Source organism: Typopeltis vanoorti, chromosome 15 (assembly GCF_054136105.1).
Source record: "Typopeltis vanoorti isolate ZY-2024b chromosome 15, IOZ_Tvanoo_1.0, whole genome shotgun sequence".
In the NCBI taxonomy this organism is placed as follows: Eukaryota; Metazoa; Arthropoda; class Arachnida; order Uropygi; family Thelyphonidae; genus Typopeltis; species Typopeltis vanoorti.
This window is the reverse complement of record NC_143563.1, coordinates 74,176,165-74,464,522: the sequence shown is the minus strand read 5'-3', so window position 1 is coordinate 74,464,522 and position 288,358 is coordinate 74,176,165. Positions and strand designations below refer to the sequence as shown.

Here is a 288,358-nt window from a genome sequence, read left to right as displayed (position 1 = left end):
TACTTATTTCCTTAATTGCTTTCGTATGAATTAAAGAAACCTACTGAACTTTGCAAAGGCGTTTGACAAGATAGAGCATTGAATTCTGTTATATAAATTAGACAAATAGGTTTGAATATAAAGTGGTGACGTGGGTAAGAGGGGTGACTAATAGATACACAAGAAAATAGTTTATGGAGAAGCAGAGTTCAGGGGAAGGCATATGATTAGTGTGCCGCACATAACTGAGTGGAGCCATAGTTAATAAAACTGATTTGCATAATTTGCAGGTTGATTTAAATAGTTGACGCTCTGGACAATGGAAGTGGCTATCAGTTTAAAGTGGCAAAGCTTAAGGTTATGTATACATTTTAGGATGAACTATCATCTGCTACATTTATGGAACTGGATTACAAGAGGTTAATGAGGTTAGGATTTGGAGAGTGGTGAATTGAATTCAGACGACATTGTGCAAGGGTGGCAAAAATAGCTCTTAAGATTACTTTGTTATTGCGGAACACATTGACAAGCAGAGACAAGGTTATTATCTCTCCTCATAAGAATCATATGCCCCCCCCCCCTCTGGTCACGTCGATTTCTTGAGGAGATGTGAAGGGGTGAGTGGAGAGAATCCAGAGGCGGGAATGACCAAGATGGCGACAGGACTATGAAATGTCTTATGAGAATAGATCGAAGATTTGTGGATTACAAAAATTGGTTGATAAGCGGAAATGGGGGGACATGTAGACATTTAAGTTACTTAAAGAATTTTATGGGATTGACACAGATGAAATTTTTTAGTACTTAACTGGTGTGAAAACTAGGCCATCCCTGGAAATTGAGTGTGATTTGCAAGGGCATGAGAATTAGATTTTTGTTTGGAATGGATTACCGGAGTCACTTGAGTGTTATGTCCGTGAATTAGTTCAAGGCTAAGTATTACAGGTTTGTGCGAATGATCATTAGCCCATGTTGTAATGTATATACAGGGTGTTCGGGATAAATTTGACAGTTTCGTAAGGAAAAAGAAAATCTTCTTTGTATCTATTAAATTTAATGAATTGACAAAAAAACATTACAGGCAGAGTTAATTACAATACTATCAACAAGATTTACTCAAAATAACCACCATTAGCATCGATCACAGCTTCAATTCTGCTTCGGAACCTCGAACAAGCTGATGCTACAGTCTCCCTGGGAAGGGCCGCAAAAACTGTTTTAATTTTATCCATTAACTGGGCTTTTGTATTACTGGAAGTGCGATTGGTGTCTTTTTCAACTGCGCCCCATACAAAATAATCCATGGGGTTAAGGTCTGGGGAGTTTGGAGGCCAAACATTTGGACTGGTGAAGTCGTAGAAATTTTCAGACAACCATTTTTGACTTTTCCCAGAGGTGTGGCAAGGGGCCGAATCCTGCTGCCATACATACGGCCTACCATTGGCTACCCTTGTTATCCAGGGCTTGACTACAGTTAGCAACTCCACGAACAAAGCCCGAATTCCAATGCCAGGGTTCTTCAACACCTGTTCCTGCAGATTTGCGAGGAATTCTGCTGTACGAACGCAATCAGATCGTCTGCTAGGGATCTTTCTTCTTGCTACATCCTCGTAGTCACCATTGCAAGTCTCTAGTTCATGCCTGATTGTTTTTACTGTATTCAGGGAGCATTGGGCAGCAGTCGTAATATCCTTATTTTGATGGCAGGCACGAATCATCATGATACAAGTTATTCTCTTCCATGATTCAGGTGGGTTCCAGCTATCCATCCTTTCTGACATCTTGTATATGAATGAAGAAGGGTCCAAACTTTTAAATGAAGAGAAGTGTGTGTTAATACATGTAACTTACGGAAAAATATAATTAATTATAAATATGTCAAATTTATCCCGAACACCCTGTATATTGTATATATAATGTATATATACTAATGTTGTAACATTAGTCCATGTTGTATCCTGCGATGAGTGTGGACTCCATGGATTTGCCGATAATAATGCCATTTTATCCAATACACGCTGATTTAAGGCTGTCATTAATATCTAATAGCTAATTAGTGTCTAATACTCAATCATAAATCTATTAATTAAGCATAATTGATATTATAATAGTTAATATTGACTTAAGAAAAGCATTATCCGTGGGGATAATGCTAAGCAGACGAAATTTCTAAATACATGAATTTAAAAAAAAAAAAATTCTACCATTTTTTTTCTTAGCGTTTTTTGATTACTGCAAAAATAGTCCAAAATTTCACTAATTTTTGATACAGAGATCTTCAAAGTATCTACATTTAGATATAATACAATGGTGTTGATCACCGAACTTTATTGTTCTGTTCACTAGTGAGGAAATCGACCTAAATTGGCCCCTTAAGTTTATCACAAATACGTGATGAAAATATACTACTTGAATGGCGGAGAGGATGTCGCTAGAACGTTGTCCTGCGTTTCAGAAGATAACGACCCCTAACACCGGGCAACACTGCCATCGTTAATTTCATTTAACGTCTCTACAAGTTCTCCCCTTCCCACCATACCTCTGAGCATGAAACGGTAGATATGCTGAGCCATATTTAAAGAGTAGACATCCAAGGTCAGCGAAATGTATTTGGCTGTACAATCGTTATTTTCGTGCATTTGAATGAAATCGAAATTTGAACAAATTTCTATGCAGAAAAATACAGTGTTCCAACATTTATAACATGTATTTAGCATGAAAAAATAAAAAATAAAAAGTCAAATTAAAAACATAAATTTTTACTGATGAATTTATTTCAAGCGCCCATTGAGACCTTGAAAATTTTCAGCGATATGTAGATTCATGAGTTATTCAATTTGATAAACAATCGCTTCAGGATAACTAAAATGTGTTATATATATTTATTATTATTTCTCCTGAATTGCAGCGAAACCAAGGCTCTGTTATTGGAGTTAATGGGTAAAACTGATCCTGGAATTTCATGGAAATAACTTTTCCATGAAATTCCAGTATTATTGAAATTCTGTCGAATTCTGGGTAATTTCATAATCTTCATGCAAATTATTTTTAAATATACCATGCGTACTAATTTCTGAAACTTTGATTTCAGAAATTAGTATATAATTTTTTAAAATTATATACTAATATAATTATATAATGTTAGATATAATGAATATATATAATGTTAGATTTCTGTTTTATTTATTTAGTATTTATTTATTTTAGTTATTTCGTCATATTATTTCATGAATCTGCAACTGTGCCAAACGAATTCGTCTCATTTCTGACAATACTGCAAATACCTCACATTTGTAGAGCCTCTGGGAATTTCCATTTTCGCAACAAGTTGTTTACCTCTTCCTAAAATCATGAAATTCAGTCATAGTTTACTCATAGGCCTTGTATATTGTTTTACGACGCTGGAAGCAGCTGTACACAGACAACGAGTGCAACGTCAAAGTAAGTTGAACTTTGATTTATTGTATCACGAAAAAAAAAAAAAAAATACCGGTTTAGATGCTGAGTCATTTATATAAATATTATATAAGAAATTATTTTTCGATGCACTTAATGATATACAAATCATGATTGTTGAAATGTGCAGAATTGCATTGCATAAATTAGCATTATATAAAATGTATATTAGAATAGGGAAAGGTCAGTTGCAAGACGCAAGACGTTGCTGACTATAAGGGTGAAGCAAAATGCTTTTTTAATCCCTGCTATCTGATAAGGTTGCTGTGTGTGGAAAAGTTTATGAGCTAAATGCTCTGCCTGAGTGAGTGTGATTTAGAGATCTTCATTTGGAAGTAGGATGGCCTTCGGTCTCCTGTATTTTGAGAAGTCTGTTTCATTATAATTGGCTGCTTGTTGCACTAATTCATTTGGATGTGAAGAGGATACTGAGAAGAACTTTACTGCTGAAGATTGCAGAAAAGAGTAGATGTAGGGGATATTTGTATCCCGGTGGAGTTGGACATTTCTGACATACCATGGTGCGTTCAAGATCATGCGGAGACATTTGTTTTGCACTTTCTGTAGTTTGAGGATATTTGTACTTGAGGTGTGGCTCCAGGCTGGGGAAGCATAAGTAATCATCAATTGATAAAGGAGCAGTTTTATTTTGGTATCCAGCTTGCTATTCCTATTGATAAGAGGGTAAAGCTGTGCAATGACTCTTGATGCTTTCGAACATGAGGCTTTTATATGTAAACTGAAAGTTAGTTTTCTGTCCAGCAGTACACCCAGATATTTAGCTTCTAGTTTCCAGGGAATCTTGGTATTAAATAGGAAGATGTCATCTTTGGGAGATATTGTGTTTTTAGTGAAGAGCATGGCGATACTCTTCTGAGGGTTTACTTGCAGTCTCCATTCCGAGAACCAGTGCTCTAATCTCTGCAGGTTTTCTTGCAGTTTCTTGGTGACAAGGTGCGGTTTAATAGATCTGGCTAGTATAGCTTGTGTCGTCTGCGTATAGGGCAATAATGGATGACATTGGATTGTGCGGAATGTCCGCCATGTAAATCGCGAAAAGTATCGGTGCCAGAAGGAACCCTTGAGGAACTCCTGCCAAGATGCGTCGCTGGGTAGATAATATATCATTTAGTTTGACTTGCATTCGTCTGTCACTAAGAAATGACTTTATGATTTGGATTGAAAGTTCGTTCCCAGTTTTTAGTATTCTATTTATTCCAGAGTTCGTGGTGTTGTAAATGAACAGGAAATCTTGGGATGGGGAATCTAATATCCTTAAAACAAACCGCACTCTTTTTATTTATTTATTTTTCTTCAAATCATAAATATGATAGAATACTTACCACTCCAATCTTTGAAATAGAAATTAATTAATACAGCTGAGAAATCATTGCGTGTTGTAAGAATAGATTTCAAAGCAGAAATATTCTCTTTTTCATGTTAAGGTTTCATGTCAGTACAGCTAATATCTTTTATTCCCTTATAGGGAATAGACGAGGCCTTTTAACCCTATCTAGTTTTTGGAGACTGAGTGGGCAGTTCAGTCTCCACCAATAGTCAATCAGAGATAGCTCGCCCACGACTATCACCGATTATAAGTAGTAACCAATGAAGAGACTGACAAACATGTGCTGCCATCTCTTGGTACATAACCCTAACAGGATATGTTCTTGTCTGAAATAGCGTGGATTCTACAGCCATTTTTCTTGAGTTTCCGGAAGAAAAACCTGCTTGCCCATGTTTGAGATCGACTAACTCGGGAACCGGTCGAAGAAGGCTTAGAAAAAGTTCCTCTAGTCGGCGAATAGACTTGAACTTAAGTCTACATGTGGCCTATTGCTGAGGATGCAAGCGTCACTTCTTAAACTACACATTCTGAGTACTGCAAAATAAGTAAACCTAAAAACAACGCTTAAGAAATCATTATCATGAAATTGTGATAATGATCACAATTTCGTGATAAATTTCTAAATAATGATCACAAATGATAAATTGTTTCAGCAGTAACACCAATTTAGAATGAGGGAAGGGGAACTTCTTATCTCATCAACTAAACCAGTGATCTACTCCTCCTGAAGGAGTAGTACATCCTGCTTAAAGGAGTTACATACTTTCGACTTTATTTAATGCATTGCTACTGGAATGTTCCAAAAATAGAAATAATTTAATAACTGATTAATTAATTACGCATTCTTGTCCAACCGAAAAGACCATTTCAAAATCGTCAATATTACCACTACTGAAATTTAGTTTATGTAATTTGATTGCTTAGATGAGCATATAATACTTCACGGGATTCGTTCAGGAGAATTTTGTTTTTGTAATTTAGTTACCTTTTATTTATTTTTTTAAGTGATAGCTATATTAGCATAAAAGAATAAGAGGACGGATCAAATATCCTGGATAAATATTTTTATAGAGATACTAAAGCACATACAAGTTAATTTGAATTAGATCTTTCAAATTACAATTTACCATTGTTCATTGAGACTATGGTTAACCTGAATGGGCTGCAACTTCCTCTTATTCAGTTGTATATTTGATGTTTTAAGTGCATTTTAATACTAATAGAGAAAGATTAGGTCTAATTAGTCAAACTACCACCGTTTCTCGGCACCTAGAAAGAAATTGGTTGGAGGCCAACAACTTAGCTCATTTTGCTTTGTATTGTGTCGAAGGGATAAAAATATATTTTAGATCACCTCACTCGCGACCTAGTCAAGTTATTGCGTTTTCCAATAGGTGGCGGGAAATGTTGCTAAATAGCTTGCATAGTTACCATCTCGGTAGATTGCCTACGAAAAACTCTTATCCGGATAGAATGTTTTTCATTAGACCGTGTACATGCACTGCGATATTTTTAAAGTTTTCCGAAGGTATGAGACAGATTGCTACACTTCAAATTTTGAATTTGAACAAAATGAAGAATAAGAATGTAATTGTACATCGGAAAGGAGATTGGCTGTTTGATACCAGCAAGTTGTGTTGAATGGGGGAAAAGAGCACTGTTCAGGAGAGGAGAGTGACAAATGATTATATCAAAAGGTTGTCTGTGAGCTATTTGGAAGTGAGGAAAGATATTCAGCTTGGAGATGAGAGTTAATGATAAGTCTTAAGTCGATGTAGTGTCCCCTCAAGAGAACTTGGATTAGACAGATAAAAGCAGTGTAATGTTATGTGTATGATATTACATTTAGAATGCCAAGCTGGAAAGCTACTGGTTAAATGGAAGCTGGATTTAGGGATAAGCGGACAAGGATTTGAAGTTCATGGAACATTAAGGTAGTAATTTCCTGTTTGGACAGTTTGGTTGCTTTGTGCAGAGAATTTTATCAAATTAACTGAAAGCAACTATTTTGTGGTATCTGTTTGTCAATATCCTTCCCATTGCTTGCGGTAATGGGAAGGATATTGCAAAACAGATATTGAACCAATCATGTCTGGACCTAGATGTCGCAGACATGGTCTTTTGTTTTCGAATGGAAGATAATTTTCCCGCTGCGAAATGTTATCAAGACATTGAAAAAATATTAACTACAAATGTTGGGAAATTGCTTAAAAACATCACCTATATCTAATTGATACAGATGTTACTGTATCAATTAGATACAAATATAACAAAAAAATGAAGGTGGACTCTTTACTTGGAGTAAGGGAAAACAGAATATATAGCCTGAAGAAAACGAATCAATTTAAAGACACACCGTGTCTTAACTTTACCTTAACTGGAGCAAATGTTTCAATTATAACTGCTGTATATTATAATATTGAACTGCAAATTCCTAATTTATCTAAAACATGCTATACCTAACCGTTTCTTGTTGCACTCAGACAAAAACGACTAAAAATATACAATAATGGATTTCATGTGAATAACGAAGTCATCTGTAGTCCCCTTAGGGATTATACGCTTACAGTTTACACTTACAGTTTACACACCCAGGTTACGTTCTTTAGCCTGCAATTTGTAATTAAATATATGTATGCCTGCAAAACTGGTTAGTTTGGTAGATTAGTCAATAGCTTGTTATAGCTACATTCCTTCCTTATATCACTTTTATTTTCGTTTCAAAAAATTTGTCGGTGTTAATTCTACACAGTTTAGTTCCGTGTACAATTAGCATTATAATTAACGACAAGTATTAAGTGAAAAAAAATTGTAATATAGATATATTTATAATGTACACTGTTCATCTAAGTAGAGACCACTATTAATGGACTACTCGAGTCCATTTTTAAAGGATTATGTTGTCTTACAAGTAAATTAAAGATCATTGGTCTTCATTTGAGATGTGTAGAGGCTTGTGTTGATGCGCAAGTCAGTAGCTTGGAGGGTACTGAATCTGAGACAACAGATCTCGGAATTTGCGAACAATGTTGCTGTTCAGATGAAAATATTTCCTTGGCAAGATAAATAGGCAATAGACACATTAGCGAATAGCCTTCGATTACTTATTCCCGTGTCACACCTTAATGGAACATTTCTGTAATGAAAGCTTGGGGATTTCTCTTCAGGTTTTGCTAAACACACTGTCAAGAATTCTGTCGAAATTCGATCCGTTTGCTGGTGGCAGTGATTCGACTTCTCACACGTGTATTTGAGGAACTGCTGGAATTTTTGCCTACATTGCATCTTTATTATAATAATCATTTTTGAAAGTGCTCTCAGTTTTTTTTTTTTTTTTTTTTCATGTTATTTCCCTGGTCGAAGAACGTTCAAATTCTGAACTTGTCAAATGCTATTTTCAGATTCAGAACCGAGAAGTAAATATATGAGTAACGTTACACATATGTATATGAATGAATATCGCAAATGGAAAAAATCCATCTTGGCGTATCACTCACTGTTTTTGGTATTTAATTAATTATTATTTGGAACGAGCGAAAAATCGTAAACCTATGACATGTTGGTACCATGGAGGCAGTCTGCGACATGGGGTTAGATATCTGGAAACCTTCTGTAGAGATTAAACACAGAACTCTTTCAATCCTTTCCAAGCTTCCAATAGGTAGGATGGTGATCGCACACAGAACAATGAAAATCATTTGCCACTTACAAAAATTTATTATTTGTTCCTTCAAAAATTTTCAAGTTTCGGTATTGGCACATTGCAATGGATTTTGTTCTTTTTGATAGCGTCCAAGAATTGTTAAAAATAATTTTAAGCATAAAATAGAAATCGTACCAAACTTAAGTTCTAGATGATTATCGCCTTACAAGACAATACCATCTTAATACAGTCGGCTTAGTTGGCTAAATGGATAACACATCCATTCCGCAGTCAACAGGCTGTGGGTTCGAATGCTACAGTGGGTATGAATGTTTGTTAATTTCTTTGGGTGGTAGGTGAATTTAATTTCAGTGTGTCAGACCATCACTCTTCTTATTGGATGCCTGGAGTAGATTGGAAACGTTCCATATTTGGCTACTAGAACAATGGTTTCTAGAATGTCTGATCCTCAACTTATTTTGGTACTCATGTACTATACATTTACTACCTTTCCATGGGTAGTTTCGATGCATATAAAATTAGATATCTGAAGTGGTTAAAGCTGTCTAGTCTCCTTCTCTAGTGTGAAGAAGACCAAAGGAGTAAATATGGGCGGGTTTCGAATGATATGCGGGAGAATACTCCATAACAAAGAGACCAATATGATAACTATTAATATATTTATAAACGCATATTTCCATTTGCAGTTCAGTCATCCAAACCTAATTTTCTAATTTATAGCATTCATAGCGACTTTTCTAACTAGCAATCTCAGTTGCGTATGAAAGTGGTATACTCCGCTTGCAACCACCCAAGTAAGGTAATAACTTTAGATCATTTGTGAAAGAAGTGGATCTTTAAAGGCCGACAACTTTTATTATATGTTTATACTTCTGTGGCCATCCGGGCAAGATTTACATAAACTAGACAAACTGCAGCCTAGGGCTTTACATTACAAGGGCATCTGCTTCAGTATAGATAATCAAATTTATTCAGTACAGCGGCCTCTTTAAATATCATAGCATAGAGGACACAACAACCTTAAATCTGATCCTGGTGGCCATAGCTGCTTCAGGCAGTCAATTGGGTAAATGGTGCCGTGGTGTTTTACATGCAAATTATTGTTTAGATATTCTATTCAATTAAATATATATTCCAAAATGGCCTCTTCGAACTTCAGCACAGAAATATTTTCTTTCATTATCTTTGAATTTCACCTGCTATTTTTGTCACTGTACAGATCACTGTAATGAGCTCTTCAACTTTCTGTTCGAAAATTTTTATTGAGCTATATCCTTGTTTGGAATTCTCAATCAATCAAAACTTGAACATTTCGCAACTGTTTTAAATGCTAGGCTCATTTATTTAGCTATTACCTGTTGTTTCAGATAAAATTCTAAGTTGCTGGGAGACTACTATGAATTTTGTGTATTTAAGTATTCCAGACAGCTATGAATTTTATAAAATACCGACTTTTCTGCTATTTTTGTAAACGCGAATTATTTCCGTGCGCGATACTCAAGTATCGTTGTATGGAATTACTAGAAAATCAAATGGTTATGGTTAAATGACATTTCCTTTCTCCATTGCAAAGCGATTATGTTTTATACCGAGAATAAGTGACTGCACTAATGTTTAATTACACTCGAAACGAACCGTGGTATTGGTATAAGTAACAGTGGAGTGGGTGTACATGGTGAGCTAGAAGTTCTTTTAACACAGTGCCTTTTCTCGGTAAATTTTTAATATTGTTTGAAAGAGTGGATAGCATCTCCACTCTCCAACTAACAGGCGGTCGGTTTGAATCGCACACTGTGTCCATTAATATTAGCAGATGTTTTAGGTGGCAAATAATTTTCGTCATCTTTCTTATTGTAGGCTTGGCGTGACATGCAAGAGGTCTGTGTTTGGTCTCTAGAACAGGATTTCGGGATTATCTAACGCTTACATAAAAGAAGTTACAGTGTTTGATTGGAGATGACATGTAATAACAATAACATCTCCAAGGAGTCATCGTAGGAGGGCATTCTACTCCACTATACACAGTTCACCATCTCCCCTCTACTTACTCATCCAATTGCTACTACCGCAACGACACCGCTACCATCAACACACGTCGCCATCTACCGCGTACTACCACCAAGAACAGTATTTTTTGTATGTAAATTTCGTGTGTTCTCACGGCCGATTTACCTGTATGCGGGATAAAAAAATAAAACGAGTTTCCAGGAGAAAACTCTGTGCTTTAATTGAAAAAAGCCTACTTAAAGATTCCTCTCATCTCGACGAGAATCCAACGTAGATCTTTTCCAATCGAAGGTCGCAAAGTCCCGTTGTTCTTCCAGTTGCCCTACGGAAGCGATACCTACACATTTTAAAGATAAATGCATCTCTCTCTCTCTCTCTCTCTCTCTCTCTCTCTCTCTCTCACACACACACAACTCGGGTTGGTGCGGCCCTGCACACACACACACACACACACACACTATAATCTAAATAAACGGTTTCGCATGAAAAAAAAAATTTTTTTTTCGTTCCCTATATATATATATATTATGCGTGTTCGCGCGCTCATGCGCAAAGAAACAGTAACACTGCATTCAAAACTTGTCACATCTATGTCATATACACAATAAATCTGAATAGCAGTTTAATACATGTTAAACACTGCTGTGACAGAGACTCACTCTAGTTGCTAAAAAAGTAGCGATAAACCATCTCAAACATCTACTACATTCAGATTATGTATATTATAGCATTATCACATTAATTAATGAATATTACAGGTTATGGCTGTGTAGCTCAGTAGAAGTGGCATTTGCACTCTATGATGCTTGACCCCACGAAGAAAGACTTGGGGTTCATATTTAGTCGCCCACTACAGAAGCATTTTCTAAGCCTTTTCTCAACCGGATCCCGAGTTGGTCGATCTCTGGCAAGCGGGTTTTCCCCCCCCCGACCACGGGTTTTTCTTCCGTAAACTCAAGAAAATCGACCGTCTAACCCACACTATTTTCAGACATTAAAAATATTGTGTTAGGGACCACGAGATGGCGGCACTTGCTAGCCGCCTTCCTGCATACCGATTAATTAGTGATAGCCTTGTGCCAGCTATCTCTAATTGACTACCAGTGGAGACTGAACTGTTCTCTCAATCTCCAAAAAGTTAGATGGGGCTAAAACGGCCTCGCCTACTCCCTATGCAAGGAAAAAAACGGCGTTAGCTGATTTTTTTATTATTTTTTTACAGGTTATGGTAATCACTTCCCAAAATTCTAATATTGCCACCAAACTGAATTACAGTTATTAGGCAGAATTAACTTCTGTTCAACTTTGTAATGTTGTAATGAGAAACAAATGTTTATTCATAGTAGAATTGATTTTTCTGAAGTTAGGTATCTGTTTACCAGATACCTAACTTCACTGTTTGTACGTCCAGTCGTCTTAACATTGTTGATAAAAGAAGACGGACACTGGTGCACGGAGATACGAGTACTAAGTATTCTACAGAGTCCAATTTATTTATTTCGTATGGGGTTCCCTCCTTTCCTCCCCCATCCCTTAGGATGGGTGGATCCCCCTCCTAATGAAGGATTAAGTATGTTTTTATGACTGTAGAACCGTGTGTGTGTGTGTGTGTTCACGAGGGTTGATTTGCCTGTTCTGAGGGACGAAAAATCCGATTTTCCTGGTGAAAAACCCTCCAACTCTGTATGAGACTGGCTAACTCACATTTTAGCTGAAAGAGACCAGATAAAGGCTTTTCACGTCATGGACGGGAATCGAACAAGGTCTTTCTGAACAAAGGGCTTCATCTATACCGACTAAGCTATGGAGGCTCTAATACAGAGTCCAGGTAGTCGGATGAACTAAACAACATAAAAACTACCATGTTGGCTAATCGGTTCCAGGATAAAATGAATACGAATTTTTTGAGAAATAGCAGCCCTCAATCAGATGATGAGTTGCCATACCTATCTTAAAGGTGAACATTGGACCTGATGGCACGATTTCTTTTGTAAAATACGCGCTAAATACCCTTAACTAGTTCGAAAACTCATTCTGTCTGCCTCTCATCGAGGACAACCTTCCATATCTGTAGTTTACTGGGGATTTTCCTGTCATCTGCCCAATTTTCCACAGAATGGTCGATCAGCTAAGGCCGCAGTTAAAATCACAAAGATTACTTCTGATACATAGAATCAAGCTAATCCAGTCTCGCATTCCATGTCATCGTTACAGGTCAGTTCCCCTTTGGCCTATATCAGAGCATTTAGTCTACGTGGTAAACGCTCCACTTTTCATTGGAAATTAAGTCATCCTTCACGCAGACCTGTCTTGAGTTATCGCTATAATGATGGTATCCAGGGACGATTCCTCAGTGTCGTTACATTTCGTCCCAGAAGTGTTCATTCAGCTTTACATCTGGGTTCTGAGTTGACCATTCCCTTAGATACATTGAATACATAATGAAAACCATACTAGACAACCATACGAATCACGCTTCACTACCTGGCAGTCTTACAGAGAAGTCTGGGATTGGAGGATGCTAGTGAACGCTTCCTGTCTCCAAATGTGTTGTGCTAACTATGAAGTTTGGAGGAAGCATTATTATTATTATTATTGTGACACCTCCAGGGAGTCCAAAGACTCATCGAGGGAGAGTGTGCCAGCAGCATCGAACGATTGGACCCCTTTCAACTACTAACCGCGCTCAAACTTGCTTAACTTTTTTTTGCAAGCCATTAGTAGCAGAGGCTCTACCAATTGACCAACGTTTGCTGGCAAATTATACTCTGGGGCTGTTTTTCATAGTTTGTTGCTTGATCTTCTAGTTGCATTGACTTGGAATCTTAACGCTGGTGCCCAGGGGCGGCTCATGCACAGGCACTACGGAACTGCAGCACCCCAATTTTTCTCGAGATATAAATATATTTATATTTGCTTGTAATATTTAATTTTACCATCAACAATCCTATACAATTCTCTTAATTTGTATAAAAAAAAATAATAAAACTCCACCTTGTAGCACTTAGGAAGGCAAAGGACGCTAGCAGCACTGCGTTTACTACAGTGTCATATTGCTACGCTCGCAAGCATATGCACATCATAGTGAGATGGAGCTATTAGCGTAATGCAGTACTGTCCGTTGCCCAGTTCCACTGTTGTTTATATGCAGTTTGCGCCAGTAGTAGAGTGTGTTTACTCCCTCTCTTTAAATATTTGGATATTACAATTAAAGACATAATATTTGTTGTAGTTTTTATTTTCGAACATTATTCGGGTTATTGACAATTATGACCTCAGAAATGTAACCTCAAGAAATAGTTCTGTGACTGTAAGTGAACTAGAAATTCTTTTAAGTCACACAAACACCAAGGAAAAAGTTATTGACCTTTACGCGCGAAACAAAACAAGAAGGATGGATTTTATATTTAAGTAATTTTAAATTATACCAAACTGTATAATTTTATCGATAATACACAATATTTTCTCATGTTTAATTTTTTTTTAATTTACCATATTTTTATCATATCCAAACACCTATACATTGTACTTACATTGTGTATATATATTTCGAACGTTGCAGCACCCCTACGATTTCAAGATACGAGCCGCCACTGCAGGTGCTTATAACGACATTCTAGACAATTCGATGCTTCCTGCTTTATGGCAACAGTTAGGTGAAGGAACGTTTTGATGACTGGGTATTGAAGAAGTTGGCTGACCTGCACAGATCCCTGATCATACAATATATGTGGGATAAATCGGAACGTTGATTGTGCCAGGCTAAAATCCCCCAATATTAGTGACCGACCTCGCTAATGCTCTTCTGGAGTCTTTTGGGAAGCCTTTCCAGAAGACAAAGCTTTTATCGCACAAATGGGGACCAACTGCATGTTGACCTTTCATATTACAGTTAGAGTTGAGATAAGCAATTGGCCGGATATCTTTGATCAGAAGTGTGTTCACACATCGATACCAAATGCTAGATTGGGGCAATATATGTTTTATTAATTATTCTTCAAAATTGCCCAGAAACTTGCTAAATTCGTGAAAATAGGGCTATCCAATTCTCTTGATTTTTGTAAATATTTCTTATATACGTTAAATAGAATATCCCAAAATCTATAAGTTTACTAATACCTGAAATAAATGCTTTCTTTCAGTGTTCCAGAGTATATTCTAATGGTGTGTGTTCATGAATAGGGATGTAACATTGAAACTCGACATTATATCAATTCGAGTTGATACTAATCAGACTAGCCAGAAGAACACAAGCAGGTAATTTACGGACAATAGCAGTGGCGGCCGGTGAAAATTTTAAGTGGGGGTGCTGCATATATACAAAATAAAATAAAAAAATATTTTTTCCTAATCAGTAACCGATTTATTAATAAATAAATTTACATATTAAACAATTGCTTTATTAAAAATATTTCACCCTCACCACGAACAAACACCAATAATAAAAGTTTCGTATCTCACAGAAATAACACGCATGCTACAATTTATCTGTAAGCAACACTGCCCAAACGAGCGGTGTCAGAATCACTTGTAACGTGCAATGACAAGCGCAAACAAATATCGGAGAGTCTAGCTGCAATTGGCCGAACGCGATAATTCTGATGCATTTGTTTCATAATTTAAAGCATTAATCGAACAATTCCAATTATTAACTATTCAGTCAATGTCAAAACTTAAGCTGTAACCTTTAACATGTTGTATTGCATTTGTATATAATGTTGTAAGCATTATTATTTATAAACACAAACAGAATTTAATATTTTCCTTGTGGATGCTGCAGTATCGCAGTACTTACGAGCCGCCACTGGACAATAGACTGACTCCATAGTTCTAATTCCGAATAACAGTTCGTATGAGCTGGCTAACTCACCTTTACGGATTGAAAGGTGAGGTCCCTACTGCTTATTAATTGGCTGATGGGACTCTGCCTATTGAAGTTGGTTTGCTAGCGACTTTCCCCATGTATTTATTATTATTATTTTTTAAAGAGTTGAAGTGAGAGCAAAAATAGTTTGACTGATGTATTTTCCCTTAGTTGGGCACAGCTTGAATATAACTTTGCTTCATGCTGGACATATACCAAACGAATGTGGAATATTGTAATAACGATGAGCATTAATTCTGGACGAAAAATACAAATCGTAGCTAGAAAACTTAATGGAGTCTAAGCTGTGCCGAATTTTTTTGATGACTTTCTGACAAAGACTAGAAAAGGCACAACACTGAACTATATCTGGTATAATGGGTTGGCGATTTACTTAAGTCCTCTGTGCATGATTTGGAGACGGATCATTATATTGGCCTTATTGTTTAATGTGTTACAATAATGTCGAGAGAGAGAGAACAGAATAGAATAGAAGAGCAGAATGCACACAAGGAAGACCAGAATATTCTCCTGCTTTCCAACCAAGAGGCAAGTATTCTGCATTGGGTTTTTTGAATATGGATTTGATTCTTCCTTGATTTCTCGCATATCCCATCAAATAGATAAAAAAAAAAAAAAAGGTTGACTAAGTAATAAACTGGAGAGAGAGTGTGTGTTGTTTTATTTTCTTTCTTTCAAAAGAGAGAGAAGGAATTATGATATTGCCAATTTTCTTGGATTATTTAGCTTTGGAGAACTAAGGACTGACTAGTTTACTGAGAGCTTTCTAACTTTTTTTTTTTGTATAACGACACCTATGAAGTTCTGTAATTAAACAAAATACTCATTTAAACATAACTTGACTATTGCAGGCCAGAGGCTCTTGGTGTTAGCTTTTCTGGTTTAGGGCTTTTATGTTTTGGACTGATTTGTTTGCATCACCAACTTTAAATGGTCTCCTTTCTTTTAGGCTTGCACGGTGATCCGAATGCATTTTTGGAAATTATGGAGACAACTACCGTGTTTGAATAAAAACTTTAGTTTAATATTACTAAATTTTTACAATTCGACGTTTAGCCCTTTATGTCAAGGTCATCTTCTGGAGCGTACAAATATACACAAGAAACAAGCTATACTACAATCATACTGGTTCGTTAAAGACACCGACTAACCGCTACCACAATTGTTGGCCTGACCTCTGGTGAAAAAAAAAAAAAAATTATACATCAACGCTAGAGTCCTATTATTTGTGTTGTCTACTACATATATAGTAGTAGATTGTAGTATAGCTTGTTTCTTGTGTATATTTGTACGCTCCAGAAGATGACCTTGACATAAAGGTCGAAACGTCGAATCGTAAAATTTTAGTAATATTAAACTAAAGTTTTTATTCAAACACGGTAGTTGTCTCCATAATTTCCAAAAATGCATTTAAATGGTCTGGTTAGCTCTTGAGCTTGAATACTTGATAATTTCAATATTATCTGCATAATGGTTTCTGGTCTTATGCGTGGAAGCGCGTTTCGCAGCTGAACTCGTGTCACCTTTGGTAACGTTTGCCTGGTTACGCTATGTCACTTGATTTCGCTTACATCTTGGTTATTGGGAAGCAGGCGGCGAGCCTAAAGTTTTTACTCAATTTACTTAATTTTTAAAATGTGATTCTCTCATTAAAAGTTGTAAGATTATAGTACATTAATAAGAAAGTGGTATAAGGAATTTTCCACTTTTATTTATTTTATTTTTCTTTATTTTTTACATAGTCCAGAAACCCTATTCTACAGACCAACATGGAACTTTTTCAAGTCACCTCAGGCCTTCAATAAAGAAAGTGGTAGTCTCATACTAGGCGATAAAATTCATTACCCACCTAAAGATATTTGCGTTCATCCATACCCACAGCGGTATTCGAGCACACAGTCTGTTAGTTGAAGAGCAGATACACTAACCACTTAAGCTGTAACCTTTAAAAATGCATGAATAACCCATTTCTTATTTAACTGAATTGATTTCTTTTTCAAGTTTTTGGGAAAAGCAAAGGCTGATTCTCACCACTGGATGTTCCCACATTTCTTTATTTAGCAATACACCTGCAAGCTTATGCAAATAAAAATAAATCTTCTAACTCTCTGTTTTATTGCCAAAGGAACTCCAAACCATTTAACCCTAACTTTTTGAAGATCGGTGTCAACTGGTCTCTGCCCTTCAACCATCATTGATAGCTCAAAGTTTATTGGTGAAGGGTTTATAGCTTTGAGCTAATGGTAATAGACGATGTTTCCAAGAGAAAAATTGTGAGAGAAGTGCCACCATCTCATTGTCATAATTCCTAATAGGTATTATTGTTGTACGGACAACTCCATGGAGTTCGTAGACTCATTGAGGGAGACCCTAAACATCATTGCTAAGTACTGTCTGATATTTGCACAGTACCTGTCATACTTTGCTTTGAATTCATTTGCAGTCATCACCCACAACTGACCCCAGCAACCTGTTCCACTCATTCACCACTCTCCAAGCAAAAAATCTAATCCTCACACTTGCTAACCAACTTTTGCTAAATTTCCAAGAATGGCCCTAGTTCTCCTGCTTCCAGACCTGTTCTGAAAGATTTCCATCTGTAAAATCCATTCAGTAATTTGTATGTCTTAATTATATTACTCCTTTTCTTACCCATCAACCAATTCCTGTAACCATTACTCTATAACCACTGATCCTTGTCACTTGCCTCTGGATCTCCTCCACCTCCTCCTCCTCCTCATTCCCAAAAAATCCAGGTAACTAGATCTGTGCAGAGTAGTCAAGATAATAATTTGCATCTCTGTTCATCAGAGATAATCAGGCTATTATATATATATATATATATATATATATATGTAGAAAGTATTTTACCTTGGTATAATAAATGTTAAAGATACCAAGCTATTTTAAACCTGGTTTTACTCCATTTCCAAGTAAGCAAACAGACAAACAAGTCAAGTTTGCGCCTGCAAGTGTTGCAAGTCTAGCTGACCCTGCACGTAGTGCAAGACCAAGGTAACTCATGGTAAAAGTAGAATAAGCTCTGATCACTAATCTTAATATTTACCCTTAATGCAAAGCACATCTCCTGGAGGAGATGTATGATGCTTTGCATTAAAGGCAAGGGGCCACTATCCAGACCGGTTTCGATCTTATGAATAAGTAAAGCCATCTCTAAAAATTCGGACGATCCCTAGGCCACTCAATTGTGGGTGAAAGATCATTCATCTCAGCGTTGGCTCCACTCAGTGATGGCCTTCCACCCACCACCACCACCGAGCAGAACCGTTCATATTCCGAAGAAAAGCATTCACCGACAAAGCCTCTCACTGGGCCGTACTGGAAAACACTTTCCCCGGAGACTCAAATTGCTCCCTTAAGGCAAAAACCTTAAGAGAGCAAACTCATAATAGCCCCACACCAGTTTCGACCTTTATTGAGGTCTCTTCAGTGGGAGCCAGGCTAGAAATACCAAGATTTTAGTAATACAGAGCTTATAAGTATTTTACCAGAACAAGTTACCATAAAAATCTCAGGAGGAGATATAAATGTAGAAAGTATTTTACCTTGGGGTATAATAAATGTTAAAGATGCCAAGCTTAAACCTGGTTTTACTCCATTTCCAAGTAAGCAAACAGACAAACAAGTCAAGTTTGCGCCTGCAAGTGTTGCAAGTCTAGTTGACCCTGCAATAGCAGACTAATTGCAAGACCAAGGAAACTCATGGGAAAAGTAGAATAAGCTCTGATCACTAATCTTAATATATTTTATATCCCCTCCTGTGATTTTTATTTAATAAGGTTAAAACACCTTATGGTAACTTGTTCTGGTAAAATACTTATAAGCTCTGTATTACTAAAATCTTGGCCTGGCTCCCACTGATGAGACTTCAATAAAGGTCGAAACCGGTCTGGGTAATGGCCCCCTTGCCTTTAATACAAAGCATCATACATCTCCTCCAGGAGATGTGCTTTGCATTAAGGGTAAATATTAAGATTGGTGATCAGGGCTTATTCTACTTTTACCATGAGTTGCCTTGGTCTTGCACTATGTGCAGGGTCAGCTAGACCTGCAACACTTGCAGGCACAAACTTGACTTGTTTGTCTGTTTGCTTACTTGGGAAATGGAGTAAAACCAGGTTTAAAATAGCTTGGTATCTTTAACTAGAGCCTGTGTAGCTCAGTGGATGTGGGTTTGCCAACCACCGCGCTTGGCCGCACGAAGGAAGACTTGGTTTCGAGTCTAGTCGGCGACTAGAGGAAATTTTTCTAAGCCTTTTTTCGACCGGTTCCTGAGTTAGTCGATCTCTGGCACGGGCAAGCAGGTTTTTCCTCCCGGAAACTCGGGTTTTTCGTCCTGTAAACTCAAGAAAATCGACCGTAGAACCCACATTATTTCAGACATTAAATATATTGTGTTAGGGACCACGAGATGGCGGCACATTTGAGCCGTCTCTCTTCACTGAGTACCACTTAATTAGTGATAGCCTTGGGCCATCTATCTCTGATTGGTACCAGTGGAGATTGAACTGCCCACTCAGTCTCCAAAAGTTAGATAGGGCTAAATGGCCTAGCCTACTCCCCGTATACGGGGAATAAAAAGGCGTTAGCTAGCTGGTATCTTTAACATGCATATATATTTTATTTATTTATTTTATTTATTTATTTTTATTTTTTGAAAGTTTTTCTCACTTGATTATACTATAAATTAAAGATGCCAATAAATTATATTCATGGTTTGATCCTTTATCCAAGTGTGAACAAACAAAGTTTGCATCTGAAGTAACTTCAGGACTGGGCAACTCATATATAGAGAGAGTATGTTCTCCAAACTTCAACTCCCTATCTGCCAACATCCTTGGCTTCTTCAGTTTATTGGATCATAGTTCCATCAATATGGTACACAGTTGGTAATCTTTACACTCCCAGATTTGTGTATATTATTATTACATGACATCTCCAATGAGTTCAAGTACTCATTGCAGGTATATATTGTGTTTGAAATGTGTTAGTTCTACAACTGATTTTCTTGAACTGCATAGTTAAAAACCAAACTTGACAGATTGGTTTTTAAAAGAAACTTGGTACAGATTTCCTCTAGAGGAAATCTGTACCTACCTGTGCTGAAAATTAACTAAATTGGGAACGTATTAAAGAATGGTCCAGAAATGTGGTAAGCAAAAGAAAGTTGGTGAATGTACAGAGCCCTGTATTGGCAAGGAAAATCTAAGGATCAGAAGCCATCACTGCCATGATACATAGTGAATGATTAGAGAAGAAACTAGCAGACTAATTGCAAAGGGCAGAATACAGACCATAATATAGTACTTTGGGCAAGTTCCTCTGAAGGCACAATCAAATGCCCAGATATATTATGAGCAATCATCCAAGTTATTGCAAATCTTACTGTGGCTTGCACACAAAAGTATTACTGTATTGTGGATTTGAGAATAGCAGAATCTATATATATCTGTTCATTGCTAATTATTGGCTAGTCTTCCAGATCATGAAGTTGCTGTTGGTGACCTTCTGCATAAATTTTTAAGAGGATTGAAAGAAGAACATTCTGATGATAGTTTCTATTTTCTTTTCTTTTCTTTCTTTCTTTTTTTTTTTTTTTCTTTTGAATGGGCTTAATATGGTTAGAAAGATCAGGGTTTGAATCCTCTCAAGGACATGAAGAACCTTTTATAAGAGCTTTACAACTGAAGGTGCGAGTATCCTCAATTGAAAATCCTTTATAAAATTAGCTGGTCTCACATGAGGACCAGAAAAACACAATTAACAACATAGTAAAAGAGTCTCACAGCTCTAAGTTGTTTTGGCCATAATTTCAAACAACAGCAGTGCTATAGGATAAACGTTGGATGAGTTGGAGTGATGTAAAGATTGTAAAGTGAGCTAATTCTTGAGAGTTACTTGCTATGATCTTCTGTGCAGGTGAATCTTTTGGGTGATATTATCTGCATGTGAGAGAAGCAGAAGAATGGAAGAGAAACTTGACTGCTGTTTGAGCAGGAAGCAAGACCAACTGTAGAAAGTTTTACTGAGGCAATTCATGTAAAGTCAACAGCCTCTATATATAAGCAGTCTGATCAGGAAGATGATTTCACACACAAACTTTGTTTGTTTACACTTGGGAAAAGGATTAAACAAGAATAAATTTTTGTGGAGTAAAATTTACCTGATTTCTCCATTTGGCCCTTTCGAAATCATGTTTGAATTTTATGATGGCTCTGTTGCAGTTGTTGCGAGCTGCGGTGTAATCATTTTATACCAAAAAGCCACAACATGTTGATAAAAAAATGCTATTCGTTGAGTTACTGAAGCTGGAACCTTGATTATATATATATATTTGGAATCAGAACTGCATTGTCTTGTGCTGCTCTAATTATTATATATAAGGTGCCTCCATGGAGTCAAAAGACTCATCATGAGAAACCGAACATTGACATACTAACCGTTATTCACAACCACCTCTGGCAATGCATTCCACCCATTTACAACCCTCCAAGCAAAAAATCTAGTCCTAACACCCTTGTTAACCACACTCTTACACAATCTCCAGGGATGACCCCTCGTTCTCTCCCTTCCTGCACTGATCTTAAAAAAGTAATCAGTATCAATCATATAAAACCCTTTTAATAATTTACATGCCTCTATCATATCTCCTCTCCTACGTCTATCAACTAGATTTTGAGGCCCACAGACTTTTTGATCTGTACTTGTAGGAGACATCCCACAGGCCTGCAACAATTTTTGTAACCTGCCTCTGAATCTTCTCCACCATTTCCACATCGCAAAGAAATCCAGGTGACCAGATCTGTGCACAATAGTCCAAATGAAGTCTTATTGACTTATAAAGTGAGACAATTACTTCCTTATCCCTGCTTGTCAGTGTGTTCTTCAATAACCATGTAATCTGATGTGAAATTTTGGCAACCTTTGCAATATGCTCTCAAAACTTAAGTTCTCTGTCCACAATAACTCTAATCCAAGTCCCTAGCCTCATCAACTTCGTGCAGTTCAGTTCCATTAATATAGTAAACAGCATGTGATCTCATCCTTCCGAACTACATCACCTTACACTTGGTCACATTAAACTCGCAGCCATTTAGTTTAACCCAAACCGTCAGCCTATTTAAGTCATCCTGCATATTCTATATCTTTCATAATTACAATAGGATGCTTACATGGATTTTCCACAAACAAAGTTTGAAACAGGGGACTACATGCTGCAAGCATTATTTTGTGAGCTTTTAAACTTAATCCTTCACATTCTAAAGTCACATCAACAAGCGATTCACTAGAAAACAAGGCCTTATAAACATTGGACATATTGGCTTGATGATCATTCCACTTTAGAAGCAACATTGACTCCATTCTCTTACCTTTGCAAATAATTTTCAATGAGAGATTAAGGCAATACTAACAACAACTATCCACTACTTACACATCCACAAACCAATACAATCAATATACAATTCATAAATATTCACATAAAATTATGTTCATGTACATACAAAAATATCTAACATAAATATATAAGAAGCATCCAATTAGATATCTAACACAATATCGACACATAAAATATCACTGAAGTACTTTTAATATAATTGGACAAGCATATCCGATAAATATTTCTTCAGTAATTTTTGACAATAATAAATCATTTATACAAACAATCAGTGTAGATTAGTTCAACATATACCTTATTGATAATATTTTTAGGCTTACTAAGCCACTCATTCCGATTGCCGAAACTAATTAAAAATTTCACTAAATTTATACATGAGTACTCACAGCATAATGATTATGACATTGATCATTAACAGGGCATGAGATCTACAGTTAAAATTCAAAGCCTTACGAATTCCTTTTATTTGCACGAAAGTTTTTAATCTGAGAAATAACTTGAGATGACTGCTGCAGCCACAGAATATTATCACATCTCCAAAGGAGGTGTGATAATTCCAACTGTCTCTCAAGGTTCATTGAACCATGCCTTAAACTTATTCATTATTTTTGAACTTGCTTACCAATCTCCATGTAAAAAACCTGCTCTTCAATTCCCTCTTCCCCTTGCTCACATGCTCCTTATGCAACTTCCAGGAAAGGAAGTTGCATAAGGGATACATCTTTTGATGTATCCCTGTTTCCCCTCCAGTCTGTGAAATATCTCTTCCATATTAATGTGTCTCCTTAGCAACTTATATCTTAATCATATTCTCCTTCTGCTATTCATGAGCAAAAGGGTCTTTATTGACTCTACAGTACTTTTTTCTGTAAATGATGGGCAACTTAAGAAGTTTGTATTGTGGTATATTTTAATTTGGGATTTAATGAGGATTTTACCATTTTTTTATTGTAAAGTTCAAAAATTAATGTAAAATAATTTATTTTATTGCTTAAATTATAAACAATGCTTAATTCTTCTTCTTATTATTATTATGTGATGCATTCAAGGAGTTCAAAGACTTATCATAGGAGGGCACTTTGCTCCACATAACCTGCCATTTAAGAACTTTTTTAAAACGGCTTTTGCTGTATTAATTTTGAAATATAACTCCGCTGCCAATGAAATGCTATATCAAAATATACAGCAGCCAAAAAAAAAAAAAAAAATCTGCTGCAAAGATACTATAATATCTTTTAGATATTTAGAGATGATGGAAGTTTTTTCGCTTAGCTATGCTACAAATTATATATTTGGTTTAATCCTTTATCCAAGTGTAAGCAAACAAAGTTTGCGCCTGAAGTATTTTCAGGACTGGGGCAACTCGTGGCAAACGTGGTATAACTTCTCATCACTTACCTCAGTATACCAATGCAAAGCACATCTAATTGTGGATATGTATAATGCTATGCATTAAGGGAAGGGTCACCAGACCGGTTTTGAACGTTATTGAGGTGCTGTTTAAGTAAAGACCTCTCTAAATATTAGGCAGTCCCCCAGAACACACCGTACAAGTGACCAAAGGACCATTCAGCTCAGCAGTGGTTCCACTCAGTGACAGGCTCACCCCACCACCAAGAAGAACCCTCAGCAGTGGCTCTGCACAATGGTAGGCTCACCCCACCACCAAGCAGAGCCATAATCCAGCAGTTGCCCCCACTCAGAGACAGGCAAAGACCTACCCCCAAGCAGAGCCTTTCACACCCCAGGGAAAGCAACCACTTCTGTGCAAAGCACATCAACACCTCTGGATCTGGAGCCAGATCCAGAGGTGTTGATGTGCTTTAGTAATAGAGAAGTCATATTTCCATATACCAGTTACCAAAGGGTGTCGCACCTTATTATTAAAATTCTCTGGATTCGAGATAAGTTGATGGAAGTTTTTTCACTTGACTATGCTACCAATTATATATTTATTTAATCCCTTATCCAAGTGTAAGCAAACAAAGTTTGTGCCTGAAGTATTTTCAGGACTGGGCAACTTGTGGCAAAGGTGGTATAACTTCTCATCACTTGTCTTAGTATCCCATAATGCAAAGCACATCTGTTTTTTGGAAACCAAGGATGTTATTAGGACTATTTTGACACTATTTTGAAAGCATATTCCCAAGATCAAACTACCTCACTAGCTTATCGCTTACACTTGGATAAAGGATTAAACCAAATATATAATTGGAAGCACAGCCAAGTGAAAAAACTTCCATCAACTTATCTCAAATCCATTGAATTTTAATAATAAGGTGTGACACCCTTTGGTAACTGGTATATAGCAATATGACTTTTCTATTACTTCCACCTTAGTATTAACACCTCTGGGTCTGGTTCCCACTGATGTGCTTTTGCACAGAAGTGGTTGTTTTCCCTGAGGTGTGAGAGGCTCTGCTTGGGGAGAGGATTTTGCCTGTCAACGAGTGGGACCACTGCTGAGATTATGGCTCTGCTTGGTGGTGGGGTGAGCCTGTCACTGAGTGGAACCACCGCTGAGTTGGACAGTCCTTCGGTCACTCGTAGGGAGTAGTCTCGGGGACCGCCTAATTTTTAGAGAGGTCTTTACTTAAACAGCACCTCAATAAAGGTCAAAACCTGTCTGGGTAGTGACCCTTCCCTTAATGCATAGCATTATACATGTCTGCAAGGAGATGTGCTTTGCATTATGGGATACTAAGGCAAATGATGAGAAGTTGTACCACCTTTGCCATGAGTTGCTCCAGTCCTGAAAATACTTCAGGTGCAAACTTTGTTTGCTTACACTTGGATAAAGGATTAAACCAAATATATAATACTGTATAGAAGCTAATGACTTCACATTAATTGCCTTTGTATCCCATAATGCAATGCGCATATCCTTACAGACATGTATAATGCTATGCATTATGGGAAGGGTCACTACCTAGACTGGTTTGACCTTTATTGAGGTCTCATCAGTGGGAGCCAGACCCAGAAGTGATACCTAGGTTGAAGTCATGCAGAAGTCATATTTCCACATACAGAAATGGAAATATATATATTTCCATTTCTGTATATGGAAATATGACTTCTGCATTACTTTGACCTAGGTATCACTTCTGGGTCTGCTTCACACTGATGAGATCTCAAAGGTGAAAACCAGTCTGGGTAGTGACCCTTCCTATAATGTGTAGCATTATACATCTCCATAAGGATATGTGAATTGCATTATGTGATGCTAACGACTTCACATTAATTGCCTTAGTCTCTATATACAAGTAGCCCAGTTGTGATATTACTTCATGTGCAGATTTTATTTGCTTACACTTGGATAAAGGATTAAACCAATAATATAATTTTTTGGCATCTAATTTATAGTATAACCAAATGAAAAAACTTTCAAAATTAATGTGTTCAGTGCAAATTCATCTCATTGATTGGTAAAAATGATGAAGAGTTTAGTTCACTTCACTTTGTAATTATAATTGATTTAAAGAGACCATACTGCAAAAACTCTTGGCAGTCTTAAATTATTTAAAATGTCAGTGCAAGAATTTGAAGGTTCTAATTAGTACCTCTCTCTCTGAGTAGAGAACAGCAGAGGCAAATTTTCTATGCTTGCTGCACGAGCTCATTAATTGAGAAAGAAGTAATATTTATTTGTTAATAAATGCATGCATTTATAAGCATTCCATTTCGGCTTTTATTTTTGTAGATAGAAGACGTCTTAAGCTTGCGCGGCAATAATTGAGCTTTGCTTTGTGTACCGAAGGCCGATGCTTGCTCGTCTAGTCAAAGCTACCTTGGCTTGCTCGGTTGTAGGAGCTTCCAGGTCCTCGCAGCAGCACTGTGATTTCATGCACGCGCATAGCCATTTCACGTCATCTCACTCTGTTGCTTAAACACAGGCCATACGCAGTCAATGTAGCTCTAGCCAGTGAGCTTCAGCCAGCTTTCACAAGTGTGCGGTTGCTTGGGAAAATTAAGTTACAACCAACTTCTGATGACGATGTTATTGACCAGTTCATAAAGAAGAACCGTAGGGTAGAATTTGAATTCAAGTAGCTAAATTGAAAAATATAGAATATCATTTGTAAAATAAATGTTGTACGATTAAATGTACATAGATTTCTAAATATATAGTTTTAAATGGTCAGTAATTCATTATTCCACTAATCAGACTTCAATTACACCTCTCACTCCCTGAATGATAACAAGCGCAAGCGTGAATTTCAAGACTAGCATTCGCCCCTGGATAATAGTGATTAACATAATGAGTAGCTGTTCAATCTTATACATTTGAAAGCTACTTAGCTTTCTTAAAGCTACTTATACGAGGGTGGTCTGAAAAGTTTTCGGCCTCAACCATAGATGGCAACACTATTGGCAAGATTCTTTTTTTCTAAGTTGGAACATCTGTCATAAGCATCCATGTGAAATTGCAAGTTATTCTATCAAGTAAGAATAATATAAGCACGTAAACACAAGAAAGATATTTAATTAACCAAATATTCCTTACATCATCATATAAAGTTTACTATGGAAATGGAAGAAAACAACCAGTTATTTTTTTTAGACGTTCTCCTCATCCGGTCACTTTCAAATACTCTTACAACTACAGTTTACAGGAAACCAACGTTCACAGGTCATTATATTCTTAAAGAATCAGCCCATCATCCTTGTCAAAAAACAGGAATCATAAAATGTCTAATCAGAAGAGCCAAAACTAATTGTTCTACTTCTAATTTTCTACAGAAAGAACTTTCTACTATCCAACAACACATGAAACTCAATGGCTTTTCTGAAAAGAGTACTCAACATCTTCTCGATTTTTATAATGCACCACAAAACAACAAAGATTCAATACGTCGAGTTCCAATTCCATACAGCTCTGGGATTTCAGAACCTATCGCAAAAATTCTGAAGAAATATCAGTTAATAGCTACATATTCACCTATTAACAAATTATCTTCCCATTTTCCTTCTCCTAAAGACAAACGCTCAACTATGTCTCTTCCTGGAATTTATCAAATTCCCTGCAATTGTGATCTCTCCTATTTTGGAGAAACTGGACATTCTCTTGAAAAAAGAATCCAAGAACATCAATCCTCCATTCATCACAACAAACCTGAAAAATCTGGATTGGCTCAGCACAGGATTGAAACTAACCACAACATCCTTTGGTTGAAAACTCCCTCTTACACCCGTTATAAATTTGAATGTTTATTCAAAGAAAGTGTAGAGGCCTTACTCCATCGTCTTAACCTGAATCGGAATGACTGTATATCTATATCAAAAATCTGGGAAAGTCTAATCAGGATAACTCATTAATTCATATTAATTGTATGTTATTTAATATTATTAATTAATATCTTTATTTCAATCATGTCTCTGCTTAAAAATATTCCCTTTAATACTTAGTGATATAACATCACATGGCTTGTTCTATTTTTAAATGATCTATTGTTAGTATTCCACCTTGTATTTTATTTATTATTTTTTTTAAACTGTTCTTGTAGTGCCACTGAAGATGGTCTGCTATTTCCTTCTTCTTCGTCTGTGATCTCTTATGCTTTTAAGCATAGAGATTTTGCCAAAGAGATTTCCATGCCGTCCTGTCCAAGGTTTGTTGTTTTGCTTCTTTCCAGTTAATTCCCTTCTTTTCCAGTTTTTCTTTAATTTCCTTTTGCCAACCTTTCCTGGGTCTACCTATGTATCTTTTTCCTATTTTCTGGCTTTCGTATACAGTTTTTGCTATTCTTCCATTCGATTGAGATGTCCAAACCATCTCATTTGGGCTTGTGTTATGAATTGATTCAGAGGTGCAACTTGAAGGCTGTCTCTTATGGTTTGATTTCTTATTCGGTCTAGTCTTGTTTTTGTGCCACTTTCCTGAGATATTTCATTTCAATTGTTTGTAGTTTATTTGTGTTTCCTGTTGTTAAACACCAAGACTCACAACTGTATGTTAATGTTGGTAGAAACACTGAACGGTACACTGCCATTTTGGTATTTTGGGTGACTTCTTTCTTATCTAGGAGTGGGCCTTTCATTGCATAGAATAGCTTTGTTCCCCCTCTTATCCTGTTGTTAATTTCTGTGTCTAGTCTACCATCTTCTTGTATATATGATCCCAAGTATTTAAAGGAGTGGACTTGTTCCAGTTGGTGATTCTCTATTTTTATTATGTGTTTCTGTTGGTTTCTAGATATGATCGTTGTTTTAGTTTTATTTATATTTATGGTCATATTCCTTTTCTTTGTTTCTTCATACCAAATGTTGATATTGTACTGCAGATCTTCAGCTGTATTTTCTAGAATCACTACATCATCTGCAAAAGCCATATGTGAAATCCTGGTTTCTTTCAGTTTCCTGTATCCTAAGTGGAGCTTTTTTGTTTTTGTTTGGCATGCCTTTAAAATTTCATCCATTACTATGATGAAGAGAAGAGGGCTGAGGATACAGCCTTGCCTCACTCCTACATTTGTTTCAAATTCTTTTGATCTATTATTACAGGTTCTTACATAATTTCTATTACTTTTATAGAGGCTTTGTATGGCTGCTATTAAGTTATCTTGTATCTTGTTTTTCTTTAATGTTTGCCATATTAAGTGTCTGGGAACTCGGTCAAAGGCCTTTTCAAAATCTATAAAACATGAATGTAGTTCTTTTCCATATTCCAATGTTTTCTCTGATATTTGTCTAAGACTGAAGATAAGATCCCGTGTGCTTCTATTTTTTCGAAAGCCATATTGCATTTCATCCAGTGTGTCCTCTATTTGATTACTAAGCCTCGCTTCTAAAATGCGGGTATATAATTTTCCTGGAACGTTTAAAAGCAAAATTCCTCTATGGTTTTTCACATTGCGGTTGTCTCCTTTCTGAAATATAGGGATTATTATAGCTACTTCCCAGTCTTTGGGAATAATTTTCTTTTTCCATACAGCATTGAATAGGTGTAAAAGAAATTTTATGGCTTTCGTTCCTAAATTCTTTACCATTTCTGGTGTTATTTGGTCATGGCCTGCTGATTTGCCCAGTTTTATTTTATTTATTGCTGCTAACAGTTCATTTGCATGAATTTCTTCACTCTGATCTTCTATTTTGATTGTGTGTCTTGCTCTTAGGGTTCTATTTTTTCCGTGTCCTGCATCTTCCAATAATTCTTGAAAGTACTGTTTCCATCTTTCCATGATGTCTTCGGAATTTGTGAGTAACTTTCCATCCTTATTTTTGATAAACTTTATGGGGCATTCTTTCTCTGACCTCATTCTTCTTAAAACATTATAGAAGAGTTTTTGGTTTCCTTTAAAATTTTGTTCTAAAGTATGTCTGAAGTCTTCCCAGCATTTTCTTTTCTCTGCTTTCACTAAGGTTTTAACTTTATTTCTTTGGTTGTTGTATAGTTCTCTATCAACCTGCAGCTTTGATGTTATATATCTCTTCCATAATTGCTTTTTCTTTTTAATTTCTTCTTTTAGTTGCACCTGTTTGGAAAACTCGTTCGCAGAGTACATAAGTTCTTTTCACTATACACTTTGGTATTAGGTCTAGCTACTCACTGATGAAGCCTCAAAAAAGGCTGAAACCGGTCTAGGTAGTGATCTCCCTCCATAATGTAATAACAGCATACATTTCCTAGGAAATGTGTTTTTACATTATGGAAAATACCTAAGAATAGCGATCTGAACTTCCCCCACCTTTGCAATGAGTCGTCCGGTATTGCACTACGTACTAGGATCACTTGCATTGGCTAACGCTAGTGTCGCCGATACTTTATAGTTTACTATATTCAACAAGAAACTCTCTGATTCCAATCTTTGAGTTTCTTATTCGGTTTTAAAACTATGTGGGATTTAATATCCCCTTAATTTAAGTAATGTTTTCATTGCCGAAATGAAGCTTATTAGCTCTTTATACTTAAGTAACTTAATGGTTGCACCTGTTTGGAAAACTCGTTCGCAGAGTTCATAAGTTCTTTTCGCTATACACTTTGGTATTAGGTCTAGCTACTCACTGATGAAGCCTCAAAAAAGGCTGAAACCGGTCTGGGTAGTGACCTCCCTCCATAATGTAATAACAGCATACATTTCCTAGGAAATGTGTTTTTACATTATGGAAAATACCTAAGAATAGCGATCTGAACTTCCCCCACCTTTGCAACGAGTCATCCGGTATTGTACTACGTACTAGGATCACTTGCATTGGCTAACGCTAGTGTCGCCGATACTTTATAGTTTACTATATTCGGCAAGAAACTCTCTGATTCCAATCTTTGAGTTTCTTATTCAGTTTTAAAACTATGTGGGATTTAATATCCCCTTAATTTAAGTAGGGTGTTTTATGTTTCTTCTGTTTATTATTTAATGATACACCACAAATTTCTTTGCTTGTTTCTAGAAGAAGTGTTTTGAACCTGTACCATAGGTTTTCTACATCTTGGTCTTCATATATCTCTTTTTCTACTTCTTTCATCTTCTCTTCTATTTTACTTTTATACTCAATGGCTGTTTCTTCTTTCTTTAGTTTGTAGTTCTTTATCTTAACATTTATTTCCTTGCTACTTTTTCTACATTTTTCAACTTTTATTTTATGGATTGTTTCCAATACTAATAAGCAGTGGTCACTGCCTATTTCAGGACCTCTGTAGACTCTTGCATTTTTTGTATACTTCCAGTACCGATCTGCTTATGATGGCATAGTCGATTATAGATTTTTCGTTTCTATTGGATTCTTCCCTGGTAAACTTATGGATTTCTTTATGCTTGAACATAGTATTCGCTATTACTAAATTATTTGTAAGGCAAAGATTTATTATTCTTTCTCCATTATTATTCCTGGTTATTTCTCCTTGTGATCCCAACACTTGTTTCGTTTTTTCATCTACCTGATTCCTTACCCGGCCATTAAGGTCTCCTAGTAGTATGATATTTCGATTCCCATCGGAGACGTGAGGAGCTGAAGGATCTTCCTCAGCCATAGCCAAGTTAGCCGGTCTTGGGCGCGGGCAGTAGGGTTTTTTCCGCCAGTTTATCTGGTGTTTTTCATCCCGCAAGCAGGCAAACCGGCCCCGTGAACACACAGGGATATAGTCAAGAATACCTTGAGGCATAGGAGTGACCATTCTATCCTCGTATTTCGGTTACGAAATCCAAGCATGCTTAGAAGGTTGTGGGCCTTAAAGGCCTGTTAAAGCCATTGGGATAGGATAGTAGTATGATATGCCCTTGAACTTCTTCAATTGTTTTTTGTAAGAGTTCGAAGAATTCATCTTTAATTTCTTTATTGGCATTATCGTTTGGGCCATATGCAACAATTACAGTGAATACTTGGTTGTCTGATTTAAAATCTATAGTAATTGTCAACAACCTTTCGTTTATTAGTTGCCATTTAGTAATATATTCTTTGAGATTTGGTTTAATTATGCAAGCTACCCCTTGTTTTCCCCATTCTCTTGGGTTTACCCCTGAATAGAAAAGTATATACCCATCTTTCATTTTCTGGCAACCTTGACCTTTCTTTTTTGTTTCTGTGACTGCTAGCAAATCCAATCCTGATTTTTTAAATTCATCAATTAATTCGTTTTCTTTTCCATGTAGACTTTTAACGTTCCATGTTCCGTATCTGCTATTTCCAGACCGAAATATTTGGTTAATTAAATATCTTTCTTGTGTTTACGTGCTTATATTATTCAGTCTTTATGTCACAAGTATCCTTAAAATATCAAATTCTATCAAGTAGTTTTCTTATACAGCTGTCTGAAGCAATAGTGTTGTCTGTATCCCTTGAAATGGATAAAATTGAGTATCATGCGGTTATAAAATTATTTGTAAAAGAAGGATTAACACCAAAAGAAATTCATTCAAAGTTCATAAAAGTTTATGGGCACTCTTCTCCTTCATTTTCGGCAATTAACAAATGGGCTGCTGAGTTTAAATGTGGCCGTACCAGCCTTGAAGATGATCCAAGTGAAGGATGTTCAAAAAGTGTAACAACACCAAGTGCGTGAAATTGCTGAGACTATAGGCATTTCAAAAGAACATGTAGGATATATTTTGCACGAAGAATTGCAAATGAAAAAGCTTTGTGCAAGATGGATGCCACGTTTGCTCACAGCAGATCAAAAACGCATTCGCATGAAAATCTCTGAACAGTGCTTGGAGCATTTTAACAAGAATAAAATTGATTTTGTGCTTTGATTTATTGCTATGGATGAGACTTTGATTCACTATTACATACCAGAATCCAAACAGCAGTCAAAACAGTGGACAAAAGCTGGTTGTTCAGCGCCAAAAAAGACAGTCGGTTCCATCAGCAGGAAAGATCATGGCATCGGTGTTTTAGGATGCTAAAGGCATTTTGTTTATTAATTATCTTGAAAAGGGTAAAACAATACTGGGGAATATTATTCCAATCTTTTAACCAGACTAGATGAAAAAATTCATGAGAAAAGACCCAGTTTGCAGAAGAAAAAAGTCATCTTTCATCAGGTCAATGCACCTGCCTACAAAGGTATATTGGCAATGGGAAAATTAAGGGATCTGCACTATGAATTGTTGGAACATCCACCCTATTCTCCGGATTTGGCTCCCTTTGACTTCTATCTCTTCCCAAAACTAAAACTCTTCCTCACTAGTCAGTGTTTTTCTTCGAATCAAGAGGCGATTGCAGCTGTAGAGGGGTATTTTGCATTTCTTACTGAGAACCATTACAAGGACGGGATAATGGGAGCATTGCTGGAATAAATGTATTAGTCTTAAGGGTGATTATGTTGAAAAATAAAAATAATTTTGAAATTATAAATTCGTTTTTTCATTGTTAGGCCAAGAACTTTTGAGACCACCCTCGCATTTTATTTATACAATGTACTTATGCCATCTTGGTTATAGTGTGTTATGATTTAAATCAATTAAAATTTTTTTATTTATAATTTAAATTCATCCAGAAAAATGATATAGCAGTTAGTCTGAATGATTTATTAAGTTTCTTGATTGATATTAGTATACTGAATGTTTATCTTTTTTTATGTAAAAAAAATTAAGGACATTGATTTTGCTGTTTCAGTACAATTTGATACAAAAGAAAGATGTGCAAGCTCAGATTTACAAGCAGTGCAGTGTATTCCAGTCACAGACTGTGAGGAGTTGTTAAATAAGAGAGATTATGATCTCTTACGAGAACTAAACTGTGGATACATAGATGAAGTGCCTTTGGTATGTTGTCCATCATCAGAAAATTCTTTAGCTAGTGAAAGATCCACTGAAACACTTCTTCCAACTCCACCAAGTCGGTCACGTGGGGGACCTGGTCAACCTGTTTTACCTCCTACAAGAAATCCTGCAACTCTTCAGTCACCACCATCTGCTACTGGAATGAGAAGACCTACACTCCTTCCTACTGGTATTTATAAAATACGTTTCTGTGTGTCTAATAGTATAAATTTTTTTATTGTACTAAATTTAATGAAGTAGACATTAAAATGAATTACAATAAATTTATAGCTAATATTTCTCTAGTTTTACACTAGGATTATTAGAACACGGACAAGGTAAACAAATAACATAACAGTTTTTTTGTCTTTTTCAAATCATATAAAAAAATCTTATTTTGAAAGAAATTACATATGTTAATTCATTTTATGCCTATAATTAATTATTAACTTTACTCTATATTAGTCTTTGGGATATAGACAGGTATTCACTTCATTCCATGCTCATGAAGCCTCAAGTATTATAATCACACTGTCATTCTATAGAGTTAGGTGTGAAGATCATGTGTATTCCATTTACCTTTGTAAACTTGAAGTCTGGACCAGGAGATCTTGGCATAAACACTGATTAACAAATTAAATGGCATCATGCAACCCTTTATATCATAGGCCTTATATAAATTAGCAAAGCATTGTATATTGTTTAAGGAAATTAACAATGTAGATTTGATAATTAAAAATATATTTAATTACTCATTCCTACATTTTGCTAAAGTTAAATTGGCATCTTCTGAGATTAATACAATGGTATTAAACACGTGCATGGAGGCGCACACACTTCAGTAACAAAGATGAAAACTGAAAATATACAGGAAGACCTAGAATCCTACAATTTTGCCACCTATTGGCTTTGGTAGAGTGTTCTTGGCTGTTGGGCTAACTGTCTGCAGATAAGAGTTTCCTATATGAGGGGCAGTCAGATACAATCATATTTGTTTAGGTTGGGGTAGTTGGTAAAAGCTGGAGTAGATTAGAGGAAAAGCCTCTCGAACTTAAATGTTCTTCGGTGGAGTAAGGTGGCTTTTTTCCCCCCACCGGATCCTGTGTTGGGTATCCAAGACACGGTCTGCTTATCCTGAGTGGCCATAGATGGAATCAGATGTGATCCTGGTGCTCCGCTATATGGATTTTTGCTTTCCTACCTCTTTGTCTATAATAAGAATGAATGCATCTGCACAGTACCTGGTAAACTCCAGATAAATCCAGAGGTTGTAGCTGCCAAGGAATTTGCAAAAATAAAAAAGTCGGCACATCAAAACGTTTGAACATTTAACAAAAAAGAAGCTATCAATGCCCCCAAGACCACCTGAAAACAATGTAATTAATCTATTCACCACTATCCTTGAAGTAGACTCCATCAACGCACTAAACCCTTGCCACAACTTCGCCATTGCACCTAGACATGTGCCAACAAAAGATTTCATGATCCATATCTAGTGTGGAATCTACAACCTTCCCACCAGTGAGGCCAACATTCTATCACAGACAAAACCTCCTGCAAAGAACCTGCCCAACAGAGAACAAAAAACCCTTCTACATCTAAGAAATAAACAAAAAAAAAAAAAAAAAATCCTGAAAACAGGCATGGGCAATGCTACTGTCCTTTTAAACCATACAGATTATATTATAAAAAAATGACCACCCTTTTTAAAGACTGAACTGCCTGCCACCTATTAAATTATGACCCCACCAACACACAGATTGCAACCATCCATAAACTACTAAAAAATGTTACATCCTGGCCGGCAGACGTGACCAACAAACTAAAATCCTACAATTCCCCCCCCCCCCATATTTATGGACTTCCAAAAATCCATAAAGAGAAACATTTAGCCAAAGTGCTTTCCTGTACTACTGATAATACCTTGTCACATATCAAAAACTCAGCCCATTTTAAGTCCAACATACAAGACCTCATACTCCACTCCACTTACTTAATGGTCAGTTTTGATGTCTCCTTATTCACAAATATCCCACTAAAGGACACCTTGGCACTTATCCAAACAGAATTTCCTCCTGATATCTCAGCCTTGTTTCAGTTTACTATGAAGTTGGGCTATTTTGTTTTGCCACATAAAAAATTCTACAAACAAATTGAGGTTACAGCCATGGGTATTCCCCCCCCCACACACTTTTCTCCTCTTTACTTATTCTCGATTGAGCTGCTTGTTCAGTCATCAATTGACTTCAAAAATACATACATATTCACTACTGCTTCCAGCATCCACCCTCCTTATACTGTATCTCCCTGTCCACATTCACCCCCCCCCGACCTATTTTCCTGTCCATTGCATTCTGTTCTTTCATCGTCTGTGCAGTTAGCCTAGTGGCTTTGCACTTTGCAACCATATGCCTGGGAAAGGAGTGTCCTAGGTTCGATTCCTGTCAACGATGTGAGGAGCTTAAGGATCTTCCTTAGCCATAGCCAAGTTAGCTGGTCTTGGGCATGGAGAGCAGGGTATTTTCTGCCAGTTAATCTCTGGTTTTTCATCCTGCAAAGCAGGCAAACCGGCTCCGTGAACACACGGAGTCAGGAATAGGAATACTGACCCAGCCATAGACCTAATTTATCAGCTATGCCAGTTCCAAGCCCGGATAAAATTTGGGGAAATTGATGTGGTGCCGTACATCCCTGAAAAAAAAAAAAGAAAAAAGAAAAAAAAAAAGGGAACTCACGGCCGTTGTATCACCATGCGAAATTATTATTATTATTATTATTATTATTATTGTTCTTTCATCATCTCTCATGCTACTGCTATTTTCATTCATGACCACCTCAGTTTCACCAGCTCCTCTCTCTCTCCTGATTTTTAACTTTATCTCTTACTTCCTCTGATCTCTTGTTCATATTGCTTCTAGTAACAGTCTTTCTATTTGACTCAAACTAGATTTATTTAAGTGCAACCTATCACTTTTGTACAAATCCATCCTTCCCTCAAATGCATCCTAGACATTTAAAAATTCCTTTTTCTCATATAGCTCTGCTAACACACACTATTCATAATTCTTAATTTCTGTCTCAAATCATCCTTATCATATCTTGGAAACACACTGACCATCTTTCCTACCATACTGTTATCTTTCACTCTCTTCAATAACTCCCTGATATCCATGCTTACATTCTCCTTATGTCCAACTAGCATTTGTTTCCACCACCACTAACTCTCTTGTTTATTTACTTTTCATATCCAATGCATCAATTATTCTGCTAATTCTCTCTCCTGGAAAAAGACCTTGTGGATCCTGCCATTCACCAAACCTATAATGAAGTCTTTATACATTTCTGTTTTCGAGTCATTTGTCACCTCTTTTTCTATACTTTCCTTCCTTCCTTCTTTCCCTTTGACTCTTTCATTTCTATCCACTAAACTTCTAATCTTACTGCACATATTCTTCATCTCATTTCTCATTCTGATCAACTCATTCTTCAATTCTTGCATCCTGATAATCACACTACCTGTTACTCCTGCAGTGTCACTTCCTCTGTCTGTCATTCATTTCTTTTGTTTCCTCATTCCTACTTTCCTTCACTTCAGTTTTCCTTCAGTTACAATAAATAAAATGAAAAAGTAAGTACAGATGAGTCCTTCCAAGTACTCATCTGTACTTTCTTTTACCTCCATGGTATCACTTTCGTTCTGTGATTAATATAGTCTTATGCTTCTACAATCCTGGAATTAAAAGTTACTTTTTATATGATTTTTAAACTGTTACTATACTTGTTTTTAACTGTTTAGTATGGCTCGGATGAGGTAACACTGAAGAACTGTTAGTTAGCTGTAAGATGAGCAATGACTATGATCTTGCCTGTATTAAATTTAACACTGTATGTTAAAAAGACTAGTCTCATTTTTTACATTCTTTAATTATTAATCAGATCCAGGTTATCTGAATTTGATCAATGTCTGTTTAGATAAAATATTATGTAATCTATTATTGCTTATGTTTTTGATTAAGAAGCTAACCAAAATGTCTGAGCAATGGAAGAATTGTTCAGACATTTTGGTTAGCTTCTTAGTTGCAATTAAGTACATAAAACTGTTGAAAGCCACATTGTATTTTATGATTGCTAGTGTGTTGACATCCATTACTGTAATGGGAGCATCATAACGATCAGAACAGTATATCCTGATGTAGAACAAAGTTCAGCTTTTGTTAACTTTGCTGTTGAGCTCTGGGCTACACCTTGTGTTAATTTTCAAAATATGATTTGAATTGCAAACCATACATCTGAGTTTTATTTCCAGTTTATATATGCAAAAGCACCTATACATACACTGCTTGAAAAGAAGTTAATGAACATCATAATGTGAGGAAGAAAGAGCCATGGCATGGAAGAAGCAACCCTGGGATGGCTCAGTTTGTCGACTATTTGCCGAAAAGATAGGCCTGCAACATGTCATCCTGTCACAATGCCTCTTTCAAACTCCATCAGTTCCCTTCTTGCAGCCATTTTATTCAGACATAGCTGCACTGACTTGGGAGCATTATATTCCTCCAATTTATACCAGTTACTAATATTTGACTTGTTGCATAGCAATGCACCTTGCCCATGGAAGGGGGGGGGGAAGGTGTCAATTGATTTTTTTCCGAGCAGTGTGTTTTGTCTACTTTCTACTCCATTATGTATATGTACCAGACGTATGTGTATGTATCTTTCAAGAACTGAAGCTCAAATTCAAACAGCTTGGTCAGAATAAGTGTCAATTCCCTTGCACATTTTCATAATACATGAACTCATATGCCTTCATCCCTGTACTTGCATTAAGATTTTGTATTATCATAAGGACTTCAAATTTGTCTACCTCTGTTCTCCCATTGGTCAATGTCACATATGACACTGGAATATCTCCACCTGGATATTACACACTTGTAAAATAATCACTCAGTATCTCAATGATTTTATTTGCTTCTGTTACTTCCCTACTACCATCATGCATCAAAATTATCCTTCGATAATGAAGCTTCCTTTTCCTGCTACATAGTAAAAGAACTCTTTAGGATTTCTTTTGATTTCATCAGCTTGCTTCCTCTCATAATTAGCTTTGGCCATTGTTACAAAATCTGTCACCCTTCTTGTTTGTTACAATACTGCTCATGTGAATACTGATCACCTTTTTCTTTATATTCTCGTCACAACTTTTTCTTTTTTGGAAACTTGGGCTTAATGATTCTATTCATCCATTTAACTCCTACCTGATTTATTCTCCTGACTCTGGGTATATAGTCTCCAGAAATATGATCACATTCTCAAATGGAGTCAGAGTGACTACAGTGGTTAGCACTATGTTCATCGATGCTATGACCAGATCCAGTACTTTTAACGTCATGTCCCTAAGTTAATTATCTCTTAGCAGCTTCCATTTCCTTTCCTCTCTGTGACCATTCCTCTTTCCAGCCTGTCTCCATAGTTGAAGTTCCCCATAATCATTACTTGACCTATACTCATTAGGCTAATTTGACATTGAATAAAATCAACATTTTTCCTTATATCCCCTGGCCTATAGCAGCAACCAACTATATATTTTATCCTGTTGGCTTCAATTGTTTCACACCAGACAGCCTCAAATAAACTGCTTTCTGCATCTCTGTTCTGATGTACTTCTACTCTTTTTGATTTCAATGCTTTTGCTATCATTAGCACCCCCCCCCCTTCTCTCATTGTTTCCTCTGCCATCTCCTTACCTGCTATCTTAGTTTCACTAAGACAGCAGGTAAGGATGGCAGGTAAGTGGGGGAATAAAGAAAGAAAGTGTTCAAGGAGGCAGTGTGAGGGATGCATGTGAACAAGAAGAAACAAAGTGGTAAGAAGTGCAATGTATGGAGACTCGATGATCCATGGTGTACAAAATAGAATGCTAGAGGAGTGTTTACCTGGAGGAATGATATATGGTGCGACTATGACAATTATGCAAGGTGAAAGGATGGATGAGATCATTGTGATGGTAAGCATGAATGACTTGAGAGGCAGTGGGAATCTGGTGGCAAGAGATCTTAGGTTCATGCTTGAAGTTGTATGGAAGAAGAAGACCGAGAGAGGGATGATAATGAGTGTGTTGCCCAGGTATGATGATGCAGAGCTATGGAGAAGAGCATCAATAATGAATAATATAATAGCCAGAATGTGTTGAAAGAGAGGTTTGGAGGGCATTTGAGGACAGAAAGGACCTCTATGCGAGAGATGACTTGCACGAATGAGGAAGGATGTAGGCATCTAGAGAAAATGCTGTTCTCGGTGGACAATACAGGGACAATACAGGAAAAACTAGAATTATCAGGGTAGATAGTAGTAGCAGTGTCTTGTGGGAATAAGTGCTTGGAAGAAAGAGGGAATACATCATGCAATGCTGAATCCAGTGGAGCCTGTAGGGAATAATAATAGGTATAGAGACAGTGACAATGCCTTGATTCTTTATACTAATGCCAGGAGTATCTGAAATAAAGGAGATGAATTGGTGGTGCTGATAGCATCAGCCTGTCCAAAGATTATTCAGATCTCTGAGACATAGTTGATGGAAGACGATATACTGACAGGAATAGAAATAGCAGGGTATTGTAACTTTTTTACATACGTATATTTTATCTTTATTTATATTTGTTTACTGTTATTGTACATAGCATTACTCATATCTTCAATGTATTTCCCCTCTTACTTCATTTTTATTTGTAACTGCTTGAGCTTGTGTAAAATGCCTATATGCTCTAATCTCAAACTCACATATAATACTATTATTTGACTTTAGTCTGCTCGTAATCCTCTTAGCTTACTCCCACCCCTTATCAATGTCATAAAATGTACTCTCACATGTGCTAGTACCATAGACTGAGGAAAATAATTTGTTTTGAGCAAAAATCCTCAATCTAGATTGCTATAATTCAAGTGTACTAATCCTTATTAGACACGTGGATGGAATTTAGCATACATATCCTTATTCTCAATCCTATTAATATAAGGCAAAAATTATATATAACACGTTCTAAGCATTAGGTAACACAAGCAATACTCAAGTTTACAATATTCTTTTATGCACATTCAGTGGACAATACAGGAAAACTAGAATTATCAGGGTAGGGAGAAATGCTTGGGAGAAAGGGGGAATACATCATGTAATGCTGAATCTAATGTAATGCTTAATGTTCAGCTTTCTGACCTCTTCACCACATTTCACTATTAATTAAACAGAACTAGCATCGATCATTTTACACACACAATCTCAGACATTAACATACAGCAATTTACTTACTAGCTCACAATATCTGGTAAAGTCCTGGGTAGGGTGAATTCCGCTGATTCTTTTCTCATTCTTATGCAATGGTTGTGATCGGGCACCATCTGACAGTCGTCGTCTTGCAAATTCCTTCCTTGGAAAAGTAATTGAAGAATATCTCCGGAAGGATTTCCTGAAATATGGCCTCTCCTGCCATTGAACTCCACACAATTTCACAGATGACTCACTCACGGGACTCCGACTGTTCTCCTTCTCAAAAAGCTTTCCACAGGAACCAAAAAAGAGTGAACCCTCTCGCCCCTCAATCTCTGCCTTTTATATTATTGGGTGTCCCATGGCTTATCTTCCAAACTTCAGGGATTTTCTGAAAGTGCCCTGACATTACCCATGCTTACATTTGGTTTTTGGCAGCAAAACTCCTCTAATTCTGTGACCTTTGAGACTATTGTTGACCTTCAATTTACTAGCATAATCCTGTCTGATCCTTTTAGTTACAATTGCTTGTGGTTCTGCATTCAGTTATTCTTACAATATATTACAAAATTTATTACATTAAAACAGGCTATATACACTTCTAATTATATGTATTTTATGGCCCATGTAAAATCGATGTAGGTGAAAAGTTTTTCTATATTTCACAAGACATTTTACAATATGGCATTTTTCGTTGCGATAGGAAGATCAAACACGGTGCAGAGTACTGCTTATGATAAGTGATGACTTATGTCTTCTCAGACTGGAAGATTTGGAGGCAGTGTCACTAATGGTTTTGAAAGCATATGGTGTGAGGTAGAGGTGGTCAGGACATGATATTTAGTGTGGTGTTGCTATAAGCCAGGAAGCATAAAGGGTGAAGAGCAGATGTTCAGGCAGTTGAGCTTGGTGAGTGCAAAAAGAATGACTGCTATGGGATTTTTTAATTACAGAAGTATAAATTGTGAACACGTAGTAAGGGAATGGAATTTCTGGAATTCTTGAGGGACAAATGTCTTAGACAATATGTAGTAGAAGAAACATGAGGTCAAAGAGTTTTAGATTTGGTCATAGCATCAGAATGGCTGATTATAACTGAGATGGCATCTCTTCCCCCAGTTAGAGAGTGACCATGTGGTTTTGACTTGGAAGATGAATAATGCAGGAATATCAAAGAGAAAGGAATGTGTGTGGAATTATAGGGCAGGTGATAATAAAGTGACAAGTAATAGTCTTAGATATCAGCTTGGGGAAGTTCCGTGGATGGAGGAATTGGAAGGGCGAGATATCATCAGTGCTTAGGTGCTTGTGAAGGAATATTTATTAGCAGCAATACAAGTTGTATAATGTGAGCGAAGAAGTGAACACAATTTGGTGTAAAGTGGATTACAAACAATATCAAATGGGAACTGCAAGTATAAAAGTGGTTATGGAAGAGATATAAGGAGAGGAGTGAAGAGAAGATGCATGAAGAATATGACTCAGCTCAGGAGAGTGACTAGTATTATAAGGAAGGAGAGTCCATTCTAATATTCCTTCCTTATTCTCATAAGGAAGGAATATGAGAATAGACTGGCCCTGAGATCTAAAGAAAATCCTAAGGAATTTTTTTTCTGTGTGGCCAGAAGGAGGAGAAATGATTACAGAAGAATGACATTGCTGGATAAAATTGGGAATAGAATCACTGATGCAAAGGACATAGTGGAGTTTTTTTATTATTATTATTTAGGCCTCCAAGGAGTCGAAAGACTCATCGCAGGAGGTCCTTCCTAGGAAACACAAGTCTGTCAAGACTCATCGTGGGAGGTCCCTCCAAGGAAACACAAAGTCTATCATACTACTCCTTAAACTCATTGACCATTCTCGCTCTCACCACTCCATCAGGCAATGCATTCCATGGTTCAACCATCCTCCATGCAAAGAAACCACTGCTCACCCTCTTGCTCACAGATTCCTTTCATAACTTCCAGAGATGGCCCCTTGTCATCACTCCTTCCTGCTGTTCAACCAAGCAAAAGAACTCCCCAGTGTCAACCCTGCAACCACCTCTCAACAGTTTAAAAGTGTCAATCATATCATCTCTCCTTCTTCTATCCACCAAACTCTGCAGTCCACATTCCATCAGCCAATCCTCATAACTAACATTGTACAGTCCTGAAACTGTCTTTGTTATCCGCCTCTGTACCCTTTCCACAGTTAATTTATCCCCTTCCAATCCGAGAGACCAAATCTGAGAACAATAGTCTAAGTGTGGTCTGATCAGGGTTTTATACAATGGAATGATAATGCTTTTATCTCTGCAGGTCAGTATCCTTCTCATTATTGCAGCAATCCTCTGTGTTACCTTCACCACCTTTTGCAATATGTCCCTTGAATTTCAGGTTTCTATTAATGATCAACCCCAGATCTCTTGTCTCCCCTACTTCCTCCAATAGAGTATGCAGCATCCCATCAATGTGTCCCAAACCTCAAACCTTACATTTTGTTGCATTAAACCGACATTCCCCCATTCATTTGCCCATCTGTCTAGTTTATTCAAATCCTCTGGCATGACTACCACATTTGCAATATTACTAATAACCCTTCCCAGCTTCACATCATCCGCAAATAGCTGAATATCCCACTGCAATCCACTGACAATGTCATTGATATAAATTAAACAATATAGGTTCCAGTCCTGAGCCCTGTGGGACCCCCACTTGTAACCCTCTGCCTCCTTGAAACTGCCCCACCATACACAACATCATCATCATGTATATCAAGGATTTAGGCCTAGTATGGCCTGTTCTGGCCTTAGAAGTCATTGTTGAATCGTTTAAGAGGATGTCCTGGTTTTCTTTTTCCTAATGGCTTGTACTTTAAGGCCTGTTTTGGTAATCTTTTTGTTTTCATTCTTTGAACGTGTTCCATCCATTTACGTTTATATTTTTTAATTTTTTCTATTACTGGTTCTTGGTTTAGTTCTTTCATAATTTCTTTGTTTCTTTTCTGATCAAATAGGGTATACTTTGCAGTTTTTCTCATAAACTTCATTTCTGCTGTTATTAATCTTTGTCTTTTTGTTTTATTGTCCAGATTTCGCTTCTATACATTAAGACTGGTAGGGCTAATGTATTGTATACTTTTAGTCTGGTTTGTTTTTGGAGTAGGTTTGGTTTAAATATAGAGTTAATTACACCTGTTATTTTTAAATATTTTGCAATTTTTACGTTTATATCTTTTTTATTTTCATATGTGATCGTACATCCTAGGTAGTTAAATGAATTCACCTGTTCTAAGATCTTGTTATCTATTACTATTTTAGTTCTTGCTGGATCTTGTCCTTTAAAGGCCATAGTTTTTGATTTTTCTGTTGATATTATCATACCAACCCCACCATACACAGCTCTCTGATACCTATCGGACAGCCAATCCTGAATCCAGCTGACCAACCTGACATCCAAACCCATGTGCTGCAACTTAAATATCAGCTTATCATGTGGCACCCTGTCAAATGCTTTTGCTAAATCCAAGAAAATGGCAGTATATGCCTTTCCCTCATCTACTGCTCTTGTAACTTTATTATAAAAGGCATATTATTAAAACAAGAGTGCCCCCTCACAAGTCCATGTTGACTCTCAGAGATAACATTACCGTCTTCTGCCCAATGTTGTATACAGTCCCTAACTAATTTCTCCAAGATCTTAACAACTACCGATGACACACAAACTGGCCTATAATTAGACACTTCCGTTCTGCTACTACCCTTATGCAATGGCACTATCTTACCTTCCTTCCATTCCCTGGAGCACTTTTCCCATAGCCAGACTTTCATTGAAAAGCCAGGTCAAAGCAGCTGTCAGTTCCTTAGCACATTCTCTGAAAACTCGTGGTGAAATACCATCCAGTCTCACAGCTTTGCTGACATCCAGAGTACTCAATATTTGGAACACACTTTCCTCCTGCACCTCTAAACCTCAAACCTGCCCTGTCCCTCTAGTATTAAAATTTGCTCCTCCAGGATGAAATACACCAATAGTGTTCATTGAACAATTCCACTATGTCCTCTGCATCAATCACTCTATTCCTATTTTTATCCCACAATGTCATTTTTCCACAATCATTTCTCCTCCTACTGGCCACTTAGCTAAAAAATTCCCTAGGATTTTCTTTGGATCTTAGGGCCAATCTCTTCTCATATTCCAGTTTTGCCTTCCTTACCATACTGGTCACTCTCCAGGCCTGTGTCTTATATTCTTTATGCATCTGCTCTTCACCTGTCTTCGTATATCTCTTTCATAGACTCTTTTTCACATGCAGCTCCTGTTCAATATTGTTTGTCATCTACTTTACACCAAATTGTGTCCTCTTCTTCACTTGTGGAATACAGCATACTATTGCTGCTAACAAATATTCTTTCACAATTTCCCAAGCACCAATGATATTCCGGCCTTCCAATTCCTTCCTCCATGAAACTTGCCCAAGTTGATGTCTAAGACTATTATAATCACCTGCCTTATAATTCCACATATGTTCCCACTTTTAAATACTCTTGCATGTCTATTCATCTTCCAAGTCAAAACCACATGGTCACTCTCTCCAACTGGTGGGAGAGATGTCATTTCAGTTATTATCAACTCTTCTGATGCTATGACCAAGTCCAAAACTCTTGAACCTCTTGTTCCCTCTATTACATGTTGCCTATGATAATTGTCCCTCAAGAATTCTAGAAATTCCATTCCCTTATTGTTACATGCATCTTCCCCCCCCCCCCTCCCAATTTATACTGCTGTAGTTAAAATTTCCCATAACAATCATTCTTCTTGCTTGTCTTCTTGTCACTTTATCTCAAAAGCAATCATATTACTAAAACAAGAGCATTCCTTGACAAATCCATTCTGAATCTCACAGTTAATATTACCCTCAGTGAGTTGTTCAATGAACACTTTTTTTGGGCAACCTGGAGAAGGGTTTTAATACTAGAGGGATAGGACAGGTTCAAGGTTTAGAAGAGAGTGTGTTTTTTCAAATACTGAGTAATCCAGATGTCAATAAAGCAATAGGATTAAATGGGATTTCGCCACAGGTTTTGAAAGAATGTGCAAAAAAAAAAAACTGACTGTTCCGTTGACCTGACTTTTCAGTGAAAGTCTGGCCATGGGAAAGGTGCTGAAGAAGTGGAAGGAGGGTCAGATAGTGCCACTGCATAAGGGTGGTAGCAGACTGGAAGTGTCAACTATAGAGTAGTTTGTATTTTGTTAGTAATTATTAAGATTTTGAAGAAAGTAATGAGGGATCATTTACAGGATTGTGAAGATGAGGGTAATATTAATTGTGAGAGTCAGCATAGATTTGTTAATTTGTTGCTCTTGTTTTAGTAATATGATTGCTTTTGCGATAAAGTGATGAGCAGCTGATGAGGGAAAGGCATATTCTCCCATTTTTCTGGATTTTACAAAGGCATTTGACAGTTTACCATATGTTAAACTGATAATTAAGTTGCAGCAAATGGGTTTAGATGTTAGGTTGGTGAACTGGATTTGGGATTGGCTATCTGATAGGTATCAGAGTGGGGTATGAGGAAGCAGAAGATTGCAAGTGGGATCCCATAGGGCTCGGTACTGCGACATGTATTGTTTAACCTTTATATCAATGACATTGTCAATGGATTGCAGGGAGATATTCAGTTGTTTGCAGATGATGTGAAGCTGAAAAGTTATTAGTAATAATGCAGATGTAGTAGCTTTGCAAGATGAATGAAAAGTCTTGAAGTTTGGGATACATCGATGGAAGGCTACATACTCTGTTGGAGGAACTGCATTTGAGGAAGTAAGGGAGGCAAGGTATTTTGGGATGATGACTGGTAGAAACTTGTAAATTCAGGGAACATAGTGCAAAAGTAGTGAAGGTAACCCAGAGGATTGTTGCAATACTGAGAAGGATGCTGACCTGGAGAGATATAAAAGTTGTCATTCCATTGTATAAAGCTCTGATCAGACCACACTTGGACTATTATGCTCAAATTCGGTTCCCAGGATTTGAAGGGAATAAATTAAACATGGAGAGAGAGAGAGTGCAGAGGTGGATAACAAAGATGAGATCAGGACAGTATGGTGTGAATTATGAGGATAGGCTGAGGGAATGTGGATTGCAGAGTTTGGTAGATAAAAGGAGAGGTGATATGATTTTGAGGCTTTTGCACTTTTTTTTTTGGGGGGGGGGGGGGATATTTCAACCGAGAGAAGGGTTTTAATACTAGAAGGATAGGACATGTTCAAGGATTAGAAGCGCAAAAAGAGAGCATGTTTTTTCAAATATTGATTAATCTGGATGTCAATAAAGCAAAGGACTAAATGAGATTTTGCCACCTATCAGCAGTTACAGGGTTGACACCGGGATTCTTTCATTTGGTAAAAGAGGGGAGGGGAAGAAGCAAGGACAGGTGCCTACCCTGGAAGTTACAAAAGGAAGTTGTGAGAAAGAGGATATGGAGTGGTTTTTTTGTACGGAGGGTGTTTGAACCGTGGAATGCATTTCCTGATAGAGTGGTGAAGCACAGGCCAGTGGGTTCACAGAGCAGTGTGATAAACTGTGTTTTCTAGGGTAGGCCTCCAACGATGAGTCTTGTGACTTCATGGAGGTCTGTATCATAATAATAACATATCGATAATATTTGGTCTAGTTGAACTAACCAGTGCTTAAAACTCCTCATCCTTATTCCAAATACTTCTGGCATTAGTATACTTAAATTGCAGTATCTTCTTCATTCCACAATGTCTCTTACACATTGTGTTACTTATCTCACTAACACTAAGAACCTGGGGAGGTACATTCAGCATCATGTGATCACTCTCCCACTTATGTCTGTCTTGATCCACACTCACCTGATCTCCCCTCTCCCAAATTCTAGTTTCCATGGCTCTGCACTTCCTCTCACAGAACAATACTTTCTCAAGACACCTCTCTCCAGATATATCAGTCAGATGGTTTGCATTTTAGTGTAAGTTTTTCTGTCAATCCATAATTACACACATCCACAAATTCCACCATTCCTCTTCAGTAAGTGTTCAGATAAATGTTAATTAAAATAAATTTCTTTCCTATTTAGCATGTGGAAATAGCAGTTCTTCAACAACACGGATAGTTGGTGGACGGATTGCTGAAGTCGCAGCATGGCCATGGATGGTAAGTATGGTATTTGTTCATTAGGAGCTATAAAAAATTAGAGAGAGATTGGAAATTTCTTATGCACATTTATCTCTGATATATGCATTATTCAAAATAATAATAATATTATTTTTTTTAATTGCCGTTAAGAACAAAATAAATTTGAGAGAGTCTGAAGTTCAGTCTTGACTTGGTCCTCATTTTTTATAATAGAAACGGCTTGATTCTGTAGGGTGTAGATTACTGCAAATAAAATTTAATGTTGTTATACTTGTATTATTATATAGGAACTCCATGGAGTGTCCCTGACACTCATTGGTGGGTGGCCCACTTAGATGACAGTTTGTCATACTACTCTATGAACTCATTCACTGTCTGCCCTCTCTCTACGTTCTCAAGCAGTGCATTCTACAATTCTACTAATGCTCTATACAAAGCACTTATTATTTTGGCCCTCAGACTTACTACTTCTGCATCCTCCAGGGATGTTCTCTTGTTCTTGTTTCTTCCCTTCATTTTATCATATGAAAAATCTCTCCACTCTCAATTCAGGTACTTAAATACCTATCAGCAGTTTAAATGTCTCAGTCCTAGCACCACATCTGTCCATCAGATCTGCAGATTAAATGGTCTATTCTGCAGTTTTAATATCATTTTTGTTGTATGTTTCTGTATTCTCTCCAAAGTTACTTGATTCCCTTTAAATCCCAGTGACAAGATCTGAGCAATCCACACATTGTATAGGGATCTGATCAGAGCCCTATACAATGGACTGCCATCCACTTATCTCTGATGTCAGTGTCCTCAGAATTTTAATAATGTTGCCTTCAGGATCTTTGCAATCTATACCTTAACTTCAAATTTCTCTCTAATATCACTCCAAGATCCCCGACTTCTTTCACCTCTTCCAGTATAGTTCCACCAAGAGAATATCGGCCTCCCATTTGTGGATCTCAAATTTCAAAGCCTTGTACTTAGCTGTGCTAAACTAATATTGAAATTCATTTGTCTATCTTTGCAGCTTATTCATATCCTCCCAAATTGCCACAATATTGGTACTATTATACTATTACTAATTACCCTCCCAAACTTCTTGTCATTTGCAAACAATTCAGTATTTCTCTGCCATCCAGTGACAATATCACTGATATAAAAGTTAGACAATAATGTTCCCAATACTGATCACAGTGGAATCCCACTTTTAATCTTCTTTCTCCTTAACATTGTTCCCCATACACAACTCTGATAAACTATCAGAAAGCTAATTTCATATCTAGTCCACTAACTCAGTATATAAATCCATATGGTGCAACTTTAAATATCAGCTTATCACATGCCACCTTGTCAAATGCCTTCACAAAATTCAGAAAAATAACAATGTATGCCTTTCCCTTATCACTACTGTTGTTAATTACTTTATTATAAAAAGGCAACCAGATTACTAAAACAGGAGTGTGCCTAAACAAATCCATGCTAACTTTCACAAATCATGTGAATCATCTGTCCAATTCTGTACATAAGCACTTATTAATTTTTCCAAAATCTTGACAACCACAGAAGAAATACAAACTGGTTTATAGTTTGATATCTCCATTCTGCCTCCACCCTTATGCAATGACATAATTTACTGTCCTTCTGCAAGCCTCTGTAGCTCAGTCAGTTTCAGTAATGCCCTTTGGTTGGAAAGACCTGTATGTGAATCCTGTCTAGGATGTGAGGAACCTTTTATAAGGGATGCGAGTTAGCTTTTCAGCTGGAGGTGAGCTAACTAGTCTATAGGGAAGTGGAAGAGTTTCCTCCTTATGGAAATTTCAGTTTTTCATCCTGCAAAACAAATTGGCCCAGTTTACAGATAGAATATGATGGCCTCTGGCTGTAATCCCATATATCAATAGCAACTCTCCTTCCACTCCTTATGACAAGTTCCTGAGGAGTGGAAAACTTGTAAGATTCATTATACAGCCAGATTTGTGGGTCTGATCAGTTTTCCTCTAATGCATATAGTGCTGGCCTTGTTGGCCGAGTGGTTAGCATATCCGCTAACCGTGGATACGCTAACTGGGCTAAAAAGGCGGCAGGTTCGAATCCTGCCGTGGGTATGGATATTTGCGATTTGTGAAAATAATAGTGGGGGGGTCGGCGGTAGATGGCGCTGGTGTAGATGAAGGTAATTGCGGTTAGTGGAATTGTAGAGTAGGTGCCCTCCTTTGATGAGTCTTTGGACTCCCTGAAGGTGTTATATAATAATAATATAGTGAAATCTCATTTCATAATATTCTAAAATAGAACTAAATTATTCAATCACACTGCATCTTAGGAAATTAGCCATTTTCATAAAACATTAAAATAATATTTTGCAAGAAAATAACCGTCAGTAAATTATGAAAAGAAATTAAAAAAGCATCAGCAAATTTTTTTTCATTAACTGAAAAAAAACAATGTAATTGTTTTTTCAGTTAATTTTATTTCACATAAATTTCTGTTTTTTCAGTGAATTATTGTCATTAAACCTAAGTACAAAGTTCTTATGGCACACATTATCGATTCCTACATTTCCTTGATTCTGCTCCTTAGTGGATCTGTGTGTCCATCTATAAGCCATCATGTTACCAGTTTTGTATTCATCTCTACTGTGACAGTTTATGTAATATTTTATGAAGCAACCTGCTAAATGCTTTTGCAGGGTCTAGCAATATTAAGGTGTGGCTGTTTCCTTTATGTAACTCATCTGTCACTTTATTATAGAAAGTAAGTTACAAAGTTCATAAAACCATGTTGTTCCTCCTCCCCACCACACAGAATATTATATTCCTGTATTCTGGCCTTAACAATCTTTTCTGATACCTTAACCACCACTGCTGAGATACTGACTGGATTATAATTTCTATCTTTGAGTATCCTTTATGTCTAAAGGAATTATATTCATTAGCGTATAGTGTGGCATTTTATCATAAATTGTGCTTTGTTTTTTTATGCTGGATACAGGTTTCCTTCAGTAGTGCTTGTTGTTGGAAATTTGTTTATTTATGTTTTGCTACTTGTTTGTTTGTTTGTTCGTTCGTTCTGCTTCTGAAAATGGCATCTGTAAAGAAGCACACATAAGTGACACATAAAGCTTTGGCAAGAAGATCAAGTTCTGCCTTGAATTTTTCCCAGTGGATGCATTCTGAAAATTGAGTCATATGTGAACCACAAAATGTGAAAGATTTGTGGACTGTTAGAGTGAACAAAAAGAAGGAAAGCCTTATTGTATGTGAAAAGTGTATTGATAGGTTAGAGTGATTAGAAATGGTAGAATCAGGACCATAGTAGTAGAGCTTAGGCAAGAGTTAATATAAATGAAAAGTAACTGAAGTATCTGGAGGAGGATATTAAACACCTAAAGAAGAGATTGGCTGATGAAAATTAGAAGGAGGAAGTTAGTGTGATGAATAAAGCATCAAAAGATAATCATATGTTGTTGTACGGGGACTTGCTCATTAGAGGTTATGAATAATAAAATACACAAAACATGCTTTCCTGGCATAATAATGAAACTAATAACTGATGCTTTGCAGAGAACGAAAGAGCAGGCATCAGGTTTTAGTATAGTTGTGGGCAGAAAAGATTTAGTTGGTGAAAAAAATAACATTCATAGAGACTTGAAGAAGTTATTGGGACAGGCAGAGGATAATAGCATTGTTGGAAAAGTATTTAATGTTGCCCAGATATGAGAATAGTGAATTGAGAAGAAGAGCAGAGATAATGAATAGTATGATGGCTGAGTTGTATTAGTCAAAGGGGGGGGGGTTCATTTTGTGAATCTGTGGAATTAATTTGAAGGAAAGTTGAAATGGCTTAAAGGTAATGGATTGCACTTGAATGGATTTGGTGTTGGACATTTAGAAAGGCTATTGTTTGCAGAGAAGGCACTGAATCAAGAAGTTATGTAGCTAACAATCAAAGGGTACTTGTGAAGCAGGATACAACAGCTAAACTAGTTGTATGGCACGAGGAAGATGGATACAAGGTTGAAGATATAGTTGCAGCAGCATAAGGCGATGGAATGCATAAAGGTGAGGATGAGATGGGTATGAATGGCAATCAGAGTCAGGATTAGGGAAATGAGAGTGGTCAAACCAAAGAGAGAGGTGTTGTATACCAGCTAGAATAGAGAATATTGGTGCTGCTGTAAGAATGTCCTCAAAGACACAGGAATTGTTATGTTTGAATACAAATGTATGGAGTATTCAAAATAAGAGAGCAGAGTTTGTTGCATTGGAATTATATACTAAGATATAAAAAACTTTCACACCAGGAGGCATAGGGCTAACCACCTTATCCTCGTTAGGTTGCAGTTGTGGTGTCTAAAAATAACCTCGACACCATAACAGGTAGAAGAGGAAGGATTAAGTAAAGTAATATAATTTCTTGGTATCTTTAATGGATAATAGAATCAAGGTAAAAAACTTTCAACTTGCTTTAAAATGATTCAATGTATCTGACAGTGCCAAGCAAAGCATCCTACCAATCAACCACCCTCCAATGCAAAGAACCTACTCCTTATATAACTTCCAGTTATGTCCCCTTGTTCCACCCCCTTCCACCATTCTACAAAATATTTCTTCTACATTAACCTGGTAACAACCTTTACCAACTTAAATGTCTCAGTCATATCCCCTCTCTACCACCTCCTATTCGCAAGGTTTTGCAAACTGCATTCCTCAAAATGTCCTCGTATCCCACATCCCAAAGACTAGTTACGACCTTAATCTTCTCTAGACTCTTTCCTACATATCCTCATCACCATGAAAACCAGAGGACCAAATCTGTGCATAGTAATCTATATGAGGCATGATCGAGGCCTTATACAATGGAACCAGAACCTCTTTATTTCTACAAGTCAAGGTCCTCTGAATCATTGCTATAATCTTATGTGATGTCTTCACAACTTGTTCAATGTTACCTCTGAAATTGATCCTTGTTGATCACCACTGCAAGGTCTCTTATTTCCTCAACTTCCTCCAAAATTTCCTGTCAAGTGTATACTTTGCATCCTGTGGTTGCCTACCAGTTTCACAGCCTTGCACTTGGCAATATTGAATTGACAGTTCCATACTGCTGCCCACTCATACAATCTATTCAAGTCCTCCTGTAAGGTCACAGCATCTGCTTGATTCTTGTTGAAAGTTTTTCACTTGGTTATACTATAAATTAAAGATACCAAGAAATTATATACTTGGTTTAATCCTTTATCCAAGAAGAAAATTACTGATAAGAAGATATTAATAATGTCAAATGTAATCATGTAGTACTATTATAGCTGCCAGTACACCTCTTTAGGGAACATATCAGGAATTGATGGTAGTGAATTTGACATTTCTTCTACATTACTATGTTTTAGCCTTTATTACAAAGGCATACACATCTAAAATTTATTAAATTTTGGCCAATCAGTGACATTATAGTGTTAATATTTAACTGAATGAACTCTACAGCTACATTATACTTTACAGGCTGCAATTATGATTCAAGGAACACCAGGTGTTGCTTGTGGAGGAGCTCTAATTTCTTCTCAACATGTAATAACAGCAGCACACTGTGTTGTAGTTAGTAGAAGAGAAATATTGTGAGTATTGCACCATTTTATGTTATCTTGTAATATTAACTAAATGTTTGGAATTATGTTATATTGTAATGTTAACTGGATGGTTACAGTTATGTTGCTGCATATTGTAATATACAGCAACCAGTTAATTTTGCAAGAATGTTGCATATAGAGGTTATCATTTTCATTATGGTCCTAATATAAAGGCCTAAATTATTAGATGGATTTCAATGAAATTTGATATGAGAATATGGTCACTAAGCACATAGTCTGCAATGTAGTTGGGTGGAAAGAATGGGTGATATGTGTTTGAGATATTTACTGGATAGTTACTTAGGAGATCTCCCAAAAGAGAAGTGGTAGGTATGTAATGCATTATGTAAGAGTATAAGTGAAGATAATAATAGTTTAAGATGTCATGATAGTTTATGGGCACATGGAATACAACATGCAGTTGATTTGACTCCATAGGAAATATTTCTGTGGTATGATTTTGAGAGCGTATGGTGTGAGGTAGAGGTAGGCAAGACAGGATATTTAGTGGGGTGTTGCTACAGACCCAGGAGCACAGAGGATGGGGACCAGGAGATGTTTAGACAGCTAAGTTTGGCAAGTGCAAGAAGAATGATTGTTATGGGAGATTTTAACTTCAGTAGTATAAATTGGAGAGAGGAAGATGCATGTAACAATAGGGGAATGGAATTTCTAGAATTCTTGAGGGACAAATGTCTTAGGCAACATGTAACAGAGGGAACAAGAGGTTCAAAAATTTTGGATTTGGTTATAGCATCAGAAGAGTTGATAATAACTGAGTTGACATCTCTCCCACCAGTTGGAGAGAGTGACCATATGGTTTTGACTTGGAAAATGAATAGACATGCAGGAGTATCAAAGAGACGGGAACTTATGTGGAATTATAAGGCAGGTGATTATAATAGTCTTAGACGTCAACTTCGGGAAGTTTCATGGAGGGAGGAATTGGAAGGCCGGGATATCACCAGTGCGTGGGAAATTGTGAAAGAATATTTGTTATCAGCAATGGTAAGTTGTATACCACGAGTGAAGAAGAGGGCGCAATTTGGAGTAAAGTGGATGACAAACAATATTAAACAGGAATTGCATGCGAAAAAGAGGCTATGGAAGAGATATAAGGAGACAGGTGAAGAGATGCATGAGGAATATAAGACACAGGCCAGAAGAGTGACTCGTGTGGTAAGGAAAGTGAAACTGGAATATGAGAGGAGATTGGCCCTAAGATCCAAAGAAAATCCTAGGGAATTTTTTAGCTATGTGGCCAGTAGGAGGAGAAATGACTGTGGAAGAATGATATTGTGGGATAAAAATGGGAATAGAGTGACTGATGCAGAGGACATAGTGGAATTGTTCAATGAACACTTTATTGGAGTATTTCATCCTAGAGATGTCAGTTTTAATGCTAGAGGGATAGGACTGGTACGAGGTCTGGAGGTACAGGAGGAGAGTGTGTTTCAGATACTGAGTACTCTGGATGTCAGTAAAGCTGTGGGACTGGATGGTATTTCGCCACGAGTTTTGAGAGAATGTGCTAGGGAATTGACAATACCTTTAACGTGGCTTTTCAATGAAAGTCTGGCTTTGGCAAAGGTGCCCAGGGAATGGAAGGAAGGTAAGATAGTGCCATTGCATAAGGGTGGTAACAGACTGGAAGTGTCTAATTATAGGCCAGTCTGTGTGTCATCAGTAGTTGTTAAGATCTTGGAGAAAGTAGTGAGGGACCGTGTACAGCATTGGGCAGATGAGGGTAATGTTATCTGTGAGAATCAACATGGATTTGTGAAAGGACGCTCTTGTTTTAGCAATATGCTAGCCTTTTATAATAAAGTTACAAGAGCATTAGATGAGGGAAAGGCATATACTGCAATTTTCTTAGACTTGGCGAAGGCATTTGACAGGGTGCCACATGATAAGCTGATATTTAAGTTGCAGCACATGGGTCTGGATGTCAGATTGGTCAACTGGATTCAGGATTGGCTGTCTGATAGGTATCAGAGAGTTGTGTATGGTGGAGCAGTTTCCAGGAGGCAGAGGGTTACAAGTGGGGTCCCACAGGGCTCAGTACTAGGACCTATATTGTTTAACCTTTATATCAATGACATAGCCAGTGGATTGCAGGGGGATATTCAGTTGTTTGCGGATGATGCGAAGCTTGGAAGGATTATTAGTAATAGTGCAGATGTGGTAGCCCTGCAAGAGGATTTAAATAAGCTAGATAGATGGGCAAATGAATGGGGGTGTCAGTTTAATGCAGCAAAATGTAAGGTCTTGAGGTTTGGGAAACATCGATGGGATGCTGCATACTCTATGGGAGGAGTTATACTGGAGGAAGTAGGGGAGACAAGAGATCTGGGGTTGATGATTGATAGAAACCTGAAGTTTAGGGGACATATTGCAAAGGTGGTGAAGGTAACACAGAGGATTGCTGCTATTATGAGAAGGACACTGACCTGCAGAGATAAGAGGGTTATCATTCCGTTGTATAAGTCTCTGATCAGACCACACTTGGACTATTGTTCTCAGATTTGGTCCCCAGGATTTGAAGGGGATAAATTAACCGTGGAAAGGATACAAAGACGGATGACAAAGATGGTTTCAGGGCTGTACAAGGATAGTTATGAGGATCGGCTTAGAGAATGTGGACTGCAGAGTTTGGTGGATAGAAGAAGGAGAGGTGATATGATTGAGACTTTTAAACTGTTGAGAGGTGGTTACAGGGTTGACACTGGGGAGTTCTTTCGCTTGGTTGATCAGCGGGAAGGAGTGATGACAAGAGGCCATCCCTGGAAGTTACGAAAGGAAACTGTGAGCAAGAGGGTAAGGAGTGGTTTCTTTGTGTGGAGGGTGGTTGAGCCGTGGAATGCATTGCCTGATGGAGTGGTGGGAGCGAGAACGGTCAGTGGGTTTAAGGAGTGGTATGATAAACTTTGTGTTTCTCAGGGGGGGACTTCCCCTCGATGAGTCTTGACAGACTTTATGTCTTAGAAAGGACCTCCCTCGATGAGTCTTTTGACTCCTTGGAGGCCTGAATAATAATAATAATAATAATAAAATCCTATAGAAATACTCATTGTAATAAAATTCAGTGCAGACAAGTTACATAGTCTTTGATGGACAGCATGGATTTGCTAAAGGGAAGCCACGTTTTAGTAATCTTGTGACTGCTTCCTTGGACAGAGGAGAAGGATACACAGTAATATACTTGGATTTCGCAAAAGCTTTTGATAGAGTACCTCATGATGAGTTGATTGACAGTCAAACTAGAGTAGATGGGGTTGGATATTAGATTAGTGCATTGGATTGGAGACTAGCAATCTGATAGGTATCAATAAGTTGTGTATGGGGGTGCGATATCCAGGAAAAGGAAAGTCACTAGTGGAGTGCCTCAGGTGTCTGTTTTAGGACCATTACTATTTAACTTGTATATTAATGATATTGGCAAAGATTTGGATGGAGATATTCAGTTGTTTGCAGATGATGCAAAGTTGGGACAAACCATAAAGAGTAGTGAAGATGTTGTGGCCTTGCAAGAAGACTTGAATAAATCGAGTGATTGGGCATGGAAATGAGGATGTGAGTTCAATGTTGCAAAATGTAAGGTTTTAAAATTTGGAAAACAAAGATGGGATGTCGAATTTATGTTGTTGGAGGTAGAGAAAATAAGAGATCTGGGGGTGATAGTGGATAAGGATCTAAAATTTAGGGGACACATTGCCAAAATTGTGAAGATAACACAAAGGCTTCTGGGAATGATGCGGAGGACATTGACGTGTAGAAGTAGGGAGATTCTTGTTCCGTTGTATAAAGCTTTGATTAGGCCACACATGGACTATTTTGCCCAGATTTGGTCACCGGATTTTCAGAAGGATGAAGAGATGTTGGAAAGGGTCCAAAGGTGACTGACTAAGGTAGTTTCTGACCTCTGGAATGTTGAGTATGAGGAAAGATTGAGAAGATGTAATTTGCAGAGTCTGGTGGAGAGGAGGAAGAGGGGGAGATATGATAGAGACCTACAAGTTGGTAAAGGGTTGTTATAAGATCAGTGGTGGAGAAGTTCTACAGAGAATAGTGGGAGATCAGGGGAGAACTAGAGGTCATCCCTGGAAACTGTATAAAGAGGGTATGAGTAGGAGAGCGAGAGGCAGGGTTTTTTTGTGCAGAGTTGTGAATGATTAGAATGCCTTGCCTGAGAGTGTGGTGTCTGCAAGGAGTTTGAGCGTGTTTAAGACACGGTATGATGAGATGTGCGTGTGATAAAAGGACCTCCTGGATGAGTCTTTGATTCCATGAGGTCTTGGGGTAATAATAATAATAATAATAGTCAATTCTTTTAAATAATTAGTTTCTGTCATTTGAAGATTAAGGATGTCATTTGAAGTTTTGTACATACTAGTGAATGCATCTTGCCAATCTTGTTATGACTATTATTATTATTACAGAGGAAATAATTAGCAAGAAGAATCTATTTATGTCATCCATATTTGGAACATACAGAATGCTCAGGTTGTTACAATTTATATATACCATGCAATATAGTAAATTACACTGACCTACTGATTAACACTTTATATAAATCTGTCTTCATATCCAAAATTACAGACACTTGGTACCACTTTGCTCTTCTCTTCTTTTCCATGGTATCACTTGTCATTCAGAAATTGGGTGACAAAATATATATAGTATGGGAATGCCATTTACAAAATGGAGGGGGTGATTGAAATTTGATATATAAAGATAGGATGCAAAAAGTACAGAATTGGTAGGAAAATTTTGAAGGAAGTTCGGAAGTAAGATCTAGTGATGGAGACATGGATATGAATTTTAGGAATCACATTGAATCATGGTAATGATAAGGCCCTTGATATATAGAAGTAGAGATTATGGTTCCATCAGGCTGCATATGGACTATATACAGATATGCTCACCATGGGGATCTATTAGAAAGGATCCAGAGAAGACTGACTATAGTGGATTCTGTTCTGTTTCTGTGGAATGTAGGGTATGAAGACAAATTGAAGGAATACCATTTGCAGAGCCTCATGAATAGGATGATGTGATTGAGACATAATTTCTTAAGGGAGGGTGGGGGGGGGTGTTGTTACCAGATTAATGTGGAAGGAGACATGGGTAAAACAAAGTTACCTCTAGAGACTGTATAAGGAGGATGAGAGCAAGGGGGTGAGGAGCAGATTCTTTGCATGGAGCTGTAGGTAAGCAGAAGACACTGTGTGAGAGTGTTGGGTGCAGTAACAGTGAATACATTTGAGGTACTGTATTTTTAGTATGGCAGTAGGTATCTCTTATGATGAGTCTTTACAGTACAGATACCCAAGGTTTAATAGTAATATCCATATATGATCTGATAAAGGTCTTGTACAGCAGAAAAATAACTTTGACTTCTAAATGTCAGTGTCCACTTCATCATTGTCATAATCCATTGTGTCAGGCCCACAGTTCTAGCAGTGTAGCCCTTAAATTTCAGGTTCCTTAAGATATTTCCACCAGTTTTATTATTATTATTTTACTGACCTCCATGGAATCACAAGACTCAATGTGGGAGGTCAACACAGTCTGTCATACTACTCAAACTCATCTGCAGTCTGCACATTCACTACCTTCTCAGGCAGTAGATGTCATGCTCCTGCCACTCTAAAAGGAAAATACTTAGTACTTATCCTTTTACTCACCACCTTCTTTTTCAGCTTCCAGGGATGGCCCTTTGTCCTTGCTCCTTTCTCTCATTCTACCATATGAAATATTTCCTCGGTGTTAATACGATAATAACCCTTCAACAGCTTAAATGTCTCGATCATATTCTCCGTTTGCCTTCTTTCCACCAAACTCTGAAAATCTGCAGTCTGCATGCCCTCAGTCTATCCTTACAATCAATGTTGTACTTGGATTGGAGTGCCAGTCTTCTCTCATATTCTAAGTTTTCTCTTCTTACAATACTAGTTACTTTCCTTGACTGAGCCATATATTCCTCATGCAACTGTTCTCCACCTCTCTTTATATGCCTTCCATAATCTCTGTTTTTCTGTAGTTTCCCTTTAATTCCTTTTGTCATCCATTTGACTCTAAATTGCTTTGTTCTTCACTCAAGGTATACAATCTGTCATTGCATTGCTGCAAACAATTTTTTCTTAAGTATCTCCCATACTGAACTATTCAAAGACAACTATTAACTATTCATACAACGACGCTAGTTCGAGAAAAAAATAAATAATTTTTTTTCTCCAACTAGCGTTGCCGTAGCACGTGGCGGTGAATTTGAGCTGTGCAGAAGAAAGTGATTTTTAAGCGGTGAATAGTCCATTTTTTTCCCTGTTTTTCTACGTTTTTGAGTGCTAAATTGTTTCTCTGAATATGAGTGTACTTGTATTCAGAGAAACAAAGTAGTTGTTTTTTGGAAGTTAGTTGTTGTCGCGATATAATATATTTTGGTTACCGTCAGAATCGAATGCATAACGGTGGAAGACAAAACGAAGCTAAGTTTTCATTACTGTATTTAGTTATATTTCATTTTATTCATTTATAATTAGTGTACTTAAATGTTTTGTTTTGCTTGTAATTGTTTATACTTTTTTTTTCTTATTTATTTAACGGAATTTATTAATTGAATAATTATTAAAGATTATGTTACTCGGCAGTAAGGAATGATGGCGGATTCAGCTGTAGTCGAAAGTGGCGTATTGCCAAGTCCTCCACCATTTAAGAACTCTATTATAAGCAATATCATAAGGGACTTTGTGGCATGCAGTACTTGTGGCATGTATGCGTCTCGGGAATTGGAAATGTGGCTTGTGAAAGAGAGCAGAAAGCATATGTGCGCAAAATGCAGGCAGTTGGAGGAAAAGTGCATTAGAAATATCAATATCCGACCTTGTTGCTCCAGGAATGGGGAATGAATGTAGGAAGACAAGTAGTGCGACAGGAGAGAATGAAAAAAAAAATATATATATATGAATGAGAAAATAATAGTTGATAGTATGGAAGGTGTGAGTGACTGTTAAAGTTTAGGAGATGATTTTGTTTGGGAGAGTCAATTTAGATTAAGAGTGACTGACCTGCAGAGGGAGACAGATGAGCTGAAAGAGGAGGTGGAATGTCTTGTGAATGAGAGCAGAAGTATGAAAGATAAGTTTAGGAGAATGGAAGTGGAAGAGATAAATGCAAGGTGATTCAGAGTAGGGGAGAGAGAGAATTTTGGGAGTATGAGTGAGAGGTATGGGGGGTGCTAGAAGAGGAGAGAATGGAAACAGTAGAAGAGAGGGAATGAGAGAGAGGTATGGGAATGCTAGCAGATGAGGATGGAAACAGTTGGAGAGACGGAATAAGAGAGAGAGATATGGAAGTGCTAGAAGAGGAGAGAATGGAAACGGCAGGAGAGATGGAATGAGAGAGAGAGGTATGGGAATGCTAGCAGACGAGAGGATGGAAACAGTAGGAGAGATGGAATGTGAGAGAGATATGGAAGTGCTAGAAGAGAAGAGAATGGAAACAGCAGGAGAAATGGAATGAGAGAGAGGTATGGGAATGCTAGAAGACGAGAGGATGGAAACAGTAGGAGAAGGATAAGGAAGTGCTAGAAGAGGAGAGAATGGAAACAGTAGGAGAGAGAGAGGTATGAGAATGCTAGAAGAGAGAATAGCAGTAGAGGAGAGGGAATGAGAGAGACCTATGGGAATGAAAGAAGAGGAGAGCATGGAAACAATAGGAGCGATAGAATGGTAAGAGGTATAATGTATGGCGACTCAATGATCCGTGGTGTTCAAGATAGGATGCGTGAGGAGTGTTTGCCAGGAGGAACAATAGAAAGGGTGGCTATGGCAATTAAGAGAGGTGAAAGGGTGGATGAGATGATTGTGATGGTAGGAACAAATGACTTGAGTGGTAATGTAAGTCGGGCAGCGAGAGATATGAGATTTTTGCTTGAGGCTGTACGGAAGAAGACAGAGAGAGAGGAAAAATAGTGTGCATGTTGCCTAGGTATGATAATGATGAGCTGAGCAGAAGAGCGGTGATACTGAATGGCATAATAGCGAGAATGTGTGACAAGAGAGGACTGATATATGTGGATGTTTGGAGTGCATTTGATAAAAGAGAGGAAATGTATGCGAGAGACCACTTACATTTGAATGAGGAAGGACGTAGGCATCTGGAGAGATTGCTATTCTGAATGAGTCAGTGTGTCCCAGGGAGGATGATAGCAGGGGTGGCCTCTTGTGGGAATGGATACTTGGGAGAAGGGAGACGATGTCAGGTAACACTGAGCCCAGTGGAGTCTACAAGGGATAATGCTGGGTATAGAAACAATGGCATTTATATGCTTTATACTAATGCCAGTAGTATCCGGAATAAGGGAGAGGAATTGGTGGCGCAGATAGCATCAACCTGGCCAAAAATTACTGGGATCACTGAGACAAGTGGTTGACAGAAGGGGATATAATAACAGGAATAGAAGTTGCTGGGTATAGCATTTTTCGTCGGGATAGGAGGTGAGAGCATGGTGGTGTGGTACTGCTTATGATAACTGATGACCTATGTCCTCTAAGAGTGGAGGCTTTGGAAGGAAGTGAGACAAATGATTTTGAGAGCATGTGGTGTGAGGTAGAGGTAGGCAAGACAGGATATTTAGTGGGGTGTTGCTACAGATCCAGGAGCACAGAGGATGGGGACCAGGAGATGTTTAGACAGCTAAGTTTGGAAGAAGAATGATTGTTATGGGAGATTGCAAGTGCAAGAAGAATGATTATTATGGGAGATTTTAACTACAGTAGTATAAATTGAAGAGAGAAAGATGCATGTAGCAATAGGGGAATGGAATTTCTAGAATTCTTGAGGGACAAATGTCTTAGGCAACATATAACAGAGAGAACAAGAGGTTCAAGAGTTTTGGATTTGGTTATAGCATCAGAAGAGTTGATAATAACTGAGTTGACATCTCTCCCACCAGTTGGAGAGAGTGACCATATGGTTTTGACTTGGAAAATGAATAGACATGCAGGAGTATCAAAGAGATGGGAAATTATGTGGAATTATAATGCAGGTGATTATAATAGTCTTAGACATCAACTTCGGAAAGTTTCATGGAGGGAGGAATTGGAAGGCTGAGATATCATTAGTGCATGGGAAATTGTGAAAGAATATTTGTTAGCAGCTATGGTAAGTTGTATACCATGAGTGAAGAAGAGGACACAATTTGGAGTAAATTGGATGACAAACAATATTAAGCAGGAATTGCAAGCGAAAAAGAGGCTATGGAAGAGATATAAGGAGACAGGTGAAGAGAAGATGCATGAAGAATATAAGACACATGCCAGAAGAGTGACTAGTGTGGTAAGGAAAGTGAAACTGGAATATGAGAGGAGATTGGCCCTAAGATCCAAAGAAAATCCTAGGGAATTTTTTAGCTATGTGGCCAGTAGGAGGAGAAATGACTGTGGAAGAATGAGATTGTGGGATAAAAATGGGAATAGAGTGACTGATGCAGAGGACATAGTGGAATTGTTCAATGAACACTTTATTGGAGTATTTCATCCTAGAGATGTCAGTTTTAATGCTAGAGGGATATGGCTGGTTCGAGGTTTAGAGGTACAGGAGGAGAGTGTCAGTAAAGCTTTGGGACTGGATATTATTTCACTATGAGTTTTGAGAGAATGTGCTAGGGAACTGACAGTGCCTTTAACCTGGCTTTTCAATGAAAGTCTGGCTGCAGGAAAGGTGCCCAGGGAATGGAAGGAAGGTAAGATAGTGCTATTGCATAAGGGTGGGAGCAGACTGGAAGTGTCTAATTATAGACCAGTTTGTGTGTCATCAGTAGTTGTTAAGATCTTGGAGAAAGTAGTGAGGGACTGTATACAGCATTGGGCAGATGAGGGTAATGTTATCTGTAAGAGTCAACGTGGATTTGTGAAAGGGCGCTCTTGTTTTAGCAATATGCTAGCCTTTTATAAAGTTACAAGAACATTAGTTGAGGAAAAGGCATATACTGCAATTTTCTTAGACTTAGCGAAGGCATTTGACAGGGTGCCACATGATAAGCTGATATTTAAGTTGCAGCACATGGGTCTGGATGTCAGTCATTGCCAGTGGATTGCAAGGGGATATTCAGTTGTTTGCGGATGATGCGAAGCTGGGAAGGATTATTAGTAATAGTGCAGATGTGGTAGCCCTGCAAAGAGGATTTGAATAAGCTAGATTGATAGGCAAATGAATGGGGGTGTCAGTTTAATGCAACAAAATGTAAGGTCTTGAGGTTTGGGAAAAATCGATGGGATGCTGCATACTCTATGGGAGGAGTTATACTGGAGGAAGTAGGGGAGACAAGAGATCTGGGGTTGATGATTGATAGAAACCTGAAGTTTAGGGGACATATTGCAAAGGTGGTGAAGGTAACACAGAGGATTGCTGCAATTAGGAGAAGGACACTGACTGCAGAGATAAGAGGGTTATCATTCCGTTGTATAAGTCTCTGATCAGACCACACTTGGACTATTGTTCTCAGATTTGGTCCTCAGGATTTGAAGGGGATAAATTAACTGTGGAAAGGATACAAAGATGGATGACAAAGATAGTTTCAGGACTGTACAAGGATAGTTATGAGGATCGGCTGAGGGAATGTGGACTGCAGAGTTTGGTGGATAGAAGAATGAGAAGTGATATGATTGAGATTTTTAAACTGTTGAGAGGTGGTTATAGGGTTGACACTGGGGAGTTCCTTTGCTTGGTTGAACAGCGGGAAGGAGTGATGACAAGAGGCCATCCCTGGAAGTTACGAAAGGAAACTGTGAGCAAGAGGGTGAGGAGTGGTTTCTTTGTATGGAGGGTGGTTGAACTGCGGAATGCATAGCCTGATGGAGTGGTGAGAACGAGAGCGGTCAATGAGTTTAAGGAGTGGTATGATAGACTTTGTGTTTCTTAGGGGTGACCTCCCCTCGATGAGTCTTGACAGACTTTATGTTCTTAGGAAGGGCCTCCCACAATGAGTCTTGACAGACTTTATGTTCTTAGGAAGGGCCTCCCACGATGAGTCTTTTGACTCCATGGAGGCCTGAATAATAATAATACACTAATGACCCTTCTTCCTTCAAATTCTTTCATCCATTTTAATGCTGCAAGCTGGTTTCTAAGTCAATGATAGTTGCCTTCCTTATAATTCTACATAAATTCTTTGTTTTGATACCTCCACATGCCTATTCCTCATGCTCTTATGATCGTGTTCCCTTAATCACATGCTGCCTAAGACAGTTGTCCCTCAAGAAATAAAGAAATTCAGTCTCCTCTTCCCAGTTTAAATTGCTATAATTGGAGTCCCCCATAATGATTGCTCACTTTGCACTTGCCAATCTAATTTGCCTAAACATTTCCTACTCATCACCATCTATCCCTGGTCTATAGCAACATCTCACTAAATATCTTGTCTTATAAACATCTATCTCACACCATATATTCTCAAAGCCATTGGTGGTATTTCCATTGAGATTCTCCATCCTGAGGGTGTACAATTCATCTCACATCATGAGTAATACTCCACCACCACATTTACCTTCCCTATTCTGCTGAAATATGCTATACCCTTCGATTTTTGTCTCTGTCAGAACATTCTTCTTAGTTAACCAAGTTTCACTGATACCGACAACCCTTGGAAGACTGAGTCAATATTAATGCCACAAACTCATTCCCTTTATTCCTAATGTTCCTTGCATTTGTGTACAGAAAAACCAGTGTACTGTCAGTATTCTTACTACCATTATTACTCTCCTCATATTCCACCTGGCTCTGTAATATAATTTACACGCAGTCATTTCTCAACCCACTATTTCCACCAGATAAGGCCATCCCTGCAACATTCCATTTGTACAGTTATAGTTTCCCTTTCCCAACACACTCACTTGTCCAGAAAACAACTGTCTCTCCAAATGCCTGTACCCTTCTGCATTCAAATATAATCTATCTCTTGCATACAGCTCTCTTCTATCCTCAAATGTACTCCATGCATCCACATATTCCAAACCTTTTTTCCTGCACATTCTTACTATCATTTCATTCATCATCGCTGATCTTCTCCTCCACTCCACATTGTCATACCAGGGCAACACACTCCTATCTTTCCTCGGATGCATTTCTACTGCATTATGTCTAACATCAACCTCAAATCTTATGCTACACGATTCATGCTACCTCTTAGCTCATTCATCCCAACCATTACTATCATCACATCCTTTACACTTTCACCCCTTTTCACTTTCTCATTGCCATACTCTGCGTTGTTCCACCAGGCAAGCACTCTACTCTACATACCTTGAATCATTGAATCTCCATACATGACACTCTGAAGAGATTCATTCATCCTTCTCTGACTGGCATCCCTGACTCATACAGCTTCCAGTTTCTCTCACTCACTCCCTCTCATCTCTTTATCCCTTTCTTCCACACATTCTTGGCTTTCTACAGTTTCCTCTCTTCCACTGTCTCCCATTCTCTTGCCTTCCTCTCGCTTCCTTGCTCTCTGTTGCTGTTCTCTTACATGTTCTCATTCCTTTCACACTATCCAACCTCTCTATCATCCCAAGATCTTCATTCACCCTCCTCAACTCAGTCTTCATTCCTTCCCTCTCCTTTCTTAGCAGTTCTCTTTCTCTCTCCACACATTGTTTACAATTTATATTTGCACACAGAATCATAACCATCAGACAAACCATTTCCATGTGCTAAACTGCCCAAGGCTAAATCCATATACATGTCTCTAACATTCTCTCCATCATCCAACACAGTACTGGCATCCACAAACTGAAAATAACCCATTTCCAAACACTATCTAAGCCACTGCTAAATCCCGAGATTGAGACACTTATGTCTTCCAGCACCTCCCACTGCCTACATTTCATGTGCAAATGCACATTCCCATCTTGCACCTGCGACATTTTTAAATAACGAGATGCATATATACTGCATCTGCAACAAGCTACAAAATCATCAGCTATGCTATGAATAATGTAATCTTAAAATGGGGGGGGGGGTGTAGTGCTAAAACTGGTGGCCACCATGTTGAATACAATTGGTAATTGTGGAGATAATACTGAGACATTAAAATTGCAACAGAATACCACATTACCATACAAAAAATCATCAATTTGAATAGTGCAAACTGAATAAACAATATTGTCATTTTTTTAAAATTTTTTTAAAAAAAGATAATAGTTATCTTGTTTTAAAAAAAGGTTGCATCACACGTCTTCGTGAGCTAGCAACACCCAAATTTTTCCATCATTTTGTGCAACCACATAACAAGGCTTGTTGCATTTGCTATTAATATTTTATTAAAATATTATACTTTATTCAGTGTTGTCTGTGTTTTGTTTTAATTTATATTATCACAAGAATTTTAAAAAAGAGGAAAACTGATGTAAAAACTTTACTGTTGATTTCACCTAAGCATCATAAGCATCGTCAGTACCAGATCACAGAACAGCAATTAAATGGCATTCTTGATATTCAAATTTCAAACCTTTGAATTGGCAACCTGCCTATATACTCACATAGCCAGGCTATTCAAACCTGTATAACCACATCTGCTTTGCTTCTTGTTCTCCCCAAACTTTGCATCATTTGGACATAACTTCATCATCTGGGATTCATATTTACCCATAATGTGAACTTAGCTCCTAGGAGCTGTATTACTGTTCTACATTATGAGAGAAGGTCACTACCCAGACCGGTTTCAACCTTTATTGAGGTCTCATCAGTGAGTAGGTAGACCTAGTTAATATCAAGTTTGTAGCGAACAGAACTTATAATCCTTCTATGAGTATTGCCGAGAGGTGTCCTAATAAATTATTAGATATATGAAGAGACAAAGGCTTCAATTCGGTGACATATGACTTGTTTAAGTTAAGGGATATTACATCCCATATCGTTTCTTTAGTTCACATTATGGGTAAATATCAAGAATAGTGATCGGAGCTTACTCCACCTTTGACATGAGTTGCCTCAATTTGCACTACCTTAAGGGTCAGTTGCTGCAGTATCCAGGTATTTGCTTACGCTTGGAATCGCTGAACTTTATATAGTTTCTACTATATTCGGCATGAAACTCTTTGGGTTTCTTATTCGGCTAAGAAACGATATGGGATGTAATATCTCTTAACTTAAACAAGTCATTAATGGTGTTTCCCAAGTGTCTCTATTTCTGAGCTATTGCCATTTAACATGTATGTCAATGATGTTGGGGAAGGTTTGAATGGGGATATTCAGTGTTTGCAGATGATGCAAAAGTGGGAAGAGCTAAGAGAAGGTTGATTAGTTAGCTGTTTGGATTTATAACTGATTCAACTAAGGCTACAAGGCCATTGTATTATGTCTGTAAATTGCATGTGTTCTTCTGACTGGATTGCCTGTTTTGTAGATTAAAAAACAAACAGAGTTGCCCAGAGGAAAAGTCCTGCTACCTCCATATGAGGCCAGCTAACTCACCTTTATTTGAAAAGCCTGATGGAGTAGAGCAGATGTTATGGCTTTACAAGAGGACTTGAATAAACTGAGTGCATGGGCATGGCAATGGGATAGCCAGTTCAGTGTTTTAACACTGAACTGGCTGTTTATTATACAGTTGATAAAGATATATTGAATGAAGTGGAGGAAATAAGCAATTTGTGGGGTGATGGTGGATAAGAACCTAAAATTTAGAGTATACATTGCTAAAATTGGGAAAACATCATAATGAACTCTGGCAATGATGCAGAAAACACTGACTTGTAGTAAGGCGATGGTTACATTGCCTAATGCTTTGATTAGGCCACATATGGACTTCTGTGCACATATTTTTTTCACCTGGTTTGAAAGGATGAAGAGAGATTGGAAAGGGCAAAAGGTGATTGGTTAAGGTGGAGGGAATATGATAGAGACATAAGTTGGTAACGAGTTTTTATCAGAGTAACATTGAAGAGGTTTTTTAAAAGAATGGGGATATGGGGGGGATACAAGAGGTAATCTCTGGAATCTGCATGAGTAGGGTGCAAGCAAGGGAATGAGAAGAATATTTTCTGCATGGAAAGTTGTGAATAATTGAAGGAATGCACTGCATGAGAGTGTGGTGAGTGCATAGAATGCGAATGTATTTAAGCCACAGTATGATGAGCTGTGTGTGATGTGACAGAGGGACCTTCCACCATGAGTATGACTTCATGAAAGTCTGAAGATAATAATCTCATGATGACTTTTGCCATATGGAGACAGGTTCAACATGCATAAATCCAAGACTATCAACCTTCTGGTGCTTTATTACATATCATATTGCCTAATGTAGTTTTCCTTCAAATCTGAAATTCATTATTCCTTGCTTTAGATGCCACCTCTGCATCTTTATTTCTATTTTCATTTAAAATTGCCAATAATGATCAACATATCCTTTGCTAAACTGATTTGCTTATACACTGTCTACTAATAATTGTCCAGACACCCCTGTTATTTGAAGTTATGGAACATTCCAGGTTTGTTAATAACAAAAACTGGTTCAGATAGTTGGAAGCAGTATTTCATCATAGTAGTAGAATACAGGTGGTATGGCAACATGACGTGAACTCGGCGACTTCGAGAGAGAGAGAGAGGTCATCATGGACTGTCACATCGGTGGCATGTCCATATGTGCCACCAATGTCTCAACTGGAGCATCCAAAATCAACAGTTGGTGATGTGATCAACAAATGGAGACTTTCTGGCATCACTAGTGCATGAAAACATCCAGAATGGTTGCCGAAAATGACTGACAGGGACAGGAGGATATTAAAATGGGTGGTACGTAAAAACCAGCTACAATCAGCACAGACCATTCATGATGAGTTCCAGAGCACCAGTAACACCATGGTGAGCACTAATACTATATGAAAAGAACTCCATTTACTGGGTTTCCCACAGAAGAACAGTACACAAGCCGAACATCATAACAGCAAAAACAAGGTGACTCGTCTGGCATGGTGCAAAGAGCATATGAACTGGACAATTGACCATTGGAAAACAGTAGCGTTGAGGTTCACCTGTTTTCAGTCTGATGGGTGTGGAGGCAGCCTGGTGAATGCTTGTTACCACAGTGTGTTGTACCCAGAGTAAAGTTTGGTGGTGGAGGAGTAAAGGTGTGGGGTGCATTCATCAGGTTTGGAGGATACTACTGGTCATTGTCCATGGTCCCATGAAGGCAGCTCAATATTGATATTCTGGATAATCTGGTGCTGCCTACACTGTGTAGTTTTTATGGAATGAATCCGTGTTACTATCACGATGACAATGCACCCATGCCACAAAGCTGCAGCCGTTATGGAATGGTATGAAGAGATGGGTGTTAAATGACTGCCCTAAACTGCACAGAGTCCTGACCTCAACCCAATCGAACACCTATAGGATGAATTGGAGTGGTGATTGAGGTCTAGAGCAGCATGTCCTTGATTTATCACTGAACTCAGTGCTGCTTTGATGGAGGAAGGGAGACAAATTCCACCTGTTCGTTGCACTTTGGTGGAAAGCCTTCCTCAAAGGGGGCAGGAGATGATTAAAGCTAAAGGTGGACATACCTGTTATTAGGGTTTGACTGCTGGTATCAATTGTAAATTACTAAAGTGTCCAGACAATTATTGGTAGATAGTGTATGTTTGCATGTCACCACCTTCTACATTTCCGGTCTGTTGTAACATCCTGCTAAATATCTCATCCCCTATTTATCTCCACCTCATGCCATATTGCATCCTACCTCAGAATCAGTCATTATTTTCTCCTGTATCTTCTCTTGTGTGGGTGTTATTCCTCAATTGCATACCTGTCCATCTGTGTTAGTGTCAGATATAATCATCATCTAATTATGTTTCCCTTATACTGATGATTGTTGGCCATATGCTCACATATGCTAATATCAAGCAGTTTTGTGCTCTTTATTTTTCATACTAGCACGTGTGAACATACTAATTTCATTTTGGATCTACAGCTAGTCCCATTCATGCTATCTCTCAGCTGTAATTCGTCCATATATGACCCTCTCCTTTATCCTCATCCTCATCTCCCCCCCCCCCTGCCAACAGTGTTCTTCTTTCCCTGTTCATTCATGTCCCCTTCTTCAGTTACAGCTGTCTCACTTTCCTATATTTATTTCCTTTAAATTCATCCCACACATTCATTGTGTGGGATGAATTTTGGATTAGAAGGAACAGGTGGAATTTGTCTCCTTTCCTCCATCAAAGCAGCACTGAGTTCAGTGATAGATCAAGGACATGCTGCTGTGGACCTCAATCACCACTCCAATTCATTCTATAGGTGTTCGATGGGGTTTGAGGTCAAAAATGAATTTTTTTTAAAAATTTAGTATTGAATTTTTTTATTCTCTGGGCAGAGATAATTGATTAACTTTATTGGTTGGTATTAAAAATACAGAGCTGTATTTTTTTATGTTTTATTTTTATGAATATTAATGTTAAAATTAATCTGTAGCCAAGCACCAACGAGAATAATCAGATCACATATGATGGTATCCAATAAAAATATTTTTATATACAGTATTATCTTTCCTCAACTTGGCTTATAGACTTAACATCTCACCTCCATTGAGTCAAAGGACTCATTGCAGGAGGTGCAAAAAGATCATTGAATCATGCCATAAATCCATTCAGTTTCTGCAATCACCACACTTTCAGGCAATGAATTCTGCTCATCAATCACTCTTCATGCAAAGAACCCATTTCTCACACCCTTCTTATACAGATCCCAGGGATGGCATCTAATTCCACCTTTGCTTCCTTCCTTCACATTAATCTGGTAACAGTCCCTCCCCAACTTATGTTTCAGTCATATTATATCTTCTTGTTCTTCTATTCACAAAGCTCTAAGTTGCATTCACTCAATCTCTCCTGTGGAATGTATCTGACATTCCACCTCCCTGACATTAACTTAAACCTTCTGTGGATCCACTCCAATACATAACATCCCCTTGAAAACCAGGTGACAAGACCTGTGCATAACAGTCCATATGTGGCCTGATCAAAGCCTTATACAAGGGAACCATAACCTCTTTGCTTCTACATGTGAATGTCTTCCTCATTATTGCCATAATCCATTGGATTGTTCTTACAATTTTAGTGATGTGACACCTAAACTTCAAGTCTCTATCCACCATCACTCCTCCTGGATCTCTCAACTCCTCCACCTCTTCAAAATTTCTCCATTAATTGTGTATTCTGCATCCTAACCCTACCTACCAAATTTCAAGACCTTGCACTTTGCAACATTAAATTTGATAGCTCCACTCATTTGCCCACTCACGTAGAATATTCAGATCCTCCTGCAAAGGCCACAACACCTGCTCTTCTTCTGATAGCTCTTCCCAAAATAAAAGCTCAGTCTTCTACAGATAGCATTAAACTGATATATTCAATAAAAAGAACATAAGACAAAGTTCATTTTTTACTCTTAGTTTTTTGAGAATATGCAGGATGGACTTCAGCAATGGTTTACAGAAGCCCATTGAATTTATGTAACTTTACTTTCTCTTCTAATGCATTGATAAATCCAAGCCTATCAGCCTTCTTGTGCTCTGTTACATACTGCCTAATGTAGCTGTCCTTCAAAACTGGATAGTTGCTATGGCTGGAGGATAGGTTAAATAAAAATTAATATATGATTATATAGTTTATTACTGTTGAATATGTCAGTGCTGTTGTTATGTGTTTGGATATAAATATGTTTAATAAAAAAAAGTTTGGCTACAGTGGTGATTACTGAGTATACAATTCATCTGTTTTTCCAGCAGTAAGTCTTGGACTGTGGCTATGGTGTTTGTTTTCCTCACATTCTGGTTTTTCCCCTTCACATAAAAATAATATTAAAATAAAATATTATTTTCATAATATAAATATAATAATAGTTACTTGTGTAAAGAATAAAGTATGAATTTGGATACTTCCACATACAGCCCACTTCTCAGCTTACATAAGCCACAACTACATAAGTCAGGTGACAAATAGCATTCCACAGGATCACTTGGGTATTAAAAAAAATACTGAAAAGTGTGGATAATTTTAACCAAAATAATTTTCTGTTACCCTTTTTATAAAAGGATAACTTTCTGTCATATCCCATTTTATAAGCTGCATTAATCACATTGGGATTGTCGTGCATTGGTTACATTAGTTTCTTGGGACTGAAGAGGTGCAGAGGATTTGAAGGTGAGCATCCAGGATTGGGACTGTGGAAAGTTTCATATGAATGTAATTGCAGATTTGTGGGTTTACAACATTTAATTGATAGGTCTAAAAGAGGGAGATTATGATAAAAAAGCATAAGTTACTAAAGAGTTTTATAGAATAGATGTAGAAGAAATCCTTCCATATGTGATGAGATGAATTGACAGCTTTCTGCATGGAAATGTATTATGTAAGTTACTATTCATCAAACAGCAGAGTTGCATCAAAGGAGGCAGGTGACAAGTAGCATGCCACATAATATGCTATGATCTTATGCTGTGATCTTAATATGGAAGTTAAGAGTGCAGTTAGCAAGCACATGACAACTACATTTTTTGCTTAGAGAATGATGATTGAGTGGACTGGGTTTATAAAGTGGTCTTAGGGGCTTTGTTAGTGAATGAGTGTAAGGAGAAGAATGATAGGCATTGTGTGAATAATGGTTAGTATTGACTTTCATCAATGAGTTTTCAGACTTCATGGAGATACATATATAATAATAAAGGAGTATAATATGATTGAGTCATAAATTACGAGGAACTTATAGCCTTAATATCTTCAAAAGGGTGAGAGCTGAATTAGGAATAAAAGTAAGAGGACTATGCCTCATATTTGTATAAGATTGTGAGAATGGGAATGAAGATTAGGGATTCTTGGTAGCTTTTGTTTAAATTCTACATAAATTCTGAGTTAAAATAAACTAGTTTTGTGTGCTTGTTTATACCTTTCTTTGGGAGATTTTTTTTAGATAAGTTAAATGCGAGACCTTTATCTGTATCTGGTTAACAGGAATCAAATGCAGTCAAAATATGGCTTAACAAAGAACACATGATGACATGCATACTTAGCTGGAACTTTCACATTTCAAAACATAATGTGCATCATATCAAAGATCTGTATGAGTGAGATTTTTGATGAATGATAACCAGACTTGTGTAAGATGATCCTTTTGTTTTTGTTGCATCGAGTAGGCATACATAATATTTCTGAGCTTCCTTGCATTTTTTTTTTTTTTTTTTTGACAAAGCAGTTATGGTTTGTATGTGGCATTTCTGTTTTCTGTCAAAGTACAGAATGATCTTCATTAGTTGTATGATTGACTAATATGGATTTGTATTTTTTCTTCCTTTCCATATCTTTAACATGTGACATGCAGATTTCTCTGGATCATCTTTATCCTAAATAATATATACACGAACATTAGATTTTACAATAAGCTCTTGCATTCTTGGGAGGATAGATGAATTGGCTTAGGAATAACGAATAGATCTTCATCTTGCAGTGGAGTGAAAAGTGTTTCTTTGTCAGGTATCATTTATGTTGGAAGTTGAATGTTGTTATAGGTCAGGGAATGTGGAGGGTGGTGATGAAGAAATGTATAAACAACTTGGATTAGTGAACAAAGGAAGGGTAATTATTATGGGTGATTTTAATTATGGCAGTATAGATCGGAATAAAAGAAATAGCATTTGGGAATAAGGAAAATCAATTTCTTGAGTTCTTGAGAGATAACTATCTCAGACAGCATGTAAAGGAGGGCACAATGATCAAGAGTTTTAGATCTGACTATATCATCAGAGGGTGTAATTGTGAGTGGGGTTTCACACTTTCCTAGCAGTGAAAACAGTTAGTGAGAGTGATCACCTGGGTTGTGGCTAGCCACATGTGGACTTCTGTGAGGAAAGGATATCTGTGGAATTATAAGGCTGGTGATTATGACATAGGAAACAGCTAGGAGCTATAGCGTGGAATGAGGAGTTGAACGGTAAGGAAATAAATGCTGTTTGGGAACTGACAAAGAAATACATAACAGCATCAATGCGTGAATGTATTCCGAAGGCTAAAAGGCTGAATAAGGTAGGTGTAAAATGGATGAATGAGGGGCTTAAGCATGAAATCTGGAAGAAGGTACTTTGGAGGTAGTACAAGATGAATAATGGTAATAATAAGTCACATGAAGAGTATAAAGAACAAGCTAGGAGCTTGACTCAGTAAAGAAAATAAAAGTGCAGTATGAGCAGAAATTGGCAAATCAGGTGAAGAAAAACCCTAGAGTTTTTAGATATGTGGCAAGGAAGAATGATCATGGTAAGATGGTGTTAAGGGATAAAAATGGTAGAATGGTAACTGTGGCAGAAGACATTGTTGAGGTATTCAATGATCAACTTATAAGGGTGTTTCATCCTGATCAGGATGGAATCATGAGGAACTTAAGTGTAGAGGACATAGGAGAGCATAGCTTAATTGTGAGTGAGCAGGAGATATTTCAGGAAATAAATAACCTTGATGTCAGTAAGGTGATAAGACTTGATGACATCGCCATGTTTCTTAAGGGAATATTCCAGGAAATTGGCAGTAGCATTGGCATGCTTGTTTAATAAGAGTCTTACAATAACACAGGTTTCAGGGGAGTGGAAAGAACTTAAAATTGTTCCAATGCATAAAGGTGGTGATAAGGCTGTGGCTTCAAATTATATGCCAATTTGTATATCTGAGGTTATGGTGAAGGTACTAGAGAGAGAGAGAGAGAGAGAGAGAGAGAGAGATAGATTGGTGAGAAGTAGGATACAGAATTGGGTTGAAAACAGCAGTATTCTTTGTGGTTATCAGTATGGGTTTGTTAAGTGGAGATCATGTTTTACTAACTTATTTATGTACTATAACAAGTTGACAAATACCTTGGACAGAGGAGATACATATACAATGACATACTTGTATTTTGCAAAATCTTTTGATATATTGCCTCATGACAAACTGTTAAATAAATTGAAACAGATGGGATTGGATAACAGACTTCTGAATTGGATCAGTGACTGGCTGTCAGATAGGTATCAGTAAGTTGTATATGGGTGGGAGGGGGGGGTATCCCATAAGAGGAAGGTCACTAGTGGTGTGACGAAGGGATCAGTTTTGGGACCATTGCTGTTCAATTTGTATATTAATGATATTGGGATGGATTTAACTAGTGATATGCAGCTCTTTGCACAATGCAAATTTGGGGAGAACAGTGCAGAGTCAAGCGGATGTTATGGCCTTGCTTGAGGACTTGAATAGATTGCATGAATGGACAGGTAAGTGGAACTGTCAGTTAAATCTAATGTTCAACATTACTTTGAACTGTCAGTTCAAAGTAATGTTGCAAAGTGTAAGGTTTTGAAATTTGTAAGCAAAGATGGGATGCAAAGTTTACATTTGGTGGGGAAACTTTAAAGCAGGTGGAGGAAATGAGAGATCTAGGAGTAATAGTGGACAAGGACCTGAAATGCAGGGGCCACATTGCACAAGTTGAAGATGCCACATTGGATAATGGCAATGATGCAGAGGACCTTGACATGCATAAATAGAGAGGTTATAATGCGAAGGGATCATGAATTGGGATCATTGTATAAGGCCTTGATCAGGCCTCATATGGATTACTGTGCAGAGATTTGGCTGCCAGGTTTGTTATCAGGTTGACATAGAAGAGATTTTTCATAGAGTGAGGGGGGGGGGTTAAACAAGAGGCCATTGCTGGAAACTGTATAAGGAGGGTGTGAGGAGTAGGTTCTTCATATGGAGAGTGGTTGATGAATGGAATTCATTGCCTGAGTGTGTTGTGAATGTAAGACACATTGGCTCAGTTCAAGGCACGGTTGGATGAGCATTGTGTGCACCTCCCACAATGAGTCAGATTTTAATAATAAAAATAATATATCATATCCTCAATTTAGAAATTTTGTCTATTACATATTGAATATAAGGAAGAGTTATTGCACTTTATTCTTCTTTATCTTGCATAGAGGAGGGCTACAAAGATCTTGTTGATCATCTTGTATTTGCATTCATTTTGTGATAGGGTATGGCTGAAATATCTAAGTTCTTAATTCCTCTTCTGTGTGTAAGATGGGAATGTTGTATGCTCTGTCCCATAGTGTTTTAATTATTCCTGTCTTTTGTGAAGGATGGTTAGTTGAAGCATGGGGAATCCTTCAGCGTTAGTAGACTTTTTGTATACTGAATAAATGAGGTTATTTTTGGAGATCTCCAGGAGTATATCAAGAAGTGGTAGAATTGTGATGTCTTCTTCAAGAGTAAAATTTATGCATGAGTTTAGGCTATTCAGGTAGGCTTGTAAATTATTTATTACACTAGTTGTTTTGTTGAACCTTACCAGATGATGAAATAAACACCATAACACAGCAATTTTTTAGATTTGATAAAGCTTTTATAGCAGACAGTCTGTTTATGGTGCTCCAGAGCTCTTCGGGAAGTGTAGATGCCATTTCAGAACGTATAGTGAATGTGCTGAAATTGGTTTTACATAATTCATGTTAAGATGAATAGGTAAAAGATAACCAACCGGATCCTCCAATCCCCCCCCCCCCAGGCCACAATAGTGGCAAGGACAAACAGGATGATCCAGAGAGATCCATATGTTAGGCCCACTCATCGACCACCTGGCAACACACACAGGTTAGAACATGTTCAGAAAACAAATCCAGATTATCCTATCATACAACTAATGAAAACATTCTATACTTTGGCAGACGTGCACTTTGGTCCATATATGGCATTTCCATTCTCTATGAAAAAAATGCAACTGCTTTGTCAGAAAATTCAAGGAAGCTTTAGAAATGCTATGCACACTGCCTCAGCATAATAAAAACCATATCTTGCACCAAGTCTGATCATTTATCAAAATTCTCATGCAGTGACATCTTGCATCTTGGATATGGCACACATTATATTTTGAAATGCAATGGTTCCAGTAAATATGTATGCTATGCCATTGTCTGCCCATTGTTAAACCATTTTCCAACTATTGATTTGATTCCAGTTAAATGTGGTACAGTAAAGGATTCTTGTCATTAAACATATAACAAACCTGCTGAAGAAGTGTACAAAAAGGTACACTGAACTTGTAGAGAAATTTAACACTAATAAAGCCTTTTTATCTTAGAATTATATGGTCTTCCAGTATACCAGAACTCAGGAATTTCAACATGACAATGGAAATCTCAGAAGCACAAAGAATAGGGAGTTTTTTTTTTTGCATGGAGAGGAACAACTGAGTTGTGCACAGTTGGCAAATGAATTTAGTCACATGATTAATTCTGATGGCTTTCAACTTCATGGAGATCCATTTATTATAATAATAAAGTTTTTGAAACTTTTTCCTTCTTTGGTAAATAAGAGTGTTCTTTTTGAAGATAATTTCTATACATTTATGTAAAAAGATAATGACTTATCTAAATTTAAATGAAGAGAAATACTCTGTCTTTTCAAATAAATTAATTTAATTTTTTTTGTTATATTTGTTTAATTAACTGGCATTAAATACTTTATTCCTAGGCTTAATACCAGTGTTTTTACCATACGCCTTGGTGAACATAATGTGAATTCAAATAATGATGGGGCTCAGCCCATTGATGTTTCAGTGAGAAGCATTATAAGGCACCAAAATTTTGAATATCGAACGCTTGTAAATGATATTGCCATAATAGTGTTGACAAGAGAGCTCAGTTTCAATAAGTTTATTCAGCCATTGTGTCTACCTTATGGTGCATTTCAGGGAGATGAGCTTGAAGAGAGGAAAGGTTTCATAACTGGTTGGGGACTGATTGCATTCAGTAAGTAGAACAATTAACTTTTTAATTCCCAATCCAAGTATCTGAAATACCATCGATCTGTGATGTCCAAACTTATCTACTATTTTGTTTCTTAGAAAAAGAGCTGTGATGTGTGATTTTGTGTGTGTGGTTCATCACTTTATTGATGTTTAATGCACTTACTTTTAGAAAGAAGAAAAATTCAGCTTGATTACAAGAACATATTTTGGTTTCAATAGATGCACTGTAGATAGATTAATAGAAATATCTCTTAGATACTGTACTAATATAAATGTGATTTAAATATACATTGCTTCAGTCTGATATGATTCACACAAAAGTAATGATCATGTTCATACAGCATATAGATTCTATGAGGGAGATCATGGCAATCTCTGGAAACAACTTTGTTATTAAGGTACATCATTTAATATTAGCTAAGAAATTTATTTTTTAATAAACGCACAATAGTGTGATATGGCTTATACATTTTTTATGTATATCTCACCTATGAAAGGCTGTAAACATACTGTACATTTTCTCTGCTCTAGGGACCAAGTATGAAACTAACAAACTAATTTATTATTATTATTTATATGAGCACTCAATGGAGTCAAAAGACTCATTATAGCAGACCCACTTTATCCATTAACACAATACCTATCATACATCTCCTTAAACCTATTCACTATTGGAGTGCTCACAACCACCTCTGGCAATCCATTCCACTCTCCTTCACCACTCTCAAAGAAAAGAACCTAATCTGCACACCCTTACTAACCAACCCTTAAACAACTTCCAAGCGTGACCCCTTGTTTTCTCCCAACTCCCTACATACTGAAAAATTACTTCTATGTCAATCTTATAGTATCTCTTTAGTAACATAAATTTCTATCATGTCCCCTCTTCTCCGCCTGTCAGCTAAACTCTGCAACCCACATACTCTCAATCTATCCTCATAGGGAATAGTCCACAGACTTGTCACTTGTCTCTGAATCTTCTCCACCACCTCCCAATCCTCAAGAAATGCAGGTAACCAAATCTGGGCACAGTAGTCAATATGTGGTCAAATCATATCCTTATAAAGAGGGATAATAACCTCCCTGTCTTTACTTGTCAATGTTCTTCCGCATCCAAATAATTCTCTCAGCTATTTTGCCAATTCTTGCAACATGTCCTCTGAATTTCAAATCTCTATCCACCATCATCCTCTTTTCACCCCAAAGTGCATTACCGTACATTTTACGATATTATATTGATGACCATTGTCCTTTGTCCACATTGTCAATTTATTTAAATCATCTTGTAAGATATCTACATCACCTTTATGAACTATTGCCTCTCTCTAGTTTTGCATCATCAGCAAAACAACTGAATGTTCCCCTGGAAATCTTCTGCTATATCATTAATATACAAATTAAAGAGTAGTGGTCCTAGTACAGAGCCCTGGGGCATTCCACTAGTCACCCTCAGTTGTTGATTCCACCCTCTGATGTCTGTCTCTGTCAGTCCCCCTCTCCCATCCATGCTGCCAGCCTCATATCCATTCCCAATTGCTCCAATTTATGCAATAGTTTTCCATGCAGCATTCTGTCAGATGCCTTTACAAAATCTAGTAGTATCATGGTATAGCCATTTCCTTTATCTAATTCCAAATAAATTACTGAGTCAGGACTTATCTTCTACAAAGCCATGCTGTCCTCCTATAAAATATCATATTTCTATCCACCCATTCATGAATTTTACTTTTAACCACAAACTCCCGAGAGACTAATTGTTCTGCAATTTGCTATTTCTGCCTTGGAGCCACTTTTATGTAATTGAACTATCTCACCTTCTTTCTATTCCCTTGGAACCTTGTCAGAGCTCAGACTTAGATTAAACAACTTCGTCAGAGGCACTACCAGTCCACTTGCACATTCTTGTAGCACACAAACTGAAATATCATCCAGACCAACAGCTGTATTTAGATTGATATTTTTCAATATACTGAGTACTTCCAGTACATCTATCTCAATGCTCACATCAGTCTGTCACCTACCATCTGGATGATATACCCTTGCAAAAGTGATCACTTAGTAACTGAACTATTTCTGCTTCTGTCACTTTCCTATCATCAGACTGAGTAAAGTTATCTTTCCATAATCATTCTTTCTCTTACTTGCTACGTAGTGAAAAAAAAAACTCTTTTGGATTTACTTTGGCCTGCTTAACTGATTTTCTCTCTAAATCTGATTTAGCCTTCCTTACCATACTAGTCATCCTTGTTTGTGCTTTATACTGCTCATGGGCATGCTGTCACCTTGTTGTTTATAATCCTTCCACAATGCTTTCTTTTTTTTTTTTTTTTGCAGCTCCTGCTTTATATTGCTAGCCATCCACTTAATCCCTACTCGATTTATCCTCCTGACCCTTGGTATGCACTCTGATACTGCCTTGTTAAAACAATCGGTGACCATTTCCCATGCATTAATGACATTCATTCCATGTAGTTTCTTATACATGGCACTCCAAGTTACTTCCTAAGTTTGTCATAATCACCAACAATCACCCTCGATTGAAATTTTCACATGTTGTGTTGAACTTGGATGGAGTAGAACTTTTCTATAGAGTTATTGTCAATTTTCTGAAGAGCAGCGGCAATTGCTGGACAAGAATAGATATGGACAGGTGTTAGTTCGACTCCTGGACAGTTCTTGCATGTTGAGCAACCTCCCTGGACAAGACTGTATGGCCATCCCTGATCAGAAGATCTATCTATAACTGATGCTATTACCAGATCCAACACTCTCAAATTCCTGGTCCCTTCAATCATGTGCTGTTTCAGGTAATTATTCCTTAGTAACTGTATAAATTCCATTTCTATTTTCCATGTGCCCTTCCTCCTTCCAATCTATATCACCATAATTGAAGTCCTCCATGATAACTGCTCAGCTTGCACTCATTGTTCTAATCTGCTGATGCATGTCATCCACATTTCTTCTGGACCCCCCCCCCAGCTCTATAGCAGCAACCGGAACTCAGGAATTTCAACATGACAATGGAAATCTCAGAAGCACAAAGAATAGAGTTTTTTTGCATGGAGAGGAACAACTGAGTTATGCACAGTTGGCAAATAAATTTAGTCACGTGATTAATTCTGATGGCTTTCAACTCCATGGTAATATATTTTGTGTTGGCCTCTATCTCACACCAGACCCTCAAATGAACCATTTCCATTCCAATCTACAATTTTCCTTAACTTCTATTTCTGTTGAAGCTCTTCAGCTATCACCAATAATGCCTCTCCTCCTGCCCTATTTCTTCTAGCTTTTCTGAAAATACAATATATCCATTATATTCTATCATTCTCTGACAACCAGGTCTCACTGAGGCCAATAATTTTTGTCCAAGTTTAGCTGACTAATGCTAAAAACTCTTCTCCTTTATTTCTGATTTTTTGTTGTTGTCAAGTCCGTTGAAGTATCCTAGTGTAAGTAAACAAAGATTTGCATGTGAAGCATCTTTACAACCATCACCTCCATGAATCTAGCTTCTACTGAGGAGACATCAAGAGTAATTTCATGTCAAGTATAATATACTATTTAATATAGTATATTAGAAAGGGCTTATTTGCATCTTCATAACATGGGAGACCGATTCTTATGACATGCAGTGCATGTCATAAGAGTCTGCAAGGGAAGGATACGCATGAGAGATGGTTAAGGGATATATGAAGGAAGCAATATCAGTGTATTTTCGAGGTCATGAGGATAAATCGGATAAGAGTTAAATGGATGAGTAGTATCATTAAGCAGGAACTTCAAAAGAAAATGCTTTGCAGAGGTCATATAAGAAGAAAGATGAATGGCAAGTTAATGAACAGTACAAGGTATAAGCAAGTGACCATCATGGCAAAAAGCAAAATCAGATTATTATTATTACTACTACTACAACACAGGCATCTCCATGGAGTTCACAGACTCATAGAGGGAGACTTTAAACATTTCACCAAGCACTAAGTAATATTGCTGTTTTAAGGATACTTGTGACATAAGACTGAATGATAAATGCATGTAAACACAAGAAAGATATTTAATTAACCAAATATTTCGGTCTGGAAATAGCAGACCATCTTCAGTGGTATTACAAGAACAGTTTTAAAAAATACAAGCTAGAATACTAACAATAGATCATTAAAATCATTAAAAATAGAACACGCCGCGTGATGTTTATATCACTAAGTATTAAGTATAAAATGGTTCTATTTTAAATTTTTTGTTTTTGTTCTATTTTTAATGATCTATTGTTAGTATTCTAGCTTTATTTTTAAAACTGTTCTTGTAATACCACTGGAGATGGTCTGCTATTTCCAGACCGAAATATTTGGTTAATTAAATATCTTTCTTGTGTTTACGTGCGTTTATCATTCACTAAGTAATATTTACACAATGTGTCACACTTCACTTTGAACTCACTCACCAAAAAAGGTACCCACAATACTTGGTAACCCATTACACTCATTCACCACTTTCCAAGCAAAACCTAGCTTTTTTTTTAAAACTGTTCTTGTAATACCACTGGAGATGGTCTGCTATTTCCAGACCGAAATATTTGGTTAATTAAATATCTTTCTTGTGTTTACGTGCGTTTATCATTCACTAAGTAATATTTACACAATGTGTCACACTTCACTTTGAACTCACTCACCAAAAAAGGTACCCACAATACTCTGGTAACCCATTACACTCATTCACTACTTTCCAAGCAAAACCTAGTCCTCACCAAAATCTTACTTAATTTCCAAGGATGACCTTCAGTTCTCTCCCCACCAGTCATGTACTAAAAAATCATTCCCCTTTTTCACCAATGAACCTCTTTCTGTAACCCACAAAACTTCATCACATCTTCATAAGGAGCATTCCATAGACCTGCCACCATCTTAGACACTTCCCTCTGGACTTATTCTACCTCCTCTTACACAAAAATGAGGTGATCAGATATGTTCATAAGAAGATATCTCCAGAAACTGTATAAGTGTCATGTGAGTAAGGAAGTGAAAAGTTTTTTTTTTTTTTTTTTTGGTAATGAATGACTGGAATATATTACTAGAGCAAGTAGGAAATGCTATAATGCTGAATGTTTTCCAAGTGAGTGATATGATTTATGATATGAGTTTGGCCTCCCATTGTGAGTCTTCTCACTTCTTAGTGGCTGCAAAAAAATACCAATGTAGTCAAAGCATTTATTATTATTACTTGGGTCTTTCCATGGAGTGAGAAGAGACTCATTGTGGAAGGCCCATCCTGGACAATAGTCTGTTATACCATTCCTTGAACTCATTCACCATTTGTGCTCTCACCACCCTATCAGGCAATGCATAATATGGTGAAACTGCCCTCCACACACACACACAAAGAAGCCACTCCTTACCCTCTTGCTCATGACTACAGTTTGCAACTTTCAGGGATGGCCCTTGCTCCTTCTCCCTGTTCCACCAAATGAAAGAACTCCCTAGTGTTAACTCTGTAACTACCCCTCAACAGTTTAAATGGCTCAATCATATCACCTCTCCTTCTATCAACCAAACTTTGCAGTCCACATTCCCTTAGTCTATCCTCATAATTAACATTGTAAAGTCCTGATATCATCTTTGTTATGGTGAGTCAAGCGTGGCGGACGTGTGTAGGAAGAGCTCCAGATTGAGATAAGTATTCTTGGAATAATTAAGTATATATCAGTATTTGTTTGAGTAAGAGCTGTTTTAAAAGTTGTGCGCTACCAGTACTATTAGTGTGGTAGGAATTTTCATTTGCCTAAACTTAATTATGAATTTGTTATTATTAGACCTTAGAGTTGTAACTGGCAAAGGAAATAACATGGTGGTGGCTTTGTCATTCCATGAATTTAATTTAGACTTCAGTCGTTTCGTTAAGTGCGAGGTGTGTTATATGTATTCTTTCGATTACATAAATGATTTGTGGATGTTTAGGGTGGATGGAAGGAGGGTGTGTGCGCAGTGTGACCTGAACGAGGAATTGATGAATGCAAATATGAAATTGATGGTAGAAAGTGTTAGTAGCGAGAATGTCATGGGGAAAATGAGTGAATGTTCAAAAGAGAAGGATGGTGTGAAAGAAAGGCGAAAGAATGTTAAAAAAAAAAACTCAATAAAAAAGAAAAAGAGTGATTTAAAAACCGTAATGGATGTTAAAAAGGACGAAAGTGAGGCGACAATGGCGGAAGGAAATGAAATTGAGAGAACAAATGAAACTGGAAATGGCGTGATGCAGGAATCGAAAGTGGAAAAAATCGAAAGAATGAATGATAGCGAAAGTTGGACGCACGTTGGACCAAAAGTATGGAAGCACAGAAGGATAGATGAGAGTGAAAGTGAGAAGAGGGTGTCGAGAGTTAGAAACTTAGAACGAATGAATGAAAGAGATGAAATGGATGCAGAATGAAATTAAGAAAATTCGGGTAAAAACTATTAAAACTGATCATGATGGCACGAAAGAGTTAACAAAAGATGAGCGAGTGGCGTTATATGGTGACTGCATTATTAAAGGTGTGCTGGATGATAGGATGCATAAGGTATGTTTTCCAGGCAGTAAAATGAGTGGCATGATTGAGGCATTGGATATGAGGAGGGGAGCAAGCAAAGGAGTTGATGATTTTAATCGGCACGAATGACAGAGGACAAAGAGGAAGTCAGAATGGATATCAGGAGGCTGCTTAAAAGGATAAAAGAGAATAGTGTGACAGGAAGGGTAGTCAGCATGTTGCCTAGGTATGACTGTGCTGAGATGAGGCAGAGAGCAAGGATTATGAATGATATGCTGGCTGAAATGTGTGAAGAGATGGGGGTACAGTTTGTTAATGTGTAGAATGAGTTAGAAGGAAGAAGTGAACTGTATGGGAGCAATGGAATGCATTTGAGTGGTTATGGTGTGGGTCACTTGGAGAGACTGCTGCTGGAAGGTAGAGAGTGAGAGGGAATGAATCAGATCAAGCAGGAAGTGATGTGGAAGAGCAGGAGAGTAAGATGGGAGAGACTGAAGAGGTGGTTATGAATGAGGAAGTGAGTGGTATGAGTATAGAAAATGAGAGAATGGGTGTGCAAGAGGAGCAGGGAAACGGGGAGGCTCAGGGTGGACAGGAGTACACAGTGTGAGAAAGGCGGATGCTCCGAGAGGAAGTGAGAGCATGTGTAGACAGGAAAGAAATGGGATGACCTGGGATCAAGAGGAAACAGTTGGAATTGAAAAGGGTGTTAAAAAGAAAGGGAAATGGCCCCAGTTGAGCATGGAGAGATCACATCGAGTGAGAGGTAACAGTGGAACTAGCTGTAGATCCAGAAATGAGCTGTTGTGTTTGTATACAAATGCTAGACGTATAAGAAACAAGGCAGATGAAATGGTTGTATTAATTGCATCTGTTCATCCAAAGACTGTCGGAATCAGTGAGACATGCTGACAGGAATAGAGATGGAAGGGTATGATGTGTTTTGTGAGGATAGAAGGGGTAAAAAAGGGAGGGGGGAGTGCTATTGATGATAGAGAAAGAGTTATGTCCATAGTAAGTAGAGATGCAAGAGGGAAATAGTGCCAATGGTTTTGAGGCAGTATGGTGTGAGATAGAGGTGAATGGAATCAAATACTTGGTTGGATGTTGTTATAGACCAGGTAATGTGGATGGTGGTGATAATGAAATGTATAATCAAATTAGTCAAGCAAATAAGAAAAGGGTGATCATTATGGGCGATTTTAATTATGGCAATATAGAGTGAAATGTGAGATAGCAACTGGAAGTAAAGAAATTGAGTTTTTGAGGGATAACTACCTCAGACAGTATGTAACAGAGGGCATGCGAGAATTGAGGGTCTTGGATTTGGTCATCTCATCAGAGGGTGTAATTATAAATGAGGTGTCAAATCATCCACCAATTGGTGAGAGTGACCATGAGGTGATTACCTGGGTGGTTGCCAGCAGTGTGAGGACCTCTGTGAGAAAGGGGTATATGTGGAACTACAAGGGGGGGGGGGATTATGAAGAGCACAGCAGACAGCTTGTGGGTGTAGCATGGAATGAGGAGTTAGCTGGAAAAGAAATCAATGCAGCTTGGGGGATTTTCAAAAACTATCTAGTAGATGCAATGTCTAAGTGTATTCCAAGGGTGAGAAGGTTAAATAAGGTAGGTGTGAGATGGATGAATAAAGAGATTAAGCATGCGATACAGAGAAAAAGGGCATTATGGAGGCAGCATAACAGAAACGGAAGTAACCAATTCCATGAGATCTACAAAGACCAGGCAAGGAGAGTGACTTGGTTGGTGAGGGTAGCTAAAGAGAGGTATGAACAGCAGTTAGCTAATGAAGTCAAAAAGAATCCTAAGGAGTTCTTTCGATATGTAGCCAGCAAAAGAAAGACTGATTATGGAAGGATGACACCGATAGGAGAAAATGGTATAAAGACAGCTGTTGCAGAATGTGTGGTGGAGATACTTAATGCGCAATTCATAAAGGTCTTTTGGTCTATTAATTTTTTAGTCACATGTGAATGTGACTTCATGGAGAGAATGAGAGCAGTAGATGTTGGGGGGGGGGAGACTGACTGTAAGTGAGCAAGAGGTGTATGGAGAGTTGAGTAAACTAGATGCTAATAAAGCTGTGGGACTTGATAATATATCACCACATATTCTGAAGGAATGTACCAAGGAGTTGACACCTCTCGACATATTTTTTTAATACGAGTCTTGCACTCGGTCAAGTCCCTAAGGAATAGAAGGAGGGCAAGATTGTGCCACTTCATAAAGGAGGTGATTGAACTCGAGCATCAAACTATAGGCCTATCTGTGTGTGTGTGTAAGGTGTTATGGTTAAGTTGTTGGAGAAGCTTGTGAGAACTATGATCCAGAGTTGGGTTGACAACAATGGTAATCTTTGGTGGACAGCATGGATTTGCTAAAGGGAGGTCATGTTTTAGTAATCTACTTACTTATTACAATAAAGTGACTGCTTCCTTGGACAGAGGAGAAGGATAAACAGTAATATACTTAGATTTTGCAAAGGCTTTTGATAGAGTACCTCATGATAAATTGATAGCCAAACTAGAGCAGATGGGGTTGGATATTAGATTAGTGAATTGGATTGGAGATTGGCTATCTGATAGGTATCAACAAGTTGTGTATGGGGGAGCGATATCCAGGAAAAGGAAAGTCACTAGTGGAATGCCTCAGGGGTCTGTTTTGGGGCCATTACTGTTTAACTTGTATATTAACGATCTAGGTGAAGATTTGGATGGAGATATTCAGTTTGCAGATGATGCAAAGTTGGGTTGAACCATAAAGAGTAGTGAAGATGTTGTAACCTTGCAAGAAGACTTGAATAAATTGAGTGATTGGGCATGGAAATGGGGATGTGAGTTCAATGTTGCAAAATGTAAGGTTTTAAAATTTGGAAAACAAAGATGGGATGCTTCTTCCTAAGTTATGCTTGGTGAGGATATATTATTCGAGGTGGAAGAAATAAGAGATCTGGGGGTGATAGTGCATAAGGATCTGAAATTTAGGGGACACATTGCCAAAATTGTGAAGACAACACAAAGGCTTCTGGGAATGATGTGGAGAACACTGATGTATAGAAGTAGGGAGATTCTTATTCCGTTGTATAAGGCTTTGATTAGGCCACACATGGATTATTGTGCCCAGATTTGGTCACCTGGTTTTCAGAAGGATGAAGAGATGTTGGAAAGGGTCCAAAGGCGATTGACTAAGGTAGTTTCTGACCTCTGGAGTGTCGAGTATGAGGAAAGATTGAGAAGATGTAATTTGCAGAGTCTGGTGGAGAGGAGGAAGAGGGGAGATATGATAGAGACCTACAAGTTGGTGAGGCGTTGTTATAGGATCAATGCTGGAGAAGTTCTACAGAAAATAGTGGGAGATCGGGGGAGAACCAGAGGTCATCCTTGGAAACTGTATAAAGATGGTGTAAGTAGGGGAGTGAGAGGCAGGTTTTTTTCATGCAGAGTTGTAAATGATTGGAATGCCTTGCCTGAGAGTGTGGTGTCTGCAAGGAGTTTGAATGTGTTCAAGGCACGGTTGATGAGCTGTGTATGATAAAAGGACCTCCCAGATGAGTCTTTGACTCCATGGGATAATAATAATAATTATTATTATCTGCATCTGCACCCTTTCCAAGGTTAATTTATCCCCTTCAAATCCTGGGGATCAAATTTGAGCACATTAGTCGAGGTGTGGTCTGATCAGGGCTTTATATAATGAAATGACAACTCTTTTATCTCTGCTGGTCAGCATCCTTCTCAGTATTTCAGAAATCCTCTGGGTTACTTTCACCACCTTTGCAATATGTTCCCTGAATTTCAAGTTTCTCAGTCATCACTCCAAAAATCTTTAGCCTCCAACAGGGTATGCAGCTTCCCATCAATATATCTCAAACTTCAAGATTTTCTGTTTGGCTGAATTAAACGGACACACACACACACACACACACACACACACACACACACACACACACACACACACACACACACACACACACACACACACATTCATTCACCCATTTCTCCAGTTTATTCAAATCCTCTTGAAGGGCTACCACATCTGCACTATTACTAATAGCCCTTCCCAGCTTCAAGTCATCTGCAAACAACTGAATATCCCCCAGCAGTCCATTTACAATGTTATTTATATAAAGGTTAAACAATACAGGTCCCAGTATTAAGCCCTGTGGGTTATCCCACTTGTAACCTTCTGCTTCCTTGATACCACTCCCTCATACACAACTTTCTGATACCTGTCAGGCAGCCAATTCAATTCACTAACCTGACATCTAAACCAATGTGCTGTAACTTAAATATCAGCTTATCATGTAGCAGCCTGTCAAATGCCACTGTAAAATAAAAAAAAAAAACAAAAACGGCAGTATATCCTTTTCCCTCATCAATCACGCTTGTTACTTTATCATAAAAGCCAATTAGATTACTAAAACAAGAGCACAAATCCATGCTGACTCTCTCACAGATGATATTACCCTTATCTGCCCAATGCAGTAAATGATCCCTCATTAATTTCTCAAAAATCACGCTATACAACTTGCTAATGCTGCTAATAAATATTTTTTCACCCAAGCACTGAAGAAATCTCGCCCTTCCAATTCCTCCATTCATGGAACTGGCCTAAGTTGGTTTCTAAGATTATTATAATCATCTGCCTTATAATTCCACATATATCCCTTTCTCTTTGATACTTCAGCATGTCTATTCATCTTCCAAGTCAAAATCACATGGTCATTCTCTCTCTCTCTCTCTCTCCAAATGGGTCAAAGATGCCATCTCAGTTATAATCAGATCTTCTGCTGCTATGACCAAATCTAAAACTCTTGAATTTTGTGTTTCTTCTACTACATGTTGCTTACGATATTTGTACCTCAAGAATTTTAGAAATTCCATTTGCTGAGTACTATTTGCATTTCCTCTTCTCGATTTATACTGGTATAATTAAAATATCCCATAATGATAATTCTTTTTTTCACTCACCAAGCTCAACTGCCTAAACATCTCCTCTTTTCACTCTCCATGCTTCTTGGCTTATAGCAATACCCACTAAATAATCTTGTCCTGCTTACCTCCACCTCACATCATATGCTCACAAACCATTAGTGCCATTACCCTTCATTTCTTCCACTCCGAGAGGACACAACTCAATACTTATTATATGAAGTACTCTATCACCACATTAGGCTCTTCCTGCTGAAAAATGCTATACCCTGCTATTTTTATTCCTGTCAGTGTATCATCTTCCATCAACCATGTATCACTGATCCCAATTATCTTTGGGCAGGCTGAGGTCTTCAACTACCAGTTCATCTCCTTTATTCCAGATATCCCCTTTGAAGTAAAAGTTGCCTGTTCACTATTCTATGATGGTACACAGTGGTGCACTCATGATTTAATTTTGGGGGAGGGGCGAGTTGAGTAGACAATTTGAGAATATACACTATGCATTGCATACGACCTATGACTGAGCATCTACAGTGATCACTAATTCATAAATAGTATAGAAATAGAAGACACACACAACATAAATGAAAAAAAAAAAAAGAATTTTAATTAGGAAAAGATTTTTGGAAAATTTTCTAGTGTTTTTTCCTTTTCTTTGGGGAGTGCCAGGCCCCCCCCCAATCCTCTGGGTGTGCCACTGATGGTACAAGTCCTAAATCCAGAATACTTGGAAATTTTAGGTTACTGGATTTTAATGATTTAATGGAATTATGTAAGTGAACAATTAAAAAAGAGAAATAACTGAAAGTAAACAATCTGTTGTGCTTTCTTCTAGCAGAATGTCCAGAATGTGTTGTGATTGAGAAAATAGTAGTGAAACTTCATTTATGTTGGATTATCACAGTACAGAGAAGCTGATGAAATCCTAATGTTGCACCTAATGTCCTATTTTTTTTAACTCTAAAATGTTTAAATCATGTTTTCTATAAAACAAATACTCATTTTTATATATATAAAAGTTTTAAAGAGGAATGGCCAGTATAGTTGTTGCATGCATGTAGATAACCGATTGTTCATTTTGTTCTTAGCTAAACCAAAAGAAAAATGAGAATTTATCAAAAACAGTAATGTTTCTAGTGTCAGAAAACCAGTTATCAAAATACAAATGTGAGAAATATACTTTCGATCCACTTACATTGGGCAGACGATTAATTTAATACACAATGATAAAATGTGTATTACTTTGCAAACTTAACCATGAAATTTCCCAGTTTGGTTAGACAATCATGATCATGTCTTATCTAGCCTTCATCCAGACTTATCTTTAAGTAACATGATTAAGTAACTGTTATATACTCTTGTTTTGTTTTTTGTAGTCCCCTACATGGACATCACTTGAACACTGAGGAATTAAAAAATAAATCATTATCACACTTTTCTAAAGTCTAGAGTGAATAATGGGGAAAAATGTATCTAGAATGAAGATGGATATAATAGTATAGATGGATATGTAAAGTATTTCTGGATTTATTCAAAATTAGCTACTAATTACCAACTTATCCGTATAAGCTCTGCATATATTTACAGAGATCCTCATTTTCTTACTTCTGTTTTTCAGAACAGTCTTCCTCAGGTTGTTTACCCCAAGGACTATAACCTCCATCCCAAAAAACACATGTTCCTTCTCTTTAACCACTTGTACACCAACAAAAAGGAAATAATGGTAGTGAAAGACAATATCCTTAATCTTTCCAACAATGGATAATTTGGTGGCAACACGATTAATATTTGTTTGTGTAGATTTTTTAAAGAATGCTGTATTTTTAACATTGCAAACAGCATTTTTAAAAATTAAAAAATAATTTTGTATAATTCTGATGTTTGTATTACTTAATGGCTACAGAAATTCCAACCAGTATTCTATTCTTAAATATAATCCAAGGATAAAATGTTCATTTCATATTTGTAGGCTAAATGATTTTAGCCTACAAATATTTTAGACAAATTAACACTATAGTGTTACTTTGTCTAGTAACACTACAGTTTTCATTATTAGGTGCATAAGGTAATGGCATAAAAACTAAAAAAGAATTAAAATAGAATTTAATACTTCCTATATTTCGTCCTAGTCACTAGGACATCTACGGGAATTACAAAAACAATTAATGTAACATGCACACAAAAACTTACAATACTAAGCCCAACCACATGGGTGACACTAAAGTCCTATCTAGGTGGAGCGCCCTTTAAGGGCAGTAGTAGGTGGCCTGGAATGTAAGGTGGGACCTCTGGTGATGAGTGTTTCCCAAATCTTCGGAAGCTTAATGCAACCGTATTTGTTAAGATTCAGTTGGTTTCTGAGAGCTGCTGCTGCTTCTAAGAAAAGTCTCTCTTTCTTGAATTTGCTGTGGTGGAGCATGGTGGTTTTCTTCCATGATACTCTGTGGGTGGTGTCCAAAACAAGGTCAGCCAAGCCTGAATGGCCATAGTTGTGTTTAACGATGTGTGACTTGTGTTCCTCCAGGCGGATGGATGCTGATCTGCCTGTCTGTCCAAAGTACGCAAGCTTACAGGAACAGGGTACTTTGTAAACTCCAGGCAGAGAGAGAGAGGAGAGAGCTGATCTTTCGTAGAACGGATAAGGGTAGCCAGTTTGCAGTAGGGCTTATATGCTGTGTGTAGGTTATACTTTTTTAGTATCTTGGCTATTTTTTCCGAAGTGCCACGGATGTAGGGTATGGTGATGGCATTTTTAAATTCTTGTTGACGAGAGGGACGGGGAATGGGGGAGGAATTGATTATTATTATTTTTTTGATGCTGTGTTTGCTGTAGCCATTGGAGAGGAAAGTTCTGTGTATGTGGTTAAGCTCAGTAGTGAGGACAGTTCCAGTGGAACAAAGATTGTGGGCTCTCTTGGTAAGGGTTTTAATGATGCCATATTGTTGTGAGGGGTGGTGGTGGGAGAGTTTGTGAATGTATCTGCCTGTGTGTGTGGGTTTTCTGTATACAGTGAAGGCAAGTGTATCATTAGGCAGGCGCATGACTAAGTTTACCAATATTCCCTTAACTGACACTTTATCTCTCTTAGAAAACGTTTTTCCCTCTGACATCTTAGATTTCCTTTCCTTCGCCATCAACTCTGGGTATTTCTCTTGGAATAACAAAATCTACAAGCAGATAGAGGGAACTGCCATGGGTTTCCCCCCTCTCACCTCCCCTGCCAATTTCTATATGGAAGATTTTGAAAAATGAGCCATAGACTCAGCCCCACTCAAACCTTCTATCTGGCTAAGATATGTAGATGATGTGTTCTCTATTTGGCCACATGGCCCAGACACGTTAGACTCCTTCCTCGGTCATCTCAATGGCCTACATCCAAGAATCCAGTTTACTATGGAGAAGGAAAAGAACAATTGTTTACCCTTCCTAGACACCTTAGTCACGCGCCTGACTAATGATACACTTACCTTCACTGTATACAGAAAACCCACACACACAGGCAGATACATTCACAAACTCTCCCACCACCACCCCTCACAACAATATGGCATCATTAAAACCCTTACCAAGAGAGCCCACAATCTTTGTTCCAGTGGAACCGCCCTCACTACTGAGCTTAACCACATACACAGAACTTTCCTCTCCAATGGCTACAGCGAACACAGCATCAAAAAAAAAAAAAATAAATAAATAATCAATTCCTCCCCCATTCCCCTTCCCTCTCGTCAACAAGAATTTAAAAATGCCATCACCATACCCTACATCCGTGGCACTTAGGAAAAAATAGCCAAGATACTAAAAAAGTATAACCTACACACAGCATATAAGCCCTACCGCAAACTGGCTACCCTTATCCGTTCTACGAAAGATCAGCTCCCTCCTCTCTCTCTCTGCCTGGAGTTTACAAAGTACCCTGTTCCTGTAAGCTTGCGTACTTTGGACAGACAGGCAGATCAGCATCCATCCGCCTGGAGGAACACAAGTCATACATCGTTAAACACAATTATGGCCATTCAGGCTTGGCTGACCATGTTTTGGACACCACCCACAGAGTATCATGGAAGAAAACCACCATGCTCCACCACAGCAAATTCAAGAAAGAGAGACTTTTCTTAGAAGCAGCAGCAGCTCTCAGAAACCAACCAAATCTTAACAAATACGGTTGCATTAAGCTTCCGAAGATTTGGGAAACACTCATCACCAGAGGTCCCACCTTACATTCCAGGCCACCTACTACTGCCCTTAAAGGGCGCTCCACCTAGATAGGACTTTAGTGTCACCCACGTGGTTGGGCTTAGTATTGTAAGTTTTTGTGTGCATGTTACATTAATTGTTTTTGTAATTCCCGTAGATGTCCTAGTGACTAGGACGAAATATAGGAAGTATTAAATTCTATTTTAATTCTTTTTGAGTGTTGTAAAAAAATCCATTAAACCTCCAACATAATGTCCTCACAGCACTTAAGCCTCTACACAAGAAAGCATAAAAACTAAATTTCATCTCCCAACTGTTTCGAGGTGATCTAATCCATTTTCAAATCATAATATAGGTTTCTAACCTTTGGGGATGAGATTGCTATAAATAAGGAACTTTCTCTTTCAATAGACTTTGGTACTAATTTCTATTAGAAATTATACGGAGAAATTTTAAAATACTTCAGCATTTTGTGTTATAAGAAAGTTCCCACTTTTCAGTTCATTTCCTCCCTGACTCTTTCAATTATTAAAGGTTTTCTTGTTTGACACTCTTTCCTCTCTTGGAAAAGAAAAAAAAAAATGAAATTGCATGCTTGTTATTAAATTTTCAGTTAGCACATCCACTGTCAGTTTTCACTCACTATCTGTCTCCATTTTCCTGATTAGTGTAATCAGGAAAATGATTTATAATTTGAGGTTATAAATTTCCTGATTTATAATTTGAGATTATAAATTTATAAATATCAAATAATAAACATGTTAAAATATCATTGTTATTAACCCAGACCTGCACAGAGTCAAAAGACTCATCACAGGAGGCACACACTGTTATACACAAAAGCCATGAAGCTGTGCTTTAAACTTATTCAATTTTTCCATATTAACCTTAATGTCAGGCAATGCATTCCACTTGCTCCTTATGTCTCTGCTTATACCCTCCTTATGCAGCTTAAAGGAATGCCTCTCTTGTTCTACCCCCTTCTCCCATTCTATGAAAAATTTTTTTAACATTAATTTGATAACAATTCTTTACCAAATGTCTCAATCATATCCCTTCTCATCCTCCTATTCACAACGCTTCGCAAACTGCACTCCTTCAATCTGTCTTCATACTCTACATTCTAAAGACCAGTTATCACTTTTGTGAATCTTCTCTGAACCTTTTCTAACATATCCTAACAGGTGACCAAATCTGTGTACAATAATCCTGTAAGCTGGATCAAGGCCTTATACGATAAAATCATAACCGCTTTGTTTCTGCATGTCAAGGTCCTCTGCATCATTGTCACTATCGGAGGCCACATTGCACAACTTGTGCTATGTGTTTCAGGTCCTTGTCCACCACCACTCCCAGATCTCTCATTTCCACTACTATACTTTGCATCCCATTTGTGCCTACCAAATTTCAGAAACCTTACACTTTGCAACAGTGGACTGACAGTTCCATACAGTTGCCCACTCATACAATCTATTCAAGTCTTCCTGTAAAGGCCACAACTCATCACTCCCCCAGTTTCCTCTACAAACAGTTGTATAATCATCAGCATATCAATCCACACTATTGGAGGCCACATTGCACAACTTGTGCTATGTGTTTCAGGTCCTTGTCCACCACCACTCCCAGATCTCTCATTTCCACTACTATACTTTGCATCCCATTTGTGCCTACCAAATTTCAGAAACCTTACACTTTGCAACAGTGGACTGACAGTTCCATACAGTTGCCCACTCATACAATCTATTCAAGTCTTCCTGTAAAGGCCACAACTCATCACTCCCCCAGTTTCCTCTACAAACAGTTGTATAATCATCAGCATATCAATCCACACCAATGTCATTAATATACAAATTAAATTAAATTAAAGTATGGTATGCGATAGAGGTGAATAGAATGAAATACTTAGTTGGATGTTGTTATAGACCTGGTAATCTGGAGGGTAGTAACCATGAGATGTATAAGCAAATTAGTAAAGCAAATAGGAAAAGAGTGATCATTATGGGTGATTTTAATTACAGCAGTATGGACTGGAATGATGAGATAACAATTGGAAGTAAAGAAAATGAGTTTCTTGAGTTTTTGAGAGACCAGGCAGTATGTAACAGAAGGCACACGAGGATTGAGGGTCTTGGATTTGATCATGTCATCAGAAGATGTTATTATAAATGAGATGTCAAAGGTTGGCAATCATGTGAGGACTTCTGCAAGGAAAGAGTATATGTGGAACTACAAAGCTGGTAATTATGGGAAGCTCAGGTGACAGCTTACAGCTGTACAATGGAATGAGAAGCTGGATGGAAAGGAGATCTATGCTGCTTGGATAATATTCAAGAACTATCTAGTAGAAGCAATATGTAGATGTATTCCAAAGGTCAGAAGGTTAAATAAGATAGGTGTGAAATGGATGAATGAAGAGATTACGCGTACAATACAATATAATACAGAGAAAAAAGGCATTATGAAGGCAACATGAGATGAGTGGTAATAATCAGTTCTATGAGAAATACAAAGAACAGGCAAGAAGGGTGACTCAGTTGGTAAGGGTAGCAAAAGTTCAGCATGAGCAGCAGTTAGCTAATGAAGCAAAAAAAAAAAAAAAAATCCTAGGGAATTCTGATATGTAGCCAGCAAAAAAAAGAAAAAAGAAAAAAAAGAATGATTATAGTAGGATGGCATTCATTGGAGAAAATGGTAAAAGGACAATATCTGCTGAGGATACAGTTGAGATATTTAATGAGCAGTTAATAAAGGTCTTTCATCCTTGTGATTGTGACATAATGAAGAGTTTGAGAAGAGTGGATGATGAAGAGGAGAGACTGACTGTGAGTGAGCAAGAAGTATATGGAGAAATAAGCAAACTTGATGTTAATTAAGGCTGTGGGACTTGATGATATATCACCACATGTTTTGAAGGAATGTGCCAGGGAGTTGGCATCTGCCTTGACATATTTCTTTAATATGATGAAAATGTTCAAAGTTTATTTTTCACTTGGTTAGAATATAATAAATTTAGTTTAATCCTTTATCCAAGTGTGAGCAAACAAAGTTTTTGCCTGAAAGTATCTTCGGGAGTGGGGGTAAGGTGGTACAACACCAGGACGACTCCTCGCAAAGGTGGAGCAAGATACCAACAATCCTGTCTTGGTATCTCTCATAATGCAAAACACATCTCCTTGCGGATATGTCTGATGTTATGCATTAAGGGAAGGGCCACTACCCAGACTAGTTTCGACCTTTATTGAGGTCTCTTCAGTGGGAGCCAGGCCCAAGCGGAGATACCGGCCAGAAGCATTAGCAGGTCATCTCTACCTACAGGAGTTGCCAATTGGTGTGCCACCTTTTTAATAAATTACTCTGGATTTAGAGAAAGATGCTGAAAGTTTATTTTTCACTTGGTTAGAATAGAATAAATTTAGTTTAATCCTTTAATCCAAGTGTGAGCAAACAAAGTTTGCGCCTGAAAGTATCTTCAGGACTGGGGTAAGGTGGCAACTCCTATAGGTAGAGATGACCTTGCTAATGCTTCTGCCTGGTATCTCCACTGGGGCCTGGCTCCCACTGAAGAGATCTCAATAAAGGTCGAAACTAGTCTGGGTAGTGGCCCTTCCCTTAATGCATAACATTAGACATATCTGCAAGGAGATGTGTTTTGCATTATGGGAGATACTGAGATAGGAGTGATGTTAGCTTGCTCCACCTTTGTAACGAGTTGCCCGGTGTTGTACCACCTTACCCCAGTCCTGAAGATACTTTCAGGCGCAAACTTTGTTTGCTCACACTTGGATAAAGGATTAAACTAAATTTATTATAGTCTAACCAAGTGAAAAATAAACTTTCAAAGTCTGTTATGGTGTTTTTGAAAGTCTTCAGGTGGTGGTGGATAATTTTCATCATCTGGATTCAGATCTTTCTTATTGGAGGCCTGAAATGTGGGAGAACAAAACGTACATTCCTGGAAGCTGTATAAAGAGGATATAAGCAAGGGAGTGAGAAGGTTTTTTGTGAATGCGTTGCCTGAGGAAAAAGAATTTGCAGAGAATTTGAATTGTTTAAGGCACTGTATGATGAACTGTATGTATGGAAAAAAGGATTTCCTAAATAAGTCTCTGAATCCATGAGGTCTTATGATGATGATGATGATATAATTAATTCCAAATCTGGCCAACCTTGGAATACTGCTCTCATGTTTGGGATGGTACAAGTAAGACCTCCCTAAAAATTCTTGATGCCGTTTAGAAGAGTGGTTTGGTTGATTAATGACACACCTCCTATAGACACTCTTCCCTTTTTTTTTTATTTATTTATTTTTTTTTTTTAGAAGATCAGTTTCTGTGTTGATACTTCCATGGTCATTGTTCAGAAGAGCTAGCATCTATTATACCTCTTATTTCAATGTCAAACTGCATACTCACAGAACATACTACTCCACTCATCTTTCATTCCATTCACCTGAGTTCTGTATAACAACCTTCCCCCATGTAGTCCTTCTCCAAAAGACTACAGCCTCCAGCTGTTTAAGATGAATATCAATAGATTACTCTGATCTTTACCCCTGCCCACACATGGCATTCATTTGTTGCAAGCCCTGCTGAATTGTGTGTGGGATTAATATATAAAAAGCACTTTACATATTTCTTCTATCCAGTTTTCCTTTGCTTTTTTTTTTTTTTTTTTTGCAGTCTTCCTTAATCTTTTTCTTTAGTCTTAGATATTGTTCCTTACCTTATATTGTATTATTTTTCCTTTCTTTATTTCATTCTTGTATTAAATTAAGTATCTTATCCATAATCCTATAACTAACATTGTACAGTCCTGATATCATTTTTGATATCTGCCTCTGCACTCTTTCTAAGGTTAGTTTATCCCTATAAAATCCTGGGGTCCAAATTTGAGTGTCAATAGTCCAGATGTAGTCTGATCAGAGCTTTATACAATGGAATGACAATTCTTTTATCTCTAGTTCAATATTCCATTTTCTCTTCCTTATTCTGTGTATTTATTATGTTTTGTTTCACATTTTGCAATAACTAGCAAAATCAGCAATCCTCATTTGGAGTCAGCATCAGAAATTCTCATTGCTGATGCTGACTGTGTGTGTGTGTGTGTGTGTGTGTGTGTGTGTGTGTGTGTGTGTGTGTGTGTGTGTGTGTGTGTGTGTGCAAAGGCTGATGAATTTTCAAAATGATATATCTTTCATGTACTTTATGACATGAGCATAGAACATCTGTCGTAAAGTACATGAGTCGTAGAGTACATGTCGTAAAGTACATCCAAACCATCTAAAATGTATATACCAACGTCCGATATTCACAAATTATTATTATTATTATTATGTGACACCTCCAGGGAGTCCAAAGACTCATCGAGAGAGAGTGTGCCAACGGCATCAAAAGATTGGTCCCCTTCCAACTACTAACCACGCTCAAACTTACTTAACTTTTTGCGTAAGCCATTAGTAGCAGAGGCTCTACCAATCAACCAACCTTTGCTAATCCATTACTTTCAATTCCACTTACAAACTTTCCAAACATCAAATATTTGATTATTTATTTATTTATTTATTTTAATATGAATCTTATGTATGACAGGTTTACAACCTTTCATGAATTAGTAATGTGGGTGGATAAAGGATTAGATAATTTTACTAGCTTGTATTATACTTTGTATCTTCTTGATAAACTTCTTGAAGTAACCTTCAGTATTCCTTTTTTAATATATATTAAAAAACCTCATCCTCAACAATTCAGATACTGTCCACTAAAATTTTATTTTATATTTCGTTATGTGAATTTGAACCCAATAAAGATTGTAAACTTGTCTTACATATACACCGTAGGTGGGTTAAGGAGTAGATTATTCAGGAGTCTTATTCTAGAGTCAAAAATTGAATTTTTCCAACTTACTTCTAGCTTCTAAGAATTCAGAGAATAGTATCACATTAGATCATTCAACCATCCATGTTTAATTCAAACTCCTGTTCTATTGGCTGAAGAATGCAGAAGTAGATAAGGGAAATGGTTATACTGTGATACTGTTTGACTTTGCAAAGGCATTTGACAGAATACTACATGAAAAATATTACACACATTAGAACAGATGATAATGGATATGATGCTGGTGGCATTGATAGGGGAATGGCTGACAGACAGATACCAGAACTGTATATGGTGGAGTGGAATCTAAGAGAATGAGAGTGACTAGTGGAGTTCCTCAAGGTTCTGTACTAGGGCTACTACTCTTTAATTTGTCTGGTTGTTTGCTGATGATGCAAAACTGGGAAGGGCAGTAGTTGATAATGGTGATGTAAGTATCTTGCAGATGGTTTAAATAAATTGGCATTGTGACCAAAGGATAATGGTTATCAATGTAATGTTGCAAAAATGTAAAGTTTTGCACTTTGCGATGAAAGATTATATGGTGTGTATCACATTGATGGTACTGGATTGTAGGAATTTGATGAGGCTAAGGATTTGGAGATAGAGCTGAAGTTCAGAGGGCATATTACAAAAGTTGGCAAAACAGCTCAAAGTATTACTTAGATACTGAAAAACACAAGTAAAGATAAAGATATTATTATCTCTATTTATAAGGCATGATTTGGCCACATCGATTATGCCCAGATTTGGTTTTCTGGGTTTTTTGGAGATCAAGAAGTGGTAGAGAGAGAGAGAATCCAGAGATGAGTGACCAAGCTGGTGACAGGTTTATGCAATGTTACTTGTGAGGATAGCTTGAAGATGTGTGAGTTGCAAAATTTAGTTGATAGCTGGAAAAGGCAGGACATGATGGAAACTTATAAGTTACTAAAGGGGCTCTATAAGACTGACAATAAATTTTTCAGTACATGACAAATATAGAACTATAGGTCACCCCTGAAAGTTGTTTAAGAGTGCAATTTGTAAGGGTGTGCAGATTAGATTTTTTGCTTGGATGGTGGTGAAATAGTTGAATGGATTGCTAGAAATATTTGTGAGTGCCCTGATAGTGAATGGATTTTAAATAGATATGATAGGCATTGTGTGTACAAAGGTTAGTATGGGTCTCCTGCAATGAGTCTTCTGACTCTAATTAGATACCTATATAAATAATAATAATACCTGTCCATCCTCCTCTCCATCCCACCACACCTTGACATGCAATATCACAGCAAATCTAGTCCAGTTTCATATATCTATGTACACCAGAAAATGTAGCTAGTGTGCTAAATAAATATAATCTTCACACCTTTTAACCATACATGAAATTTACAACCTTTATCCATTTTTCTTATAGCAAACTCCATCTCTGACTTCAGGAGTGTATAAAATGCCTCTTCATTGACCTATTATGGCCATATAAAAAGTTCTATTAACATAAAAGAAACATTTATTGAAAATGAAATGAGGCATATGCAGAGGTGTTAGACTTTTAGTGGAAAATAATGAAAGTGTGCAAGAGAATAGAATAGAATGAAAATAAAACAAGTACAAGAGGTATAAATCGAGGATACCAAGAAATTATATACTTGGTTTAATCCTTTATCCAAGTGTAAGCAAACAAATTTGCACCTGAAGTATTTTCAGGACTGGGGCAACTCGTATATACAAGCTAATGACTTCACATCACTTGCCTTAGTATCCCATAATGCAAAGCACATATCCTTGTGGACATGTATAATGCTATGAATTATGGGAAGTGTCACTACCCAGACTGGTTTCGACCTTTATTGAGGTCTCATCAGTGGGAGCCAGACCCAGAGGTGATACCAAGACTAAAGTAATGATTTATAGTATAGTATTGATTTATATAACCAAGTGGAAAAACTTCCAACAACTATCTCTAATCCAGAGTATTTTAATAATAAGGTGTTGACACCTTTTGGCTACTCATATAGGAAAATATGACTTCTGCATTACTTCAATCTTGGTATCACCTCAGGGTCTTGCTCCCATTTATGAGACCTCAATAAAGGTTGAAACTGGTCTGGATAGTGATACTTCCCATAATGCATAGCATTATACATGTCCACAAGGATATGTGTTTTGCATTATGGGATACTAAGGCAAGTGATATGAAGTCATTAGCTTGTATATACGAGTTGCCCCTGTCCTGAAAATACTTCAGGTGCAAACTTTGTTTGCCTACACTTGGATAAAGGATTAAACCAAGTACATAATTTCTTGGTATCCTTGATTTATAGTATAACCAAGTGGAAAAACTTCCAAAAACAATTAAAAGAGGTGAAAAGTGATTCCAGTATATGGAGATTCTATAGTTAGAGGATTAGTTAATGAGAGAGTCCATAAGGTCTGCTATCCAGGAGGGAGAATGAGTAGGATAATTAAGGTGCTGAACATGAGGAAGAAACGAGCAAGAGTTACTGGTGATTGTGGGGATAAATAATCTAAGTGGACATAAGAAGGATGTGAGGGCAAATATCAGAAGGTTATTGAGAAAAATGAAAGATAACAGTCTAGTGAGAAAGGTTGTCAGTTTGTTGCCAAGGTATGACAATGATGAGTTGCAATGGAGAACCAAAATTATGAATGGATGGTATTCATGAGCAGAGCTGTGTGAGGAGAAGAGAGTACAGTTTGTGGATGCATGGCATGTGTTTGAGGGAAAAATGAAATTATACAGGCATGATGGGTTGCATTTGAATGGGTTTGGAGTGAGTGCAATGGAAAAAGTGTTGCAGGATGGAAGTACAGTGTGTGATGCATGCAAGAGATGAAGTGAAAGATCAGGAGAGTGGTATTGAAGAGACAGAAGTGCCTGGCAATAAAAACAGTAGGTAGTAGTGTGAGAGATGAAGAGAGAGAGAATGGGAATGCAAGAGGAACAGGAAAACATGGGGAGCCCAGGTGGACAGGGAGATATGGCATAGGGAGAGTGGATGTTGAAAGTGGCAGTGAACATGTGTATGAAGATGGAGTATATTGAAATGTGGGTGTGGAAGTTGAGCTGAACAGATATATGTGGTAAGTTTTGAAAAAGTGATTGGGCAGGTGTAGTGGGGAAATCGCAACCAACAAGTGTCTTGGATAGTACTAGTTATAGACCTAAAAATCAATTACAGTCATACCCTGACTTATGCAAATCCAGAGTTACGCGGTTTCTTATGTGTACATATTCCCGACCCGCTTCACGCCTCACCACTAGTCATATCTTTTAGGTGCCAGCTGCATTCGCCAGTGTCTCACATGCTGTGAACAAGCACTGACGTGTTTGGCACGGTCTCCATTCATATACAATTTTTATAGTCTACAAACTTTGCGATTGTTTAATGTTATGTTCTTGATAAAAATTTTATCACATAAAAAAATAATAATGTCGTCCAAAAGAAGCAAGTCCGATTCTTCTACAGCTAGCAAGAAAAGAAAAACATTGACTTTGGAAACAAAACTCAACATTATTAAGGATTTTGAAGGCGGAATGAAAATTTGTCAGCTAGCAAAGAAGTTCGATCTACAGGAATCCACAGTAAGAACAATCATAAAAGAAAGGTTTACAGATTTTGGAGAACATAGATTCTAGTGAGGAACGAATTGTAGCCACAAGGCAAGGAATAAAAAAATCATTGGCTTGCTATGAAGAAATTTTGCGTGACAAGAAAGACATCATGCCTTCAGACGAATCTATTAGATTTTATGAAACCATCGACATCAAAATAACTTTCTTTTTTTTATGTACGAAAAACTATAATTATGAATATATTTCTTAAAAAAATATAGGTATTTTTGTAAACCTTTGGTTCCAATTGTATGTTTGTATATATAAATTACATGCAAAATTATACCCCGAGTTACGCGAATTCGACTTACTTGTTTTTTGTTGGTCCCACCTACCACGTAACTTCGGGGTTTTACTGCACTGTTTGTTTATAAATGCCAGAAGTATCAGAAATAAGGGAGATGAAATGGTTTCACTGATTGAGTTATTCACTTATTCCAAAATCATTGGAATAAGTGAAATATGATTGAATGAAGATGATATTGTAATGGAATAGAAATGGAAGGATACAGTATTTTTTGCAAGGATAGAAAGAACAAGAGGGAGGGGAGTGCTGCTGATAATATCAGGGGAATGTCCACATAAAGTAGACATGAAAGAGGGAAATAGGGGCAATGGTTATGAGGTAGTGTAGTGTACCATGGAGGCTGACAGGAAGACATATTTAGTTGGATGTTGCTGTAGGCTTGGAAATGTGGAGAATGGTGACAAAGAAATGTATAAACAAAGGAAGGGTAATTATTATGGGTGATTTTTAACTATGACAGTATAGATTGGAATGAAGAGATAGCATTTGGGAATAAGGAAAATGAATTTCCCAAGTTCTTGAGAGATAACTGTCTCAGGGAGCATGTAAAGGAGGACACACAAGGATCGAGAGTTTTAGATCTGATCATTTCATCAGAGGATGTAATTGTGAGTGAGGTTTCACACTTTCACATTGGCATGCCTGTTTAATAAGAATCTTAAAACAGCACAGATTACAAGGGGGTTGAAAGAAGATAAAACTGTCCCACTGCATAAAGGTGGTGATAAGGCTGTGGGTACAAATTATAGGCCAATCTGTATATCTGGAGCTGTGGTGAAGGTACTAGAGAGATTGGTGAGAAGTAGGATACAAAAATGGGTTGATAACAGCAGAATGCTCTGTGGTTATCAGCATGGGTTTCTTAAAGGGAGATCATGTTTTACTAACTTACTTATGTATTATGACAAGGTGATAAATACATTGGACAGGGGAGATGCATATACAGTTGTGTACTTGGATTTTGCAAAAGCTTTTGATTGACTACCACACGACAAGCAAGGTCACTAGTGTACTCTGACCTCTGCAGTACTGGTGTACTGCAGAGGTCCGTTTTGGGACCATTGTTGTTGAGTTTGTATGTTAATAATATTGGGATGGGGTTAGCTAGTGATATGAAGCTGTTTGCAGATGGTGCAAAATTGGGGAGAGCAGTGCAGAGTCAAGCAGATGTTATGGCCTTACAGGAGGACTTGAACAGTTGCATGAATGGGCAGGTAAGTGGAACTGTCAGAGTGGCAAAGTGTAAGGTTTGAGATTTGGTAAGCAAAGATGGGATACAAAATATGTACTTGGTGGGAAAACTTTAAAGGAAGTAGAGAAGATGAGAGATCTAGGAGTGATGATGGACAAGTACCTGAAATTCAGGAGCCACAATGCACAAATTGTGAAGATGTTACATTGGATAATGGCAATGATGCATAGGACCCTGACATGCATAAATAGAGAGGTTATGATGCCATTGTATAAGACCTTGATGAGGCCTCATATGGATTATTGTGCATAGATTTAGTCACTGGGTTTTCATGTTGATGAGGATATGTTGGAAAGGGCCGAGAGAAGATTCACAAAGGTGGTCAATGGTCTTTAAAATATGGGATACGAGGGAACAGATTGAGAAAATGTAAATTGCAAAGGCTCGTGAATAGGAGGAGGAATATGATTGAGACATATAAGCTAGTTAGGGGTTGTTATCAGGTTAACATAGAAGAGATTTTTCATAGAGTGAGGTGGTGGGTAGAACAAGAGGCCATTGCTGGAAACTGTATAAGGAGGGTGTGAGCAGAGAAGTGAGGAGAAGGTTCTTTGCATGGAGAGTGGTTGGTGAGTGGAATGCATTGCCTGAGTGTGTTGTGAATATAGACACATTGAATCATTTTAAGGCAAGTTGGATGAGCATTGTGTGCTACAGTGTGTACCTCCCACGATGAGCTCTGACCCTATGGAGGTCAGATGTTAGATAATAATAATAAGAAGAAATACACTATTAGCATGTCAGGATGGGCACTTGAACTGGACACACTTTCTCATTAAAGAAGAAAACTATAAACTACAGTATTATAGAAGCTGTTACAAGTCTGAGAGAACTATTTTTGGAGTCAGCATCAGCAAGAAAGCACTACCCAAACCTCAGTGACCACACCTACTTTAATTTGTTCAAATATATGGAACAAAGTCACTTGAAAACTCTTCAGCCTAATAGCTATACATAAACTTTACATCCATCCCAGAGGGTGCCATGATAGGACTTCAAACTATAACAGATACAAGAACTGAATGTTTTCTCTAACTACTTGATTTTTGGCACTTTGCATACTGTGACAAGTGTTTTTTTGTGTTCTGAAGACATTAGAAATCCAGTGAATCCACTGATAATATCAGGTTAATAAACTTATTTATTTGTTCTTAAGGTTAAGAGTTATATACCGTTAAGTATTGGGATGCAGTATTTAAAAACTGAACATTTTCCTAGCTTGTATAATTTTTTCTGTCAAACTATTTTTAATTATGATTTTTAATTGGTATAAATTAATATTAATATCCCTTACATTGTAAAAACAATATATATTAAAATCTGCTTGTAAAACTGACAGGAGGACCTTCCAGCTCTGAATTACGTGAAGCACAGATAACAATTTGGGATAATGAAGAATGCCAAGATGCCTATGACAGTCAGTCTGTAACAATTGAAAATACAAACATGTGTGCTGGGGAAGAAGAAATTGATTCTTGTACAGTAAGTAAATGTGTAAAATTATTATTATTATCATTAATGCAGTTCTTTATTATTATATATAATAATATATACTCACCAATAATGCAATAATAATTATTATTATTATTATTATTGCAGTTCTCTTAAACCAACATAATGTGGGTTCAGATTCCACTATGCTATGGTTCTTTGTGAATATCTTGAGGTTGTAGATCATTTTTGTCATGTTTGGTCATGTAGCACGAAACAGTCACACTGCTTATTTGGAAGCCTGAAGTGGCTTGAAAAAGTATATGGTTTGATCCCTAGGGCATAATTTCTAGATTGTTTAAATATATTTAATATTTTACTTCATTGTTAAAAAAAAAATAACATTAAAAAAAGAAACTGCTTAATGATTAGTTTTGTATGTCTTATTGCATACATATTCAAGATTAAAAAATTAGAAAGATTTCTAAATATACAACTGTTATACACTGAATGAATTTAAACTAGATGTTAATTATGACACTAAGATGTCAGATACAATGTATATCAGTTAATTTAAAAATATCCCTGTTCCTTGTGTTGGTGTGTAGAAACACCAACACAAGGAGTATAAGGAAATATGGGATAGTTTGTTTTGAACAAAAACTTTGTTGGGTCCTCAAATCATTGGTATCAGTGAGATGTAGTTGACAGATTATGATAATGGTGGTGATAGAATATGATGTACATAGAATATTTTTGGAGAAGACAAAGGATAAAAGAGGAACTCAAGTATTACTGATCTCAAAAAGGGTTGTCTCCCTCTATGTGGCACTTCAAGAAAGCACTAGTGATAACAACTTTAAAGCCATTTGTTATGAGATTTTAGGAGGTCAGGAATTTTGGATATTTAGAAGGGTGTTGCTATAGTCCAGTAAAAGTAGAGGGAAAGGGAGAATTCTGAAATGTTTGGGCAGATGAGTGCGATTATGACAGGCAGGTGCCTAATTAGGGATAACTAGAAACAGGAAACATCATGTGTGAGTAAGGAAAATGATTACCCTTGCACAAACGTAAGGAAATTATTTTACAGAACATGTGATGGAAGCAATACATGGAATGTGAGTGTGGGATTTAATAAAATTTCATATGATAACAGAAGTAACCATGATTCTTGCCGGTTGGCAAGCATAATCATGTGGTTTTAACATGGGAAGCAACTAGACAGGTGCAAGCTTCACTGAACAAAAGCTATGTGTGGAAATACAGAACAGGAGGCTTACAAACTAAGAAAACAGACAGGTGAAATACCATGGCATGTTCTATTGAATAGGAGGAAGCTCAGTACTGTCTTAGTTCAAGATTAGTTAATGATGTCAGCTTTTATTCCTAGAGTTCACTAGATGAATAGAGCAGTTATGGTTCTTGTGGAAGTTATATATATATAAGGATTCTCATCAAGAACAATAAGCTGCAGTCTAGGAAGTTATAGTAAAATCAGAAAGATGGAATTGGTAATTGAAAGGAGATTGACTGAAGCATCAAAGCAGAATACTAGGTAAATCTACAGTCATGTGGCTGGTAGAAGAAAGAGTGAATCTGAAAGATTTTAGATGCTGGAGATGGCAAAGGGGGTTGCATCTGCTGAAGACAGAAATGGTCAATGAACATTTCGTCATTGCATTTCATTTTGGGGAGGAGTGGGGAATAGAAGTAGTTTTGAATACAATTAAGAAGGAAGGCAGGAGACTAAGAATATGAAGTAATTGGAATTTCAAGTAAGCTCAATGTTAATAAAGCTGTGGGTCTCAATCGGATATTGCCATTTACGAGGGTGGTCTGAAAAGTTCTTGGCCAAACAATGAAAAAACGAATTTATAATTTCAAAATTATTTTTATTTTTCAACATAATCTCCCTCAAGACTAATACATTTATTCCAGTGATGCTCCAGCACCATTATCCTGTCCCTGTAGTGGTTCTCAGTAAGATCTGCAAAATATCCGTCTACAATCACTTCTTGATTTGAAGAAAAATGCTGACCAGTGAGGAAGAGTTTTAGTTTTGGGAAGAGATAGAAGTCAGAGGGAGCCAAATCTGGCGAATAGGGTGGATGTTCCAACATTTCATAGTGCAGATCCCTTAATTTTCCCATTGCCAAAACACCTTTGTGGGCAGGTGCATTGTCCTGATGAAAGATGATTTTTTCTTCTGAAAATCGGGTCTTTTCTCAAGAATTTTTTCATCTAGTCTGGTTAAAAGATTGGAGTAATATTCCCCAGTTATTGTTTTACCCTTTTCAAGATGATTAATAAACAAAATGCCTTTAGCATCCCAGAACACTGATGCCATGACCTTTCCTGCTGATGGAACCGACTTTGGCGTTGAACAACCGGCTTCTGTCCACTGTTTTGACTGCTGTTTGGATTCTAGTGTGTAATGGTGAATCCAAGTCTCGTCCATAGTAATAAATTGATGCACAAAATCAGTTTTATTCTTGTTAAAATGCTCCAAGCACTGTTTAGAGATTTTCATGCGAATGCATTTTTGATCTGCTCACAGATCAAAAAGCACCCATATTGTGCAAAGCTTTTTCATTTGCAATTTTTCATGCAAAATATATCCTACACGTTCTTTAGAAATGCCTATAGTCTGCAATTTCACGCACTTTGATTCGTGGGTCATCCAATACCTTTTTTTTTTGTTACACTTTTTGGACGTCCTTCACGTGGATCATCTTTTAAGACTGGTACAGCCACGTTTAAACTCGGCAACCCATTTCTTAATTCTTTGTAAAAGAAGGTTAAATGGCAAAAGAAATTCGAATGAATTTCTTTTGCCATTTAACCTTCTTTTACAAAGAATTTTATAATCACACGATACTCAATTTTGTCCATTTCAAGGGATGAAACACTTTTGCTTCAGACAGCTGTATAAAACAAAGTACTTGACAGAATGACTTGCAATTTCACATGGATGCTCATGATAGATGTACTAACTTTGAAAAAAGAAAACCTTGCTGTTAGTGTTGTCATCTATGGTCAAGGCCAAGAACGTTTCAGACCATCCTCGTATATTAAGGACATGTGCAGAAGTGTTAATGTTGTCTTTGATTTAGTTATTCAATCAGTCTGACAGTCTCAGAAGATAGGAAGGAAGAAAGGAAAAGTAGTGCTATTTCATAATAGAGAATTCAAGTTACTGGTGAAACTACAGGCTACTTTGTGCATTGAGGTGAAAGTGTTGGAGAGGCTGGTTAGAGATAAAGGACAAGTTTGGATTGTTGTGAACAGAAACTTTCCACTGAGGTTTGTTAAGAGATTTTGCTTCAGTTACTTAGTTAAATTTTATAATAGTGATAACTGTATTGGACTTTAGGAGATACTACTTATAAGGTGATTTCTAGATTCTACAAAAGCATAGAAGACGTAATGAAAAAAAAAAGACAACTATTGTTGAAATTGAGAAATGAATGGATAGTTATTTGATAGCCTGGTTACAGGGATAGTTGGCTGACTGATGGCAGCTATCATGTTTGTATGGGGGGGGTGGGTCATGAAAGACAAAGGTGACAAGCTGAAATTCATTTGAAGAAATTCAAACTACAGAGTTCTATTTTTGGGAACTGTTTAATTTATATATCAGCAATATAGTTAAAGGTTTGAGAGGAGATATTCAGTTGTTTCTTTGTGATAATAAATGGGTAGAGTTAGATTTGAATATGTTGGTGCTCTGGACAGATGAGGGAACATCAATTTAGTGTTGGAAAATAAACTTCGTGTACTTGGCCAGTGAAGGTGGAGTGAGGTATACCATTTTGAAGATGAGAGATCTGGGGTTCTTGGTGGATAGGGAGGAGTTCTTGTTCAGAGGACACATGCAAATATTATCCAGAAATTGCTGCCATAATACAAAGGACAGAGATAAGTAGGAATAAGGAAGTGAGGAGGTGATAATTACTATTGCATAAGGTGCTGATCTGGAAGTGAAAGATTTTTTGCATAAAAGAGTGATGAGGGAGTGAGTGGAATGCGTTACCAGAGTGGATGGTGAATGTCTTCAAGGTTATGTATGTATTGTGTATTATATGTATTGTGGTAAAGAGTCTGGTCTCTCATGTTGAATTGTTTGACTGTACAGAAACCAGGAAATGATACATTCAATCCTGTATCGTTTTCATTTATCTTTCTGTACATACAATACTTTTTCTCTCAGAACAATTTCCCCAACATCACATTACTCCTCTCACTCAGAGGCAGACTATCCTTAGCAAACAGCTCTCCACAACTTGAAATTTCTTATTTGCTGTATTCCTGTCATGCTCAGCTCTACATCTTACACTCTTCTGCTTTGCCATCTCCAACAGTGTGCTCAAATCCCATGCTGTCTTGTTCACACTACCATGGAAATCATTCATTCCAACAATCAATTCACAGCCTCACTCTTCCCACGAAGTATTCTCCCACTCACGCATCCTCAAAACCTACTCTCTTTGATCACATCTTGACTATAGTCTACACTCAACACTATACTACTTTACAAATTTCTGACATAATTTATCTTCAACTCCTTGTCATTTGAATAAAGTAAAGAGCTGAAATACAAATATCCTATATTGATTAGGTTTAATGCCATGTTTTTTTCATAATGTGAATATGTTTTTTTAGGATTAAATGACTGGGAAACCAAGATGAGAGAGAAATGTTTCCATTTCTAGATACACTTGTCACACGTGTTCCTTCTGGCCGTCATTTCCTTCTCTGTTTAATGGAAACTGATACATACTGGCCAATATATACACATAAACTCCTACCACCACCCAATACAAAAACTAGGTGTCATTAATACTCTAAAAAATAGGGCTTTGAAGATCTGCTCCAATGAACATATGCTGAAAGACGAATTTAAAGTTATCAGCAATACTTTTCTAAAAAATGGTTACAGCCAAAACACTATTAACAAAATTCTCTACAAGACCTCAATAAAAAAAAGATAAACCAGACTACAATAAAACTATAACCATTCCTTACATTAAAGGGACATCAGATAAAATAAACAGAATACTACAAAAATACAACCTCAAAGCCACCTTTAAACCTGAAAAATTAAAAAGCTTACTCAACTCATCCAAAGACCCACTCCCTCCGCTGGTCCACCTGGATACTGTATTTATTGCACCTGTAATATACCATATATAGGGGAAACAGGACGCACAATTCCTATCAGACAAAAGGAACATAAACAACACATTAAATATAATAACTATGGTGAAGCTGGCCTTTCTGATCATGCCCTGGAGACTTTACATAAAATTGACTGGACAAGCACCAGTTGTTTGCATCACACCAAAACATGGTATGAACGTAAATTTAAGGAAGCCTGTGAGATTCTTATTAACCACCCCAATTTGAACAATAATGATGGTCTAAAAATCCCAAGCATATGGAAGACACATATTCTACTCATAAAACCTTTCTCTCTAAGAGTTAGTTCTACTCATAGAACCTTTCTCTCTAGGACTGTAGATAATCCAGAATCCTAAATCTAAAATAACAATTGTAATGTTAAAAATAGGGCATCATTGACTATTTATAAGAAAGATTGTTTTTCTCATGTTACCTTAAATAGGACTTAGCTTTGATGTAAGTTTCTAAATAATTAATTAATTTTTAATTTTTTTTTTTTCACTAGAGGTCATGCCAGTTTTTGAACCAGTGATCAAATCATTGTTTTTTTAGCTTACTGTGTGTAATGTAATTCTTGCTTGTCCTTGTATATCTCAGTAGACTATATTAAGTCTTTAACTAGCAGCATAGTGAATTGACAGAGTTACCACCTAAGCTACAGTTGCCGCTGAAGAGTTTCCTTTTTGGAAGGCATAAAGTAAAACATTGGTCTGCTTTGCTAAATTTTGTTCAATCACCTCTCCCATATTTTATTTATGTTTGGAATTGTTTTGAACTGGAAATGTTATTTGCAATGTTGTTTTGATAGTTGTCAGTTGTCTACTTTGGATTTCAGACTACACTCTAAACTTTTTGTTAGTAGAAGATTGAAATTTTGAGGTATATAGCATGAAGCTTGCTTGAAAACAACTGATATGATGTAACAGTGCTGAAAGTAATGTTCAATGTAAGAGAGAGACAAAAACGATGAGTTATGGGAAGGTATGCTTTAGGTTATAAGAGATTATTATTAAAATATTTCCAGAACCATTCCTTGTTTTTGAGTTCTGTGCAAAAGCAGTTATATTCTAATCATGCATCAGTCGCATTAAGATTTTGCAGAAGCCAAACAGAGCCACTATTTTTCTTTTCACCAGACAACTGCCTGCAAGCACTTTTTGTGTCATACTTAATGTGATCATTTTTGTTTCATACAAAAGAACACTTTTACCCCCCCCCCCCCTTCAGCATATTTCTAATAATTTCTAATTAAAAATAGATATATATACTATTGCATTTTGTAGTTATGCAATAATATTTATTTAATAAATCAATAATTCATACAGTGGCTTGAATTAGATGCATTTTAATTCAAAATATAAAAATTAGTGTTATAAAAACAGCTCAACTACATCAATAATGTAATAAATATGCATAAAAATTAAGTTCCAAATCTTCTTTAATCAATCTCGATGGTCCTTTAAAAATTTATGAAATGCTAAGCATGAAAAATGGAAATTAGATTTAACAGCTAGATGCTTTCTTTAACTTAGTATTAAAAGTACACTTCTATTTTTGTCTATTCATTTTTATAATAAATTCATTTTTATAATAAAAATACATACCTACATACCAGCCATCAAATTAGAACCTTCACAGAAATAAGTGATTTCTGTATAGGCGTGCAACTGCCAATACCTTTCCTCTTCAATTCCCTGCACATAGTTCAGGAACAGCTTTCATTAAATGCTTCAGTCAATTTCTGTACACAGGATGTCCACACAAGCTTTCTTAGACAGTGGTGATGTTCCTGACACACTCTTAAGATCATAGTTACACCTCTTAGACAGGCAATGTGGGTTATTTTTCCACTGATTAAACACCTGAGATATCTTACCTTTGGAGAAGCCAGTCAGCTCTGCTGTTTTCAAAATGGGGCTCCAGCCAGATGGGCATCCACAATAAGTACTTTATTAAACTCCAAAAAAATTTTGTTTTTCCCATTGTGATCAACACTGTTGACAATTATAAAGAAAGATCTTGATTTTATCGAGTGTGATGTAACACCAGAAAAGCCTGCAGAATGTGAGGACTTAACGGCATTGCAATATTTCAAAAGGCTTTTTGATTCAGATGTAATACAGCATATTGCTGATACCAATACAAATGAAATTGAAACATTCTTTGGCATGTTGCTATACATGGGAGTCGTTACCATGCCTTCATATACTGGACATCATCTACATCCTATGAGAAAATTGCAAACCTTATGCGTCTCAAACATTTTCAGAAACTTCGAAGATACCTGCATTTTGCTGATAATGATAAGATTTCTAATTTTGAAGATTGCCTATCAAAAATCAGGCTAGTGATTAACATGATTGTAAAAAACTGTTGTAAATTGCCACAAGAAATGGAGCATTCCATTGATGAACTGATGGTTTCTTATAAAGGTACTCATGCAGGCAACTTAAGACAGTATATTCAAAACAAACCCCATAAATGAGGATTCAAAATTTTTGTACAGGCTGGAGCATCAGATATTATTTATGACTTTCTCCCTTACACTGGGAAAGGAATGATTGCAAATGCAGATCTACCAGACGAAGGAAAAAAAATTGGAATTGGAGGACAAGTTGTGGTTATACTTTGTCAGATCTTACCTGAATTGCCCACTCCAAGGGTGTATTTTGATAACTTTTTTCTTCACTTGAATTGATGGAACACTTGAAAAATAAGAAGATACACAGCTTAGAAACTCTGAGGAAAAACTATCCCTCTAGGATGAAAAAAACACTTCAAAAAAAGAGTCATGGAAGCTATGATTACAGACTGGATGAAAAACAGTATCATAGTTGTTAGATGGGTCGACAATCAAGTGGTATGTCTGGCAAGTACATTTTGTAGAGTGGAGCTAATGAAATCTGTAAAACAATGTAACAATGAAGAAAAGAAATATGATGTGAAGTGCCCCAAACCAAATACAATAAACACATGGGCGGAATTGATTTAGGTGGAATGATAATCGAACTCTATAGGATACCATTGAAATCGAAACACTGGTATCTACCTCTGCATAGTGAACTCTTGACTATTTTATTGGTAACTGAGAGACCAAAAGACCCCACTAAAACATGACAAAAGGTGTTTGAAACTGGATGAATAGACTGACCAGCAGTTACTTTTGTGTTTGCGATGTTAGGGAAAAGTAGAGGAGTTGATAGTGGCAACTTCAGCAGAATAGTGCCATTGAAAACATACCCATAAAAGAGGTATAAAGGCAAAACAGAATGTTCAGGAAAAGTGGGATCATCATTTAACCCGCTTATCCTCTTCTGGATAACATCTAGCATTTTTAGGAAGGTTTTCAGTGAATCATTCCATATGTGAGGATAGCATTCTAAGGTTGAGCAGATTTAGGATGTAGTGTTAAGTTACATAAGTTTTTTGGAGACTTTGCATGATTTTCAAGGGGATAGGCATGTAATTTGACCAAGAAGATAGAGATCTAATCTTGATTGGAAATTGGATACTATCAAATGTAAGGAAGATATACGAGTAGCTGTCTGTAGTCTTAGAAATGAGATTTACTACAATCTCATTTCTGAATAAAGATTAAATCTGTAACTTTGATGGTTTGTTGGCTTTAATTTTTCTTAATGGTTTTGAAAAATCAACTTCTAATGGTAATAGATAAAGTATAGTTCATATTATACTTTAAAAGTGTATATTTTTATTTTGGAAACCAAAATGACTGACTTAAGATAGAATAAGATTAAGATTGCACTCCACTTTCTATTAATTCTTTTTGTGTTTTGAGCATCTGATATGCTGTATGTATGATGTATCTGATATAGATGTGCATGTGTGTGTGTGTGTGTGTGTGTGTATCAGCTTTGCTAAGCTAACTGAAAATGTATATTTATATTTTAGGGAGATTCTGGAGGTCCGCTGGTGTTACCAGAGAATGGCAGATTTTATCTTGTGGGCATTGTTTCATATGGGACAATCACATGTGGTCAACCTGATTATCCAGGTGTATATACTCGTGTATCTGAATTTCTGGACTGGATAAGCAATAACTTAGCAACATGACGAGAAACACTTTCTTAGACATCAGCTGCTGAGATCAACATAGTTGCCACATTTAAATCAGAGAAGCCCAGTGATACTGGAAGTGAATATAAGAAAACTGTTTTGCAAGTGCCTCTTTTGAGCAAATATTTCTACTCTCTTCAAGTGTGTAAATTAAAAATCACTTTTCTATTTTCTTGCTCTTGGTTTTGTCAGTACCTTTCATTGTTAAATTATGAATATTTATAGAATTGCAGACTACAGTACATATCATAAGAAATAATATACATTTTAATATAATATATTAAATGACATATTTATCTAAAATTCCATAATACTTAAGGTATCAAGCATATAGCCAAAAATTAAAATGACCAAAATTTACCTTAGGCGTTTTTAATTAGGCAAACTGGAAGCTTATTGATAACCTTAGTTAACTGTGTGCAAAATATAATTTCTTACTGAAATTTGGTTCAAGCTATCATTATTAAATCCGATGTACTCAGAATTGGAAAATCTACTTAGCACATTCCCAACAGGCTGTGTGTCATGCCTTATGTTAACAAATCCAGCTGTGAATCTAAACCTCAAGGGACCACAAATTAAATTCATACTCAAATGAATTTTCCTCTGGACTCTAATGGTATTGCAGATTGAGCTTTCTTCTCATGCTTGGCTGCACCCATCCTTGTTTGTAATTGCTATTCTGTTTTACTTGATTACAACCATCAGTTTTAATTTGCACTAAGGATGACCATGAAATGTGATTGAAAATTGTATGTTAAACAATATGATCTATCTATGTATGTATGTACATTTCATTTAAATTATTTCCAATAAACAAATTTGAATTGGATAGTGTAACCCAAACTATGATCAGATTTGATTAGGAAATTTAATATATTAAATTATGATTTTTTCACTATAACTAATTGAACACCATTCTGATAATCAGTCCTAACTGAAATAATGGATAACTGACATCAATTAAAGCAAATTAATATAGACCAAATCATCAATCAGAGAAAAGTAAACGTGTGGAGTTGAGACTGCATGGTGTGTAATAGTCATTGTCATAACTGTGTACGATTAAAGTAAACAGGAAAATATGAAGAAGATAGAAAAACACAATAAATGAGCTATACCATGAGCATGTGTGTGTGGGTGGGGAAAAATCTTCTAGCTCCAAATGACAACTTTCCACATCTAGGAAACAGTCATGCAAATTGCTTTTATTTAATTAGGCTGAAGTAAGTATTTATAGAATTCTCTAAAGAAACAAAATGTTTAGTGGCCACAATAGCTTCATATGTTTTTTTATTCTGTGACTAGTAATCAACCCACAGTTAGTGAAATCTTACTGAAGAAATCTCACGTAATCCATGTGTTTTTCTCATCTAACTTCAGCAGACATTCCAGTTTGTTGAAAGACAGAAGCAAAGATATTCTTGGAGGTGTCACGCAATAATAATAATAATAATAATAACATGACGAACATCTGGAAATTATTAAAAATGAAGTTTGTGAGATTTGAGTCCAGTGAAAATGCTGTATTTTGAGAAAATGGTCTTAGACCTGTTTGTTAATGTTTTCAAGGATACTAATTTTTGGGCTGGGTAAGCAACTGAGGCAGTGAAGCTTCTTCACATCCTAGACTGGATATGAATCCAGAACTTTGTAAGATTGTGTTATGTAGGTGCTTGTTTGATTGAGTAATTATATGCAAGTACATACCGATGTGTATGCTTCTCTAAACAGAAAACAGTAGTGATCTATTTGGAAGTAACTAAAGCATCTAGCATGAACCAATAGTGCTGGATTCTTCTTGTAATGTCAAGTTATTTTTAGTGGCAGCTAAACAAACATTAAAAATGTATTTAGTGTGTCTGGACCACATGGCCAAATAGCAAACACATTAGCACAACTGATTTGGAGTTCGGTTATGTTGAAGGCTGTGACTTCAAGTGGTCAGTGAAGAAACTGAGTAAAGCAGGAAAAGGATCCACGACAATTATCAGATAATGTTTGTGCATTGTCTCTTTCTCATGTGAAATAACAAGTATGAATAGCTAATTGCCAGCCTGGTTAGCATACTGCTCTCCAATCAACAGGTTGTGGGTTTGAATTCCGCCATGGGCATGATTGTTTTTAGGTGGAAGATGAATTTCATCGCTCAGTGTTAAACCGCTGCCCTGCGTAGTGGTGACTCAAAAAAGTTTCATATTTAGTCTCTAGAGCAGGGTTTTCTGAATATGTAAAAAATAAATTTCAAAAATAAACAAAAAATATATATAAATTGATAAAAATGGCAAAACAAATTCTTAGCCCACCACCCTTGGTACAGAATGTATTATAACTTTATAATAATCTTTCATTGTGGGAACCACCCATAAAAAAAATTCAAAATATTACATAAATGAGACTTAATAAAATCAGTTTAGTAGTATATCATTAAACGATGTCAGAGGACCTTAATATTACAATTTTTGAAAAAAGATTTTTGCTTAATTTTGAAATGAACTGCAAGTGGTGTACACACAAGTAACAAACATGCCATGCAACCTACTCATTTTTGGTAAGTATCCTTAAGGATGTACAGAGAATAGTATGGTAGTGTTGTTGTTGTGTGCCATCCAGTCGTTTTCGACTCTTGGTGATCTTGTGAACAAAGGCACTCCATCCTACTCGGCCTCTTATCCTTTCTTTCAGTAATTGCAAGTTCAAGTGGGTAAGTTCTTTTATGTTGTCCATCCAACTCTTTTGTGGTCTTCCTCTGCTTCTCATTTCCTCAATCTTCCCCAATGTAACTGCCTTTACCAACAATTCATCAGCTCGCATAATATGTACATCAACTTCTGTTTAGCGATCATCGCCTCCAAGGAGCATTCTGTCTTTATACTCTCTAAAACTTTCTTATTGGTCATTCTTGCAGTACATGAGATTCTTAATAGTTTCCTCCCCACCCATAACTCAAATGAATCAATTTACTTTCTATCTTTCTTCTTAATAATCCAGCTTTCATATTTATACATCATTACTGGAAATACCGTTGCTTTGACAATTCTAACTTTCGTAGCCTTACTCACACCTCTATCTTTCAGAATTTTTGTTCAGGTTTAACATTGCTTTTTTTCCCATGACTATCCTTCTTTTAATTTCATCTTCACATTTACCATCATTTCTGATTCTGAACTCCAGTAAATCACAACTTTCAATGATTTCTATTTTATCTGCCTCTATTATAAATTCATTTAAATTGCCAGAAGCCATCACTTTTGTTTTGCTGATGTTTAAATTAAGCCCGGCTTTGTTACTTTCTGTCTTATTTCCAATAGAATCAGCCACTCTAGATCTTCCTTATTTTCTGCTATGAGGGTTGTATCATCTGCATATCTTAAATTATTTTCCTGCTACCAATCTTAAATTATTTTCCTGCTACCAATCTTAATTCCAGCTGGATCTTTGTCTAAATCAGCCATTCTTATAACATATTCACTATAAATATTAAAAAAGTAGGGTTACAGTATACAACCCTGCCTCCTTTTTCCACTTGAACACCGTTTGTTTCTCCGAAGACTGTTTTTACTGAAGCTTCTTGGTTATCACATAGCTCACTTATATGCAATATTACAATCCACAGTCTGTTGTGTTCCACCCAATTAAAACCTTTCTTATAATCAATAAAACAAATGATTACTTCCTTCTGAAATTCTCTTGTTCTTTCCATAATTCATCTTATGTTTGCTATTTGGTCTCTAGTTCCTCTACCTCTCCTAAAGTCTGCCTGTTCTTGTGGCATTTCTCTATTCACATATGGCTCCAACCTTTTTCGCATCACTTTCAGCATAATTTTACTTGCATATGAAATTAAAATGATAGTTCTATAACAGTGGCGGATCGTGGTTTGAAATCATGGAGGTGCTGCAACTTTCGAAATATACATACACACTGTAAGTACAGTGTATACGTGTTTGGATAAAATATCAAAATTATGGTAAAAATTTAAAAAATAAATAAAATAACATGAAAAAATATTGTTTATTATCGCTAAAATTATAGTTTGGTATAATTCAGAATTACTTAAAAATAAAATATATTCTTCTTGCTTTGTTTCATGAAAAAATATTGTTTATTATCGATAAAATTATACAGTTTGGTATAATTCAAAATTACTTAAAAATAAAATCCATTAGCATAACCCCAATAATGTTCTAAAATAAAAACTATAACAAATGTTATGTCTTTAATTGTATGTCCAAATATTTAAAGAGACGGAGTAAACACGACGATAAGCATTACGAACACTCTACTACTGGCGCAAACTGCATATAAACAACAGTGGAACTGCGCAATGGACAGTGCCGCATTATGCTAATAGCTCGTATCTCACTATGACGTGGCAATATGACACTGTGGTAAACACAGTGCTGCTAGTGTCCTTCGCCCTCCTAAGTGCTACAAGATGGATTTTTATTATTTTTTATACAAAATAAGAGAATTGTATAGGATTGTTGATGATAAAATTAAATATTACAAGCAAATATAAATAAATTAATAAATACATTTATATATCGAGAAAAATTGGGGGTGCTGCAGTTCTGCAGTGCCTATGCACGAGCCGCCCCTGTTCTATAATTATAACAATCTCTGGCATTTGATTTTTTTTGTTAAGTTTACATAATCATCAATTTCCTAATATGTGCTCTCAAGAAGTGTACAAGATACTAATGACAGTACTACAGGATTAAATTATTTTCCAATAATTGCATTATTGGAAAACTGTTGACATGTCCTGGAAACAACTATTCTCCAAATTATTTTATTGATTTGTAAGTGCTCCAATATTAACACCTCTTATATAGTTTAGAGGGCGAATTGCAAAGGTGGCCAAAACAGCACATCAAATTACATGGCTGTTGAAGAAGACACTGACATAGTGGAAGTTATTGTCCACTTTATAAGGCATTAATAAGGCCGCATCAGGACTACTGTGCACAGATTTGGTAACTTGGACTCCTTAGTGATGAAGTGGTGAACAGGGTCGAGTAACAATGATTGCGGCAGGTCTGTAGAATGCTTCCTATGAGAAGAGATTGGAGATCTGTGGGGATATATATAGGGAGGAGATATGATAGAAGCATATAAGTTATTAAAGGGGTTTTATAGGATTGACACTGATGACTTTTTCAGAGTGCAGGAGGGGGAGAGAACAAGAGGTCACTCCTGGAAATTGTGTAAGCGTGGTTAACAAGGGTGTTAGGACTAGATTTTTTGCTTGGAGGGTGGTGAATGAGTGGAATGCATTGCCAGAGGTGGTTGTGAGTGCATCTTCTGTGAATGAGTTTAAGGAGAGATATTGATAGGTATTGTGTGAATAATGGCTAGTGTCAATATAGGGTCTCCTGCAATGTCTTCTGACTCCATGAAGACACTCATTATAATAAGTTAAAATTGGGCACTCCTGTATACTGCTAGTTTAATTTAGTGTTTTAGCCCATTTCTTTCTTGTTCCATATAAATTTATTCAAATTGCTATTGCTGTGCTAGCTTTGCTAATTCTATGCTTTTATTTGCCATTTTCACTAAAAATTGTGTAGAAATAGCTGAAATATTTTAATTGTTCTCCATTGAGGGTGCAGTAGAAGTTTTCCATATTATCAAAATAGCTGCCTATTTTCATAGTTTTGGTCTTTTTATTGCTAATTTTTATACCACATTTGTGACAGCTGTTTATCAATTTGTAAGTATCCAATATTAACAGCTCTTATATCCAGAGCACATTATCTACATAAATAAAAGAGCTAAGTTTGATATCTAATTCTGATATCAGGTTTAATGCTACTTTCTTTCATAATGTGACACACAGATGATGAATAAGAGTGGAAATGGATTCTTATCTCATTCCTGATTTTATAACCAACTACTACCTTCCTGTACTTCAATTCTAACTGCTGACTTATATGACCTTAAATGCAGACTATGCACTGTTTTGTATAGTACAGTTCGCCCACCGTTTGTAGGTCCCTGCTTTGCGTCTTTCCAATAATAGTCGATTCATGCTGAAGGGGAGAAAGAAATGAAGGACATCCGAATTGGTCGCCACACGCGAAATCACGTGCTTTATAGGTAAAATTTTCCAACTGTTATACAAGCAACATAGTTAACTACAATAATCATAAAAGAGAAGTTCATTTTCCAACTGGTAATAATAAACAACTCATCCCACAATATGGACTGATTAGCCTATTATCGGAATGGATTCTCCTTTTTCTGGGATGCTCAGAAGTGTCGAACGATCTCTAATCGGTGGGCGAACTATATTCCATTTACCTCATATAGCTTCTTTACTTCTGAGTCTTTTTTTTTTTTTACTCTCCTGTCTTTCAGACCACTGGGATTCTATGCCTACAGCTATGTTTGCCACATGGTGTATGTTCCTCATGGACATCAGGAAATGAGGATCCTCATAGTCCTGCACTATTTTAACCTCTGCTTTGGCAGGGTAGGTGGTCCTGGATATCTTGGCCAGGACCAATCGGCTAGTGGACTTGCCTGCAAGGGTCAATGGTATTGGAGTAAATCTCCCACCCCATGGTTCAGGGACAGGGCCAAAGACCTGCTATGTGGCTGGTACAGCATCTGGAGTAGCCCTGACATTCTACTTCTGAGTTCATTTATTGCTTGCCAGATACTGGGCATCCATGTGTGGATCCACAGTGGGTGGGGAGCTCTGGTGCCAAACAAAAAAACACCTTGTGTTTTCTTCATCCTCAATTTCAGGATCTGACAATACTGATACTATAGATACATTATTTGATAACAGAAGAAAGAAGCAAAAAGCTATGACACCACTTTAAATGTACTAGTATTTCTATCATTCATGCAGCAGGTGACAAAAACCAATTGGGAAAATGTCAATGTCACCCTTCTTTATTCAAAAGGGTTTAGAACTGAAAAGTTCTTCCAATACAATTAAGGTGGTTTCCTTGTGGAAACATCATGTCAGTAACACTCTGAAAAAAATCTACTGAGAGCAACATCAATGTGTGGAATATCAATCACAATAACACCTCGTAAAACACTAAAACATAAATATGGTTTATAAGAATGGGATTTCTGTGAGGCTCCAGATGAGGAGATAGTTTCATAACTGAAAAATCACTAAGTGACAAGTATGAGGTACATTCTGATATACAGGGATGTGGTTACCTGGATGATGTTCCTAGTTCCACCCAGGAACATCATCCTTACTTTCAATACACCTAAACTTCCAACATCTGTAAAAGAAGGTAATCTCAACTGTACTGTTAGGCCATATATCTCTAATCCCCTAGGATGCTTTTTAGTCAGAAATATGGGGAAACCCAAACTGCCTGTTGTGGTTCTACCTAGCAGAGCAACAACAGGCAGTTTGGGTGTGTCATTTTCTTTGTAAGTTATCTTCTCTATTTTTTCTGCTGGTTCAACTTCTTTTCTGTTGACACTGTGTATGTTGTGATGGTGCCTATCTTCAGTTCTGCTAACAATGAGTTTGTTCCAGTAGCTGACATTTTGCTGTTCACCCTGGTTCTCTGATGAAATCAGCAGGGACTATGTTAGCCAGGGACACCCTAGTTAGCATGAAATTCCATCATGTGTGTGTACTGTGATATTTATGGTTACAGAATGCAGTTCGGTTTGCTAAGTCCCAGACTACCAGCCCATCCTTGTTCACTGAATATCTAACAGGGTACATCGCATGAAAGCAAGGATTAGGTCAAAAGTCCTAGTCAGTTCTCTGCATCCCTTAAACGTTATGTGAAGGTTTCTCCCAGTTATTATATCTAGCTTTGATCCTTAAAGCTTTCTGTAACCAGTTTTCTTCCAAATCCATTTGTCATGTCTCAAATATAGTCAGATTACATGTCAGTCTCCTAAAGCATACTAAGTGCATCAATCCATGTATATCTTGGTCTTCTTCTGATATTTATCCTGTCATAAACATCAGTTTGTTAATGTTTCTCTTTCTGTTTTTTTTTTTGACAGGAGATAGTTTTAATGCTATCATATTGAATTCCTTTCTATTTTATGTTTCTGCCACTAATGCTATTTGATATCTTCATACCAGTAATTTTCCTCAGAAGTCTTCTATCTGTGATCTCTAATCTTTGATCGGATGTTTTATTTCTGATCAAAGATTAGATTATTATTATTACATGACACCTCCAGGGAGTCCAAAGACTCATTGAGGGAGGACACCTGCTCTACAACGCTGTCTTCACTCAACCAACAACAATGAACCGCAACTATCATCATCTACTCCAGCACAATCTACTGACCACCACTAGTATTTTCACAGACAATCACAAACATCCATGCCCATGGCAGGATTTGAACCCACAGCCTTTCGGCTAGAGAGCAGATACGCTATCCACTCAGCCAACCAGGCCAGATCCATAAGTTAACACTGGTTTAGAACACTACTGTCAGTTTGGTAATTTGGCTCATTCTAAATAAATCTATGCTTTAATCATCCAAATGGCTACAAAGTAAATTATACAAGTCAAGTATGTTTGTACAAGCCAAGGCTGGTACAGTGATTAAAAGTTGATAAGAAAATTTGCTAATTCTCATATCTATTTTCAAATTTAATTTGCTGTCGAAAGTTTTTTACTTTGGGTATATATTATGTTAAAGATACCAAGCAATTTTATAAGCTAAGTTTTTAATCCTTTTTCCCAAGTAAGCAAACAGACAAGTAAGTCAAGTTTGCGGCTGCACGTAGTGCAACTCGTGGTAAAGGTGGAGCGAGCTCTGATCACTTTCCTTAGAATTTTCCCTTAATGCAAAGCACATTTCCTTGCGGAAATGTATGATGCTATGCATTAAGGTAATGGTCACTACCCATACCGGTTTCGACCTTTATTGAGGTCTCATCAGTGGGAGCCAGACCTAAAAAAAAATGCCAAGTAATACAGAGCTTATAAATATTTTTTTATAAGGGGATTCGCTATTAAGAGGTGTGATAGTTGAGAGTTTGACGAAATCGTACCAGCCGGGTGTGAACATAAAGGACATCAGCGAATCTATTCGAGTGCAAAAACAGAGGGTGAAAGAGATGATAATCGTGGCAGGAACAAATGATTTGAAAGAAGACAAAATGGAAATGATAGAGGATGTGAGGGAATTACTTGAGGTAGCAAAAGAGAAGAGTGAGAGAGTTAGGATGTTGAGTATTTTACCGCGGTATGACAGTGAAGTGTTTAGGAGGAGGGCCATAATTACCAATGACTTTATGCGTGGGTTATGCATGGAGAGTGGTGTGGAATTTGTGGATGTGTGGAGTGAGTTTGATGGGCATAAGGATTTATATAAGATGGATGGGTTACATTTGAATGGAGTTGGTGTACGGAGGCTTGAAAAAGTGTTGATGAATGATGTGGAAGTGGATGTACAGACTCAGGGAAACTAGATTTATTAAGGTGGGGGAGAGTAGATGTGCAGACTTTAGGGAGGCAGTTGAGTGTATGAATGAGTATAATATGCCCGAGCGAGTACGAAGGGCAATAAATAAGAATGGGATAGTTAGTATAAGGCATCAAAGTAGGGATGGGACTAATGGGCTTCTGCAATTCATGTACACTAATGCCAGGAGTATTAGGAACAAGAAGAAAGTGTTTTTGGCCTTGGTTGGCACTTCCAGGCCACAGGTTGTTGGTATTAGTGAAACATGGCTGACAGAAGATGATAAAGCTAGTGGGATTGAATGCGACGGGTATAGCATGTTCAGGAGTGACAGGGTGAATAAAAAGGGGGGAGGAGTGTTATTGATGATAGCTGATGAGTTACAGCCAAGGAGTATAGAAGTTGAACTACAGGATAGAGAAAAGAGCACATTTGAGGCTGTTTGGTGTGAGACAGAATCTAGCAGAACAAAATATACAATTGGGTGCTGCTATGGACCAGGTGATGGAATAGATGGTGGGGATAGTATGCATAGGCAAATAGAAGAAATGAATGGAAGGAGGATAATTATTATGGGTGATTTCAATTATGGTAACATTGACTGGAAAGAGGAGAGGGCACATGGGAGGAAGGAAGGAATTGGATTTTATGCGGTTATTAAGGGATAACTATCTGCGGCAGCATGTAATGGAAAATACCAGGGGGCAGAGAGTGCTTGACCTAGTAATTGCAACCGAGAATGTGGCTGTAACGAACATGACCATGTTGCCACCAATTGGTGAGAGTGACCATAAAGTCATGACTTGGGAGGTGGCTAAAGGAATGGAATTTACAATTAAGACAGGGTACATGTGGAATTACCGGGCTGGTAAGTATGACAAACTTAGGTGTGTGCTTGGCTCAGTGCCATGGCATGTAAAACTGCAAGGGCTGGATGTTGATAGTGCATGGCAGGTGGTTAAGAAGTGTTTGCAGGAGGCAATGGTTGACTGTATACCAAGAGTCTGAATAATAAATCAAGTAGGGGTTAAACAGATGAATAACACTATTAAGCTTGAGCTGCAAAAAAAGAAACAATTGTGGAGGGAATTTAAGGAAAAAGGTGACCAGCAGGTGCAGGAACAGTATAAAGCTGAGGCCAGGATGGTAACAAGGGTGGTAAGAAAAGCAAAAGCGGATTATGAAAGAAAATTGGCCATGCAGGCTAAAGAGAATCCCAAACAGTTTTTTCAATATGTTGCAAATAAAAGGAAAAATGTTCATGGCAGAACGAGCTTAAAAAATGCTGAGGGTAGGGAGGTAACTGAATCAGTCGATATAGTGGAATTACTGAGCGAGCACTTTGCAAGAGTATATCATCCAGGTGGTGACATTGCAGGAATGGAAAAACCAACAGCGTATACTGGAATTGTGATGAATGAAGTAGAGGTAACCAGTCTATTACAGAACCTCAATGTCAATACATCTGTGGGATTGGATGGTATACCAGCTCGTGTCGTACATGAAGCGGCTAAAGAATTGTCAGTGCCCTTGACCATTTTGTTTAATTTGAGCTTCGGGTCTGGGTCAGTCCCAAGGGGGTGGAAAGAGGGGAAAATAGTTCCGCTGCATAAAGGTGGTTCCAAGGCTACTGTTGAAAATTACTGGCCAATCAGCATAACAGGAATCATTATCAAGGTCTTGGAGAAAATAGTCAAGAGGAAAATACAAGATTGGATAGAAGAAAATGGGATACTATATCGGGGACAGCATGATTTTGTGAAGGGTAGGTCATACCTCACATATTATAACACAGTGACGGCTGAACTGGATAAGGGTAATGGGTTTACAGTGATTCTACTGGACCTTGCTAAGGCCTTTGACAGGATACCACATGGGATTCTAATCAGTAAATTGCAGCATATGGGGATGGATATAGGGTTGGTGAGATGGATAGGAGGGTGGTTGACAGAGAGATATCAGAGAGTGGTTTATTCAGGAGTAGAGTCCACAAGACGGCCTGTGACTAGTGGTGTGCCACAAGGATCTGTTCTTGGACCACTGCTGTTTAATTTGTTCATTAATGATATAGGAAATGATCTGAGAGGAACAGTTCATTTGTTTGCAGATGAAGTTGGGTAGGGCAATAGTGAATGCAGATGATGTCAAAATTTTGCAAGAAGATTTGGATAGATTGGAGGTCTGGGCTAAGGAGAATGGATGTCAATTTAATGTGGCAAAATGTAAGGTTATACATTTTGGGGTGAAAAGATTAGCAGCAGTTACTACATAGGTAGAACTGTACTCCAGGAAATTGATGAGGCACGAGATTTAGGAGTGTTGGTGGATAAGGAGTTGAAGTTTAGGGGGCACATTGCAAAAGTGGCCAAATTAGCTCATCAAATCACTTGGTTGCTGAAGAATACATTGACAAGCAGGTTATTGTTCCTCTGTATCGAGCCTTGATAAGGCCCCATCTCGACTACTGTGCCCAGATTTGGTCACCTAGGTTTCTTCTTGATGGGGAGGAGGTTGAGAGGATCCAGAGGCGAGTGACCAAGATGATAGCAGGTCTGTGGAATGAACCTTATGAGAACAGGTTGAGGATTTGTGAGTTGCAAAAATTGGTTGATAGGCGGAGGAGCGGAGATATGATTGAGACATTCAAATTACTGAAGGGTTTCTATAAACTTAATTCCGAAGATATTTTTGAGAACAGGGCTGGCTGTGGGAGGACTAGGGGACATCCATGGAAACTGGGCAAAAGTGTGGTTAGTAAAGGTGTTAGAGCTGGGTTCTTTACTTTTATAGTGGTGAATGAGTGGAATGGGCTGCCAGAGTCTGTGGTTGATGCTGTGACAGTGAATGAGTTTAAGGTGAGGTATGATAGATACTGTATGAATGTCGAATAGTTGTGATGAATATGATTTGGGCCGCTCCCTCGATGAGTCTAATGACTCCCTGGAGTTGCCCGTAATAATAATAATTTTATCTAAACAAGTTGCCATAAGGTGTTTTGACCTCATTAAATAAAAATCTCAGGATGAGAGTATGTAGAAAGTTTTTTACCTTGGGTATATATTATGTTAAAGATACCATGCAATTTTATAAGCTAGGTTTTTAATCCTTTTTCCCAAGTAAGCAAACAGACAAGCAAGTCAAGTTTGCGGCTGCACAATCACGGAAAGTGATCAGAGCTTGCTCCACCTTTACGACGAGTTGCACTATGTGCAGCTGCAAACTTGACTTGTCTGTTTGCTTACTTGAGAAAAAGGATTAAAAAACCTAGCTTATAAAATTGCTTGGTATCTTTAACATAATTTATACCCAAGGTAAAAAACTTTCTACATATTACTCTCATCCTGAGATTTTTATTTAATGAGGTCAAAGCACCATATGGCAACTTGTTTAGGTAAAATATTTATAAGCTCTGTATTACTTCACCCTTGGCAGGTCTGGCTCCCACTGACGAGACCTCAATCAAGGTCGAAACCGGTATGGGTAGTGACCATTACCTTAATGCATAGCATCATACATTTCCACAAAGAAATGTGCTTTGCATTAGGGGAAAATTCTAAGGAAAGTGATCAGAGCTTGCTCCACCTTTACCATGAGTTGCCTAGTGTTGCACTACGTGCAGCCGCAAACTTGACTTACTTGTCTGCTTTCTTACTTGGGAAAAAGGATTAAAAAACCTAGCTTATAAAATTGCTTAGTATCTTTAACTTAATTTGCTGTCTTCACTAAAAATTATACCAAATACAGTTTGACTCTTACTATAACAAGTACTAAAAATTCCTATAGGCACAATTCTATGCTAAAGAAAATTCACTGTAAATTATCCAATAAAATAAACTACTCCTGTGGTCCCAATGAGTTTCCATAGTGAAAGTCGTCCTGGCTGGCAGAGTTTACAGTGTATTTGAGTCTACAGTTCATCTCTGAAATTTGCTCAACTTAGATTCTTAAAATTTTTGTACATAATTTTCTCTCTAACAATACTAATTTTTATCCTAAATGATAATTTCCTGTTCCAAATCCTCTATACTCTTATATCTCGAACTAATCTCAAAATATCATGTTCAATAATAAGACTTTTTTTCCTTATTTCTGGCACATCCTCCATGTGGATTTATGCAGAACTTTATGTTGATAGTTAGTAATGACTAGTTCGTGTCCCGAAGAAAAATCCAGCAGATGCTATTATTATTATTAGACTTTATTTTCTCAAAACATTTCTAACCAGTATTCATTTCCTACTCAGCTGTTCCCTTTTGTTTGCCAATGTCTTAAAAAAAATTCTACTTCTTTCGTATTAGAATTCTGTGTGGGATCACAAGCACAAATAAGTCTCATTGTCTTATTTTTCATTTTGAAATTTGTCTGTATCATATCCAGCTGCTTGAAACTGTCTACTGTTAGCAAAGTTTGTGTTTAGTGTTGGATACTACTTTACACATTCCTTTCCCTGATCACTGCTGCCTGAATATATCTTATTATTTAGAAGCATCTCACTGGTCTTCTTCATGGTAACACAGTTTATGTCAATGTATTTCTGTTCGTGGTATTTATGTAATTCCTCTGTAGCTCTACTTCATTTCTGTTTATGCTTCTGTTGATAGTGTTTATCTGCAGTTAACTCTTAGAATAAATTTACATTACTAGCCTGGCATTTGGTGAAAAATAAATAAAGGTGAAAAAAAATCTCACCAGCCTCTCCAGTCTTTTTCCACAAAGTTCTAACTTTGGCTTTTATTATCTGTTACTCCCAATTTCCTATTACTCTAATATGAGCATTTCTTTTTTTTTTTTTTTTTCTGTCTTTCATATAATCCTTAACAGGCATCATTCAATGGCTCTCTGTTACCTGTAGCTTTTGAATAATTCTCATATTCAGTTTCTGTGTTTCACAGCTATATGCTTATAATGGATGCAATGCATTAGTTGAATACTTTCCTTTTTAAACATTATAAAGAGTATTAAGATTTTCAAATATTCTCCAAGCTATTTTGTTCTTCTCTTTATTTCATCATTTATTCATTTAATTTGAATATATATAGATAATAAATATAATATATAGTCAATATTTCCTCTAAGCTTTGTGCATGCAAACCAGTCAAAAAAGGGAGTGCATATGCCTAGTAACTGTGTGCAAATGTGGACACAAAATTTTTGCTTTCAGAATTTCTAATTTAGAGTCAGTAATTTTTGAACATATTATAAAAATGAATTATATGATAAACCATGTTTGTCACTTATTTTATTTAGTAATTTTTCCAATGTCTCAACTCCAATATTACACTAATCCATTCCAATTTAATGCACTCTACTTAGTTACTTTTAGCCTGTGCTGTGTGAGCTAACTGATGCTGACATCAGCAAGTTGCAGAGACAAATGTACTTGTTTGGGGTATCCACTGTCTAGATGGTACAGTCACTTGAATCTGTGTAAACAGCGATGGATTTTTGTAACTATGGGATTTAAGCAGATTAATTTAGGGCTTGTACTTTTACAGGTTATAGCTAGATGAAAAAAGAGCAACATTAATATGAGAAATTTTACATCAGCAGTTTTATTTCATTAACCTTCAAAATATCAACATTGAAATTCAAAGTAGAAAAACATCGCAATTTGTTTAAATATGAGTGGCTGGACAAATGTGACATAATTTGTTTTTTAAAAAAATTGCATGCTGTTATAAAAATAGCATACAGTGTCACCAATTTGCACCATTGGCAAATCAAATTATGAATTTTTTGGCTTATGACTTGCTATTGTGAGCACAGGCCACACACAATGAGTTTGAGACTGGAAACTTGCCCACAAAATGTTTTTCATGTGCACATGGGTCGGCAAAAATTAGAGGGAATATTGTATATATTCATTAACTTCTCATCTTCTCTTGAACATGTTTAGGCTTAGTGGTCTCTTATGGCTAATTAATTTGTAAACCCAATTAATGTTATAACAGTACAGCTAACAGTCTGCTTTCCAACATAGTTTGCTATTGTCTATAAGATGCATATGTTCTGGATAGTTGTTTTAGCAGAAAAATTTTAACTTTCTGGGAAGAAAAACTGCCACTTCACTGAGAGCTAACTTACCTATAAATGAAAAGTCTTTATGCAGGTTCCTAGAGGATTCAAACCAAGAAGCATTGTTCTTGCCACAGAAGCATTTTTGTTACTGAATTAGTAACAAAACTTTACTGAAGTCTGAAGAAACTGTCACCCAAATTCATCTTTCTAAGGTGTTGCCTGAGAATGGTTTTGTTAAATGTCAGTGATCAATTAAGTATTTGTGCTTGCAAATTGGTCCACCACTGACCTCATGAACAAATTAACATAGTAGTTTTGGTTGACTTAATCATATATTAAATAATACTATATAAGGATTAGGAAATGTATTTACTGGAACTGGAAACCTTACATATGGGAAAGATCAACTCGCCATTATAGCTGAATGACCACAAAGACGACCCAGTTATGTTTTTAGTATTTCTCTCTCTCTGAGATATCACAAGATGATAGCAGTTGTCTGCCATACTCTTGTCCTGGTCTTTAAAATCATTAGTAGCTATGAATATAATAGTGACAGCCAAGGATGGAAATCAGCTGCCCAATCCATTTTGAGATTAGGCAGTCTTTGCTAGCCTAGTTGTTGGTGTATCTGCTCTCCAGCCAAATGACTGTGGGTTAGAACCCCACCATGGGCATAGATGTTTGCGATTGTCTGTGAAAATACTAGTGGTGGGCAGTAAATGACATTGGTGTAGATGGAATGAGTGGTGGAGATGGAGTAATAGTGCAAGTATTATGATGATGAGTCTTTGGACTCCTTGGAGGTGTCATGTAATAATACAGGTATCCCTTGCTTAATGCGTAGAAATTAATTGCAACAATCCCTTGATATATGCGGCAAGAGTTTTGATTAATGCACCTTTAACCCTGCAGAGCTAGCAGCTGATCTGACAGATACATGCAAAATGTTTAATATAAATATTCTTACACAATTCAGTGTATAGCTTGGAGGTCATGAGTAGCTGTGCATTCATATGTTACAAGTGATATTCCGTACTGTTTTTTGCTGTCAGTTTGGTTTAACACATGGTATGTAAAAGTTTGTGATATTTGACAGTAAATTGTATCTGAGAGATACCGTGACCTCCAATGTCAGTATAGTATGGTTTAGTTTTTTTTTTTTTATTCTTTGTTCAATAATTTCTAGATTGTAACTGAAAATAAATAAACCATGTATTACTGAAACAGAGAGCCAAAAGCTTATTTATCATACATGTCCTCTAGGAGATATGCTTTACATTATATGGAAAATACTAAGGAATGTTATGTGGAGCTTACTCCACCTTTACTACGAGTTGCCATAAGGTGGCTTATGCTTGCATCCGCCGAAACTTTTAGTTTCTATATATTCGGCACGAAACTCTGGTAGTTTCTATATTCGGCTATGAAATAACGTTGGATTTAATATCCACTTAATTTGTACCATCATGTATTATATTTGCAGCATTTTTTCTTTATGCCTTATTGCTTGTTTGCCGAAGTCTGGAGAGTCATTTTGCTTGCTATCGTAGAATTTATGCCGATAAGAAAAAAACTAAAACTGTGCAAATGACTCTTGATAACTTCTTTCAATAAAAAAATTGCAGTAAATAATGTAAAGTAGGTACAAGTATTTATTAAACATTTACTTTGCATTCATTTTTTATCTTTCTTAAAAGAGTACCATATAAAACGAATTATTAATACAGTAATCAACCATGGACGAATCGTAATTTTTACCATTGATTATTTGACTTGATTAACGTGATTTTGATATACGCAGTAAAATCGAGGGATACCTGTAATAATAATTTCATTACATAACAAGACCACCACCCTGATTATTGGAGGTGTGAAGTCATCTGTGTTTTATCTTTAGAACAGTTTTTTTTAACCCCTTGGTTTTTGGTTGTTATCAAATTATGTCAAAATATTGCATCATCCTTACATTCAAAATTATCCAGGTGTATCTTTGTGATTTTTACCCATGAAATGTAAACCACAGTACTAGTGTAGTATAGTTCGCCCACCGATTAGAGATCCTTCGACACTTTTGCGCATGTTAGAAAAAGGAGAATCCATTCCGATAATATAGTAATCAGTCCGTATTGTGGGATGAGTTGTTTATTATTACCGGTCGGAAAATTAATTTCTCTTTTATGATTATTGTAGTTAACTATGTTGCTTCTATAACAGTTGGAAAATTTTACCTATAAAGCACGTGATTTCATGTGTCGGCAACCAATTTGGACGTCCTTCATTTCTTTCTCCCCTTCAGCATGAATCGACTATTCTTGGAAAGACGCGAAGCAGGAACCAACAAATGGTGGGCGAACTATACACTAGTACTGTGGACTGGCTAAGGATTTTTTTTTTTTTTTTTGTATAATTTGGAAATCCTACACTAGAGACCAACCATGGAACTTTTCAAGCCATTTCAGGTCTCCAGTAATCAGGGCAGTGGTTTCATACAGAGATAAAATTCATTTCTCATCTTTACATGAGACAATCACAAACATTCAAACCCACCTGTTAGCAGGACAGAGCAAATATGCTAACCACCTGGCCAACCAGGCTGGCAAAGTTTTAGTATTCTTTTAAATATAATAAATTTTAATTAGTAAATAAACTAATAATTTTTATCTTGCAGGTATAGAGGAAAAGCTCTGTTACCATAAAAGCCCTACTATTTTTGCTTGGTTATTTAATATCAGGAGCTACATGAAGATTTGAGCAAAATCCTAAGTGATTTTCCTGTTTTTTTTTAATCTTATGGGGGGGGGGGTGATGGAAGGGAATGTACAATGCACCTTACCTTACCCGTGTTCCAAGACCAGTGAAATTACAGGAATAATTACTGTATGAGATATGTGGGATTATATTTTCATATTTTATCATTGTCTTCCTTTTTATTCTTTCTACAGCTGCCTTTTGGAACTATCATCCTTCCTCTTAGGTATTTCCTAAACAATTTAATCTATATGTCTTCAAATCAAATGTTAACAAGTTTCTTCTTTTTGCTTAACTTTGTACAGGTTGAACAATCTCGTGTACAGGATTGCCATAAAAAAATAAATAAAATTTTTAAAAAATTAGACTAATGAAAAAAAAAATCAGTGTTGGCATATAATATAGTACTACTAAATTGCTCTTTGAATGACTTTTCAGAGATGCCTAATATTGGTCTCAAACATAGACCCACAAATGAGTTGCTATCCATTCCAGGATTTGACGAAAGAATGATTAATGCAAAATAATTAAGTGTTCCAGAAATGGAATAATTCTATGTGAATACTGGATTGGGTGAATATAATCTCATTTTATTGCACATAAAAAACAAACAAAATTATATAAAATTCTTACTATGTGAAACATGAAAGTAGAACAGTAGTATTCATTCGTGCATAATTTTTTTTTTTTTTTAAATTAGATAAAATTTTCACAATTAAAGTAATGTGACAAAACCTTTTTTTATGTAAGAAACAATTTTTTTAAAAAAAAATTCTCTGGTTATCTCAAAATAGGAAAAAAAATCAGTTTAAAAAGGTGGGAGCATGGAATTAAAAATAAACAAAATTTTTGAAAACAAAACTTTAATAAATACAAGGAGAGATGGTATCTTTGACTAGAACTTCTCCTTAAACAGTTCTTGATGAAATTCCAATTTATAACAATTTTTTTTAAACATTTCTGCAATCTTTAATTTCCAAAGCATAAAAATATTTAGATAATCATATATTGATTAGATTATTATCTCTTGAGATAAGATTATACTCATAATGGATTTTTTTTTACAATTTAACAACAGTAATGCTAGATCTTAAAATATACTGATCTTCAATTATAATGGCATTGCATATACTGTGGATTCAGATATATAGTTGCCAAAATTTCTCTCCTTGTTGATCATCATAGGCCTCTAATTTTCTAATTTCCTACTTGCATAGAATGTAGTTTCATGAGCTGAGTTTCATATTTACTATTCTAATGTCACATCTTTTTATTTATATTTCATTCATAAACATAGGTATATATATATATATACAAAAATTCCAGTTATGTGTCAATTTATTCTTTAATTCATTCTATTATATGTATATATAAAGGATCACAACAGATACCTGTCTGTATTGAGCATACCAGATTCTAAATTTTCAGTCCTTGAGTACCCTTGAATGGAATCTATTCCTTCTAAACAATGCATTGCTTAGTATATTGTAATGCAACATTTCTAAAATTTAATAAGAAGGTTAAAAGCAGTAAGTGTTTTATAATATAAATTTAAGAAAATTTTTATATGCCCAATTTTAAAAAGTGCAGAATTCCAGGAAAAATGCAAAAGCATGATTTAACAAATTGAAACTATCTCCTAGCACAGGTCTTTGAAATGTTTGCTATAAACATCTTAAGTTGGTGGATTTTAAATTTTGAGAGAAGACAGATGAATGAAAATTAAATTATCAAAATTTCCAAATTGACTGGCCTGGTTGGCCAAGTGGTAAAATATCTGCTCTCCAACCAACCAACCAGTTGTGGGTTTGGATGTTTGTGATTGTTCTTAGGCATGAGACAAATTTCCTTGCTTGGTGTGAGACTAATTGGATGCTGAAATATTTGGAAAAGTTCCATGTTCGATAGAGTAGGATTTTGGATTATGTAAAAGAATATAAAACTAATAAAAAAAAAAAGAAAAAATCCTTAGCCCACCCACAGTACTAATGCACTATGGGCTTACTGTCTTTCATGAGTGGGACTTCACATAAAAAAAACACATATATATACACACATACAATTCAAATTTTCATGTGCCATGGAACCATTTATTTTTATCTATATGCAGCACATATTGCCTCGTTCTGTTTTAAAACCCGAATGACACGAAGTGGGATATTATTAAAATTAAGACTGAAACTACACGCTGAAGAACAATCTTTAATAGTAAAATTTTTGCCAAAGTGTCAAAGGCATCTTCAGTGTAGTAATGGAACAGCATAATATAAAAAAAAAAAAAAAGTTATTTTTTAAAAAAAAGTGCCACAATAGCTATATTAAGTAATAAAACTGTCAACAATTTCCTTATTATACAATATATATATATATATATATATATAATTAAACATATTAGGAAGGGTAGCAGATTTGAAAAAAAAAATCTTCCATAAAGGATATAAACAGAGACTATCAAATCTATTTAAGTTTGGACAGTGAAGTAATGTTTTACAGGTTTCCTTATAGAGCTATTACATAGGAAATCTACTCTTATATTTGTCGAAAAAGAGGACTCTGTGCTTACCAGAGATGGCATGTTCAGCAAAGCCAGGTTGTTTATGTTTGAGATACTTGATCTAAGACTAATGTTTTTCATGACAAAGGCAGATTTATTTGAATTAATGAATGTACATTTCAAGAAAATATTTGGTGATAGTTTTCCTGTTAGAAAAGTCCAAGAACAGGTTCTTAGTTGAAAAATAGGTTTAATTAAATAGTAACAAATTCTGTACTAGTGTAAAATTTGATGTGGTGAAATTTTATATAAAGATTTTATGATATTGATTTTTACAGAGGTCATAAATCATGTGGAAAGAACAAAATTGTAAATTATTGTATTTTAAAGGAGAAGTGCTGATTGTAAACTTGTAAGGCTAACTAACAAAAAGAATGATACAGAAATTGTTCATAAATTATAAAAATATTGTAAAGGTTAAAATTGTGCATTGTGTTGGTTTGATGTAATAACATTATGTTAAAAGTAATCTTTAAGTTAAGGGAATTAGACAAGATTATGTTGGCGACTTGAAAGTAAACAGAGGTATTGAAGGTCACTCAGATGTAAAGATTGTTGCTGCCAAATCTGAAGGTCAAGACAACAGTGACGTCAGTTATTTACAGAAGATTTGGGGGTCTCCGACACTAAAAACAAGAAGCGTCTGAATCATATAAAAGAGGTCTTGAGAACCTAGAGCAGAGTTGTTATATGTTATATCTAATATGTTAACGCTGGGATAGTGATTAAGAATTGTATGATCGTAGCTTTGTTAAAATAGTTGTATATGTCACTATAAGAAGTAATAGAGGGCTGAAGATTAGCTAGTATATTTATTGAGAAAAATGTTAGTCAATGATACTGATTGTAACAGCAGGTCTTAATTATAAGGTTGCGATTTGAGTTTAGAAATAGGCATTAGAGAGAAATTGTTTAATGTGTATCATATTGTATAGTACTTAAGGTAAAATAAACATGTTTTGTTTGCTTAAAACTATCGCCTGATTTTTGACCAATGCACTGTCTCACAAAAATAACCGAACCTGTGTGCTAAATTAGAGAAATTGCCACAACTGACTATTTAAGGTATTATTTTAGAAAGTGATCTATTCTATAAGTATTATAACTACTCTTCCCATGCTATAACATTAATTCAGGGTGGCGCAGTCGAAAAAACAAATTAATTTTTCCTGAATTATATTGCGTAGGAAATAATTAACTGTAACCGTGAGTTGCCTATTCTAGAGGCCTTTTCACTAACAGTGCTAATACTTGTAGGAAGTATAAGGGATCACAAGCGAGGACTAAATTAATCAGCTTAAGTTATAACAGGGTAAAGAGTACTTAACAGAAAGATTTAACAGAGTAGAAGTAAAGTACACATAGGAAAGAGAACAAAAATAATTAAATATCAAGATATTACAATTGGTGCAGTTCGACAATAACAGGTTGACATAATAATAACATTAAATTATAGCACTAGTACACCTATACTATCTTCCAATTATATATTTGGTTTAATCCTTTATCCAAGTAAGCAAACAAAGTTTGCGCCTGAAGTATTTTCAGGACTGGGGCAACTCGTGGCAAAGGTGGTATAACTTTTCATCACTTGCCTTAGTATCCCATAATGCAAAGCACATCTCCTTGCGGACATGTATAATGCTATGCATTAACCATGCTCCCAGCCAAGACGGCTATAGATATCAAGATTATCATGGATGTGAAGCATATATTAAAATTGTAATACCACTGATATTACATTGAAATATATGATGGATACGAAGCGTATGAGGATGCAATTTTGATCCATAATGGCTGGTAAGGTGGTTAAGGGAAGGGTCACTACCCAGACCGGTTTCGACCTTTATCGAGGTCTCTTCAGTGGGAGCCAAGGAAATGTGCTTTGCATTATGGGATACTAAGGCAAGTGATGAGAAGTTATACCACTTTTGCCACGAGTTTCTCCAGTCCTGAAAATACTTCATGTGCAAACTTTGTTTTTGCTTACCTTTGGATAAAGGATTAAACTAAATATATAATTGGAGCATAGCCAAGTGAAAAAACTTCCATCAACTATCTCTAATCAAGAGAATTTTAATAATAAGGTGTGACACCTTTTGGCAACTGGTATAGCAAAATATGACTTGTGCATTACTTCAACCCTAGTATCACCTCTGGGTCTGGCTCCTACTGAAGAGACCTCAATGAAGGTCAAAACCGGTCTGGGTAGTGATCCTTCCCTTAATGCATAGCATTATACATGTCTGCAAGAAGATGTGCTTTGCATTATGGGATACTAAAGCAAGTGATGAGAAGGTATACTACCTTTGCCACAAGTTGCCCCAATCCTGAAAATACTTCAGGTGCAAACTTTGTTTGCTTACACTTGTATATTTAGTTTAATTATATATTTAATTTAATCCTTTATCCAAAGGTAAGCAAAAACAAAGTTTGCACATGAAGTATTTTCAGGACTGGAGAAACTCATGGCAAAAGTGGTATAACTTCTCATCACTTGCCTTAGTATCCCATAATGCAAAGCACATTTCCTTGGCTCCCACTGAAGAGACCTCGATAAAGGTCGAAACCGGTCTGGATAGTGACCCTTCCCTTAACCACCTTACCAGCCATTATGGATCAAAATTGCATCCTCATACGCTTTGTATCCATCATATATTTCAATGTAATATCAGTGGTATTACAATTTTAATATATGCTTCACATCCATGATAATCTTGATATCTATAGACGTCTTGGCTGGTAGCATGGTTAATGCATAGCATTATACATGTCCACAAGGAGATGTGCTTTGCATTATGGGATACTAAGGCAAGTGATGAAAAGTTATACCACCTTTGCCACGAGTTGCCCCAGTCCTGAAAATACTCCAGGCGCAAACTTTGTTTGCTTACACTTGGATAAAGGATTAAACCAAATATATAACTGGTAGCATAACAAAGTGAAAAAAACTTCCATCAGCTATACTATCTTGTACTCTAGACCCTGGTTTCAAAATTTTGCCAGTTCTCAATTTTGAACAAAGTTTTTGTTGAAATAGAAAAAAGAAGTTTGGGAGATAGAATAAAAAAAGGTGATATGACTGAGACTTTTAAACTGTTGAGAGATAGTTGCAGGATTGACACTAGGAAGTTCTTTCATTTGGTGGAACAGATGGAAGGAGAGAAGACAAGGGGCCATCTCTGGAAGTTGTAAAAGGAAGTTGTGAGCAAGAGGGGTAAGGAGTGGTTTCTTTGCATGAAGGATGGTCAAACAATGGAATCGATTACCTGATAGTGGTGAGAGCATGAACGGTCAATAGATTCAAGGAATGGTATGATACTGTTTTCTAGAGTGGGCCTCCCATGATGAGTCTTGTGACTCCATGGAGGCCTGAATCATCATCGCCATAATACTTTCCATAAAATCTTTCCTTTTCTAATAGGATGCATGAGTGGAAAAAATAAAATTTCATCATATACTGAGTTATTACTGTATAGATCCCTTCTTGGCCAAAGAAGAAGATTCACTTATTTGGTGGTAAAATAAAACACCGGCATTGCCGAAAGCATCTAAACATTATTATGTATTTCCTTCAACACTAGAAGAGCACATTTTTTTTTTGAGATAGGATTAATAACTAAATCACGATTGTCCCTAAGCACAACTGAGGCTATTTTGTTCTTGATATAATTTTATGTGTATTATTTCCATTGGGTACTTTCCAGATTTTTGTTTGGTACCCAAGTAGATGTATCAGCACCTGTTGTGATCCTTAATATACACATGCACATAGTTGACTCACTATAAGAAATTTACTCACAGTAACAAACTACTGAAAAGCTCCATACGTACAATGCTACGATAAAAAAAAAAAATTCACTACAGCAAACTATTTCCTCTGGTCCCTACGAGTCTTTGGGCTGGGGTCCGAAGCGGGTATGGCACTGCACCAGGACTGGGCGAAACTGTCCAGTGATGGAACGGTTGAGCCCGGACCAGCGTCGGGGCCTTCTCGTGGAATGCCTCAGCTGCGCGGCGCGCTGGATGGCCCGTCTGGTGCGACCGTTTCAGCCGGCAACTAACAGCCGACTCAGAACTGGCACAGACCAAGGGAATCCGACTGTCTAATTAAAACAAAGCATTGCAATGGCTGTTGAGAGGTGTTGACGCAATGTGATTTCTGCCCAGTGCTCTGAATGTCAAAGTGAAGAAATTCAATCAAGCGCGGGTAAACGGCAGGAGTAACTATGGCTCTCTTAAAATAAAGTGTGTTATCAAAGCACTGACAAATTTGAAAGCGATTTATAAAGGAATATTGTTACTCTCCAAAAAGTTTTTCAAAATTATTTACTAATAATTAATTATTATTTGATAGCACCCTTAAAAGTTTTAATAGGGTGCGACAGACGTAGTTGCTGGGCAAGCCTGTTCAGGGCCCTGCTACTCCAAACACGGTTTGAGCCTTGGGCTCGCCGGTTTTAGCCAATTGCCCAAGCAGGAAGACACCTGCTATATCAAAAACAACTGAGTTAAATTGTGGGTACCTACAGTTGAAACATAGTACAAGGCTGTAGGAGCCGTACGGGGAAATCTACCCCTATGGTGGACTGCGGTTTAGCGAATCGTTGTTGTGCTGTCTAACAACTAACCCTTAATAACTAGCTCTTTGCAATGGCGCGGCAACCTTAGTGGTCCATTGAGAAAAAATGCGGCATCGCAAAGTCTGAACTTGAGTTTGATGGTAGGAAAATAAATGTATATCTAGCTGGACTCTACCCCTCCCGGCATATTCCTGAAATAGTGCGACTGCGGCACTCTAAATCCTACCGCGAACTAATAGCAGGCATGCAGTTGCCGCTGCTGCCTGCTGAGATTGATGAAAGAGCTGCGCCACTGCAGTTGAATGATATCCACCTTGTTGTGAAGGACAAACCGCTGAGGGGCTTTCCACATCCAGTGTGCAGGGAAGTGGGGAGCTTTCTGTGACGCCAAATCCCGGAGTGGTGAATGGTATGGAGCATTTCTGTGTCCTAGACCAAGACCCAGTCAGTCTCTTGGTTGGAAATGCTATAGATCTCTTTCTGGAGGGAAACAATACCATATCAGCAGAGGCGGCGGCTCTATCAGCAATTTCGGGTCCTTCCAAAAATAGATTAAGGAAGGAGAAAGTTAACTACCTTCGGAGTACTGGTAGTGAGGTTGTGGATCATTTGAGGTTTGAGGAGTTTCCTCGCAAAATTAAGAAAATGATTTATGGTGATGTACAGGAAAAGTACTATAGGAATCCCTGCCAGCTGGCAAGGTTAATTTTGGATGGCGGCAGCCTAGGGGAGCAGCAGGCTGAGTTGAGTGATTTTGAACCGTTTAAGATAATTTTGAAAGGGACAATGAAATAGAGCAAGAAGAAGTTGTTGTAATACATCCTGACTCAAGTTGGGAAGAATATAAGATAACACAGGATGAATTAACTAAAGCTATAAGGAATTCGAGACCAAGTGCAAAGGGGCCGGATGGAATGAGTTTAAGGGATATTAAGGAAGTTCCAGTGAGAACAGTTATGGGATTGTTTAATTTGTGGATGGCAAAAGGAAATATTCCTCCATCGCTTAAGAAAAGCCGAACCATCCTAATTCCTAAAGAGATGAGTGCATGGCGACCGATTACAGTAGGGTCAGTTCTTTTGAGGTTGTTCTGCAAGATTGTTGCAGTAAAGATAGGGAAGGAGGTGAAATTGAATACCATGCAAAAAGGGTTGTTACCCGGAAATGGCTGTGCCACGAACATTACCATACTAGGGTCAGTATGGAGGAAAGCAGTCAAGCATCGTTTGCCTATATGTGCAGCATTTCTAGATGTTGTGAAGGCTTTTGACTCTGTGACGCATGGGGCCATATTCCGAGCACTATGAAGGTTACAAGTCCCAAGGTGTTTAATAGATCTTATTAAAAATATGTATGAAGGGTGCACTACAAGTTTCACTGATAAAAGTGGTAACTCAATGAAAGCAAGATTGCTTCGTGACGTTAAGCAGGGCTGCCCACTCAGTCCTCTGCTTTTCAATGTGGTAATCGATGGGTTAATAAAGGAATTACCAGTAACCCTTGGCTACCCCATTAAGGGAGCAATGATCCACATTTTAGCATATGCAGACGATATGGTTCTGCTGAGTGATAATCCACAAGATATCACAATTATGCTTGCTGTATCAGAGGCATATTTATTAAAGCAGGGTTTAAGGTTAAATCCACAAAAATGTAGAGGAGTGTACCTACATGGTGGAGCCCACACCTACAAGGTGGATAGCTCGGTAAGGTGATCCATTGATGGAGTTCCTATACCCATGCTCACAGAGGGGGAGAATTTGAGATATCTGGGAGTAAAATTTTCTCCAGCAAGGTTTGGGAGAGAATGGGAACAAGAAGTATTGGATAGGAGTTTGAGACGACTAACGGCATCTCCTATGAAGCCCTTACAGAAGCTCTTCATACTAAGACAATATGTACTACCAAGAATAACTTATATTCTGTCTAACAAAGTCTATTGCAAGGCTGAGGTTAAAAGATTAGACCAAGGAATTAGGAAAGTGGTAAGGAAGTGGTTACATATTCACCACAATGTTAGCGATAAATATATGAGATTACCAATTGGATTTGGTGGCCTTGGGGTTACTTTTTTAACAAGGCATATTGCAAAAATTAGGGGTATATTCTTGCTTAAATTTTGGAATAACAAAGATGGAATATGTCCTTCTGTATTTCAGTGGGACGAGGCCTTACAAAAGAAGCTGGTAAGGATATGTGCCTTATTTAAGATTGAAGTCGGAGGATGTGATGTGTGGAAAAAATGGGATAAGCTCCCAAAATCACTTATAAAACTGGACATAGAATCTGCAGACGCCTGTACTCAGACAGCAGGTATAACCAACTATGGAAAAGAGAGTAATTGGTTTATGAATAGATCACCAATGGTGGAGAGTAAGGTTTTGGTAGATCTGATAAAGCTGCGAACACCTTTCCTGTGAGAGGAGTTACAAAAAGGGCTTCAAAGGGCACTGGCTGGTGCAGGAGTTGCAAACAGCAAGGATCGTTGGTTGTCGAAACTCAGCTTCAGTCTCCCAGACTTGCCCAAATACGCTGGGGGTTTCGAATAACGAGGCACAATAGAGTGCTAAGCTGGCTTTGTAAGTGGCTACAAGTCAATTGTGTGGTTATAAGGGAACCAAGAATTAGGACACATAGGAGACTATATGTACCAGACATTGTAGTGGCTTCGGGAGACATTGCGTATATTATAGATGTAACCATCCTGTATGATTCTAATAAATACAGTCTGCATCAAGCAGGCCAGCGGAAGGCGGAAAAATATGATCAAAATGACCTAAAAGAAAAGGTCAGGTTAATTACTAATAAAAATGAAGTACAAGTGTTGCCATTTGTAATTGGTGCCAGGAGTACATGGTACTCGGGAAATCTTCCAGTTGTAAAACTAGCTAAGATAACAAAAAGGAGAATCTGCCTGTTGCTCTCTATGGTTGCAGAGTCAACTAATAAGCTGTTTCGAGGGTTTAGTAGGGTGAGTGTATAGGGAGTGAGGAGGCTCCCGCCTCAAATTATCCACAATAAGGAAGTAAAATCTTAAGACAGTTGCGGCAACAACTGCACCTTGTTGTGCGATATCGCATGAGCCGAATCAGATATGCTAGGAGGAGAAGAGAGAAGGTATACCTGCCAGTCGTACGGTTGATTAACCCTTACTAAAATGAGAGATGGTAAACCTGCAGTAAGAGGAGGAAAACAGGATGAAATATATGGTAGGTCCTTTCTTAGCATATTGTTTTGGTTATGTTCGGAGAACTGAGTATATATATGATGCACCTCGGTGTAGTATAGTATGTGAGGATATATTGAATAATTAATTAATTATATAGTATATCAAAGTGTACTTGCGGGCGGTGTCGGGCACGAGGTTAGGCTCGCATAGAGACCCCAACTCTATGCGACTCTAAAATCCAGGAGAACAGGGGTTACACCAGTATGGGGTGGAGGCAGGCCAGGGGTTTAATGGCCAAGACCAAACCATACAAATCGGCGACCGAGTTCGTATTGGTGGCGGGTGACTGATATCTACCTAGCCATTCGCGTTGGTTGTGGGGGTATAGGCTGAGCTGTGGGATAGGGAGTGGACGCGTTAATCGTACATCACGGTATGGCCATTTGCCCATCTTGATTGAGACAGCCGCACTCGAGAGCGGTAGGTCGCTTCCGAAAGGGAGAGCCGTAGGCATGCAATTTTTGCATGCCGCTGCACCTATGCGGGCCGTAGGGAACTCAAAGGACACATAGCCAAATGCCTCATCATCTAATTAGTGACGTGCATGAATGGATTAACGAGATTCCCACTGTCCCTATCTACTATCTAGCGAAACCACAGCCAAGGGAACGGGCTTGGCAGAATCAGCGGGGAAAGAAGACCCTGTTGAGCTTGACTCCGAGAGTTAACTGTGGATATTTTTCACTCTGCTGTTGTACTCTAGATGTAAAAATTAACAAAACTGTGAGCAGCATCAGATATTATTTTTAAAAGGTGGTAAAATATTCTGCTGAGCAAAAATATATGATGGATAGAGCATGGAATGTTAATATAATGTCCTGAAACCCATGTGCTCTTTAAAATTTGACTTCATAATACTTTTACCAACAAAAACATTGAAGATTGCACTCTCAACATAGAAGTCTGGTAAGTATAGAAAACCAGCACCAATAGCTAATCTTTACATGAAAACAATACATCAAAAATATGTTATTAATATAATGAATCCAAAAAATATTTATCTACATGGAGTAATTAATGTTAGAAGATATGAAAAACAAATTTTTGTAGAATTTCTTTTGCATGATAAAATTTTAGTTAACAAAGTTTATTTGATATAGAGCTACTCTAACTCAAAGACTAAAATTTATCAAAAAAAAAGTTAAATAAAATTTGATGATAATCAAATTCCTGATAAATTTTATTTTATTTATTTTTAAAGATATTGATATGGAAACATATCTTGAATAGAAAGAAGAAATTATTTTGTGGAATCTTCTAAATTATTGAAAGGATTCTTTGGAAAAGAACTTAAAAGAGGGCTGAAAAACAGCATAAGCGAGAAAGCATTGTGTGAGATATTGAAGAGCAAAAAATATATGAAAGGATGAAAATGTAAGTTAGAAACATAATTTACACAAATACAATTATAAATCAATGAAACATTAATGAGAAACTTAAAAAAAAGAAACACCTATATACATAGCATGCCTGCAAATCAGCAAAAGCATGCTGACTATTTTGATGTAATTTATTGTCAGAGAGAACAATGGTGTTTAAGGTTACCATGAAGTTTATAAGGTGAGATTTTATAGGTTTGAGAGGAAGAGAGGGTAACTTATTTATCTGCATGCAGAAATGATTAAGTAAGATCAATGCACATGTGCAAAGAAATATGCTTGCCTGTGACAAGTAGATTTTACCAGCTGGACAAAATGTTTTATTTAATAAAAAAAATAACTTTTTAAACAAAATTTTTTTAACTTGAGGAAAACAGATTTTTATTTAGCCAGAATGCCAAACACTGCTGCCGTAATAACTTCTTTATAGAGTATTACAAGCCTTACTGAATTACAGTAAGGCTTGCTGAAATTTATTTTTTAAATTTAATTTAATTAAATTTATATTTAATAAATACTAAATTATTGTTTTGCATGTTTTTTAATCATTAAAATTGCATATGAAACAGCAACCAACACCTCGGTTTAAGGCTTGAACATATTTTATGTGACAATTAAGCTGCATAGTTTTGTGGTATATTTTAAATAATACTCTGGAAGTACAGCGGATGTACACCACGGTGAACACCGTTATAATAAATGATGCACTCTATTAATACTAATGTAATTCATAGACATAAACTTACTTTACATGTAAATTATGTAAAAAGAATAAAACATTTAATATAAAACAATGATCAGATGTTATACAGTGCTTTCTTCCTACCACTTTCTGGCCAGTCACATGATGCCATTAGGGAACCTGTGGTAAACTACACAAAGGATTGTGTAGTTTCCCACACAATCCTATAGGAATGTTATAGGAATGTAAAAGCATATGTAAAAAAGAATGTTTAAAAAGAAAAATTTTACTAACATAAAAATATTTGCATCAAAAACTGAATATTTATGTAAAGAGTACTTTACATAAATAAACAAAAAAAATATTTTTTAAAAAGTCCTTTTAATCCTTAAGAGCCCCCCCCCCCCCAAAAAAAAAAAATAGCCAAAGCTGTTTTTTACAGGTTGGTTTTAAGTTTTTGGAGCTCCTAAGGATTTTTTTCCAGAGTAATGTCACACTGTTGCAGTCAAAATATGTTATTCTTAAGTACATGTTTTCCATGGCACTTTGTTTAATCTCAAAGATGAAGAATGAATAATAAACAATGAATTCATGATATAATTTCCATTAATCAATTCTTCCTTGGACTTGAATATCAGATCAAATTGAGAAAAGATTGTTCAATTTGAACTCTGTGAAATTAAGTATTGAAAGAGAAAACATTTGACAACATTAAGATAGGTTCCCAATCTGAATTACAGTATATTCACCTTTTTGACAATACAATCCATAAAGATCAGATAGTTGAAGGCTTAGTTCTCTGTAAAGGGACTCCCAAAAGCTTACATATTAAAGTGTTGAATAAGCAAGTTCTGAAGAGGATGGCCATTAAAAGCATTATCAGGAAGCATCTAAGGGAAAGTTATTCCATAAGATGCCATGTTTTTGATGCTATTTATTCTCAAGAATCAGTTCTTGGGATAGAAAAAACTATCCTAGCTAAATTCACTATTGCAAACCTTGTGCTATTTAAAAAAAAAACTCTTTCTTTTGACCATGATGATTATTGCTATGTATAACACTTCAATTTACTTTAACAACTGATCAGATCATATATCATATGGATGATTCTTGTACTACAGAAACTAAAAACAGATTGTTTAATCCCAGAATAGCAATGACGCATACTGGTGCTCTATAAAGAAATCAGTCCATGTACCACTCACCATTAATGCAATTCCATAAAGTTTTCAAACATAGCTGTACAGACTTTGCATAGAAGTTAGGGCTAATGTTGCATATGAGCAGTTACTGCATATGATAAAGAAATGTAATTATCAAGGTAGGTGAATTAAATCTATTCAGTTGTTTCACTGCATAAAATTACCTTAAACAGAAATAATTTACAATTGCATCACAAACTTCAAGGAAAAACTAACAAAGGTATACAGATTTTTAATGTTTAAATGACTAGTATGAAATCATTTTAGTACTAGTTACCTTCTATATATATAAAATCAACAGGAAAGTTGATCAATATTTTTTTCCAGAGTAATGTCACATTGTTGCAATCAAAATATGTTATTCTTAAATAAAATTTGATAAATAGTAAAACATGGTTGAAATGAATACAATGATGACATTTCAACACTTTTTAAAACAAATTATGCACATTATTATTTTCATGGCTATTTTGTCTGCTTTCGTTTAGGAGTGCCCCTTTTGTAATGTCATTGGCTTTTTACTCAAGAATTCTTAGAGCATTACAGATGTATTTTAGAGACAAATATATGCAGAATAATAGAAGGAAAAAAATTCACACATACCTTTTTTTGGGATGTTGTTGGCTGTCCTTTTTCTGCGATGTGCATACTTCTGCTGTTATGGTGTTAAAAGGGAAGAGGGTTTTGGAAAAGTGCGCGGGGGGGGGTTGAGGGTTGAGGCAATGTGGGAGAAAATTCGAAAAAAGTCAGTCGGGGTTTTTTATATATATAATCTATACATATATTATTATTTTTAAGGGCGCTTTTTTTTAGAGGGGGCTGAAAATAGAAATTGTTTTTTTGAGGAAGGGGAAACATTTATGGGAAAAGGGAGCTGGGGAGAAGGCTAACGAGGTGTAAACTGTTTCGACCGTACGTCATCGTCGGAACTCATGGGGGAAGGGATGCTATGTCATGTCAGCTTGGTCTTTCTGCCTTTGAAGTGCTTGTGTCATCACCTATTAGTCGGAGTTGTGACCTAATTTTTATGTTATGGAGCTTCCAATACTCAGAGATTATGTAGGGTTGGTGGAAGTTATTGAATTTTTGTCACATTTTATGGCTTTTTTGTGGAATTTTATGGAATTTTCTTCCTCTATTATTCTGCATATACTGTCTCTAAAATACATCTGTAATGCATTAAGAATTCTTGAGTAAAAAGCCAATGACATTAAAAAAAAGGGTACTCCTAAATGAAAGCAGAAAAAATAGCTGTAAAAATAATAATGTTTAAGAGGAGTAACATGGGAATTTTCCCAGAAATAATACCTATAAAATATGCATATATATATACATATGACATTATTCCATATATATATATATATATATATATATATATATATATATATATCATACATATATAAAAAGTATACATTCTGTTAAAGAATTCTTGCAATTTTAATAATCTATAATTAAATCTCAACATTCCTCTTAAAGCAGTATACATACCTTCAAATACAAAAAAAAAAAAAAAACGAGTGCATTGTGTTCTGTAAATATTGACTGCAAGCTCTATCAGGATTAACTTGCTCAAATATAAAATAAATATTAACTAATGTTTGATAATTTGGTGTGTTAAAGATTAATTTGCATGTCTGAGAACAATGAATTATTTCACTGATTCTTAAACATATAACTTATTGTACTTGATATTTTTGAATAAGTAGATGCAGTGCTCTATTTGGTACCAAGTAAGTATGACTAAGCAGTTCATTCGTCATTGGACTTGTCTCTTGGCCACTGTTTATCCATTCAGTAATTGCAGAATTTTCATAACTATAACCATCTGAAAAGTAAAGTACATAAATTTATACTCAGTATGTTTATTGCAGTACAGCACTTATGAAAAATCATGTTCCTCTTTATAACAATCCCATTATGTTGGGGACTAATATGTTGTAAGTAAACACATAAGAAATTCTACATTCCTTTAAAGAATAGTGAGGGATAGGAAAGGAAACCCATCACTATTTTTTCCTATTCTACCCCTCCAATAATGTCATACCTTAAGTGATGGACAAATTAGCTTACCACTTTAGCACATCCAAGTACTTTATCAATGATTCCTCTACCTTTTAATACTGCCGATCAGTGACATTTCAAAGAAAGTTTTACAGACCACTGTTGTAAATAATTATCTCATTTATAAACTGTTATACTGAGCATAGTTATAAAATTTAAGACAATTTTACTTGTTTTCAACAATGTTGAAAACAATGCCTGAAGCACCAAACTTACAGAACTATATATGGATTCAGATGAGAAATAGTTTAAATACCTAACAGGATTTCTCCTTTAATATATATATATATATATATATAAGGCGAATATTCCAGGTGTGCTAGGCATGCGGTGCTCATCCACGAAATATCAGTATCACCGATATTATATTTTTGCATTTATTCCTGTTAAAGACTCATCCGATTGTTTGAAGACTTCACGCGATTCCTAAAATTGAACACAATATACTGTACTAATGCTTCATTGTCCTCTTCAAGAGGGTAATAAAGCATCAGTGCTTAATGAAGAAGGCGCATTTCGCAGCGTAAACATTGTGTCACATTCACGTTGATAGTCCGGGTGTGCTTTCAAAATGCATACACCTTTGAGCTATTCGAAAAGATGTAAAGAGGGTGCAGCGTGTCAAATTCTTAGAGTTGTATTATTTTTAAACTGCTGAGAAGGCATGACTAGGTGAGCTTAAATTTTGAGCTCATTCAGCACCTAGCAGCTGTGATTGGTTATTGTGTCAACCAATCGAATTGAATGTTGTCACTGTCATGAGTTGAGAGATTACTATATCCGACGGCTTTATTACAAACAGCTGTTAAACATGTTTTCTGGAAATGAAAATTTGAAAGTGGATGTTAGGAGAAAAATGCTAATTGTTTTTTTCTTTTGCTTGTGCAGTATAGCATCTGTTGAGGTTGCAAAGTATTTTAATGGTATAGAGACATTTTTATTCTAGTCTTCGGAAACAACAGAGTAAAAAATATCTATTCCTGAATAAAAATGAATATTCTGTGTATTATAAGACATTGTTGATCTACAACAAAATCCCAGCATATGAGAGATTGATAAGACAGAAGAACTGCTGATACAAAAAAAACAACAAAAAACTAATGAATTTAGGATTCCCGAAAGTGTGGATAATTCTGATAATGATCGGATGTTATGTATATATACTGAGTCTCAGTAAACAAAATAAAATTCTTCGAAAACGGAGAGAAAAATACACAAACCAGACAAATACATATAACATGTGCAACAAATTTTAAGAGATGATATGCTGCTCCATCAAACCATATTGATTCGTGCAATACTCTCTCTCTCATAAGTTTTTTTTTTTAATTATGCCATCATAAATTCACTTATTCATGTTTAGAATTTATAGGATCGTGCTATTCGCTCTAGGCAGCAGCTAATAGGACACACATATCACAAATGATAATTATTAATTATTCTTTACCATTAATGAAAGTGTTTCTACTCACACTTATTCCTTCCTATTCTCACGTCTTATAAATGATGATTCACATATTTTCATCTTTGAGTATTTCAAATATACCAACCAAATATAGCATTCTTCTGCATCGAGGGATGAGTCTAAGGACTCCCTTGAGTCACCCGAAATAATAATAATAATAATTGTTTTCTAATCAATCATAAAACAGATTGTTCCCTCACTCTATGCAGAAGTATTCAAAGTTATTCTGCAGTTAATTGCATTGGACCAATTAAGATGAGTGCTGATGCGCTATACTCTCTCAAAACTTTCACACATCGATAAAATGCAATCCCATGGTCATAGGCATCCGCAGGGGGGAGGACAGGCACTTCCACCAGGATCGATTAAAAAATTCTACAAATTATAATCATAAAATTAATTCAGATATTAATCTTACGAAAACATCATATCTTGGACACATCATGAGAAACAGCAAATACTAACTTCTACAAACTATTTTGGTAGGAAGAATTAATGGCAAAGGAACTAGAGGAAGAAAAAGAATATCATGGTTTGAAAACATCAAGACGTGGACAGGAAAGAGCAGTGCACAACTGCTCAGATTAGCACAAGAGCGTAGTTTGTTCGCCAAGATGGTCGCTGACCTTCAATAGAAGATAGCACAATAATAAGAAGAAGAATCTTACACTCTTGACCCTGGGAACGCTTTGTCTGTCTTAAAATTTTATTATGGGTTGGCCTGTTACGGGGTAGCCATTAGTACACGTGTTTTATTGCAGTAATAAAACATGTGTTCCTGTTTTTGGTTCGTCTTTTTCATTTGTGAACAGTGACCGGTTAGTTTGCCCTCTGTCTAGTAAGTTACAGAGTGAAGTGTGAATTGTAAATTTATAGTGAAACAAATTTAAACAAAAAAAAAATACATTTTTAAAAGGTAAGTGTATGTAATTTAATATTATTTTACTTGTTAGTTTTATGATTTTTTTTGCTTTTAAACTGAAATAATTTAATTTAGGATTAGTTAATTAGTTGATTTTTAATAAAATATGCCAGTCGATTTTTTAATATATGAAATTGTGCTAAAAACTATTAATTCTGAATATCTCCCCCCCCCCCCCCAAGAATTAAAGATCATTAAAATCAATGCAAAATGAAAAGAATGTATTTATAGTTTACATCGACAAATAATTACATTAAAAAAAGCTAAAAGACGTTTATTGATGTAATTATTTAATTAAATCAATAATTATAAAAATTTATTAATGTAATTATTTGTCTCCAAGCTCCCCCCCCCTCCTGGAAAACATGACAGCACACCCAACCGAAATGATCACGCGACGCCACTGATATATATATATATATATATGTTAAAGATACCAAGCAATTTTAAACCTGGTTTTACTCCATTTCCCAAGTAAGCAAACAGACTAAAAGTCAAGTTTGCGCCTGCAATTGATGCAAGTCTAATTGATCCCACAGGTAGTGCAGGACCAGGGCAACTCGTGGCAAAGGTGGAACAAGCTCCGATCACTAATCTTAATATTTACCCTTAATGCCAAAACACATCTCCAAGAAGGGGATGTATGATGTTTTGTATTAAAGGCAAGGGGCCACTACCCAGACCGGTTTCGACCTTTATTGAGGTCTCGTCAGTGGGAGCTAGGCCAGAAATACCAAGATTTAGTAATACAGAGCTTGTAAGTATTTCACCAAAACAAGTTACCATAAGGTGCTTTCGCGAAAGATTATTCAAAGAATCTTCAGCAGCTCTAAAAAACGTTCCTAACCTCAACAAATTTGGGTGCATGAAACTGCCCCAAATTTGGGAGACTTTCATTATGAGAACTTCAGCCCAACGTATGTAAACTTTGACTTACACAAATTATCCTGAAAAGGGTATTAAAAAAATTTGAGTTATAAAACTTTTACTTACCGTGAATACGTTACTTGCATGCTACATGGCAGTCATCTGCAAGGCAGACAGCCTATGTAAAGCATGCATGTGCCTTTGCCTTCTTTATTACTAAACATAGATGTGCTGTGTATTTATGTTCATGCACTTTCATACTTTTTAGTGTTTCTGTGTGCTAGGGAAGAGTACAAAAATGAACAGAAGTGGATAAAGTGAACCCATATGTAAATGCACCAAAATTGATCTAGAGATAAAAAGATAATTATCTGGTACTTATCTGATAATCAACTTTTAAAAAATTGTGCACAAGTATATAATGTGTCCTGCTGCATATTTATAAATTTCTGAAGTTAGTTTTTGCATCACAGCAGCCAATTAAAAACATCTTTACCATAAGTTCCCTTTCCTTAAAAGTGTTGCAAGTGCATCATTTTTAAGCAATGCTTCCATAACACAATGCTTTTTCGTGTCAAAAATTTCTTACTAACATGAGTAAAGAAGTTTTTATTGTCAATATAAAGGATGGATCTTAATGCCACATGTTCTTAAAAGTCCAAAAAGAAATAGAGAAATTATCAATGTGTGGTAATTTCATATGGACAGTTGAAAGGCCAAATTATATTTTTTTCATACTATTTATACTTTTCTTATATTACTCTGCATTAATAATTACATATTGAAATCTACTTGCATGTGCATTCTCTGAATGAAACTAAAAGATATAACCTTTAAAACATGTTAATGCACTACTGCATGTAATTTACATACCTAACTGGTAATTAATTTACGGAATTAACAACGCATATAAAGTAAATTAATTAAAGATAACTTTAATTAATTTACTTTATATGCGTTGTTAATTCCGTAAATTAATTACCAGTTATGTCTAACCAACGTATAAGTCTTACCACTATAATTTACATACCGTAAATTATATGCAATAAGGTATGATTAACCAGTGAAGGGGGTTATTACTTTACTTATAAAAAGTTTGCAAAATGCACCTCTTACCTGCTATAACAACAGGATCTTTCATTATTTCATGAGTAATAGGACAGTAAAATTCTTCTGGTATTGAGGCATCTTCATTATCAAAAGTACTATGTTGCCATAAGGGATTTTTCAGAGCTTGAATACCACGAAGTATTTTATTCCTGTGTCCAAGTGCTCCTAAAACATTTTTTAAAAATTGAAAAACTGAAAGCAAAATAAAAAATAAAGAAATTTCAACCCACTGTGAGAAAAATAGAAGTATTGAGCAGTTGTTTAATCAAATTGATAAGTGACATTTATTGTCAATGGCAATGTCCAAAAAATACTTTTGTTTGTACCTGTTACAGACATCTGTCAGACTCATGAATTTTAAAACTAAAATTTTATCTTTTATATCTGAGTTAATATGATATTCAGTAATATCCTTTTTATGCCAGTAACTCATCACACACAAAACCCAAATTATTTATGTCAATTTACAAAGTTGTTTCTATTTCAATGGATTCAAACAACATGTTCGCAGTACAAAAGCAGTGCCATCTAGGAACTAATGAAAAACATTTAAAAAAATTGTAATAAAAAAGGGGAACTAAAGTCTTAGCATATCTTCTAGGGTTAGATCCTTATGCTATCACTGTTGGGCTGAGGGTGGTGGTGGTATTGGATAACAGTCTCACCAACTGTTAAATGAATACAGCCACACTCGTTGAGAGCTAGGGAGTTGAGTTACTTCATTGCTTGATGTTTACTTCAAAACTAACCATTGATTTGTACAGCACTTTATTCAATACCATTATTTACTTCTATTTAATTTTATGTAAAGGGATCTACAACATGGGGTCTAGTAGCCCTCTCACATGATACTAGAATTTGTATTTCTATGCTCTTCCTGCCTGTCCAACCTTGGCAAGCTCCAAGCACTTTATATGCCCTGAATGTGCCAAAAAATGAAGTTTACCCTTAGGACAACAGGTAGCATTTGTTAGTGATATACTTATACTACAATTTGGTTATCTTTTTCAGGCATACCCTTACTATAAGGGACTAATGAAAACTAATGAAAAATATCTGAATATGTAGATATATAATAGTCTGGCTTTCCTATGTTAATATGTTATCTATCTGGTTCCCTCCCTTAAATATAAAATTACACCTGATTGTAGTAAAAAAAAAAAAAAAAAATCAAATAACTTTGCATTTCCTCAAGTTACAATTATTTGTCACTCACAGGCCTATATATTATTTATTATTATTATTATTTATATGGGCACTCTATGGAGTCAAAAGACTCATCATGGGAGACCCACTCTACTCATTAACACAATACCTATCATACATCCCCTTAAACTTGTCATTGTTGGGGTGCTCACAACCACCTCTGGCAATTCATTCCAGTCATTCACCACTTTCCAAGTAAAGAACCTAGTCCACACAGACACTCTTATTAACCACACTCTTAGACAACTTCCAAGTGTGATCCCTTCTTTTCCTCCTATTCCCTATATACTGAAAAAATTTCTTCTGTGTCAATCTTATAGTATCCTTTTAGTCACTTATAAATTTCTATTATATCCCCTCTCCTCCACCTGTCAGCTAAACTCTGTAAACCACACACCATCAATCTGTTCTCATAGGGAATATTCCACAGACTTGTCACCAGCTTGGTCGCTCATCTCTGAATCCTCTTCACCACCTCCCAAGAAATGCAGGTGATGAAATCCATGCCCAATAGTCAAAATGTGTCCGAATCATAGCCTTATAAAGAGGGATAACAATCCCTGTTTTTACTTGTCAATATGCTCTTCCACATCCAAGTAATCCTCTGAGCTATTTTACCAACTCTTGCAATAAGTCTTCTGAATTTCAAATCTCTATTCACCCCCCCCCCAGATCTCTAGCCTCATCAAGTTCCTGTAAACTAGAATCATCAATATGATTCTAGTTTACAGAATCTAGTTTACAAAAAGATACGAAGTGTGTAATCTTTTCATCCCAAAGTGCATTACCTTACATTTTACAACACTGAATTGACAACCATTGTCCTTTGCCTACACTTTCAATTTATTTAAATCATCCTGTAAGATATCTAAATCATCTTTATCAACCTGCCCTTCCTAGTTTTGCATCATTGCAAACTACTGAATATCCTCCTTCAAATCTTCTGTTATATCATTAATGTACAAATTAAAGAGTAGTAATCTTAGTACAGAGCCCTGAGGAACTCTGCTAATCACCCTCAGTCACCTTAATTCCACTCTAACATACACTACCCTCTAATGTCTGTCTATCAACCATCAGCCTCATATCCATTCCCATTTGCTCCAACTTACATAATAGTTTTCCATGTGGTATTCTGTCAAATGCCTTTGCAAAGTCCAGCAGTATCAGGGTGTCATTTCCTTTATCCAATTTTACTGTCACCTTATTTAAAATGTGAATAAATTACTGAAGCAGGACCTACCTTTTACAAAGCCATGCTGCCCCCCCCCCCCATTGAGTATCATATTCTTATCTACCCATTACTGAATTTTACATTTAACCAACTTTTCCAATACTTCGACCACCACTGCAAAGATACTAATTGGTCTGTAATTTGCTACTTCTGTCTTGTAGCCAACTTTATGTAATGGAACTATCTTACCTTCTTTCACTCTCTTGGAACTCTGCTGGAGCTGAGAGACTTAAGATTAGCACATGAGCTGACATACTGTCCAAGTCCACTGCTGTATTCACATTGATATTTTTCAATATACTGAACACCTCCAGTTCATCTATATCAATTTCCACATCAGTCTCTGCCATGTCAATAACTACAAAGTCACCACCTGGATGATATACCCTTGCAAAGTGATCACTTAGTAACAACTATTTCTCCTGCTTCTATCATTTTTCTACCATCAGCACTGAGTAAAGTTATCTTTCCATAATAATTCTTTCTTTTACTTTCTACGTAGTGAAAAAAAAAACTCTTTTTGGATTTACTTTGGCCTGCTTAGCTAATTTTCTCTCTAAATCTGATTTAGCCTTCCTAACCACACTAGTTACCCTTCTTGCTTGTGCTTTATATTGCTCATGGACATGCTGATCATATCCATTACATTCTATCCCTGTAACTTTCATTCTCTGACAACTATGTCTCACTGATGCCAATAATTTTTGGCTAAGTTGAGCTGACCAATGCTAAAAACTCTTCTCCTTTATTTCTGATACTTACTTCAGGCATTTGTGTACATGCATTTCAACATCCTCTTGGACCCACAGTTACCCTTACATAATGTCATTACCTGCCCATTCAGATTCAAAACCTGGGAAACTGCACCCAGCTCTTCATAATCATTCTTGCATTCATACTTATCTATCCTGGGGGGGGTGGCTATTTCTACAGTCATTCCTGCACTCATTTGTTCCAGGGATGGCTAGACATTGGCTTGATTCCTCCCTACCCCCAATATCTCTAGTTTCTCTGGTTTTTTGCACTTCCAACCTCTCACTGAACAAAACTTTCTCCAAGTACCTAACTCCAAAACCATTTAAGTGCAGTCCATCAGGCATACACAGGTCCTACATTCCATTCATCAAATTCACTCTACACATCTATAAACTGCGCACTATTCCTCCTGCACAATCTTCTCACTGACAATCATGGCCCTTCTCAATTATGTCCTATCAAATAGAGGCAGCAGACTTACAATCTTAACTTTCTTACTTTTCATTTTTGCTTCTTCTAACAACTGTTTCATAACTTCTCTCATTAAATATTTTTCACCTTTCAAATCATTTGTGCCTGCTAAAACAATTAACTCATTCGCTTCTTTCATCTGCAAACTTAAAGCTTACTAACATTCTTTATCTTTGCATCTGGAAAACATGTTTTTATCACTTTCTCATTATCATCAAATCCCCGATACAACACTATCTCTTTTCTCCCATTTCTTGCATTTGTATACTTTTCCCATTCACTCTTTCTTTCATTCTCCATCCTTTTGTACCATATACCAATCATTTCTCCAATCTCTTGAGCTCATGTTTTGCACAGTAAAGGAATCTGCATAAGTGTGCAATTTCTTTACTCACTGGCATCTCATCATCCACATTATTATTATTATTATTATTATTATGGGTATCTCCATGGAGTCAGTAGACTCATCGCGGGAGACCCAAACTAGCAAAACAATATCTGTCATATCTCTTCTTGAATTCATTTACAGACGAAGAGCTCACAACTAAGTCAGGCAATGAATTCCACTCATTCACCACCCTCCAGGCAAAAAACCTTGCTCTGACACCTTTGCTAACCACACTCTTCTTTAATTTCCAGAGATGACCTCTTGTTTTTCCATCACTATCACACAGCTGAAACATTTCCCCTGCATCAATCCTATAAAAACCTATTAGTAATTTGAATGTTTCTATCATATCCCCTCTTCTTCGCCTATCCACCAACCTCTGCAATCCACAAGCTCTCAATCTATCAATGTAGGGAGCATTTTTTATATCACTCACCAACTTGGTCACTCTTCTCTGAACCCTCTCCACAGCCTCCTCATCTCCAAGGAATCCAGGTGACCAGACCTGAGCACAGTAATCCAAATGTGGAAGTATCAATGCTTTATAAAGGGGAATAATAACCTCTTTATCTCTGGATGTCAGTGTGTTCCTCAACAACCAAGTAATCCTATGTGCAATCTTGGACACCTTAGCAATGTGTCCTCTGAACTTCATCTCCCTATCTACCAATACCCATAAGTCCCTAGCCTCATCAATCTCTTGGAGTACCTTTCCATCGATGTAGTACACAGCTGGTAATCTTTTAATCCCAAAATGCATGACTTTACACTTTTCCACATTGAACTGACATCCATTTTCTTTTGCCCATTTTACCAGCTTATTTAAATCCTCCTGCAAACTTTCAACATCAGCTTGATTTTTTATTGCACTACACAACTTTGCATCATCAGCAAACAACTGAATATCTCCCTTTAAGCCGTTTCCTATATCATTTATATACAAATTAAACAACATTGGCCCAAGCACAGAGCCCCGAGGCACACCACTGGTCACCTGCCTCATTCTAGACTCTGCTCCTCCATACACCACCTTATGGTATCTCTCCCTGAGCCATTCTCCTATCCATATCACCAATTTAATATCCATTCCCATCTGCTCCAATTTGCGTAACAGTGTTCTATGGGGTATCCTGTCAAAAGCCTTAGCAAAATCCAGAAGTACCACTGTGTAGCCAGTTCCTTTGTCCAACTCAGATGTTATTCTATTATGAATAGTTAATAGATTGCTAAGGCAGGATCTACCTTTAACAAAACCATGTTGGCCTCTATAGAATATCATATCCTGATCCACCCATCCTTGAATTTTGTCTTTAACCAACTTTTCCAATACTTTTACCACTACTCCTGAGATGGTGATTGGTCTGTAATTCAATACCGCAGTTTTAGAGCCACCCTTATGCAAAGGAACCACTTTGCCTAACTTCCACTCCCTAGGGACCATACCAGAGTTCAAACTTAAATTAAATATCCAGGTAAGAGGGGTTGACAATTCATTTGCACATTCACGCAACACCCGAGCTGATATTCCATCTAAGCCTACCGCAGTGTTTGCATTTAAGTTTTGCAATATATTTAATACCTCTGATTCTTTAGCTTCAATTCTCACATTAGGTATTGCTATAGGTATAGAGATATCCTCACTTGGGTGATAGACTTTTGAGAAGTGATCACTCAGTAACTCGACTATTACATCTGATTTTGTCACCTCAATACCATCAGCACCCACTAAGGTTATCCTTCCGAAGTCATTCTTCCTCTTACTTGCCACATAGCGGAAGAACTCTTTGGGATTACCCTTGATCTCTTTGGCTAAGGTCTTCTCATAATCTGATTTAGCTTTTCTTACTATGCTGGTAACCTTCCTAGCTTGAGCCTTGTACTGCTCATGGGTGTCCCGATCGCCCTTCTCCTTGTAAATTCTCCATAACATTTTCTTTTTTTGCAGTTCAAGCTTGATACTACTGCTCATCCATCTAATGCCTGCCTTGTTTGACCTCCTGACCATGGGGACACAATCTGATATTGCTTTCCTCAGATACCCGCTGATTTTATCCCAAGCACTGCTAACATCTTTCCCTTGCAATATGTTCTGCCATGGGATGGCTGCAAGCTCACTCCGAAGCTTGTTATAATTGCCTAACCTGTAGTTCCGTACATACCCCTTCTTAATAGAAAAATCCACAGATTTTGCAACCTCCCAAGTCAATACCACATGATCGCTTTAACCAACTGGAGGTAATGAGGACACCTTACTTATGCATATAACCTCTGAACCAATAACCAGGTCCAACACTCTCACTCCACGTGTCCCTTCAGTTACGTGCTGTTTCAAGTAATTATCTCGTAGAAGATGTATGAACTCCATTTCCTTTTTGCTACGTGATATTTCCTCCTTCCAATTGATATCACCATAATTAAAATCCCCCATAATAATCACTAAGCCTGCACTCATTGCACTAAGTTGCTGATGCATGAATTCAATATCCCCCCCGTACTCCCTGGCCTATAGCAGCATCCAACTGTATATTTGGTTGTGTTGGTCACTATGTCGCACCAGACTGCCTCAAATGAACTCTCATTCACATGTCTATCATCATGATATACTACTTTCTTTGGCTGCAACACATCAGCTATCATCAACAGTACTCCTCCTCCTGTTCTATCTTCTCTATCCTCCCTGAAAATACCGTACCCATCACATTCAATTCCAGTGACCACATCTTCTGCTGACAGCCAAGTTTCACTAATGCCTACAACTTTTGGTGAGATTTCACTGACTAATGCCAAAAATTCTTCTCTCTTATTTCGAATGCTTCTAGCATTGGTATACAAAAATTGCAGATTCCCTCTAGATCTTGTACCGGCTTTAGAACTGATATATAAGTCACTAACTACCGTAGTCCTATGCCGATTTTTATCCCCTCTCTTCTGCAATTTATTCTGCCTATAAGGATCAATAAATACACAATCAGTGCTAAAGTTTCTCTCTCTTACACTCAACCTTTTCAATATTAGTTTCCCTGCCCAATAACTTCAACCTGTTTAGAAAACAATAACTTCTTCAATCGCTTATGTCCTTCCATGTTAAGATGCAGTCCATCTCTAGCATACAACTGCCTTTTTCCTTCAAACACACTCCAAACATCAACAAACTCCAGACCTCTTTTTCTGCACATTCTTGCAATCATATCATTCATTATCATTGCTCGTCTACTTAACTCGTAATTGTCAAAACGAGGTAGCACACACACTATTCTCCCATTGACACTTTTCCTCTTCACAATATCTAATAATGTTCTTAAATCTTTTCCTACCCGATTTATACTACCTCTCAGGTCATTCGTACCCACCATAACTATCATCTTGTCTGTTTCATGCCCTCTCTTTATTGCTAAAGCCACTCTTTCTATTGTCCCATCAGCCAAGCACTCCTCATGCATACCACTCTCCATACCCCTTAATCATAGAATCACCATATATTTTACCACTCTTAACTTCATTCAAGTCCACACTCATGGACTCATTCTCTACACTATTCAGCATGACTCTCCCAGCTTCATTACTCAACTCTCTATTACTTACCCCCCCCACTCTCACTACATCTCATTTCTTCTAGGCAACTTGTGGTTTTATTATGTTGACTCCCAATCACTCCCATACTATTTATTACTGAATCATTCACCAAAGACTCACCCATATGTAATCCTGTTCTAGTTACTTCAGCTAAAGTAATCTCTATAGTCCTAATTTCTCTGTTTAACACATTAAACTCAGCTTTAACTTCCAGTATCTCCTTACCGATCACTTCCACTTCCTCATGAAGAAGATGAAGGTCATTTTTCATTTTCATAAACTTCCGCCGAAGTTCTTCCGCTACGGTCCCGATGTCAGCTTCCATTCCTAAATGTTCCAGCCTATCCCGACACTTCTCACATACGTCGACATTTTCTTTCTTTTCATTTTGCCAGACCGACCACAGATCCTTCACATTTTTCGGTGCATACATGTAGCAGTTTCCGCAATGCATCCATTGCGAAAAATCTAACGCTGAGCCAGCCTTTCGTGTAGTAGTAGAAGTCCTGCGCGTCGCTGACGTACGTTTCTTGTTGGACGCCATCTTTACATGTTGATACAGTGAAACAAACGGCAATGAAAACACAATATATACAACACAGTTCTAAACAATAATACCACTGAAGGACACTTGTTTCTAACCGATGCACAACTGCAGCACAATTTGTGACAAAAAGCCACACTATATTTAACTTTAAAAACACGTTTTCTAGACTAGCTAAACTCGACCGCCACATTTTCCTCCAACTACTTTCTTCAAACTCTCATTTGCATTTTGTGCACTGTCATTCATTGCTTCAGCTACATTTTTTTGGCTAAGTTGAGCTGACCATGCTAAAAACTCTTCTCTTTTATTTCTGATACTTTAAGCATTTGTGTACATTTCAACATCCTCTTGGACACACAGTTACCCTTACATAATGTCATTACCTGCCCATTCAGGTCTGAACCCAAGTTTCTGCTACATTGTCCACAACACTTTGACAATCCTGCCTTATATCCTATCAGTCACTTCATTCTTTCACTCCCAACATGACTCACACTCATTTACAAAACATTTTTAACAAATATTCTCCCCATTCTTGCTCCCATACCACAAACCATTTGTTCTCGGGCAATGAATACATTAAATACACAGTATATCATACTAAATCCCACGCATCGATATCAGTCAACATCGATGTCTTGATTATCATTTTTCTTGTATGCATCAGAGCCATAATAAAAACATTTTTGAAAAAATATCGCATAATAATAGTTGATTAAACACCACCACTTAACAACACAGTCAAAAATAAACAAAATACCGCCAATTATATATATGAATATCACTGATATCTACTAAAAATAATGACTTATCTGAGTAACATGTGTACAGCAACTGCTACTAAGGATGATGCCAGTGATACTCAATACATGATATATACTTATGTTTCTCCTTGAACACATTAATTGAAAACATACTCATAGCATCCAATAGTAGTCTATTGCACCCACAATCAGCATGCACACACTATGAGATGAACCAGGAAAGTCCCATATACTTCCTAACCAATTATAATCTCACTCAGCTTCCAGGAATTAACCTGAGTTATCCATCTAACTACCAAAATTTGCAAAACATCAATTGTATTGATACCATAAGATCCCCTTACCAACTTTCAGGTTGCATTATAATCTCCTTTCAGTTGTCCATTTCTACACTTTGAAAACTATATTCTTCAGCCTGTCCTCGTATGCACTCCTACCAAAAATTCATCTTGGTAATCCTCTACTAGATCTTTTGGACTGCCTCTTTTATCTCCACAGAACATGTGGCCATATCTGAGAATAATAGTTCAGGTGTGGCCTTATCAAAGACTTGGAAAGTGGGAGAAAAACTTCTTTATTCCTATAAATCAGTTTTTTCTTCAACATTGTAATTATCCAATGTGATGACTTAACTACCTTAACAAAGTAGCCCTTAAAATTCAACTATCTGTCCACCATCATTTCCAGGTCTCTGTCTTTACTGAATACCTCCAGCAAATGTTGTTAATATCATACTTTGATTGTAACGTCCTCAGTCCAAAATTTACTCTGTTGGCAACATTGAACTGACACTCATTTTCTCATAGAGATGATAGGTTTGAATTAGTCATATTCCTTGACTATACAAGATCACTTTCTGATACTTGTCAGTCAGCCATTCTCTCTCTGTGTCTGTCTCCTTTTATCTTATCTTCATTACAAATTTATTTTGCATATGCAATCTTTTGAGTTTATATAACTTTTGAGTTTATATGAAATCCTGTCAAGTGTATTGGTAGAAAATCCAGAAGTAATATGATATATCCATTCCTCCTACCCAACTCTGTTGTCACTCTATTATAGAATCTGAGCAGAATGCTAAAACAAAACTATTAAAAAAAGAAGCATTCTGTCTAAAGAGGATCAAAGTGAGTGCTATTTGCACACCTGTAGATACAGATCTTCATCAGCATCTCCAATATTTTGATGACAACCCCAGAGATACTGAGTGGTCTGTAACTGGTTGCTTCAGTCCTAGGCTCTATTCTTATGTGATGAAATTATCTTATTTTCCTAGCAAGATTCCTAACACTCATTAGGAATCTTGTTTATGCTAAGACTCAAGTTAAACAAACAAGTCAGGAGAATTGCTGATTTTCTTCCACATTCCTTCAGCACCCATGCTTACATTCTATCAAATCTTACTGCTATGTTTGAATCAAGCTTTTATAAGTTTTAATACCTCTAACTCATTCATCTTTGTTCTGTTATTCTTTTTTTGAAATCCTGAAATATCAGATACTTCCAACCATCTGTATTCACAATAATTAATATTTCATGTTCATTTTTCCTTCTACTTGCCACATAGCAGTTTTTCTCAGATTTCTTGTTCATCTAACTTCTTTTTCATAGCCTGATTTCACCTTTCTCACCATGGCTGCCAATGTCATGGTCTATTTTTTGTGCTGCCCCTGAGTCTCGTCATCACTATTCGTGTGGTACATTCATAACAGTTTCTTTTTATGCAACTCTTCCCCAGGGCTCCCAACTGTCACCTTTACTCTTTGCCATCTGTATGGTTGACATTCCCTACACAACTTTATTCCTAAGGCCTGCTCTAAAGCACACAAAAACAATAGGACAACTTCACCAAAACTAGGCTAGGCATGGAAAACAAGCTACTCCTATACAAAATGATTAGACCTATACTGACATGTGGATCACCTTGCTGGGACACACCATGAACTCGAACGGCAAAAAAATACAAATCGTACAGAACAAGTGCATCCACATGGCATTCAATGCTCCATGAGGAATGCACAATGAGAAGCTGATCCAGATTGCAACCTTCCTACACAAAATGGCTGCAAACTTTTTCAAATGTAGCACCCACTCTAATTCATTAATCTGCCAGGCAGTGGACTCCAAAACTCGCCTTCAAATGCAGGTAATTATGAAATATACTGCTAATCAGCCCACAATGGGCAAGCCAAGTGCTCACTGAACAAACCTAACTTACATCTTTTTCTTTCAGAAACTGTTAAGAGATAAAGAATCAAAGGTCAAGTTCATCTTGTCAGATGTTATCTAACTCTTGCTTGAAATTTTTATTCCTCCATTTAATTCTCATGTGATTTATTCTGCTAACTCTGGAGATGCAATCAGATATAGTGTCATAAAGACATCCTTTCAATACTTCCTATAAACTAGTAATTCCTCTACCATGGCATTTCTCATGCAAGGGCACAACTTCCAGATGCATTCTCAATTTATTATAATCACCTGCCGTATCGCTCTATATGAGGGTGGTCTGAAAAGTTCTCGGTCTCGACCATATGTGGCAACACTATCGGCAAGATTTTTTTTTTGCTAAGTTGGTACATCTGTAATAAACATCCATGTGAAATTGCAAGTTATTCTATCAAGTAGTTTGTTTTATATAGCTGTCTGAAGCAAAAGTGTTGTCTGTATCCCTTGAAATGGATAAAATTGAGTATTGTGCGGTTGTAAAATTCTTTGTGAAAGAAGGTTTAAAGCCTAAAGAAATTAATTCGAAGTTTATAAAAGTTTATGGGCACTCTTCTCCTTCGTTTTTGACAATTAAGAAATGGGTTGCCGAGTTTAAACGTGGCCATACCAGCCTTGAAGATGATCCATGTGAAGGACGTCGAAAAAGTGTAACAACACCAGAAATCATTGATTAAATGCACGATATGGTATTGGATCGCTGGCAAGTCGAAGTACGTGAAATTGATGAGACTATAGGCATTTCAAAAGAATGTGTAGGATATATTTTGCATGAAGAATTGCAAATGAGAAAGCTTTGTGCAAGATGGGTGCCATGCTTGCTCACAGCAGATCAAAAACGCACTTACATGAAAATCTCTGAACAGGGCTTGAAGTGTTTTAACAAGAATAAAACTGATTTTGTGTGATGATTTATTATGATGGATGGGACTTGGATTCACCATTACACACCAGAATTCAACTAGCAGTCAAAACAGTGGACTAGCAGTCAAAACAGAAGCTGGTTGTTCAGCGCCAAAGAAGACAAAGTCGGTTCCATCAGCAGGAAAGGTGATGGCATCGGTGTTTTGGAATGCTAAAGGCATTTTGTTTATTAATTATCTTGAAATGGGTAAAACAATAACCGGGGAATATTATTCCAATATTTTAACCAGACTAGACGAAAAAATTCATGATAAAAAACCCAGTCGCAGAAGAAAAAAAATCATCTTTCATCAAGACAATGCACCTGCCCACAAAGGTGTTTTGGCAATGGAAAAATTAAGGGATCTGCACTAATTGTTGGAACACATGTGTCAGATATCCTCTTCATATAGAGTTAAATAAAAAAAAAAAAAAAAGATTAGTGTCAAACAGAAGTTGTTAGAAATCCAAGAAGCTATTTTTGGAGTCTGCTTTGGTAATGAAGCACTCCCCCTAATCTAAACAAGTGGCTGTATTAATTTTTGCAAAATTTGGGAATCTATTATCCTAAAGCCATTTTGAGTTCAATGCTGTAGGCTTTCTCTATATATGTCTAGCACTAGAGGGTATATGGCAGAACTTTTTTTTTCATTGCAGTTATTTCCACAGTTATTGGACTGTAGTGCTTTGTGTTGGCAACAATTGTTTTTTTGTTTTGAAGATTCTATTTTGAATCTAGAAATATTTTACACCTGTAAGTTCTTCTATATGAATTTCTGTATTTTAATATCGCTCTGTATTTGTGGAACGTCAAGTAAACTAAAATATAGAACATTACAGACTAGTTATTTAGTGAGTTAAGAAAACAAATGCAGTTAATAGCCATAAACAGAACAGGTCATGACTTATTAGAGTTAATTTGTGATAATTCTTTAAAGATCATATATATAACTAACTAGGAAATGTATGGCCTTGGATATAAAACATCAAAGGAATTTTTAAAAAAAATCATATCCATTACTTTAAGACACTATGTAATGTACTGATCACTTAACCTCAATGGGAGAATTAAGGGAATTTTGAGAAAGTCTTTTTCCTGCCATTCTGTTTTTAAACATGCCTTTTGATATTATTTAATCTCTCAATCTAAGTGACCATAGAATTGCAGATTAGCCTCTGCTTATTCTTGAATATCAATAATGTCAAGTTCTCTCTTCTTTTTTTTTTTTTTTTGATATCTTCATTTTTAATATGGTTAAGTCATTCATATCATCTGTTCACTCCCCTAATTTCTTCAGGATCTTAACTTCTCTCCAGTCTGTTTTATTTTTCAAATCTATATGTTAAAACTGAGTAAACATTGTCTTATATGTTACTAGCTTGGTCTTTTGGGCTGATTTCTCTCTCTCTCTTGTTCCATATATATACCGTCAACTCTCACTATAGTAAACCCCATTACAGCAGACTCACACACTGTAACAAATTACAGAAGTCCTGCCAAAATTTTCAGAGACAGTGCCATTTTAAAGGAAATTACTATAGTAAACTACAGGTAGTCCTCGACTTACGACGGGGTTATGTTCTAACCTCTCCGTCATAAGTCGATTCTGATGTGAGTCGAGGACTTTTGTTAATTCTTGATTTGTTTGATTTCTGTTATAATATTTTCATAAATTAGGTTTCTATATAACTTAAAATGGTGAAAAATGTATAAACTTACATAAACATTTATAAATTATTTATTAGCACATACAAATACATAAATATAAAATTAAGAAAAAAAAAATTAAGAAAAAAATACATACCAGTAAACACATTTCAAAAATGATGTACTTTAATTTGAAATTCCTTTAAATATTTGTTAACATAAACAAAAAAACCTTATTAATAGTGTCTTTAATTAAACAGATGAGTAACTGTCACTTATTTGGACGATATGCTTATGTCTCGCGATCGGGAGTAGCTTTTTTAATCAGAAATTGGTTAATGTTGTCTGTTGGGTTTTTCTTTTTTTCGGTTCACCTTCTTCATGATCTGCTAATTCTTCTATATCGATAATATTGATTTCTAAATCCAGTTTACTTGCAATTTCAACGATTTTTTTCACCAATTTGTTCTAACATACTATGCTCATTGTACTCTTCGAGTGTCTCCTGCAGTAGTAACTTCTTCCAAATTCCTCGCATACATTGTTCCGATATTTCCTTCCATGAAGTTCCAATGTTCTGGATACATTGGTTGATATCGTAATTTTTCCAAAAATCGCGTAATGTTATAGCATAGTTGTCCGTTGCTGTTATTGCTTGAGAAAATGTAGTTTTCAGGTAATATGTCTTGAATGTAGCAATCGAACCTTGATCCATAGGTTGAATCACAGCTGTTGTATTGGGTGGTAGATACTTCACATTTATATTTTCATTCAAATCGCCGATATGAAGAGGATGTCCTGGAGCATTGTCAAGCAGCAATAGAATTTTAAAAGGAATGTTTTTTTTCAAGACAATAGGCATGTACTTCTAGAATAAAACAATTTAAGAACCAGTCTTCGAATAAAACAATTGTCATCCAAACCTGGATTACTCCTGTAGTAAACCGGCAATTTATTCTTGTCAGTGTTTTTCAAAGCTCTGGGATTTTGTGAACGGTAAACAAGAAATGGTTTTAATTTAAAACCAGCAGCATTTCCTCCAAGAAGAAGAAGGGTAATCCTATCTTTAAATGCTTTAAAACCAGACGCCAAAGTAGCTTCTCTATGAATGTAAGTTTGTTCTGGCATTCTTTTCCAGAACAGTCAGGTTTCATCTACATTAAAAATCTGCTCTAGCAAATAGCCTTCATCTTTTATCATCCATTTCAGATTTTTCTTGAAAATTTTGGCACTTTCAAAATCGGAACTAGCAGCTTCTCCCATTATTCGTATGTTATGTAAGTTAAATCGGCTTTTGAATCGATAAAACCAACCTTTAGTAGCATTAAATGTAAGCTTGCTGTATTTATCTTTGTTGTTTCCTTAAATTGTCAAATAGGCTGTGTTTGAATCGTAAACAAACTGAGAGGAATATTCTTGTTGATCTGATCATCTATCCATATTATTAAAAGCTTCTCCATTTCATGAATTGGCCCTTCTCTTTTTTTTGTTAAAATTGTACATTTCATATTAACTGCCCCTTTAGCTGCCTCCATTATTCTTGATTTATCTTTTATGATTGTTGAAACAGTTGAATGCGATAGTTTTTCTTCTTGTGCTATTTCATTGACTTTCTTTCCTTTGTCATATGCTTTAATAACTTTCATTTTAACATCTAAACTTAAAGCTTTCCTCGCCTTCTTTTTTATGTTGGAATTTTCATCAGTAGTTTTACTTCTCTTACTGGACATGATAGGGTTACGACGAGATACACAAATTGCAACGAGAGAAAAGCGAACGCTTCGACTGCTGATTAGCAACTAACATGCCAAAGGCTGTGATAAGTTAGAAGTAGATGACTCATAGCAGCGGCTATTGCGTATTGGTGATAGGTTTTGCTTGTCGACTAATGGCGATGCTGCAATGTGTGTACAAAAGCAATGTGATATATGTATGTATATACTGGCGGCAAAGTTAAATTAGAGAATTTTTAATAATAATAATTTTGGCCGTCATAAGTGCGAATCATCATAAGTCGAGGACTACCTGTATCTACTACAATAAACTATTCCTATTTTTCCTACGAATTTACTACAGTGAGTCAACTGCATACTTATTCAATGGCCTTTTCACTATATCAGCCTTATTTATTCAATTATCTATTTCTATATTTCAACTGCTGTCTTTACTAAAATCAGCTGAACGTGATAGGTTTCGTTACTAAGAATGCAGGTTGATGTTTTCTATTTTCCTGGTCATTTATCTGATTTAGTTTAAAAAAAAAAGACTAATCTGGCTAATTATTGTGAACAAATATAGTAAAACCCCTTTTTTACACTTTTCAGGGGACTGATGGAAAAACGTGTAAATAGCAGGAATGTAAAAAAAAAAACATTAAAAAAAAGGCTAAAAGATGACTTACTGCTAGTATGTGAGTCTACATACTCAATTACAAAATTTAATAACTGAAAATATATAAATTTACAATTACTTACATTTATCTATTTAAAAATATATTTAATTGTTGATTGTTTTTGCTTTTCGTTTTTCTGACATAGCGCCAGATTGCTTTGCATTGAGTTCAATGCTTGACCAGTTTTTTACTATTGTGTTTAAAGTGGACATGGAGTCCAAGATCTTTTGCTAAATGCACATGTGTTCTGGCATGCCAATCTACACATCGCAGAACTGTCATCTTTTCTTCTTCCGAAATACATTACTGCTGCAAGCGGGCAAGTCACCATGATGGCGGAAACGAAACTACAGCCGAAAGCAATGCTATCTGGGAACAGAAATGCACAGATTTCCGCAGAAATCGATTCGAAAATCAGTATTGTCACCCAAGAAAAAAACGCAAATCACAGGAAATAATGTCCTCATCAAGTTGTTAATGGCAGGAAAACAATATATCATAAGAATAGGCCTTAAGACGGGACCAACGGAAAATGACGTAAATGGCAGGAAAACGTAAATTGTGGGAACATAAATCGTTTGTTTTTCACTAATTTCCCTCTTCAACTGTTTTGAAATTTTAATTTTCTTTTTTCATCATGCTTGCATAAATCTGTCCTGGTGTTGAAAGTTTTTCCACTTGATTATACTATAAATTAAAGATGCCAAAAAATTATATTCTTGGTTTAATCCTTTATCCAAGTGTAAGCAAAACAAAGTTTACACATAAAGTAACTTCAAGACCGGGCAACTTGTATATAGCAGCTAATGACTTCACATCACTTACCTTAGTATCCCATAATGCAAAGCACATATCCTTACAGACATGTATAATGCTATGTATTATGGGAAGAGTCACTTTTGACCTTTATTGAAGTCTCGTCAGTAGGAGCCAGACCTGGAAGTGATACCACGGTTGAAGTAATGCAGAAGTCATATTATTATTATTATTATATGACACTTCGAAGGGGGTCCAAAGACTCATTGAAGGAGGGCACCTACTCTAAAACTCTTTGTCACCACCACTCAATCCACCAACAGCAAACTGCATCATCTACACCACTGCCATCTACCACCACTAGTATTTTTCACAGACAATCACAAACATCCATAGTGGGATTCGAACCCACAGCCTTTTGGCTGGAGAGTCTATATGCTAATCACTTGGCCACACTTGGATAAAGGATGAAACCAAGAATATAATTCTTGGCATCTTTAATTTAAAATCTTTTCTAGAACAATCAGTAAAGAAATTCCTCTATGTTCTCAACATGCAATTTTATTGGTTTTCATATAACTGGTATGATATCTCTATTCTATTGATCTGGAATTCAATTTTCTGACCAAACTGTGGATTATATATTTACAGCTACTGCAAAACATCTATATGGTGTGTAGAATATACAGAATATGGATGGCAGAAAACTGTTAGGTGCATATGAAATAACTTGATATAGCAGTTGGGGTGCTGAAGGAATTTGAAAAAGAGTAAGTAATGCTTCTGAACTGCTTGTTCAACTTTAGTCTCAGCATAGTGCACAGGAAGATAAAATTCCTGGAAAAAGAGAAAAGGATAGACTGTCAATGAGATGGATGGATGGTGTGGAGTAACTGATCTTCAGAGAGTTGAAGCCTCCAGAAAACAATAAAACAGGACTACATGACGGGACCTGGTGTGGCACATCACCGGTCACTCTGATGCTCGGTGATACGCCACACCACCGAGCATTGGAGTGACCATACGGCATAAGTGGATGAGCAGTGAACATATGATAATGATATGTAAGATTCGTAATGAGTGAATGAAAGAAGAGTTAGATAATTCCATTATACAAGGGTGGAGCTAAGACTGAAGCAGTGAATTATATATTAATTAGTCTCTTTTGTGTGGTTATCAAGGTACTAGAAAGGTGGGTAAAGAGCACTAGGATACTTTATTGAGGACAGCATGGTTTTGTTAATGGTAGCTCATGTTCTATAATGGTGAGAGCAGAGATAGATAAGGGAATGAATATAATATGATAATTCTGGATTTTTCTGAAGTATTTTACATAATTCCACATTCGAGATTACTCTACAAACTCAGAGTGCCAGATTTGCAAAAAAAAATTGTGACATGGAATGGAGAGTGGCCTAACTGACAGGTATTAGAAAGTGATATGGGGAAACCGTCTATAATGATGAAAGTAATGACAAGTGGGGGTACTACAAAGTTCTGTACTTGGGCCACTGTTGTTTAACTTATATATTGATGATACTGAGGAGAGTCTTGAGCATGATATCCAGTGATAAGGAATATATCTGATACACAATCCACAATGGTTGATTTGAACAAATTGGTTTTATGGACATATGACATATGTCCATAAAACATATAAATATCAGTTCAATATTAATTTGCTAAGGTTAATGCATTTTGTATGGAAGATATACAAAATGCATTAATGGAAGACAAAAAAGAAATTATATTAATGGGAATTTGTTGCAAGTAATCAATGAAACTTTAAACTTGGAACTAGAAGAGAAACATAGCCAACAATTATCCAAATAAAAAGATTTAAATTAGTGTAAATGATTCCATTATTAATTTGTTATAATGAACCAATAAGCCATAGGTTTGAATCCCACCACGGACATGGATGTTTGTGATCACCTCATTAATACACACATTTATGCATACAAATAGATAAACTTTATCACCACGGGAGTGGCTTCTGTCCGAATATCATCATCGCATGAAAGATGAATTTTCTGATGACTGTTACAGACATTCAATCAATGATGCCCTGAAAAATAAAATGCACAATTTTTTTTTTTTTTTACTTAAGATTTAGGAGAATTCAGACTTCAAATTTTAATAATATTTAGGGAATAATTGCCTAAAGCAACACATGATAAAAGGACCTCATGGTACAACAACTTTGGATCTAGCAATAGTATTGGAAGATCTTCCTCTCTGTAAATGAGGTGCCTATAACAGGCACCTCCTGGCATGTAGTTTTGCACGTCCATGCAGTTTTTGACTTGAGAGGTGGTAAATTATGGAAGATCTCTGATTAAGAGGGAAGCTATGTGGAACTATAAGCAAGTGATTATAATTTATAATGAAGTGAGAAGGTAACTTGAAACAAGAAATTAACATAAACTGGGTTGTATATTGGCCGAAGGATTTTAATAATTGATACTAAGTAAAAACACCAACAAGTTTCGCCAACTTAGCTGTCTGGCTTTGTCAGGGTATATAAAAGAGAAACCAAACAACTTAAACTTTTCATGAAGGAACGAACCGAATACAATTGTATTTTTTTTACAAATACAGAAGAACGCGTACATCAAACGCATGGAGCATGCATGATATCAACTGTTGCTATACAGGAATGTTCCGTAATTAGCAGCGAAATTTAACTTTACAAATTTAATTAACCAAAAGACAGTTATGCCTTCTTCAAATGCGCCAGTGTCTATAACATTCAATGTTCATGTGGATTAAATTACATTGGTCAGACCTCAAAAGTTTGGAAATAAGAAAAAGAGAACACGTTGGAGATGTAAACAACAACAACAGAGAAGACAACTCTGAGTAAGCCCTTCATTTCTCGAGGACAAACCATACCATCGAATGGGACAAAAGCTCCATGCCCTATTTAGAAGAAAATTTCTGCTCCCGAAAACATCAAAGAAGCTATAGTAGTCATCCGTTCTAAACACAGCCTCAATAGAAATCAAGGATTAATTCTAGCTGATATTTGGAAGATCCTCATAAGATCATTAAGCACACCAGAGTTAAATTTCGCTGCTAATTACAGAACGTTCCTGCATAACAACAGTTGATATCATACACACTCCATGCATTTGATGTATGCATTCTTCTGTATTTGTAAAAAAATATAATTGTATTCAGTTCATTCCTTCACAAAACAACTCAAACTATTCATGAAGGAATGAACCGAATACAATTGTATTTTTTTACAAATATAGAAGAATAAATTTATTATTCTACTTCTTAACAAAGAATTAAGCTAATGTAGTTTGGCTAAATTTATATTCAAAATATAATTTTATTATTCTACTTCTTAACAAAGAATTAAGCTAATGTAGTTTGGCGAGCATTCTGTTTCTGTTTTCATACAACTGATGGTATGGCCCTATTGCCTCCTACTCTTCTGCAATTGTTACTGCTTCTCTCTTCATCAGGATCAGCCGTCTAAGCATTGCTGCTTAAAAACTTCAATTGTACGAAAAATATTTTCAAATTGTTTCTGTGAAATCTCTTTTGGCTGACTGCCAGTGGTTAAATTTTCTTCATACTCTTCAGGATCTTCCCACTGTGCATCTGAATTTAGGATCAGAATCACTCAATTCCACTGAATGAGATTTAATTAACTCTTGGACGTCACCATTGTCAATCTCATCAAACCCAATGTTGGCAATTTCCTCAACAACATTATCCATTTCATTTGACTCTAAAATCATTTGCACAATGCGGAAGAATGCTTCCAAATGGTTCGCATATTGCTAGCAGTAATTTCATTTAACCTTAATATACATGTAGTATGCCATTAAAAAATAACTTTGTAAATGTTTTAAATCAGTAACTAAATTATTTCATCCTGGTGAGTGAGTGATTTTTTAAAACAGTTAGCCATAAAAAATGTATAGATGGAAAATTTTAAAAATCTGTAACACTTATTTTTGAGATGTATATAGGCGCACTAATTGAGTTTTAGAGGCACATTAATTGCATTATGGTATAGAAAAAAAATGACCCACTAATCGGAGATGCATTAATAGAGGAATTGCTGTACTTTTTAAATCAGTTAATCTTTCCTCTTGATCATTTTCTGTTATGATTTAATTGCTGTTTCATTTTTGTACTGTGAAACATAGGCAAAAATTTTACAAATAAACAATTTTCAACATGAATTTTCCATATTTTGCATTTATTCTTGGGCCATTGTTTGTTGCTGTGAGTGCATCTGGTGAATGTGTTCAAGGAGAGATAAGATATTTATGTAGATAGTGTGTGGTGTCAGAGGGTGAAACTCCCTTGGTGAGTCTTTAGACTCCCTAAATAGGAGCCAATATAATGATAATGTTCTTGTTCTGTTATCTTTTAATATTTGAATTTATAGCATTATATAGTGAACAAGCTTTTACAGAACAGTCTTCATTTTTTTCTTTAGCTTAGTACAGTCAACTACCTTTCCATCCCCTCCCTTAACAACTCTTTAGCATATTCACTCTACTTTCATTTTTATTTTGTAATATAATTTCAGCAATTCATAGCAGTCATTTTTCTACATTTTGTAACTTTGGATTTTGAAGACTGCTTGCATCTCTAATAATGAGCCATTAGCAAACTCAAATGCAAGAAGAAAAAATATCATATTATTGCTAACTTGCAAATGGATAAAAACAATCAAACAATACATTCCACATAAACTGTTAATATGAGCATAATTTGGAAAGACAAAGTCTAATATAGTATTACAGCCTAGGGAATTAGAATAGTTAGATAAGAATATATTTTAGCATAAATAGGTAAAAAAAGGTTTTGTAGGAATAATCAAATGAATAGTAAGTTGTCTGCTGAATAACTAAAAATATTTTGCAGAACTGAAATTCAATCATAATTCTATGAAAATAAAATTATTAAAAAAATTTATACCAATTTTCATTACAGTCAAGAGATTTTCATGTGTCAGATGCAACAATTCCCAACCATCAATGGCATGATCACGAAATGCATCTATATACTCTTGAAGCCCAAGTCTATTAATCCAGTCACATACTTCATCAACAGACCACTGGGATATAGTACTCACTCCTCCTTGAGTACTAATTAAGTATCGCGTAGCAATGTTTTGGTTGGAATACTGTGCTTCTTGAAGTATACTACTGTTCAGGGACCATATAGTAATGCTTTTGTCATTAGAGCCTGCTGCAAGCAATCTGTTGTTAGAAGAAAAGGCACAACAGGTAACATATCTGTGGAGAGAAAAAGAGAAAATAAAACTGCATTAAAAATATGAATTAAATAACTAGGATATCTATTCAACAACTGGAATTAAAACATTCCTTTCACTTTCAATATATTAAAGTTGATGCAATATCTTTTTCAAACCAAATACATATGCTTATATATAGTTTATGTGGCTTCCACCCACAAAAGGTTTATTTATAAACCTATATTACATTTGCACCATAGGTGGGATAAGGATTTTTTTTATGATTTTATGTATTTTTTATCTAGCCTGGCTTTTAGTAAGTAGGGCATTGGTCTCACACCAAGCAATAATCATTTAAAACTTTCTTACATGTTATTCTTTTCAATATGAAATTCAATTTTATCTTGCTCCAGACTAAATGGTGATCACTTCCAATTTCAAATCCTTTGTACATTCTGGTGTCCTGCACCAGTGGGAAAACATCACTATCAACAATAAAATCGTCAATGAGACTTTTCTTATTCCTTGCCTCTTCTTTCCATGTGCATTTGTGCACATTTTTATGTTGAAACGTTGTGTTAGTAATAAAATATTAAGTTTGGTCCAGAATATTATCTAGCAGCCAGTCTGAAGAATTAACTATTTTAAGCTGTATCCACAAAAAAAAAAAAATGAAATGTTGGCTCTCTAAGTCTGATATATCTAAAAACATCACTCACATTGCTGACTTTTGGTTGGAGAAAAAAAAAAAGCCTGTTTTCAAATCCCACTGAAGTTGTGAAGGGCCTTTATGAGTGCTTTTGAACTGATGGTGAGTTAACAGATCTCATACACAGGTGGCAGCGTTTTCCTATTGGAAGCTCAGGTTTTTCATTCTGCACAACATACAAATAGGCTTAGTTGTTATGGTTATTCATAACTGCTTCATAGTATAAACATCTCCAAGAGAGAAAAAAAATTAATTTATTGAATACTCATTCCTTATTTTTAATGGTATTAAAAAACTAAAGACTCTATTTTATAAAAAGATATTTTATTAACTTGCTTATATTTCGATGTTGAAATATAAGCAAGTTAATAAAATAACAACACCATATTCAGTCCTGAAGATATTTTCAGGCGCAAACTTTGTTTGCTCACACTTGGATAAAGGATTAAACTAAATTTATTATTGCTTATATTTTGCTGAATTTCAAATCAGCATCATCAGAACACAATACAGAATGTGTACATGACAGTGAGTAAGTGAAACAATACAACTGTACCAGACAAAAGATCTGAAGTCCAATTTTGGTGCCCCTCTAACGTAAAAAAATAAATAAATAAAAAATAAAAATAAATTACAGCTATGTGGGAGTTGCTCTTAAGATAAGTCTACCAGAATTTTGGCAAATTAATGCAACCATATTTGTTCATCATCATCATCAAATTCCTGCCATGTACCCTCAAGGGTTGTACAGGATATGATAGTACTACATGAAAAAAATTACATCATTACTAACTTCCTATCTACAATTTTCCAATAAATCAGCCGGTTACTTGTCAAGACTCCAACATTATCAGATCTTATATTTCTATCGGATAAGGCACTTTGTACAGTATCAATGCACCTATATCTTGGTCTTCCTCTGGATCGTTTTGCTGCCAACCTGGCAGAGAACACTTGTTTTGCTAATCTTTCTTCGCCCATTCTGTTTAAGTGACCATACCACCTGAGATTAGCTGTGCTAATGCATTCCCAGATGTTAACAATGTCAGGTTCTTTCCTAATATCCTCGTTTTTAATAGGATATTGCCTCTAGTCTTTGGTCAAGGGTTTTACTTCTGACCGAGCTCTCAGATCCATAAGTTAAAACTGGTTTGAACAATGTCTTGTATACAGCTAATTTAGTGTTCAGACTAATTTCTCTCTTATTCCATATGAATTAATTCAATTGACTTCCTCCCATACCAGCTTTGCTGATTCCGTTGTCTATTTCTATATTTAATTTACCATCTTCAGTAAAAATTGTGCCTAAGTAGCTGAAATGTTTCACTTGTTCCACAGGTTCTCCATTCACAACACAGTTGACATTTTCAATGATTCTGCCTATTTTCATTGTCGTTAATAAATTTAGTTTAATCCTTTATCCAAGTGTGAGCAAACAAAGTTTGCGCCTGAAAGTATCTTCAGGACTGGGGTAAGGTGGTACAACACGGAGCAAGCTACCAACATTCGTATCTCTGTATCTCCCATAATTCAAAACACATCTCCTTGTGGATATGTCTAATGTTATGCATTAAGGGAAGGGCCACTACCCAGACTAGTTTTGACCTTTATTGAGGTCTCTTCAGTGGGAGCCAGGCCCAAGTGGAGATACCAGGCTGAAGCATTAGCAAGTCATCTCTACCTATAGGAGTTGCCAAATGGTGTGCCACCCTTTTTTTAATAAATTACTCTGGATTTAGAGAAAGATGTTGGAAGTTTATTTTTCACTTGGTTAGACTATAATAAATTTAGTTTAATCTTTTATCCAAGTGTGAGCAAACAAAGATACTTTCAGGCGCAAACTTTGTTTGCTCACACTTGGATAAAGGATTAAACTAAATTTATTATAGTCTAACCAAGTGAAAAATAAACTTTTTCATTGTCTTTGTCTTTTTATTGCTGACCTTCATACCATATCTATCACAACAGCTATTCAATTTAGTCAGAGAATCTTGCAGACTTGTAGTGGATTTATTTAGAAGTATAACATCATCTGCATAAAGCAAAGAGCTGACATTAACATCTCCAATTTTGATATCATGTTTAATACCACTTTCCATCATAATGTGATCCATATAGATAATGAATAACAGAGGGGATAATGTACATCCTTGTCTCACACCAGATTTAACATTAAATCAACTTCCTGACTTCCTTCGATTCTAACTGCTGACTTACAACTCAAATAAAGACTAAGTATTGCTTGATATAATGCCCCATTGATACCAAATAACTGAAGCGTATTGAATAGCTTCTCTCTTGGCACCTTGTCATATGCCTTTTCCAGATTGACAAAACTTAAATACAGATCTTTGTTATATTCCCATGCTTTCTCGACTATTTGTCGTAAAGTGAAGATCTGATCCTGACAGCCTCTATTTGGCCTGAATCCAGCTTGTTCTTCACCAAGCTTTTCTTCCACAATTCTTCTCAACCGTTTCTCAAGTATACTTGCATAGATCTTGCCAGGAACACTCAGAAGGGAAATACCTCTGTAATTCTCACATTCAGTTTTATTTCCCTTTTTATATATGGGTACTATGAGAGCTCTACTCCAATCATCGGGAATTCGTCCCTCTGTCCAGGCTTTCTCACTATGCAGTGCAGCCACTGTAAGACTCTTATACCACCATACTTCAGCATTTCTGGTCGAATATCATCTACTCCTGCTGCCTTTCCACATTTCAAGCCTTTGATGGCTTTTTCTACTTCAAGTATGGATATGTATTCCTGACTGCATGCCTGGTCAATGTTTTTTACCACTGTGCTGTCATCACTGCTTGTTTCACTTAGCAGTTTTTCAAAGTAATTACTCCATACTTCAAGGATATCTTTTTCTCCCATTTTCATCTCTAACTCCTTTTACAGCACTCTTTCCTCCTAAGCTTCTTCAACAACCTCCAGAATATTTTGCCACCTTCTTGATATTTATTTTCTATATTCTTGCCAAAGTCCTCCCACGACTTTTGTTTAGAGTTTTACACAGTGTTTAGCATTCTTGCATTTGTCTCTATATTCTCTAAGAGAACAAGCTGACTTATTTGACAGGAACTTTTGATATGCTTTCTTCTTTTCCTTCACTGCCTCTTTAACTTCCTGTGTCCACCAGGGAGTTCTGATTTTTTTCATCCTTGCAGACAACCTCACCACGTGCCTCTCTGGCAGAATCAATCAATGTTTTCTTCAGAATTTGCCACTGAATCTCCAAAGGTTTGATTCCTGTTCTCAAACTCTTTCATTTTTTCTTCAATAATCTTTGTGTATTTTAGTCTCCAGTTCACATCTGAGAGCTGCTCAACTTTTATTCGCTTTAAAACTTTCTTACATGTTATTCTTTTCAATATGAAATTCAATTTTATCCTGCTCAAGACTAAATAGTGATCACTTCCAATTTCAAATCCTCTGTCCACTCTGGTGTCCTGCACCAGGGAGAAAACATCACTATCAACAATAACATAGTCAATGAGACTTTTCTTATTCCTTGCCTCTTCTCTCCATGTGAATTTGTGCACATTTTTATGTTGAAACATGGTGTTAGTAATAACCAGTCCATGTCCTGAGCAGAAATCCAACAGATATTTGCCATTATTATTAGCTTTGCTCTTTTCTCCATATTTTCACAAAATATTGTTGTATTTCTCACAATCATTTCCTACTCTGCTATTTAGATCCCCAACAAGGACCAGCTTTTCCTTTTTCATTGTGTCAGTTGCTTTTTCTAATGCCTCAAAAAATTCCTCCACTTCTACCTTAGTAGAACCTTCTGTGGGACCATAGGCACAAATAAGTCTCATTGTCCAGTTCCCCATTCTCATATTTGCCCACATTACTCTACTTGAGACTGACTATCATTCAAGAAGATTAGCCTCGTATTTTGTGTTGAATACTATGGCTACTCCTTCTTTTCCTTGATTGTTATTGCCTGAATATAACATTTTGTATTTATTGCTCAGAAAGATCTCACCAGTTTTTGTCTTTTTTGTTTCAGTCACCTCTATTATGTTGATCTGATACTTATCTAATTCTTCAGCTAGCTCCATTTCTTTGCCATTCAGGCTTCTTACGTTGATAGTACCGATCTTTAACTCTGGTGATGTTGAGTTCGGGGTTTGTTTTCAGATTTGTTCCAGTAGCTGACTTTTCGCTGTTCGCCCTGGTTCTCTAGCAAAAACAACGGGGGCCTTGTCCAGGCGACGCGCCAGCCGGCATGAAATTTTGTCATGTTGTACCATCATTTTTTATTTTGGTTTAACCAATAAGAATACAATTTGGTCGGCTAAATCCCAAATTGCCAGCCCATCCTCATTCATTCAGTATCCAAGTAGATACCCAACAGGGTGCACCACGAGAAGGTGAGGATTGGACATTAGGTCAGAAGCCCTGGTCGGTTCTCTGCATTCCTTTTAAGGTTATGTGGAGGTCTCCTCTCAGTTATACTGCTTTGACCCTTAAGCACCCCACCATATTTGTTCAGGTTCAGAAAATTCTTCATAGCCATGGCTGACTCAAAAAATAATCTTTTAGATCTGTAATGACTTTAAATAGCACATTGGTGTTAACAGATCTTCCTGTCTGCCCATAATAGGCACAGTCACAGTAACAAGGAATCATACACCCCAGGGTGTTCTAAAGGGTGAAGTTTATCCTTAGGCGAGTGGATCAGAGTAGCTAATTTAACATGAGGTTTGAATGTGGTGCGAAGGTCATGTTTGTTAACATCCGCCTGGAAGAACATAAAAATACATTTGCTACCATTATTATCGCAAGTCTGGGGACCGCGCGGTTAGCCTAGTGGCTTTGCGCTTCGCAACCATATGCCTGGGGAAGGAGTGTCCCAGGTTCGATTCCCGTTGTAGACGTGAGGAATTTGAGGATCTTCCTCAGGCATAGCCAAGTTAGCCGGTCTTGGGCGCAGTCAGTAGGGTTTTTTCCGCCAGTTTATCTGGCGTTTTTCATCCCGTAAACAGGCAAACCGGCCCCGTGAACATACACCGCTACAGTCAAAAATATATCCCCCCCCCCCAGCGGCAGACCAGGCGACGGGTCGGTTGGGAGTAGTACTAACAAGTAGTCGCATCTAAGTAACACGCAGACCCTGCAGAGGAAGCGGGAATAACGCGAAGAAGAAGAAGATTATCGCAAGTCTGGACTGGCAGACCACACTTTGGACATCCCCTTCACACAGGATTAAATGGAAGATAATTAATATGTTATTTAGAAGTCGTTACAGATAAGAAAGATTATTTTTTGAGTTAGCCATGGTTATGAAGAATTCTCTGAAGCTGAACAAATATGGTTGCATTAATTCGCCAAAAATTTGAGAAACTGTTATCTTAAGAGCAATTCCCACAAAGCTGTAATTTTTTTTTTTACACCATTAGAGTGTGTCAAAATAGGACTTTAGACCTTTGTCCAGTACAACTGTATCATTTCACTTACTGTCACATATACAGGGTGTTCGGGATAAATTTGACATATTTATAATTAATTATATTTTTCCGTAAGTTACATGTATTAACACACACTTCTCTTCATTTAAAAGTTTGGACCCTTCTTCATTCATATACAAGATGTCAGAAAGGATGGATAGCTGGAACCCACCTGAATCATGGAAGAGAATAACTTGTATCATGATGATTCGTGCCTGCCATCAAAATAAGGATATTACGACTGCTGCCCAATGCTCCCTGAATACAGTAAAAACAATCAGGCATGAACTAGAGACTTGCAATGGTGACTACGAGGATGTAGCAAGAAGAAAGATCCCTAGCAGACGATCTGATTGCGTTCGTACAGCAGAATTCCTCGCAAATCTGCAGGAACAGGTGTTGAAGAACCCTGGCATTGGAATTCGGGCTTTGTTCGTGGAGTTGCTAACTGTAGTCAAGCCCTGGATAACAAGGGTAGCCAATGGTAGGCCGTATGTATGGCAGCAGGATTCGGCCCCTTGCCACACCTCTGGGAAAAGTCAAAAATGGTTGTCTGAAAATTTCTACGAGTTCACCAGTCCAAATGTTTGGCCTCCAAACTCCCCAGACCTTAACCCCATGGATTATTTTGTATGGGGCGCAGTTGAAAAAGACACCAATCGCACTTCCAGTAATACAAAAGCCCAGTTAATGGATAAAATTAAAACAGTTTTTGCGGCCCTTCCCAGGGAGACTGTAGCATCAGCTTGTTCGAGGTTCCGAAGCAGAATTGAAGCTGTGATCGATGCTAATGGTGGTTATTTTGAGTAAATCTTGTTGATAGTATTGTAATTAACTCTGCCTGTAATGTTTTTTTGTCAATTCATTAAATTTAATAGATACAAAGAAGATTTTCTTTTTCCTTACGAAACTGTCAAATTTATCCCGAACACCCTGTACATGCTATGTTGTGCTCTGATGATGCTGATTTGAAATTCAACGAAATATAAGCAAGTTAATAAAACATCTTTTTATAAAATAGTTTGTTTGGTGTTATTAATACTATTAAAAATAAATCAAGAATAACCGTTAAAAATAAGTCATGAATAATCTTCAACATCTGAGTTTATCTGTTAGATTAATTTATTGAATGTTGATTGGTTGGTTGATTTATAGTTTATTAATGCAGGGACAGCAAAAGTCATACTGCACCAGAGCAAAAGTTAAAGCAGTACACATGGTAATAATAATAATTAGTCAGAAAGATAAATTAATAAATAATATGTATGTACAAAAATTAAGTTAAGCAATCCAGTACCTACATATAAATAAAATTTATAATCAAATGTGTTTGTATAAATTAATCCATTGTAAAAAGTTAAAAACGTCATGTAATTTGTATGAGTCTGATACATCTACCCGAGTGTATATGGCTTGGTGAGATAGGTAGAAATTTCATTCCTCTCTCGTGAGAAGTGCCAGCACTTCTCATGAGAGTATGACAAATATGACAAATGGTAAGGCGTGTTGCATTTTTTACACATAAGTTGGTCATCAGCCCTCAGTAAATAAGAATGTGTAAGATGACTGTGACCTATGCATAGACTAGCAAGAACAATTTCCTCTCCTCTGTTTTTATGTTGACTAGACTGCCAATGCTTAATTTCAGGTTTAATAGCATGTAATTTGTTTGTCAGTGCTTCCTGCACGATGACGGCTACTGGGCAATTAGCTTTGATCTTAAAAACTGTCTATAATCTGTATACTGTACTGTCAAATAGTATGTCAAAAAGAAGTATGAGCTGATCCAGCAGATGCATCTGCAGTCTCATTTCCTTTAATTTTAATGTGGCTGGAAATCCATCACAACCGAATATTAAAATTAAAAGTCTTCATTATGTACAACAGATGTAACACCTCACACAGCATTGGATGTGAATTATAGACAGGAGAGGAGACAGCTTGTAAAGAACTCAATCAATCTGCGTAAATTACACATTTTTGGTAGTAGTTTTTCTTTTATATGCATAAGTGCAAGCTGAATAGTATGCAACTCTGCTGCATAACTACTGCAATCAAGTAGGATCTGGTTGGAGATAGTAATGTTGGAAAACACAGCAGCACTGGCAACAGAGATCTCTGATCTTGAACCATCAGTATAGATGGACAAGAAATCAGACTGAGATGCTCTGTGTGCATTACACAATTGCAAGTGGATAGATGATGGATAATGAGACTTCTGCAGTTGACAAAATGAGGTTGTAAGATGGAGTTCAAACCTGCCATGGAGGAATGTTATATTTGCTGCAGGTGATGTCAACATTCATGCCAACAGCATGAATAATCTCTTTCACATGCATACCAAAAGGACACATGGCAGTCTGATGTATGTGATATTGAGCTTCCCAATGCAGATAAAAGAGACTAATCCATGTAGGATGTTCTGGAAGAGACTACTAAGGGTTAAGAGACAATTGTTTCTGCCTAAGTGACAGAGCTGGTTCATTTGATTTAACATAAATACTGAGTGGGCGATGTACAAAAGGGCACCAGTAGCTATCTGTATACCCTGATGACGGACGAGATCAAAACATCACAGGTTATTCTGCCTTGTGGAACCCTAGAATTGAGACTATAATCCAGCTTTGAATTTATAAGTGCACGATAAAGACAAAGCAATGAAGATCGATCTGCACCACATGTAGTAGAGGATAGAGTGCAAAGGAGATTCAATGCTCTCTTGCATATTTTTCTTGACAAATGTGGAAAAGGAATGTAAGTTTTCTATGAAAGAGGAGTCCAGGAACTTGGTGTCTGTTGCTACTGGAATAACAGTTTGTCCCATTCTTAGTTCAGGATCTGGGTGAAGAGTGCATTTTCAAAAGTGTACATACACTTTTTCCCCTGTGGAAAACCTGAACCCATTATTAACAGCCCATGCAGAGACACAATCAATTGCTTGTTCAAGTTGTCTTTCAATTACTCTCATGTTATGAGCATGGCAATAAATTGTGAAGTCATCAACATGTGTGAGGAAGTTTCAGTGGTTGAGTTAACTTTGATAGCAAAAAGTGTCACACTTAAGATAGAGCCTTGAAGACACTCTGTTCTTGAAGATATATATAACCAAGATAGTGTACTTCTCATTCTGACTTGGAAAGCTTGCCCAGACAGAAAGTTTTTAATAACTTCCTCTGAAGTTATTAAAATTCGTTATAGAGGTATTTTAATGTGCCACATCTCCAGGCTGTGTCATAAGCTTTTTCTATGTCAAAGAACATGAAACCAGATGCTTTTGTTTCAGGTATGCATCTCTTATACAATTTCAAAACAGACCAAATGGTCCAAAGTTGAACAATGTCTACAAAAGCCACATTGGTATTGAAGAGAAGATTGTTTCTTTCTAAATACCAAAAAAGTTTGGCATTAACCATTTTCTCTAATATGTCACAAAGTCAGCTGGTCAGAGCAATAGGTTGATTATTATTTGCTTATGCTGGATCCTTTCCTGGTTTTGGGATACTAGTGACAACTGACTTATGCCAAGAATCTGGAAACTCTTCCTCTGCAAGTATTCTGTTGTATATTAAGAGAAGGTGATCCGTGAAGATGATGGAAGACGTTTTATCATTTCATAATGGATGTCACATCAGGATCTACTACACTAGAGTGAGACAATAAAAGAGCTTTTTTTTTTCGTTACTCCTTATGACTGAAGCCCTTTCATTTTCCATATTTTATCCCATACAATTTTTGCACTGGTTTGATTAATCGACGAGATAAATTGGATCCAAGATTGTTTTTGACTCTGACATCTCACATAATGTGCTTTGGCCCAAGCATACTTAAAAGCTATTAAGTTTGATGTGGTGGGGTATCTACAAAATATACACCATGCTCTGTGTTGATCTTTTTTGGCTGCTTGGCACTCTGGATTCCACCAAAGATTTGGGCAGAGTGGAAATCGATATAATAATTTTTTTGGAGAGACTGTTTCTGCCTGGATAATAATATAATCAGTTACATACTTTACTGCTTTACTGAGGTGTTTGATTGGCCTGTATCAGCATTAAATTTGCAAGATGGGAGAAAGTATTTCAGTCAGGCTGGTTCATTTTCAATATATTGGATCCATGCAGGAGAACATGATCCATTTGAAGACATTGTGCAAATAATGGGAAAATGATCACTTCTGTAGATGTTGTCTTCAACATTCCATGTGAGCAGTGGAAAAATGCCAGGGAAGCAGATTGTAAGATCAATTTCAGAATATGAGCCGGTAGGCATATGGACGAAAGTACTGAGTCTATTATTCAAAACAGAAGGGTCACTACTTTCAAGGATTCATTCAATGATATGACCTCATCCATTTCTGTTAGCACTACCCTACAGAGTTTGGGCCCATTAAAGTCACCCATAAGAAATATGGGCCCAGGCAGTTCCAAGATAATGTCAAAAAGATCAATTTCATTTAACTCAGTACTCAGTGGTAAATAAATTGAACATAATATAATAAGAAATCCCACAAATTGCTACTGCTTCTAGAGCAGTATTAAGCTGGACATGATGGAAAGGAGCATGACTGTCCACTAGGATAGCTACTCCACAATATGCAGAACCACCTCCAGTTCTGTCCTTGCATACACAGTGAAATTCCTTAAGGTAGGCCCTTATTGGGTTATAAATATGTTTCCTGCAAACAAAAAGGTTTGATTTCAAATCTTCATATCATCAATATTTGGGCAAAACCATGACAGTTCCATTGTAAAAATTTTCCTATTGTTTTGGTTTTGTTGACTTGTCCAATTTTCTGAGGGCTTACCTTTATCAGATTTATATTATCAACTGGTTTTGGGAAGTTGGAATAGTCAGTGTTCATCTCTTCCTCTGAAAAAAAAAAAAATTCAATACATCATCTGATGTGTCAGGATCAATTAGCAAGTTTAATTTACTTTCAGTGGATACCAAAGTAACCATTTTTCCAGTGGAGGTGTCTGGTGGTTTATCTTTAAGTGATATCCTTGCCATAATTTTTTGGAACCATTTTTGGATTGTTTCTGGAGTGAGACCATAGGTCATGTGATTAATGCACTTAACAAATAAGCAATCACAATGTATGATGAAATTATCATACCTGAAATAGATGTATGTGTTTGAGATGCTGTTGACATTTTCTTAGCTGTCACCTTCTCAGCATAAGAGAATCTCAGGAGAGGTGCGGTGATGGCTAACTTCCTTTTTGCATCCTGATATGATATATTCTGTTCTGTTTAAATTTTTTCTATTTCTTTTTCATCTTTCTGCTTCTAACATGCATGGGAGTAAGTTGGATGAATTGCCTGACAGTTGACACATTTAGCTTTCTTTGCAGAGCAGAATTTGTAATGATGCTCTTTACTACTACATTGGACAAGCCATACTTCTGACATTTAAAGCATCTTAGTGGAATAGGGTTATCAAAGAACAAGATGGAGAGATGATCTACAAAGATTTGATACGAGATGGTAGACACTGGCTAAAAACAAACAGAGCAAAGTTAAGGGAGAGGCCTATAATCCAGAAGGATAGAGGATAAAGAAGAAGTGGATTAGGGATGTAAAGTCTAATAAGACAGTTGAGATACCCTGCTTTTACATATGATTGAGGCTAAGGTGCTTCAAAAGTAAGGATGGTGTTCCTGGTTGAAACAAAGTGACTATCTCTACGTATCAGGATGTGCTTCATACCTGTCACTTCCTGATCATTAAGCTCTAAACATATTTCTTTATCAGGAACATCAAGGAGATCCCATTCTGATATCACTCCTCTACAAGAATTGAGTGTTTTATGAGGTGTTACTGTGATTGGTATTCCACCCATTAACATTACTCTTAGCAGTTTCTCAGAATGTTGCTGACATGATGTTCCACAAGGATATCACCAGAATGTACTTTCTTAACAGTTTTGGGAGATCCTGCCAGTCCTTCTAAACCCATATGAGGGAGATTAGGTTGAGTAATGGTATATAAAAACAATAGAACTTCATAATCTATTTTGTTTTTTATTTCAATAACATCTCTCTCTTCTGGTTGGGAACCTATCTTAATTGAGACCCTTTTAGAATTTGGGTCTATTAATTGCATTTTGTTTTTTTAGCTGATCTACAAGATGAAAAATAAATCCTTAATATGTATAATACATGGCCTAATAGCTTTAGCTAGTCATAATTCTAAATAACAACAATAACAGCTCTGTTCACTCAGCATAATAAAAATATTTCACAGTTTAACTACCATCTTGATAGCAGTAAGTATGGTAATGGCATTGCTTGCCACTTAATATTAGGAAAACCATAAGCAAACTCAAATCATCATTATCCATAGCTCTAAATAGCTTTTGTGTGTAATATAAGAAATTTATTTTTATCTCTTCCTTTGTCTATCTAGGTCATAAGAATGATATTTGGATGGAAGGACCTAGGTTAAAATCATGTCTGGAACACAATGAATTTATCAGAGCAATTAACAGACATATTGGCTTCATATCTTCAGTTGCTTCAGTAATAATTCTAACCTAAACACAAATCTTTTGCCTCCATGATTTTCGAAGTGCCCTAAGGGTACTTCTAAGGAGTCTGAACATTAAATAGAATTTTATTTCTCTAGAATCAACAGATTGGTAGAACTCTGATTCCTTTTGCCAACAATATCAAAGAGTATAACTTATACAAGAAACTGATATCCTCTCAAAGGACAGACAGTCATTGTGATCCAAGTCCTGGCAAAATTGCATATGACAAGTTTACAATCTTTCACTTGGCACTACAAATTAGCAGACCAAATAAAATATAAAACAGCTTGTCAGTGAGATGTGACCTTTTATTTAAGACAGCATTATTTTTTCATACTTTCCTCTAACAATCTGACTAATGCATTCATCATCTGCATCAGGCCTATTCCTAAGTACTGCAATATTATTTGGAATCCTTTTCTCATAAAGGATATTAATCTCTTACAAGGTATTCAATGCTGTTAACCACACTTCTGAATGACCAACACCTGAACAGATGAAATCAAACCTAAATCTGAAGGAAACACAGATCAAACTAGACTCTGATCTATGCTTTGCTTTCTCTATCACCTCTTTCTCACATAACACCAAATACAGAAACTTGATTCAAGTTTTGTACGTCATCCTAAGCTGAACTGTAGAAAATCTAATTTTGAGGGAATAATACTCCCACAAAACTCTTCACCAGCTGTTATGAACACAATTGTATTGCACAAAAAAATTGTATCAATTTTCTACATGCTTAAGAATAATTTAATACATTTGATATCTGATATACTGTCATTGTTATTGTAATATAATGTACATTGCACTTTGACAAATATAATATTAATGATATGTTCTATATGCACACACTAATGAATTATCCTGTACCTGCTATGTTTTTCCAGCTTCTGCAGCAACTCTCCTGTACCCTGTAGGAATGTGATTAAACTATTAATATATAGGTCTATTAATAAAAGTATGATTAATTCATAAAATAAATCCTAGTAAGATCAATGTACTGCAACTGAATTAAATATATTAGTAGCAAGGTGATGGTATTTCAGGGTATTATGCCAGAGTGCAAAATTTTATTTGAAAGTTATACAAATGTAAGTAAACTGTGATTCACTATCTATCTTGGTGCAGCAGGGATCTCATTGCAAGAGTCATTGTTAATAGATTGTTAGTATGAAGGATTAAAGAACAGGAAACAGAAGCAAATAGAATGGTAAAGTTGAAAAATGGAAGAAAGGACTTGAAATAGAGAAATCTCAGCATGCTACTCTTTTTCATCAGTCTATATACTTTTTTTCTTTCTATTATAGAAAAGATATGGTCCACTTTTACTGAGATTTCCATAACCAATCCTTTTTCCTTTGTCTCAACTTTTCTATGGTCTTTTTCTTTTCTGCTAATAAGTTCTTCTGACTAACCATCTACTAACAATGATCCTGCAAACAAGAAAGAAAGAACACATATCCTATGTGTTCTTTCTTTCTCGTTTCAAAGCTTCTAGAAATAACATTATTTCTAGAAGTTATCTTGTCTGTTATTTCTGAAATGTCAGAAATAATAGACAAGACATTTCAGGCCTTTCATGCCACTTTGCCTCTACTAATCATCACATTGAGTTGGATAAGAGCCTTATGCCATACATAGAAGATAACTACCATTCAAGAACCTTTAAAGAAGCAGCTACAGTCGCCCGTAAAACTAAAAACCTAAACAAGAATCAAGGTCTAATTTTACCAGAAATTTGGAAAACTTTTATCAGATCATTAAACATCAAAGAAATGAACTTTCATAACAATTACGTCATGAACCATAACGAATAAATCACGTTAACGAGACACACACATTGTCACGCACAATACCATTTTTTTGTATGAATTAGAACCATCAGTTATAACCTAGTCTGTAACCTTCATTTTAGCTTACTAGTTTGTATTCCCTGAGGATGCCGACAGAAAAAATTGGCGAAACATGTAGGAGGATAAAAATAAAGCTACTTGACAAAGATTATATATAAAAAAAGTGTAATAGTCTTATGAATAATTGTCAAGAAAACATTCAACATAATGTCACTGGAAAACTTTCTGTCTCTCCCAGGCAGGTCCGAACTCTTGTCTTCACATTTCTGTACATCTTCTGCACCAGCCTGACATATTTCTCTGGTACCTTCTTCTCTCTCAGACACCTCCAGACTTCTTGCCTTGGCACTCTATCATACGCTTTTCCAGATCAATAAATACCAGATGTAGCTCCCGCTGCTTCTCTCGAAACTTTTCCATCAACCGTCGTAACCCAAAGATAGCATCTGTCATCGATCGAACAGGCATGAAGGCCAAATTGCTCCTTTGCAATCTCCACCTCCTTCCTCAGTCTTCCATCAAGAACCCTCTCTAGGAATCTCATTGTGTGGGTCATCAACTTTATTCCTCTGTAATTCTTACAGTCTTGTGCATCCCCTTTACTCTTGTAGATGGGGACAAGAGTACTTTACCTCCATTCCTCAGGTATATTTATTTTCCTGTTGACAAACTTTTATTAACAGGTCCCACAGCAGGTCAATTTCCTCTTCCCCCAGTGCCTTCCATGCCTCCACTGGGATCCTGTCAGGGCCCACTGATTTCCCATTCTTCATCCTCTTTATGGCCTCCTTCACTTCCACTCTACTAATGTTCTGCACCATCCCCTCATAAGGCTCCCCATCTTCTCTGTGAGTCCTTGCATTTTCTTCATTCAAAAGCCCTTCAAAGTATATTCTTCATCTGTTTCTTATATCCATATCCCTCCTTAATACTCTTCCTCCAGAGTCTTTGATCTGGCTCACATGTACGATGTCCTTTGATGCCTTATTTCTACATTTTGCCAATCAATAAATCTTTCTCTGTCCTTCCTTTGTTTCTAATTGATCATAAAGGTCTTGATATGCCATGGCCTTTGCCTGTGCAACAACTCTCTTGGCTTCTCACTTTTTCTCTCTGTCCTCTTCTGCTCTTGACTCATCCCACTTCTGCTTTGCCTTCCTCTTAGCAGTCACTGCTTCTTGTACATTATTATTCCACCACCAACCATCCTTCTGCTCTCTAATCTTTTTGGATGTTTCACCAAGCACCTCAATTGCACAGCTTAGAATTGCTTTTGAATTATGTCTCCACCAATCTTGTACACTTTCTAGTCCATCCGAAATCCTCTCTAACACCTTCTCCCTAGAACGGTTCCTCACACTCTCTTCTTTTAAGTGAAACCACTTGTCTTACTCCCATGGCTTCCAAAGGTTCTTATCTTCAACTTTATTTTAAAGTCTGTGCACAGCAGCTGGTGTTGCTGCGCCACTTGATCTGTTGGGATTACCTTACAGCCTTAAGATGTTTTCTTCTAGTCAAAATGTAGTCAATCTGTGAACTGTTGTTGACATTTCTAAATGTTATCAAATGCTCTTCCCTCTTAAAGAAAAAGGAGTTCACAATTGCTAGATCAAATGCTACTGCAAAGTCCAAAATCCTCTCTCCTTCCTGGTTCATCATTCACATTCCATGGCCACCATGCACCCTTTCACAGTCCCTATTCTGTCTCCCTATGTGTCCATTCAAGTCTCCTCCGACAATCACCATCTCGTTTTCTTCCAGTTCCTTCATTTCTTCATCTATCACATTCCAGAATTCATCTTTCTCTTCTGTTGTACAACCAACTTGTGGGGCATATACACATAAGATGACCACTTGCTCTTCTCCAAGAGCAAGTGGTCATGCTCTTGCTCTTCTCCAAGACCCGGTTTCATTCGCACGATCCTGTCGTTCCTCCTACCCACTTCCAGTACTTCGCCCTTCATTCTGCCACACACACCCACAATTCCGATACCATTTCTTCCCTCTTTATTTGCTCCAGAGTAGAACAATTTATACCCGTCTCCTAGTTCCTTCATCTTTTCCCCCCTTCCACCTTGTCTTCTGCACGCATAAAATGTCCAACTTCCTCTTCCTCATCATGTCTGCCACCTCTCTTCCCCTTCCTTTCCAGTCATGCTTCCAGCATTCTCTCCACTTGATGGGCTCACTTCTTTAACCACACCTGCCCTTGATGTGGTAGCCCTCGTCCACTTCTCGCAGCTATAGGACGATGTGGCTGCATGTCTCTGAAAGGTTACGCCATAGCCCTTGTATCACTTTCTTTTCGACTCATTTGATCATAGCTAGAGCAGTTTTGATCATAGCCAGTGAAGTTTTACAACTGGATGCTCTTCCTGACGTCAACACTCGCCATTTATCTGGGCTTGGGACCGTAACCTATTGGGGCTAGCTTGCCCCCTTCGGTGGATGCAATAGGCGAAATGACATAGCAAGATAGGAAAGATTCACCCCCCCCAGCCCTCGAACACTCTTAATAGCATTGGGGGGGGGGGGGTAAGGAGCAAGAAGAGAAGAAAGAAGCAAAGAAAGAAGGGGAGTGACCAGTCTACAGATAATATAACAAATGTATATTACATGAAGTAAGGCACGGTCCAGCATCAGGTACCTCGGGTTTGCCATGCCCGTACTCACTAAAGTGAGCCCATGAGGAAGGATAAAGGATTAAACCAAGTATATAAATTCTTGGTATCTTTAATTTAAATGTTGGAATATTTTACACAACCATATTTATTGAGGTTTTGGTTGCTTTTCCAAATTTGCTGCTGATTCCAAAAAAAAAAATTTCATGTTTGCATTCACTGTGGCAAAGTGTGGTAGTTTTAATTTTGCATTTGATTCTGTGCGGCATCCAAGTCAGAGTTAGCTAGACCTAACTGACCATAACTATGGCAGCAAATATATTTATGTTCAAGCTGATGTTGAATCTTCTAGTAAACCTTGTTTTTGGAAATACTTTTATTGGGATTATATTGATCAAGTGCATATAATAACAACTGAGTTATACCAACTAAGTCTGTTGGCATCTTCAGGGTACATAACTGATGTACGGCACTAAAAAGTAAAAAACTGTTACAAACTATAATCAACCGATTCCAATTATATTAAACAAAGAACAGAGCGCATACAATACATTCATAGAGTGTGGATGATATCACTTGTTGTTATTTAGGAATGTTCTATAGTTGGCACTATAATTCAGTTCTGGTGAGTTGAAGGATCTGATAAGGGTCTTCCAGATCATGGGCAAGATTAGTCCTTGGTTCCTGTTAAGGTTTTGTATACAGCAGGCAACTGTTGTGGCCTCCTTAAAAATTCGGGAGCGGAAGTCCTCCTCCATAAGGAATTGTGCTTCTTTCCCACTCTATGGTATGGTTCGTTCTTGAGAAATGAAAAGCTAACCCCGATTTTTCTTCTCTGTTATTATTGACGTCACCTATGTGTTCTTTTTGCCTAATTTCAAGGCTCCTTGAAGTTTGGCCGATGTAATTCAAACTGCACGAGCATGGTATGTTATAAACTCCAGCATATTTGGAGAAAGGATGGCTATCTTTTGGAGATCTTAAGAATTGTCTAATCGTTTCTGTGGGTTTAAAGGCCACTCTTATTTTATGTGGTCTAAGGAGTCTAGCAATCTTATTGGAAACTGTCCCTAAGTATGGAATGACAATGGTAGAAATATAACGTACATCATCTTGTTGTCTTTGTCGGGGTTCAGAGAAAAGTATCTTGTGGACGAGTCTTCAAGGAAATCCATTCATGGTAAGGTTGGTGGATATCAGGGATAGTTCTTCCTGGAGGTCTTGTTGATCTGTTGTAAGGAGAGAGGCACGGTTTTTCAACATGTGTACAATACTAAGTTTCTGAGAAATGTGGTGTGAGGAACATTTCGTTGAGAAACTGAACAACATCTCTATCTCCAATACGGATTTACTCGCCAGATTGGATGTTACATCTCTATTCACTAACATCCCTGTGGAGGAAGTCATCAACATTTTAGGAAGTTTGCTCCCACAAGACATTACTTCTCTGTTCCGTCATTGTTTAACATCAAACTGTTTCTTATGGAATAAAACCATATATCAACAATTGACTGGCCTTGCAATAGGTAGCCCCCCCCTCTCTCCATCTTGTGCTGATCTCTTTATGGAGGATTTTGAAAGTAAAATCTTAACTCAAACAGACCCTAAACCCACAGTATGGTGGAGATACGTGGATGATATCTTTATCGTTTGGAACCACACAAAAAAGGACTTGTTCGACTTTCTTAACAAAATCAACTCTCTACACCGCACAATCAAATTCACTCTAGAACCTTAAGAAGATAACCAATTATCATTTCTGGACACTTTAATTAAGAAGCTTCCGAATGGTGGTATCAACCTCTCAGTTTACCGTAAACCTACCAATGCAGGACGTTATTTACATTTCACTTCCTCACACCACATTTCTTAGTATTGTACACATGTTGAAAAACCGTGCTTCTCTCCTTACAACAGATCAACAAGACCTCCAGGAAGAACTATCTCTGATATCCACCAACCTTACCATGAATGGATTTCCTTGAAGACTCGTCCACAAGATACTTTTCTCTGAATCCCGACAAAGACAACAAGATGATGTACGTTATATTTCTACCATAGTCATTCCATACTTAGGGACAGTTTCCAATAAGATTGCTAGACTCCTTAGACCACATAAAATAAGAGTGGCCTTTAAACCCACAGAAATGATTAGACAATTCTTAAGATCTCCAAAAGATAGCCATCCTTTCTCCAAATATGCTGGAGTTTATAACATACCATGCTCGTGCAGTTTGAATTACATCGGCCAAACTTCAAGGAGCCTTGAAATTAGGCAAAAAGAACATATAGGTGACGTCAATAATAACAGAGAAGAAAAATCGGGGTTAGCTTTTCATTTCTCAAGAACGAACCATACCATAGAGTGGGAAAGAAGCACAATTGCTTACATGGAGGAGGACTTCCGCTCCCGAATTTTTAAGGAGGCCACAACAGTTGCCCGCTGTATACAAAACCTTAACAGGAACCAAGGACTAATCTTGCCCGTGATCTGGAAGACCCTTATCAGATCCTTCAACTCGCCAGAACTGAATTATAGTGCCAACTATAGAACGTTCCTAAATAACAACAAGTGATATCATCCACGCTCTATGAATGTATTGTACGTGCTCTGTTCTTTGTTTAATATAATTGGAATCGGTTGATTATAGTTTGTAACAGTTTTTTACTTTTTAGTGCCATACATCAGTTATGTACCCTGAAGATGCCAACAGACTTAGTTGGTGAAACTAGTTGGTATAACTTAGTTGTTATTATATGCACTTGATCAATATAATCCCAATAAAAGTATTTCCAGAGCTTTTTGGTCAAGAAAATTAAATGTTTTTTTAAAACCTTGTTTTTGCAACTTCTCATATTATTATGGGAAGTTGCAAGAACAAAGAACCTTGTATACACCTGTAACTAAGAGGGGAAGAAGTTGGTCTTTAGGAGAGCAGATGATGGCAGCCAGCTTCATATGGGATTTGAAAGCAGTGTAGAGATTATATTTCTTTAAAGTTAGCTATTTCTTCTGAGGTACTCTGGGTAGAGTAACAGTGTTATTATAATTATAATCTATGTTGAGAGAAATGTGAGATGTATGTGGGTGTGAGGGGGGGGGGAAGGAAAAGTACAAGGGTGGTCTGAAAAGTTCTCATCCTCGACCATAGACGGCAACACTATTGGCAAGATTTTTTTTTTCTAAGTTGGTTCATCTGTCATAAGCATTCATGTGAAATTGCAAGTCATTCTATCAAGTAGTTTTTTTATACAGCTGTTTGAAGCAAAAGTATTGTCTATATCCCTTGAAATGGATAAAATTGAGTATTGAGTTTCAATTGAGTTTAACGCCATTCGAAGTTCATAAAAGTTTATGGGCACTCTTCTCCTTCATTTTCAACAATTAAGAAATGGGCTGCCGAGTTTAAACATGACCATAACCAGCCTTGAAGATGATCCACGTGAAGGATGTCCAAAAAGTGTAACAACACTAGAAATCATTGATCAAGTGCACGATATGGTATTGGATGACAGGCGAGTCAAAGTATGTGAAACTGCTGAGACTATAGGCATTTCAAAAGAATGTGTAGGATATATTTTGCATGAAGAATTGTAAATGAAAAAGCTTTGTGCAAGATGGGTGCCACACTTGCTCATAGCAAATCAAAAACGCACTCGCATGAAAATCTCTGAACAGTGCTTGGAGCATTTTAACAAAAATAAAACTGATTTTGTGTGTCAATTTATTACTGTGGATGAGACCTGGATTCACCATTACACACCAGAATCCAAACAGCAGTCAAAACAGTGGACAGAAGCCGGGTGTTTAGCGCCAAAGAAGACAAAGTCAGTTCCATCAGCAGGAAAGATCATGGCATCGGTGTTTTGGATGCTAAAGGCATTTTGTTTATTAACCATCTTGAAAAGGGTAAAACAATAACTGGGAAATATTATTCCGCTCTTTTAACCATACTACACAAAAAAATTCGTGAGAAAAGACCCGGTTTGCAGAAGAAAAAAATCATCTTTCATCAGGACAATGCACCTGCCCACAAAGGTGTTTGGCGGGGAAAATTAAGGGATCTGCATTAATTGTTGGAACATCCACCCTATTATCCAGATTTGGCTCCTTCTGACTTCTATCTCTTCCCAAAACTAAAACTCTTCCTCGCTGGTGAGCATTTTTCTTCAAATCAAGAAGTGATTGCAGCTGTAGATTGGTATTTTGTAGATCTTACTGAGAACCACTACAGGGACGGGATAATGGCAATGGAGCATTGCTGGAATAAATGTTTTATAAGGGAGATTACGTTGAAAAATAAAAATAATTTTGAAATTATAAAATTGTTTTCTCTTTGTTAGGCTGAGAACTTTTCAGACCACTCTCGTATTTTGTTAATCTTTTTTGACATTAACACTGGATAAGAAGCTGTGAGAAATAAAGGAAAACTCAGCTGTGAGGGAAGGCTGGTTGAAACAGAGGTTGGTGGCCCAGTTAACAAAAGTTTTTATGATACTACATTGTTTGACAAGAGGGGAGGGGATAATGGGAAAGATTATGGATGTATCTAACTGTGTGGCTATGTTTTCTTACTGAACAGAGAAATAAAGAGTATTATTAGGAAGTTGTGTGATTAAAGTGTCTAGAAAATAATGGTTATTATTATTTTGTTATTTTCTGTAGAGAAATAGATTCTGGATCTAGCTGTTAAAGCAGAGGAATAAGTCAGTGTCTGAGCCATGTGGCCCAATCAATGTATCTTAGCCAGATAAAAGGTGAAATGCAGTATCAATGGTATATTTTGCAAAATGTTCGATGTAAAAGTTGGCTAGGAGAGAAATTCCACTGCTGAATACTCTGCCTATTTATACATAGTATCCTTCCAAGTTAAGTAATAACCAGAATGGATGGCAAAATTGAAGATATCAGTAATGTTGGAGGTGGGGGGAGAGTTAAGGAAAGGAAGATATTGGTGAATAAAGGAATAATGCCAGAAATAATTTTGATATCATTACTGCATAAAATCAATTTTGAAACTTGTTTTGACACCACTTCTTTATTCACCAACATTTCCCTTTCTGACATCTTAGTAATATTTAAAATCATTTTGCTCCCTGAGTAATAATATGAGCAATGGATTCGAAGCTGTTTGATGTGTTTGAGAAAATGTAAGACAGACCTGAGTCACCAGAAGAGGACTATAAATTGCATATATGACAAAACAAACCTAATGGATACAAGGAGAACTATAATAGGGTAATTTCAACTATATGGATCTAGATTGGAGGGAGAAGAAAGCATGCAAGATGAGGGAAAGAGAATTTATTGTTAATGAGAGAGAATTACCTTAAATAGCAGGGGAGGGAAGATATTCAAGATGCAAAGATATTGAATCTACTAAAAGAATCTGTATATAAATGAAGTGACTTTTATGCCTGCAAATGGTGAGAGTAATCATGCAGTTTTGGGAGTTGATAAATCACTTAAGAGCTTTGATTAAGAAGTATATGTGTGTGTAACTACAAGGGCAGGGGATTATGATACACTTAGAGAAACAAAAAGCAGTATCTGAAAAACTGCATGGTAGAGGAATCAAGAATGCATGGAAAGTAGTCAAAGGGTATCCAAAATTGGCTGGATTCAAAGTTAGAAGAATAAATTTCATTGGAGTTAAATTGATAAATAATACTTTAAAGCAAAAACTGCATAAAAAGAAATATGATATATCTAGTACCAGAAGAAAAGTGATAAGGACCAGAAAAAGAATAAAAACAACAGACAAGAAAAGTGACAGCCATGGTGAGGAAGGCAAAATCAGATTACAAACAGAAGTTGGCTTAAAAGGCCACAGGAAATTTTCGAGAATATTTTTGCTATGTGGCAAATGAAACGTAGAATGATCATGGAAGAATAATATTGGTGAATATGGATAATTGGAAAGTTCTGGATGCATTAGAAGTAGCTGAGTTGTTCAGTAATCATTTTAATAAGGTCTACCTTCAAAACAGACTCATTAGCATCTCAGAATGATGGATAGAGGGGGATGAAGGGTACATATGGATGAGGTAGCAGTTACTGCAAGAGCTTGGCTGAAACACAGCAGTGGGATATTGGATCAAATATCAGCACAAGCACTGAAGGAATATGCAAAAAAAAATTAGCAATGCCCATGATCTGATTGTTCAACTTGAATCTCAACACAAGCATGATTCTTAATTAGTAGAAGGAGAACAAGATAATTCCATCACACAAGGGTGAAGCTAGAACTGAAGTAAATCAATTATAGACCAATCAATATCTCTGAAATGGCCATTAGAATATTGCAAAGGATGGTTAGGGTCCTGCATCCAGAGGTAGACAGATAGCACTTTGATCCTCTAAGGAAGCATGGCTTTGTTAAAGGTAGGTCTTATTTTTTCAATCTGCACATTCCATAATAGAGAGACAGTTAACTGGATAAGAAGAATGGAAATACCATGACAATCCTGGATATTGTAAAGGCATTTCACAGGATCCCATGTAGGCATTGTTACAAACTCAAAGGGAATGCCTGTAACACATGCAGGCTGTAACATGAATAGGAAAGTGGCTGGCTGCTGACAATGGAAAGTGATGTATGGAGGTTCTGAGACAGGAGAGTGATCAGTAGGCATACCACAGAACCCTGGGGTTCTTTTATTATCATTTAATATGTATATTAATCATACTGATTGTCTAAGAGCAGGCACATCAATCTCATATTCTGCAAAGAGGTCCACCTCAACTATTCAAATTAAATTCATTATATTAAGTACTTAGTAATAAAGACAGTAAAGAAAACAGATAATTTTCACTTTGTTTACTTAACCTGTTAAGTAAAGGAAAGATTCAATATCAATAACATTATGTAGAAAGAACTTCTGGATTTTGTCAAGACATTTTGACAGCATTCCACATGGCTGGTCTCCAAAGAAATGGAACAGAAAGAGGCTTGTGACATGGATCAATATTCAACTCAGCTATCTGTTATGGAATGCATGCATAATGGTTTAATGATAGGTATTAGAAAGTAGTGAAGGAAGGCATTGAATGTGATAGAAAGATAATTAGTGTGACCTCAGAGTTCTGTACTTCATTATTTAACTTCTATATTAAGGATATTGGGATAGTCTAGAGCAGCATTTCTCAACCTTTCTAAGCCCAAGGACCAGTAAAATGCCTAAAAGAATTCTACAAACCACTAAGTTACAGAGGTGTGGGGGGGGGAGAGGTCTGCCCTGGGAGGCACTTTTTTGGCGTTTAAGAAATCTTGCCATACTGTCTATAAAACAGCAACTGAGTGATGAAATAGACTTCGACAATACCATCGACGATTTTGCGAACAGAAAAGCAAGAAAAATAACATTTTAGAATATTGGAATAAAAGTTTTACTTCAATATTTTATTTTATTTCCCTATACGTTGTTTTGACTTTTTGTAATTTTTTTAAAAACCCATGTAGGAATTACCAACATTTCGGAAAAACTGTGCCATTTATAACATAATAAATCTAAAAGCATGTTTTGAATACATATGGAAACATAATTAATTAAATTGGAAGTAAATGATTAAAAGTGTATCATCATTGAACAAAGTTTTAATTTTTATTAAACGAATAAATAATATGATATAATTATGTTACTACTTACTTTTAATGAGATAGTTGAGCTTCTCAGCCCTTGCAGAGTTGCTGGACATCTGGCTCAATATTGGTCAACTTCAGTCGAAGATCGACACACACACACTAAGATGATTTCTGTATTTTGTTTTTATTTGAAAGAACGATGAAAATCCTTTCTCACAAAGATAGATTGTAGAAAACTGCATGACAATTTTCAATGCTTCTTCAGATAATTTGGGAAATTCACTTCTCACTGAAGGCGAGATCCAAAATCGAGCCAAACCAAGATCACAGAATTGCATTTTAAGTCCACTGTCACTTGAAAGCTCAATTAACTGTTCTTTTTTCGATAACGAAAGGTTGTTCTCGCGATTGCAAGCCTGAAATGGATCGCAAACCCACAGAAATTTCTTATAAAAGTTATTCAGAAAATATGTTTCAAAATTCCGATTCAGATTTTTGAGGTGGTCACAAACTTTTTCCAGAAACTCAGAATCAACAAAAATATCATTTTCCACTAAAAAGGATTCCAATGTTGGAAAAGGTGCAAATTCTCTATCTTTTACATAATTAATCCATAAAACTAGTTTTTTCTTGAATGCCTTTATTTTGTCGTAGGCATCAAGAACAGTTAAAGAATTTCCCTGAAGGGAGAGATTTAGTTCATTTAATTTCGAAAAAATGTCTGAAAGATAGGATAGTGCTGATAACAATGCTTCGTCAACAAGGAGTGATGCAAAATCAGAATTGCGTTCATTTACAAATAATAAAACTTCGTGCCTTAATTGAAATAACCTTGTTAGTACTTTGCCCCTGGAAAGCCAGCGAATTTCAGAATGAAGCAAAAGTTGTATATATTCACTGCTCATTTCATCGCATAGTACTGAAAATAACCTGTTATTTAACGGTCGAGCTTTAAGAAAATTAACTAGCTTTACAGTTGTATAACACAGTTTTAAATTCTGGTGGCATTCCTTTGGAGGCTAACACTTCCTTATGTATGAAACAATGTACCCAATTTATATCCAGAGCTACTTGACCACAGAAACAACCACGCTATGCCTGCCTGTTAGGGCATGGTGCTCTATCCGAACAGAAGCCTATACATTTTTTCCACTGGATCCCTTGGTGTATTATGTAATTATTGGGAGTGTGTAATATTTCTTCTCCAGTTGTTCAGGATGGCAAAGTTCTACAAAACAGAATATCATGAATGTTGTTATCATGCGCATATCTTATGTAGCATATTAACCACGCATCATTTGTAACATCGGTAGTCTCATCTATTTGTAACGCATAATAAGAGCTCTTCTTAACTCTTTCGATTAACTGAGATTCTACGTCACCTGCCATATCATTAATTCTGCAACATACAGTGTCATTTGAAAGAGGAATCAGATCAACATCTTTTAGTAACTTGTTGCCAAACAGTTTTTACCACATCTTTTATAGCTGGAAGTAGCAAATTTTCCCTGATAGAATAAGGTTTCCTTGTTTTTGCTATGGGCAAACTTAAGAGATAGGATGCTTCCAGTGTCTTGCTATTAATCGACCCCATGGCTGAAACTATCTTTCCCATGATTTAATGTCCCTAAGCGTCGCTGAAAAAATTCAATTGGCTTATTTTTCACATCACAATGTTTAGTTTCTAAATGTCGTCAGAGTTTCGCAGGTTTCATGCACTTGTTCAACAACACTTCATAACACAAAACACACTGAGGGTTCTGTTCACCTTCATCTCCACACCAAGTGCCAAATATGAACTGTTATATTTCCTATTGTATTTTTGTTTTGAACTGCTTGTTTCTTCTACTTTAATAGTATCAGATTTACTCGCCGTTATAACACATGTATCTCAATTAGGGTTAGCATCACCTGTTTCATTTGCTCTTCTTTTCAAAGTCCTAGTTCTAAGCCACTTTTCCATTATTAAAAAACGTTTCCGAAAAATATATAAATATATAAATACTGGAGGTTAACTCATGACACACTTTGTCCAAGTATCACTTAGCACTTCTGAAGATATATTGAGCCTTGGTTGAAAGAGGGAAACCTTCAATAATAAAAATCAATAAACAACAAGCAATTGGTTGAAATGTGGATAACACGTGTTCACTTCAAATCTGACAAAACAGCAAGGGAAGGTGGAAGCAATAAAACTATATTGTTGTTCACTTCATCCCTCTTTTATTATTCGTCATTCAGCAACAGAATGGCGCTGAATTACAACGTCTAACTTCATGATAAAAAACACGGACGACCTTTTCAAAAATATAAATAACCTAATCCTCTACCAGGAAGACATGCTCACTTCATTGGATGTGGCCTCTTTATAAGCCAACATGGACGTCCCCAGAACTTTAGACATCATACACACACACTACTCACAGAAGAGCACACCCTACACTCTCGTACCAAACTAACGCCTAATGACATTATAAACTTAATCAAACTAATAATCTCGGCAAACTTCTTCAAGTTCAACAACAACATGTATATTCAAATCTTCAGACTCCCTATGGGCCAAAACATCAGCGGACAACTAGTGGAATTATTCCTAGCACACATAGAATCACTCCCACTCCCCCTTCCCCCTGGGCATCACCTTTTACGGCAGATACGTGCACGATATTCCGTGCATTGGAAATCCTACATACACATCACCACCTTAAAAGTGTCCCAAAACAGTTACAGCAACAGACTAAAATTCACCATAGAAACCGAACAGAACAAATCCATCAATTTCTTAAACTTGACATTAATCAGAACAAACAACAAAACAGCCACGAAAATATACCACAAATCCTTGCATATCGGAAACTACCTCCATTTCCACTCATACCATCCATGTTCCGTTAAAAAATTGGTCATCTTATCACAATTCATAAATGCTTACAAATTTTCAACCAATCATAATAATCTGAACGTAGAAATAAAAAAACTAACACAGATCTTCAAAAATCCAAGATATATATATATATATATCTCATCATCAAATACCTTCAAGAGGTGTACACGATATGATAGTACTAAATGAAAAATTTACACCCTTACTAACTTCCTATCTACAATTTTCCTCCAAATCAGCCTGTCACCTGTCAAGACTCCAAAAATCAGAGATCTTATTTTTCTATCTTCTAAGACACTTTTTACTGTATCAATCCACCCATATCTTGTTCTTCCTCTGGGTCTTTTTCCTGCCAACCTGGCAGAGAACACTTGTTTTGTTAATCTTTCCTCTCAAATTCTGTTTAAGTGACCATACCACCTGAGATTCTTTCCTGATATTCTTGTTTTTAATATGATATTGTCATTGATGCCATCTGTTCACACCCCTAATTTTTCACAGGACTCTCATGTCTGCAGTCTCCAGTCTTTGGTCAAATATTTTACTTCTGACCAGCTTTCAGATCCATAAGTTAAAATTGGTTTGAACACTGTCATGTATACAGGTAATTTAGTGTTTTGACTAATTTCTCTCTTATTCCATATAAATTTATTCAATTGACTTCGTACATACCAGCTTCGTTGATTCTGTTGTCTATTTCTTGTTCTACAGATTCTCCATTCACAATGCGGTTGATATTTTCAATGCTTCTGCCTATTTTCATCGTCTTTGTCTTGTTATTGCTGACCATACCAAATCTATTACAACAGTTATTCAATTTAGTCAGTGAATCTTGCAGACTTGTAACGGATTTATTTAGAAGTATAACATCATCCGCATAAAGCAAAGAGCTGACATTAACATCTCCAATTTTGATATTAGGGTTAATACCACTTTCTTTCATATTGTGATCCATACAGATAATGAATATCGGGGGGGGGGGGGGATAATGTACATCCTTGTCTGACACCAGATTTAACATTAAACCATCTTCCTGTACTTCCTTCAATTCTAAATGTGGACTTACAACTCAAATAAAGACTAAGTATTGCTTGATATAATGCTCCATTGACACCATACAACTGTAGCATTATGAATAGCTTTTCTCTTGGCACCTTGCCACATGCCTTTTCCGGATCTACAAAACTTAAATACAGATCTTTATTATATTCCCATGATTTCTCAACTATTTGTCATAGAGTGAAAATGTGATGTTGACAGCCTCTATATGGCCTGAATCCAGCTTGTTCTTAACCAAGCTTTTCTTCCACAATCCTTCTCAACTGTTTCTCAAGCATAGTTGCATAAATCTTACAGAGGTATTTCTCAGTAGAGAAATACCTCTGTAATTTTCACATTGAGTTTTATTGCCCTTTTTATATACGGGTACTATGAGAGCTCTACTCCAATCATCTGGAATTCATCCTTCTATCCAGGCCTTCTGAACAATGCAGTGCAGCCACTATAATACTTTTATACCTCCATACTTGAGCATTTCTAGTTGAATATCATCTACTCCTGTATGGATATGTATTCCTGATTGCATGCCTGGTCAGTGTTTTTTTATCACTGTGCTGTCATCACTGCTAGTGTCATTTAGCAATTATCGGAGTAATTACTCCATACTTCAAGGATGTCGTTTCCTGCAAATCATCACCTTTATCATCTCTAATTCTTTTTACAACACTCTTTCCTCCATTTCTGAGCTTCAACAACCTCCAGAATATCTTGCCACCTTCTTGATATTTATTTTCTATGTTCTTACCAAAGTCTTCCCATTACTTTTGTTTAGCTAGTTTTACACAGTGTTTAGCTTTCTTACATTTGTCTCTGTATTCTCTAAGAGCACAAGCTGATTTATTTGCCAGGAACTTTTGATATTCTTTTTTCTTTTCCTTCACTGCCTCTTTAACTTCCTGTGTCCACCATGGAGTTCTGATTTTTCTATCCTTGCAGACAACCTCACAATATGCCTCTCTGGTTGAATCAATCAGTGTTTTCTTCAGGGCTTGCCACTGAATCTCCAAGGTTTGGTTCCTGTTCTCAAACTCTTTCATTTTTTCTTCAATAATCTTTGTGTATTTTAGTGTACAGTTCACATCTGAGAGCTGCTCAACTTTTATTTTTAAGACCATATCAACCTTACAAACCTCACAAATCTGGCCTTGCACAACATGGAATTGAAAATGCTAACCACAGGATCCAATGGAAAAATGCCAAATTACCACATAGATCCAATATAAACATGAACAGTTATATAAAGAAAGTGCTGATGCCTTAATTCATAGTCCTATTCTTAATTGAAATGACTGTCTCCCTATTCCTAAAGTTTGGGAAATTATTATCTACAATTGTATTCAATAATTTATCTGCTATATTTTAATTTTAGCCCAGTAGTTTTTAATCCACGAACATGTGACTGTATACGGAGAGGGATTCCAATTTAAGCATGCACACTACTGTTTTTTGAATTCAATTCCTATTGTTGCTCGTTAGTTGTACTGATGATGTCTTATGATACATAAAACAAAATATTTACATAATAAAAAACTTATTTACTGTGGCATATGTGTTATTCTTTAGTTATATTGAAATGTCTCTCCACATAGTTTTCTGTAAGCACTGTACATTAATTCCTTAACTATGTCCATAGGAAATTTGTAATGTTTGCCAAAAGCATATTGTAATTTAATTTGTAATACATTTTGTGTGTAATATAATTTATTAGTATGGTGATAATAAATTTATGTTTCCATTTGGCTGTAGTCATGAAAATTTTTTCATCTACAGGTAAAAATATAGTTTGTCCTATATATAATATGATAATATATTAGCACACAGTAATACCCAGCCTTATGATGCTTTGCTTTGTGATGATCTGCTCATACAAAGCTTTTCAATTAGGATGAATGCTAATTTATATGATGTTGCATTCACTCATATGATGGTTTTAGCTACATGACACTTATGTGAATCAACCAATGTGCAATTTTTGTGAAGTTTGTTTATGACGTTGTTCGCTACATATCTCTCTCTCTAACCATTACTTTATTTGTTGAAAGTTTTTTCACTTGGTTATACTATAAATTAAAGATGGCAAGAAATTATTTTCTTGAATTAATCCTTTATCCAAGCGTAAGCAAACAAGGTTTTATGCATGAAGTATCTTCATGACTGGGCTACTTGTATATAGGCGTGACTTCACATCAATTCCATAATGCAAAGCACGCATCCTTTCAGATATGTATAACACTATACATGTCTGAAAACATGTATAGTGTTATACATGTTTTCAAACAATATATATATATATATATATACACACATACTATTTTGACCTTTATTACGAAACTAATTGAAGTACATGCCATCTGTCTTACAGGGGTGGTCCAAAATGTACCTACCAAATTTAATGCTGTATTATTCTTGAATGAGGAGGCATACGAATCTCATCCAAAGTGTATTAAGGTCTACATTTTATGCCATTTACATTACAACATGTTCAATATCTTTACCTTCAATCTCAATGATCTTCCGCAATCATATCACAAAATTGTACACCACCTTGTGGAGGACGTCTGTTGGAATAGCCAAGATTTCATGCTCGATAGATGACTAGCTCCTCCAAAGTCTGTGGATTGTTCTGATACACTTTGTCTTTGAGATGTCCGCATAAAAAAAAAATCCAAAGGATTGAGGTCTGGGGAATAAGGTAGCCAGTCAATTCTGCTTCCATACTGCTTTGGATAATCCAAAGCAATGATATTCCCACAGAAATGTTCATTCAGAAGCTGGAAAATGGATTCTGTGCGATGGGGACAAGCACTGTCTTGCATGAAAATGACTCATAGAACCATAGAAGCCCTGAAGGAAAGGAATGAAATTATTTTCAAGCAAGTTTTGATATCTCAGTGCAGTTACAGTCCCTCAGTAAAAACAGGTCCAAAAATGCCAACTTTTGACAAGGCACACCACACAGTTACATGTTTTGGGCGAAGACTTGAAGTAACCGAAGCATGTGGATTTTCTGATCCCCATATTCGCCAGTTCTGCCTGTTCACGAACCCATCAAGCCAAAAGTGTGCCTCATCTGGAAACCAGATGAAGAATTGAGAACAATTCTTCTGATCATTGCATTAACAAAGTCCAATCTTGATTCTGTGTTCATCTGTAAGTGGCTGTTGGGTCTGGATTTTATAGCGAAGCAAATGAAGATCTTCCTTGAGAATTAGCTGAAGACTGCTGTGTTTGATCCCTAACACCCGAGATGCTCTCCTGGTAGACTTTTTTGAGCTTCTTTCAAATGTTTCCCGAACTTTTTCAATGTTTCTTTCAGTCCTTGCTGCTGAAGGCCTGCCACTTTTATAGTGATTGTCTAACACTAACTCAGTCTTGCAAAATTTCTTGACTAGGTTTGATATTGTGTGCATGTCTGTTCCACTTTGACACCAAACTTTACCAGAAATGCTTTTCTAACCTTTTCGGAGCTTTCTGATGATCGAATGCACTCCTTGATGATGAATGCCTGCTGTACAGTAGTGTAGGCTGACATTTTTCATACCCTGCAAAATTAAAAGAAAACACAAATGAAGCACAAATGGCTTGATGGCTCTATAATGTGTTGGTAAAGTTTTTTCTAATTATACCAGCTAATTGCAGAGAAAATTGGATTTAAACTTGGTAGGTACATTTTGGGCCACCCTGTATATAAATCCCTTCTTCTTGCAAATTTACTCCACACATCAAAAAATTTGTAATCATTCTTTATACACAGCCTAGATATTGAATCGTTTGTCATCATAGCTCTTCTTAATTCTCCGTTATCATACCTAGATAATATAATATTTTCACTTTCTCACTTCTTCCAGCAGTCTCCATTCATATCCTCTCTCATACTGTATTTATCACCAGACAAATTATTTATTCCTACCTCAACTAACATCTCTTTTACTTTCTTGCATATATCTTACCTGGAACACTCTGAATAGAAATTTCTATAATTCTCACATCCAGTTTTATTTTCCCTAGTATAGATGAGTGCTATGAGAGCTCTCCTTCAATCTCCTAAAATCAACCTTCTGACATGATTTCTGAATTATGCAGTGCAGCTGCTGTAAAATGTTTATACTTCCATATTTGATTATTTCTGATAAAATAACCTCTTCATGGTCTTTCACATTTCAAATGGTTTTTCTTCATCCAGTACTGAAATATACTCATAAAGATTATACTCCTGAATGCTTTATATCACTATTTTATGACTGTTTATGGAATTTAATAATTTTTGCAAAGTAATTACCTTCTGACATCTAGAATATTGTTTTAATTTGTGTGTCTCTGTTATCATCTGATTCTTTTTACTGTACTTCCATTTCTAAGATTTTTCAATAGCATTCAGGATATTTTGTTGCCTTCATGATATTTAACTTAGAAGTGGAAGGAAATAAACTGGAACAGGTTAAAAAAAATTTCAGTTACTTAGGCACATTAATCACAGATAGGCTAAATTATGAAGAAACTATTAAGCACAGCATAAATCTAGGGTAGTCTACTATGACCTAACTTACAAATATATGGAAAAATACATATCTATCCAAAGAACTTCAAATCAAAGTATATAGTTCAATGGTGCTCCCCACAGTTCTTCATGGTATAAAGACTCGAATTATTAAACAGAAGAAAGAACAAAGATTGACAGGCTTTGAAAACAAGTGTGCTGAGTGCAGAAATGTAGGAATTTAAGGTAAGATTTGATAAACTTTGCGTGTAATAGTGGAGACCGTGTAATAGTAGAGAACAATGTCTCCATAATCTCCATTTTGACTCTATACGTGTCTGGTTGTAATAACAATGATATAAATATATTTAAAAATCTGAAGGCAACTTACTGGATCCCAAATATTAATTAACTTGTCTCCAGCCCTGTAAGAAAACATATACAAAGCATTATTAAAAAAAATGCAATTTCTAAAAATAAACATTGATGAAATATATCTTATACAAGGGGGGGGGGGGAAACATTGCTTTGAAGAAAATTTAAATCAATGCAATTAATATTAATCTTAAGTTATATTATAAAGGATTGCAGATAATACCAATATTTTCATTTAACTCCTTTCCAAAATATAAAAACAAAAGAATCAGTTACAATACAGGTGACACCCTTGCTTTGGCAACCATGTAAGGACAAAAGGAATAGTTTGTTATGGTGAACAAATTCACTATATTACTTTTTTGCAACTGTGAGATATGAATGTATAAATAAGCAAGATAAGTTTAATCTCATGCTACCTATATAACTTAATCATATTTCAAAACTAACTGTTATAAACACTAGTTTCTATAAATTAAGGAACAAAGAGAAAAATTGCAATAACTTGGGGGGGGGAGAACATGATATGAAAGTCAGGTACATTATGTAAAAATTAATGCTGAGAAATATACTAATGAGTGGCCACTGTCAGTAGCATATGCAAATGAGCCACAGCAAAAAGCAAGAGTTTTGGAGTGGTTTATATTTTGTGTCTGGAGTGAGAGCCATTTCATGAAGGCAAAATTCTCAATTATGGCTGCAAGACATCATTTAACCAATGAATTCAGGTGGTCAGACATTGTAAGAATAGAGGCTGGCCAAAGTCAGGCAGAGGTAGCCAGATAACTGCACGAGTCATTCCGTGGTTTACAGACTGTGAAACCAATTCCAACAGTCACAAACAGAATCCCACAGATGCAGTGAAGGAAGGCCATGAGCTATAAATGCAGTGGATGACCAATACATTTGATTATCTGCTTGCTAAAACAGGAGTGCTATCTCAAATCAGCTATAATATGACCTTGTGTTGGCTACAGAAACATTGGTATCTGCTTCCACTGCATACAAAAGGTTTCACAAAGGTTGTCACAATGTGCTAGGCAACTGGGAGCCTGTGCACCCAATCCTGACGCCACAGGAAAGAATTTTTGAAATGAAGCAGGCTCGATGTCAACTGTACCGAAACCCAATGGGGGTTGTATTGTTTACAGATGAGTCCTGATTTGCTCTGCAAAGTGACCAGACATGCTATGAATTTGAAAAAACTAAGTACACATCATCATCCTTCTAATATATATAAAAGGGATGCTTTTGGTGGAGGTTATATGATGGTTAGGGGAGGCATCTCGCTGGGTGGATGCACCAACCAGTATGTTGGTGCATCCACCAATAAGGTCCAGTGGCAAGGTCCTGAGCCTTAATGTCTGTCCATAGGCACGCATGATTGGTGAAACATTTCTCCTACAAGATGATAACAATCATCCTCATCGAGTGAAACTTGTGGACCAATATCTTCAAGAGTATTGAATGTATGGACTAGCCAGCCAGTTCTCCTGAACTTCATCCTATTGAACATATCTGGGATAGGTAAATGTGCTGCCACTCTCCAACCCCCCCCCCCAAAAAAAAAAAACTTGAGGAACTCAGGATAGCTTTGCAGGAGCAATGGTTGTTATTACCTGCTGAGTTCCTGGACACCATTATAAACAGTATGAAACATCATTGTGAGAACTGTATTACTGTGAAGGATGACCACATTACTTACCAAAGCACTTTGACAATCTCATTTTGACATCTTATTTTTGATCACTGTCTTTATGTACCTATTTGTTACTAAATTAAACTATTTATTTCAATTTTTGTGGATGTTTCTTTCACATCTCATATCATACAGCTTTTTTCCCGAATTGCATAAAAATTTATCTTGCAGTTTTTCAGTTATTGTGATTTTTTTTTTTTGTTCCTTAATTTATGGAATAGACTAGATATGGGTTGCATTAACCACTGAACCAGCCTTGACATGTTTACACATCAATAAACAGATATGAATTCGTACTGGAGTTAACATTTGGATACTAAAGAAATAACATGGATACAAAACTGAAATTTTTGATATATTTTATCTGTGTGGTTTGTTTATGTGGTTAACCGAGCTGAGAGAATCAACTTTAGATCCATATTAGATGCCAGAGTCCAAAGGTTTGATATAAAGTTCCACTCAATACTTGGCTATCTATACATCATAATAAATTAATTATATGCAAAACGAGGCTATTTTGATTTAGGATGGTTTATATCAACCTCCTGTAAGATATGTGATTTTTTTAATTTATTTATTTATTGTTTTCTTAGATTAATTAATGTATTTTAGTATATTATTATTATGATTTTTACTGAATTTATTGTTTTTTGGTGTATTTATTAATATATTTGTAGACATATTACTAATTTAAGATAGTCTTTAAAAATGGCACCAAAATCCCAACAAAGCAAAAGGCTAACACGGCCAGTTTCATTCATATTTATATGAATGAAACTGGCCGTGTTGGGAGACAATCTCTGTCCCACTGAAAACAAAAGCATTTCAATGCTGATACTGGTTATACAAATCAGGATAATTTTGAATAGGAATTTCCAGAATAAAACAAATTATTAGACGACTAACTCAGGAATTAGAAAAAGTTGAGAAACATTTTAAAAAACTTAAACAGAATAAGAAAAAGAAGCAGAGCAATAAGAGACAGCAAAAGAAGGAAGTTGGTAAGATGATGATTAATAATAATAATAATAAAAAGATATATCAATTAACATATGAGGAAAAAGAAGTAATATGGTATGTCAATTTAATTATTAAATTTGTGCTTGATGACAGGACAAAAATTCAGGATGTGACAAATGCAACTGAGAAACAAAAAAGTAAAGAGATGGTAGTGTTCATAGGAACTTCATTTAATTACAAATAAATATAGTATACAGTACGAGAGAGAGAGAGGATACAAAAGAATTGATAGAAGCAGCAAGAAAGAAGGGTGAGAGAGTGATCTGTTACTGAGATATGACAGTAATGAGTTAAGGAGGAGGGCTATGATAGCAAATGATTTGATGTGAGGCTGTGTAGAAGAAATGGATGCGAGTTTTTGGATGTGTGGAGTAAGTATGATGACAGAAAAGACTTATATAAGAGGGAAGCTGCACTTGAATAGATTTGGTATCACCAGGAGCCTTTGAGAAATTATTTATGGTGATGAAATCTAATTCAGAGAGTCTGGGAAACTAGATCATCATTTTGTGTGTGTGTGTGTGTGTGTGTGTGTGTGTGTGTGTGTGTGTGTGTGTGTGTGTGTGTGTGTGTGTGTGTGTGTGTGTGTGTGTGTAAGGTATGCAAATATTGTAATGACACAAATGTCAATGAGCACAGTTATGAACCTGTTGAAGGTGTGGATCTGTACAGTTGAGTCTGTGTCGGTGTGTGAGAGAGAGAGAGAATGAGAAAGATTCCCAACTGAGCCAAGCAGAGTGCAGATACAGGTATATGGAAAAAGCCAGGAGGTAACTTTTTATGTCTGTACCAAAAAGCTAGCAGTATCAGGAACAAAGAGGTTAAGTGTGTTGGCTCAGTGAATACACAGTGGCCTAAGACTGGCATTAGTGAAACTTGGCTCTCAAAGTCATATTATTATTATTACGTGACACCTCCAGGGAGTCCAAAGATGCATCGAGGGAGGGCATCTACTCTACAACACTCCATCTCCACCACTCAATCCACCAATGAACTGCAACTACACCACCACCACTAGTATTTTCACAGACAATTACAAATATCCATGTGCCCACAGCGAGATTTGAACCTGCAGCCTTTTGGCTGGAGAACGGATACACTAACCACTAGGCCAACCAGGCCCCTAGAGTTCAGCAAACATATAACGTGGAAGTGTGGATGGGCAACCTTATTAAGCAAGAGATCCATATAAGAAAAAGATGATGATGTGAAAGAAATATTGTGAGAATAAGGATGAGAGGCAATATGAAATATAATAAAATGCAGGCTAGAAAAGTTAAGAGTTATGAGTATTGTATGGAAAGTGAAGTTGTAATATGAAAAGAAACTGGCTGTGTTGGCAATCCTAAAAATTTTATCATTTTGCCACATTTTGAAAGAAAAAAAAGCATGAATGTGGAAGAATATCTTTACTGAATGCAGATGGCACCTTTGTGTCATAAGAGATATGATTATTCAAATAATAAGTGCTCACTTGGCTAGGATCTAATAACCTATGTCTAAAAATGCACTGGATAAAGTGGTACAGGTGAGAAGGAGGTTCTAGAGCTATTGTATAACCTGGATATGAATTCAGGAATAGGGACAGATGGGATATCAGCCAAATTGGTTATGCCCTTGATATGTTTGTATAATTTGAGTCACATCTCAGGAAAGATCATCTCACAGGAATGGAAAGAAAGCATGATAATTCAGATGTACAAGAGTGGTAAGAAAACTGAGGCACATAAACTACCAACCTGTCACTATCTCTGGAGGTTGTGAAAATTAAGAACTCCTATACAGAAATGAGCTGACAAGACAAGCTATGCTTTTGCAAGGAACAGCATGAGTTTACTAAAGAGCAGTCATGTCAGAGTAATTTTCTCATAATTTATGATGTTATGGCTGAATTGGATAAAGGAAATGGATAGACTATGATAATGTGGACTTTGCTAAGGCATTTGATAGGATATCACAAGAAAGGCTGTTGAATAAAATGGAAGATATGGGATTGGAATATAAACTATTTACTTGAATAAGCAAGTGGCTCTTGAATAAGCAGGTAACAGAAAGTGATAAATGAATCTGCCAGATTTAAGGTGACCAGTAGAGTACCCCACAGGTCCAGTACCAGTAAAGAACCCCCCACAGTAGTCCAGGGATCAGTCCCGGGACTACTGTTGTTCAATCTATACGATAATGATATTGGGAAATACCTGAAGGAAGATATTGAATTGTTTGCTGATAATGAAAAAATTGGCAAGGGTAATCAGGAATGTTACTGATATGCCACACTTACAAAATGATTTAAATAGGCTGGAAGTGAGGGAGATTGCCAGTGGCATATCATATTGGTAAGATTATTATTATTATCATCAAAAACCTGCATAAAGTTAAAGATTCATCGAGAGAGGCCATAAATCACCAACACAAGCTGTCATAGCTTTGACTTAAGGTGACACACATACACACAGAGAGAGAGAGAGAGAGAGAGAGAAAATTGAGAGTTTCGAACAGGGGCTAATTTCTAAGCTAAATAGGATATGTTTAGGATAAATATCAGTAAAAGAAGAGTATGGATCCAACAGTTTGGAAATAAATGAGCACAAACATCAGGCACTTAAGCAAAAAGTTATTTTTCACTTGGTTACAAATTAAATTAAAAATATCCATCTGATCACACACAAACTTGTAACTGTAGTCACAAAAAAATTGTAGTCACAAACTACCATGACACAGACACACGTACGTGTGTCTGTGTCATGGTAGTTTGTGACTACAATTTTTCTTCTTCCAGTCTGCACATTGCATATATACATAGCTCATTTTTTTCAATTTTTTGAGGAATAAAACATTACAAAAATAATTTTTAAAAAATATTTATTACAGTGAAATAACAACACAAATGGACAAACCTTTCAGCAACAAAATAAAATTTTTCATCCGTTTATAATGACAAATAAAATATATAAAGTAAACAGCATTTCAGAATCTGTGATCACTGTGTTATGTATGTGTCATGATAGTTCACTGCAGAAATGAAGAGTAGAATGTATGTGCTGTGTGGTCATAAACATACTACTTTTATTACGAAGTAAATGTCTATTCTTATTTCAAGTTTGCAAAATTCCTTAATTTATCAAGATTAAAAGGATAAGGCAGTAGCAAACTGAGAAGCTCAACACAAAATGTTTTGGCACATTTGCTTCCTAAGTTTGATGATCAGTAACCCATTTGGTCTTCGTATTCTCATGTTAATTGCTTCTTTGCAAAAAATAATCTAAATTCTAAATTGTTCTAAATTTCCATATGGCATTTAAGTAAAATATCTCACCTATTTTATATATATATATATATATATACACTACATCTAGTTTTCTTAAAAGAAGCTCAAATATTTCAGTCTCTTTCCTGAGATCTTGGCAACAAACACCTGTTTGGCTAACCTTTCTTCACCCATTCTATTTAAATGGCCACCTTAGCTCTCTGACATTGTTATCATTCTTAAATGATAATAAAGTCAAGTTCCTTTCTAATATCTTCATATTTAATATGATTCTGCTATTGATGTTATCTGTTCACTTCCCTAATTTTTATCAAACCCTCATATCTGTCGTCTTTAGTGTCTTTGATCAAGTACTTTATTTCAAACCAAACTCACAGATGCATAACTTAAAACTGGTTCGAACACTGTCTTGTAGACTGTTAGTTTGGTTTTGGGCTAATTTCTCTCTTATTCGATATAAATTTATTCAGCTGACTACCCACCATATACAGATTTGCTTATTCTGTTGTCTATTTCCAGATTTAACTTTGCCATCTTCACTAAAAATTATGCCTATATAGCAGAAATATTTTATTTGTTCTATAGAATCTCCATTCAGAATGCAGATGAAGTTTTCCATGTTCCTACCTATTTTCATAGTTTTGGTCTTTTTATAGCTGATTTTCATGCCAAATTTGTCACAGCTGTTATTTAATTTAGTTAGAGAATCATAGAGACTTGCAATGTGTTTTGGAGTACATCATCTGTATAAAGCAAAGAGCTAAGTTTAGTTCTTTGCTTTATATCAGGCCAATTCTAATATCAGGCCTAATGCCACTTTACTTAATAATGTGATCCATATAGATGAACAAGAGTGGAGATAATGTGCATACTTGTCTTACCCCTCATTTTGCATCAAACTATCTTCCTGTATTTTCTTCAATTCTAACTGCTGACCGACAACTTATACACAGATATGTATTGCTCTGCATAATGTTCCATTACTCCATATAATTGTAGTGTTTTGAAAATCTTTTCTCTGGATATCTTCTCATGTCTTTTCCAAATCTACAAAACATATTCCCATGATTTCTCACCTATTTGTTGTAAAGTGAAAATCTGATCTTAACAACCTCTATTTGGCCTGAACCCAGATTGTTTGTCCCCAAGTTTCTCTTCCACAATTTTTCTTAGTCTCTTCTGAAGTATACTTGCATAAATTTTACCTGGAACACTTAGTAGAGAAATTCCTCTGTAGTTCTCACATTCAGCTTTATTCCCTTTTTTTAGACATGGAACTATTAGAGCTCTACTCCAATTATAATTCATCCTTCTGACATGGCCCTCTGAATTATGAAGTGTAGTCATTGCAAAACTTTTATACCTCTATCCTTAAGCATTTCTGGTTGAATATCATCTACTCCAGCTACCTTTCCACATTTCAACTTTTCAATGGCTTTTTCTACCTCAAGTATTGATATGCACTCCTCTTTTGGATTCCTCTTGAAAATGTTCTAGTATGGTTCTGTCACTGCTTGTTTCGTTTAACAGTTTTTCAAATTAACGGTTTACTGAAGTAATTCTTCCGTAAACCATATTTCAGAGATCCCAATAATCTTTAGACAAGCAGAGGCTATCAACACCACCAATTCATCTCTTTTATTCTGGATACTCCTGGCATTAGTATAAGAATCTAAGCATTGTCACAGTTTCTATATCTATTGTTATCCCCCTCCAGACTCCACTGGATTCATCATTACACAATGTATTCCCCTTCTCCCAAGTACCTATTCCCACAAGACCCCTGCTACTATCTACCCTGATAATTATAGTTTCCCTGCACTGACACACCGATTTGTTCAGAGAACAACATTCTCTCCATTATCTGGAGACAGCTTGCATTTGACTACAGGTATAACACAGGATTTGATTAACATGGCGAAATTAATTGCAGCAATCCCTTGATATATACAGCAAGAGTTTTGATTATCACACCTTTAAATTTACCATGCAAAAACATGCAAGCCTCTCCCAAGTACCTATTTCCACAAGACCCCTGCTGCTATCTACCCTGATAATTATAGTTTCCCTGCACTGACACACCGATTTGTTCAGAGAACAACATTCTCTCCATTATCTGGAGACAACTTGCATTTGACTACAGGTATAACACAGGATTTGATTAACATGGCAAAATTAATTGCAGCAATCCCTTGATATATGCAGCAAGAGTTTTGATTATCACACCTTTAAATTTACCATGCAAAAACATGCAAGCCCCGTGGCGTGAGCATGATGACGTCATTCCTCCCACGTAGCCATGCTCCCAGAGCCTGAATGCCAGCCAGTTACTTCGCTGCTAGCATCAAGAGTGGGTGTATTACAAGCTCCAGTTGTTCTGCTGTACGTATTTACAAATTACATCCTCATAAATTTTACAGCCCGTTAATCATGTCGAAGAATAAGAGCAATCCCACAACCTGGTCATTAAGTGAAAAAAAGAAGAGGAAAGTAATTATCTTAGATACAAAACTTGATATAATTAAAAGATTTAAACGTGGTGAAAGTAAAAGTAAGATTGGAAGCAAATTTGGTTTTAACAAGTCTACAATACGGACTATTTTATCCAAAGCTGATGAGTATTGCGAGCAAGGTAAAGTTGCATCTACATCTGCAAGTATGCAATGCACATGTAACTGGAGTGCTATAATGGTTGAAATGGGAGATCTGTTGATTATTTGGCTGGAAGACTGCAATCAAAAGAGAATTCCAATTAGTGCCTATAATATCACAGTCAAAGATCTAAGCCTGTTTTCAAGACTTAAAAGAGACTAAATATAAAGAAGACAATTTAAAATTCACAGCTAGCAAAGGCTTGCAAGAATATGTTAATTCTAGGGCTGAACTAAAGAATGTGAAAATAACAGGTGAAGCTGCAAGTGCCGATGAATATGCTGTATCCACATTTCCTGCTGAGCTGAAGAAAATAATCGAAGAAAATGATTACGATTACCACCAAATTTTCACCTACATTTTCAATGTAGATGAAACTGACCTCTATCAAATAAAACACTTGACCAAGGATTAGAGACCGCAGATATAAGAATCCTAAGAAAGATTAGAGGAGTGAACAGATGGCATCAATAGCGGCAATATAATATTAAAAATGAGAATATTAGGAAAGAACTTGACATTGTCAGCATCCAGAATGCATTAGCAGAGCTAATCTCAGGTGGTATGGTCACTTAAACAGAATGGGCAAGGAAAGATTAGCAAAACAAGTGTTCTCTGCCAAGTTGGCAGGAAAACGACCCAGAGGAAGACCAAGATATAGGTGGATTGATATGGTACAAAGTGCCTTAGACCAGTGCTTCCCAAACTTCTGGATGTCAGGGCCCCCTTTGCAAAAATTAAAATATTTCACGGCCCCCCTCGAAAAAAAATCGTAATAGAGAGATATATTATAATAATATTTATTGTATTTATATTCAATACAAAACATACACAGCGAATATTGCAAAAATCAAATGCATATATTACATTTTTTGCCTCTTACCGTTTGGTTCTGAAGACGATGCGAGCTGTTCTGGTAAAATATGAAATACTGTCCTTTTTTTTGAGTCTGTTTCTGCTTCTTCTGATTGTTCGTGGGGATTTTTTTAATATTTTTTATCAGCCACTTATTCATTCTCAGGATTAAATTTTTTAACGATCAAATAATATCACCACTTACTGGCACACCACAGACTGATAACATGAAATTAGTGAATATTACCTGAATAAGGGAATCCCCGGACCAGGAACATTTTTCTCTTTTGTGACTTTTCTCCCTTTACGGTAATTAAGCCTAACGCGAAACAGACAGCAAAGGCAGGTTATTAAACGGTACATATGATTGGTGCGGTATTAACAAAAGATCGTGCAACCGAAAGATAAAAGCATAGCTGACAATTGAGTTGAAATGCTAACTCTCTTCAACCGAATTCCATATGTGAAACTGCCATAACATTCATTATATATATATATACATATATATATATATATATATTACTTAGTTTTAACACTTATATGAATTTTAACACGTTCAGTTGAATTTTATTGCTGCCTTGGGAAATCGAAATCACACACATCTAATTAATAACAATAGTTTTTAGTTAGATAATGTGTTTGCCCATGCAACATATGGTTTTGTTTCAGTCTATACAGCATAGTTTCTGTTTGAGGGGACATGTGATTCATTAATTAGTGTGTTTTTATCCCAGTTGTCTCTAATTGCACCATTTCTTGAGAAATGGTGCAATTAGAGACAACTGGGATAAAAACACAGAAACATAGAAACCTTAATGCTATGCATTAAGGTTTCTCCATTGCTTCTGCCTTAATATCACTACGGATCTGGGTCTGGCTCCCACTGACGAGACCTCAATAAAGGTCGAAACCGGTCTGGGTAGTGGCCCATCCCTTAATGCATAGCATTATACATTTCCGCAAGGAGATGTGCTTTGCATTATGGGAGATACTAAGATAAGGAGTGATGAGAGCTTGGTCCACCTTTATGAGTTGCCTCAGTCCTGAAGATACTTCAGACAGAAACTTTGTTTGCTTACACTTGGATAAAGGATTAAACTAAATTTATTATAGTAATGATGTAAATTTTTCATGTAGTACTATCATATCCTGTACACTCCCCTCCCCTTGATGGTACATGGCAGGAATTTGATGATGATGATGAAACTGGCCTCTATTGGAAAAAAATGCCATCTAGAACTTTAATATCAAAAAAAGAAGCAGCACAGCTTGGCTATAAAGTATCAAAAGACTGCTTAACTGTTATGCTTGGAGGGAATGCTAATAGAGATTTTAAATTGAAGCCGCTGCTTCTCTGTCGAACTCAGAACCCAAGGACTTTAAAAGGATATGTAACAAGAACTCTTTACCTGTAATTTGGAGGGTGAATCAGAAGGCTTGGGTTACCCAAAGTCTATTCAAAGATTGGTTTAAGTCTTATTTTTGGCTGGCAGTTGGAGCTTATTGCAAGAGAATAACTTAGCTTTCAAAGCTCTTTTGCTTTTAGATAATGCACCTGGTTATCCAAATTCTCTTAATGATCTGTGCGAGAATGTGAAAGTTTTATTTTTCCCACCAAATACGACATCATTGCCACAACCCATGGACATGGGCATCACTGCAACTTTCAAAGCCATTTTCTTAAAAAGACATTCTCAAAGGCAGTAGAAACAACAACAAGAGAAAATGCGATTACGCTCCAAGAATTTTGAAAAAAATTTAACATTAAACATGCAATTGAAGACATTCATTACTCATGGGAGCAAGTGTCTTCTAACTGCATGAAAGCTGTTTGGAAAAACCTTTTGCCAGATGCGCTAATGACTTAGGTTGTTTTCAAACTCCAGTGAACAATGTGGGCGAAGAAATTGTTGCAATTGGTGAAGATCTTGGTTTTGATGGTGTTGATGCAGAAGATGTTGCAAAAGATTTCAATGACAATGATCTTCTTGAAATTGAACAACAATGCACATATGAAGACAACAAATAAATGGAATGTGAAGATGAGGTTCCAAAGGAGATAACAGATAAAGAACTGGATGGACTATTTTGTAGTTTAGAATCGCTTAAGTAGCAAGTAATGGATATGGATCCAGATGTTAATCGAAGAATGCTTGTTTACCGAGGTCTGGAGAGTCATTTTGCTTTTTATTGTATAATTTATGCCAATAAGAAAAAAACTAAAACTGTTCAAACGACTCTTGATAACTTCTTTTGATAAAAAATTTGCAGTAACTAATGTAGGTACAAGCATTTATTAAACATTTACTTTGCATTCATTTTTATCTTTCCTAAAAGAGTACCATATAAAATGAATTATTAGTACAGTAATTGATCATGGCCAAATTGTACTTTTTACCATTGATTATTATATTTGATTAACACAATTTTGATATACACGGTAACATCGAGGGATTAATTAACCGTGTTAATCGAGGGATACTTGTACTCCCTTCTTCATTCAAATGTAAGCTGTCTTTTGCATACAGTTCCTTTCTGTCTTCAATTGCCTTCCAAACATCCATGTAACCCAAGCTCCTTTTTCAACACATTCTGGCTATTATATTATTTATTATTGATGCTCTTATCTGCAGCTCTGCATTATCATACCTGGGAAACTCACTATCTTCCCTTCCTCAGTCTTCTTCCATACAACCTCAAACATGAATCTCAGATCTGTTGCCAACCAATTCACACTGCTTCTCAAGTCATTTGCTCATAATCACAATCATCAAATCTACCCTTTTGCCTTGCTTAATTGCCATAGTTACACCATCTATTATTCCTCCAGGCAAACACTCCTCTGGTATCCTATCTTGTACACCAAGGGTCATTGAATTGCCATACATCACACCTATTACCACTCTGTTTCTTCCCAGCTCACCTGCATTCCTCCCACACTCTCTTTCTTTCTCTCCCTCCCTCCCTTAATACTTTCTTTCTTTGTTCCTCCACTTACCTGCCGTCCTGTTCACTCTCCAACACTGGTTCCAGCATTGTCTCACCTTTCTCTCATTCCCTCTCTTTTACCGGTTCTCCTATTCTCTCCCCCCCCCTTCTATCATTCCTGTAACTCTCTCTCTCTCACTTCTACTCTAATTTGCTTTGCATTTTTTTTCATCACCTAATCTCTTCTTTCATGATTCTCAATTTGTTCCTGATACATACTTCTTTCAGCACATCTCTCTCTCTCTCTCTCTGCAACTCGACATTCATCCTCCCAGTTAACACCATCCTTAAAAACTTCAAGATGTTTCAAATCTACTTTTACTTTTTCATTCACATTCCACTCATTTTCCTCACCCTTAATCATGCTACTCATCTCTCTCTCTTGATCAGTATATGTTAAACATATTTCATTAACATATGAAATACACAAAAATACATGAAATTCATTTTGTGCATTTCATGTATCAAATTATCAAATTTCTCATTTACCTTCCTTATCTGTATGATTATCTACCTAAAACTGTAAATGAGAAATCTGATATGTAAGCTGTTTCTCTGCAAATTTTAAGCTTTTAATATTAATTAATTTCAATAACAGCAATGTTATTATAAAATATGTATAACAGAATTGATATCATGCATGCATTATAACATAACTCCTAGCCTCCTTGATTTGCATATTTCCACTTTTATTTTATTATTTAACCCCCCCCCCCCAACTCCTTAACACTGAATTACAAAAAATGAGAATTATTTAAACTGCTATGAAATAATAGTGTATTTCATAACAGTTTAAAAATATAATGCACATTTCATATTTTGATTTTAATCATAGATTTATGAAGAATAAATTCATAGCTTCTTACGTTGAGGCAAGAAGCGATCCATCTGCAGAGAATCGACAAGACATAACATTTCCTGAATGGCCTTCAAGAGTTGCACAAAGGGTTAGCGTACAGATCATACCAGTTTTGAAATGCCACAATTTGACAAGGTCATCAGTGCCACATGTTGCCAACAAATAGCGATTATAAGCTGCAATATCTGCTGTAAGAAAACTTATAATTAACAATTAATATTTTTTCTTAAACAAGCCAATTGAAATTTACGACTACAATGAAAATCACATATTTTATATAAATCCAACTTCTGTCAATGAATTTCTAACAGCTATAAAAGAGGGAGTTTCATCATTTCCCTATTTTTGATCAAAAGAATTTATTGTGATTTACTTATAAGTTTGGTGAATATGAAAACTAAGGCTGCATACACCAATTATAAAAATTCCACACAATTCTCTAAAACTTCACTGTTATTGATAATTCTGGACACAATATGTCATTATGGTAGACAATCAACTAGAGTGGCTTTTTTTGGGGGGGGGGAGGATTCAATGTAAGAGTCTGTTATACTGTTTGGGTTAGTGAATTTTGATAGAGTATCTCCTCCCATACTAGTTCTCTAGCTTTTTTGGTCCTCTATCAAACAGAAATTGCTACATCATCATTATTGCAATGAATGTAGGATTGCATTGATAGGATATATTACATATACTATAATAATTCAAGTAAATATGTATGTGAAAAATACAATAAAATATATAAAAACTGTTGGTAGTAGCAAATACCCATTTGTTGGAAAGAACTGGTTTGAATCCCATCTAAGAGGTTTAAGCCAAGCCACTGTCGTAACAGGCTATTGGCAGTTACTTGTTATTATTATTACTTATTACAGTTATTATATATATATATATATATATATTATTTTTTTACCCCTTCTCCCAAGTAAGCAAAACAGTTAAGTTTGCGCCTAAATGTAGTTCAAGTCTAAAAGTAGTGCAACACCAGGACAACTCGTTGTAAAGGTGGGTAAAGCTCTGATCGCTATTCTTAGTATTTCCCATAATGTAACACACATCTCACTAAGAAATGTATACTGTTATACATTATGGGTGGGGTCACTACCCAGACCGGTTTCAACCTTTTTTGAGGTCTCCTCAGTGAGTAGCTAGACCCTGAAATATCAAGTTTTTTAGTAATACAGAGCCTTATCAACTTTACCTATACAAGTTGCTACAAGGTGCTTTTACTTTGAATAAGAAACTCTGGATAAGATAAAGATGTGAAAAGTTTTTTACCTTGGGGATAATAATATTATCCCCAAGGTAATTTAATAATATTATATTACCCCCAATAATTTAATAGTATAATATTATTAAAATATTATCCCCAAGGTAAAAAAACTTTTCACACACACACACATATATATATATAATTATAATAAATAACTGTAATGGTGAAGCATTATTACGATTATTTCCCAAAGCTGAGAAAATTTAAGATCATCATTGTTAAATTATACTTGACAAGAAATTATATTCTAGTTTAATTCTTTATCAAAGTGTAAGCAAACAAAGCTTGCACGTGAAGTATCTTCACAACTACAACCATCTTTGAAGTAATTTAATAATAAGGTGATACACCTTTTTACTACTTATACATGGAAAATATATGATTTCAACATTAATTCAACCTTGCCATCTTACTGAGTCTGGCTCTCACTGATGAGACCTCAATAAAAGTCAAAACCAGTCTAGGCAGTGACACTTCCCATAATGCATAGAAATATACAAGTCCAAAAGGAAGCGTACTTTGCATTAGACAATACTAAGACACCTGATGTGAAGTCAAAAAAAAAAAAAAAAATCAGCTAATGCGTTTTATTCCCATATAGGGAGGCCATTCTAGCTCTATCTAACTTTTGGAAACTAAGGGGGGGCAGTTCAATCTCCACTGGTAGCCAATTAAAGATAGCTGGCAAGGCTATCACTAATTACACATGGCATCTGGTGAAGAGAGGCGGTTGACAAGTGCTGCCATCTTGTGGTCCCCTAATACTATGTTTTGAAAATAGTGGGGGTTCTATGGTCAATTTTCTTGAGTTTTATAGGAGAAAAAATCTGCTTGCTCATGCCAGAGTAACTAACTCAAGAACCAGTCCAAAAGGGCTTAGTACAAGTTCCTCTCATTGGCAACTAGAACTGACCTTACGACACGAAGTCAACATACTCTATATACAAGTAGCCTAGTTGTGAAGATACTTCACACACAAGCTTTGTTTGCTTATACCTGGAAAAAGGATTAAACAATGTAATTTCTTGTCAAGTATAATTTGCTTTGTAACCAAATGAACAATCCTTCTACAACAGTCACTTATTTAAATTAAGCTGATGAAACAGAGCTTCACAACTCTTTATATAATATTTCTAATAAAATAAAATAAAATAAAAAAAAACGTTTTCATGTGGACACTTGAGATTTTTTTTCAATTGACGACTCAAAGGGAGGATCTGCGAGAGTTGATAATCTGATGTAGCCCTGGTATTTTTCTAAGCAATTGCAGATCTACATGTCTGTATATATAATACAAAAGACCATCTGATAAAATTCTGGATGTATAAAGAAAAAAAATTAATTCTTTCTGAGAGCACAGAAATATCACTAACTTGCAAAATGAATAACTTTCTATTTTCTAATAATTTCTTGAAAAAATCACCAAATCTCTAAAAATATCACTAATAGGTTATTATCTTAGAAATGAGATCTGAGTTATAACCAGAGAGAGGAATGTGGATTTAGTATCCTGTTTGTAAAAGAGCTTCAGTCACACAAAGTGTGTGTGTACAATGAAGAACTATCAAAACCAAAGTTTTGATAGTTCTAAACTATTGGGAAGGACAATAATGGAAAGCAGTATCAATATATCTTTTCTTTATGCAAACCAAAACTGCAAAACTGTCATCTGAATGTCTTAGGAGAAGCAAATAAAAGAAAATAAGGTGCGTGTTTCTAGAGTGGTGATTATTTGGTGTACTGAGTTTTGTTCTTGGGGGGGGGGGGGGTAGCATCTAAATAACAAGGAAATGACACAAATGGCAAGAATGAGTTCTAAACTGAAAATATGTCACCAACATAGCAGAACTATGGTTTGAGAGTTAAGCAACACATGAACATGAAGGTGTTCATGTGTTGCTCAAAATGCTCAATGTAATAAATTTTCTACAAAATTAAATTTCTCTATATAATATATCTATATATCTAATAATTAGCCAGGTAGGAGAGATGGAGAACTGCTATCGTTCCTTCAATTTGTTTTTAAAGTTTTTCCGATATGGAAATGGGTAAAAAAATCTATGTTAATTATGCTACAATTCCTACTATAGGAGTTCTAGCAAATGAACATCATGTGAATCATCAGTCTTTTTTCCCAAAGTACATAAAGAAATTTCCCACTTAGAAGGGTTGTGGATTCTCTAGCAGTCCTATTTATAAACTGGCTAAACATATATGTATACTGCTTTCAGTTTTTATGGGCAATTCTCTTCTTACTTAAAAAAAAAAAAAAATTCAGAAGATTTAGAAATAAGATCTCTAGAGTATCGTTTCATTTTCCACTGACTAATGGTTTCATTTTTTACTACTAATGTTCTACTGATAAATATATCAGAATTGTTGCACAAAGACTGTCGTCCTAATATTGTAAAATTACTAGATTTTGCTATTAATGTTAGTTATTTTTTTTGTGCAATAAAACTTTATAAGCAAACTTAAAGAGTGGCAGGGTTCTCTAATCTCTCCCTTCCTCTTCTGTCATTGTTTAACTTGGAGCATTTTGAGAGCATATCTAGAATATGTTTACACTGTGCTTATCCATATAGTTCCATTATGTAGATAACATTTCTGCAGCTTGGAAGTTTTCCTTGTCAGATTTCCTTTTCTTTATGTTGGGAGAGATGTAAGGGGGGGGGGGGGGGCTGAAGGGACAGATAATTTGTAGATCTTTTTGGCATTGTAACCATTGGAAAGGAAGGTTTGGCAAATAAAGTGAGTTCAGATCATAAATGTCACCGGCAAAAAAGAAATTTCACCAATAGCCAGCTCCACACACCACATAAACTCAGCAAAGACAACAACATAATCGTTACTAGAGCTGACCAAGGTGATGCTACTGTTGTCCTCAATTCCAGTGATTATAACTGGGAAAAGAATGTGTTGCTCAGAGATTGCACTACTTATAAACTGCTAGATTATGAACCCACAAAGTGTCAGAAAAAATTAAAATTAAAAAAGGCATCTAAAAAATCACATCTTGGCCTCCTAAAGTTGTTAAAAAAACTCAAACCTCTTAATTTCCTCCCCCCCTCAACCAAGATATATGGATTACCAAAAATTCCAATTATCCTATTTGTCCCATTGTAGTCGCTACTGACTCCACCCCTTTAAATTAGTCAAATAGTTAGCTAAATCTTTAATTCCACTTACTGGCCACACTTCTTATATAAATATTCCACACATTTTAAATCCTCAATCCAAAATTTAGTTTTAAGCAAGAATGGTATCATCATGAGCTTTGATGTCACTTCCTTATTCACAAATATTCTCCTTTCTGACACTAAATTTATTGAAAAATGCTTTCCTCCCTGACATTATTCATCTCTTTAATTTTGCTATCCATACTGGTTACGTCTCTTGTAAGGGCACCTTATACAAATAAATAGAAGGTACTTCTATGAGATTTTCACTCTGGCCAATTTCTATATGGACCATTTTGAAATACATGCTCTTGATACTTGCCACTCTCAAACCTTCTATTTGTTAAAATATATTGGTGATGTGATTTCTATTTGGTCACGTGGCTCAGACGCATTACTCTTTCCACCTCCTCAACAGTCAGCACCCCATAATACAGTTTACTATAGAAAAAGAAAATAACAGCTTGGCTTTTATAGATACCCTAATGACACGTCTGTCCAATGGCGCCCTTTCTTTTGCTGTTTACAGAAAACCCACCCACACAGGTAGATATACACAAACTTTCCCATCATTCCCCTACTCAACAATATGGTGTTATCAAAGCCCTTGTCAACAGACCCTCTAACCTCTATTCCACCCAAGCTAGCTTCCCTTGCAGGTGAATTCGCTTTTAATTGCCAAAAGTTCATGTCCAATGTTTACAATGCCAAAAAATCTACAAATTATCTGTCCCTTCCACTCCTTCATATCCTTCTCAACATAAAGACTACAGTAATGCCACTACTATTTCTTATATCTGTGGCACTTCAGAAAAAAATAGCCAGAACTTTTTTTCCAGACTAACAAAGAAGGTTGAAGAATATGTTGGCAATGACCAGTTTGGATTCCGGAAACAGCAGGGAACAAGAGAAGCAATCCTAGCTCTAAGAATAGTTATTGAAAGAAGATTTGAAAAAAATCAAAATACTCTGATAGTCTTTCTTGACTTGGAGAAGGCCTTCGACAGTATTGACTGGAACCAAATGTTTCACCTCCTAAAAACAATAAAGGTAGATTGGAGAGATAGAAGAGTCATATTTAATCTTTACAAGCATCAAGAAGCCCTAATAGAAACAGCCAGCAATAAAATGAAAACCGCAATAGCAAGAATACGTAGAGGTGTAAGACAGGGGTGCTCTCTTTCACCCATGCTGTTTAATCTCTACATTGAAGATGCAATAAATAAATTGAAAGAACTAATAGAAACAGGAATTAATGATAAATGGAATTGACATTAACTGGCTACAGTTTGCAGATGATATAGTAGTTATAGCTGATAATGAAAACAAACTGAAAGCCAGTGACAACTGAAAACTGACAAAGATGGAAGAAATTTTCACACAATACAGCCTAAAAATTAATTATAAGAAAAACAAAATTACAACAGGTATCCTCTTTTAAATATCTTGGCAGTCTTATCACAGAAGATGGAAGAAAACAATCAGATATTAATGCACGAATAATCCTAGCCAAAAAAGCATTCTACAAGAGAAGAAACATTTTTACCAGTAAAGGACTTAACATCCAGCTCAAAAAAAGGCTAGTGAAAACATACATATGGAGCATTGCATTATATGGTTGTGAGGTCTGGACTCTAACAAAACAAGACATCAAAAAGTTGGAGGCATTTGAACTTTGGTGCTGGAGAAAAATTATGAAAATTAGTCGGACAGAAAGGAAAAGTAATGGAGAAGTTCTAAATATAGTTCATGAAGAGAGATCATTAATGAAACACATCAATAAGAGAAGAAAAAGCCTAATTGGACACCATTTGAGGCATGGGGGACTGATTACAGAAATAATGGAGGGGACTGTAGAAGGAAAGCGGCCACGAGGTAGACCAAGAATTTCATATATAAATAACATAATGATGGTAACTGGCGCTAGGAGTTATGAGGAGATAAAAAAGAGATCACAGAACAGGATGTTGTGATGTGCTGCTATAACTACCAATCTTTGGATTGAAGCACCAAAGAAGAAGAGATGTATAATGCTATGCATTATGAGAAGGACCACTATAATTTTCTTAGTATCCCAAAATCTTTAATTTATAGTATAACCAAGTGAAAAAACCTTCAACATCTATCTTTAATTCTCCACAGTATTTCACAGTATTTTAGTAATAAGGTCTGACACCTTTTGACAATTTCTGTATGGAAATATGACTTCTGCATTGTTGGAAGTTTTTCCACTTGGTCATGCTATAAATTAAAGATACCAAGAAATTATATACATGGTTTAATCCTTTATCCAAGTGTAAGCAAACAAAGTTTGTGCCTGAAGTATTTTCAGGACTGGGGCAACTTGTATATGGAAGCTAATGACTTCATATCGCTTGCTTTAGTAACCCATAATGCAAAGCACACATCCTTGAAGACATATATAATGCTATGCATTGACCCAGGGGCGGTTTTATCATTAGGCGAATCTATGCAATAGCCTAGGAGTGCTAGACTTCGGGGTGCCAAATTTTGCTACATAGTTTGGGGGGGAAATTACAACCTTCAAAAAACATTAGTAAAATCTTGATTAATAATAAAAAACTGAAATAAGTCAAGCCGTCCTGGTGCTCGCTGATGATCCTACATTTTTTTGCCTTTCTCTATTTCTTCCACTCCCCTGCTCTTTGTACACTTAACTTCAAATGCAAAGATTTTTCCTCCTTCTGGTAATTTTTTTCGACATTGCCAGTATTGGTAGCAAGTTCAGAAAAGAGTTTCTCGAAATTAAAACTTACAAAACTTACACTCGCTCTAAAATGGCTCAGGAATGACTCACTGGTCTAGCAATAATATCTATAGAGCATGAAATTGCATCTACAATCAATATAGATGAATTAATAAAAAAATTTTTATGAATTTTTTTGATGTTCATAATGATATTATTTTTATAAATATCCACGTGTATGTGTACATGTGCTTATATGAGTATGACAATATATATATAGAGAGAGAGAGACAATGTATAGGGGCACCTAAATTTTCTTCGCCTAGGGGCATCAGATACTCTTGGACCAGCTCTGCATTGACCCATGCTATGCAATGACCCTTCTCATAATGCATAGCATTATACATGTCTGCAAGGATATGTGCTTTGCATTATGAGATACTAAGGCAAGTGATGTGAATCATTAGCTTCTATATACGAGTTGCCCCAGTACTGAAAATACTTCAGGTACAAACTTTGTTTGCTTATACTTGGATAAAGGATTAGACCAAGTATATAATTTCTTGATATCTTTAATTTATAGACGTCTGCATTACTGCAACCTTGATATTACTTCTGGGCCTAGCTCCCACTAATGAGACCTCAATAAAGGTTGAAAGGTTGGTCTGGGTAGTGGCCCTTCCCATAATGCATAGCATTATACATGTCTGTAAGGATATATGTGTTGCAATATGGGATGCTAAGGGAGTTGATGTAAAGTCATTAGCCTTTATATACAAGTAGCCCAATTGTGAAGTGACTTCACCATAAACTTTGTTTGCTTACACTTGAATAAAGGATTAAACGAAGAATTTTAACTTCTTGGATCTTTAATTTACGATAAGTTGATAGTCAAACTAGAGAAGATGGTGTTGGATATTAGACTCGTGCACTGGATTGGAAACTGGTTGTCTGATAAGTATATCAACAAGTTGTGTATGGGCATGGGGGGGGGGGCAATATCCCAGAAGAGGAAAGTCACTAGAGGTGTGCTTTGTTAGATCCTAAATGAAGGAATCTTGGAAAGAAATCATTCATTTAGGGTTTAACATATAAAAATTGCAAACATAGAGACATACCTGCACATCCGGTAGGATTCAATCCGGTAGGATTTTGATAGAAGAACGTTTAAGTAAGAAAGGATAGATTTAAGAAACAACTAAATAAGTATATAAATCATATAGTAACATCGATTTAACAGCTTCAAGGATCTGTTTTAGGGCCACTGCTCTTTAACTTGTATGCTAATGATATTGGGAAAGATTTGAATGGGGAGATATACAGATGTTTACAGATGATGGAAAGTTCAGACAAACTATAAGGAGTATAACAGATGTTGTGGCCTTACAAGAAGACTTGAATAGACTGAGTGAATGGGAACGGAAGTGTGGATGTCAGTTCAATGTTGCGAAATATAAGATTTTAAAATTTGGAACAAAGATGGGATTTAGAATTTACTCTTGGTGGGGAGATATTGTTGGAGGTGGAGGAAATAAGAGATCTTGGGGTGATGGTGGTAAAGAATCTGAAATATAGACATATTGCCAAAATTGTGAGGAAAACACAAGGAATTCTGGGAATGGTGATAAGGACACTGACCTGTAGAAGAAAGAAGATTCTGATTCCATTGTATAAAGCTCTGATTAAGCCACATATGGACTACTGTGCACAAATTTAATGACCTGGTTTTCAAACAGATGAAGAGATGTTGCAGAGGGTCCAGAGGCAATTGACCAAAATAGTTTCTGATCTCTGGAATGTTGAATATGAAGAAAGGTTGAGACAGTGGTGTAGCTAGAGCTGTTGCTGCCCGGGGCAGTCCATGAGTTTTCCGTCCCTCTCAATACACACCAAAAATACTACAAAAAGTCAAAACGACGTATAGGGAAATGAATTAAAATACTATCTTCATTTTTGAAGTAAAACTTTAATTTCAACATTCAAAAATGTTATTGTTCTTGCTTTTCTGTTAGCAAAATCATCGATGACATTGTCAAAGTCTATTTCATAGTAATGTAGGTAATTCTTAATCAAATTTTATTTAGAAAAACTTCTCTCACAACTAGCAACATTTACAGCAATTGTGAGGAAAATTTGCAGTAGTATTATGATATTTGGAACTGAGTTCGCAAGACTGTATTTTAGAATTAACTGCAAAAGTTCAAAAAGGTTCAAAGTGCCGCCCGGGGCAGACCGCCCCCCCCCCTCCACACCCCCACTAGCTACGCCACTGGGTTGAGATGATGCAATTTGCAGTCTGGTGGATAGGAAGAAGAGGGATGATATGACAGAAATGCACAAGTTAGTAAGGGATTGTTATCAGATTAATATTGGACCAGCTTTTGATAAAATGGTGGGATATCAGGGGAGAACAAGAAGTCATCCTTGGAAGCTGTATAACAAGGGTGTGAGCAAGGGAGTGAGAATCAGGCTTTGCATGAAGAGCAATGACTGATTGATTGGAATTGCCTGAGAGCATGTCTGCAGAGTATAAGGCACAGTATGATGATCTATGTGTATGACAAAAGAGACCTCCTAGATCAGTGTTTCTCAACCTGTAGTCCGCAACGATGGGACAGGTGGTCTGCAGGCAGACTTAAATTAATTAATTAAATATATATTTTTTAATTATCCAAACAAATTAAAATTGAATAAGTAAGTAAAAAGTATTGAAATCAAATGAAGACTTAAAAAAAAACAACAAATAGCATCAGAATGTTCAAAGGCGGAAGCAATAAAACTATATTGTTGTTCACTTCACCCCTCTTTTATTACTCATCATTCTGGCACTACAATAATTTGTAGCAGCAGAATGAAGAATAATAAGAGGGGTGAAGTGAACAACAGTATAGTTTTATTGCTTCCACCTTCCCTTGCTGTTTTGTCAGATTTGAAGTGAACATGTGTTAACCACATTTCAACCAATTGCTTGTTGTTTATTGTTTTTTATTACTGAAGGTCTTCCTCCTTCAACCAAGGCTCGGTATACCTTCAGAAGTGCTAAATGATACTTGGAAAGTGTGTCATGAGTTAACCCCAGTATTTATATTTTTATATATTTTTTGGAAATGTTTTTTAATAATGGAAAAGTGGCTTAGAACTAGGACTTTCAAAAGAAGAGCAAATGAAACAGGCAATGCTAACCTTAATTGTGATACATGTGTTGTAACGGCGAGTAAATCTGATACTATTAAAGTAGAAGAAACGAGCAGTTCAAAGAAAAATACCGTAGGAAATATAACAGTTGATATTTGGAATTCAGGTTTACTTGGTGTGGAGATGAAAGTGAACAGAAACCAGTTTTGCAAATCTTTCCTCAACCATTCTATGGTCACTTAAACAGAATGGGCAAGGAAAAATTAGCAAAACAAGTGTTCTCCTCCAGGTTGATAGGAAAATAACCCAGAGGAAGATCAAGATATAGATGGATTGATATGGTACAAAGCGCCTTAGATGACAGAAATATAAGATCTGATAATGTTGGAGTCTTGACAAGTAACAGACTGATTTGGAGGAAAATTGTAGATAGGAAGTTAGTAATGATGTAAATTTTTCATGTAGTACTATCATATCCTGTACACCCCCTTGAGGGTATACATGGCAGGAATTTGATGATGATGATGATGATGTGTTGTTGAATGAGTGCATGAAACCTGCAAAACTCCGACATTTAGAAACTAAACATTGTGATGTGAAAAATAAGTAAATTGAGAAAAAAAGCCAATTTCAGCAACGTTTAGCGACATTAAATCATGGGAAAGATGCAGTTTCGGGCATGGGTTCGATTAATAGCAAGGCACTGGAAGCACCTATCTCTTAAATTTGCACATAGCGAAAACAGGGAAACCTCATTCTATCGGGGAAAATTTACTACTTCCAGCTATAAAAGATATGGTAAAAACTGTTTGGCAACAAGTTACTAAAAGATGTTGATTTGACTCCTCTTTCAGTGACACTGTATGTCGCAGAATTAATGATATGGCAGGTGATGTAGAATATCTGATAACTGAAAGAATTAAGAAGAGCCCTTATTATACGTTACAAATAGACAAGACTACTGATGTTACAGATGATGTGCAGCTAATATGTTACGTAAGATATGCACATGATAACAACATTCATGACGATATTCTGTTTTGTAGAACTTTGTCATCCCGAACAACTTGAGAAGAAATATTTCATACTCTCAATAACTACATAATACACAAAAATGGGCTTTTGTTTGGATGGAGCTCACGTCCTTACAGGTAGGCATAGTTGGGGGTTGTTTCTATAGTCAAGGAAGTGGCTCTGGATATGAATCAAGTATATTGTTTCATACACAGGGAAAGGTTGGCCTCCAAAGGAATGCCACCAGAATTTAAAACTGTGCAATACAATGCTGTAAAGCTAGTTAATTTTATTAAGGCTCGACAGCTAAATAACAGGTAATTTTCAGTATTCTTCAAAGAAATGGACAGTGAATATACAAGTATACAACTTTTGCTTCATTCTGAAATTCACTAGATTTCCAGGGGAAAGGTAGTGGCAAGCGTATTTCAATTAAGGCATGAAGTTTTATTGTTTGTAAATGAACATAATTCTAATTTTGCATCACTCCTTGTTGATGAAGCATGGTTATCCACACTATGATTTGTAAATTGAGAAAAAAAGCCAATTTCAGCAACGTTTAGCGACATTAAATCATGGGATTTAATTTCAAAAAAATGTCTTTCAGACATTTTTTTGAAATTAAATGAACTAAATCTCTCCTTTCGGGAAAAAATTCTTTAACAGTTCTTGATGCCTATGACAAAATAAAGGCATTCAGGAAAGAAAAAAAAACCGATGTTGTGTTGTGTATTAATTATGTAAAAGACAGATAATTTGCACCTTTTCCAACATTGGAATCCTTTTTAGTGGAGAATGACCTTTTGTTGATTCTGAGTTTCTGAAAAGCGTTTGTGACCACCTCAAAACTCTGAAACAGAATTTTTAAACATATTTTCTAAATAACTTTTATAAGAAATTTCTGTGGGTTCGAGATCTATTTCAGGCTTATAGTCACAAGAAAGACCTTTCATTATCAAAAAAAGAACAGTTAATTGAGCTTTCAAGTGACAGTGGGTTTAAAATGCAATTCTGTGATCTTGATTTGGCTCGATTCTGGATCTCGCCTTCAGTGAGACGAAGTGAATTTCCCGAATTATCTGAAGAAGCACTGAAAATCGTCATGCAGTTTTCTACAATCTATCTTTGTGAGAAAGGATTTTCATCGCTCCTACAAATAAAAACAAAATACAGAAATCATCTTAGTGTGTGTGTGCCGATCTTCGACTGAAGTTGACCAATATTGAGCCAGATATCCAGCAACTCTGCAAAGGCTGAGAAGCTGAATCATCTCATTAAAAGTAAGTAGTAACATAATTAGATCATATTATTTATTTGTAAAACAGTTTCCGATTATTCTCGTTACTGGTTTTGGAATTAATCCATTTCCAAAATCGGATAAAATCAGGGATGAAACGACAGTTATGCAAAGTGACGTCAAGGTGAGGCTCAGCTCTGCTGGCGAGGAGGAGGATAGCTGTCCACGTCCTGTTTAGCTTAGTACCGTATCTCGTATGGATGCTTTCGAGAATATGCGGCCAAGCACACAGAATCCGTCGCGTGCAGACATCAACATCTGTACAATATGGATTGCACAGAAACACACATCACAACATAACGAATAGAAGCAGCACACAAGACGGATATAAATAAAACCACCACACCGTTAATGAATCTGCAAGATTTATGATGACCACTGTTGTGCCTCTGGATAAAACAGGATGGATATAATTAAAACCACCATCACAACACAATTAGTATACAATTCACATGCGTACGGTATACTGCTTTTGAGAATATGTGGCCGAGCACACGGAATTCGTCGCATGCAGACATCAACATCCCTAGAGTCATGGATTGTAGAGAAACACACATCACAACGTCACGAATACAAGCAGCACACAGGACAGATATTATTATTATTATTCCGGACAACTCCAAGGAGTCGACAGACTCATCAAGGGAGGCCCTAACATCATGGCAATTCACACAGTATCTATCATACCTCGCCTTGAACTCATTCATGGTCATAGCACCCACAACAGACTGGCAGCTTATTCCACTCATTCACCACTCTCCAAGTAAAAAACCTAGCTCTAACACCCCTGCTAACCACATTCTTGCCCAGCTTCCATGTATCCCTAGTCCTCTCACCACCAGTCCTATTCTCAAAAATATCTTCTGGATTAATCTTATAGAAACCTTTCAGTAATTTGAATGTCTCAATCATATCACCCCTTTTCCGCCTATCGACCAATTTTTGCAACCCACAAATCTTCAACCTGTTCTCATAAGGTTCATTCCACAGACCTGCTATCATCTTGGTCACTCGTCTCTGAATCCTCTCCACCTCCTCCCCATCAAGAAGAAACCCTGGTGCCCATATCTGTGCACAGTAGTCTAGATAGGGTCTTATTGTAAGTGCACATATCAAGGCTCAATACAGAGGAACAATAACTTGTTTGTCTCTGCTTGTTAAAGTATTTTTCAGAAGCCAAGTGATTTGATGAGCTGATTTAGCCACTTTTGCAATGAAACAAAAAAGGTGACTGAAACAAAAAAAGGCAAAAAACTGGTGAGATCTCTCTGAGCAATAAATTCAAAATGTTATATTCAGGCAATGACAATCAAGGAAAAGTAGTAGCCATAGTATTCAACACTAAATATGAGGCTAATCTTCTTGAATGGCAGGAAGTCTCAAGTAGAGTGATGTGGGCAAATATGAGAATGGGGAACTGAACAATGAGACGTATTTGTGCCTATGGTCCAACAGAAGGTTCTACTAAGGTAGAAGTGGAATTTTTTGAGGCTTTAGAGAAAGCAACTGACACAATGAAAAAGGAAAAGTTGGTCCTTGTTGGGGATCTAAATAACAGAGTAGGAAATGATTGTCAGACACACAAAAATATTTTGGGAAAATTTGAAAAAATAGCAAAGCTAATAATAATGGTAAATATCTGTTGGATTTCTGCTCAGGACATAGACTGGTTATTACTAACACCAAGTTCAAAGATAAAATGTGCACAAATTCACATGGAGAGAAGAGGCAAGGAATAAGAAAAGTCTCATTGACTGTGTTATTGCTGATAGTGATGTTTTTTGACTGGTGCAGAACACCAGAGTGTACAGAGGATTTGAAATTGGAAGTGAATCACCATTTAGTCTTGAGCATGATAAAACTGAATTTCATATTGAAAAGAAGAACATGTAAGGAAGTTTCAGAGAGAATAAAAGTTGAGCAGCTCTCAGATGTGAACTGTAGACTGAAATATACAAACATTATTCAAGAAAAAATGAAAGAGTTTGAGAGAGCAGAAACCAACCTTGGAGATTCAGTGGCAAGCCCTGAAGAAAACAGTGATTAATTCAGCCAGAGAGGCATGTGGTGAGGTTGTCTGCAAGGATAGAAAAATTAGAACTCCATGGTGGACACATGAAGTTAAAGAGACAGTGAAGGAAAAGAAGAAAGCATATCAAAAGTTAATGGCAAATAAGTCAGCGTGTGCTCTTAGAGAATACAGAGACAAATGTAAGAAAGCTAAACACTGAGTAAAACTGGCTAAACAAAACTCATGGGAGGACTTGGGCAAGAACATAGAAAATAAATATAAAGAAGGTGTCAAGATATTCTGGAGGTTGTTGAAGAAGCTCAGAAATGAAGGAAAGAGTGCTGTAAAAGGAATTAGAGATGGCAAAGGTGATATGGAAAAAGGAGAAAAAGATATCATTGAAGTATGGAGTAATTATTTTGAAAAACTGCTAAATGAAACAAGCAGTGATGATAGCACAGTGGTAAAACACACTGACCAGGCATGCAGTCAGGAAGACATATCCATACTTGAAGTAGAAAAAGACATCAAAAGCCTGAAATGTGGAAAGGCAGCGGGAGTAGATGATATTCTGCCAGAAATGCTCAAGTATGGAGGTATAAAATTCATACAGTGGCTGCACTGAATAGTTCAGAAGACCTGGACAGAGGGAAGAATTCCTGATGATTGGAGTAGACCTCTCATAGTACCTATATATAAAAATAAAGGGAAATAAAATAGAAAGAAAATGAAAATAGGCAGAAACATTGAAAATATCAACTGCATTGTGAATGGAGAACTTATAGAACAAGTAAAACATTTCAGCTACTTAGGCACGATTTTTAGTGAAAATGGTAAGTTAAATATGGAAATAGACAAGAGAATCAACAAAGCTGGTATAGTAGGAAGTCAACTGAATAAATTTATATGGAATAAGAGAGAAATTAGCCAAAACACTAAATTAGCTGTATACAAGACAGTGTTTAAACCAATTTTAACTTACGGATCTGAGAGCTGGGTTAGAAGTAAAACACTTGACCAAAGACTAGAGACTGCAGATATGAGAGTCCTGAGAAAGATTAGAGGCATGAACAGATGGCATCAATGGCAATATCATATTAAAAATGAGGATATTAGGAAAGAACTTGATATTGTCAGCATCCAGGAATGCATTAGCAGAGCTAATCTCAGGTGGTATGGTCACTTAAACAGAATGGATGAGGAAAGATTAGCAAAACAAATCTTTATTGAGGTGACCTCAACCTTTATTGATGTCGAAACCGGTCTGGGTAGTGGCCCTTCCCTTAATGCATAGCGGTATACATGTCCACAAGGAAATGTGCTTTGCATTATGGGAGATAATGAGACAAGGAGTGATGAGAGCTTGGTCCACCTTTGCTCGGAGTTGCTTGGTGTTGCACTACCATACCTCAGTCCTGAAGATATTTTCAGGTGCAAACTTTGTTTGCTTACACTTGGATAAAGGATTAAACTAAATTTATTAAAGCATTCTGTATTGACTTTCTTTCTTAAGTAAAATTGGTATATAATAATTTTGTACAAAATTCTCTCTATACAAGATTTTACAACACCTTTCACTTTCAATGCTATCAAACCACAGACTTATATTTTTTTTTTCTTGAAAACAGATCTTGTTTCATCTCCTCTTGTCAAAGGCAAGAATAGGTGATCTTGGTTTACCTCCTCTTGCCTTTGATAACAACTAGGTCAGCCAGATCACTCTCTTGAACTCTTATTTACCTCTACCCTGTCCTGGCACACTCAGCATCACTTGTACCTTTACTGACATAATGCGATATAGATGTGATTATTCTTCTTTAGCTAGATGAACCTCTAAGGTTCTTAGCTGCATGCACCAGCTTCTTCCATTCCTTTATGTCTTGAGCTTTTTCATTCCAGCTCTGAATTCCCACCTCATCTAAGTCTTTTTGGATATTATTCTCTCAAAGCATCCACAGTCCACTTCTGGGTCACTTACCATCAGGCCTCATCTTGAATGATTGTTTAGCCATTCTCTCCTCACCCATTCTTTCCACATCCAAGCCATCTCAATCTGCTTGCTTAATTCTCATCAACTAAAAGTGGGGATTTATAGAGTTCATATAGTTCTTAGTTGTCTTCTTCTTCTCCATTCTCCTGTTGTGTTATCTCTTACAGGTCCATAGACTTTTCTGAGGATTTTATTTTCAAAGATTTTGCATTTTGGTCTGTTATGCTCCAGGTTTCTGCTCCATACAAAACAATATGCTTAATTATTATCTTGTATATTTCTGTTTTAACTCTGCTTGATAGAATTTTGGAAGATAATAAATGATGTAGTAAATGATAAGATCTATTGGAGGCATGTATTCTAACTTTTATTTCTGTACTAATTTTATTATCTTGGGCAATCAATGTTTCTAAGATATTTGAAGGAGGTGGCACTTTAAAATTTCTGGTTATCGATTGTACAATGTTCATTTTCCTCTTGATTGTGATTTCTACATGCATTTAAATATTCGGTTTTTATTCTGGTTGATTTGCAATTCTGAGTTTTCTTAATGTTGTTCTAATGTCTTCAGCATTTTCGCCAACAAATCATATATCATCTGCATATCCTAATATCACTGTTCTGTTTTGATTAGCCATATTATCTTATTAGGTATTCCTAATTCACCTAACATTCCCCCTAGTCCTTCTCTATGAATGCTATCATATGCTTTTCTAAAGTATACAAATAAAATATGGACCTGCAGATTGTATTCCCATTTTTTTTCTAGTATCTGTCTATGTGTAAATATTTGGTCAGCTGTTGATGTATCTCTTTGGAATCCCGCTTGATATTCACCAATATTTTCTTTGCCATAAGGTAGGATTCTTTTTAGTATAATATGCCTACATGGTCTACGTGTAAGCGCAAAATTAGAATGAATTATATAAAATTTTGTAGCCTGCTGACAGTAGTGATATTCCCGTGTAATTTTCACGTTCATATTTGTTTTCCTTTTTATAAACTAGAATGATTAGCAATTCTTTTCATTCTGCAAGTATCTCTTCTTTTTCCCATATTTAGATGGTATTAGATATAGATGTGATTAGCATCCATAAATCTTGACACATCCTTTTCTGCTCAAAAGGTCACTTTTCACTTGTCTTACTACTCTGTACAAATCCCCAATCCACCCACCCTTAGAATAGTGCTTTCTCTCACATGTAAGGTTGTGTATCAAAAACATCTAAAAAAAAAAAAAAAAAAATCTTCATGCTCTCCAAGAGATGTGATTGGCATCCATAAATCTTGACACATCCTTTTCTGCTCAAAAGGTTACATTTCACTTGTCTTACTACTCTGTACAAATCCCCAATCCACTCACCCTTAGAATAATGCTTTCTCTCACATGTAAGGTTGTGTATCAAAAACATCTAAAAAAAAAAATCTTCATGCTCTCCGTTTGACTAATTGATGATCCTTCTTTCACAGACTCACCCCAGCTATCTCAGAGAAAGTCTCTTTCTGCTTCTTTTCTGCAGATATCACACAGGTACTGATCCACAATCAGTACCCATGTGGATACCTGCAGAAAATGCAGCAACTGTAAATATACTTACTTACCACAATTTGTAACATCTAGTTACAGTTCAATTGCTAACCCACTGAACCCTACTTCTCTTTCATTTCATATACAACATTTGTTCTCTGGAATAGCCTTCCCCAAGGGCTACAAACAACCACTAAAATATTCCTTTTCTTAATTCCTACCTACACACAGCATCAATTTGCTACAGTTTCTGAACTTCTCACATGTGGAATATATACAAATGTGACCTGGAGATGGAAACTGACATCATTCAGATTTCATGCATGTATACCTACTTTTTCTTACCATGAACTCAACTCAGCTTTTTCAAATACTCATGTGTGTCTTCTTTCTAATTACACACTCTTTCTTTTTTCTTTTTTTTTCAAAGATGGCAATTGTAAATATGCTTGCTCTTATATTCCACATCAGTGTGTCCAATTTATAATTTCAACTTTTTGATTTTCTTTAGCTAAAAATTTCTCTGCCCCCTATTAAATTCATTTTCCTTTCTGTTGCTTTCCTGATGCCACCAACCATTCTTAACTTTTAGATTTACTTTTTTAAATGCTGATATTATTCAGTTCAACTGCTAAATATATATAAAAGGAAACTCTCACAATCTTCTGGATCCATAAATACAATTGGTCATAGTTCCAAATGAATGACATCTACGTTCACTAATAATGAACTTGTCTTTCTTAAAGATGTATCAATAACACCAAGTAGACTTCCAATTTCCAAACTGCAATGAGACAGTCTATATAAATGCTAAGGTATTTAGTACCATCGATAATCTCCCACAAATTTTTCACATTTACATCCTTTCTGTTGATTTGAACACAGTTGTTCAAAACAACAGAAACTTTGAACACTGTTGTTCAAAACTTCCACATCCACTTCACAAACATTGCCATACAAGTGCTGTACATAATACTTAAAAGCCATCAGACCCAATCTGTTTTGTCTCATAAAACATAAACCAGTGTCAACAACACTGTTCACTTTAATCATTCAACCTATACTCTACATGGTTCCTTCTAACTCAAGGATGGTACTTGTGCATTTATTAAATTGGACATCTCATGTTGTATAATGCCAAACCTAGACCTCCCCTGTTTGATCTAACTGAAATGTTCTTCTCACGCTTAATTATTTTTCTCTCATCATCATCAAATTCCTACCATGTACCCTCAAGGAGTGTACAGGATATGATAGTACTACATGAAAAATTTACATCATTACTAACTTCCTATCTACAATTTTCCTCCAAATCAGTCTGTTACTTGTCAAGACTTCAACATTATCAGATCTTATATTTCTGTCGTCTAAGGCACTTTGTACCATATCAATCCACCTATATCTTGGTCTTCCTCTAGGTCATTTTGCTGCCAACCTGGCAGAGAACATTTGTTTTGCTAATCTTTCCTCGCCCATTCTGTTCAGGTGACCATACCACCTGATATTAGCTCTGCTAATGCATTCCTGGATGCTAACAATATCAAGTTCTTTCCTAATATCCTTGTTTTTAATATGATATTGCCATTGATGCCATCTGTTCACGCCTATAATCTTTCTCAGCTCTCATATCTCCAGTCTTCTCTAGTCTTTGGTCAAGTGTTTTACTTCTGACCCAGCTCTCAGATCCATAAGTTAAAACTGGTTTGAACAGTCTCTTGTATACAGCTAATTTAGTGTTCCAACTAATTTCTCTCTTATTCCATATGAATTTATTCAATTGACTTCCCACTATACCAGCTTTGTTGATTCTGTTGTCTATTTCTATATTTAATTTACCATCTTCAGTAAAAATTGTGCCTAAGTAGCTGAAATGTTTTACTTGTTCCACAGGTTATCCATTCACAACACAGTTGACATTTTCAATGATTCTGCTTATTTTCATTGTCTTTGTCTTTTTATTGCTGACTTTCATACCATATCTATTACAACAACTATTCAATTTAGTCAGAGAATCTTGCAGACTTATAGCAGATTTCTTTAGAAGTATAACATCATCCGCATAAAGCAAAGAGCTGACATTAACATCTCCAATTTTGATATCAGGTTTAATACCACATTCCTTCATAATGTGATCCATATAGATAATGAATAACAGAGGGGATAATGTACATCCTTGTCTCACACCAGATTTAACATTAAACCATCTTCCTGTACTTCCTTCAATTCTAACTGCTGACTTATAACTCAAATAAAGACTAAGTATTGCTTGATATAATGCCCCATTGATGCCATATAACTGTAGCATATTGACTAGCTTCTCTCTTGGCACCTTGTCATATGTTTTTTACAAATCGACAAAACTTAAATACAGATCTCTGTTATATTCCCATGTTTTCTCGACTATTTGTCGTAAAGTGAAGATCTAATCCTGACAGCCTCTATTTGGCCTGAATCCAGCTTGTTCTTCACCAAGCTTTTCTTCCAGAATTCTTCTCAACCGTTTCTCAAGTATACTTGTATAAATCTTGCCAGGAACACTCAGTAGGGAAATACCTCTGTAATTCTCACATTCAGTTTTATTTCCCTTTTTATATATGGGTACTATGAGAGCTCTACTCCAATCATCGGGAATTCGTCCCTCTGTCCAGGCTTTCTGAACTATGCAGTGCAGCCACTGTAAGACTGGACAGAGGGACGAATTCCCGATGATTGGAGTAGAGCTCTCATAGTACCCACCATACTTCAGCATTTCTGGTCGAATATCATCTACTCCTGCTGCCTTTCCACATTTCAAGCCTTTGATGGCTTTTTTCTACTTCAAATATGGATATGTATTCCTGACTGCATGCCTGGTCAGTGTTTTTTACCACTGTGATGTCATCACTGCTTGTTTCATTTAGCAATTTTTCAAAGTAATTACTCCATACTTCAAGAATATCTTTTTCTCCCATTTTCATGTCACCTCTATCATCTCTAACTCCTTTTACAGCATTCTTATCTCCATTCCTAAGCTTCTTCAACAACCTCCAAAATATTTTGCCACATTCTCGATATTTATTTTCTATATTCTTGCCGAAGTCCTCCCATGACTTTTGTTTAGCTAGTTTTACATAGTGTTTAGCATTCTTGCATTTGTTTCTGTATTCTCTAAGAGAACAAGCTGACTTATTTGACAGGAACTTTTGATATGCTTTCTTCTTTTCCTTCACTGCCTCTTTAACTTCCTGTGTCCACCAGGGAGTTCTGATTTTTTTCATCCTTGCAGACAACCTCACCACATGCTTCTCTGGCAGAATCAATCAATGTTTTCTTCAGAATTTGCCACTGAATCACCAAGGTTTGATTCCTGTTCTCAAACTCTTTCATTTTTTCTTCAATAATCTTTGTGTATTTTAGTCTCCAGTTCACATCTGAGAGCTGCTCAACTTTTATTCGCTTTAAAACTTTCTTACATGTTATTCTTTTCAATATGAAATTCAATTTTATCCTGCTCAAGACTAAATAGTGATCACTTCCAATTTCAAATCCTCTGTCCACTCTGGTGTCCTGCACCAGGGAGAAAACATCACTTTCAACAATAACATAGTCAATGAGACTTTTCTTGTTCCTTGCCTCTTCTCTTCATGTGAATTTGTGCACATTTTTATGTTGGAGCATGGTGTTAGTTAACTAGTCTATGTCCTGAGCAGAAATTCAACAGGTATTTGCCATTATTATTAGCTTTGCACTTTTCTCCAAATTTTCTCCTCTGTCCACTCTGGTGTCCTGCACCAGGGAGAAAACATCACTTTCAACAATAACATAGTCAATGAGACTTTTCTTGTTCCTTGCCTCTTCTCTCCATGTGAATTTGTGCACATTTTTATGTTGGAGCATGGTGTTAGTTAACTAGTCTATGTCCTGAGCAGAAATTCAACAGGTATTTGCCATTATTATTAGCTTTGCACTTTTCTCCAAATTTTCCCAAAATATTGTTGTATGTCTCACAATCATTTCCTACTCTGCTATTTAGATCCCCAACAAGGATCAACTCTTCCTTTTTCATTGTGTCAGTTGCTTTTTCTAAACCCTCAAAAAATTCCTCCACTTCTACCTTAGTAGAACCTTCTGTGGGACCATAGGCACAAATAAGTCTCATTGTCCAGTTCCCCATTCTCATATTTGCCCACATTACTTTACTTGAGACTGACTACCATTCAAGAAGATTAGCCTCATATTTTGTGTTGAATACTATGGCTACTCCTTCTTTTCCTTGATTGTTATTGCCTGAATATAACATTTTGTATTTATTGCTCAGAAAGATCTCACCAGTTTTTGTCTTTTTTGTTTCAGTCACCCCTATTATGTCAATCTGGTACTTATCTAATTCTTCAGCTAGCTCCATTTCTTTGCCATTCAGGCTTCTTATGTTGATAATACCGACCTTTAACTCTGGTGATGTTGAGTTGGGGGTTTGTTTTCAGATTTGTTCTAGTAGCTGACTTTTCGCTGTTCGCCCTGGTTCTCTGGCAAAAACGACAGGGGCCTTGTTTAACCGGGCGACGCTCCAGCCGGCATGATATTCTGTCATGTCGTACCATCATTTTTTATTTTGGTTTAACCAATAAGAATATAATTTGGTCGGCTAAATCCCAAATTGTCAGACCATCCTCGTTCGTTCAGTATCCAAGTAGATACCCAACAGGGTGCACCACGAGAAGGTGAGGATTGGACATTAGGTCAGAAGCCCTGGTCGGTTCTCCGCATTCCTTTAAAGGCTATGTGGAGGTCTCCTCTCAGTTATACAGCTTTGACCCTTAAGCACCCCTTAGTTTTCCCCTGAAGATTGATTTTCTGCAGTCCAAATATCCAAACAGTGAGATCATCTTCACTGTTTAGGTATTTGGACTTCATAAGTGGAGAGACTTCAATATTCACTATTCAAAGCTCTTGACATTACCTTCCTTCTGGAAGAAATGCAAAAGTCTTTACAGTTAGTAATATTCTCGGAAATTTTAAACTCTCATTGTTGTTAAGATTAAGGTTGGTTGATTAGAATTTTATAGGCCTCCTTAAATTTCTGCTCATACCACATTTTGGTGTGATGTAATGAACAGGTATCTTTCCACTCAATTCTATGTAGAATATTCAATCAGAAAGGCCAGATTTACCATAGTTATTAAATTTAATGTGTCGTTATTGTTCCTTTTTTTTTTTCAGATAGGAAATGTACATCCCTTTTGCACCTATATAAGGCAATTTACATGTGCACTGAATACAGTATAGTCCAAACTGAGCCAGGGGATCCTTGGAGGAGTTGAATAATTTTGTAAGAGTTATGGTAGCATTAAGGTTGTATTTTATCTGATATATCTTTAATGTAAGGAATAGATACAGCTTTATTGTAATCTAGTTTATTTTTATTATTAGGTGCAGTCTTGTAAAGAATCTTGTTGACAGTATTTTTGCTGTGGCCATTTTTTAGGAAAGTATTGCTGATAATAATTCATGCTTAAGTGCTTGTTCAATGAAGCAAATCTTTAAGGTCCTGTTTATTATTGTTAATGACACCTAGTTTTTGGTGGGTGGTAAGAGTTTATGTGTGTATATATATTGGCCAGTATGTATAGGCTTATGGTAAACAGTGAAGGAAAGATTGCTACAGGAAGATTGTGACAAGTGTATCTAGAAATGGAAGTGTGCTCTGAGTTTAAATTTCAAATGTGAATTGTATGTGTGTTCTTTGTTCAGTTTGGCTGAGAAAGGTGTCTAAAGTCTAGCACCATGGGACCAAAATAACAAAAACATAATCAACGTAACTAAGCCAGACTTTGGGATTTTAAGTAAAGGAATCTAGAAAGTCTGCTTAAACACTGCTAAATCTAGAAAAACACGGCTCAAAAGCTTCCACATAAAAGAAAGCAATTGGGGGAGGAGGAGGAGTAAAGCCCTTGTAGCTATGTCTTCTTTTTTGCAAACAAAAAGTATTTTGCCACATAAAATAACCAAGAACGTAGTATGTGGACAAGGAGCACCATGATATTGGGAGAATTTGTCCTGTAAAAGAAGAATTGTGTCATTGACTGAGGCATTTATGAAATGGGAATATATAGCAAAACTGACTAATAAATCACTTTATCAAGTGTTATGTCCTTAATTTTTAAAATACACAACACCTTAATTTAAGGTGTCGTGTATTTTTTATACAGAAGAGGAAATGACCTACCAACTCCTTGAGCCAACATTCATTAAAGTAAACAATAATATATACAGCTAACTCTCAATATAGAAAATCATAAGAACCACAGAACTAGCATTGTTATAGTGGACAGTTTGCTATAGTGATTTTTTTTTAGTATAGCATTATTCTATAAGAAAGATTGACTTCTATTTGGGTTTATAGGTCAGGTTTATTTTCAAACTAAGTTATACCAATTAGTTTCGCCAACTATAGCTATTGGATTCGTCAGGGTAAAAGATATATAGATGTAAGACCACTTAAACGCTAAAACTGTAAATGGACCGAATACAATTGCATTTTTACAAAAACAGAATGCGTACATCACACGAATAGAGCGTGTATGATCTCGCTTGTTGTTATATAGGAACGTTCTATAATTTGTAGCAAAATTTAATTCCGGCAAGTTTAAAGATCTAATGAGGGTCTTTAGAATCTCGGGCAGAATTAATCCTTGGTTTCTATTTAGGTTTTGTTTTGAACGAATAACTGTTGTGGCTTCTTTTATCATTTGGGAGCAGAAATCCTCCTCTAAGTAGGGCATGGAGCTTTTGTCCAATTCTATGGTATGGTCTGTCCAAGAAAAATGAAAAACTAACCCCGATTTGTCTTCTCTATTATTGCTTAAGTCTCCTATGTGTTCCTTTTTCCTGATTTCAAACTTCTAGAAGTCTGGCCAATATAGTTCAAGCTGCAAGAGCAGGGGATGTTGTAGACTCTGGCATATTTGTAAAAAGGATGACTGTCTTTTGGAGATCTTAAGAATTTGCAGATGGTCTTTGAAGGTTTAAAGGCCACTTGTATTCCATGTGGCTTCAGGAGTCTGGCAATCTTATTGGAAACTGTCCCCATATACAGAATTACGATAGTGGAATTATAATGTATATCTTCAGGCTGTCTTTGTAGGGGGTCACAGAAAATTATCTTGTGGATCATTTTTTTGGATAACCATTCTTTGTAATGTTATTTGATATTAGGGATAGTTCATCTTTGAGGTCTTTATCATCTGTCGTAACGAGAAAGGCTCTATTTTTTAGCATATGTACAATGCTAAGTTTCTGAGAAATGTGGTGTGAAGAAGGGAAGTGCAAGAATTGACCTGTATTGGTTGGTTTGTGATAGACTGTAAGGCTGATGCATCCATCTGTTTGTTTCTTAATTAAAGTGTCCAGAAATGGTAATTGGCTTTCTTTCTCAAGTTCTAAAGTGAATTTAATTTTGTGGTGCAAACAGTTGATCTTGCTTAGAAACTCGAACAGATCCTTTTCAGTGTTTTTCCAAACAATAAAAATGTCATCCACATATCTCCACCACACTGCAGGTTTAGGGTCTAGTTGAGATAAAATTTTACTCTCAAATTTCTCCATGAAGAGATCCGCACAAGGCCTGATAATTGTTGATAAATAGTTTTATTCCATAGGAAAAAGTTGGAATTTAAACAATGATGGAACAGAGAAGTGATGTCTTGGGGGAAGAGGCTTCTTAAAATGTCGATTACTTCCTCTACTGGAATGTTGGTGAATAAAGATGTACCATCCAGGCTTGCCAGAAGATCAGTATTGGAGATCGAAATGTTGCTTAATTTCTCCACGAAATTTCAGTCAAAACATAGTCTGCTAGATAACACAGTTATCTTTAATTTCTCCGATCACGTTTTAACAAAACCAGAAGCAAGTATACTTAAAAAAGGTTTAAATTTTGCTATTACCCCTGATCAAATTCCTAAAGTCGACATCATATGCAATATAGAAAAGGCAGTTTCGTTGCTACCGGAGCCCATAGCTAATGATCTCAGACTAAAAAGCAGCATCATTCTCTCTTCTTCAAGAGCTCCCAACAAAAACATCACTCCTCTAGAGAAAAGAGCTATTTTTAAGTTAACGAAAAATAAAGACATCATCGTCATAAAAGCCAATATAGGTAACTCTACAGTGATCTTAAACACCAGTGATTACAAAGAAAAGATAACTAACTTACTGTCTGATACATCTACCTACCGTGTTTTAGATTCAGACTCTACATTAAAGAATCACAATGATACCAGCGATTTATTATGTAATATGGATAGCTGGCAAACAGACTTAAAACTTCGATTGAAGTCTATGCATTCACTAATGCCGAGACTATATGGCTCTCCAAAATTCCACAAAAATGGAATACCGTTACGCCCCATTGTTGATGGAATTAATTCGCCTACTTATTTATTATCAAAACACCTTGAAGGCCTCCTTAAGGCACATATCAGCAATTCGGATACTTACATACGTAACTCACAACATTTCGTGGAGAAATTAAGCAACATCTCGATCTCCAATACAGATCTTCTGGCAAGCCTGGATGTTACATCTTTATTCACCAACATTCCAGTAGAGGAAGTAATCGACATTTTAGGAAGCCTCTTCCCCCAGGACATTGTAAAATTGGATGCAGCATCATAATTTTTCCAAACTTTTATTGCATCGACTTTTACAGGAGTCACATCCAAAATTCACAAAAGGTAAATTTGTAAATTTTATATGTAAATAATATTAACAGCCCATATAAATTAGCCCAGAAAAATTAGCATGATACTATGTAAATAGAAGATATATGAATATGTAGTTCAAGGGAAAATGCCCTAGAAATCAGAAATATGTTAGAATTTATCTATGTAAGTAAATACCAAAGCCTATCTATAGAGACTCAGAGGAATTAAACATGTTAGAATAGAGTAAACAGATATCTTAAAATAGAAGTTCAGGGGCAATACTTTAAAATTTGGAAATGTATTTGATGTTATCACTTAGTATTAGGTGAAAAAGAAACCTATTGTAACCAAAGCAGTCCGATACCGCCTTCAAGGTCAATAGCAAAAGAGGGCGGTATACATTTGCATACAGCTGTTACGCTATGCTGTAAAAGGGATTAAACGTACACTTCAGGGAGATCTAGACATTTGCACTTTCTAGAAGGATAAGAGTTTGCATGTGAAAGGTACGGGGGGGGGGGGGGTCTCAGACCGTAATTCAAAGTTTGTGCGTGAATATCTAGGGTCTAAAACCTTCGCGCAGGGTCCTGCAAGAAGCCAAATAAAAGGATATCAGAATCGACTATCGAGCATCGGCAGATTTGATGCCAGGAGAAAAGGAGGGAATCGATGCATGAACTACATCAGATTCCGGATGAAGTTGTGGAGGGTAACTGGAGGCAAAACCTTACAGAGTGAATAGCAGCCCAGGACCAGGATGACAAAGCCTTGACTGTCAGACCTTACGTCCGAGTGCCTACAATGCCGGAAGATCACGCTCCAGCCCCACAAGAAATTCCAGAGGAGAACACTGTGTCCATGAAACGTCTAAAGTGATAGATCAAGCACTAGCATAGAGGGGGATCCAGAATAAGTCTGTAAAGGAAATACGACTAAGTGCATTGTACCTATGGAGGAGTCATGTGAGTAGAATTTTGTTGCAAAACGTTTTTTTTATTTATGATGTGAAGGACTGTTTAGAAAGACTGAATTCATAGAACTGCTATATACATTAGACTGAATACTTGTTCACATAGAGAGAATCTGTTTTAAAGTAATTGTAAGACATTAATGAAAATTTTTACTTACGTTGTATTGTAAAGAAATGGTTCAGAAGAACTGACAAGATTATAGAATTAAGAAATATAATGTTATGAGAAGTAGTTTGCTTGAAGAATGTTATATTTTTATGTGAAGGTTGGAATTGAAGATTATAATTAATCAAAGCATGGAAATTCCTAAACTGTAAATGGGCTGATAGTTAATAGTTATCTAATTTAATTGTTTAATAATTTACCTCATTGGTATTTGTTGCATGCCTAAGAATTTGTCCTATATGATGTTTATATTTTGTGCTTAGCTTAGAGAGCAAAGGAAAGTAGCATCCTTTTAGTGCATACCTTGTATTACTGTTTTAGTATAAATAAACATGTTTGTTATATTTAAAAGGAGTGCCGTCTGATCTTTTTCGCAACTGCACTGTTCTCAAAAAAAAAAAAAAAAAAAAAAAACGATCCTGTGAGCTGGGTAGATTGGAATTTGGTACAAATTTTGAGTTAAGAGTTAGCCACGACTGTATATAATTATAGAGGAGGAACTTTACTGGAAGTATAAATAATTTCTTATGCCATTTGGAGAACTATAGTGGTGCAGCTAGTAATAATTAAATAAATTTCTAGAGATCTCCAGCATAAGGAAAGAATACTGAAAGTAGAGAAAGGGAAATAAATAAGGTTAAAGTTTAACGAATAAAAATATAGAAGCCAAGGATACAGAAAACAATATTATACAACCACAACCTGGAAAAATAAAAAGTAAACGAACTCATAATATTACAATGGCACAGCAGATAAGATAGAAAACCTCATAATATTACAACATCACTTCTCTGTTCCATCATTGTTTAAAATCCAACTTTTTTCCTATGGAATAAAACTATTTATCAACAATTATCAGGCCTCGCAACGAGAAGCAATCTTTCACCACCTTGTGTGGATCTCTTCATGGAGAAATTTGAGAGTAAAATTTTATCTCAACTAGACCCTAAACCTGCAGTGTGGTGGAGATATGTGGATGACATTTTTATTGTTTGGAAAAACACTGAAAAGGATCTGTTCGAGTTTCTAAGCAAGATCAACTGTTTGCACCACAAAATTAAATTCACTTTAGAACTTGAGAAAGAAAACCAATTACCATTTCTGGACACTTTAATTAAGAAACAAACAGATGGATGCATCAGCCTTACAGTCTATCACAAACCAACCAATATAGGTCAATTCTTGCACTTCCCTTCTTCACACCACATTTTTCAGAAACTTAGCATTGTACACATGCTAAAAAACAGAGCTTCTCTCATTATGACAGATGATAAAGACCTCAAAGATGAACTATCCCTAATATCAAATAACATTACAAAGAATGGTTATCCAAGAAAATGATCCACAAGATACTTTTCTGTGACCCCCTACAAAGACAGCCTGAAGATATACATTATAATTCCACTATCGTAATTCTGTATACAGGGACAGTTTCCAATAAGATTGTCAGACTCCTGAAGCCACATGGAATACGAGTGGCTTTTAAACCTTCAAAGACCATCTGCCAATTCTTAAGATCTCCAAAAGGCAGTTATCCTTTTTACAAATATGCCAGAGTCTACAACATCCCCTGCTCGTGCAGCTTGAACTATATTGGCCAGACTTCTAGAAGTTTTAAAATCAGGAAAAAGGAACACATAGGAGACTTAAACAATAATAGAGAAGACAAATCGGGGTTAGCCTTTCATTTCTCTAGGATAAACCATACCACAGAATGGGACAAAAGCTCCATGCTCTACTTAAAGGAGGATTTTCGCTCCCAAATGATAAAAGAAGCCACAACAATTATTCATTCAAAACAAAACCTAAATAGAAACCAAGGATTAATTCTGCCTCAGATCTGGAAGACCCTCATTAGATCTTTAAACTTGCAAGAATTAAATTTTGCTACAAATTATAGAATGTTCCTACATAACAACAAGCGAGATCATACACGCTCTATGTGTATGATGTATGCATTCTGTTTTTGTAAAAATGCAATTGTATTCGGTCCATTTACAGTTTTAGTGTAACAGTTTTAGCGTTTAAGTGGTCTTACATCTATATATCTTTTACCCTGAAGCCAACAGCTATAGTTGGCGAAACTAGTTGGTATAACTTAGTTTGAAAATAAACCTGGCCTATAAACCCAAATAGAAGTCAATCTTTCTTATAGTTCTTGTGGTCAAAAATAACTGTTTCATCATTATGAATAGTATTATTCTGCCTATAAAACTTTGATTGGGACTTTACAACAGACATGGTGAATTCATTATAATTGTGTTTCCTGTGGTGAGAGTAGATTATGCAATTATTTTACAGGCTTCATTAACTGATTGGATAGTATCTCCAACCTTTTGATCTAAATAGCCATGCCTGCTGGCTGAGTAGTTAGCTTATTCACTTTCCAGCCAAAAAGCTGCGGGTTCGAATTCCACTGCGAGCATGGATGTTTGTGATTGTTTTTGGAAATGCTAGCAGTGGTCGGTAGATGGTGTTTGTGTAGTTGCGGTCAGTTGGTGGATTGAGCAGCGGAGGCAAAGTTATGGAGTGGGTGCCCTCTCCTCGATGAGTCTTTGGACTCCCTGGAGGTGTCTAATAATAATAATAATAAATTCCACTTGGAAAATCAATCAAATGATTTTCATCACCTGGTATGAGACCAACATCCTGCATCCTGAAGGGTTGAAGTAACAGTACTATGTTTGGTCTTATCCTATTCTAATTTATTTACAGGTTAAATAATCCAGGGTTCCAGCTGCAATCTTTAGCCTACTCACAGTACTAAATGAACTTATAAGTTTCTAATCTTTCACAAGTGGAATCAGCATCATTTGTTTATTCTTGTGAATAGGCTCATGCTACATCAAGAAGATATAAGTGGAATACAATGGTTGGCCCTTACTCTACCATGTCTGTTAATTAAAACTTGAGTTTATGGGATCCAATATGACACTAGCTAACTCACCTTCAGTTTAAAAGTCACTATAAAGGTTCTCTTCTACATTCCATAAGATTCAAACAACTCATGTCTTCACAACCAAAGAGCATCAATGCCAAACTGCTCTTCAGCAGCTCTGGAAATGACATTTTAAAAAAAATTAACAGGAAATATCTATTTTTATTATTTTTATTTGGTAACCCCCATCCACTCTTTTTATAATTTCTTCTGTATTAATCTGATAGAATTGCTTAACTAACTTGAAAGTCTCTATCATATCTCCTCTTTTTATCTTATCCACAACCTCTGTAATCCATATTCTCTCAAATGGTCTTCATAACCAACACTCCAGAGTCCTGATATCACTTTGGTTATTCGTTTGGACCCCACTTCTAGTGTTTCCACATCACAATAAAAACTACGTGACCAAATCTAAGCACAATAATTCATATTTGGTCTGACCAATGCCTTATATAGAAGCATCACCACCACCACCTCCTCCTTACCCTTACATGTCAATGTACTTTTTATCATAGCAGAAATACGATGTGCAGTCTTTGCAACATGTGTAATGTGTCCTCAAAACTTCAGTCCACTGTTCACAATCACTCCAAGATCCCAAATCTCATCCATTTCCTGAAGTACAGCTCCACCAGTACAGTACATAGCCTTATATCTCTGTATCCCAAAGTGTAACACCTTGCATTTATTAACATTAAAACTGCAATCCCACTCATCTGTCCAAGCTAAATGTCTATTCAAATCTTTCTGTAGAGAATTAACATCAGCACTACTCCTGATAATTCTACCTACCTTTGCATCATCAGCAAACATTTGAAGATCCCCAGTCAATTCACATGAAATATCATTAACAAACAAGTTAAACAGTAGGGCAGAACAGAACAGAACCTGAGGCATGCCACATTTCAAACAGAATTTTCACCCAATCAAGACTTGTCTGAATGTTTTCAGATAATGCAGGTCTAAAATATTTAAAATAAACTGCCTTTCTAATGTAAGAAAGAAAATCCTATGAGTTTTCAAATTACATTAAAATGTATTTCTTACCAGTAGCTTCATATTTAGGACTGAAGTCACATCCCAAAATTCCTAAGTCATGGGCAGCTGTGTATGTAGTAAGGCATCTTCCATGACCATAACGAGCATCCCAGAACATTAAATCACCAGCAGTAGAACCTGATACTAAGTATGCACTATCTGGTGTAAAAGCAGCAGCAGTAACCATTGCCTCATGACCTTCCAGTACTCTATCAAATATTTGAAGGAAAAAAAAAGTTTATCACATAGTAATATTATATAGTTTTTTCCTAACCTAAAAAAACTCAAGTATTCATCTATAAATTCAAAAAATTACTTTTCCTTTTGATTTTAGAGCAAGAAGACCTCCACATAGACAGTAAGGAATCCAGAGGACCAACTAGGCTTCTGACCCAGTGTACAATCTGCACCTTCTCATAGTGCACCTCATTATTAGATGCTTGTTTATTTAATATCCAGTTGGATACTAAACAAACAAGAATGAAGTAATAACTTGGGACTTTACCAGCCAAACTATATTCTGTATTGGATTAAACTATAAATATAAATGATATATAACATGTGGAAATGTCAGGGCAGCTGATAATGATTAAATGAAACAAGCAGTGACAGAACAGTGGTAGAAAATGTTCAAGAGGAATACAACAAGGAGTACATCACAATACTTGAAGTAGAAAAGCAATCAAAAAACGTGCAAAGATAGCTAAAATAGATGATTCCATCACCATCAAATTTCTGATCTCCCACTAACTTCTTATCAATAAAGGGAGGTGAATGTGATGAAAGGACAACTGTGTGTGTGTGTATGTGTGTGCTTGCCAGGTTCAGACTTATTAGGTATGTGCAAAGATATCTGCATACGCATATATCTATATTTACCTTCATTTTATATATCAATAAAGATTTGCAAGGTGTCCAACTGAATCAAGCAAGCTACAGAGGTATGTATATTAATACTGGAGATAACTTATTCAGGAACAAAGGAACTGAATTTGTTGTCTTGATGAATAAACTATGACTTTGATATAGGTATCAGTGAGACTTGGCTTTCAGAAGCAGATACACTAACAGGAGTTTAGTAGAGAAGGAAAGTATTTTTTAGCATGGATAGACAGGATATGAGAGGAGGTGGTATGCTGCTGATACTATCAGAGGATCTGAACCCACTCACAGATAGAAACTTATGAATGTAATGAGTCTGAAGCTATCTGGTGTGAAGTGGAGTCTAACAAAAATCAAATACATAGAGGGGTGTTGTTAGAGACTCCTAGTGGATCATTTGCTCGTGAGCATAAAATGCAATGCCAAATTAGCTTGATGGTGTCAAAAGATAATTATCATGGAAAACTTGAATTATTTGAATAATGAATGGATAGCAATGAAATCTCATTAGAAGAAAGTCAAATTTGTTGTGTCACTGAGACAAAAGTTTCTCAAGGAGAATGTGACAAAGGGAACTAAAGGTCTGGACCGTAAAGGGAGGTGATCATTTAAAGAAGTAACTGTCCTGCACAATGACTGGTGATATATGGCATGCTCAGACTACAATTCCTAGAGCAATAGCTAATATAGCATAAATTATTCCTAGGGAGCATGTTATACTGACCTAGGAAGTGGCAAAGTATATGGAGATGTCCAGCTCAAAAAAGTTACAAAAGAGAAAAAGGAAATTAAGACCAGCTGAGGAGAATACGAAGCTTGGTCCTGTGGAATCAGTTCACCCCTAGAGGGTGCATATGAGTAGGAAGTATATTGACAGTGCATAGAAAGCATTAAAAAAAAAATACTTAAATGATGTAGTAACAGAATGAATCCCTAGAGTTTAAACAGAAAAGATGATGTAGCAAAGTATAAGGTTATGCATTTTGGGATGAAACGATTACATACTCTGTATTATAGTGATGGTACAAGATTGCAGGAAATTGATGAGGCTATGGATTTGGGGGGGGGGGGGGGGGGAACAGACAGTTGAAATTCAGAAAGCACATTACAAAAACTGACAAAATACCTCAAAAGATTACTTGGATGTTGAAGATTACACTGTCAAGAAGAGATAGAGAGGTTATTATCCCTCTTTATATCAGGTTATGATATGACCACATCTTGACTATTGTGCACAAATTTGGTCACTGGGGGTTTCTTAGAGAGGAGGATGTGGTGGAGAGGATCCAGAGATAAGTAATGAAGTTGGTGACAAGTCTGTAGAATGCTCCTTATAAGGACAGACTGAAGGTGTGTAGGTTGCAACGTTTAGCTGAGAGATGGAAAAGAGGAAAATATAGAAACTTATACATTACTAAAGGAGTTCCATGAGTATGATACAAAGGAAATTTTTTAATACATGAAGAATTAGGGTTCACCCCTGGAAGTTACATACGAGCGTGGTTGGTAAGGGTGTGCGACTAGATTTTTTGCTTGAAAAGAGGTGATTGATTGGAATAGAATGCCAGCAATAGCTGTGAGTGGATTTTTTGCTTGAAAAGTAGTTCTTAAATAGTTCTTCTATTCGGCTAGAAGAACACCAATCTTATACTGAATACTTTAAACCTGAAAAGTCTGGATTTTCTGAACATGCCATCTTCACTAGACACAGAGTTCATTGGAGAAAGACAAGAGTTCTTCACAAAAGTCAGTTTCTCATGGAACGCCTTTATAAAGAAACATGTGAAACTCTACTTCATTCTCCTAACTTAAACAGATCCGACGGCTTACGTCTATCCCCTTTATGGGAGATAGTACTTTACAAATCAGCTAATCTTTCCTAACTTTTTATTGTATTAATTTTTTTTTTTTTCTTTTTTAGGAAAGTTATTGACCTTTTTAGTTATCTTACACCAGCTACTTAGGTGGCGCTTTTTGGAATTGTCAGTTAGTGTTTAATTTTGAGCTTAATGTACTGAAGATGCCTGTGACACACAGGCGAAAATTATACTAATAAATAATCTTTCTACGTGAGTTTTTTCCGTTATTTATTGTGTACCGATATGTCTACTCACGGTTTACCTCTTTTAAAACTTATTGAAAAGTAGTGATTGGCTGGAATGGAATGCCAGCAGTAGTTGTGAGTGCCCTGACAGCAGAATGAGTTTAAGGAGAGGTATTGTGTGAATAATTGTTAATGTGGGTCTCCTGAAGGGATCTTTTGACTAAATTTTAACCCATATAATAATAATAAGAAGAAAATAATAATAATATTTGGCGTGATCCCAGCTTGTGCTTCTGCTAGCTTCTCTTCCACCATTTTTTACAACTTCTCAAGAATACTTGCATAAATTTTATCTGGAACATTCAATATGGAAATTCTTCTGCTGTTCTTTCCCATGGTCAGATTACAATTTTTGCTTGTGTGATCCCGATACTTGCTCTGACTGAATCACAAAATAATTCATGCTAGATTAAGTCTTCATAACTCTCTCATCCTTCTCAAAATCATGGAGCACTATCCAAACCTTGTATGTTATACTTAAGAAAAAATTATATTCTTGTATTCATCCTTTACTCAAACCTAAGAGAAAAAAAAAAAAAAAGAAAGAAAGAAAAAGAAATCTGCATGTGATATCTTCACAACTAGGCTATTTGTATATAGAGGGAATTGACATCAAGCTGTCCTCGTTCCACAATATGGAGTGATCCCCCCCCCCACACACACACACCTTGTTTGGCATCCAAAATGTCATGCATGATGGAAAGGGACATCATAGATTAAGTTCAACTTTTATTGAGTAAAAAAGTAGTGCATAGGGATCCAAAAACTACACAGTCTTGCCATATTACAATTTCTGCACACATCCAAATCTTGAACCAAGATTTGGATATTTGTAGCAAGTTTTTTTTTTTCCCCTCACTGGAAAGTAAAGTAAATTATACTTGACAAGGAAACACGTACAAGGCAGTCCAAGAAAAATAAAGTCAATAAGTGGTTTGAGACAGAAACTCCAGGTTCATTCTCAGCCTGCATAGTAACTCAAAAGTTGTAAAAAAAAAAACTACCAATAAATTCAAATCTAATACACTGTCAAGATCACTGTCTCTCTTACATGCAGATGTCACCATTTATAACATCACCCAAGAAGAGAGCTAACTTCCTGACATAATTCTTCTCCTTCATCTCCTGCATAAATGACCTGTGCAAAAGTTATCTTCTTACTGTATCTACACTGCATGCTCTCTGTAGTCTTCTCAGAATAACAAAAGAAGAATCTTAAATAACTTACACACACACACACACACACACACACACACACACACACACACACACACACACACACACACACACACACACACAAACAAACAAACAAACAAACCATTACACCAGACTAATTCAAACAAGGAACTAAACATTTTTTTAACCATTTCAGCAAAATGACCTAGCTAATTTTTATTAAATTTACTAATAAGACATTTAAAAAAATTTAATAAGTCTATGCAATCATTATAAATATCTGATTGACTAAAAACCTATGAGAAAATTAAAAAATAAGATTTTTTAACTACCAAAATTACTATTTTTTATGAGAGAAATATTAATACTATCAATATGTAATAGCTTTTTCTGTAATGATCCTTGACAGGTGTTTGAGCAAGTAGCATAACTAAACCTATCAAGAAGCAGCTCTTATTCTAATTAGAAGTATTAAAAATTCATAGCTATCTTTATACTTGCCTAATTTTTGTTCTTGTACTGATATCCCACAAAACCAATTTTTCATCATCTCCGCCTGTTGCTAAAAGAGCAGAGGATGGAGAGAAGCAGCACACTCTTATTGCTGATCCACTAGGATGCTGAATTTCACTTACTTTTTCTCCTGTCTTTAGTGCAACCATAAATTTAAAAAAAAATATACCAAATAAAAAAAAAAAAGGTTACATGAAATTTAGACTATAACATATAGAATTTCTATTTGTCTAAAGCTTTACTACTCTACACACACACATGCACAAACAAAGGCTGAACATATGCAGGGCTCAACAAATATGTTCACCCACTTGTCCATGGCAGCACAGACAAGTGGGTGAACATATTTGTTGAGCCCTGCATATCTGTTGAGCTTATTTATTTGTTTTGATTTGAGGCTACTCACCAGCTGACAAAATTTTGTCAGCTGGTGAGTAGCCTCAGACTGGACAAAACAGAATATTTTTATTTAATAAAAAATAACTTTGTGAATAAAATCTTTTTTTTTTTAACTTTAAGGAAACACAGATAAATATGCATAACATACAGGTCCAATAACAAATTATTTAAATCAAGTGGATATTAGATCCAGCATTATTTCAAAGCCGAACGTAGAAACCATGAAAGTTTCGTAAGATAAATTGACAGAGTGCTTATGGGAATACATTCTCCGGAATCACGAGTTGCCTTAGTATGGACCATATAGAAGACATAGGCGCCGCCCAAGCTTCTACATTCACCTTTTATTGGTCCATTTCGATAAGGTTTCACTGATCTGACAGCTGTTTCGACTGGTCGATTCTCCTCAGAGATCAGGTAGAAACCTTAAGAGAGCAAAAACTCTCGTTTGGTACCAAGGAACTTGAAATGTCAGAGAGAGAGAGATATTTTTCGTAAGCAAACTCTCGGTCAGTGCATAGAAGTAATTACTAAAATAAAGAGCCAAAAGGCTTCAGTTCAACGAGGTAAAATTATTTAAATCAAGTGGATATTAGATCCAACATTATTTCAGGGCCAAATGTAGAAGCCATGAAAGGCAATACATTCTCTGGTATTCACAAGTTGCTTAATATGGGCCACATAGAAGACATAGGCACCGCCCAGGCAGCACCTATGTCTTCTACTGAATGAGAGTTTTTGCTCTCTTAAGGTTTCTACCTGATCTCTGAGAGGAAACCAACCAGTTCGAAACAGCTGTCAGGTCAGTGAAACCCTATCAAAATGGACCAATAAAAGGCGAAGATGTAGATGCTTGGGCGGTGCCTATGTCTTCTTTATGGTCCATACTAAGGCAGCTCATGAATGCCAGAGAATGTATTCCCATAAGCTTTCTATCAGTTTAACTTATGAAACTTTCATAGTTTCTACATTTGGCTTTGAAATAATGCTGGATCTAATATCCACTTGATTTAAATAATTTTACATTGCCAAACTGAAGCCTTTTGGCTTTTTATTTTAGTAATTACTAATAACAAATATTAATGCAAAAAATTATATTTTACAAAAAGCAATATTATATTTACTATTCTTCCAATTCTTATTATTTATTGACTTCACATTCTTGGAATGGTTCTCACACAATGGAAATGTTCAATAAACAATGATACAGTACCATTATCATACTTTATAGAACTCCAGTTTATAGGACATATCATAAAAAAATGCAGGTGGGGGTCTTAGACAAGTACTTTTTTTTTTTTTTTTTTTGTGGCAAATAGAATTTTGTATAATTTGTGGAGCCTTGCATGTATGGTATATTCAAATACAGACTTCAGTATTATAAAGACAAAATCTGTATCCTCCCCCACGTTTATTTTAAAACCATATATTTTTTAAGTCATCTTCTTTACACCTACCACTGTTGTTTTAAAATAATAATCATTATTTTAAAACATTCAAAATGAAGAGAATAAAATAATGGATTATTAGGTAACGAAATATGTAACAATCCAAGACTTATAGAAATGATTTCATAAAAAAATTGTACAAAGGCTAATAATAATGGTAAATATTTGCTGGATTTCTGTCATGATGTTAGTAGGAAGCAGTATTTCATCATAGCAGTTGAATGCAGGTGGTGTGGCAACACGATGTAAACTCAGTGACTTCAAGAAAGGTGTCATCGTGGGCAGTAACATTGGTGTCATGTCCATATGTGCCACTGCCATTCAACTGGTGCAACCAAAATCAATGGATGGCCATGTGATCAACAAATGTTGATCTGGCATCACTAGTGCAGAAAAACACCCAGGGTGGGTGCTGAAAATGACTGACAGGGACAGGAGGTGTTAAAACACGTGGCAGTAAAAACTGGTTGCAATCAGCACAGACTATCTGTGGTGAGCACTAATACTGTTCTGCCTCCATTTACTAGGTTTCCACAGAAGAGCAGCAGCACACAAGCCAAACATCACAACAATGAACAATGCGAATTGTCTGGTCAGGTGTAAAAAGCATGTGAACTGGACAACTGACCAGTGAAAAATGGTATTTTGGAGCGATGAATCAAGGTTCACCTGTTTCCAGTCTGATGGCAGGATGTGGGTGTGGAGGCAGCCTGGTGAACACTTGTTATCACAGTGTGTGGTACTCACTCTTTTGTGAGTTTGGTGTGTGGTGGAGGAGTAATGGTGTAGGGTGCATTCAGCTGGTTTGGAGTGGAACCACTGATTGTTATCTGTGGTTCCATGAAGTACCTTGATATTCTAGATCATCAGGTACTGCCTACACTGTGGAGTTTTTATGGAATGTACCTGTGTTACTATCAAGACAACAATGTCCATTCCACAAATCTGCAGCTATTATGGAATGGTATGAAGAGATGGTGTTAAACGACTGCCCTGACCTGTGCAGAGTCCTGACTTCAACCCCATCGAACACTTGTGGGATGAAATGGAGTGATGATAGAGTCCAGAGCAGCATGTCCTCGATCTGTTGCTGAACTCAGTGCTGTTTTGATGGAGAAATAGAGAAAAATTCCACTTGATGTCTGCCGCACATCGGTGAAAAGCAGTGGTGAGCTATGGAAATTCTAACAAAGGGCTCGCATCAAGCAAAAAAAAAAAAAGTTGTATTTCACACAAAAACTCATTAATACAGCTTGTGTACAAATGCCAATCAAAAAAAGTATGCGGGGGGGGACAATCAACCTGTAAAGACTATCATTTTTAAACAAATATTTCATGAGCTAAACATGAAATATTTGCACACAATCATAAAGAAGTTTTTATGACAAACAATCTATAAATAATAAATATCATCTAAACACAATAATATTGAAATACGTTATATTTCTCTTTTATTTTTATACTTCAAGTGATAATCAACAATACCAATCAAGGGGCATTATTTTATAGTCCTATTTATTTATATATGATTACCAATGTGAATTCTTATTTGTAAAATAGTAGTAACAGTAACTATAATATTTTATTTAATAAAATCACTTTGTTAGGTTACTGTATGAGTTTGTTACTTAATATATTTAAAAAAATTAAGTTTTTTTTTGAAAAAATAAAAAAGTAAACAATAAGAACAAAAGACTCGCAAAATTTGAGAAAAATTTAACAAAGGACTCGGCCGAGCCCCTTATAGCTCACCACTGGTGGAAAGCCTCCCTCAAAGGGTGCAGGAAGTGATCAAAGCCAAAGGTGGACATACCCAATATTAGGGTTTGCCTGCTGGTATCAATAAATTGCTAAAGTGTCCAGACAATTATTGGTAAATAGTGTATATCCCAACTTTTGTGTCTGACAAGTATCTGAAGAAGTACATAAAAATGTACTTCTTCAGATTAAAAGCAAATTGAAAAAAAAAAAAGTATTCAAAGAGAGAGAGATTTCTGAATTAACAACTGTCATTATTCAAATTAAACTTGAACTCCAAAAGTCTAAAGGTCTGTGATCCAGAGATGACTCCCACTTTATGCCATCTATTTACACTTTTTTATTCCATATCCTGCAGTCCAGAAACTAGCCCAATTGGATGGTAGTTTGAAGGTAAAGATTTGTCAAATTTCTTAGGAATAGATGACAAATCTTTACCTTCAAACCACCATCCAATTTCTCTCACCTCAATTCATTGATGGGGTTTGGTAACGAAACACAGCTCTGCATTATTTCCCTACAAAAATAGAACCCTGTTCTTCCAATTTTACCTTTGACAGAAAAGGTGAATCTCTATTTAAGATGAGATTCACATCCTCAGAATAACTCAAACCTCAAATCTCTCGACACAAATATTGCCTCCTCTGCATCCAAAAAAAATTAGGCCTTCTCTTTTTCTTGAGGCATTATTTTAACTATAAACAGCCCTAACCTTATACAAATCACAAATCTGCCTGACCATTGAAGATTGCTCTTATATCTAGGGTGGTGCCCTAAGAGCATCCTGAAAATATTGGATTCTATACAGAAAAGAGTAGTTAGTTTGATTGATGACTTCTCTAATACACTCCACTCACTTTCACATAGGCATTCAGTCTCCACAGCCTACATCTTAAACACCATTTATAAATACAGGGTGTTTCAAAAAGAATGTCCCGATTTGAAAATTGTATATTGAGCATTTGTAATTATGGTGAGTGAAACTTTAGGCCTTACTTCATACTTGATTTATTTTGTAACTGTACCACATTTTCATTATTAAATATAATCTATGGCTGCTGTTAATCAGAATTAGCATCAGTAATTCCCCCATCCCTCTTGTAAATCCATCCAAACACATGCCGCAACTAAATTTTTCCTCTTCTTCGTTTATCCCTTTCACTGCTGCATTCTGAAATAGTCTTCCACCACAAATGGTTCCCAAAGATTACATCCCACAACACAGTTTTTCAAATCAAATGTGAATAAGTTCCTTATTGCCTATCATCCACAGTACTAGTTTACTATAGGTTGACCAACCTCTCATGGATGGGTTCTCCATAAAAAAAAAGTTTAAAATCATAGTGTGATAGACATGTGGCTCATTGTTGCAATGTGCTGCATAACTTCCCTCATAGCCTAATTCATTAATATGCAGGACTTTTATATATGCTGCCCATAAGTGATTTAAAATATGATGCCCTACTCAGTGTATATGTGATTAATGGAGGTGTATGATGTATCATTCAAAGTTACTGACGAACATGGACAAGAGATGTGATCTGACATCCCTCCCTTGCCAATATCAATGTCTTTGAAAAAAGGCATGATTGTAGGGTACTGGTTGATAGGAGTAGTAGTATCTAGAAGAGTGCCAATATTGTAGGCTGTTCACAGAGTGCTGCAATTAAGAGGTTCTAAGAGCAGAACAATACTGAACTGGCCAATGAGGGGTACCTATGCTTCATCAATAGACATACTGAACATAGGCTATCTCACCTAATGCTAGCTCATAAACAAAATACTGTGGAATAGCTGACCATGGAATTTGATTAGAGAGATGGAAATATTTCCCAGACCGCAATCCAACGTACTCTCTTCCACACGGGTCGCTAAATTTAGTAGGAATCCAAAGCAGGTGCTCATGCTTATGCTTAACTAATCATCGACGACTATACTACAGTTTGCATCTGAGAGAGTGAATGGACTATGGAGACTCTAAAAAAAAAGTTGCTTTTAAGATGAATCTTGTTTCTGGCTATGCAAATGTGGACAATAGGAGGAGGATTAGACAAAAACCTGGAGAGAAGAAGTCACCCTGATGTCATGGTCCAGCAGAAGTATGAAGTGTCATGGTATGAGGGATGTTCTGAGAATTTCTTGGAGCAATGAATGACATCAGAACTGATACTATGAATGTTACAAAGTACCCACCCACTGTGGCTGACCAGGTACACCCTTTCAGGGTGACTGTCTTCCTATGTAGTACAGGTAAATTCCAGCAGGATGAAACACACTGTGCCAAGTTCCTGGTATTCCTCGAGAGTGTTGTATTTACCAAATACTACAACAACTTCCAGGTGTTACCATAGCTGCTGAATTTGCTGGATTTAAATCCCATAGAACATCATTAGGATTAGATGGAAATGGAATGAGAGATCCAGTGTTTGAATTCTCTTCCTCAAACGCTCACAGATCTATAGGAAGCAATCCTGATGAATTCTGCAATGTTCAAAGGTCTTACAGAGTCCATTCCACAGTGTATAGTGACAGTTCTGGCAGCAAAGGAGGGGGGGGGCTACAAACCATTAGGACAATGGACATAATATTTTGACTGGACCGTGCAAGTTTTTATTTTATTTAAACTTAAGAATACAGTATGTAAGTATCATACACTATACTATTGAGAAATAAGTGTTTTCATATTCTTTTTGTGGAGTTATTTTATACTTATGTTTCTTGTGCTTAAATTATTAATTTTATATATAAGAGTGGTTTTGGTTTTGTAGTGTTTTCTGCTAATAAAATGCTGGCTTAAGGAGCTTTGTTTTATTTTTTCATTTTGTGTATACTACTTAATATTAACAGAGAATTTATCAAAAAAATAAAACTGGAAGTCAGAAGTACAAAATGATATAGCACAAAGATTTTGTATTGGATTTTTTTCAGAAGTATATCAACAAAAACTGCTTCATATATAAAATGAAAAATGTGAAAGAACTTTGGACTGTGAGTAGATGGGGAATGAGAGTATTAGTATGTGCAAGAGATGCAATGATACAGAAGATGAGATAAAAGTGAATAATGTGGCTAAGAGTGAACTAAAACAGGAAGAAAATTATATTAAATGTGATAGGTTACAAGAACCTAAATGAGAGACAGTGAGAAAGAAGAGTGAAATGATGTGCAAAGAGGATGAGATTGAAGTAACTGGTTAATGTATATGAAAGAAAGTTAGTATGGAAAAGGAAGTGTTGAAGGATGACTTGTGCAACAATTAGATTGTTAGGAGGTGTTAGATAAAAGAGTCACAAAAAAGTGTTTTGGGTGACAAAATGAGATGTATAACTGAGACTTTTTGTGGAAGAAAAGAATGAATGAATGATCATTAGAACTAGTGGTGATTTTGCAAAAAAGTGAGAAATAAAAATACTCACAGGGATATGAGGAAGCTGTTTTTCCCAGGCACGACAAGAGTGAGTTGAAATGAAGAAGACAACAGGAAAGATGAATTGGATGATGGTTGATCTGTGCAATGCAAAGGTGTGTGGCCATTCATGAACTGAATGAATCTGATGAGAAGTAGTTTAAGAAAGATGGGCTGTATTTTGATGGATCTGCTCTTTATTGGGATGATTACTACAGGTGTTGGGGGGAGTGGGGGGGAGAGAGAGAATGTACATAGACAGGTCATGGAAAAATGGGATGAAAGAACGCAAGAGAGTAAGAGATTGGATAAGTAAAAGGAATGAAAAATTAGAGCAGTTAGAGTGGGGGGGGGGGTCTTTATTTGGGAAGATATGAAAGTATAGTAGTGATGGGAAAGAAAAGGTAATGAGGTCATAAACTGGTGAAACATCTAAACTGGATTGTTTTGAATTATGGCTAAGGCTACAAAGCTAGTATATTATATCTGCTAACTTCCTGCATTCTTCTGACCAGCTTTACCTATTCTACAGGATGAAAAACCTAAGTTTCTGAGAGTTAGAACCCTGCTACTTCTGTATAAGACTAGTCAACTCATCTTCAATTGAAAAGCCCTTATAGAGGTTCTTAGGTTCTTTGTGTCCTAGACAAGATTTGAATCCTGATCTTTCCAATAATAGAAGCACAAGGCAGTAACAACATAAACATGACTTACAGGATTCACAATAGGATGTTTTGTAAAATAATGAAAGAAGCTTCAGTTTGCTTGCATTGGGTTAGTATGAGTATGTCAATAATCCTTCAGCATACCAATTTGGTATGCTCAAGGATTGCTGGTAAGTGCAAAATTTTATTAACTCAACATAGCTGTTTGGTTATGGCAAAAGCAACTAAGGCTAAAAGGCTAGTGTCTGTCTGTCTGTCTGCAAATTGTGTGTTGTTCTGGATAATTTGCCTGTTTTGTGGAATGAAAAAAATCTCATACTCCAAGATGGAAAAAAAACTTTCTACCTGTGCATGAGACCAATTACTCAGCTGAAAAGATTTTAAAGGTTCTCATTTCCTAAACAGGATATGAACGTGATTAACCAAGAAAAATACACACACACACAGGAATGGAAACAGAGGGATAAAGAATCCTCTGGGAATATAAAGAAGAGAATGAGAAGAAGTCCTGTGAATGACATCAGAATAATTATGTGAAAAATGTCAATACATGCAATTGCTCTGAGACTATTTGATGGGAGGCTGAAATAAACAGAATATAATATCTAATAGGACAGTGGTATAATACAGGAAATGGAGGAGAAGGTGGGACAGCAATCAAAAAATATTTACACAGATTGACTGGACAAATAAAAGAGACAGTGATTCTAATAGGGAACTTTAATTATGGAAAGAATAACATGAAAGAAATGGTGAAGAAAGCAACAGTTTTAACACTACTACTAGATGGTTAGAGGTAACAACAGGTACTAATCTGAGTAGGACATGGTTAAACAGGAAGAATTTGTCAAAAAAAAAAAGGTTTTAATTAAAATAAAATAAAAAGATGTATGTATGTGTGTAAGGTAGATGGATTAGGATTCCTCAACCTTATAGTCAGGTAAAGCTCCATGTCAGTACCATGGAATGATGATCAATTATTGTTATTATACAGGCACCTCCATGGAGTCTGAAGACTCACTGTGGGAGACCCAAACTATCCACACAATCTATCATACCTCTCCTTGAATCCGTTAACAGACAAAGCACTAACAACTGACTCTGGCAACCCATTCCATTCATTCACAACTCTCTGAGCAAAACATCTAACCCCTATTAACAGTTTTACTCAACTTCCAGGGATGACTTCTTGTTCTGTCCTCTCTAGCCAAGTGCTGAAACATTTCCCCTGCATCGATCCTATAAAACCTTTTAAATAACTTAAATGTTTCTATCATATCCTCTCTTTTTTGCTTATCAACCAACTTCTGCTGTCCAACACCTCAATCTCTCCTCATTGGGAATATTCCACAGACCACTCACCATCTTGGTTGATTGTCTCCTGCCTCTGAATCTGCTCCACAACTTCCTTGTCCCCAAGAAACTCAAAAGACTAGACCTGAGCACAGTAATCCAGATGTGGATGTACCAAGGCCTTATAAAGTGGAATAAGAACTTCCTTATCTCTACTTGTCAGTGTGTTCTTCAATAGCCAAGTAATCTTATGAGCTACCTTAGCAATATGCCCTCTAAACTTCAACTCTCTATCTACTACCCACAAATCCCTAGCTTCATCTATTTCCTGGACTACAGTTCCATCAAAGTGGTACACAGCTTGTAATCTATTTATCCCAAAATGCATAACTTTACATTTTTCCACATTAAACTGACACCCATTATCTTATACTGACAGTCAATTTAAATCATCCTGCAAGCTCTCTGCATCGCCTTGATTCACTATTGCTCTATCTAATTTTGCATCATCAGCAAACAACTGAATATTTCCTTTCAGGTTATTTCCTATACCATTTATGTACAAATTAAACAGCAATGGTCCAATCACTGAACCATGTGGCACACCACTAATCACCTGTTTTTGCCTTAATTCTGCCCCTCCATATACCACCTTTTGATATCTGTCCAGCAGCCACCATCTTATTCCACATAACCGGTGTCATATCCATTTTCATTTGTTCTAATTTGCATAACAGAGCTCCATGTGGTATTCAGTCAAATGCCTTTGCAAAATCTAGTAGAATCATCGTTTATCCAACTAGCAGTCACTCTGTTATAAAAAGTTAGTAAACAACTAAGGCATGACTGACCTTTCACAAACAGATTTGAAGAGTTATGATGATAAAAGAAGTTAATAGGGCATAGGATCTGGTCAAAACACATCTAACAAAAATGGATAGGATGTAACAAGTCAGGTGAATAAATAAGGTAGGAGTTGTGCAGAAACACAAAGTTATCAAGACTACATAAGATAGCAGATATTATCAGATGAATGAGTATAAAATAAAGGACAGAAAGGTAATAACCATGGTAAGAAAACAAAAAAAGTGAAACATGAGAGGAAAGTGGCCAATCACATAAAAGGAAATCTATGGGACTTCTTCAATTATGTAGAAAACAAGAGGAAGAATGAATATGAAAGAGTATCACTGATGGATGATGATGGTAGCAAAGTGACCACTACAGAGATTGGATCAAAATTATTTAACAAGTACTTTTGTCAGCATATTTCATACTGGTGTTAATGTTTCTATGCAATGCCAGGAAGGGGTGGGGGTATGCCACATGGATTAAAAACAAATGAACTGAGGTGTAAAACATTTTGAGTAGGCCAGATGTCAATAATACTGTGAGGGAAAAGATATATTTCTACACACTTCTAGAGAGGGCACAAAGAGTTAACTCTGCTCTTCATTTAGTGGTTTAATCAGTCTTGCAATATGGAAGATCCTAAAAGAGTAAGAAAAGGGAAAGCAAAATACTGCCACTCCACAAATGATGGTAAGACTGATGTTTCTAATTCTATATCAGCCTATATAAAAATCTCAATTTATGGTTAAGAGATATTAGAGATTAGTCAGGAATAGAATGCATATTTTGGTTGACAGGTATAGGTTCTCTATGATAATCAGCATGAGTTTATAAAAGTGTATATCTTGCTTTAGCAATCCACTGGCATTTTATGAAACATGACAAATGTGCTGAGTAAAAGAGACTTGTGTACAGTGATAATTTTAGATTTTGCAAATGTATCTGAGAGACCAATAAAAGCAAACTCTTGTACAACCCAAATGGTGGGTATGACAAACATATTGGTCAGATGCATAGGAGGTTAAGTTAAAATGGAATATGGGATAATACTAAAAATGGGTAATTACTATTATTATTTTTTATACTGCTCAATGGAAGAGAGATCACAAGACCTATTGTCAAAAAGCTGGGGATTGTATTCATTGAGAAAAACAGTATGTAAAGACTGTTCAAAGAACAGAGGTAGATAAAATAAATGGAGAAAGATGAGATGTTGGTTCAATATGTGTGGACTTTATTTTACTATAATAAAATAAAACACAAATAAAATAAAGGTATAATGCCAAAATAGAGTGCACATGAGAAAATGACTGGAGAAGGTCTGCTTAGTAGGCAGAATGCCCTCTTCTGTATACAATCAAGAATTCTTAGGAAGATTTAAGGTGGTTAAGAGTGAGAGGAAGCAATGCAGGGGCTTTCTTCTGGGTAATAAAACAGAACTTTGTTTTAATAGTACTGAAATTCACTACATTACCTTCATCCCACTTGAAGAGAAGATCAGTATTTAAGACATTGGCTATGGAAGATCCTGAATCATTTAGTACTACAAGCTTTTTCAAATGATGAAAAGGAATGAAGAATACTGGCATCAGCAAAACCATTATAAGATTTGAAGTTAGTTAATTAGAGAGAGAGAATCAGTGATATATAAGAGAAAGCACATGGTTTATTTCGTATGCTTCGTTATTATTCCATCATTATTCTTTCATTCATTTACTAGTTTATATCCTAATAATGACTCTTTTCCTTTTACTGAGAAGAAATCCAACTCCTGCCTCATGTTTCATACTACTGCCAGACCAGATGATTCTTCTGCCACTTATCTCCCCTGACTCTGTCTGGCACATCTCCACTAATCAAAGGATGTCATATAGGTATCACTAAATCTTCTTGCAAAGTAAGTCTAGCTTTCCAGGAGCCCATAAAGTACAGACATTTCATGTTCCTACTGATAGCTTATCTCTTGTTGGTTTTAATTTTATTTCACTCTTTCGGTAGCTAACTTGTTGATCCAAGCCTAATCGCTCAGCTGGGTACACAGACCTTGTTTATCTGGGAGAAATAAAAGCCAGCATGTTATACTTTTTTTGCACTTCCATATTGCACCCAACTTTAATCATGTTTTGTTTTTACAATCAGGGCATTGACACTCATCTGACCAACCTTAATAGTTCTATCAGCCACCCTTGAAATGGGAACAGATTCTCTTTGCAGCTGCCTCTATGACTCAGACAATGCCATTACCTACTGGTCCACAGGAAGTATTTCATTGGGGATGTGCCTCTGAGGGTTTGAGGCTCCCCCGAGAGAAGTAGAATAGCAATGCTATACACATAGCATTGCCATTCTACTTCTCTCTCAGTGGGAGCCTGTGCTGGATAGAAATCCAGCTTACCATTATTATTAACTTTCCTGATCCTATAAATATGTTTGGGATTTATTTCTTATTCTGTTGGTCAGGTGTCTAAACAACTAGCTCTTCCTTGGTGTTAGCTGTCCTCACTAATGGCTTTAAAAAATTACATTTCTTCCCTACCAGAATCTTCTGTATGACCATAGACAAAAAAATATTCATCTTATTTTTGTTTTCCATTTTGAAAAACAAATATCCTTTTTTTTCCTATTTCCCATTTTAAAATCTTTCCACATCCCTCAATTTGAAACAGCCCATAATTCAAGAAATTTATGTTAATGCTGAATATGCAGCTACTCCTTTCTTACAAGTCACTGCCTGAATATAACAACATATAATTATTATTTAAAAGTAACCCACATTTTTTCTTCTGTTTCTCAACAACACCAATTATGCTGATGTGGCATTTCTGTAATTCCTGTGTTAGCTCCACCACTTTTCCACTGAGTTAAAGTCAGTGGAAAAGAGGTGGAGCCTTTCTGTTGAGTTTGAGGTCATTCCAGTAACTGATTTTCTAATGTTTGCCCTGGTTCCCTGACAAAAACAACTGGGTTCTTGACTGGACAATACTCCAACTGGTATGACATTTCATCATGTTGTACCATCATATTTGTGTGTGGTTTAAGCCAATAAATCAATGCAAAAGCACTTAGTTAACTGCCAGTCCATTCTCATTTGTGTAGCATTCAGGTGGATACAATCCTCAAGAAGATGAGGATTGAATATCAAGGCAAAAGCAAGGGTTGATTGTGTGCATCAGTTATCTATCTTTGAACCTTAAAACAACAACCTATTAATATTATTTATGACCAGCTGGAAGCTATAGTCCTTGGGAGAAACTTTGTTGCTGGGGAGTGCTGATAAATTGTTATTCCTATTAAATACTATAGGTTGAAGTAATCCCTAGGAATGGAAGGTTAATATAAAAAAAGTATTTCCCCAAGTCTTTAGAACTGAGGGAGATGAGAAAAAAGGTAATATACTTGCTACCACTCACAGCCCTTGAGGTGTTTATAATCCACAGAAATAGTTGGTGAATGGTAAAAGTGATACTATGTAGGATAGATATTGTCTATAAACTCTCAATTAGAAATTGTCAACAACAAAATAAATATGAGAAAAATTACCTGCACACTCCAGAACATGACAGTTCCATCAGTTGAACAGGAAGCTACCACAGTACCAAATGGTGAAAATCTGACACAATTAACACCATATGTATGTTCATTGAGTGGTGAGAATGGTAATTCAGCATATTCTCCATCTTCATTAATATTCCACAAGCGAACTGTCTTATCATTTGAAGAAGTAGCTAAGAGTGAACCAGAAAAGTCACAACATGTGACATCACTAGAATGCCCTTCTATCACCTGTATACAAGTGGCACCTTCTATAGACATTTTAAAACCTAAAAAAAAAAAAAATAAAATAAAATAAAATTAAATTAAATTATAAATTAAAAATGAAAGTATATAATTAAAAACATGTCAAGTTTACAGCAATAAATAATATGAAGCACTTGTTACAGATTACTGGAACCAGCCAAGCATATTTTTATGATTTTTTCATATTTGCATATTTAAGATGCAAAAATAAAAATATAATATTACACAATTAGATTAGCTTTTAAAAAGTATCTGTGTCTTTTGGCATGGCAGGATTGTAATGATGCAAAGTCTTACAATGCATCATTACAATCCTGTACAATTTTACTTTGCATTTTACTTTATGCAAGGTCATGATTAAAATTTGATTCATATATGCAGCAATTATATATATGAAAAGTTTAAGTCTCAAAAATATAACCAGAAACTGTCTATTAGAATTTTTTGCATACTGATAGGTTATCTCCAATCTCAGGTGAGCTAGGCAAGGTTTTCATGCTATAGGATAAAGTTTTTTTTTTTACTCCAATACAGACATGTTTAAAGTGCACACATTTTATAAATGGCACTATGGTCTACAAATGTTTTTGCCCTAATCAAACAGCCAACAAACCCAAATATTTTTAAGCTGTTACTAGCCAGTGAGAACTTCCATAGATTTGAAAACACAAACATATTACATTAATTGCATGCAGATCATCTGCATCTCAATACAAGCTGTAAATCTTTTACAAATTTCAACATTTTCTTTATGTATGAGTAATCACCATGAAGAAATTGATGTAGAACCATGTAACTTTAACATTATTCTACATATTCCCCGCAAAGTGTATTAGTAATATACTTCCACCCTTTGACTTTAAATTGCTTTATCATCTTCATGAGGTTTACCATATGCCATTGCTTCTATAAAGATAATTTCTTTATCAAGAGTGGAGCTAAGTTAGTAATCAGTTACAAACTAATCAGTATCTCTAGAATGGTCATCGTTATTGGAAAGGCTAATTAGAATCCATATCTAGAGGTGGATAGTTAGCACATTGTCTATAAAGGACAGGACAGCATTGTTAAAAAATAGGTCTTGTTTTAGCAATATTTGCTCCCATTTTAAGAGTTGGAAAAGTTGGATAAGTGGAATATAAACCACAATACTTTCAGATTTTTCCAAAGCATTTTAAAGGATTCACAGTGAAGGTTATTATACAAATGCAAAGAGATGAATCTGCAAAACAGTTTTGTGACATGGATAGGTGAATGGTTGACTAACAGGTATCTGAGGATAACATATGAAGTGCTAAGTTTCTAATAGGAATACCACAAGGTTCTGTGCTTGGGGCACAGTTGTATATTAATGATACTGAAATTGGTCTGTATAGTAACATACAATTATTTTCTGATGACACAAAGCTAAGAAGGGTAATAAGGAAAGCTTCCAATGCAGAATTTTTACAACCTGATTTAGGCAAACTAGTTCTATGAGCAAATGAAAATGAATAATAGTTCAATGTTGCTAAATATAAGATGATGTATTTTTGACTAAAGACATTGCAAGAGGAGTATTATATTACTGGTAATTTGCTACAAATGGTCACGGTAGCCAGAGTTAAAATTAGGGCCCATAGTGGTAGGTGGTAAATCATTACTGGATAACTGCAATGTTGAAAGAACTCTAACTTGGAAAAGGAAGTTACAAATTCTGGCTACTCTGCTCAGACATGGCTCACTTCAAAGGAAATGAGGAAACAATTTAAAAGATCTAGAATCAGACAAACAACGACATTTTGCAGCCCACGGCCGGTGGAAGGAGAATTCAGGTCATCCCTGGAAACTGCATAAAGATGTATGAATAAGGACTGTCTGCAAGATATCGCCAATAAAAAACATTCCTTTTTTTATAAACAGTCAAACTTGGTTATAACAAGCACCATGGGCCAACAAAATATCCTCATTATAACCATTACTCACTATATCAGTGATGAGTTAAATCTATCGCCCATTTTTTTTTACTTCTCAATAACTCAATAAAAAACAGATTCAAAAAAAAAAAAAAAAAGTACTGGAGAGAGAAAATAATATAATTACATACCTAGATATTATTTGCATAAATATGTTTGTATAAACTACAATACACTTAATATTAAACACAATTTATTTGTCCATAATTTTAAAACCATACACTTAACACAGTTTATTTCTCTTTAATTAAAAACAATACTAATTAATAATCATGATTTCAATTAGTCTTTTTATAAACCAACATAATGATATTACATCTGTTTTGAAATGGATCCAGCAAACCAATGATGCATACAAAATTGTCGCATTCAAATTGTTTAGCAAATTTTCACACTTAAGCCTTCAAGATTAGACCATCTACTGAGAATCCAGCACTTTTTTGTGAAGTGAACTATTGAAGCAATGCTTCACTGACATTTGTAAGTTTGTACTTTCTAAATTTTTTTTGTTTCGGTTATGTTATTTTCTGGTGCTGATATGGATATGTAAACAACTGTATTCTTCCACAATGTCGATACTATTGAAGAGGACAAAGAAAACTTTTTTACACACTTCAACATTTTTTGCTAGTGAATAATTTTGATTTATTTACAAACTCAAGAAATACTTTCTTTTAGTACGGGTTTCCGAAGGAAGGGTTCGTTTTTAACTTGATTTTAAAGTCATGACAATGTTTGCAGTGTTTAAATAAAGTGAGGGGAGAAGGCCAGAGGCTACACACTGGAGACGTAGATAGTGAGGGGAAGATGGTCTCCAAGGACAAGATTATGTTATAAACTATAACTTTCATTTTCATTCCATTCCTTTCATTTTTGTCTATTCCAAGAATATGGTATTCCAAGAACTATCTGAACAATTAAGAATGCTTGCATAGTTACCAAAATTTATATAGTATATTCGTGTAGTATGCTCATTATAAAAGTGAACAATTTTATGGGAATATGCATAAATTTAAATCGTTATGGTTTTTTGCTCATTACAGTCATGATCTCATAATTTTTGTACTCATTACAACAACGTTCGACTATATTTAATTCTTTGCTACTGGAAGTTTATTAATAGCAAGTAAGTATTGTTTATGCTATTAGATATGGTTCATCAATGTCAGCATTTAAAGTGATCCTTTTAGTATGACAATCATCATTCAGCTTTTAACATGTACATGCATCTATATTATTATTATTAATAATAAATTTTATTTTATATATAATAAATATACTTATAAAAAATATATAAATACATTATTTTATATACATAAATATTATATTATATATTATATTTTATTAACATTATATATATATATAAATATTATATTATATATTATATTTTTATTAACATTATATATATATAAATATTATATATATATATATATATATATATATATATAAATGTCAAGCACCCCCTAACAATGTTAGTAGTGCTTATGGGTCAAAGTTATATAACAGAGAGGAGACCTCCAGATAGCCTTTACAGGAATGTGGAGAACCAATTAGAGCTACTGACCTAATGTCCAATCCTCACCTTCTCGGGGTGCACCCTGTGAGGTATCTACCTGGATACTGAACAAATGAGGATGGGCTGGCAATTTGTGATATAGCCAACCAAACTGTGGCTTAAACCACAATATTAAATGATGGCACAACATGACAGAATTTCATACCAGCTGGGGTGTCAGCTGGTAAAACAAGGCCCCCATTGTTTTTGCCAGGGAACCTGGGCAAACAGCAAAAAGTCAGCTACTGGAACAAACCCTAAAACACACCCCAACTCAATATCACCAGAGCTCAAGATTGGTATTATCAACATAAGGAGCCTGAATGGCAAAGAAATTGAGCTAGCTGAGGAATTGGATAAGTACCAGATCAACATAACATGGGTGACTGAAGCAAAAAAAGACAAAAACTCGTGAGATCTGAACAATAAATACAAAATGTTATATTCAGGCAATGAAAATCAAGGAAAAGAAGGAGTAGCCACAGTATTCAACACTAAATACGAAATTAATCTTCTTGAATGGCAGGCAATTTCAAGTAGAGTGATGTGGGCAAATATCAGAATGGGGGAACTGGACAATCAGACTTATTTTTGCCTAGGGTCCCACAGAGGGTTCTGCTAAGGTAGAAGTGGAGGAATTTTTTGAGGCTTTAGAGAAAGCAACTGACACAATGAAAAATGAAAAGTTGGTCCTTGTTGAGGATCTAAATAGCACAGTAGGAAACGATTGTCAGACATACAAAAATATTTTGGGAAAATTTGGAGAAAAAAGCAAAACTAATAATAATGGCAAATACTTCTTGGATTTCTGCTCAGGACATGGACTGGTTATTACTAACACCAATGTTCCAACAAGTGCACTAATTCACATGAGAGAAGAGGCAAGGAATAAGAAAAGTCTCATTGACTATGTTATTGTTGATAGTGATGTTTTCTCCCTGGTGCAGGAAACTAGAGTGCACAGAGGATTTTAAATTGGAAGTGATCACCATTTAGTCTTCAGCAGGATAAAATTGAATTTCATATTGAAAAGAAGAACATGTAAGAAAGTTTTAAAGCGAATAAAAGTTGTCGAATAAAACTGAGAACTGCTCAGTTTACATCTGAGCAGTTCTCAGATGTAAACTGTAGACTAAAATATACAAACATTATTCAAGAAAAAATGAAAGAGTTTGAGAACAGGAATCAAACCTTGGAGTTTCAGTGGCAAGCTCTGAAGAAAACACTGATTGATTCAGCCAGGCATGTGGTGAGGTTGTGTGCAAGGATAGAAAAATCAGAACTCCATGGTGGACACAGGAAGTTGAAGAGACAGTGAAGGAAGAGAAGAATGCATATCAAAAGTTCCTGGCAAATAAGTCAGCTTGTGCTCTTAGAGAATACAGAGACAAATGTAAGAAAGCTAAACACTGTGTAAAACTAGCTAAACACAAGTCATGGGAAGACTTTGGTAAGACTTTGAAAAATGAAAAGTTAGTCCTTGTTGGGGGATCTAAACAGCAGAGTAGGAAATGATTATCAGACATACAAAAATATTTTGTATGTCTGACAAAAACCTGATATCAAAATTGGAGATGTTAATGTCAGCTCTTTTGCTTTATGTGGATGATGTTATACTTCTAAATAAATCCAGTACAAGTCTGCAAGATTCTCTGACTAAATTGAATAACTGTTGTAATAGATAAGGCATGAAGGTCTGCAATAACAAGTCAAAGACAATGAAAATAGCCAGAAGCATTGAAAACATTGACTGCATTGTGAATGGAGAACCTATAGAACCAGTAAAACAGTTCAGCTACTTAGGCACGATTTTTACTGAAGATGGTAAATTGAATATGTAAACAGACAACAGGATCAACAAAGCCAGTATGGTAGGAAATCAACTGAATAAATTTGTATGGAATAAGAGAGAAATTAGTCAAAACACTAAATCAGCTGTATACAAACAGTGTTCAAACCAGTTTTAACTTATGGATCTGAGAGCTGGGTTAGAAGCAAAACACTTGACCAAAGACTAGAGATCACAGATATGAGAGTCCTGAGAAAAATAAGGGGCGTGAACAGATGGTATCAATGGCAATATCATATTAAAAACGAGGATATTAGGAAAGAACCTGACATTGTTAACATCTGGGAATGTGTTAGCAGAGCTAATCTCAGGTGGTATGGTCACTTAAACAGAATGGGAAAGGAAAGATTAGCAAAACAAGTGTTCTCTACCAGGTTGGCAGGAAAAAGACCCAGAGAAAGACCAAGATATAGGTGGATTGATATGGTAAAAAGTGTCTTAGAAGATAGAAATATAAGATCTGACAATGTTGGAGCCTTGACAAGTAATAGATTGATTTGGAGGAAAATTGTAGATAGGAAGTTAGTAATGATGTAAATTTTTCATGCAGTACTATCATATCCTGTACACCCCTTGAGGGTAAATGTCAGGAATTTGATGATGATATAAATGTTAAAAATTATTAATAATAAATAAACTTTAATAAAGATAATCTATAAAGCAGCCTCTGAAGTACTTGGAAAGAAAAATAAAATATTAAAAAGAAAAACATTAAAAATATAACTAAAACCGCAGTACAGAAAGTTCATGAAGATTCTTGGGACAGATTTATTAATAAAATAGAAGAAGACAAAAATGGAAGACAAGACATAGCCTACAAAATATTAAGGAAATTAAACAACAAACAAAGAGATATAACAGAAATCAACATAATACAATGGATAAAACAATATAAGAATTTATGGTATGATCCAAATTTAATAACAGAAAATAATAACAAAAAAATCAGTACTGATATAGAACCAATTAGATTAGAAGAACTAAAAAAAGCAATAAAAGTATCAAAAAATAGAAAATCAACTGGATTAGATGACATAAATATAGAGCTTTGGAAATATGGCAGAGAATATTTACATCACAGATTCTTAAAATTAATAAATAACTGCTGGAGGAAATGTGAGGTTTCATCAAATTGATTAAAAGCTAAGGTTATATCTATATTTAAGAAAGGAGACAGAGATGATTATGGAAATTACAGAGGAATAAGTTTATTCAATACAGGTTACAAAATTTACAGTAATATCCTGAACAAAAGACTTAGAAATGTTTCAAACAATCTATTCTCAGAAGAAGAACAGTTCCAGACATGGAGGATCATGTATAGACAATATTTATGTGTTAAAACAGATTACTGAAAAAACACGAAAATTTAATTTAGAGACTCATGTGGCCTTTATAGATTAAGAAAAAGCTTTTTATAAAATACACAGAGAAAAAGTATGCGATACAATGAAAAACAAAACAAAACAAAACTTTGTATAGCTTGTACACTTGGTACAAGCTATAAAAAGTTTATATAAAGATACAAAAAGACAGTTAGGTAATAAATTAACAGAAGAGAATGAAATAAATCAGGGTGTCAGAGAGGCTATCTCCAACTCTATTCTTATATATATTGATCATATTATTAAAATATGGAAAACAACAATAAAACAAGATATCCAGTTAACCAGAAGAACTGTTATCAATACAATGATGCTATATGATCACATTATATTACGAGACAATGAAAATGACCTTCAGAAATCAGTTTATGAATTAAAATAAGCCAATAATAAAATTTCACAAAAGAAGACAAAAGTCATGGCATTTAAAGGGAAAGATCATTTTAGATCAAAAATAGTTAGAGAAAATAAAATAATAGAAAAGATTACACAGTTTAATTATTTAGGCTACATAATAACATATCTAAAATATAAAGAAAACTAAAGAAATTTCAGATAATCTGTGGAACAATTAAAAGGACACTGAATAAAAAACAAGATGAGAAACATAGCTAAAATTTTATAAAGTAATGGCCACTCCCACTCTATTATATGGTTAGGTAGCATGGACTGTTAAGAAGAATGATGAAAGTAAAACACAACAGGCAGAGATGAGATTTTAAGAGCAATTAAAGGATGCACAAAATTGGACCATATAAGAAATAAAGATATCAGAAAAGAACTAGATATTTACAACATAAATGAAATGATCAAAGAATATAGAGAGAAATGAAAAAGAACATCTTTTTAGGATGGAAAGATATCAGCTACCAAAAGAGGTGGATAGATATAGACCAAAGGGAAAAAGAGAGAAAGACCAGCTGCAAGATGGAAAGACCAGTGAAGCTAGAACAGGCAAATGCCTAATCTTTGAAGAGAAGAAGATTATTATTATTAATCCTCCATGGAGTTGGCAGACTCATCATGGGAGGTTCATTCAACTGACAACACTTTTATCATACCGAATCTGATGGGGGAGGAGAGACTGACTGTAGGTGAGCAAGAGGTGTATGGGGAGTTGAGTAAACTAGATGTTAATATGGGACTTGATAATATATCACCACATATTCTGAAAGAATGTGCCAGGGAGTTGACACCTGCCTTGACATATTTTTTTAATATGAGTCTTGCACTCGGTCAAGTTCCTAAGGAGTGGAAGGAGGGCAAGATTGTGCCACTTCATGGTGATCAAACTCAAGCATCAAACTATAGGCCTATCTGTGTGTCAGGTGTTGTGGTTAAGTTGTTGGAGAAGCTTGTGAGAACTAGGATCCAGAGTTAGGTTGATAACAATGGTATTATCTTTGATGGACAGCATGGATTTGCTAAAGGAAGGTCATGTTTTAGTAATCTACTTACTTATTACAATAAAGTGACTGCTTTCTTGGAAAGAGGAGGATACACAGTAATATACTTGGATTTTGCAAAGGCTTTTGATATAGAGTACCTCATGATAGGTTGACAGTCAAACTAGAGCAGATGAGGTTGGATATTACATTGGTGCATTGGATTGGAGACTGGCTATCTGATAGGTATCAACAAGTTGTGTATGGGGGAGCGATATCCAGGAAAAGGAAAGTCACTAGTGCAGTGCCTCAGGGGCCTGTTTTAGGTCCATTACTGTTTAACTTGTATATTAATGATATAGGTGAAGATTTGGATGGAGATATTCAGTTGTTTGCAGGAAGACTTGAATAGATTGAGTGATTGGGCAAGCAAATGGGGATGTGAATTCAATGTTGCAAAATGTAAGGTTTTAAAATTTGGAAAACAAAGATGGGATGCAGAATTTATGCTTGGTAAGAATATATTGTTGGAGGTAGAGGAAATAAGAGATCTGAGGGTGATAGTGGATAAGGATCTAAAATTTAGGGGACACATCGCCAAAATTGTGAAGACAACAAAAAGGCTTCTGGGAATGATGCAGAGGACATTGACGTGTAGAAGTAGTGTTGGATTCTGAATATATATAGATTGGAGTAATTATTATTTGCTTCAGAATCCAACATGATCTTCCATCACAAAGGCTAGACTTGTAAATATTATTTAATGTAAACAACTTATTTTACAATTTAATATTCATATAACTACTTTAATTTTGTCTAATATCTAATTATTTAATCAAAGATATATGTATTAATAATGAAAAAACTGTATTAAATATTATTAAGCTACTTTAATTATTACTATGTTAATATTATAACAATTTGTATTTGATATGTTAACTGCGCATTAATTGAAATGTAAATATTTTCAATTTATTCCTATTTGTAGAAATTTAACGTTATGTAATAGCTCAATTTTATTATGTTTTGTTTTGTTGTCATGGAAACGTATGTTAGATAGCTTCCACGTTTTGGAACACCACGTGAGGAGAAGGTTTATTGAAAAGAGTTTTAGATCACGAGAACAATTTAGGCAGGAACAACGGATATAAAAAGGAAAGAACGCTGAAAATTGAGGGGAGATTAGATTATTAAGAGAGAGAGAAAGGAGAGGATTGGCATTAGGTTGGAATCGGAGCATTCGGCATCGGGAATCATAGTGCGATAATAGCGAGTCGGCAAGTCACTCAAGCAGCTAATAAAGTCTACTAGTCGAGAGGCAGTTAGCTAATAAGTTGTAGAATAACAATTATAGCTACGGAAGACAGCTGAGTAACTACTAAATAGACTAGCAATACTTCAGTTGAGATTTAATTTCAGGGCCGACCTGTCAAGCGCACACAAAATCTTGAAATAAACCATGATGTTACTAGAGTAGTAGAGGCTGTAAAATTGAAGTTTACTGTTAGCTGTGCTTAGAAATATATTGCCTAAAGAATTAAATGAATGCAGGACAAATGAACAGCTGGGCATATAAAACCTCAAGTTAAGGAATTATTGTGTATTGTCTTAATTCATAAGTGATCAGTAGTATTTCATGCAAGAACGTTTGTTTATGTGTATAGTGACCGACGATTAATTCAGTTATTGCTTAGAAGATTTAATTAATGAGTGCCGTATACTGTTTAAAGCGTTTACAGTTATAAAAAGTGTTTACGTATAAGTAGATGAAGAAAAAAGATTAGCGGTAAGATTATTTCAACCATTAAGATTTCTAAACAGAGAAGTGTGTGAGTTTCATCCTAGAATTTCCTTATATTAACAGTAATTATTGGTGCGAATTAACTGAAGTGTAAAATTAAAAGTGTTTGTTTGTGAAGAGGTGTTGCTGCATTTTTATTGTATTTGAAACTTAAGAAACTGTGAGATATTTATGCAATTGGTTACTGAGGAACTTTGTGACTTTGAGTTTTACCAAGCAGTTAATTGAATTTTGTGAGAGCTATAATGTTTATAATATCTTACTTAGTGATTTGAACTTAAGTGTAATTTGTGATTATAAAATTAAATGTTTGTTTTTGTTAATCTAAAGTTGTATTTTGGCTGAATCTCTTTTACTGCACCATTCATAAAATATTCAAACCAAAGCGGGAGTGATAAAAAGGTTAAATATACTCGGCCAGTATATATAATAACAACATATAAAGGAAGGGTAGTTGAGAGTTGGTTTATCTTCAATTCTTGAACTAATTCAGATATAAAGTGGCGCAGTCTTTAAATATAAATTTTCTTTATATTTGAATTAGAAATCAACTTACAACGTATCAATTAGTTAAGAACATCGTAATAGTAATCATGTCGGATCCAAAGTAAGGATTGACAAGAAGTAGGATCCAACAGTAGGGAGATTCTTGTTCTGTTGTATAAGGCTTTGATTAGGCCACATGGACTATTGTGCCCAGATTTGGTCACTGGGTTTTCAGAAGGATGAAGAGATGTTGGAAAGGGTCCAAAGGCAACTGACTAAGGTTGTTTCTGACCTCTGGAATGATGAGTATGAGGAAAGATTGAGAAGATGTAATTTGCAGAGTCTGGTGAAGAGGAGGAACAGGGGAGATATGATAGAGACCTACAAGTTGGTAAGGGGTTGTTATAAGATCAATGGTGGAGAAGTTCTACAGAGAATAGTGGGAGATCAGGGGAGAACCAGAGGTCATCCCTGGAAACTGTATAAAGAGGCTGTAAGGGAGTGAGAGGCAGGTTTTTTTCGTGCAGAGTTGTGAATGATTGGAATGCCTTGCCTGAGAGTGTGGTGTCTGCAAGGAGTTTGAGTGTGTTTAAGGCTAGGTATGATGAGATGTGTGTGTGATAAAAGGACCCCCCAGATGAGTCTTTGATTCCATGAGGTCTTGGGGTAATAATAATAATAATAACCTTAAAATCCTTAACACTCCTTGCATTAACAACACATTGTGATAATGCATTCCATTCAGTGACAACTCTCCATGTAAAAAATCTACTCTCCCCCCCCTCCTCTTCACCATACTTTTACATAACTTCCAGAAATAGCCTCCATTTTTTTATCTTCCTGCCTTCTATTCTTTTTATAATCTCATCTGGATTAATCTGATAAAATCCTCTCACTAATTTAATGTCTCTATCATATCACCTCTTTTCCTCCTATCCACTAAACTCTGCAATCCACATTTGTTTCAAGCTTTCTCCATAAGAAGTAGTCCAAGGTCTTGATATTGCCTTAGTCACTTGTCTGTGAACCCTCTCAGTCCACATCACACTAAAAAATCAGGTGACCAGATTTGAGTACAACATCCAAGTGTGATCTGACCAGTGCTTTATACAATGGCACAACCACTTCCTTATCTCTACATGTTAGAGTACTTCTTATCATAGCAGCACTATGATGTGCAGCCTTTGCAACACTAGTAATATGCCCTCTAAACTTCAGTCTAGAGGAACAACCATCACTCCCAAATCTCTAAGTTCACCCACTTGCTGCAGTATGGGTACCGTCGATATAGTACAGCCTTGTATTTCTGCACTCCGAAATGCAACACCTTGCACTTATTGATATCAAAACTACAACCCCCAATCCTTTGTCCAAGTCAAAAGTCTATTCAAATCTTCCCAAAATGCAGGGTTAATTCCCCAAAGGGAATTAACATCAGCAGCGCTACTTATAATTCTTCCCAACTTTGCATCATCAGCAAACAACTGAAGATCCCAGTCAGTCCACATGATCATTTACAAACAAGTTAAACAGCAGGGGCACAAGAACAGAACCCTGGAGAAAGCCACTGGTTACCCTCTTTTTTTGAGACACAGCTCCATTATATTATACACACAACTTGCTAATATTGTTCAGAGAGCCAATCTAACCAATATACTGTCTGTTCCCATCCTCTGCAGCTTGTACGCCAACTTATCATGTGGTAATCTATCAAATCTTTTTGCAAAGCCTAAGAATATCACTGTATATGATACTCCCTTATCTAACACACACTCGTTACCCTATCATAAAATGCAAGTAAATTGATAAAACAGGACCTACCCTTTACAAATCCATGCTGACCATAATAAAGAATACTATGTCCATCAACTCAACCCTGTATTTTATTCCTAACCAATCTCTCCAACAACTTGACCATAACCGCAGTTATACAGACTGGTCTATTTTTGGAAACTTCTTTCCTAGAACCATGCTTTTGGAGTGATACTACTCTGCCTTCTTTCCACTCCTTAGAAACCCTACACAATGCAAGACGTTCATTAAATAACCAGGTCAAGGGCATAGCTAACTGTGGCGTACATTCTTTAAGAATACGTAGTGATATGTCATCCATTCCAACAGGCTTATTAACATCTAACTCAACCAACACTGATTCTTTCACTTCCAATTCTCCTAATATTTGCCTCCCTTCTATATATTGCACAACATAATTTATACCAGTATCATATACACTGATGAAGTGCTCATTCAATAATTCCACTATATCCTTTGCAACTGTTATTTTGCTGCCATAACTATCCACTAGTGTCAACCTTCCATAATTATTTTTTCTCTTGCTTGCCATATAGTGGAAAAATTCCCTTCGGTTAACTTTGGCTTGACCAGAATCTCCTCTCATACTGCACCTTTTCTTTCTTTCTTTACCATGCTCATCACCTTTCTAGCCTGCACTTTATACTCTTCATGGATCCAATCACCACCATCTGTCTTGTACCACCTCCATAAAATTTTCTTTTCTGACACAGCCTACTTGATTTTGCTGTTCATCCATTTCACTCCTACCCTATTTACTCGCTTAACCCTTGGTATGCAGTTATACATTGCTTTTGTCAGATACCGTCTTGTGAGTTTCCATGCATCGTAACATGTTTTAAAATGATATCAGGATTATGAAGACAGATTGAGAATTTGTAGACTGCAGACACTAGCAAACAGGAGAAGGATGGTGATATGATTAAGACTTACAAACTTCTGAAAGGGTCATACAGGATTTCAGTTGATGCAATTTTTCATTTTATGGAGGGTAGGGAACGGACATGAGAGCATCCTTTGAAGCTGATAATGAATGCTGCTAAGAAGGGAGTGAGAGCTACATTTTTCTCTCATAAGTTGGTGTATGATTGGAATGGACTGCCAATAGATGTTGTGTGTGCAAGCAGTGTGAATGAATTCAAGAAATTTGATAACTGGTGTGTGTAGTATGTGGCCTCCCTCGATGAGTCCCTAACTCCCTGGAGGTCTTTCTTAATAATTTTAATGATCACAGAATGGCAATTAATTGCCATTCTGTGATCTTGTACTGACGATGCCTATGATACTTAGGCAAAAATTCTATGCTAATAGTTTTTTATGAGAGTTTTCCTCTGGTTTTATAATTCTTTTCAATAAGCCATCTCACAGTATTTCATTATTGAAATACTGGCATCCTGTATGACCCCTTCAGAATATTAGTGTATTTGAATCTAATTCACGTGTTCATTTTTGATAATTTTTTAAAAGCTTCTTAAATATATTTCTTTTCTATGTTATATTCTCTTATTTCTTTTTTTCTATAATACATAACTTCATGTTTCAAATCCCTTATACCCTATTATAACCTTGATCAGTTTGAAGATACCATTATCAACAAGAATGCAAATAAATGTACATTTATTACATTAAAAAGCAAATGGCTTCCACATTAATTTTCACCTTAATTAAACTTAAGCATAATTATGCCCTTCATCATGCTTAAACATAATCACAACCATATATAAATATCTATATGTCCATATAGATTTGCTAAACAGTGAAGGGTCTTTACATAAAAATAGTATAATTTATATTTCACGAAACACAACTAAACTTACCTTAATATCTTGCATTTAAACTCTTTTATGACCACTTTGATAGAAAACTGTTGTTTCAGTCACCAGGGACAACCAGTTGCTGTCTCCTAGCAAAAACGTTCAATTTGCTAGAAATCAATATACATTTCTAAAAGGAGAGAGAGAGAGAGAGATCGATCAATATCTTAGATATATAAAACTAGTCACAAAAAAAAAAAAAAAAATCAATATATCTACATATGTATGCAAGCCAGACATGATTACTTTTCAATGCCAAATCTGTAAGGTAAAATAAATATTAACTTTGAAGTTTTGAAATTGAATACTTAAACATCATTTAAGTATATTTAAGCTACAGGTAATTAATTCTACTAGTCATATATAAATTAAAGCAGTAAACTTTTTTCAATTCAGCTAGAGCAAAAATGAAATGGTTTTCTACTTAATATAATAAAAATTAGATTTTCTAAAACAATTTTTAAAATAATTAAAAACAAAACAAATGAAACATTAACAAAATTGACTAGTAAGGGTGATAAAACTAGGAGGAAACATAAAAGAAATGGCAGGAGCATTAACAAGTATCAGAAAGTAGTTTACAAAGGAAGATAGCCTAGATTTCCTAATTTATCATCTTTGATGATAAA

The 288,358-nt window shown here is 36.1% G+C and overlaps 2 protein-coding genes across 2 annotated transcripts in view; one reads left to right on the top strand and one right to left on the bottom strand.

Annotated features, from left to right (window-relative positions):
• Positions 1-116,973, top strand: part of LOC150098895 (proclotting enzyme-like) — a 125,448-nt gene extending 8,475 nt beyond the window's left edge. Inside the window, exons 2-8 of the mRNA XM_090405460.1 lie at positions 3,187-3,420; positions 33,806-34,141; positions 48,300-48,376; positions 53,854-53,966; positions 78,530-78,807; positions 106,870-107,012; positions 116,055-116,973. Coding sequence (XP_090261586.1) covers positions 3,330-3,420; positions 33,806-34,141; positions 48,300-48,376; positions 53,854-53,966; positions 78,530-78,807; positions 106,870-107,012; positions 116,055-116,216 — 1,200 coding nt within the window. The 5' untranslated portion in view covers positions 3,187-3,329 and the 3' untranslated portion in view covers positions 116,217-116,973. The remainder of the gene's footprint in view (positions 1-3,186; positions 3,421-33,805; positions 34,142-48,299; positions 48,377-53,853; positions 53,967-78,529; positions 78,808-106,869; positions 107,013-116,054) is intronic.
• Positions 116,974-149,713: 32,740 nt separating this feature from the next.
• On the bottom strand, positions 149,714-287,823 carry LOC150098894 (WD repeat, SAM and U-box domain-containing protein 1-like). Its single transcript, XM_090405770.1, has 10 exons — positions 287,733-287,823; positions 273,430-273,710; positions 260,057-260,202; positions 255,403-255,602; positions 223,468-223,648; positions 210,136-210,169; positions 190,135-190,175; positions 176,277-176,596; positions 154,469-154,627; positions 149,714-149,862 (listed from the first exon to the last, which is right to left on the bottom strand). The coding sequence occupies exons 2-10, from the start codon at positions 273,700-273,702 to the stop codon at positions 149,714-149,716; spliced, it is 1,503 nt and encodes a 500-aa protein (XP_090261896.1). The 5' UTR covers positions 273,703-273,710; positions 287,733-287,823.
• Between the last annotated feature and the right edge of the window lie 535 nt (positions 287,824-288,358).

Coding starts and splice junctions, on each gene's coding strand:
- LOC150098894 (XM_090405770.1), bottom strand. CDS start 273,702: ATGTCTATAGAAGGTGCCACTTGTATACAGGTGATAGAAGGGCATTCT. Junction 154,628..176,276: donor CTTGACTGTAATGAAAATTG/GTATAAATTTTT, acceptor AAAATGTTTTAG/GAGCACTTGGACACAGGAAT. Junction 149,863..154,468: donor AGATCCTGTTGTTATAGCAG/GTAAGAGGTGCA, acceptor TTTACTTTTCAG/ATGGTTATAGTTATGAAAAT.